General features: G+C 41.0%; 9 protein-coding genes and 1 long non-coding RNA gene across 20 annotated transcripts in view; 2 read left to right on the top strand and 8 right to left on the bottom strand.

Moving 5' to 3' along the window:
• tmem38b (transmembrane protein 38B) overlaps positions 1–10,888 on the bottom strand; it is a 12,247-nt gene extending 1,359 nt beyond the window's left edge. The window contains exons 1-5 of one of the 2 annotated variants that reach the window (XM_054756413.1): positions 7,695–10,888; positions 2,803–2,959; positions 2,203–2,387; positions 2,008–2,095; positions 537–654 (exon numbers count right to left, since the gene is read on the bottom strand). In XM_054756413.1, coding sequence (XP_054612388.1) covers positions 537–654; positions 2,008–2,095; positions 2,203–2,387; positions 2,803–2,909 — 498 coding nt within the window. In that variant the 5' untranslated portion in view covers positions 2,910–2,959; positions 7,695–10,888. The remainder of the gene's footprint in view (positions 1–536; positions 655–2,007; positions 2,096–2,202; positions 2,388–2,802; positions 2,960–7,694) is intronic. The other variant, XM_054756412.1, reaches the window with a different exon arrangement.
• An 18,709-nt stretch (positions 10,889–29,597) lies between these two features.
• LOC129169730 (uncharacterized) lies at positions 29,598–63,796 on the bottom strand. The gene is made up of 3 exons (XR_008566466.1): positions 63,764–63,796; positions 37,048–37,142; positions 29,598–32,797 (listed from the first exon to the last, which is right to left on the bottom strand). It is a non-coding gene; the product is annotated as an uncharacterized LOC129169730 (long non-coding RNA).
• On the top strand, positions 43,986–65,656 carry LOC129169728 (inactive tyrosine-protein kinase PRAG1-like). Its single transcript, XM_054756411.1, has 6 exons — positions 43,986–44,234; positions 49,801–50,151; positions 50,222–51,846; positions 59,003–59,133; positions 61,543–62,309; positions 63,019–65,656. The coding sequence occupies exons 2-6, from the start codon at positions 49,879–49,881 to the stop codon at positions 64,147–64,149; spliced, it is 3,927 nt and encodes a 1,308-aa protein (XP_054612386.1). The 5' UTR covers positions 43,986–44,234; positions 49,801–49,878; the 3' UTR covers positions 64,150–65,656.
• A 1,452-nt stretch (positions 65,657–67,108) lies between these two features.
• Positions 67,109–75,680, bottom strand: edf1 (endothelial differentiation-related factor 1). 6 transcript variants are annotated; one of them, XM_054757204.1, is made up of 9 exons: positions 75,533–75,680; positions 74,745–74,898; positions 74,560–74,664; positions 72,649–73,597; positions 72,455–72,541; positions 71,109–71,160; positions 69,045–69,205; positions 68,401–68,494; positions 67,109–67,637 (listed from the first exon to the last, which is right to left on the bottom strand). In XM_054757204.1, the coding sequence occupies exons 5-9, from the start codon at positions 72,530–72,532 to the stop codon at positions 67,576–67,578; spliced, it is 447 nt and encodes a 148-aa protein (XP_054613179.1). In that variant the 5' UTR covers positions 72,533–72,541; positions 72,649–73,597; positions 74,560–74,664; positions 74,745–74,898; positions 75,533–75,680; the 3' UTR covers positions 67,109–67,575. The 6 variants fall into 6 exon arrangements, with proteins under 6 accessions (XP_054613179.1, XP_054613180.1, XP_054613183.1 ...); XM_054757205.1 differs by having other exon boundaries at positions 72,455–73,597; XM_054757208.1 differs by lacking the exons at positions 67,109–67,637; positions 68,401–68,494; positions 69,045–69,205; positions 71,109–71,160; positions 75,533–75,680 and adding an exon at positions 75,388–75,462 and having other exon boundaries at positions 72,539–73,597.
• A 471-nt stretch (positions 75,681–76,151) lies between these two features.
• Positions 76,152–95,456, bottom strand: prrc2b (proline-rich coiled-coil 2B). 2 transcript variants are annotated; one of them, XM_054757201.1, is made up of 31 exons: positions 95,252–95,456; positions 89,169–89,347; positions 88,721–88,895; positions 88,543–88,645; positions 88,218–88,281; positions 87,985–88,128; positions 87,486–87,799; positions 87,273–87,397; positions 87,029–87,192; positions 86,416–86,503; positions 86,040–86,196; positions 85,551–85,881; positions 85,293–85,477; positions 85,019–85,223; positions 84,746–84,944; positions 82,662–84,662; positions 82,387–82,550; positions 82,194–82,309; positions 81,987–82,125; positions 81,812–81,888; positions 81,440–81,727; positions 81,235–81,321; positions 80,678–80,870; positions 80,180–80,277; positions 79,979–80,106; positions 79,666–79,906; positions 79,414–79,581; positions 79,251–79,327; positions 79,099–79,180; positions 78,777–78,989; positions 76,152–77,779 (listed from the first exon to the last, which is right to left on the bottom strand). In XM_054757201.1, exons 2-31 carry the CDS (start codon positions 89,281–89,283, stop codon positions 77,606–77,608), a joined length of 6,615 nt encoding a protein of 2,204 aa, XP_054613176.1. In that variant the 5' UTR covers positions 89,284–89,347; positions 95,252–95,456; the 3' UTR covers positions 76,152–77,605. The 2 variants fall into 2 exon arrangements, with proteins under 2 accessions (XP_054613176.1, XP_054613177.1); XM_054757202.1 differs by having other exon boundaries at positions 85,551–85,878.
• Positions 95,457–96,675: 1,219 nt separating this feature from the next.
• LOC129170043 (inactive phospholipid phosphatase 7) lies at positions 96,676–104,475 on the bottom strand. 2 transcript variants are annotated; one of them, XM_054757186.1, is made up of 3 exons: positions 104,329–104,470; positions 103,675–104,192; positions 96,676–98,604 (listed from the first exon to the last, which is right to left on the bottom strand). In XM_054757186.1, the coding sequence occupies exons 2-3, from the start codon at positions 104,171–104,173 to the stop codon at positions 98,216–98,218; spliced, it is 888 nt and encodes a 295-aa protein (XP_054613161.1). In that variant the 5' UTR covers positions 104,174–104,192; positions 104,329–104,470; the 3' UTR covers positions 96,676–98,215. The 2 variants fall into 2 exon arrangements, with proteins under 2 accessions (XP_054613161.1, XP_054613160.1); XM_054757185.1 differs by having other exon boundaries at positions 103,675–104,475.
• Positions 104,476–106,210: 1,735 nt separating this feature from the next.
• On the top strand, positions 106,211–116,544 carry fam78ab (family with sequence similarity 78 member Ab). Of its 2 annotated transcripts, XM_054757532.1 has the most exons (3): positions 106,211–106,788; positions 107,059–107,366; positions 112,486–116,544. In XM_054757532.1, exons 2-3 carry the CDS (start codon positions 107,104–107,106, stop codon positions 113,009–113,011), a joined length of 789 nt encoding a protein of 262 aa, XP_054613507.1. In that variant the 5' UTR covers positions 106,211–106,788; positions 107,059–107,103; the 3' UTR covers positions 113,012–116,544. The 2 variants fall into 2 exon arrangements, with proteins under 2 accessions (XP_054613507.1, XP_054613506.1); XM_054757531.1 differs by having other exon boundaries at positions 106,211–107,366.
• Positions 116,545–124,566: 8,022 nt separating this feature from the next.
• On the bottom strand, positions 124,567–146,702 carry nup214 (nucleoporin 214). Its single transcript, XM_054757530.1, has 36 exons — positions 146,510–146,702; positions 145,453–145,648; positions 145,239–145,393; positions 144,944–145,142; positions 144,027–144,097; positions 143,878–143,941; positions 143,660–143,763; positions 143,285–143,391; positions 143,125–143,191; positions 142,886–143,009; positions 140,847–141,005; positions 139,638–140,010; positions 139,351–139,508; positions 139,184–139,272; positions 138,772–138,855; positions 138,541–138,690; positions 138,312–138,470; positions 138,129–138,232; positions 137,884–138,063; positions 137,719–137,807; positions 136,119–136,202; positions 135,732–136,040; positions 135,484–135,651; positions 135,053–135,164; positions 134,244–134,313; positions 133,451–133,520; positions 133,262–133,346; positions 133,107–133,159; positions 131,591–133,042; positions 131,454–131,518; positions 131,202–131,373; positions 130,562–130,714; positions 128,812–128,983; positions 126,595–126,740; positions 126,474–126,507; positions 124,567–125,238 (listed from the first exon to the last, which is right to left on the bottom strand). The coding sequence occupies exons 1-36, from the start codon at positions 146,549–146,551 to the stop codon at positions 125,202–125,204; spliced, it is 5,856 nt and encodes a 1,951-aa protein (XP_054613505.1). The 5' UTR covers positions 146,552–146,702; the 3' UTR covers positions 124,567–125,201.
• A 1,269-nt stretch (positions 146,703–147,971) lies between these two features.
• LOC129169802 (nucleus accumbens-associated protein 2) lies at positions 147,972–192,671 on the bottom strand. Of its 2 annotated transcripts, none has more exons than XM_054756588.1 (7): positions 192,085–192,671; positions 161,269–161,433; positions 159,951–160,715; positions 158,814–158,990; positions 157,787–157,892; positions 157,479–157,576; positions 147,972–156,226 (listed from the first exon to the last, which is right to left on the bottom strand). In XM_054756588.1, exons 2-7 carry the CDS (start codon positions 161,378–161,380, stop codon positions 155,697–155,699), a joined length of 1,788 nt encoding a protein of 595 aa, XP_054612563.1. In that variant the 5' UTR covers positions 161,381–161,433; positions 192,085–192,671; the 3' UTR covers positions 147,972–155,696. The 2 variants fall into 2 exon arrangements, with proteins under 2 accessions (XP_054612563.1, XP_054612564.1); XM_054756589.1 differs by lacking the exon at positions 192,085–192,671 and adding an exon at positions 164,033–165,484.
• A 3,437-nt stretch (positions 192,672–196,108) lies between these two features.
• LOC129170082 (transmembrane protein 250) lies at positions 196,109–198,070 on the bottom strand. The gene is made up of 2 exons (XM_054757267.1): positions 197,895–198,070; positions 196,109–197,460 (listed from the first exon to the last, which is right to left on the bottom strand). Exons 1-2 carry the CDS (start codon positions 197,942–197,944, stop codon positions 196,917–196,919), a joined length of 594 nt encoding a protein of 197 aa, XP_054613242.1. The 5' UTR covers positions 197,945–198,070; the 3' UTR covers positions 196,109–196,916.
• Between the last annotated feature and the right edge of the window lie 37,214 nt (positions 198,071–235,284).

Raw genomic sequence — 235,284 nt, 5'->3', positions numbered from 1 at the left:
GGCTGTACACATTATAGCACACCATTCATTTGCATAATCTGCGAAAAGTTGACAGTTTTGTTGCTACGTACAGTACATATACCAATACATATGGAAGTATGCGTCCATGCAGTGTTAGGGGATGATAGTAGTTGTGAGGCGTGCGTCATTATGGACTTAAAACAATAACAAACAATCACGTCCGAGACAAGTCCTCCATCTGCTGAAACGTCTCATTAATTTTGACGAATCTGAGTTGAAAGACGGCGCAGTGGATGGATCAGCGCCACAGACAAGTTTCCCAGAGAAGGCGAGGATGATGCAAGTGGAGGAAAATGATGCAAAAGCCGCCGCCCTGAGGGTAACACCGCGCTGACAACGCCAACGACGGTGAAACTTTAAGCAGGAAGATAGAAAAGGTCATTCGGAAGGCGACGCTTTCCTTGTGTCACCGGTGACGACCTGAAAGCCGTCTTTTCACTTCCTCTGATGGCCAAGCGTCCCAATAATTTGGTCCCAATTGGTGTCCAACAAGCGGCGTTTATCCTGAAACTGACCTTGTTGACGACAATGAAGGTCGTGTAGATGAGCATCAGGTGGTGCTTATGCAGAGGCAGGTAGTGGGTCTGCTGCAGAGCAAACAGTACCGCCCCTATCAGGGTGACCTTGGTGGGGCTACACACACACACACACACACACACACACACAAAGTTAGCAGTTAGGACGTGGTTAATGCTAAATAACAAGAACTACCAGAGAGGATGACTAATTTTTGGAGACAGCAAAGGAGAAAATGACAAGATCCACGCTTGAGGACGTAAACTAGTCAAAATAGGCATGAGTAATCAATTACAGTGGATCCTATTCACAATTCAGCATTTGCGACCCCACAAATTGGCAGATGTAGAAAGAAAGAAAACATCTCATACATCGTCAAGCTAGCAGTTACTCGTGTTTATTTGCCATGGTGGACCGTAAGCCCCGTGAACAACGGCAATCTACTGTATTGACAATTGATCAGGGAGAAGAAAAAAAGGCCATGAAAAGGCAGAATAATCACATAATGAACCTTAAGGACTTAAGTGGACACTTTAAAAAAAAAAAAAAAAGTACCGTAATTTCCGGTGTATACGCCGCTATGTTTTCCGTCTCGCGCTTTGAAGTCTGCGGCTTGTACAGTGATGCGGCTAATGTATGGCTCAAAACTGCATTTCCCATGATGCTTAGAGTGCAGCTTCACAAATCAGTGACGTGGATAAGCGAAGCGGAAGTGTTATGCAGCAATCCCTGATACATCTTAAGTAAGTTTGATCAAGCGTAGAATTACTACAGCTTCTGTTCGGACTGCTCGGCGCGCCAACCATCTGCTATCACCATCAGGTTTCGAAAGGCTGGACTGAATGAAGAGGATAGCTCAATCGAAATGGCTAATTCGCCTCAAGACAACAAAAGAGAGAGAGAGCTGACAAAATGTCTGCCTAAAGAACTATGAGGCCGTTCAATTGTCATGCTTGTCCAGACGACTTAAGTAGGAGGACGGCGATAACTGACTTTTCCAAGTATAATTAAAATGTAAATATTTAAAACGTAAATAAAAAGTACAAATGTTAATAAAGAAACAATAAATTGGCTAATTGATCATTAATCCTCCCGAAAGTCCATCCAAGAAATTGAGTGCAATGTCCACCCTACAATCACCCGCCACACAAACACTGATGAGTTTTTAAGGAGGCGAAATGCAAACTTGCCCCCCGATACCTTAAGGAACCCCTCACCCCCCCAGACTTCCTTACGCACCCTCCGGTCTACAACCAAACACACCCATCAAGTCCCCAGAACCAAGCTCCGCACCATGGGCGACCGGGCCTTCTCGTCTGCGGCTCCAAGACAGTGGAGTCCCCTCCCTGACCACCTAAGGGCCCCCACAGACTGTACAGATCATTTTGATTTGATAACTATACCTCATTGTTTCAAAATGTATCATTATTATTACTTCCTGAAATTCCACATGACAGTACCGAGACTCACTAGGACATTTTAAGGAGCTCATTGGTTTCTGGCCTCCACACTCCTCGAACAAGCTGCTCAAAGTTACTGATAAGACCGCCCCCAGCTCCTGGTGGACACGAAAGTGAGACACAGTTAGAAGTAGCACTATATCATATATGGATCAGTCATAATACACACCGTTTTCTACTTAGAAGGGATGTAAGGTGCACTGACCTCTGGCCCACCCGATGGCAATCATGACCAGCAGGCCGTCCTTGTACTTGCTGTGGGCCTGAGTGACACCCCCCAGCACTTTCCATGTGCGCGTCACTTCCTTCATTCCCGACAGAACCAAGCGGAGAGGTAGCAGGGCCGCACAGCCATACACAAGGTCCAAGGGGCAGTAGAACACCAAGTACCTGTCAGGCCACCACAGGAAATGTCTGTTAAGTCAATGATGCAATACCTCTCTTGACCAGCAGAGGGCAGCATGAATGTAATTGTAATGATCTCTTAAAAGTGGGGGTTTCCTTTTTTTTCTTTAAAATGTTTTTTTCTTCAAATAAATATTTTCAAAATATATATATATATATATATAAATATATTGTAACGTGATTCAATGTGGCTTTGTTGAATAATAATTATTGTGGGTGCAATGTCATAAGACACCAGCAGAGGGAGACACACTTTAAAGCGCGTCACAACTGCATCAGCTTGACTGCATTTCATGGTTCCTTCACAGGCAATTTTAAATACACTTTAAATTAGACAACACTGTCACTGTTCCGCAGAGAGAAAGACGCTGTTGTGTAACTACTACTTTTCTCTGATTACCAGATGAGTGAAGCGAGGAGGACCGTGGTGCCGTTGGATAAGGGTGCCACGGGCGGTTCCGCCAGCATAATCCCGGAGAGCACGGCGCCGCCGAAGCAGTAGAGCATGGAGCTGAACCAGCAGGCTAGCGGGCTGACCCGGGACACCTGAAGAGCCCCTGTAAGATCAAGTCAAATGTTAAACTTGACTGAAGCTAATCAACACATGGGAAGTGTGGATGAGTGGTTTAGGGTCAAAGTGCAGGTGGGATTACTTCCAGTGGAACACTACTCAATGTTGCCTCTTGTTTCTGCAGTTGACAAAGAACACTGGCATCCCTGTCTTCAATTAAACTGCTGCATAACATGTGATTTTATGCCTGGAGGCTTGATACTCATTGGACACTTCATTAGGGACAACATCCAGCTGTATGAAAGTCTGCCTTAGCAATGAAAACTACGGCGCTTGGCTGTAAATGACCACAATGTATCCCACTGGTCACTGTCAGCAAGGTATTACTGTACTGACCCAAATGCAGTAAAAGGCCACCTCTTTTTCAAAGCCCGTTTTTTAACAACTCAGACAAAACGAATCTTTGAAAGCAATACATTGTTAATATCAGTGAAATAACAGGTAGAGTGCTTTTTTTTTTTTTTTAAAGCCCATTATTTTTCTTAGATGCTGGACAGTTGTTTGACGACTCTGCTTCATTGATTGTTATTATATTCGCTGGTGTGTGAGTGACAGGAAGAAAAGCTCGGACAGGCTTGGGGAGAAGTCATTTGACATGTATAAATCTCTACATTTTAGCCTTTTTCTTAGATTCGGGTCAAGACGGTAGTTCAAGAGCCATGTTTTTTTTTAAATTTGCTTTCAATTGGAATACTTCAAAGTCGGACCGCTTATGCTTTAACTTCCCAGTTTTCCCGAACGCAGCGATAGCTCACCTAGCCTGGATAGTACATAGTCTAGTCTAGTCTAGACGAGAGAATCATGTGTTTTATAACACACACACACAAAATCTTGTCTGACTGTTCTTTTAAACTTGACAAACAGGTGCAGTCGCATCTTTCAGTTGTGACAATAAACAAAAGTATAACCATTATTGTATTTTCCATTGTATTAGTTGACCGGGGTCCATCCCGTCACCAGACTTTTAAATACATTATGTAATAAAATATGTAACTACAAGTGCAAAAGACAATGTAAACACCTTAATGTGCTCTGCTCTGTGTTCTACTGTAGGCAGAGGAAGACTACTACTGTTTGTTGTATCATCTTATAATTGAAGTTCCTTATGCATTTACTCTGAACGCTGATTCACCTGGCTGGTCCCTGGGGTTAGACCTCAGGTTAATCGGAGGATTAACAAAAGATTAAAGACTCCAGGAGAGCTGGTGGTAAACTTTGACTAAGGAGCTAAAGCTCCACCAACTAAAGCTCCATATTGCTGTACCATGTACTGTACACTACATTCCAGAAAACTGGAACATTTACAACCAATGTCAAGGAAAAACGCATAGGAACGCCTATGGATGGATGAAAGTCAACAAGGTTGTAATACACTGCCCGCGTCCACATGTGTTCTTAATGGAATACGTGGAAACAGGAATCGGAAGTCAGCTCTGCTGCGGCTGACTGTGGTTCTATGCTAAGTAACACAATTACGCTACAACATTAACACAACACATATTTTTATAGTCTTACAAGCGTAAAACAATTCTAAAGCCATATGAATTATAAATGAAAGGGATAAATGAACATTTACGGTTACTTAAATGACATACTCAGCATATCCCTCTCTTTTTTTACATAGAGATATGCACCTTGAAGAAATAAGATGACTTTTAAAAGTTTTAAGGTTACTGTGTACTTTGTGGCTTTCTGGAACAGATTAATTGGATTTACATTATTTCTTATGGGAAAAAATGTTTTGGTTAGAGTCGGACTCATGATGCTAAGCAAGGTTCCACTGTGTGATGTATTGATGAACTGTGATACTATTTCAGAAAGTTAAGGTAAGTCAATTAATGGTATGATAATAAATCATATTTTATTAGAGGACTACAGAATACACTTCACAATGCTTGACAACGTACTTACGAGGTAGTCAAGAGGGATGCTCCGATCGATTGCCCACAGATCAATATCAGCCGATTTCCGAGGAAAAAAAAAACACGTGATCGGCGTATGCTGATAGACGCCGTTCAAAGTCGATCACAAAAACCGGCAAATCTTACATGTCTGCTGTGTCACCTAGAGTTGTCAACAAAATGACGAGTCTCGTGTTGAGCTTAGCCACAGGCGATGCCAATCGATGCCAGTGTGTTTGATCACTCCCTTCCCAAACCCATCTCTGTTCGACTATTCATGCATCTTTGTTTACACGCTTTGCCTACTGTCACTGGCTGTACTTTGCATTGGCAGAAGCTAGCCAAGTAGGTAGCGTTATCCGCCTAGCTTCTGGTCAACAGACTCCAAATGTGACTTTTTACCAGAGACATTTTGTTTTCAAAACAAACAAGCAATGCGGTTAGTTCGGAGCACGTTTTTGTCCCACAGGGAAGTGGATATCACGTTCATGGGGTACATACTGAGTCACTGAACAACTTGACTCTCTTGTTATTATACGAATTACTGTATGTCTTGTCCTCACAATACTATTTCTGTGTGGTTGTTTTATTGAACATAAACACAGTGTGTCCGGTTCCGGTATGTGTGTATCGGTAACGGTATCTGCTGATCTCACTCATGGATGATCGGTATCGGAATCGGCAACATAAAACCCTGATCGGAGCATCCCTAGTAGTCAACCATATTTTTTTCTGTTTACTTTCGATTAAGCCATTTTGCGTTCCAGAATATCGATGTACTGAACACCAACTTCACACATAAACGGTGTGCAATAATATATCGTATTTATTGCCTGCAATGGATGTCACCATTTAGTACTGGAAACTGTTGTGTAAATATATCGCTACATCATCTGCATGTTGGCCCGAATACAAGCAACACAAGGTGACAGTTAAGTTTTATCACCTTTTCAAGTCCAAAGACAATGTCCATCGGGCAGTTCTTTAACCTTTGCCCTCAAGTAACCCCATTCTGTCCTTTACAAACTGCTGATATCTCAACTTTGCAACTTTTTACCACTCCCTTCTGTCCCAATTGACAACATTGACTGCACCGGATAGGAGGCTTATCTCTGGTTATTTCTGACTTGTTGACTTTTCCCCCAGGGCCAGCCTGTTTCCTCTCCAGTACAGTCCTTTTTGCTATGTTTTAGCTTGTTTTCATTCTTAAATGATAACTTTTTCTACATAATTTAAGTAGTTTTGTTGTTTGGTCGATCTGGAGCAAATTCGGCAGCACAGGATTTTGAGTAAGCATGCTGACAGTCAGCAAGGGAGGGTGTAGCAGGGTGAACATTCCTTTCCTTTTGGGGGTGAAAAAACTCCCAGAAGATCTGGTTTGACTTTAAGGTTTTATTGCACGTTTCTTGACAGACGTTTGGGTTGTTAGTTGCACTGTGCAAATAACTGTCTTTGCTTTGACAACACACATTGCATATACAGCCCTGCGTACTGGAAGGGTGTCAAGAACAAAGGGTGAAAAGGTTACAGGCGCTCGAATGCTTTGTGTGGCAAGTTCCAAAATAGACCGCCATTAGCGGGGGACTACAATGGACTGTACGTGTATGTCTGTGTGTGTTTGTGTGCAATCAAAGTCCACCTGTTCTTTGCGGCGTTATCGCGGTGGTACAACGTCACACGGGTTGGCGCATGCTTGCATTTTGACACACTTCTTTCTGATACTTTAAGGGCGCGTTAAGGGCCCTGTCCCCCGCTGGCCCTCACACACTCTGCTCTACAGCATTAAGTGTGCCATCGTTTCATAATACACCAGAACAGTACTGCAACTTTCCTGACTTTGTGGTTTTGATGTTTATTCAAGCTTGCCAAATTCTTCCGAGGTCCCATAATGGTGTACTGGAAGTGTTGTCCAAAATCTAGCCTTGATGTTGTTTAAAGGCGCTTTTAGTAAGCCCTACTGGTTTATGTGTCTGGAGCTTTAATGGTAATGAGCTGTGTTTGTCCACTGCTGTCTCCTACAAGTGTACTGTGCACGTTTTACTTCATTTAATCACTACTTTTTTAAATCAAACATAATAGATGCCATATACCACATACAACAACGTAATATTAATTTTAATAGCAACACCGTGCTTGGTTAGCCTATTTGCTGAAGAAACACAAAATGATCAAACTCACAGCTCCTAAGCCTGTAGGCTTTATTTTAAAATGTGTAGCGAAGCCTACTTTTTTTGTTTACAAAGCCGTCATTTGCGAAGTGTACACAAGTTACAGCCTCATCTAGCTAGAGGGCAGAGGTGGTATGTCCATGACGTAGGGGAGGTTTTGTTTATGGTGTCATGAAACCACGGAAAAGCGAGCGTTTGAGCGGCTGCTCCCTCCAAAGTGCAGCAAACAAGTGAGAGAGATGGCAGATTTTTCTCACATTCGGTGGTCATAAACAGGCTTGAGGGACACATATTGCTGCTAGAACATCATTAAAAAGTCCATTTTAAATAACAGGGGACCTCTTATGTCATACAGTGCAACTTTTGAATAGTATTTGTAAGTATTATTGTAAAAATATCATTCTGAGGGTGTCGAAATGTGTGATTTACCAGCTGTAAGACGCTCAAAAGGTGGTTGAGTGTGACCTTAGTGTTATTTACAGTTTTATAACTGAATTAGTACCCCCATGAATACCGAGAAGTGAAAGCACTTTGACAGCAGCATTTAAAATAACTATCTTTAAGCTATCTCTGTTACGATTGACACTTTAACGTCAACTTTCAAGAAGAGTTGATGTCTGTAAGACTACTGTACTGGCTTTTTATTGCACACCTGAGCTTACCTGGTTGCTCCCTCAGAGCCATGACGGACACAATGTAGTGCGCCATGTCAAAGTAGGGAAACATGGACAAGTTCGCCAGTCCATGAGACACATCGTCCAAAAAATCCATCACATACAAAGAAAGTGTTTATCCCTGTGTGAAAAAAAACAAAACAAAGCACCAACTCGAGGCATCCATACGAGCACTTTACGCTTCTTCTGGCCCAACACTGATGATCTTCCAGGAAGCAGGGGGAAATGGTCAAAGTTGCTCTAAGGCCGCTTTTAAGTTAAACATAAAGGCGACACTCGTCACCCGGCAACAAGTCTGATCCAACCCGGTGCGTTCATCCCTGTTGGCGGCAGTTTAACGACGCTGTCATCGTCACACAGGCGGAATTCCTGATCCGTGTTCCGCCATGGTAGTGATGAGGCGTGCGGACACATAGCAGCAATGTGATTGGCTGGAGGTGAGCAAAGTGAGCCAATCACAAAGTAGGATGTGGCAAAGGCCCGCCTCGGCCACGCAGTGCAGTGCCGCTAATATGATTGTATACACAGTACTGCACAAAATGATAGGGGTATAGTTAAAAAATTAAATAAGACACTACGGTGCTGTGATAGTGACACAGCTGCAAATCTATGCAGGTATAGGACCCCCATTAACAAATACAACAACCACTGTACTCATGCACATGCAAACACTGCTTGCATATAGTTTACAAATCAAAGCCTAATCACACAATTTATTATTTTTACATTTAAATGTTTACTTCAGTTGATGCTGTCAGCCTAGTGTCAGTGCCGGCCCGGAGGGCACTAACTTTGAAACGTACCTTCTGAAACAGCTATGAAAAGGGGATATGTGACCGGCATTTAGAGGGGGCGGGGTAAGGAAGGCGGAAGTGAGAAGGGCTAGACATTTTTTTCTCGCAAATTTACGACTTTATTCTCAAAATCTCAGATTTTTTTTCCCAATGTGGCCCTAATATTCCGCCGTGCCGTGTGTTATTCTCATACTGCAGGTTTTGCACACAGCAATTCATTCGTTTGTTTATGACTGTGGAATATGCAAATGAAATGAAACGATCCTCGGTAGGATGTTGACACATCCCGGTGTTAATCACTGCGACTCTCCAGCTGTCTGTCTGGCTCTCACAGAAATGTAATCCACACCCTCGTTGTTTGTTCTTAAACCTGAATGGACGTTAAAAGATGAGGCAGATTCTGTGGGGACATTTTTTGTCTTGCTGCAAATGCCATAACAGTCAGGTTAGTTTTTTACTGAACACACTTACTCAAAATCTCAAGTATTAGATTGGTTGAGTTGCAAATCTTTCATGATATTGCCAAGTCGAGTCCGAGGTAATCAAAAAATGTGACTCGAGTCCACACAGAATACTGTACCTCACAAACTGTTACAAGTTGTAATGTGACAAAATGGCCACTAGCTAGCAGCAGAAAACCATCCACTTATTTCAGTAAAGCTTGCTGCCCTCTGCTCTGACTGCAATTACAAATCATTACACTGAGCACGCTACGTGAACTGTTTGCTTATTTAAAAGGGATAAAACAGCATGTGAGAGATGTAACCATGCAGTCATTGTGTCCCATATTCTTATATTACATTAGATGTCATCCACAGTACCATAAATCATGTACAATTAAACCATCAAAGTGGCTGAGTTTCTAACATGGCCAGGTGACGGCCAGGTAATTCAAAACAAACTCTGCCTTGGCCACTCCCAAGTTATGACCATAGAGAGTCTTATCAGCTTGGTAAAACCTTTTCCCTGGACAGTATGTTACTGGGAGATGGCTTCAAAATATAAACAGCAGCATAAAAACATAGATCAGTTTGTTTCAAGGTATTTTTCAGCTCTTAAGCAAGTAGACCCATAGTTTCTACTTATATTAATGCCTAACGGTGCAGTCTTCACTTTGAGGTGAGTCCCTAATTGTCAAAACCCAATATCCAATCCATTAAAATCATTACTGACATTAATGCACATAATAAAGGTGTGTTTATGCAAAAGTTTCACGTAAACTTGTCATATCTCCTTTAATGGAGTTGTAAAAATGACTTAATTCGCTGTAATAGACATACCAGGCCACTTGATGGCAGTAGTGTAAAGAGTCGCTACTCACAGGCACAAGAACTGCTGCTCCTGATGGGTGTCAGCCACACGCCTATTTTGAATACCCTTTGGCTGCATATATGTGGGTTTATGGGATTACTGTTTATCCCTGTCATGATGGAGACTCGATACCTTGACAAGCTGGTCCCTAGCAACGCCGGCAAAAACAGAAACCACAAAAACGCCCTGAAAAAAGAAGAACATTCTAAATTTGTCAGAGATCAGCTGTATGAAACCCCTTATACCGTACATACACTATATTATTACAGCTGTTTAGGTGCACAGTGAACCTGACCCTGATTTGTTTGTTTCCATTGACTGGGATCAACAGAAATAATCTGTTCCAGGGTCCAACTGTTGGCATCAAACATTTGTTTTAAGACACATTTTAACACCTTTAAACTGTCATAAAAGTGTCAAAATAAATTAACAGCTATTGATATTGAAGAAGTAATAAAATAAAGAAGTCTCATCACGTTTCAACATTGTGTAAAAAGAAGTGTAAAAAGAAGTCAACCCCTGTAAAAATGTAAAACAACAAAACACTCTGCTTAACTCACCATTGCCTCCTCAGGAACAAAGCGACACTACAGGTCATACTGCTCCAAACCTAGCTTACATATTGTCCCACTCGATTCTCACCCTGTCTTTTCTACGAGTTGTATTTTAGTTCACATGGTGGAAACATTGCAGTGCACACCACACTGAATGTACATGGAAGGGCAGTGGACTGAGTCAGCTTGTTGTTTTGGGCCAAGAAACACAACATGTATGTGGGACATTGGCTGCCTCTGGGTCTGGCCGGAAAAACCTCACAGCCCCCAGGACTGCCAACTCTACATACACACACATACTGTATACTGTATGTAGACTTTGTAGACACACAGCGACCATCCTCAACCATGTGCATGTGCGTTATTGTCACGTTATTAACTGATTATTTAAGTTGTTGATTACGTCTTTACCAAATAATGACCTAACTTCAGACAACAAGGGTGTCCAAACCTTTTCCAGCGAGGGCCATATAGTGAAAAATGCACGGGACATGTTGATATTTTGTAAAGCAACACATGTAAATATGCTAAGAAGTTAAATATAATACAAGAAAAACTGCATCTGTGAGAGGCAGGGTACACCCTGGACTGGTTGCCAGCCAATCACAGGGCACATATACAGTAGATAAACAAACATTCACATTCATACCTACGGACAATTTAGAGTCACCAATTAACCTAACATGCATGTTTTCAGAATGCGGGAGGAAACCGGAGTACCCGGAGAAAACCCACACACGGGGAGAACATGCATACTCCACACAGAGACACCCAAGCGGAGATTCGAACCCAAATCTTCCCGATCTCCTGACTGTGTGGCCAACATGCTAACAACTCAGCCCCCGTTCAGCTCGAGTACTATATATACATGAATGTATATATGGAGTACTATATATACGTACACATACATACATATAAAGAATGACTGTTTAATGGCTTTGTCATGTTCGTCAAGAGTTTTCCATATCATTCGTCATCTGTTTCCGGATGCCGTCACTGACCAGGAAATAAGAAGGGGTGTCGAGAGAGCTTAAGTTTTCCTACTGGACTCCCTCCAGTAATTAAGAGCTCAGCATGCATCAGTGTGAGCATTGTACATGTCCTCTATGCCTCCTTGCAGCCCAAATGCTATCATTGCACATCCTTGCAAAGAAGGTCAGATGTGTGTCGGTTCGAGGCACAAGCTTAATGGGATCTGTGGTTGTTTATATGTGAGTCAGTAGCGGGCTTGGACAAAAAAAGATTGTTGCCTCCCTGAGAATCACCAGAATAGGACATGATTTATACCCTCCAGTGTTGTGTTGCTCTTTTGAAAATAGAAGGCCATTCTGCAGTGTAAACACATTAAAGCCTGGTTAAAAGTTATGGGGGTCAAATATGAGAAGAAGACTCGTAATGGTGGACAGGCAACATTAATCACACTCATTGTGGAGGTCAAAGCAGCACTGGCCTTGCATGTTGACCTTTGACTTGTTGACTATTGGTGGCGGTGGATGAGCCACAACATTGCACCCAAGGTGTGGAGGCCATGTTGTTCCCATGAGAGGGCCCAGACAGTTGTTCAAAAGTCCGTTTTTATCGGCTTGTCAGGGGAAAATGCTATATGATCAATAAATTCATGCCCTATCATTAATTTATCAGAATATGCTGGAACCTGGTCGCATTTTAGGAAATAATGGAAATAAAAATAATCCATTCCTGGTCGCCATCAAACCCTTTATTATCTGTATAGAACAATGTTTTCAGCAACCTTCTAACATTCCTTAACTGTTATACAAGTGTAACAATAAGTTAACCTCACAGATGCACTTCATGCATTTCACTGTTCAATATTCTTGCCACACAAATGTAAAAACAAGTAAAGCACTGTTGATATCAAAAGTTAAAAATACCACTACACTCAGTTTCAGCTTAAAGAATGGCGAATGCACCAGAGAGTCACAGTGTAGATGCGCCACAGGCATCTCATTTTTTCAGTCTTAAAACTGTCATCCGAGCAAAAAAAGAAGTTAAACACTGTTGATATTAAAACGCAAAAACATCCAAACACACTTTTGTAACTTTAATACCAAATATCTACGGTCTACGTACGAGTTCCGTACCAACGATGACGATGTAAGTCAGAACGTAGACATAAATTATACCTAATCTGTGGTTTTCAACTGGTGGGTCAGGAAATAAAGGCGGGTCGCGGATGGATTCTGGGTGGGTGGCAGACAGCAGATCAAAAATTACATTAAAAAATGTAATATACAACTGATGCTTGACTTATTTTGTCATCTTCCTCCTCTTTGTTCATTGCACGGTTATAAGTGAAATATCTGATTTTGTGGTCTTTTTGATATTTCATTTTAATTTATGCATTATTTGGATGCATGCAGTTATCACATTCTCCCTCATTTCCTTCATAAAATACCTTCAATTCCTCTAAAATGCACTTTCGACATGTAATTATATGTGTTAATGTTTCAAAAGATGACAGGCGATTTAAAAAAAAAAAAAGAATACATTCGCTTGGCTTGACTTCGATAAAAACCTAAAAATATAAATTAAATACATTTGTAAAAATTAAGTTATTAATCTAAAAATAAAAATGACTTCAATAAAAGTGTAAAATAAAATGAATTAAATAAAAGTGGAAAAAATTGTAAAAAATAAATAAAACAACTTCAATAAATGTGTCAAAAATATTAAATACATAAAAATTTAAATGACTTAAAAGTGTTAAATAAATGAATAAAAATGTCTTGAATAAAAATAAATAAATAATAATAAAAAATATAACAATAAATAATAAAAAATAAATAAATTACTTAATTAAAATGACTTACATAAAAGTGTAGAAAATAATAACAATAGATTAAAATAAATGTGGGTCCCGACTTAATGACCATTGGAAAATGTCCCAGGCTGTGACCATTTGACCGAAACAAACACCTAACTCACTCAAACTGTACACAGAACACATGGAGAACATATTCAATGTCATGTTCCCAGTTAATCTCTCTTATTTTGTCATTCTGTTTTGTGTTTCCTCCCCAGACGCCTGACTTCCAGTTAGAGGCAAGACAATTGGGTGCACCCGCAGATGATTAGCATGTGGCTCCTAGTAAAGCTTATGGATTACAGCTGGGATACGCTGGTTTGGTCCTTCTGTGTTCCTCATGTGGTTGTGCAAAAAAGGGAGGGAGATACAGGCTTATTGGGAGTAGGGAGTCTCAAAGAGACCGCTACACTGCTTGGTTAACATTGTCCATTTCATAGAAGCACATGTTCAGCCATCTTTATCCTTGATGAGGGTTTGAACGGCTTGGACTGGGAATGTTGCGTGGTGTTTCTCCACTTTCTGACCATTTTACGATGTATAATTTCACTTCACTTTCCATTTTCCTTTTCTTTGATGCACTAATTCAGAAGAGTTTGCCTCACATTTGGAAGACATAATGAAGGGGAAACAAGTTAACACAAAAGAAGTAAAGTGAGCTTCCTCTGCGTAGGAACGCACAACTAATATTCTTCCGCCAATGTATTCTTCTGCCATGAACATTTAACTACTTCTCTTTTTATTTTTGTACACTATTAACAATTTATAGAAGTACATATACGTAACCACAAAACACGGGAACACAACACGTCGACCACGAGGGCCGCCTGCAGCTATTTTTTTTTTACATTCTTACTGGTCACAACAGTGTAAAAAGAAGTGAACCACCATTGATAGTAAAACAACAAAAGACATCACGAACATGCCATAACCAGAAGCTGTGTGTTTAAAAAAACATTCACAAAAATCTTTCTAAATGTTCATATAAAAAAAAAAATGCCGTAGCATCTACATGCAAGTAACAATTCACGCACCATCGTCCCATTTGAACTTATTCTTCACGTCCTTAACAGCCAGCAGGCATTCATTTTATCCAACATATATTTCCATGTCCAAATGCCACAGTTTAGAAACCTCAGTGATTGTGATGACTCATGCAGAGGTTGGTGTGTGTGATGTAATTATAGAGCCACAAGGTTCCCGATGAGAGGTCAAAGTCACATTTGTGTTGAATCTAAACATAGAGCCTCTCAGGACACCAGATCATGATGATAGGACACACTGATTATAGGCGGTTTGACCCAAAAAGAAACAACTTCATACACACATGAGGTGTTTTTCTTGGCGTACTTTAACAATACTGTCCTTTATAAAGACACACCATTTTGACTGACACTGTCAGAGATGTATTCATTTAACGGTATTTTTCTTTTTTTTTGTGGTTGCACTGCATCATACCAGGAACTGTTTGTAATATGTGTTTGGATACATGAGAGGGCCAAAATATTAGAAAAACCTGGAGGCATGATGTAACATATCTTTGTAAACTAAAATACCTGAGAAAAAAGAATGTACGTACAAGAAACATGGCCACAATATTAGGTACACCATCTAACGCAGGGGCGTCAAACTGGTTTTCACCATCGCAGTCATGGTTGCCCTCAGAGTGCCACCTAGAACTCTAAACCATATGAATGTATCATCACCTCATGATATGACACATTTGATTATTAGCATTGTCTTTTTGTTTGTATTGTTTAACCAACAGCTTACATTGAAATCAGAAGGTGCCGAGCAGAAATAAAAAAAACAGGCCAAATACAATCAGCAAGAAAGATACATTTTTAAATTTTGTTTTATTATTTTTTCCTTTATATAATATATATAATATATTATGTTTTATAATACATGATATATTTAAAAATAAATAAATAAATAAAATTAATTATAATATTAAAGTTATAAATAAAAAATATAACAAGTTAATATAATAATAATAAAATTAAATACAAATTAAATAAAAAAAATCTTAATTTTATGATTTTAATTATTACATTTAACAATTTATAGTAAATAACTGGAATGAACACATCTTACTGTCACCAAAATTTTAATGTAATGATTATTTACGTTATTGAATATATAATTTTTTTTTAAGTAAAATTAAGTGAAATTATTACATAAATAGTTTAATCATTTACATTGTTGAATTTAAAAATTGTTTAATTCATTCAACTCATTCAATCCCAGCCATTTTTCAAAAGACAACCCTTTTAGTATCGGACATTTTAGATGATTTTGACTGATCTTACATCAAAATAAAAACTTATTTACAAATATAACACCAGGAACTATTTACAATTTTAACATTTGGAACTGAACTATGTGTGTGTGCACGTGTGTGCATGTGTTAAAATTTCCTTACAATGCGTAACCTTCTGCACGCTAGACTCCTCCATGCTCTCTCACTTCCTCTTCTTGTCATGTGTGTTTCTTCCGTCCTCATGATCTCTGTCAAGCTCTTATCAAATGCACTTCTGCCACCTAGTGGCTGTTTTTATGGCATTATAATTGCTCTGAAGCCTGGTGGGGAGTTGCATCATCACCTCTTTTAGCCTCTCGCACAAAAAAACGTAAAAGACGTATAAATACATTGTTGGGATCGGGCGTTTGGGTTTATAAAAACGTTCAACTACGTCTTTGGTATTGAATGAATTAATGTGTTAAAACATAAGCGAAATAATCGCATCTCACTAACATAAATCATTTAATTATTTAAATGATTTAATATAATAATTGTTTGAGTATAATAAGAATTAAGTGAAATGAGCACATCTCACTGCTATGGATATGTCATTATTTTAATTACTGCTGTTTGACCCAGCATTGCAATTAAGCCCAAAAGAATCTACTAAAAAATGCCAACATCTTTGCTTTGAGGCTTTCCAAACGCATCTATTTGCACTGAATTTTCCCGCCCTGCTTGAGACGCACGTTCCCATTAATCAAGGCTGACTTGAGCGCTTGTCGTGCTGAGTAGGAATGCTGCTCTTGACTCTCTTCCGTCTTTGAGCATAATTGCTCCTGATTGGCGCCCCTCGCTGTGTGTACTGTGTACTTACTGCTCACTGATGAGGAAACACACTCGCACACACAGAGGCAGATGCTGGCAAACACACACACTCTGTTGTCTCCCATTGGAAGACAAATGCACTGAAGCACTCATTATCTGCTCCACTACCTGTAGAGGAGGAGGAGGCTTGTTTAGTATTTGGGCTGCCGTGGCTCTTCAAGACATTCCACTGTGGTTTTTTTCCCACACTGATGATGGTCTTGCTCAGCGTTGGCGACGGATAAGCTCGGGGCAGTGACCTTCGGGATTCAGCGCAGATAGTCTGTATGTGAATGGCCGAAAAAAATTCCTGACACGATACATAACAGGCATTCCTCTGAGACAAGCCGGGACATGTTTCAGGAGATTAAGCCAGGACACACACACACACACACACACACACACACACACACACACTTTCCATTTAATTTGGTAACGTGGGTGTGCATTTTTTTTTTTTTTTTTTAATCATGCTAGCTTTCAGTTGATCCACTTTGGAGCAGCCTTGTGATAGTTCTAACTGGAAATGGATAAAAATGTTGTTGTTGACAACTGTCTGAAAATGACACGGTTATTGTTCATGTGCAACCGGGGTGTCCAAAGTGCACCTGTTTTTTTATTGGCCTGGAGCAAATTCTAAAAAAAAATGTGTGTTCTTTGTTCTCTTCTGTTTGGAGCTGTTCGGAGTTGTTCTGTTCAGAGTTGTTGTGTTGTGTTCTGTTGTGTTCTGAGCTGTTCTGTTCAAAGCTGTTCAGAGCTTGTTCTGTTCTGTTCAGAGCTGTTCTGTTCTGTTCGGAGCTTTTTTGAGTTGTTCTGTTCTGTTTGCAGCTGCTCAGAGCTGTTCTGTTCTGTTGTGTTCTGTTCTGAGCTGTCCTGAGCTATTCTGTTCTGGTTCTGTTCAGAGCTGTTGGGAGCTTGTTCTGTTCTGTTTCGGAGCTGTTCTGTTCTGTTCAGAGTTGTTGTGTTTTGTTCTGAGCTGTTCTGTTCGGAGCTGTTCTGCTCTGTGTTCTGTTGTGTTCGGAGCTGTTCTGTTCTGTTTGCAGCTGTTCTGTGCGGAGCTATTCGGTTCTTTTCAGAGCTGTTCAGAGTTGTTCTGTTACATTTTATATTTTCAGAGGCGCTGAAGTGTTAAACATTCCATTCTAAGCTTTTGTATAAGTAATTTATTTGTGTATATTGTCCTGGGGCAGACAAGCAGTTGGTCCACACTGTGTGTTTGTACAGAGTGACATCACCAACTAGTGGCCTGGCATGCATTTTACAGCATTTTCGGTCAATTTTTCACGTGAACGGGGATCGTTGTGATGCCATTTTTACCAGACTAACTAGACCATCATCATGTTAACAAACCCTTCAGATCAACTTGTTGCCACACAGATAGCAGGTTATAAAAGAGGGCAGTAACAGTGGCGCTCTGCAAACAGATAGTGGCTTGATCCGGCTATCAATAGAGGTGTAGCTCAAGCAAGTTAGGGAGGGGGAGCGTGTGGTTTAACTGCTAAAATAGATTTTATCAAGCAGGCTCCTGTTCTCAGACAAGAGGGGTGATAAAAGACAACAGTCTTCTGTCTATTCAGACTTGCTTCAGCATCAAAAAGTGGACAAAAGTTGTGCTAGATCAAGCACACATTGGGCTTTGACTTTGCGGATTATTTTGAGTCTATCTGTTTATTTCTACTACGAAAGGTGGTTGTTATCATTAGGAGCAATCACATTGATTATTAGACAGGTTGGGCGGTCGTGCATGAGCTATCACCTTCCATAGATGCTATAGCCAGGGAAGGGTACTGCACCTGAGCCAAAACCCAACCCAAACATATTTGACTAAATATTCTTTGCCCTCTAAATGCTCCCATTTGATAGCAGTGAAAGGAGAGGGAATACTCACAGCCAAGACAGATGGCAAAGAAATGTAGCGATAAGAGACTTTGGGAGCGTGTTCACAGGAAGTGGAGGGGAGGGGCAGGGGGACACACAAACTGCTGAATCAGCTCCCATCACACTGCCTATTCCAGAGTGTCCCAGAGGGAATGGTTTTGCTCTCAAGGCTCCGTCACACTCTTTATAACGTTGATGGCGCAGGGGGCTCGAAGCGACAGCAGGGGCTCATATTACCAGGGTGGGGCTGCTGGTGTGGATCCTCATGAAGAAAAACAGGAGCTTGTTAAAGATCAGACAAATAGTAATACTAGGCATTTTCTATGTAGTCAAATATGCTTCACAATAAAAAAAAAATGTGAGATTAATACAATACAGAAAGATTGATGTTGACCACCGTGTGGAATAAATGAAATATTACACAAAATAAATAAAATAGGTCTTCTCAAGCCTCAATTACACAAAAATGCCCCCTCGGCTAATAACTTGTTGCCAGGCAGAGTTCACATGGCTCAATTACAACTGCTCCATAGGCTAATAAAAAATGTTTATGCCTCAAATATACTTTATGAGACAAGTTTATGGACACATTCATTTTTTTTCATCGTAAAGAAGGCAAATCTTGACCACTGCAATTTAATGCAGTCGCCACATTTATTTCCAAATGTGTGAAACAAACACCTCTTGTCCTTGGCTCCGTGTCTCTCACGTCGCCACCCTATGTTAAAACAATAGGGGGCACCGTGTGCGGAAGGTGGAGGCTTTCAGGCGTATGACAGAGTGATATTAGAATGACTCAGATAAACCCTTTCTTATTCACTTTTCAGGAAGGAAGTTGATGAATGCCAGGAAGTGGGGAAAAGCAAAACATGGCTGAAGGGGCTTTGAATTATATGGAGAGTCTGCTGCATGTTGCTAGGCAACACTGATGATGTTTAATAACCACATGACCTTTTTCTCCTAGCGGCACCCCGGCTCATATTATACGACTATTAATATACTGTACACTCACTGGTAATTAGATCCAACACAAAAACATATGAATGTAATACGTGCTGATACTAAAGATTATGGCTAGCATGCTGCTCCTCTCAATAAGTTAAATAAAGTGATCAAAATATGAAAAGCACATAGCTGCAGCTACAATAAGAAGTGTTCTTTCCGCAGATAAAAAAAACTATAGCCTGCAGCAATTCATAATACTAACAGTCTTTCACATACGAGCTCAGAAGATAAGCCCGCAAAATTAGTATTCCGTCTCCCATCCTGCAGCTTCATCATGCACGCGTTCTCTTGTCATCTATTCGTCTCCACAATCAGCACTCCCTCCCCCCCTTTTTTTATTTCAGTCTGAGTCTTATCTCTTTTTCAATCTGCTTCGTCCTTCATTGCTTCTCTTTGTGTGCCACACACTTTCTCTCCTTCTCACCTCTTCTTAGTGGGAAAGACGGAAAAAACATTGATTCCAAGCACTGACGCTTTATATTAGTTGTGGTACCTTGACTTTATCTGTGTTTATATGAAAGCACAGCTACAAACCCTTACAAATAACAACTGTCTAATCTGTATCGTCACAGAAGCTCGGATCCTGTATTAAATGTAAAAAAAATATGTCATAAATTTCTGAAAATGAGAGAATCAGATCTGGATAATTGAATGAATCTATATAAGAGTCAAACTGTTGCCCTTCTGTAACCTTTAAGAACCTGGCGACATTTCGTGTGTTTTTTTTCAAGCCATTTTTGTTGTGTTGAATGAAGGTCTAATTTGGCAGAGGATATTAATTAAATTTTTTTTAGAATTGTGATCTCAGTTCCGGCCGCATGGTGGTCTAGTGGTTAGCATGTTGGCCACACTGTCGCAGTCTGGAGACCTGGGTCGATTCTCCCTTGGCTTTTCTGTGTGGGGTTTGCATGTTCTTCCCGTGTGTGCGTGGGTTTTCTCCGGATACTCCGGTTTCCTCCCAAATTCCAAAAGATGCATGTTAGGTTAATTGGCAGGTCTAAATTGTCCATAGGTATGAATGTGAGTGTGAATGGTTGTTTGTCTATATGTGCCCTGCGATTGGCTGGTGACCAGTCCAGGGTGTACCCCGCCTGTCAGTTGGGATAGGCTCCAGCACGCCCCCCGCGACCCTAATGAAGAGAAGTGGCATAGAAAATGGATGGATGGATCTCAGAACCTAAAAATGTACCAAAAAATACATTGAAAATTCCTGGGACGACTGTATATCTTCTTTTCCATCCGTTTTTTGGAATATGATATTATATGATATAATATTTAAAGAACTTGTGTCATAAAAGTGTAAACATGTGTAAAACAACGTGTATGGTGTGTACACCCAGGATATAAGAAAACCCCAGGCATTTTAAAAAAAACTGGTGATGCAGGCAGACAGGTGTGCGTCTGAGACAGCTGTCATAGATTGATGTGCACCTCCCCAGGTGTTACCTCACTCAGGGAGGCGCAGCGGGTGCTGCATTTTTCTTGTGTTTGAAGAAACTACACTTTCATGCGTTTCGATACAAGTCAGGTTTCGGTTCCAGTTTGCATGTTGGGTCTTGCCCTTAAGGTAGACTCATGTCGGGCCTCATAGTGCTTGGCATGGAGGGATGCTCTCACGTGTGTACTCCTTGCATCGCAAAAGCTTGGCAGTGCCAAGACTCAACTAAGGAAACGTTGGCTTGATTTTGACTGTAAAGACAGATACGAGATAGATCTACGTTTAATACATACGTCATCACGCTGTGACATTCACCCAAGGTTTAGTAGTTAATGCCATGCACCTAGCACACTAAAACACTATTACTGTATATGGAAACATGGTAAAATGACTCTGCGAGAAAATTAGCCAAAGCTAAAGATAACCAACTCTGCCACAGTAGCTACAAGAGTATTTTTTCTCACATGTACTGTAGAGAGAAACAACTTTTACACAAGTCACTACTACAGTGAATACATAATACTTCACCACTTTGTGACATTGCCCCAAGTTTGAGTAGTTGATTTCATCCAACTTAGTGTACTAGCATTAACATGCTAAAATGCTAATATACAGAAACGATCTGTGTCAGAGGAAAATGACCTCAAGCTAATTCAGACCTGCCAACCTTGAAGAAATTTTACGAGTGGCTTTCATGGCTTGGATCCACTTAGACCAGGGGTGGGCAAACTTTATGAATCGCGGGCCACACTGGGTTAAAAATTTCGCAGAGGGGCCGTCTATATATAGGTGGTTATCAAACAGAACAACATACTTACTCACGGTGGTACGAACAATAACAATACAACACATCCACAGAAAGTTAATGCCTCACATAAATCAACTAGTATTACTACTACTACTACTACATGGGTGATGGACAACAACTCACTGCTAAACATAACACTTAACTTAGACTGTTATTTACAAGTGCCCGCAAGGCATGCTGGGTAGTCGATGAACGATAGAACATTGGATATCAAGAATATGTTAACGTCCCTCCTTGTTCACTTGCCTGACAACCTCCTCAACATATTTTGAAATGAAGCAAAAATGTGGCAAACACAGCGACATGTTGGGAGAGAGAGTACCACCAGCTACCCAGCGTGGGTGTAATTTTGGCACGGGTGTTGTGTGTAGACGTTGATTTGTATGCCCACATGGTGCAGTGGGTTGGTTACATTGTGCATCACTTGTGTGTTGACGTGTTGTGTTGTTTGGTTCGCTTTTTTGTACAGACTACAGGGCATCCGCACCTCATCTGAGTATTTCCTGTGTGACTCAAGCCTGCCACAATAGCACTGCAAGTCATGCCAGCTACAGCTTTCAGGTTAAAGGTTTAAAAACAAGTAATTTGGAAACGCCCGGTGGGCCGGATTAAGACACTTGACGGACCTAATGTGGCCCGCGGGCCGCAGTTTGCCCAACATTGCCTTAGACCACAGGTGTCAAACACAAGGCCCGGGGGCCAGATGTGGCCTGCCACAACATTTTATGCGGCCCGCGAAACCCTTGGATTAATGCATGTCAATAATGCACTTCACCTTTGCCCTTCGAAATGTATTTGATGTGTCAATTTGACCGAAAAATTGTACTGCATGCAGTTCTTCTAAATGTCAGTATTATCTAATCATGCAGCAAGATATTCCAAGCATTTTTCAAAAACAAATACTTGAATGTCTGCTTGTCACCATGACATTCTCACTTCACTTCTCATTTCGAAGCAAGTTATCCATCAATTTGTTAGTAAAAATATAATAATCTAACGCTTGAGCAACTGTGCAATAATATTATGAGGTTATAATCATATTTAGATCCATAAAAACTGACAGTTACAAGTGTCCCTCTGAGGGCAGCCGTAACTGCGATGTGGGCCTCAATGAAAATGAGTTTGCCCACCCCTGCCTTAGACTCATTGAAAAAAAATTATTCAAAATATTTTTTTTAATATATAAAATTATGTAAAAAAAAAAAAAAAGGTAATAATTTACTAAATGCAATATTTATTTTATGTTTCAAATAAATACAAATAAAAAATATTTAATCAAATTTAACATTTACTTTAGAATTATTTTCAAAATAATTTCATGAAATTATCATTTAACATGACTGGATTTATTAGTATTTAACGCTTGTACGGCCCTTGCTGGTGACTTGATACATTTACATACAATGAAGGAACAAGCGGGTATATTGTAGGTTCCTGTGGGCACGTTTTAAAGCAGACCTCTGAGCACAGTAACCCACACCTGCTGGTATCTGCTAGACAGGAAGCAGCACACACGCAGATCTGGTTTCACTTCCCCTGCCAGCTCAAAAGCAGGAAGAGTGCACTGATAAGCCTCGAGAGGCCACCGACAATGACGGCCTTAAAATACACCAGGAAAGAAGAGAGCATACGCTTTGGTCTGATGAAGAAAAATGAGCCTTGAACGTTTGCTCATGTGACAAAATGAACTTATCAAAAATAACTTATCGTGGCGGCTTATTGAGACAGATTCCCTCTTTGTGATTTGCAGTTAGTCACCACTTCCCCCAACATGGGCACCAAAGATCATGTGACTTGGGTCGCATGGTAAGGATGTCCTGCTGACAGCGACACTTCCGGAAGGAAAGCACATGAAAGGTTAGATGGTATTTTTGACTTCAGAGATGGGAAAGAATGTTAACTGTGGGGAATAACAAGGCTACTTATCAATGGAATTAACTCAATCTAAACATTTTGTTCCTTCAGGGCCCGTTAGCTAATATTTAGTTATTAAATTAAGTTTTCAAGACAAAATACTTGACTTTTTTCCCTACAGGAAACTCAAGATTAAGGATAAAAAATGGAGGAGGAGGATGGTATCATCTTAAGCATCCAATCAGGTTGCTTAAGATTGCAATTGATTGGCAACCAGTCCAAGGTGTACCCCGCCTCTCACCCGAAGACAGCTAGGGTAGGCTCTAGCATACCCACGACCCTAGTGAGGACAAGTGGCATAGAAAAGGCATGGATGAATGGATATCAAGCAATTGTTGTGACGCCTCGTGGCATCTTAACTAACATTTATAGTCCACAGTTTATTCCTTTATTTGGTTAAAAAAACAACAAAAAAAACATGTTTTCAAGTAATGGCAGAATTGTTTTTTTTCGACAAACTCTTACAATCATTTTGACGGAATACTTGCTTATAATAAGTACGTTTTTTTCTGTTTTTGTTGGGGGGTTTTTACTACAGTACTCCCGCTTACTGACTCATTTGTCCTGAAATGTTATAATTACACATGCAACAAAAATAATTCTTGCTAATTATTTGAAATTATTCTCATTAAAAAACAATGTATTTTCTAATTCATTCTATTATTTATATTATTTTATTGAGTTTATATTTTTTTTTATTTTGACTTGTTTTTATGTACCATTGTATTAAATGTGACATCTGAAATAATTTCTGCTAATTATCTGAAATTGTTCTTTATTATGAAACTTTTTCAAACTGCATATTTTATTATTATTCCTGTCAACACTATTTATATTTATAAATTATTGTCAAATTAAATTATTATATTATAATTACATTATAAATGATTAGTTATTTTATTCATTTTTTAATTATTTATTTGTAATAATTATTTTCAACATTTTGAAACTCAAATTTGCCATAGCAATACAGATAGATTGCAGTCCTGTAGGGAACACTGTTCTGTATTAAATATAAATCCAATAATAAATAAATAAAAACAGCGTCATGTGTTGGGACCTGCACCACCCCCAATCTCTACTTTCACAGCAAATAAAAAAAAAAAGAAGGTTTTAACGGCGCTGAGCATCGATGACAAGTCTAATGACTAATCGGTCAGTCATCCCTCAAACTCTGCTCGACTCTTTTCTCTTTTAAACAAATGTGCCCCCCACTCCCTCCCCCTTCACTTTACCACAAACGGAGCATGGCCAATTAAGTGAGATGAGCAGAAAAGCTTGGGCTTACTGGAAGTGCACAAAAGGCTTTTGTGGAGCTGCACCAAACTGACACACACTGCCTCAACGTATGGGAAAAGATTAACCATGCATACATTATACCACTAGTACTGTTACACTGCTATTACTTCATAACAACATGCAACTAGCGTGCCTCGCTCTACTCTTTGTCTATACTGGCAATGCATCATGGAGGATGTACTTCAAGTGCACGTTTGACTCGTTTGAGTTTGCTGGAAGCCGAGTGAAGATACACTGAGGTTTACCTCCTAAACCGAAAATAGAGAAAACATAACAGTGAAAGGTGGAGAGGAAGCACAGATAAGAGTTGGGGGGGTGGTTGACACAAAGAATGCCCCACCCTGGTCCATCCCTTAATGGGACAAAGAAGAGGAAAAGAGCAAGAAAGGGTGACAAGTGGCCATGTCTGATCCAAACAGACAACAGCTGAATGGTCCACTATGTCACCTTTGTGCTACCAAAGCATAGAGTACTGTAAAAGTTTCACATTTATATTTGTTTGTTGTGTATTATTGTCCGTATCAATTATTACACATATTGGATATTTGTTATGTTTTATTATGTTATGTTAATTCCCAACAGAGGGGAATTATTACAGGTGAAGATATTCTTGATTGTGAGATTTTTCTCTATTCAGATTTCATGTAATTCACCTTTATATCATTTAATATTTTATTATTTATATATATTTATATATAGGGGAATTATATATGGAGTCAAATTTATATTTACACATTTTTATTACAATTTTCGATATTATTTTATATATTTATATGTGAACTGTATCTATTTATAGAGTAATGTCATATTTGTTCTAAAAAAAGATGAATTATTGCATTTCAATGTGCTATGGTGCTATGTGTGATTTGGTTGTATTTGTATATTTATATTGTTCATATTTTACATTGCATTATGCATGTGTATGTAGTATTCACTATCCCATTTTAATTTTCGTAATGAATTATTTCACATGATTCCAGATATGCATGTATTCGTCATAATTACATTTATATAACGTAATTGTCTATAAGGTATATTAATAATGTAAAATATTATCAGAACATTTTTATTATTTATATAATTTTATATTTATTCTCAACACAAGGAAATTGTGTATATTATATTTTTGTACATGTTTGATCATTCATATTTCTACATATTTATTCTCAACCCAGGGGAAATCTTGCTTTCATTCCCTTCAATGCGTCTCATTCAGTGACTTTATATTGTGGTTCTATCATGCAAACACAGAACTCCCCCCCCCCCCCCCCCCCCCCCCCCGCCGCCGCCGCCGCCGCAGCAAGAAAGTGCAGACGTGTGCTTGCAAGCATGCAAACACAAACAGATGTTGACATGCATACCAGCCGTTGTTTGATGCCCTCCGTATCATGCTCTGATCTGCACCGGGCGGTGTGAAACTGCATAATACAGCAGGAAAGAGTAGTATGTGTACATACTGTAGCACATAAGGTTGCACTGTGAAGCTAAATCAATTCTGGCATTTCACTGACAAATGACACCTTCTCCCAGCTGAAATGCAGACAGTAAATCACAAATCTAAAAGCAATTACCAGTCATAGAACATGTGAGATTATACAATACACACATGCCAGAGACAAGCTACATCGTTGCACATATTCTTGACACGCCGCCAATGAAACAAGTGTTAAAGGGTCATAAAAACACACGGTAAGACTCGTGTTCATTTCCCCACTTCCGTGATTTATGTGTCATTTACGGGGAAATGGGGCCCTTGCCGTTTTTTTCTCCGCTGGTCCGAGGAGGGAAAAGGGTTGTTACTTGGTGGACGGGATTTTTCTTCGCTCTTGCCTCTGCTGTGATCATGACATTGGTGATCTATACAGTCATGTTTTTCCACTACCTGGGACAGCCCACCCACAGATAGCGTGTGCATGCGTGTGCATGTGCGCAGACAACACTACCCAGTGAGGTTTCTATCATTGTGCAATGTTCATACCATAAGCCAAGGTCTTCAGTGTAATTTATTTACAAATACCTGTACTAGAACAACAACAATCTTCATATTCTGACATGAATTTAACATTTTGCATTATATAACACTTCAGAGTGAGTGGGGGTGGGGGGTGGGGTTCTTTAATTCCCACGTCCATGGACAATCATGAGTAAGACTATGAGATGACCAAGGCCCATGATCATGGCCTACAAGAAAACCCAACGAGACCATGATAAAGACCCATCACAAAGCCACTGAGAAAAGCACTTGGGCCCATAAGAAAGGCTCATGACAAAGACCCGTGATCCAGTCCCAAGAGCAGGGACTTAGGGTCAGGGTCAGGGTCCATGAGCAAAACTCAGGAGCTTGGCTCATGAGCCACGTCTGTGAGAAAGACCCATGACCAATGCCCATGTGCAAGCGCCATGAGCAAGACCCAAGAGATGAGCAAGGCTCAAAGCAATCAGCATGGTCCATAGCTAAGGCCCATAAGTCAGGTTATGAGTAAAGGCCATGAGATGAGCAATGCCCACTAGCAAGACCAGTGAGAAAGGGCCATGAGATGAGCAAGGTCCACAGGCAAGGACCAAGACAAAGGCCTATGAGATGAGCAAGGCTTATTGAGAAAGACCAATGAGAAAGGCCCAGGAAATGAGCAATGCCCAAAGACCAATGAACAAGGCTCTCCAGCAGGGACCATGAGAATAACCCATGAGCAAGGTGCAAGAGAAAGGCCCATGAGACAAGGCCTGTGACCAATAGCCACCACCAAAGCCCATGAGCAAAGTCCATGCCTCAACCACTAGTCAGTCTGTCTTCTTTCCTTGATTCATTGGTCTTCTCACTCTCTTCTATATCAGATGACTCCTTCAGACAGCTCAGCAATTTATGCAATAGTTCACAAATAGTTCACAAATAGTACCATCATTGGTGGCCTATTTTTTTCCAGTGGAATTTGTCCTGTATTTCCAGTAATTAAGGATGCATACATACAGTCTTGGCTCAATGGGTACTTCTTGAAGGGACCCCCACCCGAACCACCCCCTCCCCTCTTGTGAGGACAAAGATTCCTCTGTAGGCCAACATTTGGTTGTGAATGAACCGCGACTGAAACCCCAAACTGACCACTTTCTGTTAGAGTAATAGAGCAAGAAAAACCTGCACCTGTGGCTTTTCTGTCAACAAATGACAAGCGATTAGTGATCTCTGTTGTGTGGGGGCGTGCACGCACACACACACACAAAAACTAGACTGGAATTTCTGGTTGACCCCCCCCCCCTTACCCAAACAGGTGCTTATTAAGAACACAAACCTCTTTTTTTCCTTCTTGAAAACTAGAAAGACAAGGAACACAGACGGAGATCTCTTCCAGACCACCAACTGACAACATTTTTTATATCCCTCTTGTTGAAACCCCCCCCCCCCAACAAATTCAACCTCTTTTGTGTTGTTTTGTAAACTGTTTGTACTGGAAACAGAGTTCAGCTCTGTTAAAATTTTAAAATAAGCACTGAATAACTTTGTTGATGCTAAAATAAAGGTCAATCCCAGGGGTATCCAAAGTGCGGGCCAGGGGCCAATATTCTTATTGGCCCGCGGTACATTTGAAAAATATAACAAGAAAACTAAACAAAAAAACAAAACACACAACCACAGCAAAAAATGAAAAATCTGTAGTAATTTTACAAGAGTAAAGTCAAAATGTTAAGAAAAAAAGTTGTAATTTTAAGAGAATAATGTCATAATATTACAAATAAAAATAATGTCATTTTAGTACCACAAAATTTAAATACTAAAGAAAAAAATTTGTTTTTTGTTTTTTTTAAAGTCAGAATACTATGAGAAACAAACAAAACAACAAAGAAAGTTGTAATTTTTGGAAAATTTGCTTGTGGAGGAAGTTTAAAAAATAAAGTCTAAATATTATGGGAATAAATAATAATAAATAATTACAAGAAGGAAAATTACAAGGCGAAAGTTGAAATAGTTATAAAATTAAAAAAAAAACACAGCAGAAATTGAAAAAAAAGCGCTGTAACTTTTACGAGAATAAAGTCAAAATATTAAGAGACAAAAGTTGTGTTCTAACAAGAAAAAGTTGCAATTTTACAAAAATAAACTTGTAATATTACGAGGAAAAATAACGTCATTTTGTAGCAAAGAGTTGAAATATTAAAGAAAAGTCATAATATTATGAAAATAAAAAAAAAATAAAGTTGTAATTTTTGGAAAATTTGATTGTGGAAGAAGTAAATATATATTATGTTTTTTTATATTATAAATATTACCTGAATGAAGTCAAAATATTATGGCAATGAAGTCCCAATATTTAAAAAAAATTTACAAAGATTATTTTGGAAGGTTTAAATTTCTTAGCATATCTACAGTACATGTGTTGCTTTACAAAATATCAAAAGTGGCCTTTGCATCCTTTAATTTTTATGTGGTCCTCACTGAAAAAAGTATGGACACCTTGGGTCTTACCCAGTGGCGGAGCGGAGTGGCTAAGGTGAGACCATTACTCACATGGGTTGGCAATAAATTGATACCTGAATTGTCTAGATGGCCAGTGGAGTGGCCGGAGAACCACCCCGTAGCTCCGCCACTGCTTTTGGATCGTCTATTAGAGCAATTAAAAGCTGAGCAGTGTGCCGAGGACATGTTTTCAATGCATAGTTTCTGGATTCTGCTCCCCAACATGGCAGCCAAACCCGTGCAGGGCATAATACGGAAGTGGATGCCGATCGGCACTCCTGTTTTAACTCTGAACTCCTTGGTTTACGTGCCCACTCATGCTGCTACAGAGCGCTTCTGTTATTAAAAGATTTATGTGCTGAATCACGCTTCAGAATTTAAGTCAAAGTCAACATTGTGAGAAAAATTTACCAGAACCAACCAAAGTAATCATGGAAAACTGACCTACAGCTTGCAGTTCATGAATAATGCGGTTTTATTGACAGCTCCTCCACACGGAAAGTTGTGCGCTGCAGTGAAACGCGTCCAAGCGGAAACAGCAGTTAGGCTGAACTAATGCAACACAGAGCTGCGTTTGTCAAAATTGTCCTCCAGCCGCTGGGGTGGCCGCAGAGTGACCAAGGGTGAGCGTGGCCACGCCTGGCCACCCCAGAGCGCTGCCACTGATGCTATCAGTCTTAAGTTTTCTATTCATTCATATTTACATTTGGGTCATTTAGACAGTGTTTTAATGTGCTAGCATGTAGGCTGAAACAAACAACAGCTAGCTTTAGCATGTAGCAATCACACAACGAGAAACATAATTTGCATTGTAGTACTTATTTTAGAGGTGCTTTGTTTGTTTTCGCCATCCTGCAGTCTCTAACAGAGAAAAGTAATTTAGTTTAGTTTCGATGTTGTTATCTAACAATATGGTTTTCATATGAAATTCACTTGCAAAGGCTAAGTCGTGAACCATATCAGGTTTAGTGAAGGGGTAGAGTGACTTTTTAAAAACAAACTGATAGTGTATCTGTGCCAAATAATTCTGTTAAAGCTAAGCTGGTCTGCTGCTAGCAAAGTGTAGAGGCCTTCACAGCAAACTCAACTAGCACAGTTCATTTAATCACAAACAAATAGAGGTGATTCATTGCCATCATCTGTGGTTACATCCCTGATAGATGACCATGATCATATGAAAAAGTCATTATCACTGAACTGGTAATCACTGTGTTTTCATTTAGCATCCTAACATTTGACCTCCATTCTGCGTCTCATAACAGCTATAAGAGTTGCTTGTGGACTGGTAATGTGATCTCCTGGGCAGACGGCTTCGCAAGTGAGCGGACATTTTTCTCACAATCCCACAGGGCACACGCGTCTGAATTATTAAAGCAGACACAAAGCTAAATCATTTATCCTGAGCTGATACTTTAAGATGACCTTTTATTTTGGTTAGTGGGAATAATTGTCCCACTTTTGTAATGCTGCCTCCTTGACTTTGCATGATGCAGCAAAAAAAAAAGCCAGTGAATTTCTTCCAGCTGGTACGACACACAGGAAGTCCGTTGGAGCGAAAATAAACGCTAGTGTGTGTGTGTGTGTGCGTGTGTGTGTGGTCGACCATCAGTGTCATAATGGCTGTAAGTGCCAGATGTGTCCCTGTTACATTATAGATGATAGTTTGGCATCACAGTGTTAATGTTTCAGTGTGTTCATTCAAGAGGGAAACGCAATCAAAAGACTTATCTCTATTAATACTGTTCGTGTTAACCAGTATAAGCGATTGCCGTTGGCTTGCTAGGACTCTCAGCCAGCAGGGCGCAGTATTTTGTGTACAAAGGACTTTGATTTGGATCTAAAAGTGGTGTTGTTGCATTGAATCCTTTTTGTTTGTGCTCTTTGAGAAGAAGAATTGAAGATGTAGACTGCAATGTTCGCTTCTTGCGCTAGCTTTACCTGTCGTATTTGTTTTAACGTTTTCACATTTTGTATTTGTACTTTATTTGTACTTTATTCATCCCACAGCGGGGAAATTCACTTGTTACAGCAGCAAGCAAGATACGCAAGAAAAAATTTGTGGGTTAGATTTGCGTGACAGTTAATGTTAACAAGTAAGATGCGTAACGTTTATTACATAGACCTCGTCATTAATGCTAATAGTGTTTAAAGTGCATTTTATTGTTTTTAACTGATTGATTTTAGACTAGAAGTTCCAAGTTAAAATTTCAACTAAAATTTCCTGTGCAGTCGCGGTTAATTGGTTCCAGACTCGACCGCCATAAGTGAACTTCCACAAAGCACAATTCAATATTAATATTATTATAATAATATTATTATACATTAATATTATTAAACAGAATATTTTCATAGTTAGAGCATGGAAGCATAAAAAAGCATAGCATAGAGCAGGGGTGGGCAAACTTTTTGACTCACGGGCCACATTGGGTTAAAAAATTTGGCGGGGGGGCCGTCTATATGTAGGTGGCATCAGGCAGAACGACATACTTGCTCACGGTGCAGCGAAACGAAAACACAACACATCCGCAGCGAGTTAACGCGTCACATAAATGAACAACCCAGCACTAAACATAACACATAACTTAAAACTGTTATTTCCAAATGCCCGCAAGGCATGCTGGGTAGTCCAGCTGCAACAACAATATGAACTATGAACAATTCGGAAATGCCAGGTGACGCTTGGTGGCCCTGACGTGGACCGTGAGCCGCAGTTTTCCCACCCCTTGCAAAGAACATAAAAAAACAGTTTCAATCGGCCAGGCCTACATTGAATAGTTAAAATTGCGTGTGTTAACGTTCAATTAAAGGGGTGGGGTGGGGGGGGTAAATGCTTCAGTCTTGTCTTCTCTCTGACCACAGCTATGTCTCATGTCTTTAAAAAGTAATTCTGATCATAAAACACGCACATACTGTAGTCCAGCCACTTCATTAAAGTCGAAGCCTTGCTTCGAGTCAAAGGTTATCGATTCCCTGAACACAATGCATTATTATGTGAACAACACCCACCAAATGTTAAATATACAGTACGTATGATTCAGGGTGGGTTCTCAAGCAGGGCGCGCACGATGTTGGTAATCATAATAGTTATCTCCATAACGACGGTCATTAAAGCAATGGAGAGGTATTAATGTGGCATTTGCTGATGAGCATGAGGCTGATTAGAATGCAGATGAGGCTGCCAGAGCAGGGCCTTGTTAGTTAGGCGAAGCTGGCACATGTAAAACCGGTTCAGACACAGCGCTGGGATTACAAGCTGGAAAAGACAAAAAAAGACTCATTAAGAGTCTACTCAGGCTTACATGTTTGTTTGGACTTGTGTTTGCTCTCAGACTGCAGCTTCTCTTTTGCGGGAAGCTTCTGTGGTTTTGTATTTTATCCCCCACTTATCCTCTTACATATTTCATGATTTTGGACATGCTGGAAGGGTGTTTTTCTGCATGCAGGCTCTACCTGGCCTCTTGGCTGGAACACTGCTGTCGTTGTTCTCAAGAAGAGACGTGTAAACAAAGACTGTGGCACACCTGAGACTTGGACGCTTTTGTCCGCAAGCGACGCCTCGGCGGGCGGACGCGTCGCCTGTAAATGGACTTTGACTAACCTGTGTGGAATTTCAAGCTTTAGTGGTCGGGTTGCATGTGAGAGGGAGACGACATGTACAATGTTTGACAGGACTGCCGACTGTAAAGCAGAGACCCTGAAAGAGAAAAGACACACTTTAAACAGCCACAAACTAATGGCATGCTGTTAAATGCTCTGTTTTGCTGGTAAATAGTCCCACAAAGTCTCACTTCTTAGCATCCTTTCATTGAGGTACCGCTTTCAATCGTACAGTGCAGTTCCCTTGTGCAGGATGGAGCGCAAAGACTATGAAATGACGTTTCACACAGAAAAATTTCAAGAAAATGTACAAAAAAGCTGGAAAGACACTAAATGCTGTCTATACGCAGAAAAATATGGAAGCCAGTCCACTAGTTGGGGATTCACTTTGAAAGAAAACACCACACGCATGTGCACCAACTGTTTTTTTTTAAATACGCTTTGTCGCTGTATGTGTGTTGAAAATTTCCCATTTTTATCAGTTTTCAATTCAAACCAATATTGCTTAAACCGACCCATAAGTGCTGTGTTGTACATGAGCAATGTGGGTGTAATAAAAATCCTGAAAGGAAAACTGCACTTTTTCATCCACAATACTTATGTGAGACATGAACACACGTCTTTCTTTTTTCTGTCCGAGATATAAAAACATTTAAAAAGAGGCAGCTATTAATGGACGTAACGGACACAACTATTCCTCCTTTAAAGCCTTCTGAAAAAACCAACAACCGCCAACAATGCTCCATTTACATATAACGTGACCTGCATGTTAACCAAGCTACAGCGACATCGACTAGCTTCACCACACACTCGCTCACAACGCCTCAGGCCACGACCGAAAGGTAAAGCTACATATTGGAGCTGGTGCCACTGCTGCTGTTTTTGTTTGGGTTTGGAAAAGTTAGGTGTAGCGTTTGTTTCTCTGTTGCTATGTGAAATCAATGCGCCCAGGAAAGAAATTCCGGTAATGCTTAAAATGACCAAAGTGTGGCAACATATTGTAAGTATTACATGTTATTATGAATGTGCGTGTTACTACATGGTCACAGCATATATCTAAAATCATAAATCATCCTTGTTGGAGGTTTTTTTAATAGCGGGCTGTGTAGGCAGAATAGGTGTGTCCCATTACATGCAATAATTAGCTGCCTCTTTTCTTTTTTTTTTTTTTAGCTGTTTTTATATATTTAAAATGCAAAGAAAAGAGAAAGACGTGTGTTCATGTCTCACATAATGATTGTGGATGATGGGCAAAATTTAAAAAAACGTCCAGTTTTCCTTTAAGAAGAATACTTTAATGGGAGTTTAATATAGTATGGTAGTTTACGGTTAGAAAAAGGCAACATCAAGTGTTTACAAAGTTCCTTTTGGCCTTATTTGAACCTCATGGGGTCGTAGGAGGGAAGAGACGAGGCAAACAAGGAAGAGGTGGTGAAGAAGAAGAAGAATGTCTGGGAAACAAGTGTGATTCACATGCTACTCATCCTCATGACGCTCTTCTGTACAGCCTAGCCTCAGGCGCTGCATGTGCGCCGGCTTTGTTTGGCATCCAATGGGGGACAACCCTTCCTCTTCCCCCGCTGTTGTAATTGAACAACTGTACATTCGGGCTTCTCATGACCAATCAAAGCTTTATAGTTCATTTGTGCTCCACATGTGGAACAAAAGCTAGGAATCCATTATTTGGTTTCTTGTTGTCACAAGCACACTTGACACAGGTGGATGCACACACACACACACACACATTGGACGACAGTTTAACTTGTCCCCCATGACCACACACACACACACACACACACACACACACACACACACACACACACACACACACACACACACACACGCACTACCGAAAATGTGACAAGCTGGAATGTGTCGTTATTGTCTGCACAAGGGCCTGTTACAGCCTTTTAGCCTGTTGTCCGAGTAAGTGAAAGCAACACAACAAGGAAGGCCACCAACTCTGTTGTTACGTAATAGTAACGATTCATAGTTAATTGGGAGTAAAATGGCCAAAACATATTGTTGTCAGATTTGGACTCTAAGCGAGTATACACACAGGAAGCAAATGTATTTTTGTGTATGGTCGATGTCATGACTGAAAAAATTAATTTTGTTGTTTTTCAAATAAAACAAAATAAAACCATACAATTACGACATACCATACATGCTTTTCGGGCAGCGATGGGATAATGATCAACTCACTACCACCTCTGGAGGATGAACATGGTGTTACAATGAATGCACTGAAGTACAGTATTTCTTTTTCAGAGGTATATTCATCAAATAAATAGAATAATAATGGGGTAAATTAATGCATAAATAAATATTTGCCTTTTTCTTTTTTTTACACATTACTTACTTAATTTCTCCATGAATAATGCATAAATAATAGTGACAGGCCCTGCGATTCGCTGAAGACCAGTCCAGGGTGTACCCAGCCTGTCGCCCGAAGTCAGCTGGGATAGGCTCCAGCATGCCCCTGACACCCTAATGAGGAGAGAGGTATAGAAAATGGATGGATGGATAATGACAGGTGGTGGGGCCATTGGTAGTGTAGCAGTTCACATAGCTGATATTGTAAAACTCCTACATCAAGTGTTGGGTATGGAAAAACCATAACATTCTGGAGTGGATCCAGGGTGTCTTTGTACTTTTGTTACAATGGGCAATTAGTAGAATAGTGGTTCACACAGCTGACTCTAGAATCCAATGTAAAGTGGGAGGACATGGAAAACGCTTATATAGCCCAAAAGTATGACAATAGGCTGCAAACTTGTGATCTGTGCAAACAATAAGTAATGCTAGCTTCATCAGCAATTATTAATTACAAGTGTCAATGATTTAGTGTTGATTTACTAGCTTGACTTGTTAAATATATTTAATGCACCACTCAGCCAACTGCCTCACACACCCCTTGAGTCCTGCTCTGATAACTGAGACCTGTTCTGACCTGGACATCTGTAGACTGCAAATGCATTTGGCAGATGGCCTCCTCTCGTGTGTGTGCTTGTGCGTGTGTGTCTGTGTAAGGCATGTGAATCTGTGAAAGCTCATGTTTGCGTTTATGTGTGTCAGAGCAGCAAGTCACTGCTATAGGACCAACAGGTCATTGAGGTGATCAGAGAGGTGCCAAAACACCATCAGCCAATCACAAAGTGACCAGCCGGTGTCTTTAATCCCGCACGCTGTTATGACACTTGCCTGCACAGCAGCAACACAGTAACTCATTTAAATGTTTCTTTCCATATTTCGAGGCACCGTGCACCGTGCTCAGAGTGCACATGCAAATCTGTCGTTCATCCATCCATTTTTTATGCCGCTTAATCGTCATTAGGCTCACGAGGCTATGCTGGAGCCTATCCCATCTGAAATTGGGTGGGAGGCGGGGTACACATGGACCGCCAAAACGGTAGTGTCATTCCCAATTCAACAGGTGGTCTTGTAATGAATATAACCTTTTTCCTGGATCGAGTCTGCGTAGCACCACTGGGTCTAATCCAGTCATATCTATCCTAAACCCTGGAGGTACGCTGGAGGACCAACCAAAGGCTAATTGTATGAAACATGTCCAGGATTAGTTATTTATTAGAATTTTTTAAACTTCACAATCCCTTGGGCCCGATTTAGTCCTATAAAAAAGCGTCTACCTTCACAATACAGGGAAAACAAGTGATTTTAGGTGTTTAGCCGATTTTAGCCGACGACACAAGCCCGACCCGGACCAAGAGCCACAAAAGTAGGGGTAATGTGGTGCCCAAAGTGCGGCTCGGGAGCCATCGGTGGCCCGTGGCTCATTTGTCATTCCATCACTGCAGAAACAAAATAAAATGTAAAAAAACAACAAAAATGATAAAAATACAACAAAAAGGCTCAATGAGAAAACGCTGAAATGTTGACACTAACAACCAATGACACAAAGCATATATTGTATATCTATAATTTTCTCGGCAGATATATATATACTGTATATATATATACATGTACACAGTATCTGTATATATACTGTATATGTATATATATGTGTGTGTGCGTGCGTGTGTGTGTATATATACAGTATGTGTACGTCTTGTGCAGGTTCACGGCCGAGACCAGGGATCTTGGTCTAAAAAAGGTTGGTGACCACTGTAATAGGCCATAGTCAACCAAAACCAAAACAGTGATAATTTATTAATTATTTTATTTTTGAAAAACCGCGATACAGTGAGGGTACGATCTTCGGACCACAATGTGTCCAGGGACAACTGTATCTCCATTTTTTAGGGACCTCAATGGTTAATGAAGCTGAATCCCTCCTTTTTCACTGCAACATGACTTGAAATAACACACGTGCTAATAAGAGCTTACCTGTCGTATTGCACAGTCTCCACTTTGCTGCAGTGATCTGTTTTCTTGCTGTCCTAAGTTTCCTCCTGGACAAAATGGGTCTCCTTTGACCGGTACTGTGAAGTGGAAAAGTGACATTAATAAATGTTTCCATGATTTTCTCTATTTTATTACCATTAAAATGTAAGCGACCAGAAGTTTTGATGCAATTATATATGAGCAACGTTGATGGCGTAAACAATACTGTAGAAGTGCGCCGAAATGCGTGCTTTTGTGTGTCTTTCATAATCAGAGCCTGTCCAGGCAGCAACAGGAATGCGACAATGGCTGCAGAGAGAAATATCGTCATCCGAAACTGGGTAGGTGATTAAAAGGGAAAAAAAAAAACACATTGGGTGGGTTTTTGCGTGCGTATTGTTTGCGCATGTGCAGTGCAACCATGGCAACCAAAGAGAGTAAGAGGGAGAGACTGTGAAGGTGGGTTTAAGGTGGGTCTAGTCGGTGTCTGGCTCTCAGAGGGCTACGGTTACACAAAAGGGGGATGGGGCTATAGTTTGGAGGGGTGGATGTGAGGAAAGGGGCGGGGGGGGGTCACCTTCATGTGTTTGTAAGAGGTGGCAACCTGCGGAGAAGAAAGGGAGACCCGAGGGAAATGGGATGTGTGCTCTTTGTAACTGTAAACTGACTGCAAATATGACCTTTTGGAAAATTTGACCTTCTTTTTAGAGGCAATTTAAGGCTTGACACAAAACGGACTCAAGCGTCATTTTGAAGCTTGAATACACTTGACACTTTTGATAACAACCCTGCCAAGTGTGACCTAGCCGTATGGTACGTTGTTTGGTACCCTTTTTTCCAGGTAGACACTACTTTTATTGCTATGATGTCATTCCGGGTTGTTTTCCGGTATAAACGCCACTGACTTGAATATGAAATGGGGTGACAAAGTTGTCCCAGCAATGTTCCGCCTTCTGAGATAGTACCATAGAAACTGAGGCAGCGTGTGTACAGAAAGTGTGACTCACACCTTCTTCCGGACAAATACATCAGATCTTTTTCGGCCATTTTGCGGCATCTCTGTATGAAAGAGGCAGCGATATCATGCTTCACTGAGAACTGTGTGAAACGCACAGACGAAGAAATCCCAGCTTTACTCTTTCTGATTAGCCAATTTTGCAGGATCTCTATGTGAAAGAAGACAGTTGCACCAATATTCTGCTTCACTGATTCTGCCTGACCTTCTGTTTAGTTACCTGACGCAGGTATCGCCACTACACAGCCTGCAATGGAAACGCAAGCCTCATCTGGAGCTGTACCGTGGTTAACTTAAGTGCACCGCTTGGTTAAAACTTCAAAAGCGGAGCGGGTGGTGAGTGGTCACATGCGGGCCAAGCAAACAAACACCTTTTGGTGTCGGGTCAGGATGTTTTTATGGGCCCTTCTGTGGTGATGGGAAGTGACAGAGTGAAGCAGACTGAAAAAAGAGCACAATACCTGCTTTGTCAATTAGCCCCGACCAAACAATGTGACCTCCTCGCTTGGCCATCGGGTGAGAGGTCATGTCATGTGACCAGGCTTGACTAAGCTACTCTTTTTCAAGACATTTTGGACTGAAACACATTGTACAGCTAAGATTGTTCCTGATAGGAAACTGTCATATGATTTTCTTGTTCACAACCAAATCAGTGGCTTAGCGAGATTGCGCAAACACTACTTAATTCTTTCGTGCCGTCGTATTTAGTTATGACCTTGACAAATGTGAGAATTTATTATGACAAAACGAGAAAAGATTTGTTCATTTCTTATAGGCATGGCTGCCAGCAACAAGTATGGGGCAGAACAGTGTCAAGCTCCACTTGTGCGTTAAGGACTTTTTGTAAGCATGTCTGCTAGCATGTTTGGACTGGAGCGGAATAGTATGAAACTCGTTTTTTACATTATGGACTTAGTATGCATGTCTGCTAGCATGTTTGGACTGGAGTGGAATAGTATGAACATCCTTTTGTACATTATGGACTTAGTATGCATGTCTGCTAGCATGTTTGGACTGGAGTGGAATAGTATGAACATCCTTTTGTACATTATGGACTTAGTATGCATGTCTGCTAGCATGTTTGGACTGGAGTGGAATAGTATGAACCTCCTTTTGTACATTATGGACTTAGTATGCATGTCTGCTAGCATGTTTGGACTGGAGTGGAATAGTATGAACCTCCTTTTGTACATTAAGGACTGAGCATACAGTACATGTCTGCTACCATGTTTACGAGGTTCAATGTTGCAATGGATCAGACACAAGGATTAATGGTAATTTGTAGGGATGCTCCAATCGATCGGCCACCGATCAAAAACGTGATGATCCCAATAAACGCCTTTCAAAGCCAATCACAAATCGGCTTGTGGTGGCAAATCCTACATGTCTGCCGTGTCACATAAGGTTGCCAACAAAATGACGTGTCTTGCATTGAGTTTGACAGAGGCTACGCCAATCAAATCCAGCGTGTTTGAGCACTCTTTTGCCAAATCTATCTATTCTTGCATCTTTGTTACACGCGTTGCCTTGCTGTCAATGGCTGTACTTTGCATTGGCGGCAGCCAGCAGCTAGCTTATCTTGAGCTGCAAAATAATTATCAAACAGTTTATCGAACAGTGCATCAAATTAAATTCAGGTTTGTGTCAAATAGTACAAAAATTGTTTCACACAAATAAAGGCAAATAAAAAAAAATAAAATTCGCCCAAATGTTTATTTTTGTAGTAATTAACTGTTTGACAGAGCCTCTTGGAATTGTCTAACGGCGCCCCTGACCAATACCTAAGTAAAAATGTGCAGTTATTCCATGTGATCAGTATCCGTATCGGTATCGATCTCATTCATGGATGATCGGTATCAGAATCGGCAGCATAAGACCCTGATGGGAGTCTCCCTCGTCATTTGCATACAAAAATTCATGACACAGCCTTTTTCCACACTGCATTTCTGAGATAGTTGTGCTAGTATGCCCTGAAGGAGTTAATCTGTCTGTTGCGAGCTTTTAAAAAAAGATAATCTCACTTGCATAATTTGCTCTCTGAGCACTCTCACTTATCCTCTGAAGGGGAGATAGCCAAGGTTGCGTGTGACCTGCGATCATTAGAAGTCAATTTGTTGCCACTTTGCATTATAATCCTCTTCTCTCCTGCTGAATTGAATTTGAGATGAATCCCCCTTTTAATAATTCAGTCAGTGAAAAGGCCAAGTGCAGCAGGCTGTCAATGCAAACCACTGGACTCTGCCTTATCATTTAGATCCACGCAACACGTAACGTTCCACGCTGACAAACGCGTGTGTTTGATTGTGCTGCAGAGGTTGGGAAGACGGGTGTACCCGTCACACGTCCTGGAGAGGTGTCAGGAATATTTCATGAAGCTGGCTCTCCTCCAGCTGCCACTTCATCTTCTCCTCACAGACAACCACGTTAAGTTCATTCAAGTAAGTGTTGTCTAAGATGAGTGCCTTCATGTGATTTATGGTATATGCCGCATGCACTGTTACGACAGAGGGAAGTACAGTACGTTCTGAAGTGCAGTGACCTGGTTTTGATCATCGGTTTACACAGCAATAGCGTTCTGGAGTCTTAAAATGCAAAGTCAGCGTTTTGGAAATTGTGTTGTGTTGTGTGTGAAACTGTTTCCATGAAAACACTGAAACAAACGTGTATCATGAAGCATGCATCTCTAGAAAAACTAGTTGTATTTCACGTGAAAACTAAAATCAGTTCTCAAATTTTCAAAATACAGCCTTGACGTTGGACATGTATCAACTCCCTACTGCTGCATGAGGATGAAAGTGGTACTACACATTACAGTGATCTCTCAGCACTTGGCGCTTTGAATTTCGAGGCTTCACTCGATCACGGTTGATCAAAAATATGTTCATTAATAAATCAATCAATCAATTCTGTGTTTATTAGTTGAAAACAATGCATTTTTAAGCAAAATTGTACATTTTTTCCTAAATTAAGCATTTTCAAGCATAAATGTGGCTAAATGAATCAAAATACAAATACAAGGCATTCAGAAGATGCATTCAAGGATGTGATGATATGTATTACTCTACACTGGTCACCAGTTGACCGGTGGAAGTAAAAAAAGAACAACAACAAGGAATTCTCCCAACGCTAACGTGTGAGTCTACAGTATATTATGTCTTCTTTATGTCTTATTTTCTCTTATTATGTCTACTATATTGGGTAATACCAGTCTAAAGGTGACTATAGGGGTGTTATTTCATGCCTAGAGGGCTCTAATCATGTTAAACCGTATTTAGAAAGTCGCACACAGATTTTCCATGCTCTAACTACAAAAATATTCCATTTATAAATGAGGAATCCTACTTCACGGTCGGGTCTGGAACCAGTTTACCACGATAAACGAGGGATTACTGTATACATTGACACTAACTGTTGTTTTATGAATTATCTATTTATTAGGCAAGAAACCACATTAGTTAGTGTGTCCGAATAAGTATCGTGACAATACAACTATTCTATATCAGGGTTTTAAAGTGGTGTATCCTCATAATAAATGTGAAAATGATGAAAACGGTCACCTGGCAACCACAGATACAGATACAAGTTAAAGGTTTGTGCATGTATGTCACTGTCAAAACAGTAATGGGAGAACATTGCACTGTCGTAGAATGGCCAACTACTGGCATGGCATGTGTATTATACTGTACGTCTTGTATTTACTGCGAGGTGACCTTCCTTCCATATGTCCATACACTATTTCTAAACATACACACAAAACTACTTTTATAAATTTGACAGGTGGTCTTGTCGATATAGATACACCCCCTACTTTACTGGCTCCACTCACTGCTGCACCGCTGTGTCTCATTCATTCACTTGGAACCTGTCACAGGACACAAACACACCATCTGGATACTAACGTTCTTAAATGCTGCATTTCAATGTGTTTTTAAAAAGGGTGGGGTGTTACCATCTATGGTGCAACACTACTGTCAAGGTTAAAAGGTACAAAAGTGTTTTTTTTTTTTTTATTTCTAAGAGTATTCAGTGGTCCAACTTGACTCAGGGCATTCAAAGTAGTCCACAGGGGGTGAAAAAAGGGGGGTGGAAAGGGGCTGCAAAACCCCTTCTGTATACCTCCAGGCAGCCGCCACATCAAAAGGCTTCATGGTGATTACTTTTAGACTTAAAACTGCACAAATAGCGCCTAAATGTTTCATGTGTAATTCATTCATTAGACACGTCCACATACTGTACTTGCTATTAGGACAAAATCTTTGACAGGAAACCTACTTGTAGCAAGCTAATTTGGATCAGCATAATAAATCTGGAATCAAAAGGTTGGTCACTTCATTTAAATATTTGAATCTACACACACCACAAATTGCCGCCACCCAAGTGAGGATAAGCGGCATCGAAAATTGATGGATGGATGGCCACATATACTTTGATCTGTTTACACTGGTCTGGATCTGTATCTTCATTAAAATGTAATCAATTCATCATTTACACTCCAAACACAAATGAATTCCAAGCTACACATACCACATTTCATCAAAATCTGCACAAGCTTTGGTATGATCTGTGTTACAAAACTGATTCCTGATTCTGGATCTGGATTAAAAAAAAAAAAAAATTACAGTCGTCCCTCGCCACTTTGCTGTTCAAATTTCGCGGTTTCACTCGATCAAGGTTTCAATATATGAATTAATAACTTGAGTTGTTTTGTGGATGAATACGGCCTATTATTAGCCAAAAATATGCATATTGAAGCGAATTTTAGCTTTTTTTTTGCCTAAATTAAACATTTTCATGCATAAAGCATTAGGCATTCAGAAGACGCATTCAAAGACGCTGTGAATGATATGTAGTATTCTAGACTGGTCACTAGGTGTCAGTACTGTTACTGCATTGTTCAGTCAGACACACACACCATACTTGATCACCAGAACAACAGGCTTTTATTGCAGGTTTGAGTTATCTCACAACAGGCACAATAATCCCATAATAAAAATCCCTAATAAAAACACAGGCGACTGTTGTGGCCGTAACCCCCGACTGAACCTCGACTCTGCTCCCGTAGGGAACACATTTATAGCAGCACACACAAGCACGAGTCTTATTTACTGTATGTCTTAAATGGCTTATTTACTCTTTTTATGTCTACTATATTGCGTAATAAGAGTGTGCTATTTCATGTCTAGAGGGATCTAATAATGTTTTTAAAAAAACGGATTTAGAAGGTCGTAACAAGTTTTCTATGCTCTAACTATGAAAATATTCCATTTAAAAATAAGGACTCCTACTTTGTGGAAATTTTGAACCAATTAACAGCTCCATACACCAAATTTGATCAAAATCTGTTCACACCTTTGAGTTGTTTTCTGTGTTTCAAAACCAGTCCAGATGTTGCTCATGATCAAAAGGTTCCCCATTTACACGCAAGCAACCATATTTAATCCACATCCATTCACACCAATTCAAAGATTCTCATCAAAATCTGTTCAACCCTGTGTGTTACAAAACTGATCTTGATTGAGATTATGGATTAAAAATGATCCGCATCCATTTTACATAATGACCTAAAGTGTATCAATTAATTAATTTCATACTGTAGTTACAGGATACACCAGATATCATATCTATTAGATATCAGATCTGGGTTCGATCTAGCTCATGTCCATACTGAAGCTAAGAATTTCACCTATAGCCCCTTACAAACTTAAAATAAAACATCCTGATCCGGTTCCACACTAAATTTAAGGTGACTGCATCATAGGGGGTTTAAGTGATGCTGGTAACCAACACTCACACACACAAATAAAACATAACCTCCTCCTTGGTGGAGGTAATAAAAAACCACCAGTGGTCAGACCGCGTGGCTGCTGGGAGCTCCTCCCACCCCTTCCCTCCTCCCACGGTCTGCTGCAAAGGAGTCCTGCCTGCTGCACCTCTGCACAGCTCACACTCTCAGTGCAAACAGCAGCAGCAACGCGCACGCCTGCAAGGAGACGGGGGAGCAGCGCTGAAGCTCCCCGCCTTGTGAACCTGTCTGTGGAATAAGACAAGACGGATGTATCGGTGTCCTGGAGGGATTCCAATGCATGACTTTTAAACTGTGGTCTTTGGTGTGGTGTTTTTTTTTTTTCTGGAGGGGTGGATTCTGTGTTGCCAGGCAAAAAAGAAGTCAGAGCAGGTAAGCTGTGCTAACCTTCCTAATGTACTTTTTTTTTTCTTTTTTCTTTTTTCTTCTTCTTCTTCTTCTTCTTTTTTTTTATAGAATTCTGTTTTAGCACACAATGAACATGTTGCTCCTTTATACTTATTTAGGATTAAATAGGAAAAAAAATGTTGAATCCAATTTTAATATTATAAACACACGTTAAATGATCTCATTTTAAATGATGGTTCAATGTGCACCAAGAAGTGAGGACTTCATGTTATCATTGTGACGTCACAACAGGTATTTTGCTCACTTTTTAATAACTTATCTCATTCATTCATGTGGCTCCCACACATGTGCAGTAACTTCAGAACAATCAGTGTTCAGATGACCTAGCACTACACAACAATTCAAAGTGCAGCTTGAGCAGCTGCTGTGTGTTGATAAGCCCTCCAGCTTCTTTTCCTAACCTTTTTATTACTGCTCCCCCTCGGTCACCATGTTTGTAGTCTAATTAATTGCTGGCTCACAAGCACAATACGGTCTTGTCTTTCATGACGTATGCCTGTCTTTCCCCCCAAAAAACAGCTATTTACTCAGGCAATTACTCTGTCAAAAATTGTGTCCGGGTGACTATCGTAGGTAATGAAGCACACACACCAAGTCGTAAAACGGAAATGTATTTCTTTGCATTTGTGAAAAGCTTTAAAAACTGATGACAATGTCAAACAATCCTTCTAATAGCGCTAAAAAATATTATTAAAAAAAAAGCTGTAATATGCATTACAGGCCAGTAGTTGGCGATGTCACATGGTAATGAAACACTCAAGGACAAAACCGCCTTTTGAACAACCAATGTTGACGTGTATGATACAAAAATAAAGACGCTTGTAAGTAATGCGTCATGTAAATGTAGGCTTTGCGAAAATGTAACGACTGCATTCTGATGTCATTGCAAACTTTCACTTTGTGACACATTTTTAGACTCCCAAAACAGACCTGTCAAGTAAAAACACCAGCCAAAATGACATATTTTTAGTTTAAAAAAATCTCGATTTGTGTGAATTATTACACCTTTAATAGCACCACCTTGGATTCAATCAAGAAACTACAGTATAGTCCCAAGATATTGTGAATTTGTTATTTATATATAAATGTCCAATAAACTGTACTGTCATTTCTCTATTCTGTTTACAGCCACTAGGGGGTATAGTTGCTTTGCTAAAGGGTGGCAGACAGGATGTGATGTCAGGGGTTCATAGTTGAGTTTCAGCTTGCCGTGCGTTACGACCGCAACATAAGCCCATGTTTTTATTAGGGATTATTTTGGCTGTAGTGAGATCATTCAAACCTGCAATAAAAGCCTGCCATTCTGCCAACCAAGTCTGGTGATTGTGTGCCTCACGGAACATTACAGTAACATTACTGACACCTAGCGAAGAGTTTAGAATACTACGTCAACATCTTTGAATGCGGATTTTGAATGCATGTATTTGTATTTTACTTCATTTAGCCAATTTTATGCTTGAAAAATGCTTAATTTAGGCAATAAAATATGTGACATCATCTTAAATATGCAGATGTCTTGACTAATAATGGGCCGTATTCAATCATTAACCATCTGTGAAGCCGCCAAAATCGAACCATGTAGTGGCAAGGGACTACTGTATTTCTTTTGTTGATATTCTTACAAAGTAGTATGAAAAGCCAACAATTGCCACCTTCACGTCTTTTTCTCATCTCAGGGTGACGTTTAACATAGTCATGAAATACATTTCTGCTGTTTTGGAAGTTGTCATGTGACTGAACTTGCTGTATGAGGAAGTGAGGAATTTTGGACCTTGAGCTTGAGGAGGTGTGGAGAATGTAGACAGTGTGGTCACGCTCTTGTCAAACAAACATCCCAGAACATGTCGGTGGACGCAGTAATGACCTAAACGGAGATGTAAGGTGAAGTTTGTTTGGAGGATAAATCGACAGACAGCAGAAAAATGTTGGGCATTCACAGATGATTCTCCAACATGTCCTCCTCCCTTTCTGTTGCTGTCATTGATCCCCTGCTGGGAAAGTGAAACGACAGATCGACTTACTGAACACACCATGACAGAACACAACTAAAGTCGGCCGAACAATCTAAATATGGATCAGCATCAAATTGTACACTTTCACAGATGACCACTTCCTATGTATGTCTGTTTTTTTTTAAATCAGAGAAATTCCGTAATATGTTGAAAAATGTTCCATTTATTTAAAATTATACAGTTTTGCATCAAAATGCTTTATTTGATGGAATATCCCCCACACCTGCACAAAGTTTAGTAAAATTCCGAAGTAGATTTTGCGTAACTGCGCTAGCTACCTGGCAAACAAACAAAAAAAGTTGACAATGACAATGAGAGCAAGCAATTGGCACTACCTGCATTGCAGGAATTTTGTGTCTTCGGGCAAATAACAGTAAAGTGTCAATGGGCACAGTTTAAAAACACTGACTTCAAGAAAGTAAAAATATCTTCTATATGAATTATTCCAAAATAGAGAAAATCAAAATTGTTGTGATGTACATGGGCTGTGATTGAACATTAAAAGCTTACCACTGACATATCAGACAAATCGTATCCACCAAAATCGTAATTGTTTTTTTTTTTTAATAATGTTTTTTTGTGAACTGAAAACAGATAAAAAGTGTATCGTGACAACAACATTGTTGGTGCATGGAAACAAGGTAGACGTTTTTGTAAACAACAGTGTTACTGTTTCTGTGTAAACACTAAATACAGTACGCAGGACACGCGGATATGTGCTGGTATGTCATTGTCAAATAGTAACCGTGCTGTGGCTGTGTTTGCGCTAATAACACTCCTGGATAAAAGAAGTGCACTGTATATTCACTCCACTGCTAATGTGAATATTAAAACAAGAGCTTTGTCTGCGTTTAGTGTTTGTTTGACATCGCCAACTACTGGCCTGGCATGCACATTACAGCGTTTGCAGGTTTGTTTAAATCAACTCAACGTAACTGGAAGTAGTTGGTGGAGTGGTTGGCCCACATAGAAAGTGGAAGACATTCCAACCACTTCTCGGTCACAATCAATGCAAACACAAAACAAACATGAATACTTTCTGATCAGTCAATGTTTGGTTTAGATCAGGGCTTCTCAAATGGCCTCGAATTGGGACACACATTTTCCAATGGTCATTAAGTCATGACCTGTTTTTATTCAAGTCATTTTTCATTTGTATTATTTTTGACCATTTAATTCAAGTCAATTTTCTTTTTTTTTTTACACTTCTATTTAAGTAATTTAATTTTTTTTAATTGATTGAGTTTTATTTAGATAATTTTTATTTTGTATTTATTTTTATACAATTTCATTGAAATAATTTAATTCATTTTTATTATTTGTAAGTTTTTATTTGTCATTTTTATTTTCATTTATTTCATTTTCTCCACTTTTATTTAATTCAGTCATTCTGAGTTTTCTTTATTTTTCATTATCTTTGGCACTTTTTATTTATTTAGTCCTTCATTTATTTATTTTATTAAGTAATACATTTATTAATGATTAAATAATAAATTTGTATTCATTATTTTATTTTTTTTTTATACTTTTATATAACTCAAACCAAGCAAATGTATTTGTTTTTCCAAAATCACCTGTCATCTTTTGAAACACGGATACACAAAATTACATTCCCAAAGTGCATTTTATGGAATTTATTACGGCACTGAAGGAAATGAGGAAGAACACGATAACTGCATGGACACAAACAATGCATACATTTAAATTAAATATCAAAAAGACCACAAAATCAGAAATTATAATTGTGCAATAAGCATATACCAAGGAGGACTATGACTAAATATTGCTCAGTTTACTTCAAAATTAGTCAGGGATCAGTTGTATATTAAATATTTTACTGTAATTTTTGACTTGCTGTCTGCAACCCGCCCAGAATGCATCCGTGACCCGCTTTTGGGTCCTCACCCACCAGTTGAGAACCACTGGTTTAGACTGACACGGATGCCACGTAGTTGATAGGCGAGGTTCGCCAACTCCCTGCTGTTGTCGTCACAGGCACGACTAAACAAACACCGAGCAAGTGGGCACTTTCCTGCCCAAAGTGAGTCAGCGTGAACAAAATCAAATGCAAACATGTCTTCATTATATTTTTTTATCAACCACCAGGAAGACACCACCTTCCTTAGTCAACATATACAGCATTTTTCTCCCTTATTGTATAAGCTCGTAACTACCACGTGGGACATGTTTGTGGGTCTTTTTGAAGAGCGGCCTAATGGGGTTGTGTGTCATTGCAGCACCTTGTTGAGAGGCAATTAAAGCGGTGTAAGGAAAATGAAGAGGGGGTGCAGCCAGATGCCAGGGAACAAATGATCCCTCTGAAGTGGCGTTGATCCTCTCACTGTCGCTCCTGTTCAACAGGAGGAAGGAGGTGCGCTTTGTTTGTGCCAGGAGGACACACACCACAAGAAGGAGGTGGAGGTTTTTTTTTCTGGGTGTGAGATTCACCCTGGTGAGACTTGCGCCTTTTAGACATTCCTGACATTCCGACCTCTGGGACGCTTGAGGCTCCTCCATCTTCTTCTAGCATGTCGGGGGCTGCCGAGGACCTCGGGGGGGCTTTTATGTTGCAAGGCTCAACAACAAGCAGCCTGTCTGTGCTTCAGCAGACACCAAATAGCCGCTAATTTAGGAGGCCATGGGAACGTAAAGTAGTGCCGCTGTTCTCCTTAAGTTACATCTACACATGATGATATTTATAACCTTATAGAGATCTCCTATCAGGCTTTCTTGTGGCTGTTTTTACATTGGAAGTTAGACCTTTGATCCTTTCAATTCACACCAAAAATAAAATCTCCAGGTACAGTTAAGAAGCCAAGGCCACGCAGTAGACACAAATTCTGGACCAGCTTCAAACTGAACACCTTCATTGATAAGTACCGCTTGCATATACCTGAATGTTGTCATTCATTCATGCTTGATCCACTGGAACATGCCCAGTCTTGCAATGTTAACAAAAGTAGGGGGAAAAATTACTGCACTAAAATTTTATGAGATTTTCCTTTGCACATTGTCCAAACATCCACATTTTATAAAGAAAAGCCTAAATTCGCACAGAGATGCACCTTTGTAAATGTCTCTGTGTGTGTGGACCTGGCCTACATAAGATCATTTTGTGATTGCGTTTTTTTTGTTTGTTTGTTTGTTTTACATTAAAGTGTTAACATAAAATAAAACCTAATACAAACCATTTTTTAAAATTTTGTTAAGCTGTTTTAATTCAACTGTTTACATTTTGTCCATTATTTTTATTTGGTGTTTTAATTTTTATTTTAAAAATATTATACTCAATGTATCATTCTTATTAATGCTTCATTTTTTTAAACATTAAACAGATTAATACAATTTAAAAATTAAAATTAAGTTTTTTTGTTTTGTCAAACTATGTATTTAATTTATTTTTACATTCATATTAATATTACATATTAATATAATATATATGTGTACATATGTTGGCCCGTGGGTCCATGTTGTGCTGCTGGCTGCTTATTTCAACCTCATCCTTTTTTCCTTTCTAGCCATGACAGTGCGACCTGCGTGTGCCGAAACACTCCGTCGTCGCTTCTGACCTTCCAGACGATCGAGTGAAGCCGAAGATGTCAGTGTGCAGTGACTTTGCAGAACACGTGTGGAAACCCGGCTCTTGTAAGAACTGCTTCCACCAGCTGAGCGCACACAGGCATACGGTCGGCGGCGGCCTGGATGGCGCTGCATCCGCCGCGTGTCTAAAGAGCAGTCTTGGAGGCGATGAAGAAGCTGCAGTGACAGCGCCTTCACCCTACAGCAAGCCCACCATCGCCGTTAAGCCCACCATGATGAGCCTGGACACCAGCGACTCCATGGCTGACATTAACATGAACATAGAGAAGGTGATTCGTCTTAAACTGTTAATGTCTGATAAATGCTTATGTTCTCTAACCTTTATTTTTTGTGTTACAGAAAAACGCAAAAGGTTTAAAGAAGCTTCTGGACCTCTCCTCGCTTTACATTGGTGGCAACAGCTGCAATAAAACCCACAGAGATTCATCTCTTCAAAGCCCGGAATCCAAGAAGGACTATTGCTTTTCTCAACCTTCCTTGTCCCCCAAAGACTCCATGATCCTCAGCAATAGAGGTCCTCAAAGTGTCAAGAACAATGTCAATGTGGACACTTCTAGGCAGCAGAATAGTATCGTCACCCCCAGAACCAATAGCACTTATAACTCGAGTGGTGGAGCTAAAAGTTTAAATTATCATTGTCAAAATTCTGTTGAGAAACTGTTCCCTGTGGATAATGGTCCAACCAGTCCTGCCAAACTCCGTAGCAATGGGATAAGTACCACTGTTCTTCCAACCAAGACATCCAGCACTTCACTCAACTCTTTAACCTCCGCTTTATCTGTGGACACTCTTACTAACAGTCAGTCCTCCATCCACTCGCCTCCTGTCCTATCCAAACAAAACAGCCCCTTAGACTCCTCATTTGGTAGCAGTACAGATTCACTACCAGTGACCGAAGGTTCCATTGGGAGCCCCCAAACGATGAGTAACTCCACACCCAATTCTCCCAGCGGACCAGACTCTGAACCCATTTATGCGGAGAGCACCAAGAAAAAGCGCAGGCCGCAGGAAAATGTGTTGCAAAACCATTCATACACTGCAAAACAGACTAAGAACTCCACAGGAGAAAGTCAGCGGGCAACCATTACCGTAATGGCTGCCCATATAGAGGAGAGCAACAGGCCAATTTACCTTAGCAGCCCTGATTCTGCCATCAGCACCCAGTGCCACTTTAGCCCCACAGCACATAATGACCCCGTTAGCACAGCCTTCCGCTGGCCCAGCCCGAGCCGCAGTGCACCCTCCTTGGTTACAGAATCCAGCCTTTCTCCTTTTCTCTGCCCCAAGCCTCAGTCTAGCCCGCCCATTCCACCAAAAAGAACCACCCGGTCACCCAAACTGGGCACCTCTAGCCTATCTCCGTCCATCTCCTCACCGGTTCCACTTCCAGACCTCCCCAGGCTAAGCACCTCTAGCCTCTCACCATCCATATCTTCTCCAGTTCCTCTGCCAGAACTCTCCATGCTTTTCATGGTGTCCGCCAAAGAGGGACACTTCAAGGTCCAACCAGAAAACCACAGCCCAGCAGCATCTGATCGATGGCATAAGCACCACAACCACCACAGCTCTGCCTGGAATGGTTGCATCGAGGAGGAAGAGGAGGAGGAGGAAAGGGAGCGGAAAGAAGGTGAAAAGAAGATGCTGACAACTAATCCCGGGTCTCGTGTGACAAGCCCAGTCAATGGTGCTGCTGTCTGGAAGGAGTCCAGAGACTGTAAGGCCCTAAGCAGCCCCCCTCGAATGACAGAGCCAGGCACGGCCCCCCCTTCCCTACCTAACAATGGCGCCTGTCAGGGGGAAAGTGAGGGCGCCGCTGCAGAGGAGGAGGGCAAGCAGTGCGGGAGCATGCTGGTCAAGCAACATGACAGCGCAACAGCAGAGCCTCTGGCAGTGAAGAAGATGGGATCAAGCAGTCATGAGACCAATCCAATACCACCACCACCTCCACCCAAGAAACAGCACAGGTGAGTGTGAACCACTTAACCAGTGTTCTGTGGTATCTGTTTGCAAGACTTCGCTGACATACAAGTATAGTAGAATTCCATACCCTCTCTCTTATTTAAGGTACACTCTAAACTAATAGGGTGAATTACTGGAGTCCAAGGTGAGGTGGTGTCCAGGGGTCCTGGGTACCTCTTGTCCTGTTCTGTTTTTGTTGTGGTCCTTGTTGGAATTTTGAACCATATTTTCCTTGAACTGTCAGGCCAAACACCGACCATTATATAGCAGAACCACATCTATTCTGAGGGTATAGTTTAGATTGTGTATTGCCCCTTTAGGAATCGGTCATGATCCCAAGATGAATGCAATCCAAGGGGAACCGCAAGTTGTCCTTCACTGTTCGTACCTGTGACTCACATTCGCTTTAATGGGACAGTAATTCATCCATGACACGCTGCTTTGCACATACTACATAATTTAGGGGCACTTACAGTACTCTTGACAGGATAAATGCCTTTTTCTCCTCTCTGATGGGACAATCTATAGTGTTGGTTGCACCTGACTGCAGTCGACTGTGCGACGCTCACTGTGAAAGCTTTATTCCAAGCACTTTGGGATCATTCAAACAGTTACAGCATCTTCCTCAATGCCTGTGTTGTCCTATTCATGGTAGTAATGTGACTTTTTTTATTGTAATGAACACATAAAATGGGTCAGTTAAATGGCACCCTTTGTTTGACTGCAGCCCAATAGCCCTAATAACATTGGGGCACTGTGGTAATGCTAAAGAAATCATTATTTTCCACTGGAATCCAGTGGAACCTCTAAAGTCTTACAATTTGGACTGTAACCAAAATTGTTTTTGGATAAATGTGCTACTAATGTTGCAGAGATGTTAAATAAGAACAAATTGGTAGTCGACTACTGCTGCAAGGTTGTGCTTGATTTTGCACATTCCAGTGTCAGTAGCAATGTCTAGGGCTGGACCGCGATACAGTTTAGCACTACACCATGATAACATTTCAGTTATGTTTGTTTTTATGGTATTTACCATGCTTAGCGTCTGAGAGTCTGGTGTGCAATCCACACTTGTGAGCCAACTTACACAACAATCAGAAGAGATTGTAGTGAGATGCTCGTTTGCTAACATCCTACATCATTTATTTTGTTATAATAAAAACATGGCAAAAGGCAGAAGGCAAAGCATCGAGGTATATTTGCGCCTTTAAAAGAGTAGAGTACAGTCGAAGTGACAGCATATTCTGAAACATTAAAACATGGTGCCATTCTGGCCATTTGTGAGCATTTTATTAGTGCCTCAAAATGCATAGACTTTAATTAAACATTTCTGAAAACGGAAGTTTTTTTTTTTAACGTCACCGTTATTGTCTTGTTTGTATAAATCAGGGGTGTCCAAACTTCTTTCAGTAAGGGCTGGATAAGGAAAAGTCAAGGGACGCAAGTCCCATTTTGATCTATTTGGTAAAAAGCCTTAGAAAAGATGGTTTATAAGCCAAAATTTTGTGTCGGTTTTGTGTAACAAGTGACAAAGTGTATCCTGTCATCCCTCGCCACTTAGCACTTCAAATTTCTTGGCTTCACTCTATCATGGTTTTTCAAAAATAAATTAATAAATCATGTTGCTTCGTGGTTGAATACAGCCTATTACTAGTTAAAAAACAGGCATATTTCAGCATTTTTTTTGGCCTAAAAGAATCATTTTCAAGCATAAAAATGGCTAAATTAACTAAAATGCAAATATAAGGCATTCAGAAGATGCATTCAAAGATGTTGTGATGATATGTAGTATTCTACACTGGTCACTAGGTGTCAGTAATGTTATTGTAATGTTTGGTAAGACGCACAAGCACCAGACTTGATCAATGGAACAACAGGCTTTTATTGCGTTTGAATTATCAGGCACAATAATCCCTAATACGGGCTACTGTTACGTAGCCACTCTTACAGCAAGTGTGAAGGTGACTATGGGGGTTAGTTCATGTCTAGCAGGCTCTAATAACGTTAAAAGCTGGATTTACAATGTTGTAAACAGGTTTTCTATGCTCTAACTAAGAAAATATTTGATTTTGAGTTTGGTTTCATTTAAAATTGTACAAAAAAAACGAGCTGTGTGCTGCAAATGGCCCCAGCTCACACTTTGGACACCCCTGGTGTAAATGATAAAAATGCTAATCTGTGAAAATGTGTTAAATGTTGAGTGTCGGCTTGTGTTAGTACATCGTAATCAAAGCAAAGAGGTCGCCCTGCAGCATTGTTGTGTTTATAGCGCTTCAACAAAGTGTTCCGTTACTAGATGAAGCTGGTGTAAAATATCAGTAGCACAGTGTAATGCAGTGGCGTATCATCATGCCAACAACTTAAGACGTCCTGGTTATGTGAAACTTGATATATTTCTCGTCCTGTTTCCATGTGTTGGAATTGGCACTCACTCACTCGCCTTTTTTAGTTGAGATTTTACAGCTTTTCCCATTTGAGTTTTTTTTGTGGATTTAACCAACAAGTTGGTAGTGCACTTGCCTGCGCCTCGTGAAGCATTATGTTGTCATGAATCATTTAAAAGCCACAGATGGTTGAGGAAATGCGACATCAATGCACGATAAAACGCGCTGATTCTTGCGGATTTTTTAAGCAGCGAGTTTAGCCCTCACATCGCGCTACAGGCCGCCTGCAGGTTAGTGCGCACGTTGTTGTGTTTTGGTGTGGAAGTAAAAGGACTCTTCAATAGGGGGAAGGCATGTCAGCTGGTCAGAGCTGGAGATAGCCAAAGGGGAGGGGCTCTGCTGAGCAGATTGTTGCCCCGGGTAACACCCAAAATGTCCCACTCTGGCAGTGGCCGCCAATAGGAGCCGAATTAATAGATCAGGCATGTTGAGTCTGACCACTTGCAACGTGAGCGAATCTATCTGCTGAGACTTTAAATACACACATGACCCTAATGGTGCTGCAACTCATGTGGCTGATCCACAAGCTTTATTTTTTGGGGGACTTCTGACCACAGCCTCTGGATCATGAGGTAGGCAGCTTTGTCTTTTGATACTGGGAAGATGCTGACATTGGGTTGGAGGGCTCAAAATGACATCCATTTTACCATCTTGAGGTGTTATTACAGTGGTTAACTTCTTTTATACTTCTATGACAGTTAAATGTTAAAACATTGTGTTGACAGTTAATAAAAACATTATGACAGTTTGACCTTGGACCATATTAATTTCCTTTTCCTTAATTCCTTTTGGAAATTTGAATGTGTTCAACCTTGGAGGCGTCACAATATTTATTTAGCTACATAAGTGGGTGAAAATATAAAAACAGCTCTCAGTGCTAAGAAGAGGATCCAGAACGGAGACGGTTTTTTTGACACAACACAGAAACCTGCTGTTTATGTGTAGGTTGCATGATTGTATCAAGGTGTTGCATCACATTTGGTGTTCAGGTGTCCCTCCACAAGCCGCCTCCCTCTCCCAGATTGTGAGTCAGCCCAAATTCTTTCCAAGCTCCACCTAGCTGAAGTACCATCCTATAAAATGCCTAATTACTAATGCAATACACTCAGGCACCTTAAATGCTGGATATTCGTTTTTGACGTCAGGATCACATGCAACTACAACATGTCTGTTTGTGTCACCAACTTTTGGTCCACACTGGGACTACAAGGATCTCGGTTAGATGATGATGCAGTGCAGTCAAAGGAATGTAAATCACAACCTTCGTGGTATACTCCAAACATATGATATAGGCTGAAGCTTTGGTGTTTATTGTAGGAAATGTGCAATTAGGATGTTGATTAAGTGTTGTTTGGACTAAAGCCGGGCATCCCTAAAATAAACCAAAAACATCCTTTTGAGTGCTGCATTTTTATATCATGACATGTTTTTACAAGTTGTATATAGTGTGTGTACAGACATTCTTTGCTGTTAACCTAAAGCTGCTTTTTCTAAACTATATAACAACAATACTGCTATTATATATAATTATATTATATCACTATTACAGGGCAGGCTCCAGCATATCCACAACCCTAGTGAGGACAAGCAGTACAGACAATGGATGGATGGAATTTATTCTATTTTTTGTTGTACTTTTTTCTAGTATATACTGTACATATCTGTCAAAAAATATACAGTGGAAATGAAACAGACGCTAACCGAATCCATTTTTCCCATAAGAAATAAGGTAAATCAAATTAATCCGTTCCAGAAAGCGAAAAATGTTGACAAAGAACATGTTTTTATGGTTTTACAATTATAGCAAACACCCAGAAAACAATTTGAAATGCATATAAATACATTATAAAGGATGAATAAAAGGAATTAAAAAAATTAACATTTAAGGTTTCTTTTACCTTCATTGAAGGACTGTGTCTGTTCCCAAAATCACGATGTGGCAGCGAGATCAACACCTTCCTCTTCAACACTATCTTCCTGTTTTGCAATGAGTCGTTTTTTGAATTCAATAGTGTTTCTCACCTCAGTGACCCAAAATGGAGCCAGAGAACGTTGTAAGTGCCAGCATTTTGATAAAGAAGGTGAGAAACACTATAAATAACTCATGACAAAACAGGAAGGTGCTGTCCGTGTTGATCTCGCTGCCGCATCATGTGTTTGGGATCGATCACGTCTTCAGTGATAGTAAAAATAACCTAGAATGTTCATTTATTTCATTTGTCATTTAAACTCATTTAGAATTGTTTTTTAAATTTAAAACTATCATTTTAAAACTGCAAAAATGTGTTTTGTGTTAATATTTTCGAGTCAACCGCTGATGACATCATAGATGAGTGACGTGACTTACGGTTTCTGTTCCTATGTAGTGGCAAGCTAATAGGATGCTAACAAGGATGTTTTGTGATTTTAAAAATACATTAAGAACACAGTTGGACTCGCGCAGTATATTAACAACACGACAAGATGAACACCATATTTTACGCTAACCCGAGAATGCATGCAAACCAAGGCAAATTTGTGGCGTACATATTCGACCGAAAAACACTACCACAGTATATTATTGACTATTATTATATTATATTATATATTATATTATAATATATTATATTATATTATATTATAAAGTCTATTTTATTGTAGAAAAATGTTTGTACAAATCAAGATGTGGATTCCACACGGGTAGAAAGTATAACTTTCCTCATGTTGTGGTCCAAAATAAGAGTGAAGTCACTGGAGACTTATTGGTTCGTGCACCTCCTCCCACGGGTCACAGACGGCGTTTGACATTCTTTCACCAGAGAAAATCTCATGTTTTGGAAACAAATTCTGTCGTCTAGCGGGAGGTGTGCTTAGGCCTGCGTGTGTCTTCATGCGGAGACAGTTTTATCATTTAAACTGTACGCCTTTTGTAATGACATTTGCCTCTTCATCCTCCTCGTCCATTTGTTCTGCTGATTTATGGAGGAAGTGAAGCCAAAGGCCAGTAGATAAATGGAGGGAGGAGTCGTTTTGTGATGGAAGATGGAGGGATGGGACGCTGTTTGCCTGAGACATTAGAAGCTCTAATTAGACTACTGAGTGGCTGTCACTCACACTAATTGGTCGCCTTGATTAGGAAGTTCGTACGTGCACAGTTTTAATCAGCAGTGGTAAAAGTAGAAGGGTCTACCGCCTGAGGACCAGATGCGAGTTGTAGGTCAGCATAGCTGAGCATCCATGTGTGGGAGACACTGCCTGAGGGAAAGGTAGGTGAAGTCCATGAACACAACAACAGTGACTGGGACGGAGGAAGCGAGATTCAAACAGACAACCCTCCCATTACTGAACAACCCGCTCTAACACCTGCGCCACTGCCACCCAAAACCGCCCAAAACAGATGAAAAACAGGCTACACATTGTGAAGAACAGTAACAGTATTGGTTTTGGTGTTTTAACTCGATACATGCATGCATAAGTGTTCCGATCTGACACTTTTGGTTGTTACATAGAAAGGATAATATCAAACAAACTGTAACAAAACCTGTGGGACTTTTTCACAGACAGTAAGCGACTGTTCTCATCAAAAAGTGTCCTTTTACCTTGGCCAGCCTAAGGCACAGCTGTATGATAATTACATTTGTGAATAACTTTAGAGAGAAATGGGCTTTTCGTGTACATAGACAAAGTTATAGACCGTCAAGTTCAGCTCATGAAAAATGGGAGCAAAAACCTGACTTACTTGTTTTGCCATCTGACTTTGGCAACAAATATCAAATTAAACAGGCTTCTGTTTGGACACCTGCATTACTTTTTTTTTCTTTTGCCAACACGTTTACACATGTCACTTTTGAATAGAATCAAATGTTTTTGTCGATAAGACTTCACAGAAGCTTTTTTATTCATATTTGAAAGAGATCTACAAACCTTTTCACTCAGCCGTAAAGGTCAGTTGGCGTCCTGTAGATCAGGGATCCTGGTGGGTCGGGACCCAAAAGCGGGCTGCGGATCTATTGTGGGTGGGTCATGGACAGCAAGTCAAAAAGTACATAATATGTAATGTACACCCGATGTCTGACCTACCTTGAAGTGAAATCGAGTAACATTTTAGTCATGTTCCTCTTTGGTATTTATTCATTACACTGTTATATGATTTTGTGGTATTATTTACAGTAGTGCAATTTTGATATTAAATTTAATTTTTAAATTATGCATTATTTGTATGCATGCAGTTCTCATGTTCATCCTCATTTCCTTGATACAATGAATTTGATTAAATTCCTCTAAAATGTACTTTGGACATCAATGTTTCAAAAGATGCCATAGGCAATTAAAAAAAAAATCAATTTGCTTGGTCTGACTCAAAAGTGTTAAAAAAATAATAATAAAATAAATAAATAAAATTAAAAATGATAAATAAAAGTGAGTCACAGCGTAATGACCATTGTGGGTCCCAGGTCGAATAATTTCAAAACGACTATTTGATTGTAGTGAAATCATATTCAAGTTAAACTGATTTTTAAAAATTAAGTTATACATGGCATGAACTGATGACATTATTTACAAAGGAAAATGCACGTCATGTGATTGACCCAGAAACTAAAAACTAGAACGTTGCATGTCTTAAAAACAGGAAAGAGGATGTTTGTATTGTAGCAATTCAAGAAGTGCACTACGAATGCAAAAATGACAGAAAGTACAATGTGTTTTTCAGTCCTCTTCTTGTCTGTCTTTAACACAGGGTGTCCGGACACATGAGCAGCAGCAACATGGAGTTGAACTGCTCGTTGGAGAGCCCGACCTTATCCCCTCGGGGCCTGGGCAGCGGCGGTCTACCCACTGCCTCCACCGATAATCTAACAGCTGACACTGGTGAGTAGCTTGGATCAAATGCCTCCCCTTTTTTCACAACATGGTACCTACTCAGCTCTACTCGCTATTGCCGCTTTTCCATTAGCAAAAACAGGTACTACTTCTACTACCTGGTCACCTGGTGTGCAAAGCATAACTTTCACGACTATTAGGGCTACTTTGACAAAAAGAAAGGAGAGGTGAGCTTTGAGTGAAATGTTTTCTTGCTGCCCTCAGTGTCCTCTAGAATTAATATTGTCTCATAAGTAAACAAAGGAGACCCTCGTTATCTATTGTTGTTTGTTAACATGTCCTGACTAGAGGGTTGTGGTTTAGACTGAAAACGTACAGAAAACAAACAGAAAAGAAGTGCAGGTAGTGTAATCAAAGAGTTATTGGTTTGGAATTGGAAACCAGCGTGAAAAGTCACTTTAGTAGGCATGTTAACAGAAACAGATGAGGCTCATGCACAGAACCTTGAGGGATGCTACTTATTTGGAAGTTAGTGTTTATTGTCAGTCACATTAACTATGTATTATGACTTCTTGATTAGACAGAGGTTTCAAGTTTCCCAGTTTAGCAGATTCTTCATTATCGCATCATTATAACATTTGGATATTGCAGCACAGTAATCCCTCCTTTATTGCGATTAATTGGTTCCAGATCTGACTGTGATAAGTAAATTTCCGCAAAGTAGGATTCCTGATTTGTAAATATAATATTTTCACAGTGAGCGCACTGAAAACCTGTTTGGGAGTTTTAACATTATTAGAACCCTTTAGACATGAAATAACACCCTTACAGTCACCTTTACACTTGCATTACCCAATAGAGTAGACACAATAATAGAAAATAAGACATTGGAGCCATATTTAAGACATAACATAGACTCACACGTTAATAACATTGGGAGGGTTCTTTGTTTTTTTCTGGACAGCGTACTTCCTGCAGTGGCTTACTGACACCTAGTGGGCAGTGCTACAATACTACATATCATGTCTTTGAATGTGTCCTTGAATGCCGTATACAGTTGTCCCTCGTTACACTGCTGTTCTAATATATTGACTCTATGCGCATAAGTGTTGCGCCATGAGACGTAAACAAAGCTAGCAGTACTGTCGGAGTGTACGGCTACGTATGCCAGATTCATGTCATTTTAGCATTTTAGCTTTTAGTTTTCATGAGTACAAACCTATATAAACACTTAGTGCTATCATGTCAGGTGTTCGCATGTTTAGCGCTGGCATGCTAATATTAGCATAGTATAATTTTTTGACATTTTCGTAAGTATTAACACCCGCAGACACATAGCCCTACCATGCTGGGTGTTGCATGTTAACATTAGCATATTAGCATCGTAGCATTTTACCTGTTTTCATAAGTAGAGACTTATCTAAACACTTTTTTAATTTTAAATGTCGCCTCATCTGCTTCGACACTCGTGCCCCTTCTGCTCATTTCTATTTTTTCCCTCTTTGTGTATTCATTCAGCTGCCGCATTCACACGCAATGTCTTCTGACATTACAATACCTCTACAAAACAAGATGTGTTAGTAGTGAAATACAAAGTGATAATGAAGTTTGGGATGGGAAGTCAGTGCGAAAAGTCGCATGAAAACAGGCACGTTTCACACACAGAACTTTGACGCCACTTTTGATAGAAGCTGTCAGTCATGTGAACTGTAAATTATGACTAAAACAGTCATCAGTGAATTAATAACTCATGGGTTGGATTTTGCTGTGTATGCATCCCCCTTTGTGTGAAGTAGTTCGTCAGTTGTTTGTGTGGAAATGCTGCTGTTTCACCCTGATGCACTTTGTCCACAGTGAACACTAGAGGAACTCCCAAGGTTTTTATTGCAGCAGTCCGTCATCTTATCTCTTCCTCTTTCACACATACACACACTGTGTTGTGACTGCAACCAGAAACCTGGTTTTTACTACTATGAACTCTCACTCAAAAGTTAAAATGCGACATGGTACAAGCCGGCATGTGTCTCCCTCTTGTTTTTTAAGGGGAATTACCCTCATCCTTCTTCTGAAAATGCACTTGTAATTGCTGAGACTTCCTGGCTTCCAGCGTTGTTTGAAGAGATAATTATGGAGCCCGATAACGAGGGAAAAAGGGATTGGCTACATCCTAGTTTTCTTTTACAGTCGTCCTCCTCCCTCCTCCTTACCACACAATTATCTCAGTATCTGTCTTCTCTGGCATAGCCATAAAGTCTTGATTCACAAATGTCTCATGTATGGATGGAACGATGGAAGTTTTCAGCGCGATTAAAGACAAGAGGTAAGGAAATTTTAACTTAGAAGAGGTAGGGAGGCTAGTTTTCAACAAATGTTCTGGAAGTTGGTCTATTATGGATTCACAGTAGATCATGTCCTGTAGCATCTTTCCTAATACTGTAATATCCTTTCTCTTATCAGGATCTCGGGATGGAACACGGCTGTCCTGCTCCTCTCCATTCCTGAGAAGTCCGGGGACCTCAGCACCTCGTTCTCCACACCCTCCCTCGTTTAGCATCTCAGCTAACCAGCCACCTCCACTGCCGGAGAAGAAGATAGTAAACCGCACCGTGTCGGCTCCCGATAACGGCAATTCAAAGGGCATTGTCCTGTCCTACCCGCGCCTCCCCTTCACCGGTTCGGAAAACAATGTGTGTCGACCCAACGATTCAAGCAGGCGAGACAGTTTACCCTCCAGTCCTGTTGACCCAAGACCTGTCTTCTCCTCCAATGAGTCTCTAGAGCACTGTCACGCCCCGCTCGGCCGACCTTTGAGGTCCCGGACTTTAGATGATCCGTTTAAGAATCATGGACGTTTGGGTGTCCACTGCCGAAGCAGCATCACCTGCTCCTCTTCCCCTCAGCTAAGTGCACCCTTTATGCCAACCGAAGCAGGCCCAGCTGCCAACTTGGGCTCCAGTCTGCAATTGCAAACCCTCCTGAGCAACATTGACAGTAGGGAAGGTGTTTACTCAAAACTAGGGGGCCTGTACGCAGAGTCTTTGCGCCGCTTGGCTCTAAAATGCGAGGAACACTTCACGGGTTCCCAGAAGAACCGACTAAGGTTTGAGGAAAGCAACTGGTCGTTGTTCAGGCTCACGTCCAACAAGCCGAGCTGCAACGCGGGAGATGCTGTGTACTATTCTGCTGCCTGCGCTTCCGACCCCAGCAACTCCTACGCCGTGAAGGTAATTCCAAAATGCTACTCTACCCATTTAGTGATCCTTTGCATACAAGGTGTCGCACGTTGGTCCAGAGATTAAAATCAGATGCTGAGCTTGTTTGTTCTGGTACCACTAGATGTTCCTATGTAAAAACATAACAGGAGTAGGAAGGTTGTGTAATCAGTCGCCCCATGACCTTTGTCCTCAAGTCTTTAGGGACTCTTTGTACAGTATTTGAAACCGCTGCCCGGATGCCCAAAGGCTTGCTCATTCATCTTTACAATCCTGCTGGAATTTAGTTTGATAAAACCTCAAAACCTTAATCTAACTTCAGAATGTTATGTACTTAAATCATGAATACATTCAAACTCATAGCTATCATGAGAATTCAAAGGTGTAACACAAAGAATACCTTCTTTTTCGAAGTGATCCCAAGGCACTAAGAACAGCTTTAAAAGTTATTGTTTTGACTTCTGCGTCTCAGGATAAAAACATAAAATCCCTCCCTTTCTTCTGGGGACTAAAAAAACCTTCAGCTAGGGATTATGTTTAGATTTGCATCAGTGGCATTGATTTCACATGAATGGGAACAGGAACTGAATTGGCACTGACCTTGAAACCTTGCTAACAAGAATTCCTTTCTTGTGTTCCTTGGCTCCCCTCCCTGGAATTCCTCCCCTCCCCTATCCATTCCTTTCTTCTTCTTCATTCCTCCTCCCTCCTACCTCGCCAGATCTGCAAGAGTCCGTCCTTGGAGGCCAAGCAGGGCCACCTCTATGGTTTGTCGGTGCAGCAGAGCATGCCCGCCCATTACAACCTGCAGCAGGACTGTGGACACTTTCTGGCCTGCGTCCCCCAGAGCATGTTGCCGTCCGATCAGGTTGCCATGCCAACCTCACCCATGGGGACTTCAACCGGTCAGCAAGCAGAGCGAGAGCGAGTGGTCGTCATCACACCTGAGATCCCTCGTCAGACAACAGCTGATTTTGCTCGCGAGTTTGACTCCTTCCACAAAAGCCAGCCGGAAGTGTACGAGCGCCGCGTCTGCTTCCTTCTACTGCAGCTCTGCAATGGTCTGGAGCACTTGAAGGAGCACGGGGTCACGCACCGCGACCTCTGCCTGGAGAATCTCCTCTTGGTTCCTCACCAGTGCAAACAAGGCACTCCTTCCACCCAGCAGACTGAGACAATTAACGGTTTTAACACTGTAGACAGTCAGCGTCACCTCCCCCGCCTCCTGATCAGCAACTTTGCCAAAGCCAAGCGCCGTTCCACCGAGGATGCTGCGTCAACCAGTGTGGACCCTCGTGTGAAGCGGGACCACGCTCGCTTGGCGCCTGAGATCGTGTCGGCTGCCCAATACCGGAAATTTGACGAATTCCAGACAGGCATCCTGATCTACGAGTTACTCCATCAGCCCAACCCTTTTGAGGTCATCCCTGCCCTGAGGGAACAGGACTACCGCTGCGAGGACTTACCTGCCATCCCATCTGTGTCGCTGTACTCTGCCGGACTCCAACGACTGGCGCAGCTCTTGCTCCAACCAGACCCCATCAAGCGCATCCACATCCAGGATGCGAAGCGCATCTTGCAGAGCCTGCTGTGGGGACCCAGGAGGGACCTGATGGATCAGCAGTGGGAGAGGCATGGGCAAAGCGGGGGCTTGGCGGAGGGGGCCCGACACGAGGGCCTCCTCAACTGGCTGGATGTCAAACGGGCGTTGCTGATGATGAAGTTCGCCGAGCGCTCGCTGGAGCCCGAAAGGAACGCGGAGCTGGAGGACTGGTTGTGCTGTCAGTACTTCTCCTCGGCTCACCCTCTGGCTCTGTGTCACACTGCTGAGCTGCTTTACTCGCTCAAGTAATGCTGGAAAAAATGGGAGCATGGAAAGTGGTTATGAGAAGACTGATAATGTCACAAACTAATACGTATATATGGACACAGATTAGGACATGCCCTCAAAATTGAAGAAAATATGTCAATTATTTTGTAGTCTTCCAAGTCTGGCTTGTGATCTCTAGTTGCAGCTCATCCCAAAGGTGCTTGATGGAAACTAAATTCATCTAACCCCAACTTTACAAACCTGCTTTGTCATGCCAGAACAGAAAAGGGCCCAACTGATTTTCCCAAACTGTTCCCACAAAGTTGGAAGCTTACAATTGTCTAAATATAACTTGCCAAGATGAAGAATTAGGATTCAAGAGGTCTAGCTCATTTATCTCAATGTGTATCATCAGTAATACAAGGCTTCCTTAAATGGGGTTTCTTGTTGGCTTGTATCTGAAGTGGAGTCCCTCTAGGTTCACACTTGTTTTCATTTAACATTGGCTTCCATCCCAAAACTTTGACTCTTCTGTTTTTACCTTCAAGGAATCTGACCGTGTTCCTTATTTCATTAAAGATTTGGGTTAGCGGAGTCCCTCAAGGTTCCCTCCAGAGTCCTCACCTGGAGGACACTGAATCAAACTACCACACTTAAGAAATATAAGACCTCTGATCTCTCATAATTGTTATTCCATCAAATACTGAGGGAATGGAGTCCCTCAGAATTCACGACTCGACCCCCACCTTTTTTACTTTCACATCTAAGAAGGAATTAAGGAGTCTCATACAGTCCTAATACTTTTGCTCATATGGTATATAGCTAGACGGGTGCAGACAGCGCGGCACTTTTACTTCTTACAAAAAGGAAACACTGTGAAGCCACCTACTTCCTGTGAGCACTACCGCTACATGCGTCAACCAACCGTCCATTTACATTCTCATATGGCTCATTTTCGTAATGTTACACTTTTAACACTTTCTGTTGTCCCATTCTGTATTTAAAGCATAACTGGCACCTCTACTGTTGTCTTGAGCAAAGTACTAATGTGGTGTATAGACAATGGTACCGTTTTTTGAACAATATCCTTTGGAATGTCTTTGATTTAATTATCTGCTGGCTAAAAAACATGCAACTCATCCTACTGCTTTTTCTTCCCTTCTTTTTGAAAGATTTTGACACCGTGCCTTCTGTTGTTTGTGTGACTCCACAAAATGTAAATAAATGTTCGGGAGGGTTGTTGCTGTGAAACTGGCTTTTCATAACAACGCTCCATTTTTCTACAATAAATGCCGCAAGCAGGTCTTAAAAAACAAAACTTGCCAATATGAGCGGCGGTTAAACATAATATTTATGTTATTCGTTATCCTGTAGTCATCACTGGAGGTTGTTGTTTTATTTGAAAGTAGCAGCGTTTTATATCTAATAAAAGTGGTGAGAGGTTCACAGACTGCATGTATTTTTTTATTTGTAAAGGGTGCTCTGTCATTACTAATCAACAGACTGTGTGTGTGTGTGTGTGTGTATGTCAATCAATAAACTGCATTTATTTTGTCACTTTAAAATGTGGTAGTTTTCGTCTTCACTATTAGCAATGCCAGCTAGTTTTATGATTAATTATTACTAACTAAATTAACACAACGAGCAAAAAAGTAACCATATGCTGATTAAAACACATTTTACACTTTAAACTACATTTATGTGGCTTAGCAGGCTTACCTAGCACAAATAGAGTATTTTCTTCGAGCAGCGCGTACGTTTTTCACCTTGTTTTAGCTCGTATTTAGGATTAGGAGTGCAGGGAGATGTGGGTTTGCCGTAAATTGAGTCGTAATGTCGCAAAAAGGCGCAAAACATCAGATCAGTTGTAAATCGCCTACAATGCAAGAGATCTGTGAGGAGGTACTTTATATTCCTATAGATCTTTTGATTTAACATTAAGGACATTTATATATATATATATATACCATAGTTTCTGATTTAGCTGTTTAATGCATCACATATGCAAACATTGTTGCATACATTGCTGGTGGTGGTGGGGATAAATAATTGTAAAACACATTCCCCAAAATGATGTGACCTGCATAGTGCACATCTGTAAGGCACCCCATAAAATATATAAACATTCCTTCTACAGGACAAAGTAGAGTTAAATAATGGCATTCAGTACTACAGGTTGTTTTTATTGTGGAATGTTCGGTTTGGAGCCCTGGGCTAAAACAAAGCCCCTCAAGTTTGCACATCCAAATCCTGTGTTTATTGACCCCTCCTTGACTGAACCCCTCCACCCCCAAACACACATACACCCTTTCTGCTTCACATCCCAGCGTCCAAACCACTGGCTGCTGCTTGTCATAGGTGGGGCTGTGCATGTTGCTATGGAGCTTTGGCCAATGGAAAGGCATTTTCAGGAGAGCAAGAACTAGAGTCCAAATATCCGCTGCTAACTGCTCCCCCGTCCTTGTTTGCTCCATGCACCCGAAGTTTGACACTATCTTCTGAATGGAAGTGAATATTGACAAAAAGGACAAGTCACATAATCTTTGTTTTGTTTCAGCCTTGTTATGATGAGGTGAAAAGTATATGATGGTACTTGGTGCAATACAATACGGACAGTACTGTCAACCATGCCTTAACGTTAAAACGTTGAAGAGCTGTACTGACATCTTGCGGTGATATGTGGGTACTACATCTACTTTACCTGCTAATACAGAAAAATCGTCACGCTCCAATTAGTGTAAATGCAGAAATAAAATAAAACTGTCGTATGAAAAAAATTTAATCAGGTACCTACAGATGTTTTTTTTTGCATTTTTGAATGCAATTTTTAATGCTAAAACCAAACTTATTTTCCTATTTTACAAAAAAAATAATTATAAATCCTTCTGAAAACCAGCTTGTGTCTTCTGTAGTAGACATTCCTTTTTGGTCTCTTTTGTCAGAGATTAAAAACTTAGGAAAACATAAATAGCCCTTTTTCCTCAATAAAAATAACTTCAAGTGTGAATTGCCAAACTTTATTTTCCTAACAAAACAAAGCAGAGCATTAAAAACATTTCACCACTGTTAATGACATCCACGCAAACTGTCGCTAAGTGTGTGGAAAAAAAAGCAATGCAATCAAGCACTTTTGGCCACTAAAACATGCTCAGGCCTTCTTCAACTGACCACACCGACATTGTTGTGAAGATTATCCACTTTGTATTAAACCATTTTCTGTCACGATGGGAGAGGGTCATGCCAGAGTCGAAGCAAATTTGGTCAAAACGAACCAAAAGAAAAGAACCGCTCTGTTGTGTTGGTGTTGTGATGACTTGTCCGTGTGCAGCCTGTGATGCAAGTGAAGAACCAGGTCCTCAGGCAGGAACGCTGGTCACATCAGCCCAGGGAGAGGGGAGAAGAGAGGGATTAAGGGCAGCATGGCGTGGGGTGGGTGGGTTGGGGGGGGCTGATTTCGAGGCTTTGTGTTCATTTCTTCTTGGGTTTTGCCTCCAGGGGTTGGCCAATGTCTTTCCCACGCAGTTTCATACCTGCAAACACCATAGTTAACTTGTTAGATATGCGTGAAGATCGTCCGTCACAACTGACTGACAAGTTGTGCAGCATCTTGGCAGCAACCAGCAGAGGGTACCATTACTTTACTGAGGGCACAATTTTTTAGTGTTGTGCTGTCAAAAATAAATTTGTTGTTGTGCACTTGCTGGAATACAATATTGACCAACTTCCTTTTCTTCTTAATCACACAGTGCTTCACTTATTTTATACTTGTGTGGCAGTTAAGCATGTTAAAATCTAACTTAGCAGGTTTTAGTGATGGAGACTGTGTTGACCTTGGAACAGCTTATTTCTATTTTCATTTTTTCCCTATTGTTTAAAACTAGCACCTTAATGTTGTGGAGAAAAAAAAAGGAATAATAATAATGGATTTAACTGTATATCAAGCTTTTCAAGGCACCCAAAGCACTCATCCATTCACTCCTCAGTCACACACTGGTGGTGGTAATCTACACAGCTGCCCTGGGTCAGTCAGACGGAAACGTGGCTGCCAATTTGCTCCTAGGCCCTCTCTGACCACCAGCAAACCTTCATTCACATTCATACATCATTGTAGGCAGCACTGGAGGCAAGGTGGGTGAAGTGTCTTGCCCAGGGACACAGTGACTGAGTGGAGGAAGCGAGGATCAAACCGCCAACCTTCTGGTTTCTGGACCACCCGCCTGCTCTTCTTCCTGAGCCACTGCCTTAATAAAAACGCTTCCAAAAATGAAGTAATGAAGGTGAAGTCATCCTTACCGATTGCTCTCTCGATCTTGCCCATAACCTGGTTGCTGGGGATGGCTTTCCCGCACTCGTAGTCGGCAATGACTTGTGGCTTCTCGTTAATTTTCTTTTAAAAAAGACATTGACAAAAATAGAACTATTTAGTGACAAAAAAACACTTTAAAAAGTGTTAATTTTTATTTCAAGTGATGTTGATTTTAAAAAGAGAACATATAAGCAGCTAGCTGATAATGTTACACTTTAAGACTACTGCATCATTCGAGTGGACTTTGGGGGTATACGGCGAAAGTGGCTCAGCCAAATCCCAAGTCCGGTTTTCGACTTTCTGCTAAGTGCGCGTTCACGTGAAAGGAGGCGTTTCACGTCACGCTGAAAAGTGAAGCGATCCCGGCCAGTGTATTTTCCAAAAAAGTAATACGTAATTATTATGGAACGTTATGAAGAGTTCCCAAAAGATTATGACTGGCAAAAGCAACACTGTTTAGCTAACCCGCTAAACTCGCTTCGCAGAATACGCCCTTTATGCTCACACTTTTGCATAGCTTCCTAAAAACACACACATTGAAGCTATGAAATTTGGAGGGCTATTAAAGTTTGTTAACTCTGATGTCCAAAAAGTGCACTGACTCCAAAATGCAGACTTGTAGCATACTCACAGTGGCAAGGTCTTTCTGGGTGAGGCCTTTCTCCTGTCTCCCCTTCTGGATGACTTTGCCAACCTCCAAGGAAACCCTGTCGTGGTGGAGCTCCTCCGTCTCGCGGTCCAGTTTGGCCGTGTTCTTTGTCACAAGGTGTTGTTTGTTCTGCCCCGCAGCCCCTGCCAAGAAGAGCAGTTGGCACACCTCATTTGTTTCCTCCCCATATACTTCATATTATAAAAGATATATATATATTTTTTTTTAAACCAAAACAGATTGTTATTTTAGTACAAAACAAACCAAAAGCTGAACTCCAATTTTTTTTCTAAAAGTGAAAGTAAATTTTAATTTAAAAAAAATCTCCAGGTATTAAAAAAAAAACAAAAATTAAATATAATTTTTGGGGAATTTTTAAAAAATATTTTACTATATTTTAAATTTTTTCCATTACACAAAGCAGTACCTTCAAATTCTGTGAAAAAATAAATCAAGAACATACACAGTACAGTATATGTAAATTGTGAGTTTTTTCTAAATGCAAAACACCATCTAAATCCAGTGCCTTCAACACCATCCAGCCGGCACTACTCAGAGTGAAGATGGAGAGTGTGGGAGTAGACCAACACCTGACTGCATGGGTTATAGACTACCTCACCAACAGACCACAGTATGTGAGGCTCCGTCACTGTGTGTCTGACATGGTACTCTGCAGCACAGGTGCCCCTCAGGGTACGGTGCTCTCCCCTTTCCTCTTCACCCTCTACACCTCGGACTTCACACACAACTGCACACAGTGTCACATCCAGAAGTTCTCCGACGACACAGCCATCGTTGGTTGTGTTTCAGAGGGGAATGATCTGGAATACAGGACGGTCATCAGGGACTTTGTCAGCTGGAGTGAGCTTAACCAGCTGCAGCTCAACACCAGCAAGACAAAGGAGATGATCATTAACTTCCAGAGGAAAACATCTCACTTTACACCGGTGAACATCCAGGGAGCAGACATAGAGTTGGTAGACAGCTACAAATTCCTGGGTGTTCACCTTAACAACAAGCTGGACTGGTCCGTCAACACCCACGCCCTCTACAAGAAGGGCCAGAGTCGCCTCCACCTGCTGAGGAGACTGAGGTCCTTTGGTGTGTGCAGGACTCTTTTACGGACCTTTTATGACTCTGTGGTGGCCTCAGCCATCTTCTATGCTGTGGGCTGCTGGAGAGGGGGCAGCACGGACAGGGACAGGAGCAGGATCAATAGGCTGATCAGGAGAACGAGCTCTGTCCTGGACGGTCCTCTGGACTCCGTGGAGGAAGTGGGGGAGAGAAGGATGTTGGCTAAGCTGACATCCATCATGGACAACACCTCTCACCCGCTACATGACACTGTTGTTTCCCTGAGCAGCTCCTTCAGCAGCAGACTGTTACACCCACGGTGTAAGGAGGAGAGGTTTCGCAGGTCCTTCATACCGACCGCTGTCAGGCTCTACAACACCTGCACCACCTGAACCATGTTGTAGACACTATGCTTTCTTTACACTGTTCTCTTTACTTGTCTTGCTTGCTTGCTGCTGTAACAAGTAAATTTCCCCGCTGTGGGATAAATAAAGTACATACATACATACATACATACAACACCACATTTTTCACACAAAAACAAACCCATTAGTATATCCACATTTTGTGAAAATTAAACTTGACAAAACATAACTATGAAAAGTGCATACAGCCAAATGTAATGTTTTTGTAAGGGAAAAACAAAGAAATTAACTTGTTTTCTGTGCAAAAAAAAAAAAAAAAAAACAGGTATCAAAAAGTGTGCTTTTTAAAATTCAAATGTAAAATAAATGCTCTTCACAAAACAAAAAACATGTTTCCCGCCCTCCCCCAATCTGTGAAACACAATTTAGACCCAACTATTCTACTGCCTAACCCGGCCTGTGTGTACGCTACTCTTTGCCAAGTATTGTTAAAAAGTACACACAATTTGGTGCGAGTCCATTTTGAAATACAGCTGCAACCTTGAAAGTCAACGAATGTGTGCAAATACATCATTCACGTTAATATGGCTTTCATGAGAATATTTACATTTCTTGGTTGTCTCCACTTCTTCCCCACGTCTCTGAGCTGAGGTGATGGCCTGCAGGGGGAAAACATGGGACAGTTGAAAACATCAGGTTCAGTTGAGTTATAATCAGCAGCAGCGTTGCCAGACCTATATAATTATCATATTTGTATAATTACTCCAAAAATCCCATAATGTACAATCAATTTGACCCCTTCAATAAAAGGCTATGAGCAAACATGGAGAGGATACATCCAGCACTGCACTTGATGCTGCGTAATGTCTCACATGACTCTTTCCAGCCAATCAGCACGGAAACACGAAACGTAAACAATAGACAAGGCCCGTATCGGTTCAGGACACAAACAGGAGCAACAGGCTCGAAGTATGTATGATACAGGACCTTGATAGATGATAGTTAAAAAGACGGTTAAATACAAGTATGACTGATATTCTGAGCTGTTGAGTGCAGTACGACACACAGATGGGGGCGCTGTTCTGCCAGTGGCACCGTTCCTCCCACCCCCAAACAGTTCTGTTAAGTGTATTTAAATGTAAAAATGGCATCATAAGCTATACTATACTGTCTGTGGCAATGTTTTACTGAGACAGATGGTCCTGAGCAACGTCAAATATTTAAGATTCCGGTACAGCAATGTGTCATTTCCCAGCTGGCTGCACTAATCATCATTCTCGTGCACCTTTGGACTCAATTCACATGTTGCTTGTTTATATGCCATGCAACTAGTTATCCAAGTAGGACGAATAAAAACAAACCATGTAATTATGGCGCTTTAACAGTGCCAAAATAACACATACTGAAATTCTGACATTTTCGGGTACATTAGCACGTATTTGGAAGGGGTAGCGGTAGCGAAGGCTAACTATTTGGTTTAAGCCTGATACTTAGGCAATGAACGCTAGTAAGTAAACAGTGGGCTTGTTTCCGACCTTATAACATATTTAAAATGTATAAAATCATAATAGATTCAATACACATACTAAAAGGCGTGAAATGTTTATAGCACTATGCTAGCTATTCTCTCACTCAGGCTTGGTGTGTTTTCAAATGTGGCCAAACCTACAAGCAGTATTGTAAAATCAACTGTCTCACTTTTATTGGTCGTTACTGCGCTAACGTTCCATTTGAGTTAACATTCCTTTTTCCACACATAAAAATGCCATTTTTGCTGTGATTACGAGTCACGAAGACCTAACATTGTTATCTTGGCGATTCAAAACAGCACGATAAATATCTGTAGATGACGCAGGTTTATTTTTCTTCACTTAGTGCAGTCTTGACGAGACTCTAGGTGACCCGGTGCCCAAAAATAGCATCAATGAAGTGTTAAAAAGTCCTGTTTCTGACCTGCTTAGACTTGGCCTGAGCACCAGTCGGCCCCTTCTTCCTCAAAACAGTCACGGTGTCCCAGTCGCTCTCTGCCATTTTCTCTCGCTGTTTTCAAGCGATACAAGTCAAGTTAATGCTCAAATACAGAAAAAAATAATTCCCAAGATGTTGTATGAAGACAGCTAAAGTTTTTAGTGGTATTTATATCCAACCTCCTGCCTTTCCTTTTCACAAGTACCAGACAGCCAACACCACGCGTTATTCCCAAAGCTTTATTGACAATACACGACTGAACAGTGACGCAATGACAAGGCGCGCCCCCTGTCGGTGGTGCACGATAGCTGACACCCACATATGGACGTGTACTGATTTCACACTTGACGTCACACATTACGCCATGCACCCCTTGCCACAACATTAGGTACACCTGCACAATGACATACAGTACAATAAAATATTGTTAATCATGTTTTGGCACAGTTTAAATCTTCTATTCACATGAAATGGTATGTAAATTAGTAACCAAATAACGCAATCAAATAGCTTGTCAGTATTGGTTTTAACACAGAGGTAGTTCTTAAGCACACAAAGTTGGTCCGGATCAGTTAGTTCCTAAGCCAATTAGTTAGTTGGCCGGTTTGTTTGCCAGTCAATTTGTATCTTCGTCAGTTAGCCAAATAGTAACTTAGTTGGTCAGTTTGTTTGTCAATAGCCAATTAGTCAGTTGGTTACTTGGTCAGTTTAGGGAATGAGTTACTTGGTATTAGTCAACTGGTTAGTTTGTTCATCAGTTAGCCAGTGGGTTAGTTGGGCATCAGTTAGTTGGTTGGTTGGTTGGTCTTACAAGTTTCTAAAGAGAATGAAAATAACAGAATAGCTCAAACATGTTAAGTAATAATAGTGGGCTAATTATGTAATTTGCATATTGACACATGAGATGTAATAATGAGTTGTGTCCACTTGGTGGTGCAGTTCCAAAGTCCTTCACTATGGGATTCACCAGTTACAAGACATTTCAGAGGCAGCGTCACTGTTTCTTCGTGTGCGTATGGGCGACCATCCAAACTCAGAGTGGACATCATCAGCCACATGGACACGCCCCCAGCGGTAGCCATGCTTGGAACCCTGCTTCCCTGACCAGGCCCGAGGCTTTGGATTCATCTGGAAGGAACACAAGGACGTGGCCATGAGGTCATACCATACAGTAGACACCATCTACCAGGACGTTCATGTCCTTTGTCTCATGGTGGCTACACACACCAAGCACGAACAGGCCAGAGGCTAATTTGATTAACCACTTAGTTGCTTCAGGAGGTCAACCGGTTAATTAGTCAGTGAGTGGTTTAGCTAGCTAGTTAGTGTCAGTCAGTCAGTCAGTCAGTTCATCATCAGTAAGTTAGCCACCTTGTGGGGCAGTTGCTCAATCAGTTAGTTAGGTAGTTAATCTAGTGAGTAGATCAATTAATCAATTTATTTGTTTATTTGTTGTTGGTTGGTAGGTTGCTTAATCAGTGAATCAGTTAGTCGGGTAGCCAATGAGTGAGTTACTTGGTCAGTTAGCCTATCAGATAGTTTGCCAGTGAGTTTGTTGGTTTTCAGTTGATTTGTCATTTGGCTAGCCAGTTAGTCAATCATGTGGTTTGTTGTTCAATCTGTTAGGTAGATAGCAAATCAGTTAGTCAATTCATGTATCACTTACTTGGTCGGTCAATTGATCAGTTAGTTGATCAGTTGGTCGAACAGTAAGTTAGCAAGCCTGCTCAATCAGTTAGGTAGTTAGTTGTCCAGTTGCTTAATTAATTGGTCAATTTAACAATCTGTTAGTGGGTCAATACATCAGTTGTTTTCTAATTTAGCCAATGAGCCACTTAGTTATTTACTATATCATTAAGTTTTTTAGTTCCTCGGTTAGCCAATTAGTTAGTTGGTCAGCTAATCAGTCAGTTAATCTATTTGGTTAAGGTTTTCTCTATCCAGTCTTATCTGCCAAGCACAATTTGTGTAACGTGAGAGGTTGTGTTTTTTTTGCACTTAGTCAACAAGTCAAGACAGTTATTGACTTAGAAGGCTTACATTAAAAGTACATAACCAATTCTAACAAAACTTAGTACAGGGGTACCCACCTGTACAAAAACAGCAGTGTTCATCTGAAGATTCTCCACACGTTCTGACAAATGATTCAGCCACTCCAAATGATCACTAAGCGACTGAGAGAGATCATTGTCCCCCTACAGTTGAAACGGATACATGGCATTCACTCGGTGAGTGTTAAACATACTACTACAGTGCATTAGTGTGCTTCACTCACCATAGACAGGTTGTCCTTTAATTCAATGGCGGCCAGGCGGACATGTTCCAGTCTGTCAATCTGCTCCTTGAGGCGGTCGTCAAGCTCTAGCATCATCATCAGGCCTTCATCGGGCCTGATGGCCACAGTCTTAGCCATGCTACAGCAACACACCCTATTGTTTGAAAACACACAGTACACTGTATTGTACCGAGCGCTGTTCCTCTCTGTGTAAGTAACATATAAAAATATTAGAAACACCTCAGTTACACACCACTGCAGACCACAAGCACAATCCTGTCAAATCAATAGCGTTCAGACTGCAATATTACATTTGTAAAGGCATAAAGAAACCCATGCATTGCTTTTGCGGTCCCTCGGGAATCAGAGCTGTCCAGATCGACACGCTTATACATATTGTACCAATTTTTGTTTTTGTTTAAGCGAATGCTTGCGTTTACAAAACTTACATTTGAGGTGTCATAGTGATGTCAGGTGACAAAAATGTCGTGTATGGTTACAACTTGATATATAGACGTAGAATCTTTAATGTTTTCTGAACAGCGATTTTCGACATTTCATTTTTTTCGTTTTTCGCTCAGCTTTTAGCACATAGCACATAGCACATACAGTTCGTAAAACAAACCACCAAAAATGAGTTTACCTAAGTTATTGTGATTTAGCTTAGAAGTAGAAATATTATAAAATCCTACGGTTAGCCTTAACTCGACGCTAGTTTCGACAACACAATGTTATTAGCGCCTATAGCTAAAACAAAGTGACGTAACTTAAAAAAAATGAAAACTTACCTTTTTATTCAAATTCCAGTATGTACAATACTCCACGCCGTGTCTTTACATTCACAAAGGAAATGTTGGTCTTTGTCCAGACAAGTTTCTTTGCAGCAAAAAAATCCTCGGAATTTGACACTTGTGACGTCAGATAAAAAAAATGGAGGTGCGCTTTTTTAATAGGTTTTACAGTAAATCAAAGTCCATATAAAACTAAAACTAGTTTATTGGGTAAATATTTTGAAAATTATTAACTTGAAGAGAAATGCATAAATAAAAAATACAATACTTTTCATTAATTAAATATAAAAAAACCTTGTTTACGTTTTAATTTAGACCACCGATTAACAAACTGTGTATGGGAACCACTTGTGGTACACACGCTTCATCTAACGGGGGGTTCAAAGTGTAACCCGGGGGGGGGTAATTTTTGAATAGTTCTCAGCAGAAATAAAATTAATAGCGGAGTTCGCAGAACAGGTGGTAATTGCAAAGCTAAAAAAAAATGACATTGTGCTTGGTGTAAAAAGCTTAAGAACAATTGAACGAACTGATAACTACTCAATGATACATTTGTATATTAACATTTCTTTATCTCATGAAGCAAAGTGAGAAAAATAGAACCAACAACGGTACATTTAAGAAATCACAACTGCTTTATTTTCTTTCAATAAGCTCTTTTTTGTTCTTAAACAAGGGAAGCAATGACCAAAAGGTTTATCATCAGCTTAGGATAAATAGAATGCTGTGATCAGCCGTAGAAAGCACTGGTCCTTTTTGGGGTTGTTTTTTTTTTTTGACAAATTAAATATTATGCATCTTAAAAGTACAAAAAAGAATTAGGGCAACATTTTGGTGTAGATGACAAAGCATCAAGATGGTGTTTTTTTGCAGGAAAGGGTGAAGGGGGCACTCCCAAAAAGTCTTAACGGGTGAAAGCAAGTCCATTCAGAGAACATAGTGACTTTAAATCCTTAATAGTGCCACAATATGTAAAAATGAAAGCCCTCCCCTTTCACCGGCAAGGCTCCACTGTACATTGAAGTATGCATATACATATGTGTTTATTTATACCAGTGAAACACTGTCCCAAGATCATGTTTTTTGTAGTAGTATCATGGAGCGTTACAGTAAAGCAGACTTGTATTAACCAGCTTTGTTGCGAGTGTCCTGTTACAATACAAACAAAATAAACAGATGATTCCAACAGTTTTCACATTTTCAAAACACTATAAAAGTCCTTCATCGGTTCACGGGAACTGTGTGCTCACACGAGAAAAAAAATGTTGAATTAAGCAAGGCAAACTGCTCCCTCGTCTTATTAAGATAGTTGGACCCTGGTTGTTGCATTTATTGCTAGTGCCACCTCAGAGACCAGAAAGAAGTAACAAAGATGATCATTGGAATTGTGGGAGCCTTAAACCAAAAAGTGTTCATGGACATAAGCAAACATCCCTCAAGAGCTGATGATGAGGTACAAGAAATTTGGGGGGGGAAACACAAAACAAATCCCACCATTTTGTACAGGGAGAGAAAAGCAAGCAACAAGAGTATAAAAGCCCCCCTCAGGCCACTTTGACATGCAGTTAAGTCGATGTTCTTTGTTCCTGCTATAATAAAATTTGAATAAACTGGTGGCAAGAACATTTACCAACAAAAAAGTGCCCAGCTGTATTTGAATTGTTAAGAAAAAAAAATCTAAACAAGCCTGCTTGTCAAGGCTCAAGTCCATAATTATTATTATTCAGGAGTTTATACAGTTTGGCAAAATGGTGTGAAAAAGAAATAAATAAAGAGGACATCTGAGAAGATCTGCTTAAAAGGGTGTCTGTCTGTCTGTCTCTGCGTGTGTGTGTGTGTGTGTGTGTGTGTGTGTGTGTGTGTGTGTGTGTGTGTATTCTGTGTGAAATAAAGATGTATCCAGGTCTAAATTCATAACGGTGCCTTGCCTTCTGCTTTAGGTGGTCTCTTAAGAAGGCTCAGACATTGTGCAAGGAGCTTTTGTTGTGTGTTTGTAGGCTGGGTGGTGATTTTTTTTTTTTTTAAACATATATATTTAGATATTTGTTGTTGTCTAGGTCCTCTGTTTTACTACGCCTTGCTCTCCTCCACCTTGACCACCTGGGGTTTGATGGCTCCAGTGCGTGCTGGCTTGGCGTGCCCTGTGGAAGAGGGGAGGGGCTCCTGGAGTTTGCTGGTCATGCCCCCCCCGGGCAGTGCCTTGCCCTCGCCCACCACTTTGCGGACGTCTCGCAGGGTTTTATTCTGGGTAAATAAAAGAAGGCGGAGTTACCAAGAGTCACACATCACTGAAATAAATACAGCAGATCTAACAATTCTGTCGTGCTGGGGGTTTTCATGGTGTAAGGCACATGTGTCAAACTCGTGCAATGGAGGGCCAAGACGCTGCAGGTTTTCTCTCCAACCAGTTTCTTCAGCAGGTAATTTAATTGATGAGCTCCTTCCCTCAAACTGAAGGTGTTGATCATTAAAATCACCTGCTTTAGTGACTGGCTGGAAAGAAAACCTGCAGTGTCTCGGCCCTCCATGGCACGAGTCTGATACCCCTGGTGTAAGGTGTAGCGGCTTGACAAAAATATAGAAAACCTTGTTATTTTCTCAAACCTGTTAACTCAAAAATTATGTTTAAAAGGCAAAGTGAGAGTAAACCCTGAGGTGAGCCAAAAAAGTCTGAGGAGTATGAGTGATAGGAATGTTTCAATAAAAAGCATACATTTTGACAGTTTAGCTTTGTAAATTTTAACTTCTTTTTACAATTAAAATGCTGCCTGTACAGGGAACAAAGGTTTTTTTTTGTTTGTTTTTTTTAATGGTGGCAGTTTGACCCTGAAACTGGCCATTTCCCATTATTTCCAATGAGGGAACTGTTTCCAAACCCAAACACAAACGCCCACTGTCCCAGAATGGCTTGTTTGACCTTAAATATTGATTAGAATTTCTTCACCTATGATAAAATAATACTTCAAACATTGCATGAACATTACTGTTAGCTTTATGATGCCCTGAAGTGCATTCATTCTACATCCATTATTTCCAAAAATATTCAAAAATGTCCACCGTCAGTGTTCCTACACTGCAAACAGTGCTCATATCAATCATGCTAATCAATACATTACTACTACTATAAAGACAGTTAAAGCAGCTTTCAGACTATAAACACAACACATTTACATACACAATCAAAGCATATTAAGAAAAAGAAATGAAATCAAATTACCTATGTTTACAGTGGGTGGCTCACCTTCATGCCATCCTCGGGCCCTTTGACAAGGGCCTCGGGGGCCGAGGGAGGGGTGGGGTGGTGAGGGAGGTCGCGACCGGGATTGGAGTAAGGGGGGGAGTGGATGATGACAGGTTTGTTGACCTGCATGACTGGTCTCTGGATGGGGCTGGGGAAGGGGCCGGTGGTTGGGGGTCGCATGTGCATCACCATGCTGCCCTGAGCGGATGGGACCTGATGGCCATGGGAGGGGTGGGTTGGGGGAATGGGGTGGAATAAAAAAAGTCAATGTTAAAAAAGAATTCTACTAGAGTGAATTTTCTAACTAAACAAATAGAGGTACCTGTTGTGTATAATGAGTGGGCAAAGGTCCAACTGGGCCGCCAGTACCAGAGGGCTTCCCACTTGGGCTGGCGGAGCCAGGCCTGATGAAGAGAGGGAGTAAGGTCCTGCACCATGCACATTTAATTATGGAGATATGTGACACACACTCACCTGTAGGAGCCTCCAGACATTGGTGAATGATTGGGCTTTTCCGAGAATTGGAAAGCCTTCATTTCCAACTGTGAGCTCTAATGTCCAAAAGGAAAACATGTCAAACAAAGCTAATAGAGATTGAATCCATCTGTGACAATGGAGCAGACTCAGAGGGACTTACCTCTCGGCTACCAGGCATGACGGGTGTCTGTGAGCCAGGTGGCATCATTCGGCGTGGAGCACCGACTGACAGATTCTGGCCTTGCGGCAGCTGGATGGACTGAGGGAGGATGAGATGTTGCTGAGCGGAGCCGTAGCGCAGCTGAGAGCCAGGCAAAGGCATGGTCACCTGATGAGAGGAATCACATTGGCATTTAAATAATCATCCTGAAGTCAATTGTTACACGGAAAAGCTCTCAGTAAACTCACTGACCTGGATGAGCTGAGAATCCATCAACTGGGAGGAACCCATGCTGGGCCCCTGATTTAGCTGGCTGTCATAGACAAGCTGCTGGCTGCCATTCATCGGCTGATAGTGTGAGCCTGTCGTGGGCTTGACTATGTCTGAGTGCTGCATGCCGGGAAACGCGGAGTAGGGCCCCTTAAGAGGAGCTCCGCCAGACAACACCATGGGGCTGGCCTGCGAAAGGTTGGGGTGCATGTACACCTGCGACCTAGATGGGGAGCATCATGAGTCAGATGACAAAGCCACCAACAACAAACTACATGGAGGTAACACTCTATACCTGAACGGGGGGATAGAGTTGAACATCTCTTGGGACTGAGACACAGGTAGACCTCCTCTGAGACCCAACTGAGCCTGAGCCTGAAGAGATGTGTGTAAGGAGATGGGAATCTGCTGGGCTGCTGCCGCCTGAAAGGTGTTAGAAATAAAAAAAAACAATTCTGAATAAATACACACATGCACTGGCTGTGTGTGTACATACTTGCTGGTAGGTCTGCTGTTGAGTCATAGTGGGTGGAACTAGGCGTGGCTGGCTGGGAAAGACATGACCGTCCAGATACAGTGGGGGGATATGACTTCCTGCAGAAAAATGCAGATGTTAGCCCTGTTCAAAAGACTTGGTCAGTATTGAAGAACCCTAGTATGCAAAATGCACTTTAAAAATGTAGACAGTATTATGTCCCTGCTAAGGGTGTCACAAGATCTCCCTAGATGTAACAAGATTTCTCGTTATGTCTCGTGATAATAACTAAATTAATCACACCATAAATTAAAATGAATTTGATAATTTTGGCATCCATACACTGTCATGTGGACTCATGTCTGTTTTCCTCGTCACTCACCTGCTAACAAAAATGTCTAAACTCCAGCATCAATGCTAGATTTTGGGCAACACACTTCCATTGCACTGCTGAGACTTATTTGAAATTGTTGAAAAATACTATAATATTGGACCTTTATACAACACAGCTAGTTGTACCTTGCATGGACATAGAAGGTGCTACGGACGCCACAGGCATAGGAGGCATGGAAACCCCTCCAAAAGAACTGTAGCTGACACCGCTGGATGAGCCAACGCTGCATGGAGGTGGAGCTCCTGAGGCACCTGCACCTGGAGAGCCCTGCTCGGGAAGGGACTGGGAGTTCTCCCACGCCTTACGTGCCGATTCCATCTGAAAAAGAAACAGAGGAGTTGAGATGTGTGTGTTAAAAAGCACCAATTGCTAATATATGCTATTTCCTCCAGTCTTAATAGATCGTGTCTCAAATGAACGCCGGGTGCGTCGTCCATTTGAACAAATAAACACCACACACTTCCCCTCTTGAGGGGAAAAAAAATATATATACTGTATATTTTTACTATGAATGATAGCACTATACAGTATGTCACAGTTACCACGACATAGGCCACCTGCACAGCAGACATGGCATATGTAAAGCCAAAGATTACAGTGGAGCCAGTATGCTAAGATTTGCAGGTTTTTCCCCCAATATTTGAATACACAATGAGTTTGCATTGAGCACTAAATGTGATACCTTAAGAGTGAGGTCAGCGCTTGGAAAGGAGATGGGGTTGAGGTTGATGCCAGGCTGCAGATGATTGGACCGGAGCATGGGGATAGTCTACAAGAGGACAATTAAAAAGTCCTTGTCAATCAGCTGAAAATGATCATACTAATAAAAATCTTAAAAGCCCATGACTGATTCCAAACGTATGCTCATCATTTTGGGCATCACTCACATTGGTGGTGAGGGGATCTTGCAGCTTGTTAACAGGATTGGACACAGGCACTGGGGTGGAACCTGGTGGTAGACTAAAATCGGAGTCTTTGGCGCTGACGCCAAACTCTATTGGTGGCACAGGGAGCACCGTGTCCACGTGGAGGTCCACGCCATTCACAGGGGTGATGGGGCCACTTTCCATGCGATCAACGACCTCGGAGCCCTTGCGGTGCTTCAGGGAGCGCTCGTTTCCGATGGGCCCTGGTTTGTGCTGCTCTTTACTCTGTTCAGGGCCAGCATCAGAGTCCTGGGATGACAAGAAAGAGGCTTAACTCTGGTTTTCTCTGTGTAATTATAAGTAATATTCTGATTTGCAGTTGTCTTGTGGTACCTCAGAGTTGGGTTCGCTGCCAGTATAAGACACCTGTTTAGTCCACGAGTCTCCCCCTGAGGACTGCACTGAAAGAGCTGGGAAATAATCAACTAATTGAAACTTTATTAAACATGAGTATTACAAAAGGTGTTCTTCAAGATGCTTCTACAAATGAACTCTGCCTCTCAATTACCTGAGCTGTTAGTCTCCCAGATTTCTGTTCCCAAATTCGACGATAGAGTTTCCTCTGGTTGATCGATGCCAATGCCTCCCTGCTTCTTGGCAAAACGTGGCGGTATCTTGGATGCAACTGGCCTGTTCTTCACAGGCACCTGTAACACATTTATCAAACAATAAATACCTTGGTAATGTGTTTGGGGGAAAGATGGTTCAAACTGACAGCAACTCCTTGATCCTTCCTCCTCCTGTCATCTTCCTGTGGACGTCTTTGCTTTTTGGACAACGCATCCTGATAACTGTCCGGATTAGAAACGGGTCCTCCGGTCTCCTCCTCAACTAAAATACAGATACAACCCTAAGTCAAATCTCAACTTACATAAAAGAGGGAGAAATCAAAATGATTCAGTACTTACTTGGGTAGGCGCTGAGCTCAAATTGGGACAGAGGCTCCACAATGTCTGGTTTGATGGGTTGCGGCTTTAGCTCTTTGTCAAATTTCTTTCCTGAGGACTCACTCAGCTCCCTCTCCTCCAACTGCTCAATACTGTAGACGGGGCCTGACTCATCTGGGCTCCTGCTGGGGAAGGGACGCAAGGAAAATGTTTTTGAATTAATACAACCTTCTGGATTCAGTGCGGACTATTTCAGAGTTCTGCATTTTCTGCTGCATTTCTGGCCAAGCATTCACCTCTTACAAGACAACCCTCCATTCTGCCAGGTGTCACTCCTGTTTGAAGGAGCAGATGGGGGATTATCAGTTGCACGTATCATCTTACTCGTCTCCAGCAGTGAAGGCTCTCCTTTCCTGTTCTGCCGTTCTATCAGCGGTCGCTGGCTGGAGAAGCTTCGCTTGGAAAGCTCCCTTTTCTCGACAGAGCCCGCTTCGCTGTGGCACGAGTCCGAGGGAATGTCGCCGTGTCCCTGCGTGGGTGTGCCTCCGCGTCCACCCTGCTTCTCCCTCCAGTCACCAAAATCGCTGTTGTCTGATCCTGTCTCCCATTCCTCCGTCTGCCCATGTTGGCCGGTGCGTCCTCCAGAGTAGGGGCCGGTGGGCCAGTTGTCTTCTGCGCTGCCTTTTGGACGGGCAGGCCAGGGGTTAGCAAAGTCTCCATTTATGTACTCGTCGCTTGTCCACTGATTTGACCCGGGTTCGCGTTCTTGTTGCAGACGACGAAAGCGAGGGGGCTTGTCTTGCCGCGGTGGACGTCGCCGCCTCAACACCTGCCTGTCGGGGTTGTCGCTGTCAAAGTAGTATTCGCCTTCACGTTCCTCTGAGCCGTTTTCCATGAAGGAGCCAGCAAATTTGGGGGTGTACTTGAGTGAGTCGCGCTCAATGGGGGGTTTACGGGAATAAGCACTCTCAGCTCCAGGACCATAACCATTTTCTTGCATAGAGCCACTGCTGCCTCCAAACTGAGGACCACGACCCCTCCATGTGGAAATCTCTCTGGAGCCTCCGTAGCCTCTGCTGTAATTCCCAGCATTCAGTCTGGGAGGCAGCATGCGACCTCCGAAGCTCCTGCTCGTCTTGGCCTTTTCTCTGGAATCAGCAGCGGCCTGGTCGTCTGTGTACACCTTGTTGGATCTCCAAGAGTCCCGATCAGCTTTGCGAGCTTCTCCAGACTCAGGGTAACCATCTCCGTTTTCAGAGCCCTTCTGTCGTCGTCTCTTGGGCAGCTCCTCGTACTCAGAGGCTTCGCTTAAGGTTTCGCTAACGTTGCGCCTTCGAGGCTTGCCTCTCTGAAACTCCTCCACCTTCAGCTCCCTCGGCTGAGCTCTGCCTCTGCCTGCCCGCTGAGCAACAGCTCCGTTGTTATAAGCTCCTCTGACATTATCACAGACTCGGACACCGCGGCCTCCTCCTCGAGAATTAAACTCCCTAAAACCACGACCTCGGCCTCTTCCTGATCCCCTGACAGCACTGAAGGCCTGCTCTTCATCTATGAAGATCCAGTTGTTGCGCCGTGGCGCCTGTGGCTCTGGGTTTTCCTGAACATCTCTAGGTGGCTGGATTTTTTCAGTATCCCAGACGCTCTCCTTGGGGCAATCCTCACTCTGCTGGGTGCTAAGAGGCCGGTCCACTTTAGTGGGAGCTGGAGAGTGATGCTGCCTCTCTTCAGACTGTTTCTCCACAACAGGTGAGGCGGCACGCCTGTTGCTTACAGGTTGGTTATCTTTTTTTAAATCATACACGTTGGTAAGAACCTCCTTCTCCAGACGGTAGGGGACAGGCTTCTCTTCAGGCTCAGGTTTTGGTTTTTCATTCTCCTTGTCTTCCACTTTGAGAGCCTTGAGAACCGGTTTCTTAATTGGTCCTGTTCTGCGTGTCAAAGTGCGCCCGGTGGTCTCTGATGGTTGGATGACTCCAGCGCTAGTACAGGAACTAGACTCAGACCACTGGCTTTGAGCACTGATACTTCCCTCTCTTTTCCAGTTGTCCTTAGAGCCATCAGAGTTCTCATCAGGACTATCTTTCAGATGTCGTTCTCTTGATTCTTGTTTTGGGTATTCGCTATCTGCATGATGCTGAGTGCGGCTCTGAGCACTAAGCAGCCCCGGGTCAGGGTGTTCTCTGTCTGAGGATCGACTCTGGAAGGCATGTTGGTGGTGGAGATCATCTTGAAGGTGAGACGCTCCCTCACTAGCCTTCTCTTCATAGGAGTCCTGTTGCAAGGAAGCCATATCGCTTCTGTGGAGAGAACACAGAAAAAGATCATTACAAGAAGCCTTAATAAGATGAGAATATGAGTTATTATAATAAGAAGAACCGACCTGTCGTCAAGCTGACGGTCCTGGTTTTCATGCTGCCTCTGGTAAGGTGGAGTGAAGCTGCGCATGGGATAACCATCTTGGCTCCAGACAGGATATGGCTCAGTGGAAGGGGTTCTTCTCTCCTGATGTAGATTGGGATGGCCCTCATCAGAACCAGGACTGTTCAGGTGGTCTTGGTGCATAGTGTGTTTCATCATTCCTGTTGGAAAAATTCCAGAGGAGCTTTTGTTTGAAAGTTATTTTCCGATATGTCAGCATTGCTGTTGCACTCACCTGAAGAGGGGACAGAATTGGGATAGTAGTCGACGGGAGATCTTCCTTGGCTCACACGGGGGTCCATGAAAGGTGGCATCATCATCCAGCGGGGGTCAAACCCAAGTACGTGCGGTGGATAATAGCCTCGCTGTGTGTGGCTTGAGCCAGAGGGTGCTGGGTGGGCTGACTGCTGCCAGTGCTGCTGCAGTTTGTAGACCTGGTCCTGCGCAGTGGACAGTGGTTCTTGGTACTTGTGATTAAATTCAGTGCACCCTTGCGTTAATCAACACACCTGTTGCTGGTGCTGTGGTTGTTTCTGAAAGCGGGGTGGCACGGGTTTTAATGGACGTCCGCCGTAATCTCCAGATGGAGAGGGGGTTTCCTGGCCGTCATCCTCACTGCTGCGATAGGCAGGGAAGCTTGGCTCCTCACGGTAACTAGGACTGGGGGAGTTGTCCGAGGAGCACTCATGCACATCTGGAAGATGTTAATCCCATTATCAAAGCCATTATTATTCATATTTAAACCTTGTATAGTATTTCTTTACTACCTTTTGCACTATACTGGCAGTTGTTGTGTACTTTAACATGTTCCCTATTAGGGGACAAGGGTGCTTCTTTGCCTTCTGTATCTTTGAAGCCCTCCTCGGTCCGTGAGATCTGCCTTTCGGACTTCCCAAATTTCTCGTCCAGCTTTTTCAGTTTCTCTGCACAGGCTGCAAGCCTTTCTTCGCGGGCGCGCCGCTCTTCCTCCTCGCGACGCCTGCGGGCCCTCTCGACGGCCTCAGACAACTCAGGCGACGCGTACTTTGCCCTCGCCGGAGGCTGAGAGTGGCGCTGGTGATCCTCCTGGTCAGCCGGCAGCTCACTGTGGCTTTTCTGCTGGGATTGAAGAGGTAGAACAGAGGTATTCAAGAGTTCCATTTACATAAACCATTCATATTCTCTTCACAAAATGAACATCTCAAGAGACGTATGACTGATGGTTAGCATGACTACAAAAGGGAAAACATAATAAAAGGCGTATGGTGTGCAGTTACCTGAGTGTCTGCAGAAAGATATCTGCTGTTGGTCTTCCTAGGAGCCTCCTGGTGGTGGTAAGAATAGCTCTCTTCCGGGCTATCGTGGGTGTAAGATACCTCACCCAAACTGAGGGATGACTGGCAGTCCCGACGATTCTCCCTGTCCCACTCCGTCCTGGAAATTTAAAGACAGAACCTTGTCGATGAGAACAACATTACACACAACTGTGTGAATTATCTTTTTGCACCAATTGAATAACATGCTTGCTCGCTGTAAGGTAGCTGTTGTTTTGAAACCACACAACTAAGCCTGACTGGTGGGGATTATTTGTTGGGAGATTTGGCCATTGGTATGAAAGGGATACAGAAGAGTGGACAAAATTTGAAATCTCACCACATCTTGCTTTTGTCATTGACTGAGTGCTCTTCCTCATCATCGCTAAACTTGAGCTTCTCGCTATAGTCAACTTCTTCATGAAGTCCTGGAAAAAAAGCAACTTGTTAAGAAGTGGAGCGATGGATTTTTGGAAAAGCAGAATGAAACTATTGAGAAAACAAGGCACCGTTGTAGATGACCACAACGTATCCAACCAGACATCCTCCAATCTTTTACCGTTTTCATTTCATATGCATGAAGCAAAATAAAAATATTTATGTAATTTGGGATAAATTACACAAAAATCCATAACATGTAAAATGACAGACACACAATACTGAATAACAATGTAATTATACTCAATACATTAAACTATTATTGTAAATATGAATACACAATACATAATTGTCATATAAAAAATTAAACTCATCTTCTGCAGTGATAGATGAACGACAAAGTACCAGGAAAAAAAACAACAACTTGCTTTTCTGCAGCCAAAGTAGGGGATTAGAAATGCTTATTCACACTGCCAGATCTTTCATGTGCACAACCGGCACACTTGTTGACAAGAAAGACAGACTGTATTAAAAGAAGTCAGGCGGCAATCTAGAGAGTTTAAAGTGCTACTAACCAGCCCATCCATCCTCACAATCATTGTCGAGGTCATCCAGATCTTTCAAGTCCTCGGGGTTAATGATAGCGGGTCGCTGTGGTCGGTCACTGGGCCGACGAATGGGCTGGGAAGACAGTCGGGGCGGAGCGCGAACAAAGCGGTTCTCCCTTCTCACATCTCCACTGTAATTGAGGATGGGAAAAAAACAATTTTTTGAAAAGTGCCACAATGGCTAAATGCTGAAACACAACAATGTCCTTACTTGACAAGTTCAGGTTTAGCATAACTCTGTCTAAAAGTTGGTTTGCTGTCAAATCTGGCTGGTGCTGCTACAGTAGTTGGGACGTGGTCTGTAACTGGGGTCTCACGCGTATCTTTGGAGCACATCTGTCAACGTCAGGATGATTTGCGTTCACAGCAAAATCCATTACTCTTTTTAATAAGACTATACCTTCAAATGATAAATTGTACTTACAAACGCTGGCAACATGTCATGGTAGACAGCATTGGAGGTGTGGTGGAGCTGGTGCTGCAGGGCTGAGGGGACGGCTGCTTTGCGGACAGGCTGGGCAGGACGCAGGGAGGGCTCCTTGGAGTCGAGGCCTGGCGACTGAGTGGCCACGACACTAGATGAGGTGACGCTGGTGGCAGTGTTTGGGTGAGATGCGGCCGGAGAGGTGCCAGTTTCCCCCAAGGCAGTGAGTTTGCCCTCGGGGTCCGCTGGTGGGCCGAGGGTCAGGGATGAGGGCTGGAGATTCCTGCCGCCACCCTCCCTCCAGCTCGTCACATCTTGATATCAGAAGAGGCGCATTTTACAAACAGTATTGCATGGTTATAGATGACCCCAAAGCATCCTATAACACAACTGCAGCCCAATTTCAAAGCGGTTGCTCTACCATGTGAGGAGTATTATACAGCTTCATCAACCCTCAAAAATCTGTCAAATCTAAAAACCATGTAAAGTCATAACATACTTTGAGGGCGGAGGCTTGGTCCGGGCCCATACGACGGATCGTAGCCGCTTCTTTCCTTGCCAACCCTGTCCTGTTCTCCAGCGGCTTTCAGCGTGGGAAATTCCTCGTGAGAGAAGGGCTGAAGTCGGTTTAAGACCCTTAAACCTGGGGGTTGGTACGCAGAAAAGAAAGCATTAGTATACAAACAGTATATCCTCATCAGACTCTAGTAGTTAAAATCTGAACTGACTCACCATCTGGCTCTACTGCCTTTCCATTTAGCTGGGCCCATTGCTTTGGTCCACCTGTGTTTGTGTTCTGTGGAAATAGGTGGGGGAGGGAAAAATTAACCCCCATCTCAGACACACAAGGTTTACATATAATACTGCATTGCAGGGTTAGCTTACACTATCATGTTTTTTGTTTTTAGGTCCTAGAGCATCAAGTTAAATGGCTGGCTGAGACATGCTTTTGTCAATGGAAAAGTGTCAATAGCTTACAGAGCAGAGTAGGTACCGTGCGGTGAAAAAGAGGCTAAATCTAAGATGCAGATGATCAAATGTGAACACCACAACACACCTCCTGGTTGGCTACTGGTGGAGGCTTCTGAAGATTGGAGACAGACTTCTGTGAAGCCAGCTGCAGCTGCGACTCCGGCAGCTGTGGTATCGATGCAACAGAACTACAAAGCACAAGAAACGAATGAGCCTTGTTGGATTTCAGTCGTCCATGGTGAGATAAGAGAGGCACATCCCACCTCTTTTGATCGGGTTGTTCCGGCTTGTTTGCCCATCCTGAACCGTCTTTTGGGACAATAATCACGTTGGGATCGTTTCCTTTGTTTTCAGATTTCAAGCTCGGTAAGTGAGCGGGTGGGGGCATACGCCGGGCTGCGGCCACTTTGCCAAGACTCTGCAAGCCATGTCGTGGAACTGATGACAGTAGGAATACAGTTAGTACAGCATACTCTGGTGTGGTAACTCTGATAATGCGGTTCATTTGCTCAAGAGTGAACACAATCATCAAAGAGTGGGACGAGGCCACTTACAGAGGTGGGGCTTTATGCATATCTTTGGCTTTACAGTCAACCAGGACCAAATATGTAGGCCAAAAAAGCCCCAGTGCAGCACCAGTCAACCAACAGTCTAAAATTACACTCTGAAAAAGCTACCAATAATAGAATAATCAGAAATAATAAACCGTACCTGAGTTTTTCTGAGTTTCTATTGATTTTCCCTTGTACTTGTCAAACAGGCTGAGTGAGGAGTACTTGCTTTTCCCATCCTTGGACTTGGTTATTTGCCCCAAACGATCGGACATTGCGATGTAATGTCATCGAGTATGGAAATTTTTCTTTGCGCCTCTTCCCAGTGCTTTTCTTGTTCTACAGTGGAAACATGAAAGAAAAATATTAGGAACGTTTGGCAACGGCATTTATTTCCATGCTCCAAAACCATCCATCATGATGAAACAAGTATGGATTGGATGGACTTTTAATGTAAATGGGTCAATGACAAATACGCTTCAAAAATGTTTTGGGTTTTTTTTTAATGGATGTAATGCATATTTTAAATTTTGGGACAACGTATTTAAAACAAGTCTCAATAGTTATATAGCATTTCAATGATTTTAAATTCATTTTAAAACACATTTTTAAATTTTACCACATCAAAAAATGTCAGGTTGCACAACCAAATAATTATTAAGAAAGACATAATATTTTCCATAGACCGTAGGAGCGTAACGGTAAGCCATAATCACGGTTCATTTAATTTTCGGTACACTTCATTCTTCTCTCAAGACATGCTTCTCTTGTAGCTGAATAATTTTTAATGTGCTCACAATGTCGTTCTGATTTTTCCTTAACTTCCTTGACGGTGTGGCATCTAAAAATATTTCCATATTTGAATCGTGAGGATTTTAAATGGTATGGCATATTTAACATAAAACTTTTGCAACTGATTTCAAATTAAACAGGCTTCCGTTTGGACAACTTTATGAGCTTTTGCTCACAAATCTGCACATCATTTTTAAATAGAGGAAGGCGTTTTCTAATGAAACAACATTAGCACCGGTTGTACCACATGCCATGAAAAGTGTACTTCAAAAGATGCTCCTCAATACTTGAAAGAGCTCTACAAACTCAGCCATAAAAAGGTCAGTTGGGGTCCTGTAGATCAGGGGTCCTAAAACACCGGTCCACGGACCAGTACCGGTTTTAGTACCAGAACCATTTTTTTTTACACACTATAAAGACGTGATCTGTACCGTATTCATTTATTTACTGTATTTATTCTGATTCTCTTACTGCTCATGCTTGACTTGCTTGTTTAATGTTGTGATTAAGCGATTCATTTAAATATGACACTTTTGCACTGCTGCTGGAAATGTGAATTTCTCTTGGAGATTAATTAAATATCTGTCTCTCTCTCTCTCTCTCTATGAACGGAGTGAGCCCTTTTTCATACACACTATGTTTACATGCAGTCAATATTCGGGTTAAGGTCAATATTTTGGTTTCTGAAACATTTGGAATAACCAGTCTACGTGCGTGAAGTGAAAAAAAAAAAACGAACGGAAAGCATCATGACGAAATGCACGTCATTTCCGCTTCTTCTTCCTGTGTCCACCACGGCGGATAATGAATGCCTTGACGGCTTTTTTGCACTGGTACTGACCCATCACCAGTACTTGACCCTATTCTGTCTCACTTTCTTCATTAATGTAAGGCGAGAATGTGAAGAAATAGGAAATGGAGCCGGAGCTGTGCCATCCATATCCATGCTACATCCACCAGAGCCCCCCGGACACTTTGTATGAAGGTGCGTGCGTACAAACCCTGCTTCGCGTAACTTCTCACTTACCCTCTGATAGATTTTGCTATCGCGGTACTTTCTACCGTCTATAAAAGACATAATGTTCCCGTCTTTCACCACACTAACGAGGTAGCTTGTTTCCTCCTCGCTCCAGTGTGGGGTTTTGCGTGTCGACATTTTTTATAAGTAGTTCCTTTCGAAAACAACATGCGCAGAACAAATTAATGTTCCATTCAATCAGGACATCCCAATAGGCGCATATGTGACCCAATGCTAATATTCCGGTTATGATAGGGTTATTTGACTGCATGTGAATGTAAATGTAAACAGTCTCTGTGTCTTGGTGGGTGGAGGCGGGGCCGGCGGCATACACACACAGTGCAGATGAGTGTGACATAGTATCATAATAGTAGATTGCAATGTATTGACATGTATTTTTTATATCTTCCATTGTACTTTTCTTAAACGTAATGTTAAAATTTAATCTCGTCTCGCAGGCCCAATGTCGTGTATTGTCTCTTCTAGTGAGCTGAGTATCTTGTGACCCCACCCCCCCCACCCTTCACTTCAATTTCTGGGTCATGTGATTAATGTTAGCAACTGCTGTCTCGAGCATCGAAGGGAACCAGGACAAACGTTCCAATTCTCCCGGGATCATTCAAATGTTTTTATTTCGATTCCTTGTTTTGATGCCCACTTGGCCGACCGGGAAAAAAGCCGCGAACACCAACGAAGAAGAAGCCAGCGAGCGCCGGCGAAGAAGACACAGATAAAAAATTTGACGTAACTTCATAAATAAGAGAGGTCGGCTCAGTGCAACATTTGCAACGCAATGATATCATGCAAAGGAGAGTGCACAATCTACATGGTTAATGTTCACACGTTCATGGTGTGGAAATAACAAGAGTACCTTGTCTTTGAGGCACTATATCGGACTTCCTCTAAGCAATCAGAATCAGGGAAGTCAAACAATAAATGACATCTGTCGCATGCCACTGTAACCGAGGGGATGCCAGCGCATGTAGAAGTTCAGTGTAAATAAAAGACGAGTCAATACGGCCGTTCTGAATCACGTCTCCACGTGTCGACCGACAATGATGACAACAGTGTAGCCGTACCGGTGGGATGAAGACACGTGTGCCTTCATTGAGTTCTGCCACCTGGCGCTACTGCACATGCAACCAGCAACCAGCTTTGAGGCGCATTACCGCACCTACCATTGGCCCGATCCCGTGGCGAAAGCCGATCTTCAAAATACAGCGGATCGGCAGCAGATCCTGATCCTGAAGATCGGATCGGGACATCCCTAGTACAAAGTGAGCAGGGGATGACATGGACCAAAAAGCAGTGAAGTGCAAACGCTGGAGAAAAATGTGTCCAAAGGTAACACATCCAACCTTTTTCAACACTTGACAACGTGGCACTTCGACTCAAAATTCTACAAATATTTATAAATAGTTGAGTGGGATAATCGTAACAATTATTTTTTTATTGTTTTTTTTTATGAAAAAAAAAAGAAAAAAGGAAAAACCCATTTAAAATTTCCGCTTCTTAGCAGCAGCCCCTGTAAGAATGCATGAATCGACTTTTTCCCTCCCCAAAATCATAGCAAAGAGGGCGAGGAAGAGTTGAATTATCATCTGACAAACATCAACACTCTATCGCAAATCAGCGAGTCACTGTCACAGACTGCTACATGTGCATCACCAATAAATAAATAAATAAAATAAAAAAAATAAACTTTAGGCTTTGCAGGCTTTGCGTTTGGCATCGGCTCGTCTGCTCTGGGGGAGGGATGGTGCCTTGTTCGGTGGTCAAGTTGTGATTACATAGCAAGATGATATGGCCTGCGCTGGACAGGCCCAGCCGTAGCCATTTGTAGTTTCACTGTTCCACCACTAGGTTCTGTGTGCCCGCATGCTCAGAGTCGTGCATAAATGTATGCATTTTCCTACACACAAGTACAAGTGGATACATCCTATATCCTAAATCCTATCTCTGCAGTGGTTTGCTTGGCAAGATATCAGGAAAAGGCAGAAATGTTGACTGCTCTTTTCCAAAGTCAAAGCTGATGTGTGCGACTATCTTGTTTCGCCTGAAACACAAAAATGCTTTCACATATGACTAAGGAACGTAAAAAAGTCACATTTGAGAGGCTGAAATAAGGATATTTACAGAAATGTAACGATTGATTACCAAAATAGTTGTCTATTAATTGGATAATCGATGATTCATCGTTGCAGCGCTAATCGTGATGTTCATTTTTGCCAAAATCGTCCAGCACTGTGTCGAAAACGTACTAAAACAGTGTTGTTTACACTTACACACTAGTTTGACAGCTGCAAGGCCAGATGAAATACACACACAACCCACACACCAAGGGGTTCCAGAACTCTGGGAGGGGCCAAGTCTCGTCACACCTTAGCCCCGCTTGATGCAAACGAGGCGACTAACGTCGGTGCCTGGCTATGCTGCGACGGTTGGCAACACAGCACACGCTCGTGGTTTCAGCATATATCGAAGCCCAGTTCCGAATGCGAGGAATACACACAGGACATGACAAAATATTTCCACACAGTGGACCTCCACTTTCGTATCGCAGAGGCGGCATGAGGGAAAAAATTAATGGTTTCTAAACAGTGACTGTTTCATTCCGTTGTTTACCTAGAAACTCGTCACCGGCCCATGCTTTAGTCAAATGTGTTAACGTCATTTATTTTTCTACGAGAGGCAGACTACGCAGGTATACTCTGTGCAAATACAGTACATAACCAAGACCATTTTAATGGCACTCATTGTACAAAACATTCATGCAGTTTTGAGCAGTCATTTCCCCAAAATTTTGGTTGAGCTATGATTTACACGACCGAGGATCGTGCTCTACCATCTTCCTCAGTCCAGTAAATTCAACAATTCTAGTGGCAAAAAAGCAAAAACTAATTATTAGCCACTTGTCCCTCAGTGTTTAGACTGCACCATAGCATTGCCTCCCACACTGACCTTCATTACTGAGACGTCTCATGGTATCACTGAAGCAAGCCTCTACAGTGCAAAAGAATGATAAGCACGCAACAAAGCACCTTCCGTTATTTTGAGCCATTCTTCCCCATGCGAATAATGCAAGCGGTGCCGTACTATTTGGAATGCAACCAGAATTTTGGCGGAAAAATCACGATTGGTGGGGAGGTACAAATCAACTCCACAAGAGCGCTTCGAATTTTCTTTGCTGGGACAAAACAGAATGACGGCAGTGGCTGTGAGGAGGAGAAAAACGACGACAACCATAGAACACTTATTGTAACATAATGGTTGGGTAGTGGCTGAAGCAGTTGACGTTGACTGCTTGGTACAATATGGTTTAGTAGACAGTATGTTGTGTAAAATACTAATAACAGGAGGGCTTGACTTATTTTTTGTGACAATTTGACACTGGAACAGATTTTAATTTCTATTATTTCCGATGGGAGAATGCTTCAGAATACAAGTGTCATCAATGCTTTGTTGTCATAAGGGCACAGAAAACATTTAACTTGGAAAGCTGGACAAAAGTGTATGTGTAGTCATGTCAATTTGTAGTTACATGATTAATAGAAAAAAACACTTCTTTCCAACATCATTTTAACAACATGTAATGGCATTATGACATCACACATAGAAGCTAATGTGATGACAGCTAGTTAGTTACCTAGCTGCTGTCACACGCTGACATTTACCTTCACTTTTAACCAGATCTCCATTAGAAAACGCTAAACTCAAATAGGTAGCAAGTGGAAAATGATGCACTTCTATCAAACTACCAAAATAGCAGGTTGAAGGTCTCCTAGTGACGCCGTGGCTAAATGCTAGCGCGAATGACCTGAAGCATTATGACTATACAAACAAACCGCAATAAACACACCCAAATCGGAAATGTATTGTAATCCAAAAAGGTGGAAAAACATCCAAATGTTCACCATTTTTCTTTACTGGACCAAATTAGGCAATGAGACGTGCGCCGTTAGTCGAGGCTATGCTAGCTTGGCGGCTAATGGAAAATAGCTATGTAAACATTCAAGCACTGCTGCTGTTGTACTGTAAACACAATTTAGCTAGTTATCACACATATTTAAATAACACCTTAAAACACATCAAACAAACAAAATAAACCAGTAAGCTTCATAGTTATGCAATTTGTTAAGAAAGTCGCAGGGGAAAGGAATGCCCTATGAACGTACAAGCTTGACGGGCCGAGGATATTCCGAACACCCCTTGTTTGTGTTTGCTACTAATATATTCAATAGTCACAAGAAATTGTATGTTTGGAACCCCCAAGAGTGAGTCAACAACATTCCCAGTTGGGCTTTCGGAATGGGGGCGAAGGCAGCCATAACCAACAAGGCGATTAAAAATGGCTGCTGCCAAAAGAACAAAGCAACAATAAAACCGAGCAAGCAGGGGGAAGACGGGCACCGCCGACGACATCCATAACTCACCGTTTCAATGTGTGCGTGTGCCTTCTGATCAACGGCAAGGGTTAATGTCCGTGAAATGTCGTCGACTGGAAGGATGGATGGGGATTGTGAAGCCCAATCTTCATCGGTTCGACCGATCAGAGAGCTGTTGCTGGGATATTACCCGGCCTGAGAATGAAGGGAGCCAGTGAGAAGGCTGCCTCTGCTGCGATCTCTGCGTCTGACGTCATCAGGCGACGTCAAAGGGGTGGTATGATTAGCGTCACCTGCTGGTTGACTTAAGTAATACAAGGGAATACACCAGAGGGAAAAGAGCAGCCTGCTAAAACATTGTAATCAAGTAAAAGTAGTTACTTTTCAGAAATGTTGCAAGTACACATCTAACAAATTAAAAAGTAACCCATTTAAAGAGTAAAATCTGTGTCTAGTGTACTGCAATAAATAAAAGTAAGATTAACTTAATTAATTAGTAGTGCCAGTGCAAATATGGTGATTTTTGCACTGAATCTACTATTCACTACTCCTCTCCTCTCATCATTAAAAAAAGTCTTAATTTTTTTTTTCTACTCAATACTCGCAGCTGTATTTACAGTAGCTGCATGAGGCAAAACCATTGTGAGGACATGTAACGTCCACTAGAGGGAGACATTGCTACATCTTATCTCTATTGTTGGTAGAGCTAAGAGGTAAATGCATAGTTTGCAATTTCAGTAAGCGTACAGGTACATTTCAATAGGGGTGCACAAAATCTCGCGAGATTAAAACGTGACAAAAAGATGTCTCCTGGGCACTCGGCCTGGGACAATAATAAATAAATGAGTTCAAACAATAAATGAAAATAAATTTGATCATTTTTCCGGCCTCTGTATATTGCCACGTGCATGCGCATCTGTTTTCCTCATCTCCCGCCTCCAAACAGGCAGACCTTTCGTCTGTCATACAGTCTCTTTGTCTCGGTGGGTGGAGGCGGGGCCGCAAGCATACACACAGAGTGCAGAAGTGTGACGTAGTAGAAATTAAATGAGTAGATTGCAGTATGTTGTCATATATTTGTCCTATTTCTTTATTGTACTTTTTTTCAAAGTCATGTTGTTACATGTAATGTTTTGGACAGATTTTCTGCAGAGCGAGACGTCACACGTCTGACTTCCTTACGCCCCAGTGCAGTTTCTGTTCTCAAAGTGTGGATTCAGTGTTTCCTGTCAAGAGTGTCTGCATGTGGCAACCGACAGGAAACCTCAGTTGTTGCATCAGCGCATGAATGTTTCCAGCATAAAATACAACAGCAGCCCTCAAGGTTTGTGTAAAGCGCACTGGCGCAGAAATGTGGCTGTGATATTGCGGTGCGTCTTTCCAGTTTAAAACCCGCTCCTGTTAAATGTTGTTTAGTGGGTGCACACGTAAAATAACACCACTTTTTTACCTCCGTTTATTGGTGAAATGGGGGAGGAAATAGGTTAAAAACGTGACATAAATGTACAGATAAATGTCTCTAATGTACACAAAACTATTTGAGACTTGTTTGGCACATAAAACCATTAAAACAGCAGTTCTACTGGAGACACGGGGAGAAAACCCATCTATATTGTTAAGCAGAAAAAGACTGATGTATGCAAGTATGCAGTCTTTTTGCACCAATTCTGGTACTGGTTTTAATCAAACAATTCAGCCCTTTCGACCATCAACATACAGAAATGCATTACCTCAAAAAGTGAGCTATGTCTAATGCCAACACATGTCAGGAAATGTTTGGTAAAAGTGGAAAAAAAATTAACAAAAATAATCAGGGACACACTGTGTAGGAGCAGTGTCCAGTCAGGTCAAGCAGGGTTTTTTTTTTTAATAATATAGTATGAAGGAGTACTAGGGCCACACTGAAAGGAAAAAATACCCAAAACACTACAAGTCATAGAATTTCAAAAATGACGTATGTACTGTACGAGAATAAAGTTTAAGAGGAAAAATAATCGAGATTTTACAAGAATTTGGAAAAAAATGTCAATTTTTTTGGTAATATTACAAGAATAAAGCCACACTTTAATGTCTTCAGCAAAAAAGTCTTACTAGTACAAGAATAAAATTGGTATATTGAAGAAAAAAAAATCAAATTTACGACAATAAATTGTAATTTTACGGCAAAAAAAAAGCCTATGATGAGAAAACAATGGCAATAAAGTAGAAATACCGTGAGAATAAAATCATAATTTCAAGAGAAAAAAGTGGCACTGCAAGAATGTCAGACTTTTATGAGAAGTGGGCAAAACAAAATTATATTTTATAGAAAAATAATTCATTTGAAGAGAAAAAAGTTGTGATTTTAAGGAAAAAAAACTCTTATTCCACAAATAATGCCAAAGAAGGAAGTACTTATGCATGAATAAAATCGTAATATTACAAGAATTAAACAAGAAGGTATTCATTCTACATAAATGAAATTGTATCACAAAAAGGAGGTAATATTACGAAGACAGTTGTAATTTTCATCAGAATTTTTGAGGTAAGTCTTAATTTGTTTTATATTTCATGAAAGATCACATTTGAAAGTCCTATTTTTTTAGAAAAATAAATCTTATTACATAAAAAAATATTTTTTAACAGTACAAATTAAAGTAGTCGTAATTTTTGAGAATTTTTTTCGGAACATTTTAATATTTAAAAGAAAATATCAGATTAAAAAGTAAACTAAAATGATTTTAAGAGGCTCAACAGAAGACACAAACCTACTGTATACCTTTTTCTTCCTTTCACTTTGGCCCCAATACTTTGTAGAAAGGTAATGATGCTAATGATAAAGCTATAACAACGTATCAATGATGAGTAAAATGCATAATTATTATTTTTTTAAATCATTTGTGTCAACTAAAAACAACTCATGTGTCTCCGAGGCCGTCCATGCAGTAAAAACAAGTGACTCTTACACAAAAACAACACAGTCCTGAAAAGACGAAGATCCTAAAAGTATGAAAGCATCCTCACATGAGAGGCTCATGAGAAGGGGCTCCAGCTGAGGGTGCTGATGGAGATGAGAGTCTGGCAGGTGTTGGACGACAGCCACACCGTCTCCATCAAGCTAAAGTGAAAGAGGCCCAGCGCGAAGCCGCACAGCATGTCCGTCAAATGGTGCTTCCCCAGCAGCACCCGGGACATGCCCACCAGGAAGGCCCACAGCACCAGCAGGATGCGGAGCGGCACCGCCAGCACCAGATGGGACAGCAGGAACTTGGACACCATGGCGGCGCGGCTGGCATGCGCCGCAGGGAACGAGTACACGTCCATGGCCACGCAGTCCAGGAAGCCTGGCGTCATCTCCCAGGGTCCTTTGCGCTTCACCAGCCTCTGGACTCCCGCCACCGTCATTACATCGAGGATGAGGGCTGGACAAAAAAAAAAGACAAATGGAGTCCACCTTTTTAAAACATTTTCTTTCTTATAATAGAGCAAAATCGCCAAATCTCATGATATTGATCGTTTGCCTCGTAAGCGTGGCTGTTTTATTTATTTACTTATTTGTTTTAATTGGTTATGGGGCATTTATGCTTCAGCCCTACACATTCTGCCTAGCACAGGTGTGTCCAAAGTGTGCCCGAGGGCCTTTTGCGGCCCGCAGCATATTGTAAAAATAGAACTCAACAAGTAAACTAAAAAACAAAACAAAACCCAACAATGACAAATATAGAAAAATCAGAAGTTATTTTACAAGAACAAAGTCAAAATATTAAAAGAAAAAAGTTGTAATCTAACAAGAAAAAGTCGTAATTCTACGAGAATAAACTTGGATGAGGAAAAATAATGTCATTTTCGTAGCGCAGACTTGAAATGTCAAAGAAAAAATAAGTAATTTTGTAAAAGTCGAAACAAAACAAAGTTGTCATTTTTGAATAATTAGTATAATGTTATAATAAAAAAATAACAAAAATAACATTTTCACAGCATAAATTTAAATAAAAGTTATTTTTTTAAGTCAGAATATTATGACACAAGAAAACAATGAATAATTTGCCATTTTTGGAAAATTAGGTTGCAGAAAAAGTTCTAATGTTCCAAGAATAAAGTCAAAATATCATGGGAATAAAGTTATCAGTACGAGAAGAAAACTTACAAGCAGAAAGTTGAAAGTAAAAAGAAAAAACAAAAAACACAGTAGAAGTGGAAAAGACGGCTGTGATTTTACGAGAATAAAGTCAAAATATTAATAGAAAAAAAGTGTGTGGCCCTCACTGGAAACAGTCTGGACACCCCTGGCCTGGCAACATGTCACATGACCAGATATAAAAAATGAAATGATTATAATTATAATTATTTTGTAATTATTATTACATAAATAATAGTCAAAATGTCAAAACAAAAGAGATACAAATCCACCATTAAGTGTATCTAGATACTTCAAATAATCTTATTTAATACATTATTAAATAATTATTCAATATAGAGTCATCCTTTCACAAGCTAGAAATTGAAATTTCAAATACTGAAAAAAAAAAATTCCGATGATGAGAAAAAGCAGTAAATACAAAACAAAAAAAAGTTGTAATTTGACGCGAAAAAACGTTCACAATTTTACACTAATTAAACCTTGCAATTATGAGGAAAATTTGTCATTTTACAACAATTAAGTCAAAATTCGTATGACAATAAAATCAGAATTATGAAGAAAAACAAGGGAAAAAAAGTCGCAGTTTTACTGGAATAAATTCTGGCCTTCATGAGGGGGAAAAAAATAAACATTTACAAGACTAAAGTTCAAATTTCCACCAAAATAACATCATAATTACGAGAACAAAGAGGTCATTTTACAAGAATTTTGAGGGCAAATGTTACATTATTACAAGACTGGAATTTTATTTGTATGAAAATAAAATCTGACTATTATAGGAAATAGGCACTTTTAAAAGAATAAAGTTAACATTTTAACAAAAATAAAAACCTTAATACGAGAATAATTAATTAATAAATAATAATTGTCCAATGGCCAGAACTGTTCTCACAGGCTGCCTATTGAGGACCAGGCTTCGCACATATCGGCCTACATTGGATTGCTTTTTGCATTACACCTCCATCTGACTGATGAGTGGTTCTTATTTTTAAACTCGTATGACCGTTAAGAATGTTACAATATCCCCTCTAAAGTTAATCAAGGTTTTACGTTGGCAGCAGCTTGACCCTGGAACAGATTATTTATGTTTCCATTAATTCTTATGGGAAAAAGGGTTGGTTCCACACAGTCAGATGTTTAATCTGGTCCTCCAGCAGCTTGGTGCCAGGCTGGTTTTGTTCTGTGGATTTGAGCATTTTAAATAAGCGTCCTACTGTGGGGGAGTCTAGCCTGTGCAGGTAATTAGTCTACAATCACTATCAAAAGATGACAGAGACAGACGCTAAAGAGCAGCGAGCCTTTTGAGACACAAACACGGAGCTATCAGTTTCACGCAGCGTCATAAAAAATGTATTAAGGGCAGCAGCTGTGACAGCGAGGGCGATACGGGACTGTTTGTTTGGCTCGCTACCCACTCAGCCTCAAATCCAGGATAGCGCAGGGCTGACTAACTTTCTTATGGAGCCGTGAACACAACTCCATGTTTTCTTTTACTCTTCACTTCCTTCCGAGGGGAACAAAAGCGGAAAAGAGGAGAGACAGCACTACCACCATCATGTGATCATAACCCATCTTCATGCACCAGCAAATAATAATGAACAAGCACAAAACAAAACAACAGGACTCACACTCCAAAGCCAAAGATTTACTGAGAACCAATCAGAGCTCAACGGTGTTCCCCTGCAGATTTGTCAAGCAACTAATCTGTGTTTGGGTCCATACTGTACACAACTACTTAGACTTATTTGGGCCACCCTACAAAGGAACACAATATTAATACAACAAGAATAAAGTCGTACGTTTAGGAAAAAATGGTTATTTTACAAGAATAATGTCATAATTAAATTTTTTTTTTTTATATTTCCAAGAATTAACACCATTTCCCAGGAATTAACTCCTAATTCCAATAATAAAGTTGCAATTACATGAAACAAGTCGGAATGGAGTTTTCAATAAGAAAAGTCAACGTTATAAATGTACTAAAGATGTGAATACAGACACAGATGACATTATGAGAAAAAACAAATTCAAAGGAAAAATGTAAATACTGTGGGAATGATAAAAGACACAACAAGTCTTGGTATTCTGACAATAAATTGCCATAATAGGTGTTGAAAATAGTCATTTTACGAGGATAAAGTAGTAGTTGTGTGTTGTCATTTTCTAATATTACGAGAATTTAAGTGAGACGTTTTCGAGAACATTGGAAGACGTGTGGAAGCAGTGCCTTGGGACCCCAAGGTGGTCTCTCCAATCTCTGGGGCTGAGGTTGCCGAGGTGGTCAAGAAGCTCCTGATGCGATCCATTACTTTTATGGACAGAATTTCGAGGCGCAGCAAGGGGGGTTCAGGGGATCCGGTTTGGGTCTGTGCTTTTGGCACATGATCTTCAACTCTCACTGCATCGGAATCAGAACATCCAAGTCAGAGTCCGTGGTTCTCGCCCGGAAAACAGTGGAGTGCCATCTTCGGGTCGGGGATGAGACCCTGGCCAAAGTGGAGGAGTTTAAGTACCTCGGTGTCTTGTTCACGAGTGAGAGAAGGATGGAACATGAGCTCAACAGAGAGATGAGTGCGGCATCTGCATCAGTCTGTTTGGTGAGCCAAAAACCACAGGTCTCAATTTTTTTCCTACCCTTACCTATGGTCAGTGAGGGTACAGATCGAAGGTACAAGCGGCCAAAATGAGTTTTCTCCGTAGGGTAACTGGGCTCTCCCTTAGAGATAAGGTGAGAAGTGCTGTCATCCACAACAAACTCGCAGTAGAACCATTGCTCTTCTGCAATGAGAGGAGCCAGATGAGGTGGCTTGGGCATTTGGTCAGGATGCCTCCCTGGGGAAATGTTCAGGGCACGTCCAATCGGGACTAGGCATCGGGGAAGACCCAGGACACAATGAAAAGACTATGTTTCTCACCTGGCCTGGGAACGCCTCGAGATCCGCTGAGAGGAGAGGGAAGTCTGAGCTTCCCTGCTTGGGCTGCTACCCCCGCAACCCGACCTCAGATCAGCGGTAGAAGATGGATGGACGGATGGTTTCAGAATAAAATAAGTAATATTACAATACTAAAGTTGCAATTTGCATGAAAAAGATGCTTACATTTTGCGAGAAAAACACATAATTTTACGATAAGAAAGATGCAATTTATGAGATTAAAAAGGTAATCCTACAAGAAAAAAGCCATCACTTTATGAGGAAACGTTGCAAAATGATGAGAATAAAGTTGGAAGATTGACAATATGAGAGTTAATATTACAAGGCAAGAGTTTTAATTTTGCAACAATAAAGTTATTTTTGCCAGAAATTGTAATGTTATAGTATTTTATGAGCGCAAAACCAGGATACTATGGGTTTTTTTTTTGTTTTTTTTTACAAGAACAAAGTTGAAATAGCACAAAAATAAAGTTGTAATTTTACCAAGACAAAAAAAATGTTTTTGCGAACAGGGTTGCAACTTCACAAAGTCCTAATAATGAGAAAAAAGTGGTAACATGAGGAGAAAAAAAGTAATCATTTAACAAGGAAACATTGCAAAAGTGCAGCCAATATTGGTGGGTGTTTCTCCTCTCTCTGTAGGTTTTTATGATGCTCGTTTTCACTTCCATGGTGATGGCTTTTCTTTTCCTTGGAGTACTTCCACCAGAAGAGCCTGTTTTACGCTTGGGCGACGTAATGAGGTTCAAAAAGTCTATTAATAAGCGCAGGTGTAGACTGGAGTCACACTTTTTATGACTTTGGACTCGACTTGACGAAATCTTGGAAGACTTGCAACTCGACTTGGACTTTGACATCAATGACTTCCCTCAGACTTTAGTCTGATGACTTGAAAATACTTGAGATTTTCAGTGAATGTGTCGAGTACAATGCATCCCCGATCCAAGTATTCAACTACGCTAGCGTGCTATGTCATTTCCAGTGAGACACCGAATTTCCCACAGAATCTGCCTCATTGAATGCGAACACGCAACAAGGGTGTGGCTTACATTTCTGTGAGCGAACATGTCACCGAGGAGAATTTCATTTGCATTTGCAAATGATGAGGTCGTTTAACAGTGCTTATGACTTAAGGATTCACAAATTTCAAGCATATGACTTCGGAACTGACTCGACCTGTCTTGACCTGAGACCTGACTTGGACTTGCACGTCTTTACTTGAGACTTTAAATGAAAGACTTGAAACTTGCAAAACACTGACTTTCTCCCACCTGTGTTAATAAGTTTCCTATTTAGGTCCATGAGAGGACTAAACTGTGATGGTGTCAATCAAAACCTTCTAGTGAATCTTCATGGATTGTACATGTGTACCTAAAGAAGTGCCCGAGGAGTGTGATGATGATGATGGCCTGACTTACCCAGCAGTAGGTTGACTAGAACCTCCTGTCCCGCCAGGGTGCTGCTCCTGGTGAGGCAGACGATGGTTCCGATAATCCACGTCAGTCCGTGTCCAGTGAGGGCCAGCAGGGCCACCATGGAGCGACACCCTCCCCACGACGATGACGTGTACGCGCACACGCTCATGCGCTTGGACAGGCATATGTCAATGGCGAGGAGTGAGTTGATGGCGATCCCCTTGAAGGACGGGTTCAGCTGCATGCAGTCCTCCTCGGGCATCTTACCGGGGTCCCTCTTGTCCGCTTTAGGCACACCGTCTCCGGCGTCCTCGCTTTGTTGGCTCGCCTGGTGCCGGATCGAACTGGAGCGCCTTGGGCCTCCACCTCCACCAACACCACCTCCTCGGTTCTCTGAGGGCCCGCTGCCGCCTCGAAGGGGCTGATTGAGGGACATGAACTCTGGTCTGCTCAGGACGCTGTTCCGCTCCCGAGCCCTGGATCTCGCCGTGGAGGGCATCATGAACCTCCCTTCTTCTTCTCTGCAGTTGAGGATGATTGGAGCGGTGCTAGTTTACCACCATGCAACAGTCAAATGTCCAAAAATAACCCCCGTCCCCCTCCTCCTGTGCCCTTAATAGATATATTTAGACCCGGTGGAATGTGCAGTGGCCGTACTTGCCGGTACCAGACTTCTGGGTCCACTTGATGGGGGTGTGGGTAATCCGAGCTGCAGGGTGCAGATAAAATAACACACAAGTCACTTGTTGGGTCGTAGAGTTCTACACAAACAAGTGTGTATCACACACAAAACAGTCCGTTTACTTCCGGTATGCGCACGAAGACGTCACGTGGCAACCAACCACATCAGTAAAAATTATAATAAAACATCCCTTGTTTAAAACCAGATTCAGTCCAGCAAGTGGCGCCTTCCACAGAAACAAACGGCTGATTAAAACGATCAATTTGAGGCATGTATAATCAATAAACCTGGAAGAAGTGCACGGTTTCCCTTTACGCAAAAGACGCAGTTTAGTAGAAAGCTGATTCCAGATCAGTTGTACGCACAGAGAGGAGAGGCGTTCTCCAAGGTGCTTAACAGACGGGAGGAATTTCTTTTGCTTCTTCATATAATGAGAATTTCGAAGTAAAACAGCATTTCTTTTTTGAAGAAATGCTGTTTTACATACAATCATATCTTTAGGAAACACAAGAATTGAAAATAAATGAATCAAGTGGCATATTGCTACTAGGTATTACCACAAATAACAGTCGGGATGATATTTACTATAATAAAATATGTATAAAACACATTGTATTGACAGAAGTATTGGGTGATTTATTTGTGTGTTTGCATATTTTGATTGACGCTATCAGGTGTTTTTCTTATATTTTGCAACCGTAGTAATACAATGTTAATAAGGAACCAAACTACACAAAAAAAGTCAATGCGTGCCTTTATTAAGCATTATAAAAAGAGAAGAAAATTCTATCAATTCAAAATATGTCAAATAATGGTTGATTAAATGAAAAATATACTGTATAGCGGAACATTTTGGAAGGTTTTACTCTTTTCGTAAAGTATTTTTTTTACATGAAAAATGATAAAAAACAAAATTAATAATGAAATAATAAAACAGTACTATCAATATAATTATTATTCATGAATAGAAAATGTACATTATTTTCAAAAATACCTAAATATAGCATATGTTGAAATGGTCATTTTTAATGTGTTATGTTTTAATAAATGCCCTTTTCAAAAAGACAAAGTACTATACTTTTGTTGTCCAGGGTTTAAATTATTAGTATGGATGACCAATGAAATGTAATTTATTGTTAAATGTTTAACACAAATGGCAAATGTGTTCCTAGAATGTTAGTTTGGTTTGGTTTGGTTTGGTTTGGTTTAGTTTATTTGAACATGAAGGTTCCAATGGAATACATCTCGTGAATCATTCTTTGACAGTTCCACATGTCCAAAAGGAGTAGGAAGAAGCAAAGCTTATTTAATCCTACCCCCCATCCATTCTACATCTAGTACAGTACATGTAGTTCACTTCCTGGATTCCATGTCATGTTTTCAGTGATAGTCAGGATAACACATAATAGATAACGGTGAGATAGCCCTCCCCCCCAAAGTGAGATAGCCCTCCCCCCCAAGACAGGCGCAAAAAATATTATCTTGACAAAGTGAGGACAGTGTATTTACTTCTGGTATGAGCAACACGTCACGTGATAAAAAAAACAACCAACAACGAAAACACCCCCCATTAAATAAAACCTCTTCAAACCCAAAGTAAAGTTCTCCACAGAGACAAAATATGGGTATAAACGCCAAAAAAACAACAAAATTATTTGATTATTTGTTATTATATTACATTTGGTTTGCTATTTCATTACATAGTCCACTAATGAAGTGTCCATGCAGTGTAGCGCTTAAGCTAGCGACGTTACGCCTAGTTCCTACATTCCCCAGCATGCCGTGCACTCTAACCGGAAGTGTCGCGCCAAAGCTCCTTATAAAGCCGCTTGCCAAAGCCTGGCTGGCTGAGTGGAGACCAGACACAGAGTGGGTGAACCTGCCGAGTGGCTGCGCAGCAATGACAGCCTGCGAGGTCGCAACTTGGACTGAAACGCTACCTTCCTACCAGCTTGGTGACAGCTGACGCTTTTCACACTTTGTTTTTAAAGTTGTTTTTCACATTTGACGCTAAAAGGGATCCATCCCACCGTGAAATGAAATGGGTGCTGAAGTGGACCCGGCAGTGTCCTTTGGATGTTGCGCTGGTGCTCCGACCCATACTGGACTTGGGTGTTTGCTGTGGCCACACTGCTTGTTTCTGCGTGGGAAATGAGTCACCGTGGAATGGAAGAAACAAAAAGATAACGTTGTTTTTTTTTTTTTTTTACCTGATCACTGTGAAATGTTCCATCCAGTGTTATTTTCTTGGTAGACTACATTTTTGCTTGTGTTTTTATCTACTATGCGTGGGTCTTTACAAATCTGCACATGATTTGTTGATATGACAGACTTTTTTTTATTGATTTTTTCATTAACTGAGCCCAGTGAGGATTAAAAACATCAGATGGAGTAGTCCACTGTGATGAATAACACAACAGACTGGAAATACACGGGTGGGGAATTTTATTTGATTTTTTTTTTTATGATAAAGACATCAAATTGTTATGATTTTTCTAGCTTGCACGCTGCAGATTGCAAGTTGATGCATGATGCTAGACATGCACGATAGGAACGCATGACCAGAAATAATATCTTTTCAAATTTCACCCTATCTTTTTTTATGATAAATAAATGTAAAAGAAAAAAAAGGTTTTTTTGTTTTTATCTTTTTGGTTTTTTGCACCAACTTTGCTCCTGTTCCCATGCGTCTTTCCCCAACACAGGATCTCCTGTGGACCGTGTTGTGGACTGTGTTGCTTCCCGATGCGATGGGCTGCATCCAGAGCATCAGGTGCAAGCCCAAGACTTTCCGTGACAGCATCGCGGTCCTCGAAGTGAACACATCTATCGACTCCAACCCCACCAGCATTGACGAGTCATCTGGCGTGGTCCTGCGCTACCGGACGCCGCACTTCCGTGCCCAAGCCCGGGTCCTGGTGCCGCCAATGGCCGGTAAAGAGACGTGGACCGTCGGCTGGATTCAAGCTTGTAACCACATGGAGTTCTATAACACCTATGGCAGCAAAGGGATGTGAGTATCATCTATTTATCTGTATATGTATGTCAAATAATGCCTCCTGACTTACTTAACTGCAGAGATTACTAGGCATCCACTGCTTTAAGCTGCATATTATCAGTTTGCACTGACTGCAAGGCTGTAAGACCATGCTAATATGCAACTGTTGTTTTTTCTTGGATTTATAAAATATAATATACAGCACGTATAATATAATATAATATAATATAATATAATATAATATAATATAATATATATGAAAAATGTCATGTAAAAATGTACTCTAGTACGTAGCATTGGACTTTCCTAACTGCACACAAGAAGCCTGTAAGCTGACTCGGGCATTTGCACATCCTCATTTTGTGAAATTGCACAATCGAATTGTGCACTCAAGAAGAGTCTGCAAGCTTTTAGTGGTTGAAGCCGAGGAATATGAAACTAACTTTCATGAAAGTCAAATTCATAACCGTCATGACCCCTTTTTTTGGATTTCTGTTGCTGTCAAACCTGCACAGTGCAGTGGTAGGCGTCAACAATTCCGCCTTTGCCTGCAAGATAACGACACTCATTTACTCAGGTGTTTATTTAACAATATGTTCATTATTGTGGTAGCTGTTAGCAGCAGTGTGGACATACAGTATAACAGGGTCACCAACATGTTTTAACGGTGCTCATCGGGCTAGTTTCTCTTTCGGAGTGTAAGGAACAAGCAAGACAGACGTTCATCTCACATCCTGTACTGGGGCGACCGCAAGTGTGCTGAGAATGTGCTTTATCTCGACACTTTGCGACAGAGGATGCTTGAGCCCTGCATGTGTAAGATTAGAGACACGTGACCCTCCCACTTAAAAAAAAAAGAAAAATACACCTTAGATGCGTTGTTGTATTTTCACGCAAACCATTGACTTAATAGTGGACGGTCGTGCCTCGCTATTTTGGGGTTCAATTCACTTTATGACTGTTATTGAAAAATATATTAATAAATCGTGCTGTTTCATGGTTGAATATGGCCTATTATTAGGAAAAAAATATGCATATTGAAGCAAATTTTACCAATTTTTTTTGCCTGAATTAACTAATTCAATCCCAGCCACTGCGATTGATCAGTCCAGGGTGTACCCCGCCTCTCGCCCAAAGTCAGCTGGGATAGGCTCCAGCATACCCGTGACCCTAGTGAGGATAAGCGGCATAGAAGATGAATGAATGAATGAATGAATGAATCCCAGCCATTTTTCAAAAGACAATCCCTTCAGTGCCGTCCATTTTAGACGATTCTGACACACAGAAGGCACGCAGAATATTGTGCTCTACGTGCTGTATAAACATGGAACCTACCAAAAGAAAGATCAGACTGTCGTCTTTCATCAGGAAAAAAAGTTAGTTTCCACCTTTTTCCGTTCTTTAGTGATCAGCAGTATGACATAGTTAAGTTTCGGGAAACTATATAAGAAAATAAGAATAAGAAAATGGAGGAAAAACAGCTTTTTGTGAAAAGATACTTTTCTAGCATAACTTTCACTTTGACACAACTGCTTTCCTTTTGTGACATCTCAAATATGTAAAGGACTGTACCACAACATAAACACAAACAAGGGGTGTGTTACATCAAAATCATTTTTTTACAAATACAACACCATGAACTATTTACAGTTTTCACGTTTGGAACTAAACTGTGTCTGTGCATGTGTGCACGTGCGTGCGGGCGTGACCTAAAATTTCCCTACAATGCGTAACCTTCTGCACACGACACTCCTCCATGCTCTTCCACTTCCTCCTTGCTAGTGTGTTCATTCATGCAAATGATCCATGCCGATGCGCTTCTGCCACCTTGTGGCCGTTCTTATGGCTTACAACTGCTTTAACAAAGGACATCTATTATCTATTCATGTGCAGTTCCGTCATCACGAAGCTAAAATACAAATATACGGCATTCAGAAGACGCATCCGAAGACGCTGTGAATAATATGTCGCATTGTACACTGGTGACAAGATGCCAGTAATGTTGTTGTAGTGCTGGGTGAGACGCACAAACAACAGGCTTTTATTGCAGGTTTGAATTATCTCACAATAATCCTGAATAAAAACACGGGGTACTGTTTACTCAACTCTGAACCCCTGATGTGTCCGCCCACCGCTCAGCTCCCTTAGGGAACACATTTACAGCAACACATAAGCGCAAAAGTGTTATTATGTGGCTTATTTTCTCTTAATATGTCTACTATATTGTGTAACGTGAGTGTACAGGTGACTACTGTACAGTAAATCACTCGTTTATCGCGGTTAATTGGTTCCAGACCCGACCGTGATAAGTGAATTTCCGCCAAGTAGGATTCCTTCTTTATAAATGGAATATTTTCTCTTGGTCCCTTCTCTGCCCCAAACCCTTTCCCAATATCCTCTACTCAGACTCCGATCACAATCAATGATGTGACCCAACGCTGTCTTTTCTCTCTTCTCTCTCTTTCTTCTTTGTCTGTCGTCCCTCTAATGGTGCTGTGAGCAGCACCACGCTACGGGTAGGACGCCATAAGTTCCTTTACATATTCTACAATCGTGATCACACTTTTGCTCTTTGCCGCCACCGGTACCCCTCCGTGATGACTTCACAAAAAGCCGAATAAAAAGCAAAGCATCCTAATGTCTCATGTTTCCCCGAAGAATTTGGTTATGTTTCAATTCGGTGGTTCCGCTTGATTTCTACAACGCACTGTGTGTCACCGGAACAAAAAAAAAAAATAGCTCACTCAGAATTTTGGGCCAGCAAGGCAGCAGATAAAGTAAGTGAACGGCGCAGCTCTTCTGTCCAGTTATTGTTCTTATAACGTGTTTAGCGGCTGAACGTCAAGATGGTCCCACTTTCATATATTTCATGCAAAGCGGGAGAAAAGAAATGTTTGCCATTTGTTTTGGAGGCATCCGTTTGAGAGGATTAAATGAGTTTTCATATGTGCGCACACACGCGAGCGCTTGTCATGCCTGATGTGATAATCTCGCCCCCCGGGCCAAAACGTCGACGTGAGGCCGAGCAAGCAGTAAGTCATGTGGCTGGTGATCACACTCTTATCTCCTCTGTGCTGCTGCTGTCTCTCTGCATCATGAAGGAGAAGCTCATGTGTTTTTGTTGTTCCAAGAAGAAGTCACATTTCCGCAAAGCCGTACAGTTCGCTTCACTTCACCACGGTACCCTAAAGTAGGTGGGATGGCCACAGCTACCGTAAATGCTCCAGTTCATACCGTTCATTCGACAGTATTTCCTCCTGTAGAAGAATCATGAGTGGTCACCAGCGTTATCGACCTCTGCATGCGCTTTAAAATGTTGATTGCGCTCTTCAGCAGTAGCGATAGTCGCCGAGCAGTTTGCGCCTTACAGTTATTACAACATCGGTCCTGTTGCTGCTGTGTTGTGCAATATGCTTCTGAATAAATGGCCATTTGGTCAAAGAGAGCTACATTTTCCTTTCCACTTTTGCATTAACTTAAAATTATGATAAGCTTGTTCGCTCACTAGCTTGCTAGGTAGCGACCGTCTGGAATTTCTGCGGCATAAGAGTTGCGCAATGTGATGTAAACAAAGAACAATAGGCGTGTAAAGGTGACTATAGGGGTGTTATTTCATGTCTACAGGGCTCTAATAATGTTAAAAACAGTATTTAGAAAGTCAAACAGGTTTTCTATGCTCTAACTACGAAAATATTAGATTTTTTAACACTGAATCCAATATCGGGGAAATTCATTTATCGCAGTCAGATCTGGAACCAATGAACCGCTATAAACAAGGGATGAGTGTATAATGAGTTTTGTTTTTAAGCCTCTAGTCAAAGATAATCTATGTAACCGCAACACTCTGCTGTTTTTAGCTACCTAGTGACAAAATGTTAATCCAAGATCCAGGTCCAGGTCCAAGCGGCGACCCAAATTGCGGAAATTTTTCAACTTAAATCTCTCAAATATTACATACAGTACAAAGCGCAGTGCAGTTTGAATTTGAACAAAATAGCAGTGTGCCAGCAAGCCAGGTTTAGTGAACATTTCACAAACAACAAGTTTCTCATCCACAAAAAGAAAGCGTCTGCAACAAACACCTTACAAAAATCAAGTGACTTCCGTCTGTCACATTCAACTCTTCAGATAAACAAAAAGTCCAATTCAAAAGGATTTAAATACAGTTGTCCCCCGGCACTTTGCGGATCAAATTTCGCTGCCTCATTCAATCATGTTTTTTCAGAAATGTATTAATAAATTATGCTGTTTTGTGGGCTCGCCTATTATTAGACAAAACATATGGATATTGAGGCAAATTTGACATATTGTTGCCTAAATTAAGCATTTTCAAGCATAAAAATGCTAAATGAAGTAAAATACAAATATGATGCTTTCAAAGACGTTGTGAATATGTAGTATTCTACACTGGCCACTAGGTGTCAGTCATGTTATTGTAATGTTAGTTGATCGCTGGAACAACAGACTTTTATTGCATGTTTAAATTATTTTATCACCCAGCACAATAATCCCCAATAAAAATCCCTAATAAAATCACGGGCTACTTTTGCTGCCGTGACTCACACAAGCTGAAACTCGACTCTGAACCTTGTGTTGCACATGTCTCATTTGTGTTTTAAATGGATTATTTATTCTTATTATGTCTACTATAATGGGTAATACATGTGTGGTGACTACAGGGGTGTTAGTTCATGTCTAGAAGGCTCTAATAATGTTAAAAACAGTATTTAGAAGGTTGTAAAAAGGTTTTCTACGCTCTACGAAAATATTCAATTTCTACTTTGCGGAAATTCACTTATCACGAGCAGGTCTGGAACCAATTAACCGCGCTAAAAGAGGGATTACTATAGACAAATTAACTTTTCTTGATGTAGATTTTACAGTTGGTGCTCAAACTTCCTGGAATTTTTCCCTGCTTCCTTATGGACCATATTCCATATTCCTTTATGGACCAGATTTGGCCCACAGGCTGCCAGTTGAATACACCTGTATGTACTATGGCATCAATGCAATGGTCTCGGGTAGTCCATTCGGAATATTTTACACAGACAAACCAGCATGGCGCTTGAATCAGCATCAAGTAAGGGATTGGAGTTACCTTTTTGGCGTAAATCCACACCTTTCTCTTTTCCAGGTCCAGTTGGGAGCTCCCCGACCTCCGCGATGGAAAGATCCAGGCGATCAGCGACTCAGATGGCGTCAATTACCCCTGGTACGGAAACACCACCGAGACCTGCACGATCGTAGGTCCCACCAAGAAGGACAGCAAGTTCACCGTTAGCATGAATGACAATTTCTACCCTAGCGTCACCTGGGGCGTGCCAGTCAGCGACAGCAACGTACCTCAGCTCAGCAGCATCCAACGAGACCAGAGCTTCACTACCTGGCTGGTGGCCATCAATCAGGCCACCTCGGAGGCCATCGTCCTGCAGACCATCCACTGGAGGATGCGGCTTCACATACAGGTGGATCCAGAGAAGCCTCTGGGTCAAAGGGCGGTTCTAACCGAGCCCGTGTCCCAAGAACAGCCGCAGATCTTAGGCAAGAACGAACCCATCCCATCCAACGCCATGGTCAAGCCCAACGCCAATGATGCACAGTTGCTTATGTGGCGACCCAAGGTGGGTGACCCCGTGGTGGTCATCCCACCCAAACACTGACCGCACGGACCTTGGATACCGGAACAACTTGCTTTGTTGTCATTGTTCATGTTAAAAATAGACACCAGCTCTGATGACTTTAGGGACCGGGGTTAAAAAAACTGGACTGAACAAAAAAAAAAACAAAACACAACCATTCTACCTTGAAACTGGGTCGGTCTCACTGTGCGAAATGAAGTCTCAGACTTCAATTTGGGTTTGTGTGGAATTTTAGTATTTAAGCCATCATGACTGAGCATTGATTTTGTGTCTGAATATATTGTGTGCATGTTTTTTTTTTTTATTTATAAGCTGCGAGTGTGTCAATTTTTATATGTGTTGCGTGTCAGCGTGCTCATTTTTTTAAGTTAATGCAAGACGTTCAATCCATGCTGCCTTATGTTTACATTGCTCTCCACTCCGAACCCTTTAGCCTTAAACAAAGTGCAATGCAGTATTTTCCTTTGTCCCGTGTCTTCCTTACGTTTTTGGTGCCGCTTGTGTGGGTTTTGGGACAGAAACGGGAAGGCCCAGATCTGGAACCCCTGAACTAAGTTCTCAACTTTAAAAGGGAAGAAGGTTGATGCTTGTAACAACCCTCAATGTTCCACATACCCTGCAGTTCATGGGGTAAATTGCATTTGTGGCGCCAACACCGGTTGTGGTCAAAATGATATGATCATGATATAAATGGTCAATGAGTTATGGTCAATTAGTTGCGAAAATGTTTTGCTTGATGGCGACCGTGTTTTTCCAACCAATCTTGCCCAAATTTTACAGACGTGCTTGTCAGTCACTTAAAGGTGTTGAGCAGTGGTGAAAAAATTCAAGTCAATCCGACTTATGGGGTCAAAATCTGGGGTTTAATAACAGCACCACCCATGTGGTGTGTTTGTCAGGAAAATAACAGCACAGGCAACACAGTAGGGGTGCGTGTTTTGACAAAAGGCTGTGTAGGGTCGTCTACGTCATGGTAATCGGCAAAGATCGAGGCAACTGGACTCTTCCTGTTTGTTGAAGACGTTTCAGCTTTCGTCCAAAAAGCTTCTTCATTCTTCAGGTGTTTTAGAACTGAAAAAGCCTGGGAAGATTCTCATTCATCCAGGTGGATGATCCCAAATGGACTGAACAGTTTGTCTTTGAAGACGTTTTGCCTCTCATCCGAGCAGGCTTCATCCGTTCACACTCAATGACTTGGTGGGACAGCTCTAGTCTGACTAGATCCCAGGACTAGGGCTGTCCTAGGTCCTAGGACTTGCTCTGTCTAGTCAGATTAGAGCTGTCCCACCTAGTCATTGGGTATGAATCGATGAAGCCCGCTCTGACAAGAGGCGAAACATCTTCTAAGACAACGCGTCCAGTTCAGTTGCGATCGATTCGATGCACTGAGAATACCACTAAAGAAGCGTTTGGGACAAAAGGTGAAATGTCTTCGACAAACAGTTGCCTCAATTCAACCTTTGCGGTTTTTGCCAAATGTTCACCCTTTTGCGTGCAGTGGTTCAGGAGTACAATAGAAGATTTTGCTCTTACACAAGCAATATTCTCAAAGCCGGAAGCACAGAATTGCCCGAAATGACTTGCTAAGATGAAGAATTAAGACTGAGAGGGATCTTAAGGTTCTTGTCCAACACATGATTTGGGAATCAAGATAAGGACACAAGGGCTTGCCTCCAAATGGAAGACGCACATGGGACACCAGAGTTCTGGTTGTATGAATAATAGCACAAAATACCCCTTTGGAAATAGTCTCAGACTTGAACAGAGGACTTGTGAACAGTGGGTCTTTTTGTGACACGAAAGAACGTTCTAATTTCACTCCTATCTTGTTTTCGCTCCAAAAACCCAAAGTAACAAAAAAGCCATTCTGATGGAATTTTTATATTCCTGCTGAGCATTTCTTTTTAAAGGACGACCATGCAAATTGCGCTGCCAGGGATGCAAAGCGTATGAGGGGACAGAGCTTAAAATCCACCGAAATAGACAAGATGGTCGTCGTAATAAATAAGTAATAAATGGGTAAATTTCAGGTTTATTCCACCCATTGCAAGTACAAAATAACCACGGCCGCTCATGCCGTGAGGTGAACGCCGTTATTAGCATGATTGCATAAAAAGCTCACGCATGGCCTCACGAGACGCTCCTGTGAAAGAAATTCGGGCTGAGTCATAGGCCATCTGGATAAGGGGGTTAAGAAAAGAAGGGCTAGCGGGGGGACTCCTGACGTAATTAGATCACTTGGATGCCCCGCAAGGTCTCAACTGTGCCAAGCCATGCTTATGTGTGAAAGGGCTTAGCCGAGGGGTTGCAAGGGTTAGTTAGGGTTGCAAAGGTTAGCAGCGGTTGCGAGGGATCCTGAGGACGGCATTTTTCTTCCTTTTTTCTGTATAAACTGACACAGAATGAAGGGGCAAACGTTGCGCCTCTGGAGTTAGTATTGGAGCACTAACACAGGTGGGTGAGCAACACTGGGGGCCAACTAGGATCTCAGGGTCAGCCTGTGTCCGCCAGTGTCATGTTTTAAGTGATGCTAAATAAAGATGAGTGTGATGGGAGCTTGATATGTATGCTTGAAAACAAGAATGAAGCGAGCACAATGCAGCTAATTAGCAATGGAGTCTACGACCTTTCACCCGACGACACTCCTGTGAGTGTTTATGGGTCATCATGGCGATGCGTAGTACTCAACCAGACTACATGTAATGTAATTAAACCTCAACATGTGTGCGTGTGAGTTAATACCCCGTTGAAGGGATTTAGGGATGAGGGGCTTGACTGATGTGCTTCTGCTCTTGTTGAGTCATCATGCTTTCTCGGCCACACACACACACACACACACACACACACACACGGAAAGGTTATGTCCTTGTCATAAAACAGGGACACACACATCGACGCCCTAAGGGGCTGGTGTGGTATCTGATGGTGTTGTCACCCTGCCAAGCACCGGCCCCATTTATCAAGTCAGGACCGCACGTGAGCTAACTGGACGGCCAAATGCGACCCTAAAAACACGGCCACACACCAGCGGCGGGGGTTTAAATGTCGTGTTACCCGGCGCTCACACCACAGAAGAAGATCACAGATGCTACTTGTGCTTCAGCAAATGAGCCGTGGAAAAACAATCTGTTTGTTGCCAAATTGATCACAGCCAAAATGTGAAGTGTTTTGTGATTTTGGAACATACGCACACCTAATAAAAATGTCTATTTTTACATGATTAAAAGTTGAAACTGAACCGATCCCTGGTTCAAGCTTTAAGGCTCCATCAAGAAGAATAGTTTCCTACGTTTTTCCCACATGAAGTGATCCTCATCTCCTCAAGTACAAAGACAAATTTAGTGTTAGTGTGACAAGTGTGGCAGTAGTGAGCCTCACCACCTCCTCAAAAAAACAGATTTTCTGGAGCATATTTTGTGTCATCTTCTGCACACATCAGACTTTTTCCATCCTTGGGCCAAAAAAAAATCTACTTTGCCTTTGACTCACGTTAGCATAGCAGGGTTGAAAAAGATGCTTTTCTTTATTTTCCTCAAGCTGCCACGCCTCAGACTTTTAAAAAATCCCTGTTGAAGTCCTGCTTAAAAGTTCCTCAACTTTTAAAAGGGTATTTCGTATTGTGCTTGCTTTGTTTTGGAATCATTCATTAAAAACAAAACAAAAAAACATACAGGTATGTGAGCAGCTTTACTTTTTAAACCCATACTTGAAAAGTATTTGGTTATTATTATGCAAAACTGTGAAAATGCACAATTGTCCTCCAGAGGGCGACTTAATGTACACATATTTTCATGAATCAATAAAAGGACACAAACGCATGCATGTGTTTGCTCATGAATGACTTCAGCCTAAATCAAGGCATCCTGATTTTAGTCTTTAGAGCGCAACTGAAAACCAGCAGAAGCTCGCACGCATATGGGCACGCGCCCGAGGCCGCACTACAGCGCACATGGTGCAGGAGCCGACTTCTTTTGTGTTGGGATGATAAGATGTCTCTGCTCTATTTATATCTCCCTTTTGTGCACAGGAAAAGGGATGAAAGAAAGGAGAGCTTAACAGGGAGGACAAATGGAGCGAAAGAATGAACGGGCGAACTGAACACCATTCTAAACTACAAACTTAATAGTGGACATATCGTTAGCATATTTACGTCAATCAAAACCGATAATTATCGGCATGTTTTTGATACAGGTCTTGTAGTGGACCTTATTTGACTTATGTGTAATGTTTAAAGACGTTTTGAAGTTGTTAGCAAGAGGTTTGCATAGTTTTTGTATAGCCGACTTACAAACAAAAAGCATACGCGTTCAAGTGCTAAGACAATATACTAGATATGCCTTGAGGATGCTAGAACATTGGAGCATTTATGACTGACTGGCTAGCAATGCAGCCTGGACTCTTGATGCTATCCTGGTCGCATTCCTGAGCGGAGCATTCTAACTTATATTAGTAGGGCTCAGACTCGGCCCTCGCTGCGCACCTGTCACTGATATCGATGCAAAATAATCACTGGTCCACTATCTTTGGCACCAGACGCTACTATTAATACCACAACGGTGCCAATGTCACCGCAGCTCTCATGATACCATTTGTCACCGAAGCACGAGCCCCGCATTTTCTTCTTTACATTTTTATTACTACGATTATAACGTTCTGTCATATTAGTCATATTGCACACCAGTTCTTTTTTAAGTCTTGCTATAATCTTGTTTTTCACTGCAGTCAATCTGACTTACAGTAGTACAATAAAACAGTACAGTAAAGAGGAGGACCAGGCTGGTCCATTGAGATTTCAAGAAAAGTTGAATCCTGCTTTTGGGTCACATCCAAGGTGCAATCACATAGAATCTGTAGTCTATGCCTGTATTCCAGTGGTTCTCAGTGATTTCCTGTCATGCCCCCCTCGGGGACAGGCATTTGAAATACTATGGAGCAGAGGGCATGGGCGCGAGTCACAATTTTGACAACTATAGATTTGACAATATCATCCAAGACTTGCAACTCGACTTGATTTTGACATCAATGACTTTTAGTGTGGTGCCTTGAAAATACTGTGCGCCAAAGTAAAATGTGACAGTAAAATGTGTCCCCACAGAATCTTTGCAAACTACAATGTTATGGCATTTTATTTGGGATACACTTAGCAGTACTTCTGACTCGTAAGGACACAAAAAATACAAGTCTATGACTTTGGATTTCATTCGACTTGTCTTGTTTAGACGTAATATTTACTGGACACTTGCAAAACACCGTCTCACCTGCACATGCATTCAGAACCTGGAGTAATTAGCTACCTGTACAAACTAGAGGTACGATACACGGGATTGGGCCTCCAGGAACGATTTTAAGTTTACTTTTAAGAAAAAAGAAAAGTGAAAAAAAATATAAAAATATATGAAAATATATTGCAATCTAGTAATATAATTTCTATCAAAGGGTTCACTCCGTTCATGCCGTTGTTCTATGGAAAAATCATGACAGACATGCTCGCACATGGCAATACATTGAGGCCGGCAAAATTATCGAGTTCATTTTCATTTATTGAGTGATTAATTTACTTATTATCGTGGAGAGACATTTTGTTTTTTTTTCTTGTGACACCCCAGGTCCAAACCACTGTGAGAGCTGCTGACACCAGCATCATTCAAGCATTGATAAAGACACTAACCTGAAAAGACACACCTGCCAACCTTCAAGCGGCTGCCTAAGATTTGTGCGCAGTACTTTATACTTTGTGTGTAAATTTCATGGCATCCACAGAAAACAGTCTGCCATTTCGAGGTGCGTTCCGAGTTTGGTTTCTTAAAGCAGCGTTCAACACAAGTAATCCGGATCAATTCGGAGCCCAATTCCCGCCTTCCAACCAAACAGTGGCTTATTTGGTCTCAACATTATCGATGTGCGCCAGTTTGTGGGACAATAAACATTTCAAAATGGACCTGCATTGTTTTGTGAGTCAAATAACAAAAGTCTGTCCAGTCATATTTTTTTATTGTTTTCCTAAAATGTATGTTAAAATCTTGTCTCGCCTCATTCTCGCGGACCCAAACCGATCTCGTGCATCGTCTCGTCTCATGAGTTGGGTGTCTCGTGACACCCCTAGTTATCCCTGATCTGCTTGGAAAACGGTCAATTGTAGATCAACAACCTTTAGGATCGAAAATCCAGAGACAGTGTCATAAGGAGCGCAAGGCTAGCCAATCAGGAAGCGAGGGGACTGAAGACAAAAAATGTCAATCGTCAAGAACGCAAAGCTCGAAAGAAAGATGGCCTTCCCACAATAGAAATGACAAGAAGAGTTACCAGAGAGTTAAGCTAGCATAGCGTCCTCTTTGGTTATTTTTATTTTGCCAAAATGATGGGTATCCTGCAGCACATTGCTGCCTCTCACAGGTCATTCCAGATAACAAGTCAGAACATATGTTTGATAGCGCAAAAGACGCACAATTGTCAGTGCAGACAGTTTGCAGCGTGCGAGTTGTTTATTTAGCAGGAGTTCTTATGTTGACTAAAGGAGTAGGCTTAAAGACAAAGATTGCACACAGGAGTGATAAATTTAGTGGTGACGCTGAGGAAAAAAACAGGTGTTCTAAAGCAGAAACCTGCAAGAAAAAGCAACTTTCGTGTCCAAAAGATGCGCAATGGTCATCTGCATGAGACTCATTGACACTTAAGTGTTTTTTATGTTGCTACACATGCTATAGTGGCAGAAATATGGAGTTTGTCTTCTTCTGGGAACACTTTTTAGACGATTTTGCAGTGGATTGACCCAATTTTGTCCATTCATCCAGAAGACGTTTCCATGGAAGACATGAAATCAGGGCAAACTAAAGGGGTCAAGCCCCACCTAATTGATTAAAGGTCATGTATTAATTACTTTCCATATGGTGTGCGTTAGGAATCCTTATCGACCTTTCATTAAAAAAAACAAACATCTGCAAACAGACCATAAGCTTTATTCCCAGTCTCTCACTGATATGCAAAGTAAGTGTTTGAAACGTTGCTCTGCTGTTGCCAGTTTATGTCAAGTCACAGGCAAAGCGTGCCAAATAGTTTTACGGGCACGGCATTCGTGCTTTGTAACAGCGCGAGTAGCGTGTGCAGATTAAAAGTGGGTCGCATTAAAATGAAAATTGAAAGCTCATTTTGAAGTATCAGGATAAGGCGGAACTGCGATAATCCCTGCAAGTGCGTTAAAGAGAGCAGAAGAACATCTGAGAGGAGGTGGCGAGGTAATTAGCGGCGAGGTTTGGATGGCCTTGGTTGAAACTTCCAGTTCAACTTCTTAAAACCTTTTTTTTTTTTTTTTAAGCCACGCTAGCGTTACCTGCATACCTGATTGACACTTCGTTCTCATTGGGAGTAAAACATGTTATCGGACATTCATCACTACTGCTAAGACTAAACAAAATAAAGATGAAGAACAAGGAACAATTGATACCGCAATGCCATTACGTTAGCACTGTTAGTGTCAATCCGTTCCAGACAGCCAAAAACGTAAACAAGACACGTTTTACATGCGAAAATCTATTCCAAATGCATATAAATGATAAAGTCACGTCACTTTTACCCTGATTGTTGACGAAGACGGCCATGAGGCAGCGGCCAGGGGCAGAGATCCACACCGAAGTCCACCTTCGTGTTTTGCCGTGAGTTATTTCTTGAATTCAATAGTGTTCATCGCCTTCTTTGTCGAAATACTGGCACTGGCGATTTTCTTTGGCTAAATTGTGGGTTATTTTGCATCCGCGTTGACTACGAAAAGCCGAGACTTGTAGCGTAACTATGTTAGTTAAAAAAAGAACTACGGAGTCAACCGCTGATGATGTCATAGACGGGCGACTGAGCTGGGGGACTTCAAGTTACGGTTTTGGTATTCATGCTAACACGCTGCTAACAAGGATCTGTTGTGATAAAAAATACGTTATGAATACGCATATTGTATGCTAACCGGGAAACAGAGGTTCCACTGTACAGAATTAGGACACAACCTATTCTTGGAGCCCGAAAATCCGATTTGCCTCTCATGTGAATTTAGCCTATTCAACCTCCCAGGTATGTTGTTTATACTATTGTGTAGCTGAATATGAGTATTACTGTTTTACGTTAACACACCGGACATCTACTCAGCCTGTTCTGTGTGCTATTGTGTAGTTGAATAACTTGCCCTTCCAGATAAAATGTCTGTTTTTTCTTGAATTTTGCAAAATAAATGTGACTTACAGTCCAGTGCGATATATATATATATATATATATATATGCTTTTTCCTCTTTACGATGCATTTTTTGACTGATGACACTTATACTCTGAAGTGGCTTATGGTCCACAAAATAGGGTACCCTTGTCTATGGCGGTTATTTGGTTCCAGACACAACTGCGGTAAGTGAATTTCCGCGATGTAGGATTCCTTATTTATAAATTGAATATTTTCATAATTAGAGAATATAAATCCTGTTTAAGACCTTCGAAAAAGGGTTTTAAGCAATGTTAGAGGCCTCTAACACTCATATAGGCACTTTAATACTTGTATTACCCAACATAGTTAATAACATAATTTTAAAAAAGGGCGTCTCAGACATGAATAAGACATATAGACTCACACTTTAGCATTGACAGCATGCTTGGTGTCCACTCTCTCAACTAACGTTCCTGATACCTAGTGTCCAGTGTAGTAGAAAGCTACTGCAATGGCGCAGAGAACATTCACACAGGAGCTGCTGTCAGCCACAACTCATGTCTCTGGCACCCTCCACACTGCTAACACTCAGCAACTCTACAGTAGTTAGCCGACGTCACACACGTCACTTACCAGGCGCTGCGTCTTCAAGGCGCATACGTCACAGATAACATACATAAGATACATATAACATCTTCTAAATGCCTTATATTAGTATTTTGTTCATATAGAATTTATTTTTCATATATAATTTAGTTTTTTATATAATTTGCTTCTATACAGTATGCATATGTTTCGACTAATAAGAGGCTGTATTCAACCATGAAACAGTGATCATTTATTAATACATTTTTGATAAACCGCGATAGAGGTCGTGATGTTCGAACCACGATGTAGCGAGGGACGACTGTATGTGGGTCAGTGTAAGTTTTTACTGTGAGGAAAGGCCCTGATGTCTACATGTTTATCCATATTTATACATACTCTATTGGTTTGAATGCTCTCGATTACATCTAGTTTATTGAACTGTGAAGCTGTGAAAGGTGCCATACAAACAAACCACCTACTTGTTCTGTCTCCCATTATAACTAGACGCCTTTAATGTTCTTTCTGGCTGCAAAACAAATCCATCAATGGGTACTAATAAAGTAAACCTAACTGAAACTAATTTGCAACCAACTGTTTGAAGTGTAACACATTTGTTTCAGGTGTGTTAGCAGCTTATAGACACTTCGCTATATGCTAAAGTACATGAAGCTACTGACTTGGAATGAACGTTAATGTTTGCAGAAAAACACCACCGTCAACTTTGGCGTGCGTGGAAGAGTTTATCTCCCGATTTGGGAGCACGTAAAGAAAGAATGAAGAGGCGCTAATCATCGCTAGCCAGCGGAACTTGTGTGGGCTACAAGGCGAGCGGGGAGCTTTTTGGCTTGTGTGGACAGAGCTATTTTTATCTGGATTCCATAATGACAGCTGTCATCCTCACAAGTGTCTGTGAGACTTTCCTGCATTTTCCATCACGACAAACTTGAGGATTAAGAAGATTACTTTTCTTCCGTTTGAGGTATTATGCAAATACATAAAAAAAAAAAAAGTCATACATGCAGAGTGGGCGCGGCAAATCTCCTAAAGTCATCCACTTTAGGGAAAGCTATTACAGACTGCAAAACATGTATCTGATGCTAATGATGGACTCTGCAAAATAAAGCGTCTACATCAGTGATTGATGGTCATTCGTTTTATTTTATATTCGCTTGGCTCCAGTCTATTTGTGTCGGGTTTAAACAGTCGGGGAATTTCAATATTTTGGGCAGGTGGTAAATTCAGGTCACATAATGACCCCGAGATTCCAGAGCTGAGACCTCGGCTATGCAATTTGGGTGGGGTAGTGAAGGTGGGTGTGGACACAAGATGGGCAGACAGTAACAGACAAGTGGCGTGATTCATTTTGCAGATCGTAGCAAGCGTAAAAAAAACAATCAGGACTCTCCGACAGCCAATTAAAGCTCAGCCAGTAATTAAAGGATAATGTTAAATTCTTTTTTTTTTAGCATAACAAGCAGAATTTTACATAAATTACAATTAAACATTTTTAAACATATCCTGCTACACTTGTCGGTGGTTTTAATTTGGCAAGTTCTTACCATTGCCATTGGCTTGACAGTATGGGGCATCTTTTTGTGTAGAAAAAAACTTTAATTTGGTTATTGTGTTACTGATGTTGTGCGTTTGAGTCTCGTCTGTGCTGTAGGCAAGGAGTGAAGGCTGCGATGTTAGCTTCTCATGCTAGGTTTGTCACTTGTGTGTGTTGTGCTTTGATGTTTTATGTTACATTAATGGTTGATTTCATGTTATTCTTGTGTGACAGTTGCTGTTAGATGAATTTTCATGTTACATTTACTATCCCTCCGCATTTGTAAGTGTGTTTAAAGTGTTTTATTGGTTTAGACTAGTTAGCTTCTCCATACTCTTGTATGGCATTTAGTGATGTTCAAATTATTAGTAGTATTTTATTAGTATATTATTATTAGTTATTTAAAACATGGAAACACTACTGTGAACATTTCAGAATTTTAGGTGCAATTACAATATTTTTTATTCAAAGTACTAGGTCAAATTTTGTACCGTAAAAATCCCCTCACGCTTTCAACCCTGCGGCTCATACAGTGATGCGGCTAATTTATGGCTAAAAACGTAAAGCTTCCCATGATGCTTAGCGTGCAGCTTCAGGCAGTGGCGACGTGGACGAGTGAAGTGGAAGCACGTTTTGAAGTCGCAGCGATCGTCTTTTGAGCTGACACATCTTATCATCAAGTGTAGAATTACTACAGCTTCTGTTTGGACTGCTCGGACCGCTAACTGTCCGCTATCACCAACGGGTTGGTGGACGACTGTGTGATTAAGAGGAATGCTCAAGCTAAATGGCTAATTTGCCTCGAGACAAAAGTGACTAAGAGAGCCACATCGAGAGAGAGAGAGAGACTGACAAAGTGTGTGATGAAGGAATTATGAGACTGTTGAATTGTGACGCTGAAGAAGACGACTTTAGTGGTTTTACTTCCCAGGAGGAGGAAGGTGATGAATGACGTTTCTGGTAGGCTACTGTTTAACTAGTCATATTACATGCACTGTTCAGCAAAAAATCTTCTGTGTACTAAATATCCCATGTTACGACAAGCACTCCTGCTGCTTATAAACAGGTGCGGCCTATATATGTACAAATATTTGATTCCTCTTTAAATTTTGTAGGTGCAGCTCATACACCGGTGCGCTCTATTGTCCAGAAGTTACAGTAATATATTTTTTTAATTAGGAGTGTGCATATGAGAGTGGAGTAAAATTTTAGCAAAGAACATAAAACAAAATATATAATTCATTAAACTTATTAGATGAAAAGATAGTGTGAACATTTATTTCCATGTAAAAATATAGAACATAGTTGTTACAAGAAAGTCAAAATATAGTATATAATTGTTTTTTCTCCCAAAATGTTACATAACATTCCTCATACACTCTTGACAGCTCTGTTCCAAATTAAACCTTGCCAATAATCTGAAGTATGTATTTTTTCAGAACATATATTTTTAATTGCCCAAATTAAAAAAAAAAAAAAATCTTTTATAGTCATTAAAATTGCCAGTTAAGAGGACATATTTGGACTTTTCTTCACCTACCAGACATATTCATTGAGCTCTTGTTAAGAGGATGGTTCTTACCTTCAAGGACACTCTAACAAGGTCAGAGTTGGTGAGCACAAACTGTCCCTCAAATCCGACAGATGTCACTAATGTCCAAAATATTTAAATATATAAACTCAGCGTACCAATACAAAAAAAAAAAAGTTAATTCATTGATACACAGGTTTTCTAAACTCATGTTTAAAATGACTTTTTAAATCAATGACATGCATGTATTTTTTTTTGGGTATGTCCCTTTTTTTATTGTTTCTTCTACTTTCTCTTCCAAGCAGTCACAAAAGAGCTTGAGAAAAGAAAGTCAAGTAGCATGTTGCTTGTGATGAATCAATAAAACTAGCTTCTCCAACCGGCAAATGTTTGGGAACTTGATCTGGAAGAAATGAAACAGCAGATAAAACAAAAAGAAAAAAAATTATTGTAAAGTCGAGTAGTCAAATAAGTTAAAATGAACGGGAAGAGTAAACAGAACTGTTTGAATGAGGTGTAATGTCATGTAATGGGTGCTTTTGTCTATATTGACGAAAAACTGACATTGCATTGATATTTCTAGACAAACAGCAAGATAGGAGTCATTGTTAAAATTATTTTTGCATATAACATGTACTTTAAAATGCACACAGAGGCAAAAAAGAAAAAAAAAGTCAACAACGATTAATTAGCAGAAGCACTTCAATTTTAACTGGTAAAGTCTGAAATGTCTTTGTTTAATTGTTTTGTTTTACGATATGGTGATGGTGGCTTGTAAACAAACACAAAACTAAAAATAGCCAGAGAGAGAGAGAGAGACAGTGAGAGAATTATTATTATTTGTGTCAGTTGTGCACACTTCAGAGTGCATTCCAGTGGAACAAACCCCGAGGAAAATGGCGACCATGTGACAGAAAACATAAGAGGCGGAAGAGATAAAGTGGAGATGACAGGTGTAAAATCTTGTGGCCGACAGGGCTTTTAAATATAAATTAATAATCATTTCATTAAAAGTCCCTTATTATAGTATTTTTCAAAAATGTAAAGTAAGTCTCAGGGGTCCCCCAATAGTGTATTGGAAGTGATTTTTGCAACATCAAGCCTTGATGCTGGAATTTAGACAGTGTCGCTCCAACAAGCGCTACTGTACACTTTAACTTTATTCACATACACTGCAACTCCAAAACTGCAACACTAGCATAGCTGTGTGAGCTACAGCACAAACATTACACCCACATTTTAACAGCAACTTCATACTAGGTGAGCCCATTTGCTGAAGAAAAACATTTTTTTCCAGATGTGTAGTGAAGCGATGTGTCCTCTGCAGTGAGTGCGTGTCCAGGGGGCGGGCTCGTCTAGCTAGGGGCAGGTTAGATGCAGTATCATCTCCATGAGGAAGCAGGTTTTTCCCTTCATGATGTCTTGAAAATGCGCATGAAAATGAGTTTGGCACTCATAAACAGGCTCTAAAGATATATATGTTACTGTTAGAAAATCACTAAAAAAGGTCAATTTTGCATAATAGGGGACCTTTAAATGGAAAGATTACAGAACAGGATAGATAGAGGTTTATGAGCAATGATGTTAAGCAGGACAGGTCTGAAGGCAGTGAAGTGTACTTAAGAAACCAAAACTTACTGGTTTGTGGAGCCAAAGGTGTTTCCAGAGAACCCTAGAAACACAAAGACATTGTGATATTAGACTTGATTAAATGCTGGTTAGCGAGATGATGGCAAGAAGATGCAAAGAGTGCAAGTACCTCCTGGTTGCGGCTGCTGTCCAAAGCCAGAGAAGCCGCTAGGCTGACCTCCAAAGCCAGGGCCTTGCTGGGCCAAGCTCCCAAATGATGGAGCGCTCTGGTTGGCTAGAGCCGCAAAAGATGGAGCCGAAGGAGGCGAGGCAAAACTAAGGCGTTGAGAAGGGGAAGAAAAACGGTCAAACTGAGTGAATCTGAATACAATATCTCACAGAAAATGTCATAATCCCTAACTAAACGTCTTTGCCCTTGAGGTATCACTGCTATTGGTCCCCAATACAAAAGGGTCCCAAAAATTTGGGTTATGTTGATAACATTTACAACTGAAAAAAATATACTGCTTGGTGAAAAGGGGGCTTTAAGAGGGGCTGATGAGACTTAATAAGTCTTCTAAGCCTGGATTAAACCCATCATTTACTCGGGATAACGATACAACATATATTTAGCTCCTTTTCACAAACAATTCTAGCGAGGCGGAAGGTGTCAGATGGTGCAAGTGAGTGGTATGGTGGAGGGGGATTGGGAAAATGAGGGTTTAAAAGGTAATCCCTTCCGCAGGATCCGTTCCCGGCGACTCAGCAGCCGACGCATTTGCCAATATGCGAAACCCAGTGAGTGGGACAGGAAGTGAGACGATTTAATCTGCAGCCAGTGATCCTGCAGTGAGATTATCTGTGGGGAATAATCTAGTCCAGCACAAATTTGGCTGCTGGGATTGAATTGCATTGTATTTTTATTCTGTTGGTTTCCTATTTGCCAACGTTCCATTGGATAACTCTTGCGCAAAAGAGACAAGGAAAACTTGAAATGCATGGATGTAGACAACCACAATGAATCCCGCTGGACAGTCGTAGTTTTTCAAATAGCAGCCAACTGCGTTTAGTTACTAAATTGGACTGTAGCGAGCATTTTAGCCAATGTATTTTTCATATTAATTAACATTAATTCAAGAATTAATACATCAGAGCAGTGGTTTCCAAACTTTTCACAGTCGTGTAGCCCGTCAGACATCTGACTGGAAGTCATGTAGACCCCGCTCATGCACAATTAAAAAAACTAACCACACAATGAAACACCTTTGATATATTATTAAAAATATTAAATATTAAGGATATATTTAAAAAAAATCATGTGTCTTACTTTTCAACTGCACACATAGGCTAATAATTTAAAACAGAGATTTAAAACAGAGAGACTTTTAGATGGGTGAGATATCTCCTGGCAGTTTTGTCCTCTGTTTGGTAAATTTATTTGTATGTGTAATGAGTATTTTAAGTGGTGACAAGCTGTGGTAAAATGTGGTAAACTGTGATCGTTACGCTCGTTTGCTGTGCTTTGGTCTGCAACAACATGGAAATAATTACGACAATGCAGCTAATGTTACACGTAAAAGTAATAATTGCGAATAATTGTGAAAATAAAGGCACATAATGTACAGAAATCAATTATCAATTCAATACGAGGCTTATTACTGTTGAGATCATTTAAACCTGCAATAAAAGCTGGTTGTTCAATTCTGGTGCTTTGGTGGTGGTCTCACTAAAGAATTACTGACAATTAGTGACCAATGTAGAATACGACATTCACAAGTTGGTGGGCTTAATGGCCTACACCAGGGGTCACCAACGTGGTGCCCGCAGGCACCCGGTAGCCCACCACGACCACATGAGGTGCCCGCAAGCCTGCTTTTCATTCAGGTTTTCAGTTAGTAATGAAAGAACAGTAGAAAGAAGTGCATTCTGGAATACAAAATCTGAGTTGTGGACACCAGCATTTTGTTAATGTTCTGGTAAAACAAGCATATTCGCTTTGTTTGAGTTTAAAATAAGCTCTGAAAATAAATGTTACAAAAATGAGTAGCTCTTGGCCATTTTCATTTAGTGAAAGTAGCTCTCGCAAGGAAAAACGCTGGTGACCCCTGGCCTACACTGTATTTGTATTTTAGTTGATTTAGCCACGAAAAAGCTTAATTTGGGCAAAAAATACACATAATTTGCTTAAATGTGCAGTTTTTGTACTAATAATATTGTTTGAAAAAAATGCATACAGTACGGGAGCGATGCTCAAACCGCGATGTAGTGAGAGACGCCGGCATCTAAACTATTAGAAGTGAAGAAGCTTTTGGACAAAGTCAAACTTCAGATTCCAGCTGCATCAATTCAACCTTTGAGGAGTAAAATTTAAGGGCTGTTGTGTCAATGTCTTCCTGATTGCTCTTACCCAAATCCACCCATGTTGGAAGCCGCTGTTCCCTCTCCAAACACTTTCCCGGCTGAGGAGCCCATGGCGTTGCTAAAGGAGGGACTGGCGCCAAATGATGTGTTGGCACCAAATGATGGGGATGCACCGAAAGCCGGTGGGCTCCCAAACACTGGTGCACTGCCAAAACCACCTGAATTAGGACACAAATACAGTATGATGTTGGTTATATGATGCAGACCACAAAAGATGATCGGATGGACGTAATTGTTGAGACTGTTGAGCTGAGGCATTTTAATGTTGAACTGACACACCACATTACAGCATTCGACTTGTGTTTAATATGGTAACAACAAACCGTGGCAGACTCGCACCAGGATGCAAACTGCATAAAGCGACTCACGCTGTGAAATGTGGGAGTCACGGGGCTAACAGGGTGTGCTGAAATTACAGTCCGCCTACCAGCATGCCCCAATAAATAATTGATTGCTCTAATGTAACAAGATTACATTGCCTGCACGTACCAGAGCAATAGGGCATTAGTGCGCGGTTGGGGGGTGTTATGATCTAATATCCCGCTAAATATAGAGAACCTTAGAGGGCTGATACTAACAATGCTGCTTGAGAGATTAAAAAAAGAAAATTAAAAAAGATATTCAAATATTATCATATTATACTTTAAATGACAATAGTAGGGTGCCGTTGGATAAAGCTTCCCAGGCTAAGCATGCTTGCTTGAAGCTGTAAGGCAGATAATCATGAGAACTGCTCAAGTGGAGGACTGCTTGCAAAGAAAGCAGTAAATGTTGGATTCACACCAACGCTAATATGCGTATAAATTGCATGAATGCTGAAATATAGCAATAATTGCTATCGCTACTGAGCATAAACAAGGAATACTTATTCTTTCGCATTAGACTATTTGCTCAATTGAATTAAATGCAAGACTCTGAACATTTACTCAAAACAATCAGAATAGTTAATGAAATAGCTGATGGGCTGTGATGTAGTAACCAGCATGTGTAGCTCGTAGACAATCACAAAGTGAACTCGGTGAGTTTAGTTAATCTCCATTGCATTTTACATCAGCAACATTTCCGGTTATTAAATAGCTTCTGAGTTGACCTTCCTTATAACCTGGTTGAGTCTGTGGATGAACAAGCCTCACGAGATAGGAGGTTAGTTTCTCTGATTGTACTTGCGCTAATTTAAATTCTTAATTTGGTAATAAGTTACATCGCGTGAATGCAATGTGTTAAGCTCAGGTGGGGTGAAAAGATCTCAATGGTTCATGATGCGGATGTTTTCTCCGTGAAATAATGAATGGTCATTACTAAGATGTACGCAGATCTTTTTGCCTCCCCCGCAAAGCTGAATGTGTTTGGCACCAAGTATAATGCATATGCATATGATTTAATAATGTGTTATCTAACACCAGCCTGACAAGAGCGTCAGAATCACCCTCTTTATGCAGGGCTGGGGTGAGGAGATAAGGGCTCTTGCTGATAAAAGGAGAGGAAATGTCAAGAGCTGGTGGTGAGTGAGATGACGGATGTATGCATTTTAAAAGAGTTTGTGCACAGAAATGGCATGAGCACGGAAATTTGGGCACTTGGCTACAGAAAATCTGACCCAAAAGTGAATTTATTGAATTGAATTCATGTACGAATGCATATAAAAAAATATTTTAACCCTTGTGGCCAAAAAATATATATGATGTCTACTTTAATGTCAGGATAAAGTGCAGAAAGACCGAGCCAAGACTCCTTACCTTGTTTTGTTGGAGAGGAGAATGAGCCAAAGCCCTGGGATGCAACACTCCCCCCGCCTGAGCTGAAGGTCCCGCTTGGTTTCTGCTCTCCAAAGGAGGACTGCGCAATTCCAATGGGTTTGGATGCAGTACTACCAAAGAGACTGTTGGCACCTGCAGGCAGACAAGTAATTAATTGTACAGTGGAACACGCAGAAAGTTGGTAGGTTAAAGACTTGAGCTCAGGCAGTATAAGGGACTGAAATGTTTTGTTTTGTCTTTGGCTTTTTGTGATGCCAAACCCTTAAGGTACTAGTAATGGCAAAGAGGAAAAGTATGATGACAACCATAGAACGGGAAGTGGAACTTCCCTAAAGAATCTGGTTGTTCGGTAAAATATGAATACTTATTACTTCATTTTTGTTGTACTTTTAACAGAGTGGTTGACTTCTCTTTATTCTTGCTTGACAGGAATGTTATAATGGTCCTTAAAAGTTTGCCTTTTTACTTTATGATACTGACTGGAACAAATTGACACATTATTTGAAATAGAAATCAGAACATTTACAACACAAATCAATGCAGCAATAGCCATATGGAGAACAAAGTTAGCTTCTAAATTGAGTTTTTGATGCTGCCGTCTCCTAAAGATTCAGCTTACCTGTCTGTGCAGGCTGCCCGAACCCTCCAGAGGAAGCAGTGGGACCGAATGGATTCTTGTTGGCAGATTCTTCACTCGGTTTGCCTCCCAGGCCGCTGAAAAGACCGCCACCTGGTGATGCTGCATTTGTGGAACTCGAACCAAACAGACCTCCGCCCGTCGACTGCTGAGGCTGAGAGAAGTGCTCATCGTGCAGTATATCCAAAAAATGTATAATATTGTCGTGTAAATTAAGCAAGAAAAATATGATACCCGTCCAAATACACTCCCCGTGTTGGACTGTTGGCCAAATCCAGATGAAGGGGAGGATCCAAAAGCTGTTTGAAATTGAGGGAATCCTTAAGAATAAATTCAAGTAATTGGACAATTAAATTGAAATTAGCACCCACCTGATTGCTGACCAAAGGTGAATCCTGTAGACGAGGATGTGGTGGTGTTACTCCCAAACAGCGCCCCTTGTCCAAATCCGTAGCTTTGTCCAAATGCAGAGGTTGTGCTTTGTCCAAACAGCCCTGTTCCGGTGCTGCTGGATGTCTGGGCGTTTGCATTTGTGCCAAAGGAAAAGGAACTGGCATTGCTACCGGATGCTCCGAAAAGACCTCCCCCCGTGGTGGCGCTGCTCGAGCTCGCTCCAAACGCAGACTGTCCAAAAGAGAAGCCACCTGATGTTCCAGTGTTACTGGCAGGCTGGCCGAAGCCACCTGACTGGCCGAAAACAGACTTGCCGAAACCGCTTTCAGTTGATGCACCGAAAGCAGATGAGCCAAAACCTGTGGTAGGTTGCGCTGAGGGGGCTGTTGAGGTTGGGGGGGCTGCAGCAGGTTGTCCAAACACAGTGCTCGCAGCAGGAGCAGCTGCAGCGGCAGCGGGAGCAGGAGTCACTGTGGTTGTGACTGTTGTGATGTTAGCAACCGGAAAAGCAGGCGTGCCGGTCACAGGGACAGCTGTGACAGCAGGAGAGCTGCTTTCTGTCGCCACAGGCTGAGTGAAGATGGACCCGGGCCTCTCAGATGTGGACACCTGGAAGGCTGGTGGTGCTACTTGCAGGATGGGAGCTACAGGAGCAGTTGTGGCAGCAGCGGTGGCCACTGGCGCAGTAGATGTGGCATCCGCGGTGGCTTCTGCAGTGCTGACTGGAGCTGGTGGCTCAGTTGCTGTGAGTGCAACAGGAACACTTGCGGCCAAAACAGGTGCTTTAACCATGGATGCACTTTCTGCGCTGGTTTCCTCCAATGGAGGCTTTGCGAGCTCTAAAGGTGCGACACCCTCGACAGCAGGTTCAGGAGCAGGATCTTTCACAGGCTCTGAGACGGGTTCTAAAGCTTGTCCAGGTGGGTTAGGGTCATTTGTTGGTTCCGTGGGGGCTGCAAGGAGACTGCCGAAAGACGTGTGCAATCCTGAAGCAGATGTGTTTGATGTTGTCACACAGAAGGTCAGCTTGGGGGTTGTTTCGGGAGGTTTGAACAAACTACCTTGCCCCTTGGTCAAGTCAGTTCCAAGGGAATCACCCGCAGACTTTTGATCTGCGCCAAAGCTAAACTGCGCCGCTCCTTTGCCAATTCCAGTACCACCAAAGGTAAAAGCAGTGTTACCAGAGGTGGGTTTAGTGGCAGTATCTACAGCTTCTTCTCCTTGGCCGACACGAAGCCCAGAGAAACTACCCAAAGTTTCTCCTCCGGTTGTTTTAGGAGGTTGGGGGTCTATCCTGGCAGTGGTAACGACAGGTATGTGTGCTTCTGCTGTCGTGTTTGGAGGCTGTGTGGCCGAAATGGTAGCAAGGACAGGGGGAGTGAATAACATCTTGCCATTTCCACCAAAGGAGAACTCACTCACATCCTTCACTGAACAGACATGAAAGGAAATCAGCATAACATGTCAACAACAATATGATGTGAAGCTCTTTACCTTGTGGTATCCCAGCTCCTGGTGTGACTGAAGTGAAACTAAAGTTCGAGGGGCTGCAAAATAATAACATGATGACATTTTGTTTTGTTTTTTCACATAACACTAAAGAAAAATCCTAAAAAATGTTTTCATGGTGTGAATAAACATGAACTTACGTAGACGTGAAAGAGAAAGTTTTGCTCATACTTGATTCAGCTGAGCTAGCAGGAGCGCCAGAGGTGTCAGCTTTGGCAGACTGACCTAAAAGGCATATGAAAAATCAATCTATTATAACATCAGGTCAAGAGTTGTCGGTAACCAAAACCAGCCCAAAAATCTGTACACGATCTACACTTAAGGCTCACCAAAGGTGAAGCCTGCTGGTGGAGTACTTGAGCTTTCAGCAGATGTTTTCTGCACACCTTGGGATGGATTCTGCAGACAGAGGTTTAACAGTGACATTAATATGATCAAGAGATGTAGTAAATACATTGGTCATATGACTGCAGATAACATTTGTGGCGCCCCCCTAAGAGTTTTGCTCAAAAAGTTTTGGAAGACATGCTAGCATACATGTAATACACATATCCTAAAAATTTTATAATCATTAGACAAGGTCAAGCGTCTGACTGACAGTTTGCTTGATGGTGGCCATGTTTTTCAACCAAGATTTTACAGACATTTGCTTGCCAGTCCCATAAAAGGTGCGTACTAAATTCTGTGGTGATTCGGCTAAAAACTCTACAGTTACAGTGGCTGTTTTGCTGTGTGAGAATTTACAATTCAATCCAGTTCACGGGGCCACAATTTTGGGTTTAATTAATAACAGCACAACCATGTAGTGCATTTGTCAGAAAAATAGGCAACACAGTAGGTGACCCTCATGCTGTTTTCTCCCCAACAAATTGATAAGTGATGTGGATTTGTGAGGGAAGCCCTGGTGTCACCCAAGTGCTATTTGGAACATTGATCTGTGAGGGGTGCAACACTGTCAAGTAGCCTGTTTTTTTTTTTTTTTTTTTTTTTTTTTATTTATTTACTTCATTGTCTTTAAAAACCAACAGGGGAAATAAAAGTAGCACGTAAATGGATGATTAATTTGGACAACTGATGATAACGCACTGACAATTTACAACTGTTAGAATAGATCATTCTCACCCGTTTGGGCTGGGTGGCAAGAGAAGTGGGAACCTGCAGAGTCACAGATGCTGGGTCTGGTGTTGATGAGCTGTGAAAGAGGAAAAAAAACAGACAGATGGGAGTCTTATGGTGTTTTTCTGTCTGTGCAATTCCAATTTTGGACCGACTACTGCATTTTGTGACAAAAATTGGAATAACATGGCTGATGACAAAAAAAAACCAAACAAAAAAACAGTATAATGGCTGGAAAGGGGGTCTGAGTTCATGCTACACCTGATAATAGAATGCATTTTTGCTTATTTGCTACTATGGCAACCTCAATTTGGTGCAACCTCAAACGGGGTGGAATGACTCGACAGAATATCCAGCAGAAAAAGGTGAGCACAGACCTGAGGTGGAATGAATAAAGGTTTGAGCCAAAAAGGTAGGCTTTGTATTGTAAAAAGTGCATTATACATCACTAAGAAGACAAGTGCATGGTCAGGCATCCTACAATGTACATTATACACAAATTATGGGATACTATCAGTTACAAGCCGGTGCCAACGTCAAGGCAGACTGTCTACTCACTATCAGGCATGCATCCAAATAGATACAAGGCATGATGCGGCACGATGAATATTACATAACAGGCTTCAAGTCCTGAGGAGCACTCTGCCAACTGTATGTTTATGTATTGAGGAAAGCCAATGAGGGTTTGAGTCTGTGGTGCTTAGATCACACATTACAAATAATGGGGTCATTATTCTAGTACTGCAGAAGCCCACGTATATTAAACGCAAACCACTTCAATGCAGATTTTTTTTCTCTCTTAAAAAGGAAAATACCTGATAACAACGGGAGCCGACACAGGAGGCCCTTTGTCCTTCAGCTCCTGAACGTTGACCACCTGGGGGACCGTTTTCAAGGTTGACTCAGTCAAGGAAGTGCCGACGACAGCTGCAGCACAAACATAACATATGCAAGAGGAGGAGTCAATATGTAGTATGTAAAAAAAAATACACCAATATTTGAAAGCATTTTGGCAATAAAGATACTGAGGCTAACAGCTAGTCATGAAGGGAAATGAGACTATTTTAGTCTGGAGGACTGTCTCCACCTGGTGACTATGGCAAGTATTGCACCATCTCCAACAGCTTCTAGCACAGTGTACACACAAATTATTCAATATTGTTCATTTTCAGATTCACCTGGAAGGACCACATCATATTTTTCACCGTGTTGTTCAAGTATTCAAGTGGAGCATGTTTTGTCTTACCCGTCTTCTGATTGGCCATCAGTCTGCGCAGGGCGGCGGTGGCGGCAGCTTGCTGGGCCGGGATGGTGACTGGTACAGTCCTCTCGATCGGCGGGGCGCCATGTTTGACTGTCTTTGTGGCAAGAGCGGTGCTGTCAGCTCCACTGAGGTTGATCTTATTGGTGGGAACTGAAATGATTTGGTCAAAATGTTGCTTTTCTGCTTTCTAAAAAAAACGTGTCCACATAAAACAAATTCAATCCACTTACCGGGGCTAGGAATAGGGCTCAGTCCAAAGCCCATGCCTGGCATTGCCTGCATTTTGCTTAAAGGTGTGGACTGGATGGCTCCGAAACCTGGCTGGATGGATGGGGTTCTCACCACAGTGGGGTGGCGAGGGAATGCTGGGGGGACGGCAGTCATCGGGAGGCGCTCTGGCTGCAGTTCTTCCTCTTCCTCCACCTCCAAGTGAGGCAGGTGAGGAGGCTCCATGGACTGCGAGAGGGATGAGGTGGAGCTCACGTCATCCAGGTCCTCGTAGTATTTAGGCGACAGGAAGGCAGAGCGAGACAGGTTGGCTTGAAGAGAGTAAAGAACATTTTAGTTGACCTCGTCTGATTTATCAGTAAGGTTGTTTAGAGTATTTTTAGCAGTACCTGGTGCAGTTGATCGAACAGGTGCCATGTGCCCCTTGGAGAGGAAGTTGCGCAGCTGTGACTGTTTCACTGGCGATATCTTGACTGGAAGATAAAATGCATGTTTTGTTGTTTTAAGCACTACACTTGTCAATTATACAACATACACAATGAATGCTTAACCACAAAATCTCCTATAGTCGTTGGATGCCTGGGGTCTATAAAAGCAAATAACAGCCAGATGAAAAAAAAAAACAACTAACAGCTGTGGCTGCAGGAAACCTCCTGATGTAGTTTTTAAATCAACTCAGCAAGATGGCAGTATCTGCAATTGCATGAGTGGTCAGCATCCAGCAGGTTTATCTACCTCTGCATGCACTTTAACATGTTTGTTGCACTACTAGGCTGTTGGTGTGAAGCTCATGTGCGTTACACTTGGCATACTGTTGTTTACTATGAACTGTATTAACATTGGCTGAGCAGTTTGCGCCTTACTGGTATTACAACAATGGTTCTTTTGCTAATGTGTTGTGCAATATACTTGTTGATAAGACCATGTGTTCAAAGAGAGATACATTTTCCTTTTCACCTTCTCATGCATGCCAAATCATTAAGAGTTTAAGAAATTGCATTGTCATATACAGTCGCTCCCTCACTCTCACGGGTTTTCAAAAAAAATTATGAATAAATGATCGCCGTTTCGTCGTTGACTACATCCTATTATTAGTCCAAAAATGTTTTAGATGAACTAAAACACAGTTTAAGGCTATACAAGACGATGATTAACTGTCATCTACACAAGCCTCTACGTGTCTCTAGTAACACGCATCAAACAGAGTAACAGACCACTGACACGCTTTTCTTGTTTTATAATTCTCACAACATGCACAATAATAACATAATAATAATTCATCATCATAACAATACATGGCATCACTTCCTGTCCACGTCCAGAAGACATTTATTCAAACACACAAGAGCACAAGGCTTATTTATATCTTAAATGGCTTATTTTCTCTGATTACATCTACTATATTGGGTGATATGCATGTAAAGGTGACTATAGAGGTGTTATTTCATGTCTGGAGCATTCTAACAATGGTAAAAATTGTACGTAGAACATCATGAACAGGTTTTCTATGCTCTAACTATGAAAATATTCCATTTATTAATATTGAATCCTGACCATAGATGAGGAGAGGAACATAGATTGACCAGTAAATTGAGAGCTTTGCCTTTCGGCTCAGCTCCGTCTTCACCACAATGGACCGACGCAGAATCCGCATCACTGCAGACGCCTTCCATCCTTCCCTCACTCGTGAACAAGAAGTAGCATGGGAGAGGGAAGTCTGGGCTTCCCAGCTTAGGTTGCTGCCCCCGCAACCCAACCTCGGATAAACTGGATGGAATATTGAATCCTACTTTGCGGAAATTCATTTATCGCGGTGGGGTCTGGAACCAATTAACCGCGATAAATGAGGGATTACTATATCTTGAATTTTCAAATTTGGACAATAACAGCTTCTCTCCAATTATCACATGCTTCCAATTAACACCACTGGTTGGGTAAAATGACAACCCATCTGTAATTACAGCGTTTACGGTATGTACATCTTGATACCTGGAGATGGGCTTTTAGCCTTAGAAGGGGTCGCGTCCAGTCTGGCCTTCAGCAGTGCCTCCCTTAGGCTGTCAAGCTCACTTTCCATACTGCCAAAAGATAAACAACTTGAAGGCGCCAACTCTTCAGTTTTTTTGTCGCACATTTTCCTTTACCAACACCCACCCTGCTGACGTTGCTGCAGTAGAGTTACGACTTGCAGTGAGTGTGTCCATCTTGTTGTAGAGGTGCAACGAGGTCAGCTCATTGACCAGCTGATCTAGTCTGTTTTTCTGCTGGTTGATGATGAAGAGGTTGTTGGCCAGTGTAGTGAACAAGCCTTCACGCCCGGGCACCACCATGTGCCTATAAACACAGATTAATTCAAATGAATCAAAACGGACAAAGCTCTCAAGTAGGTTTTTCCGTACTTCTTTTTCTTCTTTTTCTCCAAGTGTTTCTCCCATTCCACATCCAGAACACCGTTGACATCCTCCACGGCAAACGTAACATACTGGTAAAGCCTGCGAATCTCCTGTAGGGGTACAGAAAGCGAAACGGTCAGCATTGCACGGCGGTCTTTCATTTACCCAGTACGTCTCATGTGTGCTTACCTTGAGCTGCTCCTCACTACGCGGGTCCAAAGGTCTTTTGTACAGCAGTTGCCTGTAATTGCGCTCTGTGCTGAGGTCATTCCGGGCCTTGGCTTCCTCAACTCCAGAAAAGCCCTCCAGCACAGTCGTCTTCAGGGTTCCAATGTCGCCATGCAAAGACTGGAGAGGATGCATAAGCCATCAAAAAACTGTCAACAGCCAGATCAGCATGGTAACAGGAAGGTGTTACCTCTGTTGTTTCCTTAATCTCTAGGTTGAAAATGTTAAGACCTTCTGACTCCTTCCTCAGATCTTTCATCTCATCGTTAGTTCCAACTTTAAAGTCAGCTGTTGAACTCCGCACTTTGAGATTGTCCAGTTCCTTCTGAAAGTGTGAAATCTGAAAGCAGGAAAAAAAAAGGCATGCTTACACCAAAGTCCTTGTTGAGAAGTTCCCTGATCAGAGTCAAGTGGAGCCCACCTCTTCCAGTATACCCATCATAATAGGATCAGATTCTTTCTTTGGCTGAGGCTGCTTCTCCACAGCCTTCATTCCAGCAGCTGCCTGTGACAAGAAGTCATAAAGTATCCCAATTTAATGCCAAATTACAATTCAATATTGTGCCGCAGTTGGAAGGTGCAACAAAGCTGCATCAAGTAAATAAAAGCCACCACAAAGAACACTATTTCACAGGAGAAGGGTTTAAAAGGCACAGGACAGTATTGTAGGATAAAAGATACTCATAAATACCATAAAATGTTATTAAAAGAGCAATGGTAGAATTATTAAATTAACATTTTTTTGCCATATGTACAGATAAAAGCACAAATTTATAGTTAATTGTAATCGCCGTAAAGAAGATACTACAGTTATTGCTAATACATAATTGGACCTGGGGGGTTTGGAAGCGGCCTTGCGGAGCTGGTGCTGGTTTTTGGACTGCTGCAGTTGGTGCACTGTTTTGAACTGGACGTACAGGAGCTGGAATTAAGTGTGAAGCAAATCACAATCCAGGCAATGAGATAAGAAGCACACTAATTAAATAGGAATTGTTCTTACTTGACACTGCCGCTGTCTTGGCAGTGATAGCAGCGGTAGCAGTGGCCAGAGCAGGAGCAATATGGCTGCTGCCACCACTGGCGACAGCACTTTTGGGCGGGGACGTCGTGAAGGAGAATGACGGTGTAGATGCTGCTGCAGATTCTACAACTGAAAATCTTGGGAGCGATAGACAGCAACTGATTACTATCAAAATCTACATCTCTTGTTCTAGAGCAGTGGTTTTCAATTATTTTCTGTCATGCCCCGCTCTAGTATGCACCCAGGCATTTAAGAAAGAATCTTACCTGTCATTCAAATTCAGTTTGACTGTAGGTAAGGAGGGAGTTGCAACGCTCTGTGGTGTCGGGGTCACTACTTTATTTGAAGGAGTGCTGAAAGAAAATGCAGAAGGGACAGAGGGGATGTCGGAGGGAGGCTTGGCGGCAAAAGAGAAGCCTGAGGCCCCGAAAGGTGCGGTTGAGCCAAGTGAGAAAGCAGGAGGGGTAGAGTTGCTATTGGTGGGTGGCACAGAGAAAGAGAAGCCTGAGGATGATGAGGCAGCGGCTGTGGAAATAATACTGAAGGAGGGAGCAGACGAAGTCGCAGCGAGATTTGAGAAGGCTGCCGGGGCAGACGGGAGGGGTGGAGTGGTTTTGGGGGGCTGCGCTGCCAAAGCTCCTAAAAAACAAAATAAAAAAATCATGTTTAATGTGTTTGATTTTGCCAGGGTTAAGTTCAAGACAATGCATCATACTGTACGCTGCACGTTGCTAGGCCTCGCTGAACTCAGGAAGAAGAAAATGGAAGACATTGAGCTTTAATCATTCAATACAGTGCATGATATGCTGCCTGCTGAGCCACATCACATCATCAGTGAAGTGACGTGTCATGTGATCAACAGCACTAAAGATAAAAAGGTATTATTGTGCCGCTTTTTTAGTTTGTACTGACATTACTGGTCGCAAATAAAAGAACATGAGGGATTGACATGACCCTTGTATCTCTTGTGCCTACTTTACATGCCATTCTAAACAGGTATAGTTGGACCTCGGTTAGTGTCCGCCCTGGTTAGCGGGTTAATGTTGGAAAATTTAGACAAAAATTTTGCCTTGGTTTGTGTACATTTTCCGCTTAGCGTACAATATTGCGCACTTCTTGTCCTGTTATTAATACGCTGTGTGAGTCCAACTGTGTTCAATATATTTTTACCACAAAACACCTGTTAGCATCCTTAGCTTCCTAAGAAAAGGGCAACCGGAAGTCAGCCACTTCGCCAGTCTAGGACGTCATCAGCGGATGAATTAAAAATTTTAAACACAAAACACATTTTTATAGTTTTACATGCTAAAAACAATTCTAAATGCATATAAATAACGAATGAAAAAGAGTTGGACCTTCAGGAACAAATTAACGACGCTAACCAAGGCTCCACTGTATTCAGTTATCATGAACCACACTCGATTTAACAACTTTAAGTGTATCGTCCATCTAACTAGTTTAACTGGCTTTCTCACCTGGCTTGGGGAGTCTCTCTCCCTCCGCTGTGAGGGCGATGCAGGGGGAAATCAACTGCTTGACCCCGACATTGTGGTTAAGCAGTGCAAAAGGACAGAGCAGTCCCTCGGTGGACAGCATGAGCATCGCGGGAGCCGGCGGCAATGTCTTGTCATCACCTTGATAAAAAGGTGAAAGATAATTAAAACAAACACGAAGCAATGTGAATGAGATGAAAATTAAAAGCTTAATGCAGATGAGCAAAGAGACAAGTCTACTGCAATGCAACAAAAGGTTTTAATGTGTTTATTTTGTGGTGAATCAAGGCATCATGGAGAGATGCCTTTATTATAAATCTAAATAAGGAGTTAAGACGGTAGTGGAGCTTATTAGGTTGTGCAGGTGTACTTAATGTTGTGGCCTGTGAGCGTACAAGTATATGTAGTGCATTCTCCGAAAGTTCAGTATTAGTTCATGAAAAATAGAGCACACTACAAGCTTATATGCTGCATCTGATCTGATTTATAGTTTCATCTCAAGTATGTAGTTTGAAAGCCAAATTGAGAGTTACAGGGCAAACATGGAGGAGCTCATCAGCATTCTGCAGCAGGAACGTCTGGGCTTTCTTGTTTGTTGTCGTTCTCGCGCTTGTCTGAGCACTTTCCCCTTCTTTCCTCCTTCCCTCCCTCCCTCTCTCCGTTGTCTCGTCGCCAATTGGATTTTGATCGAAACGGCAATCATGTCAAGGGTGCCGCACAAATTGCGGGTTCTTTTCATGATGGGACGAGACGGCGTACGTGAATGTCTGGCGCACGCACACACACACACACACACACACACACACACACATACAAAAAAGTGTGCTCAGAGAGCAGCTTGTTATTATTCTCTGGGCGAGCTCTGTAGAGCACTGCAGTTAATGCTCCGTGCACAAAAAGAAACCTGATAGACTTCTGCTGTCACTCGTTATTGTGAGTGTGTTGCACATGATGTGCTTTTGAGACACAAACACACACACACACACACACACACACACACACACACACACTCACTCAGCGGTCCCAAAAGTAAGCCCTGCTAGCGCCTGTTCTCATGAGATCAAATAAATGTATCAAACTTTTGATCTTTACAAAGTTAAGAATGATTTTCTTTGATTGACAGGTATCCACCTAACAATATAGAAGAACCTCCAAAGTCAAACTGCATCACGTCACACCTCAGTTCAATGAGCACTGAAGGATGCACAGGACACTTTTTACACTTGCACTTTTATGATTTAATGTTATGTTTTGTTTTTACTTTTTACGAATAGCAGTGGTTAACTTATTTTCACACCTGCACGCCAGCTAATATAGTTAAAATGTTACCTTAAAACTTGCTTGTGTATGTGCAGAAAAGGTTTTATAATGGCAAAGGTTTGACCCTGGAATATATGACCGTACTGACTGGAATTTAAGACAACTGCTCTTTTTCAAGACCCATTTTTAAGAAAAAAAAAAAGGTTTAAAAATAAAATCATAATCAAATATTTAATTCTTCACATTTGAGTAATTGTATTTTCCAATGACTGCTTCCTTGATCACCACTATCTTAAAAAGCATCAAAAATTGCAAAAATGGATCGTACTGTCCTCCTCTGTTGTTTGCCAACTTGCTAACAACCTTTGACATGCTTTTTTCCAGCGGGTCTGTGTTTTGCGGCCACCAGTGTGTGTGGGTGACTGGGAAAAAAGCTCCGATGGTATGCATGTAAAAGTCTCTGGGCTACAAATATAAGACACCCTGCGCTGAATGGACTTTGGTTTGAAATGGAATGGAGGGAATTGGAATGGAAAATGGCTAAAAATCCTAAGGTTAGCATGATAACCCTTTGCATGATAGCACTACATACCAGGAATGCTAAATGTCATGATTGAGTTATGCATTTAAATTGGGTGAGAAATGTGGCAGCAGTAAGATGTGAAAAATATGTAGCCTGAATGTCCTGAACGGATTGAACAGTTTGATGTTGGAATGGCTTGAATGGGTTGAGAAATGTTAGTAAAGCCACATTGACTTACTGATGCGGATCTGCTGATGGCTGGTGTAGTCAATGGCTAAGCCGAGGGGAAGCGTGTCCTCGCTGGTCTCAGAAACGGGCAACTCCGCCCTGCTAGCATCCTCCAGCATCCAGAGCTCCCAAATCTAAAAGGGCAAAAATTGCATTGAAAATGTTTTTTTATTATTATTATTTTTTTAAGTATAATGCACATCCTTACACGTGTCACCAAGAATTACAAATGCAAACTTTATGAAGCACCTTCTCATCTTGTCTGGCGATGACACTGACTTCAATGGAAGCAGCCGACGCGGCCAAAACAAGGTTCCTGCATGATGAAAACAATGTGGAATTAAAAAAAATGGTGTGCTTCTACACTACATGCTCTCCATTTTGTTTGGTGTGTCGTGATGATTGTTACCATTCCTCGATGTGGCTGAGGAAGTAGTGGTGCTGTCGCTCCGTGCAGCAGCCGTACACTGTATCACTAAAGTTCAGGTACTTTGTTTCCACCTTTTCGTCCTTCTTCTGGAAAACAAAAAAATGTGTTTTGTCCCTATTAGGGAGGGGCATTATTCATTTTTATTTTGCTGATGTTCACAACTGGGGTGTGTCTTTAACCTTCCACCAACTCACACTCAAAAATGATCACTTTAAAAGTACCACACTAGTGTCTTTAATGTGGGGAAAAAGGTCAATAAAACAAGTAGTAGCTAGTTATCTAGTAGTGGCCCAAGCCTTTTTTTTTTTAACTAGTATTGTATATATTCAAATATAATGATGAGTGGTTACATACGGGGATGGTGATCAATACGAGCTCAGGCGGAGTCTCTGGGGAGCCATCGGCGGCGGCATAGACCACAGCAAAGGAAAACGTCCTCAGCCAAAGCAGGTCAAGAACTGCAACAGCAATGAGGAGACTGACTGAACACTTTAAAAATAAGATATATAATACGGACATACATAATAAGTAGATAAAAGGATGCGGAGCGCCTTATAAAAGGCAGTACTTACCTTTGACAGGGTCATCAGAGGTGTAAAAGTGCGGACATGGAATCACTTTTTTCTCCTCGAGTGCCTTTTTCAATAAACCATAAAATCAGTTATAGTAATAGTCATGATAGAGGCTCTATTTATGACCAAACTGCATTATTTTCACTTACTGGGGTATACTGGCTGACAGTGCCATTCATTTTCCCTACGGCAACTTGTTTTCCTTTGGGGCTCCAGCAAACTGCAGAAGGGTATAATTGCAGCACATGGGGAATAAGCATCAGTTTCTTGAGAATCCTTGCAACCGGCAGAGGGCACTGTTTTTTTTAAATTGACTGATTTTATGGCGTAAAGAAGGGTTTGCAATAAAGCAGGAGAGAGCATATCCATGCAACTAGTGAGGGATGACTGACACTCTAAGCATCATGGGAACTGTGGTTCCTTTAGCCAGAAATTTGCCATATCGTTGTTTTAAGCCACAGGGGTAAAGTGTGGGAAAAAAAGGAGTCCGGAAATTACAGTAATCATTTATGTTGATGGGTAGTTATAAAAAGACACATGTAAAATAGATTGCAGTAAATTAGCGTTACGTGTGTGCTAAAAAAGAACAACAGTTCCCATAAAGCTTAGAGCGCTATCTCAGGAAGTAGTGAATTTTTTCCACATGTTTTGCTGGAAATCATATGCAGCGATTGCGTTTTAATCTGACAAATCTGAAGTAAGTTTGATCAAATGTAGAATTACTACAGCTTCTGCTTGGACATTTAACACCCCTGCAGCTGTTGAACTCTGATGGGAGAAAAAGAAAAGAAAAAAAAAGCGCCTGCCAGTGACGAGTGACACCGGTAACGGAGGCAGGTAGAACTGCAAGGTTTATAGTGTGCATAAAGCACTTAATGTGTGGTTCCAATCCTGTCTTGTGCGCTGCCACTTCCATGTTACAGTACATGTATTATCATTCACAGTAGCGATACCATAGTACTCATTTTGACTGGCTTCTGGATGACCTGTTCCCTTGAGATAAAGGAAAAGTACTTTTTTTTGTGTATTTTGCGATTCCAAACGAATATGAAAATTCATGACTCACTGCATGTGACGCAGCTGGAAGCGGGAAGTTCGGCCTGCATGCTGACACTGTTGGTGACGTTCAGGATGGACATACTGCCGTCAGAGAGACAAGCGGCCAACATGGACGCCTGAGCGGGATTCCACTTCAGGTCCTGCACTAAAGTCGCCGGGGGCACGGACGGCTGCCACAGTGCAAATGCTAACTTCTGTGGTCGTGCCTGGAAACACCGCCAAACAACAACTGTTCATATTCTTACGAAACTTCTACAGTCCAGATCCTGTAGACACAGTGAATGCTTAAAGCAAGTAGTTACCTTGTTAACAAAGGTGCGGACATCATAGAAGGTGATGGACAAAGTGGCGTCCGTAGAGATGCCACACACTGACAATGTAAGCTCATCACAACTCAGTGCCAGGTGGTGCAAAGCCATCGCCACAGTCACCTCTGCCAGTGCTGCAATTCCATCAACTAGGATGACACAAGACAATCATGAGACGAAGACGTAAATAACGAAATACATTCCATACCTATTGTGTTGGAGTTGCCCTCATGTTTATCAACGGCGAGGATATCTTGTGTGCGGTAAACTTTAAAGGTTCTGCCCATCCCCACGAACGTTAAGCCAAATTTGTTGGAGATGGTGAGCAAACTCGACCTCTCTCTTGGCATTTCTCCAGAAGATTCGAAAACTTTTGCTTTCTTCATTTGACGAAACTGAAAATCCTGGAAAAAAAAGAAGCAAATACTGTCCATTTACCACATAGACCTGAATATCAGACGTGTGAAAAAGACAGGCCATCATATATTTGGGTTATAGAGGTTTCCACGTGCAAATTATGCCGTGCACCGCATGCTGTATGTAGCATTCACAGCTGAGTGGTTCGTGGATGTGTGCAATAGCGTGCTGCGTGCAGCAACAGTGCTCCCTAAAAGTATATTTTAGAAGCTTTTTGTGAAATATGAGCTGGCAAAAAAAACAGCACAATATTAAAGCAACCAAGCACAACAACTGACAAGCACTACTTAATATGATTTGATATTGATACAATGAACTGATACTGAAAGGACGATTGCAAAACAAAAAGTGGGTCTTGAAAGGGTTGTCTTATATTCAGGGTTCTCTAATATTCGTCATTACGGTATTAATATTATACCGTAACACATACAGTGTATAACTTGATATGGTGTTGGAAAATAAAAGCATCTGTTATGATTCGATTAAATAGAAGCTGCTAAATTGGCATCCATTGTGTGAAAACTAATTTATTATCATTAAATACAACCACACGCTATGAGAGTCACATGACAACACGAAAGAGGTACTTTCAAACGGTACAAGTCACTATGCTAGCACTACTAGCTAACTAGCTGGGTTCAACTTGAAACAACTGCAATAAAACTCTACCTTACTGAGTTGAGTTTCCATCAATATGACTCGGTTACGTTTAATTGACTAACACTCAACCTAGTGGTTTAAGACCTTAATTTTCAAGAGAGTCCTTCTAAACGACTACAAGCGTGAACAAACAGTAGCTAACAAATGCTAGCCAGTCCAAGCTGTATACGCAAGACAACAGCGCTTACCTTCATCTCCCTCTCGGGAGGGGAGTCGGTGTCGTCGCTCATTTTGAAGCAAGTGAGTACTTTTTAAATATATGTGTATATATATTTATAAAATAACTTTTTCCTGGGCAGAAGTTCCACCTCAGTGTCCGCCTGAAGTAAATATCACGGCGCCATGCAGCTTTGGTGAGTGCTTCGTTAGCCTCAGCCTGGGTTGATGGGACGTTCGCGAACGAAACGGCTCTTTCAAAGCCCTCATTGAAGCCGCACGTGATTAGTCAAAATGTGTGTTGCCATGTGTCAACACAAGCTAGCCGGAAAGGTGAGCAAGGTGAAAATGAGCACTTAAGATACCCTCGCCATTTAGTTTTGCACTTTTAATTTGTATTTGGTTGTGTTATGTCTTGTTGATGTTGTCTTGTTTCACTGTAAATTGTGAAAACAAATATTATTGTCTCATTGAAATGGGTCTTGTTTTTTGTAATTTATACATTTTTTGAGCGTATAAATGAAGCCATTTAAACAATAAACATTTGATATATTATATTTTTTGCATTAGATATTAATTTTTAAACGCACTATGGTAAAAAAAAATCAATTTAAGCAACAACAAAAAAAATTCTGGGGCGCTGTTTGGAAGATGAAAGATACGGCTCTTTTTTGGGAACCGAGCCGAAATAACTGGTTCCCCTAAAAGAGCCTAAATTCCCAGTTTGACACATGAAAACAAATGCGCGATTTCAGAGGAATGACGTCATGGCTTGCGCAGGATGACCAATCGATGGCAGAGACGCTTTGGGGTCAATTTCGTCGAAACGGCAAAAAGTTAACACTATTCTGAGGCGTTGAGTTCTGACAAAAATTACGGAAAAATATTTTTTTAATCAACTTGATCCACTGCACCTTTCTGGTCTGGGAGGTGCGGGTAGGTCTTGTAAGATTCAGCTAAATTTGTAGCGGTTGTAAAATAGTTATGTATTGCAGTGTTTCCCAACCTTCATTTGCATTGAGTATGTCCACTCAACTTCTTTGGCGGGCCGTGGTGACGCCTACTCTGAATGGAAGCTGTCCTGCTGCAGCTCAGATGCAGGATGTTGAGACTTAAAAGCCGCCCCCCCCCAAAAAAATGGGAAAAAAAATCTGCAGTAATTTTACGAGAATAAAGTCAAAATGTTAAGAGAAAGTTGTAGTCCAACGAGAAAAGGTCCTAATTTTATGAGAATACAATTTTTTTTTTTTTTTTTACAAAAAGTTGTAATATTATGAAAAACAAAACAAAGTCGTAATTTTGGGAAAATGTGGTTGCAGAAAAATTATGAATAATAAATACAATAAAGTCAAAATATGGGAGTAATATTTACAAGAATAAAGCTGCAATAGATGGGGGAAAAATACAGCAGAAAAAAAAAAAACAGCTGTTTTCTTGGAAGTAATCTGGCTTTTTAATGAAGTTGACACAGGAATTATCCACAAGACACAGATGTGGTGAAGTAAGGGCTTTTATTAGAAAGCAGAGTTTTCCGTATTGCATTGAAATAAATCAGGTATCTTGGATTACACAACTGAAAGTGGTGATGGTGAACACACCTTAATGGGAATGAATGCTTTTTTCTTTAAATTCAACATCAAAAATGGCAACTTGCATTTTTATCGCATATATATATAAATATATACATCTACGCACATATATGTGTATAGATATATATTATTGTTGCTGAAGTCAGAAGGCGCATAAACATTTTAATAGTTTTCATTTTAAAACAAAGCAACACTGAGAATCGTCCCATCCAAGGTGAGGTCCAACCTCGCGAATGAAGATCAAAAATGTAGCTTGCACGATTTTCAAGTCTAGTTCTTTATGGACCGTTCTCTGTTTAGAGGTCATCGAGGACTGGGCCTGGTCCACGCTTAGCTTTAAAGCAGAGCTTTTTTTTTTTTCTTAAGAGTTCTGGTCCGAGTCAGGAGGACAGCTCTGCTCACAAAGCACCAAGGAAATCAGTCAACAAAAGATCAAGTCTTTTGCGTCATCCGTTCCACTTTTTACGACCAAGAAGGGGCGTCTTTGCGTCCCTGCAGGTTTTTTCCGTCGAGCAAAAAGCAAAGTGGAGGATGACTTAGCAAAGAAGCGAGAGCACAGCAGTTCACGTCACATCTCCTCTCTCCAAAGTGCATCCTGATTGTCAGCGCTCTGAACACATGGCTTTAAATAAAGGTGCCTCGTTGTTTTTTTTTGTTGTTGTTTTTTGCCATTACATTATACTTTTTTGTGTGTTGTTTTCCTCTCTAAATCATTCTAAAGTGCTGGTTCAAGGACAAATACATACACATTCAAACTTTTTAGTGCATTTCTTTCGACAACCATTCGACGTTCAAATGCACAACAAGGGAGTTAGTCTTATGTATTTCTGCTCTTCTTGCTGTCACACAAAAACATTCAATAAAAGGCCAGAGTGTTTAAAAAACAATTACAAGCCAGCCTGCTGCGTGACTTCACAGTCTGCGTTAGCTTACATTAATACATGGTGCATAAAGGTCAAGAGGTTTCATCGGGTTAGGTCTGAATGGCATGCATTTGTATGGTACAAGCGCCTCTTTGCATATAGAAAAAACACTTTTACACTAAATGGAGGATGCATGAATGGCTGAATGAAGCAAGCAAGTATTTTTTTTCTTTTTTTTTTTCTTTTTTTAAGGAAAGGGTCTCTTTGACCGCTAAAAGACAACTAATGGATGATTTGAAATCAGTGAAACACAGCACAACTTTTGACGGCTTGCAGTCGGTAAAGGTTTGTCATGACATTCTCAAAAGAGTTTCTCAGGTTATACTGACAAAGAGAAAGGAAAAAGGAAATAGTTCTAAAAACGGATGTGATAAAAGGGGGAAAAAAAATACATTTCTGGGCTTTTAGGGTGTTTTGCACTTGGTACCACACTAGAATACACTTATTCAGAGTTTGTACATGAGTTAATCAGGAGAGAAGCACAGCAATAGCGATGTCCTGCTTGCCAAATAGTGCATGGTCATTACTGTACACATTAAGAGCGGAAAAAGCATATGCCAAATAGTGAGCCAGTGGGGTTGCATAGGAGTGGCCATTTTTCTTATAAATTTTCATATTTTATACAGTACATGCTGCACAGCTGTAAGACCATGCCGATGTGGATTATGTTGTCGTTTTACAAGGAATTTTTAACCCCTTATTTGGGGGAGAGGCGTTCATTTCACGTTTGCACTTGCGGCACAGCGGTTAAGACCATGCTGATGTGCGTTTTGTCATGTTTTATGAACTTTAGAACCCTTGATTTGAGGAACTGCATTAAATCCTTTTGATGTTTATTCACGTTTGCACTTGCGGCACAGCTGTAAGACCATGCTGATGTGTGTTTTGTTATGGTTTTGTAACTTTAGAACCCTTGATTTGGGGAGCTGCATCAAATCCTTTTGACGTTTATTCACGTTTGCATGTGCGGCACGGCTGTAAGACCATGCTGATGCATGTTTTGTCATTTTTTTGCAACTTTACAACCCTTGATTCGGGGAGCTGCATTAAATCCTTTGACATTTGTTACCAGATTTATTTTACAAATTGACTTCAATGATAAACCTGAATGGTTGGTTAATTTCCAGAATATTCCTAATAATCCCACATTTCTGGCCATTTGCAACACTACTTGTGAGTCATTTACACTGATTTACAAATAATGTCATTACCAACCTACTTTACCTTCATAAGTGTACCCTTGTGGCATAATGGTACCTTTTAAGTATTAATGACCAGCATCGTCAAGTGATTTAGGCTAGCAATATCGGACTTTTAACATGGCAAGCGTTACCTAATATAAAACATTGTTTTGGAGGTTACGTTTGGTACAATTACAGCTTTAGTAAAAATAAAGAAAAACAGACTGTATTGAATTCAATCACACAATACAGTCCTGGTGCGCATCATCTACAGTAAATACGCCTGCACAGTCACAGTCTAAGGCACAGCTTTACACCCTTTTAGCACAGTGTAGCAAATCCATATCTTTTCTTCTGGTTTTAAAGCCCACTAAAATGCATTGCTGTGCATTATTTGTGTACAACAATGCACTAAAACACTAGCGGTGTGTTTGATGCACAGTGCTCCAATTTTCAACGCAAGGACATCAAATGGAAAAGCATTGGGTTGAAAGCAAAACCAGTGCATCGCTCACATTTGGAGACAGAACGTATTCACTCAAATAGTGGCCAATGAATCAACTGCAGAGAGCGCCAGGCCTTTATTTGAAGGTCTTCATTTGTACATCTGGGAAGGGAATGTTGAGGTGTCTTGCGTTGCCTTGCTGTTTCCTCACTGTTACTTGTTACTGACGCATCGGCCCGTGTGTAATCAGGTTTGCGCTTGCTGTCTGGGCATAAGACCATGCCTAGCCACATTTTTTAAACCTTTATTTGGCAATATGCATTATTTGTCTGAAGTTTATAGATCTTGAGTTAGATTAATGCGTGAGACTGCGTTCATTTGTCATTTTTAAGTTGACTTAAGTTTGCACTTGCTGCACGGCCAAGACCATTCCGATGTGCGTTTTGTTTTATCAACGTCATGATTTCTTTTTAAACCCTTTAGGGAGCGGCCCTAATTTGTCCTTATTAAATTTTGCACTAGCTGTATGGGCATAAGACCATGCAAGACATTTGTTGTTGTCTTACAACCCTTTATTTAGGAATATGCATTATTTGTCTGAAGCTTACAGATGTTTGCACTTGCTGCACAGCTGTAAGACCATGCCAATGCATTAGTGCCTTCATTTGTCTTTGATCTTCCCGCACGTAAAACCATGCCTCTGTATTATGCTTGTGCGTTTTTCTTGTCAAATGTTCATGTAGTTAGACCGTGAATTTAGTAAGTTTGCACTTGCTGTGCAGCCATAAGACCATACCAATGTGTTTTATCAACACTGTGATTTCTCTTTAAACCTTTTAGGGAGAGGCCCTAATTTGTCTGAATTTTATTCCATTTTGCACTTGCTGTACGGGCATAAGACCATGCCTATGGACATCTTTTTGTTGTCTTATGTTTTATAAACTTGGTTTTATAAAAGTTATTTCTCTTCAACCCTCTATTTGGAGATATGCATGAGTTGTCTCAAGTTCATCGATGTCTGCGCTCGCTGCACAGCTGTAAGACCATGCTAATGCCTGGGAGTGTGTTCATTTTACAATTACAACTTCCTGCTTGTTGTACATTTTTCTTCCCAACCCTTCATTTAGTCAGCGGCCTTTCAATTGTTAAGTCAGAATTTTATTCAATTTTGCATTTGCTGTATGGGCATAAGACCGTGCCTATGCACATTTTTTGTTGTCTGTTTTATAAGCTTAGTGATTATCTTTTAACCCTTTATTTGGGGATATGCATTATTTGTCTAAAGTTTATAGATCTTTGCATTTGCTGCACAGCTGTAAGACCATGCCAATGCGTGCGTGTATTCTGTTGTACATTTTTCTTTTCGACCCTTCATTTAGGGAGAGGCCTTCAATTGTTAGTCTTAAATTTACTTAAGCTTGCACATCCATAAAACCATGCCGATGTGTGTTTTGTTTGTCTGTTTTATCAACGTTCTGATTTCGTTTTAAACCCTGTATTTAGGGAGATGCCCCAATTTGCCTGATTCGTATTCAATTTTGCACCTGCGGCATGGTTGACCACGGCAATGTGCATTATGTTGTTGTTTATTCAGGGAAAGGCGTTCATTTGTTAATGCGTCTAATTACGGCTACCACAGAGGAGGCCACTATTTGGTAAAATACATTACAGCTTATTTCGACATCATCTCAATGTCAGAATGGTTTAAAAAGGAGTGCCAATGCTGGCAAATTCAGCTCATTCAGATTTATATTCATTGCGGGGGGGAAAGGCTGATGTTAACCCCTATTGGAAGACCTCTTAGGAACATTTTGCAATGAAATAAAACAAACTTAGTGAAATCAATGCCACCCAAAAGATTTGACCCCTTTGCCAAAGCAGCACCAAGGTTTACATTCATCCAAGAATGCAGCCATTCTGTTCTAGCCCCGTTCTAAGGGACGCATTACACTTCCCGCCCAAGCAACTAAACAAAAACTAAACAAAAAACTGTAAACATGACCTAGTGCAAGTACAACCCTGTACACCTTGTGCAGGACCTTCTTAAAGCTTCGCATTAAAAGAACCAAAATGAAGTTGAACCTTGGAAATGGCACATTTTTCGAATCAACTATGTCGGGCATCATTTTGTCTTTTGTCGTGTTCACTGTAGAAAACCATCATTTAACACGGATGAGGAACACATTTAAGAAAAAGAGGAAAATCTGTGAGTAGAAAGAATGAAAATAGAGTGAGCACACAACCACGACAAATCAAAAGGTTTTAAATCCATATTCAACATCGCCCTCCTTCCTCAACCGACAGGACCGCTTATAAACCCAAATTTACACATAATCACGACAACAAATAGGACACTTTCAGTCTCAAATTCAGTCACATCTTTCTAAAATGATTCATTTGTCTTTTAGAGTGCAAATGCAATAAGCCAGCTGTGCTGTGTAATATGCTTCTATTCAATAATTTACCCACCCTCCCCTCTGGAACAATAACAAATAACAGGATGGAAGAAGGACCATGTTGATGTAAACCACATCAAAAACCGAAGGGATTCTCGAAAAATGCGACGTCGAGCGCCTCATCCCGCTGCTTTACTGCAGCTCGTCTAGGCGGGGGAGTGACAGTACGCGCTGTTTGTTGTGTCAAACACAAAGTCGATTCTGGGTCACACCCAGAACAGTTCGAACATGGCGCACACTGAGGTAAGATCCCAGTAAGAAAACTCAATAAAAATAACCCTAAACAAGTCACTTTATGTATTAATCGCAGTACTCTATAGATGCATTGGTCTCCATCCTTTGTAGTCATGCATGCAAGGTAACATTTAGTGCATGTTGTTTTTCAGGATTTTTACCTCAAGACACAATTATTGTACTTTAAAAGCATTGTTGCATTGCATGGATATTCTTTTTTTTATGCATTGGCTAGCATCTACACTGTATGTATGCATGTGTGTGTGTTTGTGTGTATAGTTGAAAAGGGCGATCCCAAGCAGACACAGCCATCACTTTGGCACAAAGACCAGAAAGGGAAAATATGCATTAAAAAATACGTAGAAACGCATGACTTTCCACGACTGTAGCGTATCCCGCTGGGCATCCTCCTCCTGTTATGATACTGTATATGTATATTACAAAGGAGTATGAGAGCAACACCAACATTTTTTAAACAGGTGCTAAAAGTGTTCAAGTTACTAGAATAAAGCCGTAATATTCAGGTTTCTTTTGTTTTTTCCCAAAGTAAATGGCAAAATCACCACTCACGCCTAAACGCAACATCCATTAATATAACGTATGGAAGAAAAAATTCTCATTGTTTGTCAAAGTTTAACTACTACTTTCAATGGTGAATTTATTATCGTAATTGTACAACTTTTTTTTAACTGCTTTATTCATGTAACATGGTACGACGGATATTAGGGCCACATAAAAAAAAATAAATAAAGTTGTAAATTTACGAGGATAGTCACGAGAAAAAAAGTCGTACATTCACCAGAATAAAATCGCAAACTTACAAGCAAAAAAGTTGTAAACTTACGAGAAAAAATGTTGTAAATGTACAAGAATAAAGTAGTACGTTTACGACTTTTTTTTCTCGTAAATGTACAACTTTATTCTCGTAAATTTACAACTTATTTCCTCGCAAGTCTAAACTAAACAAGTCTAAAATTTACGACTATTGTCGTAAATTTACAACTTTTCTCGTATTTACAAGTTTTCTCGTAATTTCTCGGAAATTTACAACTTCTTTTCCCCTAAGTTTAAATAAAAATTTACGAGAATAAAGTCATGAATGTACGAGAAAATAGTCGTAAATTTACATTATCCTAAGATTACAACTTTATTCTCGTAAGATGGCAACCTTTTTCTCAAAAGAAAAAGAACGGAAAAAGTTTTTTGTCGAAGAAGTATTTCTTGTGATATTTCTATTTTATTTTCATCACGGTACGACTTTATTTTTGATTTACAATTATTTTTTGGTATTTAGGGTGTGGCCCTACACCTTCTTCGTTGTATATGCACTTTGCTTGTCTTCTGAATGACCCTATGGGGGTAAAAATGTCATATCTTCATCATAATTAAAGAAATACAAATTTTGGGCCATTCAGACTTTAATGTATAATGTATTGACATAAATCTTTACTATTTAAGTGTTTGTAAAAGTTTAACCACTACTTTCAATGGCGAATTTATTATCTTAAGAGTGGAACTATTTCTTCGCATAAAATTGCAAGATTTCTTTTAAAAAACGAAAAACATCTTAAGTGGTCTATGATTACAACTCTGATTTTTATTCCTTCGAAAAAATTAGATTTTAGGATTACAACTTTATTTTTGTAAAATTGTGACCTTTTTCTTGAGAAAAAAAAAAAACACTATTCCCATACGATTGTGACCAAGGAGTACTTCTCGTGATATTACTATTTCATTCTTGTCATGTTACGACTTTATTTTTGTAGTACAATTAATTTTTTTGTATTTACAGTATGGCTCTGCAACGCCTTTGTAGTATATGCACTTTTTGGTTTGTTGAGTGAATTCTATGGGGGTAAAAAATGTCATTTGGCCCACTATGACGCCAATATATCCCCCCGTCGGATGCATTAAGCAGTTAGATGCGTTCTTCATTAGCAAACATTGGTTCGCTGCTAGATTCCAATGTGTACTATTGTAGAGCTCAGCGTAATACTGTATAGTAGACATTGATTCCGCATATTCCAAAAAAATAGGGGACATATTTTGACATGACAACCACACAGGAGAAAGTTGCTTTTGTGCCCAAGGAGGAGTATTTTAAATCGACGCAGATTGAGGTGAGATTCTGAGAAATCCATCAATAGTGAGACCGTAGAGCGAATGTCTCGATGCCATGCCTGTGTCTGCTTGGAGCGCTTTCTACGTCAACAATCACCAAGTGTACAAACACCTCTGTGTGTGTGTGTGTGTACACGTGTGACAAATTCCTGTGGCATCAGATCACAAGCTTTTTGCACTGGATATTTTTCTCTTGAGGAAGCACAGAGGAGGAGGAATTGCGACAAGCAAAAAGGTTAAAAGCGAACTTCACGATGTGAGCGGCGACATTCACTGTCCGTTCACCCTCAGGCCTTGTTCAAAACCTTCCTGCTCGGACGACGCGTCGCCACAAACGCCCGCCTCGGCACCGGGGATCAAAGCGGGCGTGCCCAGTGATCCGTCGCCGGCCTCTAAGCCGGCTTCATCCTCGTCTTCCTCCTGCTCTTCCTGGACTCCTCCCCCCGCGGCTTCCACCTCCGCTCCGGTCGCCGCCGAGCCCGGGCTGCCGGTGGCTAGCGGTGGATGAGTCCTCAGAGGGTCCTTGCGGTCGGGATACAGCCTCTGCTCAAAGGTCTTGAAGTCGGCCTCAAAGGGGAGGGGAACCCCTTGTTGAGGGTTGGTGCCGAGGCCCAGCCCCAGCCCTACGGGGGCGCCGCCCATGGCCATGCCGGCGCGGTACACCTCCATGCCGTCGGGCAGCATGGACTTGATCTTGGGCAGCCACCTCTTGCGGACACGCCGTGCGTTTGTGCACATGTCAGCAGCAATCACATTCATTTCACTCTCCTTGAAGTTAGGGTTGAAATTCTGACAGTAGACTGCAAAAGAGAAAACATAAAAAAAATTAATATTTATGCTCATTGTACACTTTTACGGTACAATAACACAAAAATGGCCAAAACCAGTGTGATCTAAACATTGAGCTCATGACAGTCCACTAAAAAACAAATTTTTTAACTTTTCTTTACATTTTCATGTCAAGGTGTGGAAAAAATTATAATTTTTTATTTTTTCTTTTAAATTATACAATATTATTGTCGTAAGTGTGTAACAATAAATAGCTTGAACTTGCCAAAAAAATGAAAGCAAACGTACAGTCGCCCTTCGCTACATTGCGGGTCTTCAAAAATTAAGAAATGACCAAAAAAAAAAAAAAAAGTCCAAAAATACTGAAAGACACGTTATATGTAGTATTCTGGTCACTAGGCGCCAGTAATGTTACTCTGATGAGACGTGACATTAGATTACCTTCACACTGCATAGAGTCAGCCATGGTATGTCCGAGTGAGAAGAGTGAAAAAGAAGTTCTCCTCCCATTATGTGTGGAAGTGGTAAATTTTTGGCTTCCCTACTCTGTTTGAAACCCTTTAAGTTTAGAATAAATTGGAGACTACCTAGTTAGCTTGGTGGTATAGATAGATTGGATATATTAGACATGATCGATAGATAGATTGGATATATTAGACATGATAGATAGATAGATAGATACTTTATTGATCTCCAAGAAAAATTCACATTTCCAGCTGCTCTGCAAAAAATGTCATAATGCTATGTTTAAAGCGGCGGCCGTCTCGTGTCCCGTTGCCTGCACATTATTGTGGAAAGGTGACTACAGGGGTGTTATTCCATGTCTGCAGGACTCTAATAATGTTAATAATCATATTTACAAACTCATAAACAGGTTTTCTACGCTAAAATATTCAATTTATTAAAATTATCGTGGTTGGGTCTGGAGCCCATTAACCGCAGTAAACAAGGGACGACTGTAGTGCTAAAAATAATAAAACATTACTTTGTTTATGACATGATTATGATGAATAATTATGTCATAAACAAAATAATCATTAATTAGTTAAACATTTTATACATGTTTTTATAGAGTGCTGTTTACCCTACCGGTCAAAAGTTTGTACACACCTCATTCATAACTGAGTACAAACAGTTTGAAATGTAACCACAATGTTTAATATTGAACATGGTGGAACATTATTTGGGTGATGTTGGCGGGCTGGATGGCTGCCTGCCTATTGAGAACCCCGGTGTATAGTACACTTCAGAGAATTCACTTACGTTTGACAGCGTTGAGGACCCTGCTGTCCAGGGGTTTCCTACTGGGGTCACTGGTCGAGGAGCGGATACCAGTCCCACAGCTGTTGGCTAAAGTGTTTCTGCAATGTGGGAGGATCAACACCAGGGGGCAGAGTCAGCATCAGGCCAAATCACAAAGCAAACACAAACATGTGAAGACACACTGCAAACCGCATTGCACAATGTGGCCACAGATGGAGTGTGAAAGTGGCTTTTGTGACAACAGCACAAGTGTTGGGAGTCGCAAAGGGCTCTTAAAAGATTCATACAAAGCATTGTGCTCGTCTTACCTATCAAAGAATGTCGCTAAGAGACGACGCAACAAGACTTTGTGTTTGATTCCAGCGCAGAGATGACAGTTCATGAGTTGGCCTCGAGTCATGAACACCTGTGTACCTGTGTGGAAGGAGGGGGGGAAATAAAGCATGTTATTTGCCTTTAAGCAATCTCTATTCTCTCTCTCTCTGTCTATCCTAAGCAGACAAAAGGAACTCCTTAAATTCACGCATTTTTCATTATACAGAATAAAAAATCCATTGCAACTCGCTCAGAAATGAGTCCTGGGAGACGCTATCACTAGCGCAAATGACAAAGAAAAAGAAATGAAAAGAGGAGTACAAATGCTGATTGATATATCACAGCCTATCATATCAGGAACAGTGGACCCTCAAAGATCGGATGAAGTGCAAAAAGAAGTTGGAGATACATGCTTTTGAATGGTAATTTGGATCTTCTCTCTCAAAAAGTCCGATATTTAGGAACATACTGGGAATACAGGTATTCTGCAGCCGCAACCAAAAGTAATTAGTTTCGTTTTCCAATGCTTCTTTAAAAATGGAATGTTCATTTGTGACTGTCAACATTTGCACACAAAAAAAAAGCGTTGGTGTGACTTACCACACAATAAAGACAATGAAATTCATTACTTTTCTTCAAATTAGGCACAATACAATCAACTGTTTTTGAAATGCTGCATTGTAGAGAACAATGTCAAACAGAAAAGGCTTGCTTTTTGTCGCATGATGATTAAAAAAAACAAAGGTGCACAACAAAGGTGCAGCTACTCATCACTGACTCCTTTGAACATTTTATTTCTAGGGTCTTAAGTTGTAATCAGCTGATGAACAGACGATGTCAGTTTAACGTTTTTTTCCAATTGCTTCTAAAAAAAAATGTCTCGCTCCCATTTCTTCTTTTTGCATTTTGAAGCTCTACTTACTTATGATCTAACAGGGCAAAACTTAAATTCTTGCCATTTTTCAACTGGTCTTAAAAGTTTGAGAAGAAGTGTATCTCGACAATGTGTGCAGTGCCTACCAGCAACTAGTTCCAGCTTCTCTCCGGGGTCGCCCTCCGTGTAGAGCTTAGGGTGGCAGCGATAGCCTATCTGGCTGATCAGGCTCGCGGGCAGCGCCACCAGGTCCCGACGAATCAGCACGCAGTTGCGGTTCTCCAAGGCCAGGGGCACTCCTGCCATGTCGGGCTTTTCCGGGACTGGGGAGAGTGATGGGAGTAAGTTGAGGACACATTTCGATTTGATTTGCAAATTTTCCAGCTATGAAAAGGATAGGAATAGGACTGTGGAAATCGGTCAAATCCTCCCTGGGTGGCATGTACAGTCTCTGTGCCTCCATATTAACATGTGGTAGAAAAAAACCAAGAAAAAAAAGTGTAGCAGTGATAGCGAGTTTGCTGTTGGTCACAATGTACCCAACCCCTCCACATGCACACTGCTGCTTTTTCAAGACATGTCACATCCATGATTTATGAAGGGTTAAATAATGTAAATGTAATGAAATGGATGTGCATCTTGATTTTTTTCCCCTTCTCCCCGCACAGTGCATAACATGTCTGAACAAGGAACAAATATGCAGACGACGTTCCAAAAAAGCTGACATTTACGGTTACGTACACCCGCAAGTATTTCTGCAAGTCATGCTGCGTTTTAGTTTGAAATTTGGCCAGACATCAAATGAATTTCCTCCGGCGGCGTGAGCCAAAGTCAAGCAGAGAAAATATTGCACTTAGCAAAAGCCCACACACAGCGTATATAAGAGACCAATGTGTCTTAATAGCATCTGCTGAAATGACTTGTTTATTCTAACCTACAGATGACTTTACACTACATAACGTGACAAATCTAATCATATTAAAACAGCACTGAAACTGTTGTTAACACAGGCTTTCAGATAGCTAACAGGGTCTTAAACGTGGCTAATTGTTGCTATTAGGCAGCTAACAGGCTAAAGTACAGATAACAGTGGTTAACAGATCGTTAAAAGAGGTATAACAATGCTATGTTCAGCCTCAAGCCTCAACACAGTTAACAAGCCTTGACTGGCGGGGCACCACTGAAGCTGGAACCGCCATTGCACACCAATGGCTAAAAACCAACCAAAACCCAAGTTTTCCTATGGGAAACTAGACCAGTAAGGTAGCGGTGCGAATACTCACTCCCAAAGGGGTTCGCTGAACGCCCATAGATGTGACTGTAGCCGTCCTCTGCGATCCCGTCATAGGGCTCCTCCTCAAACTCTTCATCTTCGTTCTGGTACGACGTTGGACTGTCAGTCGTGGGCAGACTGGATTCACCAGGACTTGATCTTTCACCTCCCGCCCCTCCTACTGCTCCGACGCCCCCAGCTCCCAGTAGGTGGTAAGGGGGTACGCCAGGGATGGTGGTACCTCCCGCCGTCGTGTAGAACAACGAACTGGCCCTCGCCAACCGACTCCCCAGCTCTGAGGACGAGATTTTGCTCTGCGTTGATGGTAGTGTGAGCGGCGTGGGCTCACCCCCCTCTAGTTTAATCTTCCGCGGTGGCAGGACTAGAGACGGAGACCAGCCGGTGTTGGCCAAAAGGGCGGCCACCGCCAAGCCGCTGCCATTATTGCAAGGACTCTGTGGCTCAGACCCAGTCTCTTCCAATGAACCCGCTGTCTGCGAGTCACAGTGGGGTGAGTTGGCCTTGAACATCAGGTCCATGCCTCTTTCCACTATGTGCTGGATTTGAAGGTAGCCCGCAGTGTACATGACCACCAGCTGTTCGCTTGCCGCCATGGTTAGCTTCCCCGTGTAGCAGAAAGACAGGATCTGCTCGAAGCAGGCCGGTGTGACCGAGGAGGGCAGCTCGAACTGGGTCTTGGTGGAGGTGCTGAAGAGGTCGCGGAAGTAGAGGCTGCTGGCGGCCAGGACGGCCCGGTGGGCTTTAAAAGCCTGGCCTGTTTAGAAACACAGAATACAGAAGAGGCCCAGCAAGGGTGTTCAGGAGCCAGTGATAATTTATTGTTAAGAATTAAGTTGACTGTGTGGCATCGTTTATCACTTAAAGCTGCAAGATTGCAGTTTGTTGATTAATCGCCTCTTGATTCGGTCTGGACTAGAAGAAGGACAAATTATTTAATGGCAACATAAAGTGGAAAGAAGTCAAAGTCATACAAGAGGGCATGAATATGGTTATAAATGTGATTGATTGTGCGGAATTGTTTGTTTAATCGTGTGTTGAAGCAACTGAGGCAAAATGCACAACTTGGCTGCAACCAGCAGATGTGCTACTGATTCAGCTCAACTAGTTTGCTGTCTAAAAAACAACATCAGCTGTGGGAATGTAATATTATTTAATAGCACGATACAGTGTCGCACAAAATCTGGAGATCAAACTTTCATCATAGGAGACAAGGGATGGCTGTAATAATATTCATTCATTTTGACTTTCAAATTAATTGTGATTGAAAGTTGACAAAAAAACTGTCCGTGTTTTTCTGCGGAACACACCTTTGACCAGAATGGAGACATCACAGTAGTGTCCCAACAAGCGCTGCTCGTTAAGGGAGCCCAGGACCGTGGCTCCAAAGTTTGGGATCTCCACATGGAGCAACTGCGACATATTGGACCAGGAGACTTCTGCTATTGACTGCAGAAAGCGCCAGGGAAAGGAGTCTGTAAAAAAAAAAAACACAACACAAGAAATTAAAAGCAAGAAAAGGGCCGGAAAATGCATGAAAGACGAAAAGATGCCGCACGGGAAGTGATTAAGCAAATCTTAAAAGAAAGCAGAGATAACCACGTGTTACGGATGTGTGAAAGAAAGATGGATGTGCAGATGAAAGACAAAAGGAGGGGGGAAGTCAGTCCACTAAATATAGAGCTTCGCTGAGTGTATATGAGGCCAACGTCAAAGTTACTGCATCAACTCCGAGGAAGCGTGGCCTCATTCCGAGTATTGCCCCTTAATGGATCGACCGCACCGCATAAATCAGCATCAACAACAACAACTTTTTTTTGGAGGGGAATTGCAGTGGAACCTCTGAGGTTGAACGCAATTCGTTGTAGGATGCCAGTTTGTTTGGCTTTCCAATAGGAAGCATTTGGAATAAACTAGGCAAACTATAACCTGCAGGCTGGACATTTCAATATTTTTTTTTTTAAACCTGTAAACGGGTCATTACGGTAGTCATAACGACTACGTCACAGCAGCTCCAGGAAGAGGCTGACACAAAGCAGAGTGGGTCTGTGTACAAAGGACATCGAGCCCGTGTAGCGGAGAGGTTCGCAGGAGCAAGCTTTCTAAGACAAAGTTGGACAGAGAAGTGATATTTTATATTTTAATGCATGTTTTTGATTGTCGAGGAGGTTGCCTGGAAAGTAAACAAGGAGGGACATTCACAAACTCTTGATATTCAATGTTTTATACAGTAGTTCAATGCTCATATTGTAAATCCTCCATCCTTTACTCATGTAGTACATGTTGGAGTGGCCTTTTACTGTGACCAGCCTAAAGCACACCTGTGCAATAATAATGCTGTCTAATCAGTACCTTCATATGCCACACTAACGGATTTGTGAACAATGAGAGAAACAGACCTTTTTCCTCTATAGAAAAAGTTTTAGATCTTTAGTTAAAGCTCATGAAAATGGGAGCTAAAACAAAAGTGTATAAAGTCTCATGAGATATGGTAAAACCATGCATGACCAGGATTTGAACTCAAAAGTTGTGCCTCTTTTCGCGGTGTGATTTTTTTTCCCAAAAATTAGGCCAAACGCTACAACCTCAATGGGCATTCAACTGTTGACATACAGAGGCATCAAAGTGGGGCCCGAGGGGCAATTTTTGCACCATGCTTGTTTTTTATTGACCCTCGGCATATTGTAACAATGAAATTAATTTAATGTCATTTACTTAGTTTTAACATGTTGGCCACACAGTCTGGAGAGCTGGAAGATCTGGGCTTGAATCTCCGTTGCATGTCCTCCTCATACATGCGTGAGTCTTCTCCGGGTACTAAATTGTCCATAGATGAGAATGTGAGTGTGAATGGTTGGTTGTCTATATCTGCCCGACTGACTGGTGACCAGAGTGTACCCCACCTCTCGCCCAAAGTCAGCTGGAATAGGCTCCAGCATATACCCCCGCGGCCTTAGTGAGGAGTAAGCAGCATAGAAAATGGATGGATGAATAGCTGATAGGGGCAAGTACTTACATTGTACATTGTCATATGCTATAGCTCTTCTAGCCATGGCTAAGTTGCAATACTCGTCCCTTGAAGGGGCTTTAAAAAAAACCAATTACAATTACACACATGAATAATTATTAATAAGATATATTATTAAATATTACACCAACTGCTACACAAAGGTAAGGTGTTTTGTTCAGCTGGCACATACTGTAGTGATCCTTTCATTTTTCTGTATGCATTGCTGGAAAAAGTTTGGACACCCCTGCTCTACTGTATATAATATTTTATTAATTATTATATATATGATTCTCTTTCATGATGACTTCTTCATTATGCCTTGGAAGATATTTCACAGTCTCACACAACATTATCCATGACCACAATTTGAACTCTCAAGTTTTCTTAGACTTTTCAAAGAATTAGGTCAAAATTGTGGGGTTCGACTCTTTTATATTCCTATTTTTATGATCATGTATTTATGTTTTAGGTCTTGAGATATACTCCAAAGTCCCGCGACACAACACGCAAGACCATGATTTAAAATGATTGAATTTGTTTCTAATTTTAGAAACCATAATTAAACCATAAATGTCAAAAACATAAAAGTTTTGTGCGACAAATAGAGGTTTTCCGAAGATTCATGTCAACCTCAGAGGGCATTCGTCTTTAGAGGTTCCACTGTGTATTTCATTTCGAGCGGTTTCTCCAAGCAAATTTGTACCAGTCTCCCTCACATGAACTTTGTAGCATTGTTTCCTCTCCTCAACAACCTTCTCTCACACACACACACACACACACACACACACACACACACACACACACACATAGTATATATACCAGTTTCATTATTGAGCAATGCTGCAGCGCAGTTTCCAGGAATACAAACTGGAAAAAAAATATGTCACCGCCTCTCTCACATACTCCCTCTCTTTCCTACTTCATGCACACACACATTCACTCTGGCTTACTTACATAAAACTATGCATGCCTAAACACACACACACACACACACACACACACGCACGCACACGAGTCTGCATAGGGAAATGACTGTGTATTTTGGCACGTAAGCACTTACTCACCTGGGGAAAGCAGCACATAACAGTCTCTCCCTCCCTCCCTCTTTTTTTCGTGCTCTCTCGTGCACTAATGCAGAAAAACGTGCTCAGACAGTCTTCGTAGTCAATCTACAGGCTGCAGACAAACCGGTGGCGAGGACCCTGAAGTGGAGTTTGATGCGCGGCGACGTTCCTTATATTCTCAATAAAAAAAGACAGCATTCTCTCTGCTGTGTGACTGACTTTTCCGTGTCTTCCGTATCCTCGGAAGCTCCATTCTGTCCGCTCGCTGTCAGTTGTAGCGCTGCCTCAAAGACTCCCTCTGCCTGCCTGTCATTATCTCTCTGTTCCTCTCCCATCTCCCCCGTCCTCCTCCTGTGAGGGTCGGATTCAACAAGTGCCAGTGCAGAGAGAGAGAGAGAGTATGTGTGATAGAGAGACCAGTGTGAATCAATGATGAAAGGAGTGGGAGGTTTACTTGTGTGTGTGTGTGTGTGTGTGTGTGCGTGCGTGTGACTGTGTGTCCGATCAATGCAGTATCTATACGTCGCAGAGAGTGGGAGGGAGAGAAAAACACAGGCTACAGTTACAGACTGAGACAGAAAGTGGGCAGAGCTGGAGAGAATCAAGAGGGGAGGAGGAGGTGGTGTGGGGACGTGGGGCTGGGGGGTGGGGAGGGGGTCGTTGAGACAGACTGAGAAAGTCGTTTAAGGACAGTACGAGGAGAGAAAGACAATTAGGTTGAGGCAACTTGGGCCACTCGGTCTCCTGGATGAGACGTGCATTCGCATGGGATCTTCACATGACCGCTCCCGTTATCTCAATACAAGCGACTGTCTATATTATTGTTGATTTAAACAGAAACTTAGAAGTATCATTCATGGTATATAAGCAAGCGGCAATACTATCTAATCAACAAGAGGTTTTAGCACAACTGAGGTCTCCGAATCGAGGAGACGGAAAATGCAGCTGAGATGCATTTTTTCCTATATGGTCATACTTCCTATATGCCATATTTTTTAAAAGATGCACTTGGTAGAATGTAGATAAGTAGATTTCTCAAAATGTTATGCTGGTAAAACACAAAAAATAAGTCCAAGGCCAAAGCACTTACAAAAGTGAAGTATTTGTGCACATTTCTCAAAACTATTTATTATTATTCTGACAAGTACACCACACAGTGACACTGTTATTAAACCCAAAAGTTTGACCCCATCAGTGGGATTGACTTGGAAATTCTCACACAGATCAATGGGCTCTACAGAACACCTGCTGTAACTTTAGGCAACTGGAAAATGGCCGCCATCAAGTAAAACATCTTTGCAGGCACACAGGAAGGATTTAGCAACCAACTGTCCACAAGTCACTGATCATTTGTCTATTGATTACAAAAGTGTGCAAGCAGGACTTCCATATAATTTTGAGAACAACCCTGAAGTTGTATTCAACGTATTCAAAAGGTCCCTCCATCCATCTTCTATGCCGCTTATCCTCACTAGGGTCGCGGGTCTGCTGGAGCCTATCCCAGCTGACTTTGGGCGAGAGGCGGGGTACACCGTGGACTGGTCGCCAGTCAATCGAAGGGCACAAATAGACAACATTCCTATGGACAATTTAGAGTCGCCAATTAACCTAACCCGCATCTCCATACAGAGATGCCCAATGGAGATTCAAACCCAAATCTTGCCGATATCCTGACTGTGTGGCCAACATGCAAACCGTGCGGCCCTATGCAAGAGGTCATAAACAGGTTTTCTACATACTCACTTATCAAGGCTGGGTCTTGAACCAATTAACCACGATAAACAAGGGATTACTGTATAGCACATCTAAAACAACCCCAGTTGACCAAACTGCTGCACAGAAATAAAAATAAAATTACACAACACCCAATGAAGTGTTGCTGAAACAGTTGACAGTGAAACTGTTAATAAAATTGAAAATCCTCTCGCTCTCATGTAGTATTGTACTTAGGAAAAACAGACGATCAATTTTATCTGCTGTTTCAGCAAATTCAGACAGTCGTAAATTGTACTAATCTCCAGTCCTGTAGTTGTGGGTAAAATCACATTATTAATAAGTTAATAAGATATGCTTTCGACAGTTGTAATTTGCAGTCACCTCCAGTCCTGTAGGTGGCATCAAATCATAATCACCATGTTGCAAACTAACAAACATAGCAGCGAGGCAGAGGAACCAACAATAAAAGTATGTACATCTTCAATGTTCCTAACAGAATAGTGGTATACCACTGCCAGCCCACCGTGCGATACATACAGTAGTCTGCAAGGGCCAACACAAAGAGAAGGTTGAGTAAAAAGAAAGTATGAAAAAAAGGCCTGAGACTCTATTAATCATCAAGACATCAAATCGTGCAACTTCTGAAATCCCTGTTTGACACAAACATGTCAGGAGAGAACACGTCACTTCTTCTTGATGAAGCAAAGTTGCATTTTTTTTTTTTTTTGCATATGACTCCCTCCAATGACCGATTACAAGAGGGGTGTCCAAAGCGCGGCCCTAGCAGCTTGTTTTGCCCACAGTATATTGTAAAAATACAGTACATGTCTTGATTATTGACATATTATAAAAGATATCATTTGCTTGTTACCTAGGCTACGTTCACACTGCAGGGTATGATGCCCAATTCAGGCTAGTATCGGCGATTCCGATCCGATACTATGTGCAAATTCACCTCATGTGTCTGGTAAATTTTCAAAAGTGTGTACAGTATTTCAAATCATATCAAAGAATACAAGACATCATAGTTTATTTTAAACCTTGAAGTATACTGAGGTAGTGGGGTGATAAGAAAAAACAAAAGACAAAAAATCATATCTGAAGTATCACTATTTTGATTTCAGAATCGACTTTAGAGCGTATAGAGCTGGTATCGGAAGGACGGATATTTCCGCACATTGCCAGGGTGCTCCCCTTAAAACGCGGCAATGTGGCTATTTCCAGGATTTTGTACAACCGCAGTCAATATTTTCTCAACCAAATGATTCCATGTAGGAGATAAAGACGAAAGAGGGCAAGAATTTTGGCTGTGGCAGTTTGTTGACAACTTGCTGCCACGTCTGTTCAAGGAGTGTGTGGGTGTATGTCGGAAGCAGGAGTGGTGAGACATGACGAGAACTGCTTCATACCTTTTAAAAATAATTTTCGAACGAGAATTACAACTTTTGTCTACATCGGTGAGTACCTTTATCCGAGTCTTGCTCGATAAACCACGACTTTCGATGAATGCCTACATCCGTGAGTACCTTTGACGTCTCGGTAATCACGGCAATACGCGCCTTTCGATGATGTGTAAGTCGGATATATGCGAGCTGACCGTTCATACCGCAGTCGCATCGCATACGTATCGGATTTATATTCACATATGAGTCACATTTGAAAAAAATCACAAGTGTGCTGTTCACACTGACATTAAAAAAATCAGATACAGGTCACATATGAGCAAAAACTTCGGAATTGACCTGCAGTGTGAACATAGCCCTAGACAGAAAGGTTGCAGAACAGATAGATTTTTGACAGGCTCTAACAACGTCCAGGACAGAACAATATGAAATACAGACATAACCAACAATGTTACCAAATGAAAAAAAAAAAAAGTTAATATGTGGGTGTTTTCTTCAGATAGCTTAGCATATATTGGCCTACATTGGATTGGTTTCAGCATCCTTAATGCACAAAATGTAACAAAGTGGCCCCCGCATCATTCAGTTTTAATGTATGCGACCCTCGATGGAAAAACTTTGGACAGCCCTGGATTAGAGGCAATACTGTTACATGATTTTGTAGTGCATGTGCCATTTAGTCAGTCATCTGGAAGTAGTACCAATCTTAGCGGACAATAGTTTATTTATTTTTTTTTTTTTAAGTTGGCTTACTCTTGAGTAAGTGTTGCGTGTTTACTCTGAATCATGCAGAAGACCTTTTTACCAAACACCTACACGCGTACGGACAGAAAACACTGTAAACAAGCATGACTTAAGCTTGTATTTCTGCACAAATTCATCAACTGAGAAGATTAAAAGTCACGCCTCAGTTGCTTGTGTTTTCCGTTGTTAGTCGACACGCATCTGAGGAGAGGGGACAGGAGACAAGATGTTGCGTGTTCAGAGTCGGAGACGGAAAGACAATCCCAGACAAGTAATTCATTAGGTATACCAGTATGATACACAGATTTGAACATTCTGAGGTTTTGGATGAGGCTGCTTACATGCTAAGATTTACAACTTTTCAGCCTTCCAGGGAAACTGATGCAGAGCAAGTGCTGAAAAAATGTATAGTGGAAACTTTTAAGCCCTTGAGGTTGCAGAATTCTACTCCCAAGCTACCTCAACTATCTCGGTTGAGCAAGCATCAAAAGCCTGCTTTGCTTTGTCTTTTTGTTTGACATTTATTCTAAAAGAAGCGGCTTTAAGAATATACATACACAGGTTATACTGTATTTACAAAATAGACAAGGTCACTTTTATTCAGGTTAAGGTAGGGTAATTGGTTCCCGACTTGACGGCGGGAAGTAGGAGTCAATAATAATAAATGCAATATTTTCCATAATTAGAGCATAGAAGACCCGTTTATGACTTTCAAACTCGATTTTTACCATTATTAGAGCCCCGTAGACATAAAATAACACGCCCACAGTCCCCTTTACACTACTATTATTCTTTGTTTACGACACATTGCTCAACTGTAATAATGGGCAGGCTACGGGATCACTTCAGGGGCACAAGAGACGTTCGTTGCTTTGAACATAGCATGCTACCGAGCTAACCAGTTAGCCTCCAATTTATTTATTCTAAACTTAAGGATGGGTTTCAAATGCAGTGTGGGTAGAAGGACAACGTAAGAAGCCCAAAACTTACCACTTCCACACGCAACGGAAGGAAAACATTTTTCACTCTGTCATGTCGGATATGCCATTGAGTGTGGAATACGCTGTTTACGTTTCATGAGGTGTACCGTTTTGTCAGAGTTTGGTCAAAGTACATGTTTTGAATGCAGCAAAGTGCGTTTGGTGAACAGTGAGGTGTTATATTTGGGGAATCACGGCAGCTGGAACACATTTCCACCGTTTCGCATTATTTAATTGTCTTTGTCACAAACATTTTCATGTCACAAAATGACAATGTGCAAACGGGCTGAAATTGACATCAGGTCGTGTTTTATACACAACAGGCACGAAAAAAGTATTTGATTGTGTAGCACACGACACACGCTGCTAGCGAGTGCACACCAACAGGACAAAGAAACTGAATGACTGACAGGAGGGTTCACTCATACTGTTCATTCCACTATAGAACCAACACACATGCCCAGGTGTTGAGACAGATGCACAGAGTGAGCTCTCTTGTTATCCAGCCTGTTTGGTAAAGCCAGAGGAGGAAAACAAAACACGAACGCACATGTCAATTTATCGAGACCGGCAAAATTATGGAGTTTGTTTTTATTAATCTTGCGGTTAAATGATTTATTGATTATTGTGACATGACTATGTGAAGGTAATATAATCTAATCTCATGCCTTATCAGTGTATCATTACTGACGCGTAGTGGCCAGAATTCTACATATAACTTGTCTTTCAATATTTTTTGACTAGCAATCGGCCAACCATTGTCAACCACAAAACAATGATCATTTATTAATTTTTGATAAACCGAGGGAGCAGTGATCAAACCGTGATGTAGAGCAGGATGACTAAGTTATTTTTATACTTACGTGACAATGAAGGACTGATTTGATGTCTTATGTCAGTGGTTAACCGACATTTACACTTACGTGGCAGTTAAAAATGCGACAGAAAACTGTCATGATGGAGATGATGGTGAAAGTTGGACTTTTTTTTTCGTAAAATGTTTTATAGACAATGCTGATCAATTCCTTTCAATTCCAATCACAACAAAAACACATCTCCCCTGGCTCGTACTAATGAAGCCTGCAGCCTGCAGAGACACCTGTGTGCAGTGTCGTGTCTTGCTCTAATGCCTTAGGTGGTGTCCCCCTCCTCCTTTTCTTCACACTGCACAGGCGTGTGGAACTGTTATGCATTTGTGAGAGCGATGTAAAGTTTGCATCCTGCAATACATGCCACGAAAACTATCTTGCGGGGGCAGCACGTTAAATTGCTTCAATACGGCATTTGAAGAACAAACACTTGATGAGTATGATGACCTTCCGAGGCTCACAGTGCAGAAAAAGTCAAACGGCAAGTCTCCTGTATGTGCGTGACAGTCAGAAGGCTAAGCACATAAACCGTAAAATAATTCAATTCACCGGACTAGATGACGATTCTCAGCGGTGAAAGACACCGTGCCCCGCAGGGTGCTCTCTCACTTGGAGCACCGCTACCTGGAAGGTAATATTTCACAGACATAGGCCTGCAAAAGCTCCATCAGACTATATGTACTCTCACATCAAAAGTCTCCCATCATCCTGAAGTTTCCCAAGTGATATACTGTATGTTCTCTTGAAAAAGTAAGGAAAACAGGAATTGTCCTAAATTTCCCACCCTCTACGGTGCTTCTGGCCAATAGCAGTCATCATAAATGAACTGAAAACTTAAAGTTAATCCATGTGATTGGTATCTGTATCGACCGACCACCGCAGCTTCAAAACGGGGTTTTTTCCTAGGGGAAACCCTGGCGCACCCCTAGTTTTCATGTTTTCTTATGAGGAAAAGTGCTTGCAAACAAGATCAAATCAGATTGTAGGTGTGGGAAACTTGCTCGTGGGCCATATATGTCTCGTGAGAGGACTTGATCCGGCCGGCCCCCCATTAAATACTACCAACTCCCAAATTGGAATCAACTAATGCCCATTATAACCTTGCATCATATTTTGTCCTAAATTTACTATAACCCTCGGAGGAAAACCAAAATGACCTCTCATTGGAAAAAGGTTCTCCACCCTTGCCTTGGAGGTTCCACTGTAATCTGGACATTAGGGCACATACAGTATTTACCTCAGAGGAGGTGAAAGTTGTGCACAACTTTCTCTTCCTGCAGAAAAAAGCAGTGAATGCAGCTTTTTGAAAGAGCTTTGGCCTGGCACTTTGATATCTGCACAGCACACATAGGCTCACATGAGCGAGCAGGCACAAAAGGCACAGTCAAACGCAGGAGGCACAAATCCGCTAATACAATCAGACATATACAACACACACACACACACACACACACACACACACACACACACACACACACGCCACCCTCCCTCCTCCCTCGTCATGTTCTTTTATAGACACACAGTCACGTCATCTCCCTGTGCACACTCAGGAATGCACACTCTTGTTTGTTGGCGTGTCTCCGTGAACCTGCTCGTCCATCCATCAGTAACCGTGACTATTGTCCTCACGTTACCCCTTTGCCCACCCTTCTTGCTCCCTCTCTCTTTCTTTCTCTCTCTCTCCCTCTCTCCTTGCCTGCATACCACGTCGCCACTGTCTCTCTGCCAATTAATGCACAGAGGGCTGCATTGCAGTGAAGTTGGCGCACAGTACAGACTCTACAGACATGCATGTTCGTGCCAGCCAAGCCGAGTGAGAGGAGAAGGGAGGGTGGGTGGCGATGGGGGAGGAGGGGAGAAGGGCGGGTAGAATATGTTGAGTCAGGCAGACAGGACAGGCCGAGCACTTGCACATATACATACAGCCGCATATTCACTGTAATATATGCAGGGAATGAATCGACAGTGGCGCGTATGCATGCGCCAACATAAACATGCAAATTGCCAGCTCCCTCCTGTCTGCATTAAATATAAATCCCACATATGCCTGATGAAACATAAAAGGGCATGAACCCCCCTCCTCCCCATACACACACACGCACTTCAAAACCTACGCCGCATCAGCCCGTGTCCTCATTTTGCCGCCCTGTGTTTGCACCTCCAACTTTTTCTTACCCCGGAGTTTTGTGTCTCGCCACCTCGAGACGGTTGCGATGCTGCTGCTGCTGCCAAGTCGTCTTCCATTGTCGGTTACATCAGTTTTAATCAAGGACTCCATACCTACGCACGGCTGTTAATCACTGTAGCAGCAGTTCCAGGCATATTTGAATAAAATGAAGACGGGGAGACAATTCGCCAGATGGCACACGCACACACGTACGTACAATACATGCTGATTTGAATAACTAACACAAGGACAGAATCAGTACATAAGACCCTGAGATTCCAAAGCAATAATTGTTCACAGGTAGAATTTTGACGTTGACACAGCGACGATATCAGAGCTGGTGTCCTGGTGTGATGTCTAAAATTCTTGTCGGACAGCGACAAATGTTTGCGACCCAACAAAGGGAATCTCAGGTGTTAAAGGTGTAGTGCGTTCTAGCCTTGATGCTGAAATTTTGACGGTTTTAAAGGTGCTTTTAGTAAGCCGTGCTGGGAACACCCTATTTTGTGTGCATAGTACAACAGCAACATTATGCTTGGTTAGCCTATTTGCCAAAAAAAAAAAAAAAACTTCTGTCTGTAGCTGACTGATGGATGGATAGTTGGCAGAGCTCCAGGCTGTATTTTAAGATATGCTGCAAATCTTACTTTTTTCCAGGCTCATCTTGTCAGGGTCAGGTCAGAGATGGCATCGTGTCCATGAGGAAGGAGGTTTTTTGTCATGAAACCCAGAAATTCAAAAGCAAGCATTTGAGTGGTCTTCTATCAAAAATGGAGCAAACAAGTGAGGGAGATGAGATTTTTTTTCCCCCCCACATTGGGTGCTCATAAACAGGTCCCACGGACATGTATTACTGTTAGAACAACATTAAAAAGTCACTTTTGCACAAAAGGGGACCTTTACATTTTGGTCTGGTTATTTAAATACAGCAAAGAAAATAGCTTTAGTGTAGTTATAAAAGATGGCAACAAGAATATGTATGGGCTGGTTACCAGTTTCAACGTACACCACAGCATGAAAAAGTCAGTTTCAAAACCACAAAAATTGTGCGTCATACCGTTCGAATGAGAGAAAGTGGAGGTCCATCGTGGCCATTACGTGGAAATACTTTGTCACGTCCTGTGTTTTTCCTCGCAGTTGCAACTGAGCTTTGATGTGTTGAAACCACACGTTGTGTGCTCTGTTGCCAAAAGTCAGGCATAGATAGCACCAGCGTTAGCTGCCTCGTTAGCATTGAGCGGTGCCGGTACGGCCGCGCTCTTGTCGCCATTGTCGGTCGACATATTACTCACGTTGAGGATTACCAAATGTGTAGACGTGATTCAGAACGAGACAAAGAGTCGAGGATAAGTGGTATAACCCCGTTTACTCTCCACTGAACATGACCTGGTAACAGAAGTTTCTGGAAAGCTGACCTGCCACTATGAAATAATAACGTTAACAATGTTTTTTTTATTATTTATGTTGTGACTAGGGATGTCCGATGCCACTCCTTTGTGGCATCAATAAAGTTCTTATCTTAGCCATATGAGTAGATCAAATACACTGTTTCCTAAGTATATTAGTGCGTGTGCGAATGTATAAATGAGAGGCATTTGCTTAAATTTCTTTGTACAAAGGCGCTTTATGATAGTAAGTACATTTATTTGTATTCACTTCCAGCGCAGCCTTGCCACATCCAATATGGTGGTGACGTTGACGTAAGGCTCAGCGCTCGATGCGGCGTCTACGTATATGTTTTTTGTTTTTTTTTAGCTCTTTCTTTAAAGACACTGTGAGTAAGAATGCTAACCACGATTTCTATGGCGCTAGTAAATTCATTGTGAGCTCTGTTGTTACTCTTGATTGCCAAATAAAGAGTTACTTCTTTCTCACATGCTTGTAAGCAGCACCTATGCTGGCCGATATCACATTTTTATGCCAATATTGGGCCGATAATTATTGGTGGCCGATATTATCGGACAGCCCTAGTTGTGACCTTTTTGAGTCACTTGATTGCATTTATTTTTACATTTTGCTTTTGTTTTTTTATTCCCAAGAAAGTATTTGTGCTGTGTCTTGACTTGCAGTAGATGGAACTGAGAACTGCATTTTATTTATTAAGAGTTCAGTTATGTTTTGTTATTTATTTTAAATCCCTATGTTCCACTTTCATCGTGTTATAGTGTATTGTTTAAAAATGACTTTTGACTTCATTTTCAATGTAAATATTTCAAAATAAGACAATTTAGAGCTGTAATTATAATACTGTAAAACTGTGATATTTTTGCCCAAGGATATCATACCACCAGAATCTCATACCGGCCCATGCCTACTGTATTTGAGAACCAAGATATGACAAAAATGGACCCATTTACTTTAGGAATCTGAGGGTATCGTTCAATCTACACTGTAGCGGTGGCTAGGAACAATATGGCGAGAGTTGAGGTGCTCAATTAAGCGTTTAAAGCCGACTTGGGCTGATCATCTGTTCTGTTATAGCCAATGACTTCTTGTAGTCCCGTGACACTTTCTTACTCTTTGCAAATGTGTCAAACAGCGGTAGATGTTTCAGGAAGCCGTGGTGTTTGCGAAAATCCTTCAAATGTGCAATGGGTTTGGTCGTATTCTATTTCCCCGGTGCTGTGCCACCACGGGAAACTTGTGCATAGCAAGTGTTGCACTAAGCTGCAACGTCTTTTTCGGACTTTTACAAAAAATACACACGGCCGACATCACTCCTACTCCATGCTTAACACGTTAGCACACGTGGTTGCTGTGATCACTTGGGCTCTATCTGGCCACTGGTGGATGACCGTGCTGGGGCGCTTGTACCGGAGTGCCAATATAGGAGATTTTAGATGCAGGCTGATATCATCTGATACTCGTTTTTTTGCTGATATCGGCTCGATATCTTATATCAATATCGGATCGGTACACCCCTACTCTCCATTTTTCTCAACTGCTTCTGGCACGATTAATCAATAAACAATGGCACACAATCAATTATTATGCAAATCTCTACACCTGGGTTTGAGAGAGTATCATTTTAACGTTAAGTCCAGTATTGTGGGTTTAGTTTGTAACTTAACTATCTTTGCAAATGCCGCTCTCTTCAATTGAATCTCATTGGAATGTGCAGGTGTACCTAATATTGTGCCCTGTGAGTGTGCATTTCAAAACAGAAAGATGGACAAAAGTGCTGACACAGATGAAGTTTGTTCCAAAGTCCAGTGGGCTGCTTGTTTATTTCCCTCTATACAATCTCAATGTGAACAATGGCCGCATTATAAATATTCAGATCCTGCAGTTGTTCTCATGTCTAAAGTGTACCAGACAACAGATTCTATCCACGTTGAGACAGCAACGCTCCCTGGCAACAGTTCTACCAATAGGGACTGAGCGGGTGTCTGCCTGTCTGAGTATCATTATGGGATGTTGAGAAAAAGAGAGAGAGGGTGAGAGAGGCTGCTTATCACTGCTCAGAACGAAACATCACTCTCGCCGCGTATAGAAACTCGCAGGCTGAAGTTGTCTGCACACGGCGAGGATCAAAATCATCCTTTTCTTAAAAGAAAAAAAAAATCTCTCCATGATTCACAGTTATGTAACAAACAGACAGCTATGAAATGATCTGTACTGGGCAGATTTTTGTCTGGTATCTTTCCACTGAAAACGTACTTCTCCTGTAACTTAAGGAGGAAAGCTGAATTCTATGTGGGGAAAAAATGGACAAAGTGAAAATAAAGTTATATAGCAGTCGGGCTGGATGATGCATAACCTTAAAGTTTTATCATCCGTTAAATGTAATCGTAAATATTAAAGTGGCAGTAAACAAAACGGTTTGGGTTTTGTGGCCCGATCGTCAATGCTTTGCTCCCCTTTCAGGACTAACGGAGCATTGGGATTGGTTGTGCAGGACAGACGGCAATAGAGGCTGCGACAATGTGGCCACACAACCAACGAGGGAAAAGTTTAGCACCAACTGGGGACAAGATGCTGCCTTTCGTCATTTCTAAACTTGTACAAGTGCGGGGAGATTGAGGGTATGTTTATATGAAAATGACATCATAAAATGAGGATTTCAGTTATACAAACATTGCGTACAGCTACTGAAAACACTAACATGCATGCCAGACCAGTAGATGCAGATGAATACCCAACCTTGGCATGCAACTATGGAGGGTTTTTTGTGCCAAAACTAAATTACAAAGAAAATAAATTGAGTCATCAAGTCTCTAGCATTGTGACTAACATTACGATTCTCCTGGGATTGTTCAAATTTAAACATTTTGATTCCTAATTTCGATGTCCACTCCGCCGATTGGAAGAAAATAGCCTCGAACACCAACTGAGAAGAATCTAGCGAGCACCAACAAAGAAGAAGAGGCTACAATGTTTGCTTTAACTTCATAAAAAAAAAAAAAAGGACGGTCGGCTCAGTGCGACATTTGCAACACAATGATATCATGCAAAGGAGGATGCACAACCAAAAGTATTTAAACACCTCCAGATTCATGGTGTAGAAATAATAGTGTGCCCCGTCTATGACGCCCTACGTCGGACTTCCTCTACTGACGTCTGTCTCATTCCAATATTACCGAGGGTTTCAGGATGCCCGCGGATGTCGTGGAAGTTCGGCATTAATAAAGGACGGGAGCCACCACTGCAGCATGCAAGTTTATTTATGTAGTTGTGTGTACATACTGTATTCATGTATGTCAGTGCGTCTCAACAAAATTCAAGACACCTTCTCAACCCAAACACGCACACACTTCCGGCATTCAAAATAAGAGCAATGCGCATTACATCCAGTTTACTTGCAATAAGAAAATAAAAAATAGCTTAAACCAACATTGAGGCCGCCAGGTATACTAGTGCTAACATAGTAACTCTCGACTCATAGATCATAGCCAAACCTTTTGCAAGTTGCTTTGATATTCTGCACCCAATTGAGAATTTTAAATATTCAACTTTTAAATTAGTTTAATTTAATTATCAATTTATTTGGCTTTACATTTCATTTGGGCACACGTTACACCAAATACAAGTGTTTTGGAATTTAACTAGCGAGTAACGCAAAGTTGAACTGATATGAAAACAAGACATATACCTTCCTACCAACAAAAGACAACAGATGGCACTTAAGCTACAGCAAATCCAACCGACAGGTGGGTCAATCCTGTTAACACACCTAACAATTTGAAAGCTGTAATTTTAACACCATAGAGAGCGTTACACTACAAAGCGTCACAAAAAAAAACACAAAAAACATGTCCAACTGTTATCATACTATATGTGTAAGGAGTTTTTGCGACCACACTTTGCTTTGCACCTGCCCTAAATCCTAACTCCATTTTTAAAAAGGGATTGCGTACGCTTTAAACTTTGTGGGACCGGTTTGGTGAAGGCCCTGTTTTGTGCCCCTGTGCACAAAAGTCCACAGTGTCCATAAAGACAACTTCTGACCTCACAGGCACACTCCAAAGAGGGGACCAATTCCATATTTTTGTCCATTTTCGACCCATGTGGCCAAATACTTTTGTCTCTACACAGCGTGGCAGAGATAATGAAACCTGAGACAAACAGATAAAAGAATGGGCATGGATGTTTGTCTTTGCGCGTGCATCTTTCTCTGTGTGTGTGTGTTTGTGTGAGATCCCTTGGGGCAACGGCAAATGGACTCCAAGTGGCTGCGGGAGGTAAACAAACAAACACGGAGCGGCGGCGGCTAATGCCTCACGCCAAGCAGGTGAGAGAGGAGTACACAAACACCTGCGCTCTTGAAGGTACATCTACTGCATATGTATGCAGGACTTGCAGTAGGCACAGAGTTCTCGGCTGAAGAGTTGAAGGAATGATTAACTGAACAGCAGTGAGAGAAAATACATGAACAAAAGGAGCGAGGACAGAGTGTGTGTGCGTATGTGTGTGTGTGTGTGTGTGAAAGACGCGAAGAGAGAACAAGTATGAAGTTGCAAAATCACATTCACAGGGAGAAGACAATTAGAAGAAAAGGAGGGAAGGAGGATGTGGGGGTGTGACAAAGAAAGGTAAAGATGGCAGTGAGGAGCCTGCAAAGAAAATACATTGGCAACACACTCCATTCAATGCCCTTAAAGTGTTATTCCCATGATATGAGCCCATTATAATATAATTACATGATCAAAAGCATCACTATAGTTCTGTTTTTACGGCGTTCAAGAACATTTCACTAATGGCGGTTTTCTTCAGGAGCTGGCTCGGTGACTGATGAAGACACATCAAATCTGCTGACAGTCGACTGCATCAGCAATGAATCAGCAAAAAAATAAAAAATAAAAAATAAAAAATAAACTTGAGAATTATTTGTTATCTCGCAGCAACATTTATCTTGCAGCGCTTGAACAAAAAAGTTCCTCGGTACCCATGACGATATGGATTACCGTCACCAAAATGTAATGCAGTTTTCGTTCTTGGGCTAAATCCAGCTCTTCGAACAACAACAAAAAAGGCGTCTAACAGATGGGCCAAGAAATCAACACTGGCCACAACTTTGGGCAGAAACCAATACATGTCTCTGAAAAGTAAATTCAGCACATTCGAAAGTTCTTTGCAATAACAAATACAGTTGGCTGGATCAGAATGTTGATTAAAACCATAACAAATATAATGCTGCAAGCATTGCTCCAATTAATGCCTCTATCCAATTAACTGCTCCGTCTCCTATAGTCGCTGGGTGCGGGGTCTACACAAGCAAATAACTGCAAAGGTCTCTAATTAGCTGCGGCTACAGGTAACCTCACGATGTCTGGTATTAATACCGCAAGATGGCAGCGTTTGAAGAATCATGAGTGGTCAGAATCGAGGAGCTTTATCTACCTCTGCATGTGCTTGGTTGCGCTACTGAGCTGTTGGTGTGAACTCATGTTACACTTGCCATACTGTTTACTGTACTAATTGTTTACAATGAACTCATCAGTGGTATAAATGCTGGCTGAGCACTTTGCTATTACAACGCTGGTTCTCTTACTGCTGTGTTTTGTAATATACTGGGTGATAGGGGGCTCCAGATTGAAATGACTAAATATTTCAATGTGGAATACATAATGTACACCATGTGATAGCGCCAGCAGATTATTACATCCGTCACACTGTCATCTGCATATAGCCCCCATGTGACATAGCGTGTGTCTAAAACATAACACAGGACTGTACATTTTTTCCACAGGCCTAAGGGCATTAATTTCACGCTGACGTGCACTGATCTCGAGCCAGCAGATCATTGATTTGATGGGGTTAAAAGCATGATTTTCCGACATTTTCCGTCGTTTGCTAAGAAACGGTCTTTTGAGAACAAGAGTTGAAATAATTGTGTTTGTGTACTTGCAAACAAAACGATCTAATTTCATTGATCGCATTGCTAACATACTACAAGACGACACATTTGCAGACATTGATCATTAAACACTGACAGCGAGCATTAAGCTGTGGAGATAGCAGTTTGTGGTATTTGAAATGCTTAAAGGAAAACTGCACTTTTGTGTGTGTGTGTGTGGGGGGGGATTTTGCCCATCATCCACAATCCTTATATGAGACATGAACACACGTCTTTCTCTTTTCTGTGCATTCTAAAGATAAAAAAAAAAAAACAGATCAGAAGACAGGGCTAAAAATGCACATAAAAATGCCTTCTGAAAAAAAAACAACCAAAAAAACAACCAAAAAAACAAAAAAACGCGGCATTTACATATAATGTGACATGTATAGTAATCATGCTACAACATTGTTCTTAACACTGTTATGCCGCTCAAACTACATTAGTGAAGGCGTTTGTTTCTATGTGAAATCAATGCGCTCAGAAAGGAAACTCCGGTAATCCTTAAAAGAACCAAAATACTGTAAGTATTACATTTTAGCATTGATGTACCTGTTACTACATGGTAACACCATGTACGTAAAACCTTGTTGGAGGTTTTTGGAAGTGTTTTAATAGCTGTCTTTGTAGGCAACATAAGTGTGTCCCATTATGTGCAGTCTTTTTTTTTTATATGTTTTTATGTCTTTAGAACGCACAGTAAAGAGAAAGACGTGGGTTTATGTCTCATAAGGATTGTGCAGTTTTCCTTTAAATAGGCTACACAATACAAAATCTGGATAGTCTCAAAAGTAAATATCAGAGTTGAACGTTGTACAAAAGAATACAGTCTTACTGCCAGAAAAGTTAACGCCACTTAATGCTAGTAGAATTTTCTACGGCATGACAATTGGGGGTGTTGTTTTGCTGCCTTGCGACTCTAGGCAGTCGACAAGGGCATCAGTTTGCTCTCTGGGGAATAAGCTCAAATGTACTGTGATTGTGCCATGGCAGAGAGCGTACCGTTATTTAAAAAAAGGAGCTAATTGGCTGCAGTCGTTTGCCTGTAGAGTAACTCAATAATTTATTCTTGCAGGTTGCAAAAACAAAAAGTACAAACACAACGCGCAACCACTCCTGGACCCTGTCAAGCGGTCCTCTGCGGCGTGACCTTAATTTGGGGACAACAGTGGCCGTGAGACGTCCTGGAGAGTGTCACTGGCTGTCATACGGTTGCTACAATTCAATTAAGATTTCACAGGATGTCTCCATCTTTGACATGCTCTATGTATTTGACTCAAACGGGATTCGATTGTCACGGTGCAAGAAAGAGTTAAAACATGAAGAAATTGGTCTGAATCAGCATGAAATGGATCGCTACCAATTTGAATTTGGCACAGATGTATGATATATAGAAGCGGAAAAAAGCAAGGATTGAAGTGTGGAGATAATATTGTTACGTTATATCTGATATATGGCATCTACAGAACATCCCAGCTTTTTGGGCGGCTTAGTTTACGGCACCAAATGGCAAAAAAAACATGAGTAATTGATATGCGCATAAAAATGTCTATTTTGGACACACTACGCGTTCAGGCTTGCTAACTGTGGTACATGTATGCTGTACGTTTTACCTGTATTATGACGTATATGTAAATTATCATCAGCTTATGGTGAACGAGATGTCAATCCGCAAATATGCGGGGCTATCAATGCTATTAATCGCATATGTGCAGGTATACACTGTATTACATTGGACAAGTGCACAGTTACAGTGTCAGGTCATCCCTCGTTTATCGCGGTTAAGTGTTCCAGACCGGACTGTGATAAGTGAATTCCCATCAAGTACGATTCAATATTAATAAACTTGAGTATTTTCATAATTAGAGTATAGAAAACATGTTTATGACTTTCTAAATAAAATATTTACTATTATTAGAGTCCTGTAGACATGAAATAACACCCCTATAGTCATCTTTACTCTCCTTTTCTTTGTTTACGCCACATTGCGCAACAGTAATGTGCACGCTATGGGATTACTGCAGGGACGCTGCTCATAGCAAATTGCAAATTACTGAGCAAACTAGTTAGCCTCCAATTTATTTGTTTTAAACTTAAAAGTGTTTCAAACGGAGTGGGGAAGAAAGAAGCCAAAAATGTACCACTTCCACACAGAATGGGAGGAGAACTCTCCATGGATGACTCCATGCAAAGGAGTAATACATTCACATCAAAATGGCTACTCGCCCACCGTATCCCTGTGCACTGTTGCCTCTCCATTCTTGTGGTCTGCGACAGAGTGCCGCGGTCACCTTGTTTACGTGTGTGTTTCTCAGTGGAAAGACGCGAGCGTCTTCGTCACATACACAAGAATGGAGAGGCAACGGTGCGCAGGGATACGGCGGAAGACAAATATAACGCCGGGTGATTTGTTTTTGTTGTTTTTTTTCGAGTAGGCATTTTTGTGATGCATTACTGTTGTGTATTATTCTTTTGAATGCATATTGTTTTAAAGTGGGGATGTTTTCATGTCAAAAAATCTGAACTATTCCTTTACTGTTATGTAATCAAAGGTAATGTCTCATATCAATGTCAGATTATTGACGCCTACTGACCAGAGTACTACATTTTACATTTGACTAATAGGCCATAGACAACCATGGAACAGTGATCATTTACTAATTAATTTTTGAAAAAACGCACTAGAGCAAGGGAGCGATGTCCGAACCATGATGCAGTGAGGGATGCCTGTATATGTCAATCGTGGATCAAGTGCACAACAGCGCTTCTTTGAGCCACACACACTGTGGTAGAGAGGCATGAACAAACGCAGCTCATTAGCATTAAAGCTACAGTAGGGCACGATGATTTCTGAAAGGTGGACGGAATTGGTCAATTAAAACGGAATCTACTGTTAAACACAAAATCTCACGGAAATTGACATAATGTGAATGAAATGCTGTCATTGCGCGGAAATTTGATATATTTTATAAAAGTGTCTAAATTCCAGCATCAAGGCTAGGCAACACGTTTCAAACTTCCCATTTCGGACATAATGTTAGTGGTAGTCCATTTTGCCCCAGGTCCACATAATAGATTAAACAATTATTTCATCCAGCTCTAATTTTCACTGCCAGACAGGTTACGCTTTTTTTTCTTTTTTCTTTTTTTTTTTTTTTTACTGCAGGCAAAAAGTGGATGTAATATACCAGATCTGCATCGACCTTTCACACAAGAAGCAAACACATGTTAAGATTGTGCTTCACTGACACATGCATGACATCAGAGCGGATCAACATGGCCACCAGTGGAGCTCACCAAATGAGGACACCTCTTTCAGCATCAGTGCCCTACTGTCCACATGCAGCCCAACCAACACAAACACTCACACAGACATACAGAGAATACAGTGCTCAGCTTTGATGGGGCGGGGGGAAACCACGGTCACGGTGTGCCATGGTTGGTGGTAGGTTACATTCAGATGAATGTCTCATGATGCTGTGGCGAAGCATCCTCATGGCAGAGTAACACAATGGGGTCTAGTGTTAAAATATATCATAAAAGCCTGTCTTGTTTGAGAGCACAACTATACATACACTTACTTTCAGAGCAACCTCCTTTCCAGCCTCCGCCCACTCACTCACACACACACACACTACTGTGAGCTAAGAGTCAGCGCCAGACTAGTGCACATGTGCTCAAATGACATGTCACCTTGCATAACCTCCGTGCACCGGTCAAGCCCTGTAAAAGGGCCCCAAACGACCTGTGTAAACAGAGCTTGTTTGTCTCGGTCAGACTTATTCAAGCCGTCAAATGGGCCACTTTGGGCTTGCATGGCTAATACCACTTCTTATGCATTTAGGTTTTCCTTTAATCAGCATACATTCAGTTGGGAGAATGCTGTAGTTTTATAGCCGAATAATCATTCACGGTGCTACATTTATTTTACCAGTTTGTTAGCCTACTAAAACCCAGTGAGATCACGCTGACTTATTTGTTTGTGTAAGCCAGGGGTGTCCAAAGTGCGGTCCAGGGGCTATTTTCGGCCCACACTTCGTTTTTCATTGGCCCTCGGCAGAAGTTGCAGGTTATAATACTCTTCCGGAACGGACACTCAAACAAAACGCCTTTGATAACCAACACACATTCTATGTTCCAATGTGACTTGCAATGTTGCCTGAGGATTCTGTTAACACAAATAACCGCTGTGAATTGTCAATGTACCCCTTGGAACTGGAGTCTAAATATCACGAGTTGCAGCGTTTCGAAACGGCACTCTTAGATGCAATAAATTCAAGTCAATGCTGGATGGGCTAAAAACAGAGTAATATGTAGTCCAAAGTAGACCGAAATTTAATGTAAAGGTGATATTTGGTCATAAACTTTCCTGGTGACAAACGATATATCATGCATTGACATTGCATCAGCATGTAAACTCATAATAATGACAACAGAAGACAGTTTGACTAGTTTGAAAATAGATTACAGCATTTCAATTACCCGATAAAAGTTGTCCCATTTTGGGTCCTGAGCAGAAGTTTGGGAAACACTGATTTACAGCATTAGGATTACCCAGTATGAAAACAAGAGTCAAAGTAAATCACAAAAAGAGGTCATCAATCATGGAGATTATATGGTCATTTAACCTTCAGTCCTGGCTGTAGAAATGATGAAAAACAGCCTATAGATTTCCTGGTATTTACCACAGGCCTCTCCAAGCATCCTCAACAGCACATACTGTACATAGGACGGCTCTTTGTCAATTTGCGTCTCGGGCTTATTACTTTACACACTAATTTGCAGGCTCTGTTTACCAGCACAAGCCTTAAGAGAGACTTGAAGTTTGCAGCAATTGAATTATGCACGCCGCACAGCACAAGAGCCCAGAAAATTGAGGTGGGCTGCAAGGACAAATGCCATTCACGCGGCTCTTCGTTGCCTGCCTACTTCTGCGCGCGCCTAAGTGTCTTGGTGAGTCGGCCATGGCTTTTATTTTCAGTCTTTGCACACTGTCTGCAGGCATCCTCCTCCAAATGATAGGTTTTACTTTCACTGCCTGTCTAATGTCCCCTTCACTGTAACTGAAAAGATATGCGGAATTGTGCTGAGTCAGACTACTGTCTACTGCTGCTAAGACTGAGCCAACTGGGGGGGAAAAAAAGAAGTTAACGTTAGTGTGCTATTGAGATGATAGACATACAGTACAGACATCCAGTAGTATTATCTACCTCTGCATTCGCTTTAAAATGTTACGTGTGAAACTCATGCGTGTTACCTTACTGTTTTGCAAGGAATCCATCAGTGGTATTAACGCTGACTGAGCAGTTTGCCCCTTACTGCTATTACAGCATTGGTTCTGTTGCTGCTGTTTTGTGCAATATACATTTAAATTCTATTTGGAAATATCTAATTACATTTCATGCAAACCTTTCCTTCTCTATTTTCTTGCTCTGTATCAATTATCGCACGTTCACTGCATCATGAATTGATATCGTGGGCAAAATTACGTGGCGATCGCCACAAAATATTGACAACAAGTTGTATCATGATCTGTTATGATATATTATAATGTTGACACACTAGCAACAGTAAATATATATCTGGCCATCTGTTGTGAAGCAATATCAATAAACACATGTTTAACACAAATTGTTTTGTCAAAACTCACGCATTAGATTTCTGATTATTTCGTGAATACTTTGAAATGCCTCTTGCAATGCATTAAATGTCACTCCATCGTGCTACCATCGATATCGCGGGCAAAAAATATTGTGACAAGATACTTGTAGATGTATCAGTTAACAGCTATTTGATATGACTAATAGCGTAGGCAAAATGATAAACCAGTATGAATATACAGTAGCTAATATAAACAGCGCTTTTGATCACTTAATATTGCGATGCAATTGTATTTTTTAAAACTCATTATATTTCTGATTATTTTGTGAATTTATTTTGAAATGCCTCCGCCAATGTCACTCCATCATGCATGCTACCGCCGATATCGCTTCCACAAAATATTGTGACGGTAGACAGTTGTATCAGTTATCGCATTTATCTGTATCCCAATACAATTAATAGCATAGGCTCGAATTGTTTATTATTGCAGATATTTTCAAATAAAATTGTGATTGTGTCATAATATGACATACAGAAGGTATAAGATACACATTTTCGTGCTTCACAAATACAGTCCATGGTTTGTTTCATATTCTTTTTAGTTTTATTGCAATGTATAAACTACTGTCACACCACCATTGTACATACAGTTGTTATCAAGGGCAAATTATGATATTGTATCACGTATCGCACAGAGTTGATCTGTCATTCACACCACAAATAGATATAGAGATAGGCAAGACTGTGTCATTAAGTGTCAAAAACCAATTTTCCATCCTGTTTGAGGACACAATCTCATGACTGTTTTTGCCAAATGCATGCTACATGCTGGCTATTCATGCTGAAATTACTTGTAACAATCAACCCCCCCTGCGCATACACACACACATCTCCTGCTTTTTTTTTTTCATTCTTTCACTCCCCCAGCCAGGCACAAATGCACGGACATGCACGATCACACGAATGCACACAAACGCAGGCACGACATTTCATGCCATGTGATCTCGCTAGGCATCATGCCAATGGCCAAACATGTCATTTTGCAGAGAGGTGACACACACACACACACACACACACACACACACACACACACACACACACACACACACACACACACACACACACACACACACACACAGAGTGAGACACACGAAGTGTGTGCAGAACATTTGTCATGAGTTTCATGTTTGCCACATGCGCGTACAACTTGAAATTAACTCTGTTGTATGCGGGAAGATTTTTATTTTTTTTATTTATTTAAAAAGGCACGAGATCTTTGTGTGAGATCGAATGTGCAATTGTTCTGCCATGTTTACTGTTTCATTGTCTCCGATCTTGGAAGGCTTCCTGACGAGAGCCCAGTGAGAAACAGGCTAAGCCAGCAACATTTCAAGAGTCCTAATTTGCTGATCCTGTTTTTTTTCCCACTTGTTTTGTTTTTTTTTTGTCCTCCACACTCTTTCCAAACTAAACGAAAATTGCTGCAAAATTTGTACCCCTGCTTTCAGGAACTCCAATCTGTACCAATGTTATTATCTTGGCGTGTGCTGAGAATTGCTAGAAGAGTTTACAAAATGGCATCTTCCTCAATATAGCTTAAAAAAAGGGGGGGTGGCGACCCTTCAGTGCATTCCGAGAAAGTTCAGAGAATACAAAATTGTGCCACCTTGAGTGGAGATTCAAAGAAGAGAGGAACTGCCTGTGGTCTCCTTCGTTTTGGCTTTTGTCAGGGACAACTCCTTTACGCTATGAACACATGGCTGTGTGAGAGAAAGCGGCTGCATGTCAATACAATCATGGGGAATGCGTCTCGTGGTGCAATAATCAGCCCGACGTAGCTTTTTGTAAAGACCACCATAAAAACTTTGATTCTACGATTCTTTACTTGTTCCATTACATGGTCGTTCACTGCCTGAGTGCAGGTTACACAACATTGTTTTGCATTTTCTCTACATGACGACGCCTGAAAACGCACATGTTCCAAACCCCTGCAATACTGTTTCCATTTAAATGCTAAAAACCTGGAAAAATACCTGTGAAAACAGAAGGCACGCTTGTCTGTCAATTGTGTTCTGCACTGTAGAATTAACATGACCTATAACACTTTTCCAGCAAAAACATTTACTACAAATAGCAGTTGCAACTAGCCAACATTAAAATGCAAAGACAAAAAAAAGATATGTACAGTATACATACCAGCAGTAAATCTGGGACGTTTGGGTTGTTTTCTAAGAATTCTGCTACACTTTCTTATAGGAAACTATTAAAAACGCGAGGACACCGGGAAATTAGGGCAAAATATAGTTGTGAGCTGACAGGTATGGCTCAGTCCAAAATAATGTGCTAAATTTATGCAAAAGTGTTGGTGTATGTTTGTTTGGTGTGTTTTTTTCCTCTCATTTGTCTGTTGGCAGGACTACACAAAAACTAAAACAACAGATTTCTATGAAACTTGTGCAGGCAAAGAACACATTCAATTTTGGTAACGACTAAGGGTGCAACCATTGCTCGTACCTCGATTACAAAAAATAATCAAGAATTTGTTTCTGCCTGGACAAATCGCTTGCGTGACCCACGCACAGGACAAAGAAGGAAGCAGAGGTTTGAAGGCATGGGAGAATGCGACAAGGCCACGAAAGAGAAGGAAAACATGTATGTAAAAAAACAGACAGAAAATGTGGTTAAACAGCAAGTTTTATCCCCGTGACTTGTTAGCTTGACACAGAAGTTGCCTGTACGTATGTTTTTGCAATGTAGCCGGCGACACTGTTTTGGTTATATTTGGCGACCAAACGCCTCAGTAAGTGTTGACTGTCGGGACGAAGGCGCCGCTGCCCGAGGCAACTACATCGCTGTTTTTTTTTTCCCCGTTGAGAAAACTGTCCATGCCACTCGTCTGTGTTCATGCGCTCACCGTGTTCCTTCTGTTTAAAACCAAAATGTTCCCATCCCACATCGGATGTAGCATTAGCCTCAAAAACCATCGTTTCTGTGCCTTCTTAATGTTAGCGTATGCTGCCTCACGAAGCTCACTGCTCACTCTCTGTATCTACTCACTAGTAGCCCCGCCTTCACCAAGAGGCTAATTGACATGAGGGCCCACTCTGTTCATATTTTTTTTTTAATCGTTTGATTAATCGATTATCGTGACAGACCTAGAGACTGGGTAATTAGTGCAAATCGGTGACGTTAAGGTTAATCTACCTTACTAACATAACTTTAACATAACCACCCTGTCAAAACTTAAAATACTTAAATAATCTAGGTCCGTATTGGATAGTGTCTGGGTCCAAAGTCGGGCCGCAGTCCGCCAGTTAGTGATCACTGCCATAGTTGATGTCATGTTGTTCTTTAGACAACAAAGTTGCAATAATCAACAGTGCCTCTGCTGGTTGCAGCCAAGTAGTGCACTCCACTTTGCCTCAACTGCTTCAAGACAATAAATTCCACACGATAATTACTTCTTAATGACCAATGTAGATTTTCTTCCAAGCCCTATTTCTTCAGGGACAGGATTCGGGATAGAACCGGTTCCACGTAGACCTGGAAAATAACTATGCAATGGAAACATTTCAAATGACACCTACACAGTGGGCTGAATGCTATACTGTATGCCATCATGCTGACTGATAATGAAAACCCCACAGAAAGTAGGAAGATGATAACTTCACAGATGACTTGCAGCCATCAACAAGCCCTGGCAACACACACACACCTCTAACAGGCACTGACACACAACCGGCGGAGGAAATATAAGACCATTGTATGAGAACGTGGTGCCATGTATCGCATGCCATCAACGGTGAGTCACCGCTGAGTCTCAGGGAACGGAAGGGAGGGAAACAGTGCACATATAAACATGCTGTACGCATAAACATATACATAAACAAAGCATGAGGGCACATGTGAAGCCTTGGCGTGTTTATGCACTATGGAAAATTTTTGAGTATGAGTGAAGAGACAGGGGGGGACTTTTCTTCTGTATGATCTGCAAACGAGCCAGCGCCTTATTTCTTACTAACAGACACAAATCAAAAGGATTCTACTTTGGGTTGTCGGGTAGACCAACAGAACAGGATTATTTTGTACAGTAATTTTTCTTTCTTTGGAGAAACTGTCACCGTCATTTTGTGTTCCAGGCCTCAGATGGGATTGAAAAGTGCTGCCGTTCCCTCTCCTTGACACGCTCTTAGCACACAAGCCACCTCCCCCACCCCCACTCCCACACCAAGGCCCCCTTGTGGAATGCTGTATAGTGTGAGGCCTATGGAGGAAGGGCATCCCAGGACACAGCGCACACACACGCACACACATACAGCTGCTGAGAGCCATCACGACCCTCTGGAAGAGCTCCAAGGTGATGATGGACCCCGCTTGGAAGGTTTTAACAAGGGAAACAACAAAGCAGAATCACATGAATTTATCATACGTGTGTACATACATAGTGGTGGCTCGGGCACATCTGTGAAATTCAAGTTGCCAACATTTTTGAAAAACTTTTTAAAGGAAACGTCACTTTTTTGGGGAGGGGGGATTTTGCCCATCATCCACAATCCTTATGTGAGACATGAACACACGTGTCGTTCTCTTAAGTGCGTTCTGAAGATATAAAAACAGATAAAAAGAGATGGCTCATTACTGCACAAAATGGGATACACTTATGCCGCCTACAAAGACTGCGATTAAAACACCTCCAAAAACCTCAAACAAGGTTTTATGGTTTTACATAAAATGCTGTAACCATGTGCAGGTATATTCATGATAACATGTGTTTTTAAGCATTGGTCTATCAGCCTGTGGCATCACTACTGTGAATGACAATACACATAATAGGGAAGTAGCAGTGCGTGACGTAGGATTAGAACCACACAGTAAGTGCTTTACGCACGCTATAAACCTGGCAGTCTTACCTGCGCTCAATGTTCCTAGCGTCGCTCGATCGCTCGCTCGCTCGTCGGAGTTCAACAGTTGTGGCAATGTTGCTGTCCGAGCAGAAACTGTAGTCTACATTTGATCAAAGTTACATAAAATTTGTCAGATGAAAACGCGGATTTTGGAAATTCACTACTTCCTCGTACAGCACCCTTCTTTTACTTCTTTTAGCGTAAACAAAGCTAATCTACTGCAATGTGCTATCTATTTTACATAATTACACGTCAACATAAATGACTGTTACTAGCAGCTAAAACTGCCATCATTATTTTCACTTTTAGAATTTTTTGTTGTTTTTAAAAAAATATTGTGACATTGTAGATTTCTTATAAGTAATGTTAGAATATTCTCTTGTCTCATGAGCCAAGTGTATCGTGGCACAACTAGTAATTAATTAATCCTAATTACTGTTAACATGTCCTGGTCCTAGTTAAGAATGTAAAGATGCTACTCAAAAACTGTACGGTTAATAATGGTTTTATGATCGCTACACTTTGGACTCGGGAGTGGATTAACTCCTTAGCGCTCCAGCGGACAAACTATTTACATGAGGAAACCCTTTTACAATTCAGCTCATTTCCGTACAAAGGCATGTTATACATATTTCACTGAGATTCGACTGATGTACAGCATTAACCGTAACTGCAGGCACACATGACACCAATGTTAACCCAGTTGCAAACATGAAACGACATGCAACTCACCTTTGAAGCCTCAGTGTTCCACCTGCAAACAAATCTAAAGCAGTCCTATTACGGTGACAATGAAATTGACAAAACACTGATGTTAGTTCATTGGCGGGCTTCTGGTATAAAGGCAGAGAACTCCTGTGTCACAAGCACATCAAAGTTGTACCTTGCAAGTTTTTTTTGTCTGTCTTTATTTTCAAAAACAATAAAGACAAAACAGTCTTCAAAGACCAGATAAATCATCGAAAGCCGCTGAGCTTTGTCTGCATGGAGTTCGTAAAGACTTTGATCAAGTGTCTCCAAAGTTGCACACATTTGGAACGCCTGATCCTAATGTTAGAAAAACCTGTTTAAAATACTAAAATTTTGTTGCATCACTGTCAAATTTGAAATAAGGACTAAGATATAGCCTCGTACTGTTTTCCAGCTCATACCATAAAACGATTATTTTGAAGGCACATTTTCAAACCTAAAAAAACAAACATTTTTCAGTGTATTCAAACTCATCTTCCTCAATGTCAGTACCACTTACACACTTTCTACCTCGGAAGGGATAAAATGCAGCTCGTTAGCTTTCAAAGGAGCCCAAAACCGTGCCTCTACTCCAAATAGTTCAAGGACCGCTTCGTATTTAATATGGGTATGACTTCTTAAATGCGATTTTGCCAAATAAATTCCATAATGTTAAGGGGTTAATTCTACATCCTATAGGAAAAACTGCTTTGAAATCTAAACAAATCCAATGCATTGTATTCAACATCAGAGGTTGCACTGTACTTTCGAGAGTTTTGCTAACATTTTACTTAATTTCTCAGCCAATAAAGCAATAATCTTAATGAGACAGTAGAAGAAATCCATTGTGTTTCAAATGCATCATTGCAGATTTTCATAAGTAGCTTGGTGGTTCCACGGTTGAACCAATTGTCAAAGCAATTTGAAAATAGCACAGCCTCTATTACTACGCTCTTTGATTGACAAATGTAGGGTGACATTTGAGCCAAACTGAGAGACACCTGAAAGCTAACACAACACTAGTTGATAAAAAATGAGGTTATTTAGAAGAAACAAGGAAAGGAAGTACCAGGAAATGGAGAGCACGAGCCACACACAAACACACACACTGTGTACATGTGTCACCTGCTTTTATGACCTCAAGAGTTCAGGGAAGGTGAACTTTGCCACAGTTGAGCTACATTTTTATACTTTCACCCAATTGCAATTACCATACCATACGTGTTAAAGTCATAATACTTTACAGTTACGGTTGATGCAGCTGCTTCCACTGCAAGGGAAGAGGAAAAATGCTGTCCAGTCCATTGCAGGACTCCCACGCTTGTGCAACACTCCACAATAGCTTCATTGTGGGTGGAGATTTTTTGTTTTGACTTCACCGTGACGCAACTTTTTTCTTTTTTTAAAATATGCCACTTTCTCCGGTACAGTAAAAAGTATGACAGCCATTTAGGGCTACATAGCTGTAATTGGGATATATGACCCCCCTATTTGAAGCACTGCAGTGTCATGTCAGCAGATTTGCTTGGGGGAGGTAATGCATGGCTATGCGTCACAGCTACCAAGCATACTATATATATAATTTAATTAAATATATATTTACCCGTATAGGTGGTTATTCCATGCACGGTGGCGATCAGTCCTCTTCAGATGACCAATAAAGTTTGCCGATTAAGAAAAAATCGAACCCCTGGTTCTCCTTCTTCTTCTTAGCGACTCTTGTGGCTCTACCGTGGCCGCCCGTCGCCCCTCTCCCTCGGCCACGCTTGTCCTCTGAGTGCCCGCTGCCTGTGTGGAGGAAGTGGAAGCCGCTCACATGGACAGTTTAACGGAGCAGCCTGACTTCACGTCCCGTTTGGCTAACAACACTTTTAAAGAGGCAGACATCTTTTTTGTTGTTGTTAGTGGTGGGGTAGCTCCTTTACGGAAGCTAGGCTAATGTAGTCATGTCGTGCCGCCTTTTACGGACACATGAACTCGGTGCACTCAGAGCTATTATAAAGAAGCCAATGAAGCTCCCCTCCCCTCCTCTCTCACATTTGCCACCAGCACCGAAATGGCTCGTTGGTCAAATATGTTGTTGTGCTTTCATGAAAAGGCAAATAAATGACACGTTTAAGGCAGCACACGGGTTCCTTGTGTGCGACAGGAAAGTGAACATGTGTGGTTACCTCACATGTCCTCAGATGACAGCGGCAAACGCGACTAGCTTCTGCGCATGCGTCGTCTTCCTGTTTGGTAGGATGTGTTAGCGCCAACTGCTGGCGTCTGGCCTTTACTGCAGCCGTACAATGGAATGAATGGAGTACAGTATAGTACAGTATACTACTGTACTCAATTTTTTTCACCTGTAAAAGAAAAAAATCACAATTCCATTTTAAAATATGCGAAAATATTGTATTAAATTTATTTATTATATATAAATGTTTTTTTAATAAAATGATAAATGTACAACGTAGTTAAATTTTCTTTTATAAGTATGGAAACAAGTTTAAGCATATCTGTTATTTTAAACTAAGCATGTATTTTATTATACTATATACTTAGAAACACATCCCTATTTTAATATAAACACAGCTTGCTTTAAGCCACTAGGATTAGTAAAGTAAAAATACTGTATGTATAAATAAATACATTTTATTTTTATTTCATTTTAGAAAATTTAATTTAGTCATTCAGTGAGTTTTAGCACATGCCCATGTTAAAATATAAATAAGGTTTGCGTTTGGGACATTGGGATTTGTCAATAAAAATATGAATAAATAATTCGATCGTTTGTTATTTTATTCAATTAGAGTTTGTACAGTAATTTCATTTTATTTTATTTTATTATGTTATTACATTTAATTGAAACACACCTATTATTGCATAAATCAGCAAGTGTCTAATAAAAACATTTAAGCATTACTTACATTTGTTGTAACCACCTTTTCTGTTTGCATACTTAAAGGTGTCACTTACATTCTATTTTATTTTATAACATTTTATTCAGTCACTGCTTTAATTTCATTTTATTATTAATTTTATATTAATTATATTCAATTAATTAATAAAAGCAATGAAGAAATGCATTACTTCTAACTTACTTCACAGTGTGCTTACTTTTGCACAAAAAATGGTTCAGTGTTCCCTCGTTTTATCGCGTTTCACCTTTCGCGGATTCACTGCTTTGCGGAATTTTTGTAGTGCTTGCTTTTACAGCATTTTACAGCAATTACAGCATGAACATGTCACAGGCCGATCCTGGCCTTTTAAGAAGAATTGCATTATGGGAAGTTGAGTGTCTCTCTTCACTCGCGCGTCTGTCTGCACCACCCATTGTTTTCTGTGTCCTGATTGGCTGTAGACCATTGTCAATCAATCTCCTTCATGCCGCCAATCGCTAGCTTGCTTGCTAGCTTGGAAATGAATCTTTGGTTCGAAGGACTGCAGCAATATGTTTTAACAAGGATACAAAAATGCTACAGCACAGTGGAACTGCCAGGGTGAAAAGGCACGGTCACAGGAGAAAAAATACACGCGAGTGACTTAATAATTTCTTGTAGGTTCTTGTAACCTGTAGGTTGAACATTAATATTCAAATAAAGATTTGAACTTCTTATGTGAGTGTTAAACAAGAGAGAAATGTGCTAAAATGTTAATGCCTTTCTTAGAAAAGTGTATAAAGTGTATGGTGAGAGGTTTTACATACTTAAAATATATATAATCATTGTAAAACAAAAATAAGTTGGCTACTTTGCATATTTCACTTATTGGGGGCTATTCTAGGGAACATATCCTTTGCTTTAAAAAAAAATCCAATAGAATTTGTTAACCACATCTACCACTACAGTTCTGAAAAAGTTGACAAGTTTTGGGCTCGACTACAATTTACAGACAAAAAACCACATTGTACGGATGCAGGATTCCAGTATGAGTGGGGAAAAAAGTGAAATAGCTATGACACAACAAAAACAAACACAAAAGTCATCCTGAGAGATCAACTTCTGTTTTAAACGGGGACAAAAGGAGAAATGAAAATGGCCTAACCATGAACGCTGTTGTTGAGGTCACGTACAGTGTACTGTACAGCAAGTACACAGTGCATAGAACATGTTGATCCACTTTGCAATACCAAAAGCTCATTACTGCAAACAACAGAATAATCCAGGGATCGACTGAGGCCACCAGCCTGCGTGTCAAGATGCAGACCCCTTTTGCTGGCACCAAAAGCACCCGCCATTATTGTGTCGAAGGGTTTATTTAATAGTAAGAGGGGTTTAATTCTTGCAGACTAGTATATAAGGTGATTGGGACACAGCCATCGCCTTTGTTATGCTTGGCAGAAACCATAAGGTCATGTTGTGGTTAGTGTGTGAGAGAGTGTTACAAAGTACGTCATGTGAAGAGCCACCAACGTGACACTTGACCCCCGAGCCCGTCTCTCATGATAAGCCGCAGTCATGGCCACATTAGCACAGCCTGGCAGCATTTTTTTTTTTTTACAATAAGGAAGCAGATGTTTGTCAGGTGACATGTATAGACCTGATCAAAATCTTAAGACCAGTTGAAAAATTGCTAGAATTTGCATTTTGCATATTTGGATCTTCATGAGGTTTTAAGTAGAGCTACAATATGCAAAAGCAAGAAGGGGAGTGAGACAAAAAACACTTTGAAAAAGTCATTTATTGAAAACAACAATTAAACTGAAATAGGCTGTTTATCAGCTGATAAAAAGTTTAAGACCATCGCTCAAAAAATAACAAAAAGCTCTCCAAACCAGAAGAAAAACTGTTCTCAGTAGGACTCAGTAATGAGTAGCTCCACCTTTCTTGTTAATCACTTCAGAAATTGCTTTGGGCATGCTTGATGCGAGTGTTTCCAGGAGGCTAGTGGGAACATTGCTCCAAGTGGTGAAGATGGCTTCACGAAGGGCATCAACTGTCTGGAACTGATGGCCATTATAATAAACTTCCCTTGCCATCCATCCCCAAATGTTCTCTATGGGATTTAAATGAGGGGAACATGCAGGATGGTCCAAAAGAGTGATGTTATTCTCCCTGAAGAAGTCCTTGGTCAAGCGAGCATTGTGAACTGCAGCGTTGTCCTGTTGAAAAACCCAGCTGTTACCACACAGACGAGGGCCCTCAGTCATGAGGGATGCCCGCTGCAACATCTGCACGTAAGCATCCACCGTTTGACGACCCCGCACCACCTGAAGCTCCGGTGTTCCACTGAATGAAAAAGCACCCCAGATCATGATGAACCCCCTCCACTGTGCCGGGTAGAAAACATCTCAGATAGGATCTCCTTGTCATGCCAGTAACGTTGGAAGCCATCTGGACCGTCAAGGTTACATTTTTTCAAATTCCAAATGTTTTTTGTCTCACTCCCTTTTCTTGCTTTTGCATATTGTAGCTCTACTTAAAACCTCATTAAGATCCAAATGTACAAAATGCACATTTCTAAAGCATTAAGTCTACAATTGTGATGAATACCATAGAACAGAAAACTGAACTTAATGCTACATAGAAAAAGGTCTGGCTGCTCAGTACTTACACAACGTAGCTTTACCAAGCAGATGCTAGCATCTGAAAGCATAACTACTGTACTAACTACCATTTCGGGAGGGAGAGGTGACAAGAAAATACAGACAAGGACACATTTTATTCCAATAAAGAATCGGGTTTTAGTGTACATAAAATCAATTATCCCTTTCATTCACTGATGCACAACACCTAAACCAGGGTTTCCTAAACATTTTCATCCAAAAAATATGGTGACTCTCCAATACCCAGATGCATTCAAATACATCAGGTATTGGTGTCAACATAAAGTATAGTGCACATCAGGACTAGTGAATTAAATTATTCTGGCTACATCAAGGAAAGGCAAAGATCTTCTACATGAGACCTGCTTTTAAGGACCCGCTGCAAAATCACTAGTCAAAGATCCTCCGCGTAACAGGAGTGCTCTGCTGTTTTAAGGATCGACTGTAAAAACAGCAGTCAAAGCACCTCTATAGGACAAGAGCGCGCTGCTGTCTTTAAGCACCTACCGCACTCGTCAAAGATCCAAAATGACAGTCGTGCTCCGCTGGAATCTGCTGCAAAAATTTTGCTGGCAAGTTTTGAACTGAACTGGAGTCCCTGTTTGATGTCTGGCCTGCAGGCCACCAGTTGAAAAGCCTGATGTACATTTTAGGTCTAGATTCAGAAAACCCTGGCTTAATAAACAGTCACACAACAGCGCTTTTCAATACAGAATGACAAACCAAAGAATTCCGAGCTGCACCTGAAGTTACCATACATATGGCATGAAATGAACATTTTAGTCCTCTGAGATCACATTGATTTCCGCATGCAAAACAAACTAACAAAAACAAAACAAAACAGTGCATACATGTTTTTAATGTTACTTAAGGTAATGTCCAAAAAGCATCAGCTCGAGACACAGCTACATGTCGACAAACACCATGAAACACCAGCCGAGCCCCCCCACCATGAACATTGTGATCTGCATGCAGTAGATGATCAGGTCGTTCACCACCCCAAAGTCCAAGCGCCTGTGTCCAAGCAAGATGAGAATGACAGACAGCTTGTACTGCAAGCGCAGGAGCACGCGCACGCTCACGTACTGCACGAAGAACAGCCCAGATAGCGCCACCCACAGGAGGGAGGTCAGCAGACTGCAGCCGAAGTAGAGTAGGAAGCGCAGGAAGCTGTAAATGCAGCGCGAGCGCAGGTAGAGGTCGAAGTTGTTGTACTTGGTGCGCACCAGCTTGGTGGCGTGCGTGGAGCCGCAGGCCGAATGCATGCAGGTGGTGTGGGGGCCATGGAAGCTGCGCACCCGCCGAGGGATGGGGATCACAGGCATGGGTGGGCTACTGGAGCCCCCGGTTAGACGAGGAGTTGCCTTGGGGCTCTGCTGTTGGTTGCATTGTGTGGTGGCTGGCTGTTTCTTGCAATGGTGAGTTGTTAGCAGAAGGCTAACAAATCCACTGTGGAAACACATAAGACTGTCATTGATATAGTCCAAAATGCAGATCATGCATTGCTGAACAGTGTTCTTATTCAGTCCTTTGTCATTCAGTACTTTGCCATTGCATAGTCTTTCTCTTTCTTTCTTTCCATAGTCAGTAATTACTGAGGCATAGAAGGCAGTAGGGATAAGACTAATTAAGATCTGCGTCGTCCTGCTTTCTTTCAAGCATGTAGAATGACGCAAGTGTACTTCAATGCAAGTTTAAAACTACAAACTAAACCATTACGATGACCAACAAGTGCGCTAGATTATTCAAACCCAACTGTGGAAAAACGTAACATTGCCACTGATATAGCCCAAGTTGCAGGCTAATGCATTGTATTAATCTACAATAACAAAAATAGCTAGCATACATCAAACAAAGCATTATCAACAAGTGATCGCCCTTACCTGCGACTTACACGCCGTTTCTCTCTGTTAAAAATATTGTTCTCCGACATTCACAGAAGAATAACACTCTGTTACATTTTTAACAATCAACGTCGATATAAATAGACGATATTTGTTGTCTTTTCAGCCCAGAGGTGCATCTTTTTCCCCACTCACAGCGGTGAAGCTGCCGGAAGTCTATAGCATGTGTCGTAAAATGTTAGGTTGACGGCACTGCTGATTTAAAGGGCCAGTACACACACTTCTCCGGTACAGTACTGATATGCCGCAACAAATTCATTATAATATTCATTGTTGTCTCATTTTATTTTTTTTTGTAGTTATTTTTGAAATGACAGAAGTAAAACGGAGTCATTAGAAGAAAGTTATCATTGCACAAAAGAAAAGTTGTAATATTACGAGAGGTAAAAAGCCAAATTATTACAAGAATAAAGTTGTATTAGTATGAAGAAAAAAAGTGTCATATTTCAGGGGGCTGATATTAAATATAATTTCATATAGTGACATCATATAGCAATATTTAAAGAATAAAGTAAGTTGAAGCATTTATATGAAACAAGTGGTCATTTATGAGAAAAAAGTTACATTTTACCAGGAAAAAGGGGTAATATGATGAGGTATATAGTTCTAATTTTACAAAAAAAAGTCATAATTATAGGAAACAACATTTTAATTTTACAATAAATAGGTTATTATTTAGATATTATAAGAATAATGGAGGCGATCGGGAGGCGTGTGTTCGAATCTCCTTTGGACATCTCTGTGTGGAGTTTGCATGTTCTCGTGGTGCGTGGGTTTTCTCCGGGTGCTCCGGTTTCCTCCCACATTCCAAAAACAATTAGATTAATTGGCGACTCTAAATTGTCCATACGTATGAATGTGAGCGTGAATGATTGTTTGTCTATATGTGCCCTGCGATTGGCTGGCGATCAGTCCAGGGTGTGCCCCGCCTCTCGCCCGAATTCAGCTGGGATAGGCTCCAGTATACCCCCGTGACCCTAATTAGGATAAACGGCATAGAAAATAGATGGATGGAAGAATAATGTCCTAATTTTACAACAGTAAAGCTGTAATATTATGAAATAAGAACAATGTTATAATGTTTCAAGAAAAAGGGTGTATTACGATGGGAAAAACATATGAAAAAATATATTTTTAACAATATCAAATGTAAGTTAATGTCATATATTAATATAATATTTCCAGAATGAAGCTGTATAATTTAAGTCGTAATTTTATGAAAACATAAGTTACAATTCCGCTTGAAAAAAAGTCATCATTTTAGGACAAAAAAACTTACATGACTAATAATGTGATGAGAATAAAATAGTATTATTACATGAAGGAAGTGACTTTTTTTTTTTTTAGAAAAAAATATTTCATGTTTAAAAGAAGTAATGTAGTTAAGTTGGAGCCAGTCGCCTCAACGTAAACCACAGAAAAATATTCTCCATATATGGCGTACTATTTTTTTTTAAATTCAAATTTCATCATTTACATGGCCGCTGATTACGTCATTAGGTATACATGCACAAAGATCTCAAATCTCAAAAATTGAGCTCGACAAACAAAAGCAGGTTAAAACACACTTTATCATGACTTAAAGCACACAATAGTGTACATGAATATATGAATACTTAGTAGTACATGAAAGCTTCTTACTGCATATCAAATAACGTTCAAGGCAGATTTATGAGTCGGACGTACTTGTCAGATATCTGTCAGCCAGCCAGGTGGCAAGGTGTGCATAACTCCCATAAATAAGTGCTTATTAAACATATAAAGACGATCATTTTGCAGAGGATTTAAGGCGTAAGGGGTGTTATGCAAAATTAGAAAAACAAACTTTACTGTGATATTTAATCAAACACACATAAAGCTGTCCCTTAGACTGAATATATTAGGTGTACTTCAGAATAATGATTGGACTCGGTAATGGGATTCAGTGGAGAATCATTTGAACAGCAGCCAAATCGAGAAGGCTGCTGTGGCATATTGAATAATTAATAATGAAAGTAGAGTGGGGGAGATTCTGTCTGTCCACAAGAGGGCACCATTCCCCACCAAGATATACAAATGAATGCACGGGTGGTGCTGTTCGGGTTACTTCCTAAATATATATGAAATAATTAATCTTTTCACTTGTACTTCATGTTTATATTATTTAAACATTATAAAATATTACGTATACATTTTGATTTTTTACATTTTATATTGCAGTGTATATACATATATAATAATATTTTGGCCTCTTATATATATTTACATATATAAAACATGTGTTCATGTGTGTGTGTGTGTGTGTGTGTGTTTATAGATTTATCTTATCTAGTTTCAACTGGGTCCACGATTACTATAAATGTACAGTATAGAATAGCTCGACAGACAGGTTTTAATTATATCTTTACCACTAGAGGGAGATGTTTGGTCATCTAACATTATTTCCCATGGCTGGTGAAGGAGACACTGTACTTTAATTCTTATGTTTTAAATTTACTTTTAATTCTAATGACGTATATATATCTATTTATATATTTATTAAAAAATAGATCAAATCAAACATGAATTAACATGACTTTCTTTGCAATGGTAAAGGTCTCGTATTGTAACGCATTAGCTTGTGCAGGTGTACCTCATGAATCCCTGGTATGATAATTAATACGATCGTAATGGCTGCAGCAACATTGTTCTGGAAATGCACATTTATAGACTACTCAGTTAAACAATTGTAGCCCATAAATTCATGTTTCTACATAAATGACAAGGCTTTAGTATGTTTTTTTTCATAAATTATATTTATATTTCCTTTCATTACAGAGTGCATGGGTTGGATTCCTGGCCACAGATGCGTCAGGAAGGGGCATCCGGTGTAAAAACTAAGCGGAAAAAAAAGAAGAAACCACAGTCTATTTTCTTTAAATAACTGTCCCATATGTCCATCCATTTTCTATACCACTTCTTCCTCATTAGGGTCGCGGGGGCATGCTGGAGCCTATCCCAGCTGAGTTCGGGCGACAGGCGGGGTACACCCTGGACGGGTCGCCAGCCAATGGCAGGGCACATACTGTATAGACAAACAACCATTCACACTCACATTCATACCTATGGACAATTTAGAGTCATCAATTAACCTAACATGCATGTTTTTGGAATGTGGGAGGAAGCCGGAGTACCCGGAGAAAACCCACACACGCACGAGGAGAACATGCAAACTCCACACAGGGGAGAATCGAACCCAGGTCTTCCCAATCTCCAAGCTGTTACTGTGTTGGCCAACGTGCTAACCACTAGACCACCGTGCGGTGCGTGCGGTCCCATATCTACAAAGCAAAATGATACAGTTCAGAAAAGACATAAAAAAGTTGTTGTCATTGGGAGTTAAGTAACCACAGTTAAGTAACCAAATATGTGTTCCCTGTGGTCCGTATACTTACAAAGATAAATGATGCTAAGAAAAAGTCATGGTCACAGGTAAGGTATAGTGAAAAGGCAAACATGCTCTTTAATCCTCCTCTACTACTCGGTAGACTTGACCCAAATCAATTAATTCATTAACTAAGTAGAGGTCACAACAGCCAGCAGTTGGCCTAAGACAAATTAAATCAATTATTCAGGCTAATAAGATGAGGGAGACTTTTAATGAGTGAAGGTTTAATCAAAAAAACTCTGTTTGTTGCATTATGAAGCAGCTCAGAGAGAGATGAGTTTGGAGTGATAGTTGGTGTCTTATTAACACAATGTGTGCTTTTATGCTAATTCAGTCGGGTTTTTTAAAAAGTTTTTCACAGTCTTTGCGGAATGTACGATGGAGTATTAGGGCTAAATTGAAAAAAAAAAAAAAAACAATCAAAAAAACGGAGATTTGCGACTTTGTTGTCGTAAATTTCCAAGAAAAAAGTCGTAAATTTAGAAGAAAAAAAAGTTGCAATATTACGAGAATAAAGTCATAATATTACGTGTCATCGTGTCATACGTGTCGGAGGGAAAATAGAGCATCGCTCTTCAGGAAAGAAGGAAACGTTCCTCTTGCCTCAGGCAAGCTTGTTTAGAACGTGGCAGCAACACAGAGCAGTTGAGCACACACAGATTAGCATGTCTAGCCCTTCTCACTTCCGCCTTCCTTGCCCCGCCCCCTCCAATGGCAAAGTAATACATTTCCTTGGGCAAAGGTAATATTCCGACTTTTTTTCTCCTAAATGTACGACTTTGTTCTGAAAAAAAGTCGTACATTTACGAGAAAAAGTCAGTTTTAAAATTGTCTCTCCCCCCCCCATTAATTTACCATTATTAGAGCCATCTAGACATGAAATAACACCCCTATAGTCACCTTTACCCTCATATTACCCAATATAGTAGACATAATCAGAGAAAACGTAAGACATAAATACATTTTTAGGCTTAAAAATACTTAATTTAGTCCAACAATCTGTAATATTTGCTAAAATATGCCTTTTTTTGAGTAGTAATAGGCTGCAGTCAAACACGAAACAGCGTGTTAATTAATGAATTTTTGAAAAACCGCGATAGAGTGAGGGAGCGATGTTCGAACCGCGATGAAGCGAGGGACAATTGCGTACAAAAGTGGATTACAGTGTACTTGTGCTACCTTGTGGTCAATGTGGTTTTTCAACCCGTCTAATTTTGAACACTTTGACCTAAATACAGTCGTCTCTCGCTACATTGCCGTCCGAATATCACTCCCTCACTCTATCGCGGCTTTTCCAAAATAAATTTATAAATGATCGCTGTTTTGTGGTTGACTATGGCCCATTATCAGTCATAACATATTGAAATATAAGTCAGATGTAATATTCTGGCCACTAGGCATCAGTCATGACACACAACATTGATGATATATTTCATTCACGCAGCATGTAGTCAGTCAGCCATGGCATGATAGAGTGAAAAGAAGTTCTCCTCCTATCTCGTGTGGAAGCGGTAAGTTTTTGGCCTCTTACTTTGTCTTTCTTCCGCACTCTGTTTGAAACCCTTTCTTAAGTTTAGAACATATAAATTGGAAGCAGCCGTGGCCACCCTGTGTTCCTGCAGTGATCCCGTAGCATGCGCATTAGAATTGTGGTGTAAAATAAGAATAATAGGCAGGTAAGTGTGACTATAGGGGTGTTATTTCATATCTACAGGGCTCTAATGATGGTTAAAAAACATATTTAGAAAGACATTAAACAGGTTTTCTATGCTCTAACTACAAAAATATTGCATTTATTAATATTGAATCCTACTTCACGGAACTCACTTACTGCGGTAGGGTCTGGAAGCAATCAACCGTGATAAACGAGGAGCGACTGTGATGTCATAAATGAGTGACAAGAAGCTAACCAGTGCGAAGATGCTCGTCTATCTGTGGTTCAACTACGTTTTGCAGGGGTTCTGTGTCTTTCTTTTTCTCATTCAGCCTCTCTGTTGCGAGTGTTCATTTTAACAAGCGTGCGACGGGAGAGAGGTCAGCGCTAACGAGAGCCACGGCAGTGCCAATACAGGTCGTTAAAAGTGAGGTTAGAAACCTCGGGTGTGCACGTGGCCGTTGCGAATGAAAGCTCGCGCCGCTGGCCGCCATTAACCAGATTGGCCTGAGGAGGTCAGTAGGGGTCAATTGATAGGTCAATCACCTTGTCGATTCCATGACCCCTCAGCCGCGTTGCCCTTTTGGGGCCGGATGCCTGGACGCTCATCTTGCCTTCCCTCCTTCTGTCTGAGTTATTGTGCAGTCCGGTGCTACGTTAACATCAACAGAAAATAAAATCTACTCGATCACTTATGCTGATTTACGCTCGGCCCCTGCAACCCTCTCGACCAGGCTGACGGAACATTTTTAATGTGGCGAGATTTATGCAGCAAATTACCTCACAGTAGTAAAAATAAGAGGGCTTGAGTGTGTTTGTGTCGTATAGCTTTTCACATGGAAATGCGCATCAATTATAGCAAAGGCACGACAGTAAATGCTACCTGAACAAAAAGACAGCAATCATGCGCTAAAAAGAGCGATGTCCAAAGAAAAGAAAAAATACCTCCACACGCCGCTCCGGCAGGCATGATGTCAGGGGTCAAGACGCTAACGAGGGGTCGGGTAAGCAGGCCGACCTCATGACATCATTGCTAAGAACGCGGTGATGAAAGGATTAAAGGCAGGTTCAAGGACCACCTGGATAATGTAGAATGCGTAATGTCACTTAGCTCATCATGGTCGCCATAGATAGCTCGATCATCTTCGTGCTGTAAATAGTGTGACATCACGGCAGAACGAAGAAGGCCACACAGTAAACAATGGAAGACATCCTGGATTTGTTTTCCTTTGTTCTTGACAAGAAAAACACGACATTTGTTTGAGAAATTTGAATTCCTGACTCTCTGTCGACCAGTCAGTGTGTCTAGCTCCGACCCTTTAGGTACCGTACCACTCCTTTGAGCGTCTCCACGAAAGGCCGTTGAAAAACGGATTATTTTAGTACCGTTGGGAGTTTGTATTCTTATTCACTGTGTCAAATTAGCTACGAAATAAAAATGTATAAGAAAAATATAACGAATGACAAATTTAAAATCAAAAAATGAAATACAAAATAACACAAATGTTGAGCAAAATATAATTCCAGAAAATAAAAAAGATAAATAAAACAATAAGAAAACAACAACATTACGTCATTCTGCTGTCATGAATATCTAGTCGGATTCGCCTGTGATTAGTTGAAACGTACATATTTTGTAAAAGTTTGTTTTCATCAATTTTTATTTGATACATGTTCATAAATGATCCATATCATTTCAATGACACTTGCTTAACTGATTTTTCATAGATGTTGCATTCAGTTTGTGCAGTTACTTGAAAAAGCTGGTTTTATTAACTAGTTTATTTTGTATTAATTATTCATTATTTATTTTGAAGGTGTTATTAATCATCAATTATTAATGTATTCTGATTAATTATTATGTATTAATATATTTAAGCTTATTATGAACTTATAGTCGGACTCTATTCAAAAGCTTTCTGTAATTAGTTGAAACGTACAATCAATTTTTATTTGATACGTGTTCATAAATGATCCATATCATTTAAATGTGTTGAAAACACTTGAGTACGTGAATTTTCATCGATGTTGCATTCATTTTGTGCAGTTACTTGAAAAAGCTGGTTTTATTAACTAATTTATTTTGTATTAATAATTTTTTTAATTGTTATTAATAATCAATTATTAATGTATTCTGATTAATTAATATATATATAGTAATATATATATAGTAGACAAATATATAGTAATATATATAAACTTCCATATTCTTCAAATGTTTTTCTTTTTTTTGGGGGGGTTATTTGAAAAAGCATTTTTACATAAATTTCAATTTTATAAATATTCGTAAATGCGTTATTCTTAAAAAACAAATATACTGCAGCTAGACAGAGTAGACGAACTATAAAAATAGTGCTTTGCTTGGTGAAGCACTTGGTGAGATTTGCCATTAGCCAAGCTGAGTAACTATCAGACAGGCGTGCAGAGGATGGTTCACTAGATCTAGATGGCTATTGGCTACCTCCACTAAATGATGTTTACCGTGTGGGAGAGGAAGATCACATGTACAGATTGTCACACCGTCACCCTCCGACTTAACATGTCAGCTGTCACCTCCTGTAATATTAAACACAGATGTCTGTTATGTGAGTCGGGTCTCTCTTTACCAAACTGGGTTTCACCTGTCCGGCTGTGCGTTCACTTTGTCCATATGTTCGTGTGAACTAAACACAATGCACGGGCTCATGGTGAAATATTTAAGAGAGATGTGCATAAACAAACACAACAGACAGCATTTGCTCTGTCTCTATTTTTTAATTGAATTGCCGTTATAAGAGGTATACAAAAAATTCTTATGACTTCACCTAAAAGTTCCATAAGCTCTTGTTTGTGCACATGGAACCACAGTTGGGTGCTTTTCTCACAGTCAGCTCTCTACAAAGAGCGTTTAGCCGCTCATGAATAATCCAATGAGAGCATCCAGCAGATGGGGGACCTGCTGAGGGGGTCCGAAACCGGAGACAGACACCTGACGCGTAAAAGAAGACAGGACCTGAATGACTTTTAGCGTTCAAGTTTTGGTGCGACTTTTAAGGTATATGACTTCCCCAAAGTTAGTTGATGGGCATGTCTCAGAACAAAACACACTGAAAAAGCAAAATCTGTGTAATCATTCATTTTATGATATATTTCTTTTTGACAAATTTCATTCACTCCAAATTGTGTAACCTTTCTGGCGTTCTTGTAGGCGGTACCTCGATTTTTGGTCCTAAGTGGTCCAAAACCAAAAACGTACGAAAAACTGAAGCAATTTTTCCCATAGGATTGAGGAATCCAATGAATCAGTTGCAGAAACCCCAAAATATTAAACAATACATTTTAATAAAGAATAATTCGAGTTTTACATCCAGAAAACAATGCAAGAATAATTATAAAGGACAAGTGAATATCTAGGGCCGCACGGTGGCCTAGTGGTTAGCATGTTGGCCAACACAGTCCTAAGATCTGACAGATCTAGGTTCAAATCTCCATTGGGCATCTCTGTGTGGAGTTTGCATGTTCTCCCTGTGGATGCGTAGGTTTTCTCCGGGTATTCCGGTTTCCTCCCACATTCCAAAAACATGCATGTTAGATTAATTGGCGACTCTAAATTGTCCATAGGTATGAATGTGAGTGTGAATGGTTGTTGTCAGCTGGGATAGGCCCCAGCATACCTGCGACCCTAGTGACGATGAGCGGCATAGAAGATGGGTGAAGTGAATATTTAACATTACCTTTATTGCAGAGTCTTTGCAGAGAGGGAGGAGGGGAAGATACGCCATCTTCGTACTTTTCTTTCTTGTATTCAATCGTTCAGTAGTGTTTCTCACCTTCTTTATTAAATTACTGAGATTAGCAACTTTCTTTGGCCCCGTGCTGGGTTATTTAGCAGTTATTCACACGGACAGTCAGTCAGCAATGTATAGGGTGCTGTGTTTGGGTACTTGATGTTTGTTTGTTTGTTTGTTTGACAGGTTTGTTAGGTGCAATATTGTTTGATAACCAATATAGATGAAGAAAACCGGGGCAGAAGTTTGTGTTTTCGAAAACCAGATCATACGAAAACTGAAGCCTCGCGCTGTGATAAACAAGCGCACATGTGTCGGATGAATGCAATCTTGCCCTTTTTTTTGTATAAATTTGTAACCCAAAACACGACACACTCATGTCTTCATGTCCCGCCTGTCAAGCAATCACAATTACTGTGTACCTCGAACGCATCGCCGGCTAACTTATCACCCCCGGTGGTGCCTAATCTTTCTGGGCAGAGAGGAGGCATCCATCATCTTAAAACACCATCTATTCCAGGTCCAGCTTCTGTTGGAAGCGGCTGAATCTGCTCGGGTGTGTGTTTGTGTGTGCGTCACCACAACTTATGGGCTGTCAACACAAAGTGCGCAGCCTTGCCGGAAGCTGACAAGCACAGAATGACTGACAGTGACATTGCACCATTATACCCTGTGCTTGTGTGTGTGTGTGTGTGTGTGTGTGTGTGCTAGGATGTCTGATTAAAGCTGCACTCAGTTATATTTCTCTCTTCCCCTCATAGGATGTACACAGCATGGCCACTTGTCACCTTGATGGCGCCATTGCTGTCAAAGCCACATGTGACTCCTCCAAATTAGACCATCTTAATGCCCCTCATCACTTCTTCATCTTAGTTTTACATTTTAATTTACCCAAGTAATTCTTTTCTTCAAGGCACCCCATTCTGCCTCCTACTTTGCGTCCTCCTCCTTCATTTCTCCCTTTTTTACTCACCTTTCAGTTTTTTGCGACTCCCTTTCTGTGCCCTCCCTCCCTCCTCTCCCTTCCCCATCAGCAACCCGGGGGCTGATGAATGCGTGGCCTCCTATTGATCGCGATGGGTGATGGATGATGGCTGGGAGATGAGTGATGGGGTGCAGGCAAAGGTGCCAATAAGAGGGCAGGCGGAGGGCGGGGTCTCCCCTGGTGGCGCTAATGGGAGAAGACTTGGGGGGGGTGGATGGAGGTGGGCGGCCACCCTGGCAACCCACACTGTCGGTGGCGTTTCGGGCCTGCTATTCGCATTTACTTCCCACGCGTAGCACCTATGTGTCCCCCACTCCCATTGCATGCACTTCGGGGGCAGGGGTGGCGTACGGTGCCCAAGTGGTACTTAGCAGGAAAAGATGATGGATGACGAGCCAGGAGGGGAAGACTGCCGCCGCAGTCCCAAATTGATATCCCCGGCAAATGTTTTTGTCTGCTGTGAAAAATGGTGCCGCAACTCTCATCTCGACTACAACACCCCCCTCCCCGACCCACCATCCCCAGGGCACCCCACCTCCACACATCATCTCTCTTCCTCTGCCGTTCTTTTTTCTGCTGTAAATCCATTTCCAACCAAGCAAAATGTTGATCAATTCCCGGCCTTCCTTCTCACATCGTAACCCCGCCTCTTGTGCCCTTGTTGCCGTAGAAACCCACCCTGCCCATTCTCTGTCACCCCCCCCACACCCCACTTCATTCTTTATCCAAGTGTTTACCTTGCTGTTTTTTGTGCCACACCATTTAGAGAAAACTACCTATCACAGCAGGACTATTGATTGTTGGCTATTACTGTAGCAGGTTGGAGAGGGGGGGGGGGGGGGGGGGGGGCTGCTTTTCTAATGGAGTGCTGAAGTTTGGAGTCACACAATTTTGCTGCACAAATAATTGAAAGCAATTGTTTTGTTCAGCTACACTGCAGCAATCTGACCTATGACCGAAGCCACCGCTTCATTTTGAAAATCGATGGGGGCTCATGCTGTGCTACTGCGCAATAATCCATCAGAGTAAGTAAGAAGATTAGGTTGACAAAAACATGCTTCGAACACTCATCTGACTTTCAACCTGAGTTCCGTCTAACTTCTATACATAATGTGTCATCACAGAATGATGCAATGAGAAGAGTCCACGCTTACTCGTGCAACGTTGCATGGATCATTCTGTTATTGCAAAAATGTCGAAGGTAATTGTTCAAAAACTGACGGTTTTGCATTCAAACTGGACTATTTTACAATATGTCCAAACACCTGCAGCAAAATACTCTGCAAATGTACATACAGTGGTGTGAACAAGTGTTTGCTCCATTCCTGATTGTCACACTTACAGGAAATGTGTCCGATCATCAAACAAATTTAAATATTAGTCAGTGGCAACACAATTGAACACAAAATGCAGTTTTTAAATTAAACCTTTTATTATTAAGGGAGAAAAAAAATCCAAACCTACATGGCCCGGCGTGAACCACTGCTGAACAAAAAAAAACATTAAGGCTCTGGCGTAAAAGTAACGCTGCATTTCAGAAAAAGAACATCATACCAATAGTAAAATATGGTGGTGGTAGTGTGATGGTGTGGGCCTTTTTTGCTGTTTGAGGTCTGGAAGACTTGCTGTGATAAATGGAACCATGAATTCTGCTGTCTACCAAAAAATACTGGAGGAGAATGTCCGACCATCTGTTCGTGACCTCAAACTGAAACCAACTTGGGTTCTGCAGCAGGACAATGATCCAAAACACACCAGCAAGTCCACCTCTGAATGGCTGAAGAAAAACAAAATGATGGAGTGGTCTTGACCTGAATCCTATTGAGATGTTGTGGCATGCCTTAAAAAGGCGGGTCATGCTGGAAAACTCTCCAATGTGGCTGAATTACAACAATTCTGCAAAGATGAGTGGGCCAAAATTCCACTACAGCGCTGTAAGAGACTCATTGCAAGTTATCGCAAACACTTGATTGCAGTTGTTGCTGCTAAGGGTGGCCCAACCACTTATTAAGTAAGAGGGCAATAATTTTTTCACACAGGGCCATGTAGGTTTGGATTTTTTTTGTCTCCCTTAATCATAAAAAGTTAAATTTAAAAACTGCATTTTATGTTCAGTTGTGTTGTCATTGACGAATACTTAAATTCCTTTTATGATCTGAAACATTTAAGTTTGACAAACATGCAAAAAAATAAAAAATCAGGAAGGGGGCAAACACTTTTCCACACCACTGTATATGTATTTATATGCATTTGAAATTGTTTTCTGCATGTCAAACTATAATTGTAAAATTATAAAAATGTGTGTGTGTTAACATTTTTGAGTTTCTGGAATGGATTCATTGGATTTACATGATTTCTAATGGGAAAAAAATAGCATCTGTATCGGTTAGAGTCAGTTGTGGAACGAATTTGTGATGCTAACTGAAGTTCCACTGTATGTATTTAATCACAAAATCTCTATAATGAACCGGAAAATGTTGCAAAATGCAAAAAAAATTACCATAAACTATTTAATGTTTTTCTATGTATATGTTTTACTATGCACTGTTTTTTGTTTTAGGTTTTATGTTACTTTGCATTGCCATAGATACTTTGGTTTCAAGGTCATTAAAGCACAAAGATCTAGGCCAAAGCAATGTTCAACAAGTCAAACAAAAAAGAAATGCAGAAATGTTTATGTGATTGTCTTCAAAATTGGTGGATATACATTTAGTTTTCTACTCATTACCGTTAATTTTCCTACCAAATCCTAATAAATTCTTGCAAGTCACCAGTCATTTATCTCTTATAAATTAAGATGTGGGCTTGTGCTCAGTGACATTATTTTCATCATTTTTATCTTTGAATTGATTATTTTTCCAAATAACAACAAAAATGTTTGTTTTCTACTAAATACAGGTATTTTTGTTTGCCAAAGCTAGCTTTTAAATAGAGTTACATTTGCTTGGGTGGTTTTAATTATAAGGGATGCAACACTGTAAGGCTGACACAGTCAAAAGCTCCAGTTCTGGGAAATGGGGGGGGGGGGGGGGGGATGTTCCGGATGAGAAATGAGGGAGTAATGTCGGGAGAAAGGGGGTTTGTTGCGGGGACTTGACAGATAACGTCGGGATAACGGGAAAGCGATGAGATGGGGATGAGCTCACTTCTTTGGCTGTGCTTAAAGGAAGCCAGCCAGCTGCAGGAGGGATTGTGCCTCAGATTAGGAGCGAAACCAAAGCTGCAGCGGAGAGGATTAGGGTGGTGAAAACAGAAGCAACACTAATAGAGGACAATCCAGCTGCATACCGCCCACCCTGCGGACTCAAGTCAGTAAAACTCATAGCCATTAAAAGTGGTTAGTATGCTTGGGGATCTTCAGGCACAGGGCAACGAGCCAAAAGCAATATTTGGAGGACGATAAATACAAGTGATAAATATTTATCTGTGCAGACTTCATCAATCAGGCTCATTATTTCTTCCCCTTGACGTCTCCATACCTGCAACACCTTGTTAATTTGTCTTTTATGTCCACGACACCGCCGCGATCCGTCAACATCAGCGTCTGATGAGAGAGTCATTGGATTTAAGTGTTTGTCGATAGCTTTTTATAGCAAACGAGTTCTCTTCTAAAACCTGTGGGGGGGCTCCTGGATATGCCGTAACTCTTAATCCGAGTTCACTAGCTGGGCTGCCCAGTGAAGGGGCCAAGAATCCTACTACCCATAAGACCAATCTCCCTGACATCTGGGCCTTTGCCTTTCTCTGGGCTGCAGACAGATGTTGGATGAGTGCTAAGCTCCCAGGGTTCTTAGCAAAAAAGAAAACAGTGTGTGTCACTCGGGCATCTAAGACGCTTCAAGGCTATTCAATGGGAGAACAAAAGGAATATGCTGTGTAATCACATTGCAGACATGTTTGTGTTATGGCATTGCTTTGTTGTTTGGCAGGATTATGCAAAAACTACACAACTGATTGTGATGAAACTTTATGAAGGGTGGTACATATGTCTTTTTTGCTGTTAGAGACAGAAATGCAAATGGTATACAGTCAGCCCTCTTTTATAGTGGCTAACTGGTTCCAGACCTGACCGTGACAAGTGAATTTCAATGAAGTAGGATTCCTTATTTAGAAATGATTAGAGCCCTCTTGACATAAAATAACACCCTTATAGTTACCTTTACATTCGTATTTACCAATATTTAAGTCATAAATGTGTGTGTGTTGCTATAAATGTGTAAATGTGTTCCCTAGCAGAGCTGAGTTGTACGCGGACAGGAAGTGATGTCGGCGTTCAGAGTTGAGTGTGACTTTGGCATGTGTTACGGCCGCAACAGTAGCCCGTGTTTTTATCGGGGATTTTTAATAAGGATTATTGTACCTGTTGTGAGATAATTCAAACCTGCAATAAAAGCCTGTTGATCTGGTGATCAAGTCCGGGGATTGTGTGTCCCACCAAACACTACTGACACCTTGTGACCAGTGTGAATACTACATATCATCACATCGTCTTTGAATGCGTCTTCTGAATGCCTTATATTTGTATTTTAGTTCATCCATCCATCCATTGTCTATGTCGGTTCTCCTCATTACGGCTGCGGGGGTATGGTGGAGCCTTTGGGCGACAGGCGGGGTACACCCTGGACTGGTCGCCAGCCAATCGTAGGGCACATATAGACAAACAACCATTCACACTCACATTCATACCTATGGAGAATTTAGAGTCGCCAATTAACCTAACCTAACCTAACCTAACCTTATTTTAGTTCATTAAGGCATTTTTATGCATGAAAATGCTTAATTTAGGCAAAAAAATTAGCTTCAACATGCATATTTTGTACTAATAATAGGCCGTATTCAACCATGAAACAGCTTGATTTATTAATATATTTTCTTAAAAAACACGATAGAGTGAAACCGCGAAATTTTAACCACAAAGGGGCGAAGGAGGACTGTATTGCTAACATCTTACACGAGAACCAGGAAGTAATACAGAATACAGGGCTATATGATTTTTTTGGACTCTCTTTGCAACTTGAGTCAGAATGGAATGGCATCCATCCATCCATTTTCTATGCTGCTTATCCTCATTAGGGTCGCGGGGGTATGCTGGAGCCTATCCCAGGTGACTGCGGGTGAGAGGCGGGGTCGCCAGCCAATCGCAGTGGCTCCCAAGCACACACAAGAAAAAAAAAATTGCTCATGAACCGCCTCGCTAACATTTGCACAGACAAAAACAACTTGTGTTCAAGGAATTTATAATATATTTTGGCCATTTCAGCAAAGAATAAAAAATGGTTCGATCCCGAAGAAATATCTTCTACATCAACCAGGGAGTGAATTGCAAAACTAACAACTTGGCACATACAGCATACACTCCATCATTTTGTCATTTTTGTCAGAGGAATTTGTAATTGTTTTTGCCAATGCAAATGTTCCCCCTTGCCCAGACGAAAAATGGTACAGTCCTTTATTGTTACATGATTATCTGTGAACCAGGAAGTCCTGCACTGCACTGAGTGCCATTCTGGGTATTTTTGTAAAAGCATCATTTAAAAAACAGAATTGTGGATGTTGTGGCTTGTGATTGAATGCCACAGTGTGGGGTCACAGGGGTCAATGCTGCATATTGTTAAAAGATGCTATGTAACATCATCCTGATCACCACATAATGTCCAGTTGTCTCTCTATAATGGCTGTGATATAGTTTGATTGCTGGATTAAACACTTTTCCCTCCCCTTAGTCTGCCTTATTGATTTCCCTGGCCCTCACCCCCCCATCTTTCTCCACTTTTGAAACACCCCCCCCCTTCTCAAAGGTGAGCTGGACGCCCCGCTTGATAAATGGCAGACGATTGATTTGTATTTAATTAACAATTTGCTGCAGACTCTCTCTCTCGCTCCTTCTCGACTACCCCTCTTGTCTCTATAGGGTCTCTGAGGGCTTGCAAGCGGGTGAGGAGAGGTGATGCATTGGTAATTTATAGGCTGATCAATAAGTCCTGGCCTAACATGCACGCCACCTGGATGTCAGGGCTGGGACCGCTGTCGGGGTCCACAAACAACGGTGGATGGTGAGCAAGGGGAAATTAGAAGGGTGACAAGTGGGGAAAAAGGCTGCTATTGGCAAACATGTACAGTCACGTTGATGCAGAATGTAACAGTTTCTAGCAGTAACAATCTTTTGCAGCACCGTGAAAAATAAATACAAAGAACGCATGAATAAAACATGATTTCGTTTGGATTACGTCTAACTTGTAAAAGCTCAGGTTACTTATCGGTCCATGCACATTAGGGGGCAGTTGTGAGTTTGCATGGCAGAGAACACATGGGACTTACAATGTCTTATGTGTCATATACCTGTATATTGATCTGTCTGAAGCCCTCATGATGGTTAAAGCCTGATAAAGAACGCAAATAGACATACATGTTAGAGGGACTGCATTCACCTGTAGAATTATCCCTGATCAACCAGTGGCAGTATTAATCACTAGTGATGGAAATTTTTAGATTCTTTTTAGAGAACCGGTTCTTTTGGAAACTGGCTATTTAAATTGATTTATTTAAACCTCAATGAGCAGCTACAGAAATACATTATAATGTTATATTATAAATAAACAAAGACCCATATCAATAGACAAATTAAGTCAAAATAGGTAAAATCTCTTTGAGAAAATTTCTCACGCAAGAATCGGCTCTAAGAGCAGCACAGCGTTTGTTTAACCCCGCCCCTCTCCCTGCTCAGTGTGGACACAGAGACGACGCTACGCATCTTGACCAATGACATTCGCCTTTAACAGGAAAAAAAGACGTGGAAAAACTAATCGGCTCCCAGCCGTTCGTTAATTTCAAAGAGTCGGCTCTCAGAGCCGATTCGTTCACCACGGACACATCGCTATTATCACAGCGCCAACATGGCTCACCAATGTAGTAGAAGAACAGTATATCCTACTCTGGCGTAGATGGAACACAGCAGCATTCCGTATGTCTTCTTTCGGGTTTTCTTTTGGCCAACAGGTTTGCAAGGTAAGCAGAGTTTAAAACATAATATACATAAGAATGTGTAGCATGGAGGTCGCTAAGCTACAGGCGGCTGTTGATGTCAGCGCTGATAGCAAAGATGGCGGACGCTAGTTTAGCCGCGCTAGCTACAAAACAGTCTTCTTAAAGTCTTTTATTTTTCTGGTATAGCGTGAAACATGTTTTACCATTAAACGATGTGTGTATATGGAGCTTCTTAGGTGGCCACTAAATGGTGCTGTATTGTATTTCTGTTGTAAAATTGACAGTATTACATGCTAATGCGATTAGCGCTAATTGTTGTTCTCTACTTCCGGGTTTACGATCGCTTGGTTGCAACGCGCTTTCACAATAAAAGTGTGACTGATGTTTTCTGGTAATTTAGCCATCTGAGATCAAATGAAATTATGTTTGAATAATGTCACGTTTAATAAAAAAAAATTAGGTCGATATGAAGTTGAAATCTCCACATTTTATTGTTGATTCACTATGTAGTTTATTTTGAAACAACATTATCTTTACAGTCCAGTGTAGTCGACATAATACAGCCCTATTCCTTGTGTGCATTTGTATTTTTGTTCATATAAGCAAAAATAAATGCATGGCAACATTCCTTTAGCCATAACAATTGCGTTTACATGATATTTACTCAGAGGTAACCTCGATCAAGGTGACAACAAAGACAATTGATTTGGACTGGAACCCCCAAACAGCAATCAAACCCACCCCCTTCTGACCCATTCACCTATGGTTGTCTCATTCTGGACACTGGACACCCTCCTACATATTCACTCACATGGAAAATGAGCCTCTGAGTGCGTGCACACGCGTGTGGGGTGACACGGCAACATTTACAGCCCTCCCTATAAAAGTGTTTTATCACACATCTTGTAATGCAACACATTAAGGGTTGCTGTTGTTATTTCCGGCAAGGTCATTTGCGCCCCTCTTGCTGCTCGCTGCAATGCTGTATCCCCCTTTCTCACTCATGATGGTGTTTTTATGCCCCCACTTTTAGGGAATAGCAGAAGCTCGCATCGCAGTGTATTCATAATTAATTTAACCATTATAGCAGTTTGCAGTGGTGTAGAGCTGCACTGGAGGATCCTGAGAGGTGCTTTTATTACTGATGTTACTGTATTTCCTTATATAGTGGGTGTGGTCTTTTTATTTACTCAACTGCAGAGAGTACCAAGGTTGTAAATATTCCCTAATTATTTTCAGGTCAGTGTTGAAAGTGGTAGGTCAGGACGCAAATGATAGCAGCACTAGCGTAGCTAGGTGAGCTACAGTGCTGATTTGAACATTGTCACATTTTAACAGCAACACCATGCTAGGTTAGTCAGTTCGTGGAAGAAAAAGCAAAATGATAAAAAATTACAGCTCCCACGTCTAGCTGACAGAACTCCAGGCTTAATTTTAAGATGTGTAGCAAAGCCTGATTTGTATTTAATTTGTTTTTTAAACAAAATTGTCCTCGGTGAAGTGGCGGGTGTATACACAGGTCGGGCTCATCTCGCTAGGAGGCGGCAGAGGTGATGTCATGTCCACAAAGAGGGAGGTTTTTCCTTCATGACGCCATGAAACCCCCCAACTTTACAAGCCACCGTTGATGCTAGATGATAAGAGATTTTTTTTAAGCATTTGGTGTTCATGAACAGGCTCTAGGGTCACATATTACTGTTAGAACATCAATAAAAGGTACATTTTGCATAATAGGGGACCTTTAAACTTCAGCTTTACAGATGCCATGTCTGAGGCTACTATTTAAGGAAATATGGTGAGGTCTCTTGTACAGTGGCAGTCAAAAGTGAATATAATCTATATATTTTTGCACATCTCTTGAATTGGATCTTATTCAGTGACCTAATATTGTGTATTGTGGCTATGCTTTCTGTATTTCCTTTGACTCAACCTGCATGCACATTTCTTTGTCGGTCAACGAGTGTAAACAAGTGTGTTTTGGCATACCCGTTTTGTCTGACATTGTTGAACTGCTTTCCAGCTCATCTCAGGATTACCACTGTGTGGAAGACCTATTACCTTTTAATATTTGTATTTTTATATCCTTGCTGTCTCATCATCTTAATGAAGAGATGTATATTTTTTTTCCCTGAAAAATATTATTATTCCTCTGTTCCGTTTTTAAGTCCTGTTTTTTTGTGTGTGTGTTTAATCCTATCAGTTGGGCCTCACCCCTTAACCCCTGTGGCTGTCCTCTGGCTCCAGCAGTAATAAAAGAAAAGCGTAATCCAGTGTTTAAAAATATGAGATTTTCCAGTTGGAGTCTGGATTAAGGGAGGAGGAGGCAGTGTTTCTTTTCTGGCTGTAGTGGACAACAATAGAAACTGTAAATAGAAAGTTTTTGAGGCCAATACTAACAAAATTAGAATAACTAGAGCTGCAATAATTGGTCGATGATTAATCCATGATCCAATTAATTGACAACTGTTTTGATATTTGATTAATATTTTTTTAAATAAAAAAAATGTAAATATCCTATGATTTCAGCCTCTCAAATGTGAGTATTTATTCATATCTATGAAAGCAGACTTATTACCTTTTGTGTTTTAGGCAAAACAAGATATTCACACACATCAGTTTAGACTTTGGTAAAGTGATCAACCTTTTTGCCTTTTTTCTGAACTGTCGCGGACCAAACCACTCATTGTGTTTGGTTCATATTGATTTGGTCTGTGTAGGGCCTAACCGATCACTCAATTAATCAAAACAACAAGCTTCAGGGTAATCGACTAAGAAAATAATCGTTAGTTGCAGCCCTGATAACAATCAGTGCATTGCCTTAATAAACAAATGTATTTCTGCTTTATGCTAAAATTACCTTGCATACCATCTTTTTTCAGTGCGTTTGTCTGTCCAAAAAATAGCTTTGGAAATAAGGCTGTCTACATGTGCGTTTTATTTATGGCTGCCAGGATTTGAGCTGATAGAACAGGACTTTTTTTTTTTCCCTCCATCTCTCCACGACCCTATCCTATTTTACCGCACCTCGCTCATTTCTTTAATACCCTCTAAAATGTAAATCCGTATGCACACATGCATCCTCAGACAATGCCCCCGATGTGAATTTTATGTAAAACGCCCATAACTCAAGTTGACGACGTAACATATGACTCTGTGTAATTTCATTATGTAAAAGGGTTTGTGTTTGTTGGAGAGCTGGAGCGGCGTATGTGTGTGTATATGTGTGCATTTGTGTGTGTGTGCGTGTGTGTGTGTGTGTGGTTGTGGGTTAAGAAGATAGAAGATGTGATTATCAGTAAAGCCCTAAGTGATGTAAAACACAGTCTGATCCCGACCCTTACGATAACCCTCCAAAATGAAGAATAGAAAGCTGCTCGATTATTGTAAGTGTTTTATCGCTGGGTTTGATTTGATTGTAATGTGGCATCTTTTTGCAAGAGAATTAAGCTCCACTCTGTGACACTTGAAGCACCGTCTAATGAGATGTATTAAAAAGTCTACCTTTGACACTGATAATAATGCTCAGTTTGACTGACGCTGTCGGAGAGGTATTTATTTAACAATCTCTTTGTTGTTGTGGTTGTAGTTTGCAGCGGTGTTGAGCTGCACTGCTTATATAGAAGTATTCCGAGTTTCTGCTACATGTAATTGATCGTGGCGCACAGCCACGATAAAATAAAAGCCGCCACACCTTGGAAATTAGTTGTTTGTTTTTTTTTTAACTTGAAAACAATGTTAAGTAATATATTGTATGAACGGATGTATATGCTATATATAGTGTAGACCAGGGGTGGGCAAACTATGGCCCGGGGGCCACATGCGGCCCGTGAAGCATTTGAATCCGGCCCGCCAGTTTCTTCCAAAGTAATTAAACCTTTAACATACAAGCTGGCAACATGACTTGCTAGTAGTCAGAGTTAATCTGAGACAACCTTTTGATGGTTTAAGTAGCTTTTCACATGCAGCGATCCAGACAACTACCTCACCCACGGAGCCAAGCAAACACAAGTAAAAAAATTGTGTCACGCAACTTTACCTACCCACTGCACTGTCTGGGAAGTAAAAACGGAGGGACATTCACATACTCTTTAATAGTCAATGTTTTAGCATTCATAGTTCATATTGTATATCACATCCTTTATTCATGAACATTCCGGGTGTCTTATTCAGAAAAAAAAAAACCCTGTAAAATGTAATTTTGTTATTTGATATGGTTTGATATTTAAAGTGCTCCTTAAAAAAGGGACTCAAGCACATACATATAGCAGATTGTATGACACTATAAGTCCAGCTGGACTGTTGGAATTATAGGCAGAAAATAATGTGCATGTGTCTGGCCCCCTGGCCAATTTTGTTAACTCAGTGCGGCTCGTGAGTAAAAAAGTTTGCCCCCCCCTTGTGTAGACACATATGTAGATTATTTTTTACGCACACATTGACCACAATTAGTTTGGAAAAAATAAAATAAAATATCATAAATGTTTCACTACGCTTTATTTTGAGAATCATGCCCCAGAATCACCGATGTGCCATGTTGGCACTTGAGCATGTGCGACCTTATTACCCTGAGAATGAAAAATAGCCCGTAAAATGTTTCAGTCAATTGACAACAGCTTGTCACAGGCTAAGCTTATCGATGCCAACGTGTGTGATTGCTCACGTTTCAATCTCAAGATTCAAGAGAGTTTTATTGTCATGTGCATGGTAAAACAGCAGTTATACTATGCAATGAAAATCTTATTCTGTTCATTCTCCCAAGAAAAGAAAGAAAACACAAGAAAGAATAAGAACATAAGAAACATAAATATATATACCAATAAATTAAGCAACAACAACAGAAGAGACATTAATATAAATAAATCAATCAATCAATCAATCTTTGTTTACACATTTTGCCTGGCTCTCACTGCCTCTCTGGCGGCAGCTAGCTAGCTCGTTTTTGTTCAATGGGAAAGCTGTCATGTTCATAGGATACTTGCTAACTTACTTTTTTAAAGTGTCACTCAACAATCTTGCTTTCTTATGATTAGAATACTTATGGCTTGTCTTCAAAACACGAGATGCGTGTCTAAGTTGTTCAACATCAACACATAGTATGTCCAGCTTTAAGATAATGACGCTATCGCAGGGTTCTCCAACAGATAGCTTGTAAGCTTATTGCTTTTGATACGGTGCACTTGCATTATTATGCCATATATTAGCATTACATTAATGAAAAAAATTGTCTCAAAATAATGTTGACAATTAATATTGTTTATCTGCAATAATTTGTTGGGCAATTATTGTCCATCAAAATTTGTTACCGTGACAGGCCGAATTGGAAAAAGTAATCAAATAATAATAATGCATTAATAAATGTTTTCTTTCCTCTTGTGTTTATGTACTGTAAACGCTATTTATTTATAGCATATTGTAATAAATCCTATGTTTAAACAACGTAGTCCAAGCATAGAGTCATGTCACATTACGTTGTTATATGTCGTCGACTCTCTGGATGACCTTATTTGGGTCATCAGAATCTGCCTTTTAATACCCAATCCCCTGTTATACATATCTTATTTCTAGTATTGTCTTTGCTGCTGCCTATGTAAATTAATTAACAACAAGTCAATTAGTTGAATTCTTTTTCAATTAAATGATTATTAAGAGACACGTGATTCTAATGTTGCCGTACCTTTTTAGAAAGGTGGCTAAAACGTCAGCACTGTAATAAAATCCCGGGTGCTCGCCGTGCGAATGCCAGACCCTCTCGTAAATATCAGGAATGTTTGTATAAAGGAATCTTTCCTACATGTTTATCACATCTCCTGGCTGCATGCTATTATCGTTCCCCCGCTATACACTCTCATGTCCTTTGGTGCAATTAGTGTAATTAGAGGTGTCTTGACCTGACTTTGTAATGTTTGACTGCAATGTGATGTGGTTCGTGCTTTATCCCAACCTGGCGCTATGCATTGCGCATTTGTATTCATGCCCAGCCATCAGCGTGTACACAATTAAAGTTTTTTCCACACTACGTTGGAAAAATGTTGTGTTCAACCTCTTGAGGAAGAGCAAATCATCGTAGAACAATTTTGTCATTAGATTCAATCTTTATGACCTGAAGTTATCTCTACCACGCATCCTACCGACCTTAGCTTGACCGCATCTTAGATCTGCATGACTGGTTGCTATCAAACTATCTCGAACAGGGATCCCCAACCATCCGGGCTGCGACCAACTACAAAAACATTCAGAAGCAATACAAAAATCAGTAGACCTTTTCGTCGTACCTCAACTACAAGTACTAATTAATAAATTATTGCTGTTTCATGGTTGACTGTGGCCTATTAACAATTAGTCAGATAACTATAGCCTAAACAATGTAACATAACTAGTTGCAGCCAGAAGATGTTTACATTGTACATTTTCAGTGGTGCAGGAGTGATAGGAGTAGCAGATACTGGCACACAAGCCTCAGAGCGCCCTCTCGTGGCTATCAGTGTGGAAAAAAACATATAGAAGTCGCTCTGGAGTATAAGTTGCAGGACCGGTCAAACCATGAAAAAAAGTGAGATTTATAGTTTGGAAAATACGGTAATACGGTACTAGTTGGAGCCTTATTGTCAACTTCCTCATTATAGGTAAGCATGGTAGAACGCAGACGGCGACATAACTACTGTTAGTGACACAGCACTAAAATGTGCAATTTTCCTTTATATGTCTGGTGAAAGTCACAGTGTTGACGATTATGTTGACAACGGCTTATCTTGACACCCGCTTATGTCGACATCACTCAGCCAATCCGAGAGGCGTGGACATAAACATTTCTAATTTGTTGTCAAAAGAACTTGCCAACAGCAGCATAAACTTGAAGCACCCAAGCATCTCGCGGGGTAAAAAAAAAAAAAAAGATCTGCACTTCTTTTACCTGACACACATACAAATACATCAACGCTCTTTCTTTTATTAAGGCCGTGCCAATCTATAATGTGGAAATCATACGCTGCCGTTATTGATTGCAGGAGGCCGGGGCGGCGCTCTCTTGTGTGTGTATGTGTGTGTGTGTGCATGAGCACATATATTTGAATGTCCGTGAGTGTTTTTTATGTGCGCATGCTGTAGCAGACACTCCAGTCTATTGGATTGAGATTCATTCGCTATTTAAGGGTCAGGGTTCGGCCCTGCATGCCTCGCTGATCAATACCTCCGCCGCACACCCTGCCTGACCCCGGCATTTTGTCACCGTAAATCCCTTGAGCTCCCTTTTTCTCTGCCATGTGTTCCGGCCTGCAGCCCCCTCCTTCCTCATCGTCCTTGTTTTTGCTTCTTGAGTCATTTAAACAAGTGGAGTCAAGAGGGGCGCACTTTGTAAGATATTAGCCAAGGACTTTTAATATGGCCATTTGATGACTAATCCTGACAGATTTGAGTGTCATGATGGCTCATTTTTTGTTGGGAGAGGTGGGGGTGGCGGGGTGGGGGGGAAGGAATTAGATGTCTGAACTAGAGTTACAAACCCACTGTATTCTGGGTAAATCTTATGAAAACACTAATATGCAATCTCATTGCAGCTAATTCACGCACCATAACAATAGGTGCACCAGCACAATCATTACATCCAATATGAAAATTCTGCCTTTATAAAGATGGTAATGCTCCGTTTTGATTGTCACTGTCGAAAATGTACCGCTAGTCATTTAACAATATGTTGATTATTATTGTTGTGGTTTTTGATCTGGGTTCGAACCTCCGCTTGGGCATCTCTGTGTGGAGTTTGCATGTCCTCCCCGTGCTTGCGGGGGTTTTCTCCGGGTACTCCAAAACATTCCAAAAACATGCATGTTAAGTTAATTGGCGACTCCAAATTGTCCATAGGTGTGAATGTGAGTGTGACTGTTTGTCTATATGTGCCCTGCGATTGGCGGGCGACCAGTCCAGTGTGTACGCCGTCTCTCACCCGAAGTCAGCTGGGATAGGCTCCAGCATACCCCCGCGACCCTAGTGAGGACAAGCGGCATTGAAAATGCATGGAGGGATTGCAGTGGTGTAGAACTTAGAACTGCATTATCCTGGGTAGGGCTGGAAGCCCGTGGATTTGTCATTGTCCAACTGGTGCCACTGTAAGAGACAGTTTTATTTTAAAAACGTTGAAAGACAACTACGAGCTAAGTCGCACCATTCACCAACGCAGAAACAGCTCCTGCTGTGGTGCACCTTACTTTCATTTGATACTTTTTTTCTTTACATGAAATATTGCTGTGATACTTCTTACTTTTGTTAAATGCACTTTTGCTGTTATGTTATAAACCGCTTTTATTTAAAATGTGAATGTTTACGGAATGCTATGTTTGAAATTAATGTCAAATAAAAGCATTCAAAACGTGGTTACTCATGTCGAGAGAGCATAACGTGGCAGTGCATGGCAGTGCATGGCTGGCCCTTGGGCCCTTATTTGCTTGAAACTGTGGACCTCTGTTCTAGTGGGTATAATGTAGTGTCATGTGGACTTAGCATACTATTGTTTGATGAAATTTATTGTATGATTCTGACAAAAAGGGTGTGTTTACATCAAACTATGAGCGTTAAATGATTCTTAAACTAAAAACACAATACTATACTGACTTATATTATACAATACCAATGCACACTTTCATAAATAAACATCATAGTAACATAACACATTTGCATACGTCCTTCAGACGCCCTTCGGCACGACTGCTCATTCCAAACAAGATGCAAAGTGTGCACGGCGACGCTAACCCCCTTCACCTCCCATCACTTCTTGTGCTCTCCTCCCTCCCTCTCCAGTTCGCTGGTGGCACCCGTCACGCCGTGCAGACAGCGTCGTCTTCCTATCCCTAGGCTGCCGTGATATAGTGGCGCGGGGTTCACCTGATCACCAAGGTCAGGGACGAACAATCTCTCCAATCCACTCATTCTTATTAGGGATATAAACACATTTGGTTGGCAGACTGCACCTTGAACTTTGAACCTTTACTCTTTGTGCAAATTCATCTTTTTTTGTCATTTTTTTTCTCCCCCCTTCCCTGGGGACAAAATGTGTGTAGCGCCAGTTGTTGGTGTCTGAGCATCAAACAGATCCATTTAGTGAATGAGATGCACCCTGCCACTCTACATATGCAATATTCACAGATGCGGTAGAAATCATTTAAATTATACGGGTGTATGTGTGCACTAATATTGATTTCAATAGGTCACATAAATCACGAGTCGGCAATGCATAATGAGATCCAATGCAAGAGCTGTATCAAAAAGTCTGACTATATATAAAAAAAAATACACATGATAAAAATGTTTTCAGTCAAGACCTGATTATCTGATGTTAAAATGAGTATCCTGGCCAATTATCTTGTGGGGTGAGGGGATTTTTTTCCCCCCCGATTGATTTGAAAAATGGTTGCGACCGACAATCGTAATTGTGAAACAATATTTTCAATCAAAAATCCTGACGTATGCATGCATGCGTGTGTGTGGTCAACATGGTTGATGGCTATGCCTTGATTGTCACGTGGAACAAAGCCAATTGGGAAGTGCGTTGACTGAAGACGACGGAAGCAATACAAACGAATAACAAGGACAAGCTAGCAGGTTAGCGCAAATATACACTTCAGAAATGAGGACCAATGAATTGTGGCAAATAGAGTACACAAGTGTTTATTGAAGGTTACAAGCCTAAACGCAGTAGTTTGCAAAAATTCCACTGTTATGTAGTTGTCAGATGAGATAACAGTTAACCTACTTCTTGTTCTGGTGGTCTTGCTATTCTGTGGCTCATTGCTGCCTCTCACAAGTCAGTAGGATATTAGGTCTGTGTGCAGTCTGTCACATGTAGAAAATCTGTTAAGAGTAATGGTGCTCCGATGGATCGGCCACGGATCAGCATCTCCCGATTTCTGTGGAAAATTACGACATATGGTTATCAATACCGTTCAGTGCCAATCACAAAAAACAATCACCTGTGGCTCATACCGTTTAGCAGCCTGTAGAGATCTCTGTGTGCGTTGTAGTGTCCTGCTCTAATGTCTTGGGTAGTATCCTCCTTTCCTTTTCCTCCACATTGCGCAAGCGTACGGCAGCAAACCAAACATGTCTGCCGTGTGAAAATGTTATGCCTGTTGTGAGAGTGATGTAAAGTTTGCATCCTGTAGCACATGCCATGAAAAATACAGTATCTCGTGGGTGGAGCATGTTAAACAGCTTTAATTTAATACGGCATTGAAGAATAAACACTTGGCTCACGGAGTGTCGCAGCCAACGCTGGGCAAAACTTGCCTGTATGTGCAAGACAGTCAGTAGACTAAGCACATAACCCGAAAAATAATTGAACAGGCAAGCAGCATTTCTCAGCAGTGAAAGACACCGTGTTCCACTGACCGCTCTCTCATTTGGAGTCTCGCTACTGCTACCTGGAAGGAAGTAATTCACAGACCAGGCTTCAGACTGCAAAGCAGTTTCAGTAGCTTCATCAACAGCACTTGTGCTGGTTGCATCTGAATAGCGCAGTCCATTTTGCCTCAGTTGGTTAAAGACAACTGTCAATTCCTCATACTTATGCCCAACTCTATCACAGACCGCCATCAAGGTTGAATCGTTTTGTCACAGGCCAACTCTTCACCTGGAGTAGTGACATTATGTCATTCCGATTGTAGAAGGAATTTTGGATTTGTATCCAAAGTTTTACGTTTGGGGAAACCGTGCTCTATGACAATACAAAGTAGACTCGTAACAAACAGATCAGTTAAGCCGTTGCAGAGGTCCGTTTACTGATTACTATACTGATTGCCTCTGTAAAGCCTAGGTCACAACCGGACAAACTTTTTTTTTGGCCGTGAGATTTTTGACGTTCCCCAAATCAATGCGTTTTTGTTTTTGTATTTTTTTTGTTTGAGGGGATCGTAGTGGTGGTGACCGTGAAGGAGTAAGATCTCGACATGCATGGATACGAAATATCAGAACGTGCGTTGGCCGCACTACTTATGGATGTGGAGGGCGCGTGTGGCGCACGACACACAGGAGTCCACAAGTGAGACGTATGAAAAAATTTACATTTTGCCCAAACCTGACACCAGCAAAACGTACGAAAGACACACATTGGCCGCACGGATGACGCAAAAAGATGTACGTAGTGTGTAAGTTTGTCTTGCAACCTGAAAAAAAGGAAGTGCCCTTAGAGTTTGTTTGACATGACAAAGAACCTCGGCGGCCAATCTGCGGCCAGTCTCGCAAATCTGTGCGTTTCTTGCGTTTTTTTGCACATAGACCGAACGTGGGAGCCCGTACAATTGGTTGTGATGTAGGCTTATGGACAGAATATTAGACTGTGGAGCTTTACCCAATTAACTGTCTCTTGAATGTATAGTCATTTCATCTGGCTAAAAATATACCCAAAACTGTGATGAAACTTCACTTTAATCCACAATCTGCTGAATAAGATTGAAAAACATCACAAGTTTAAAATAGAACGTACACTATTCCCATTGGTGTTAGGAAATACGGACTTTAAAAGAATAACACAGGGAGATGCTACTTCCAAGCCAGTTGTGAATCTGCGGCTGTAAACAATAGTTCTGCCTTGTGTCTTTGTCCCTGAACCCTCCACCCCCCCCTCCATCCATCCCTTCTTCCCCTCCTCTCCCCATTCCCCAGAAACCAAATTATAAAATCATCGAGAGCATGATGAGATTGCTGCTTGGTTATTAATCTTCAATAAATACATCTTGACCCAGGGATTAAGTGTGTGCCCTCGCCGCCCCTTGTACGCCACCACCCCCCCCAACCTAACCTAACCCACACACCACCCTCACTCATCTTTCCAGAGAAGCTTTGACATGAATTATTAAAAAAAAATAGGGAGAGAAAACAGCAACTCGTAGGTTGAAAGGGTAGAGAGAGGGGAGGGAGGCTGGAACAAATGTTCCAAACGGGTTTGGGATGTGCTGACTGATGGCAGTGACCTTGCAAATAAGGGAAGGTTTGTAGGTTGAGGCTGGATTACTTCTTCCTGTCGCCGCTAAAGACGAATAGTAGGGAAAGTAATGGCAACTTGTAACTTATATGTTGGATAGACACTTACAATAAATATCAAGGCACATTTTCACCAAAATTTTGGTCAAACTCTGAGTTGTTAGACTTTTTGTCTATTCAAACTTGAAGGTACCACTGTATGGAAAATATTGGCATTGGCGGAGCAATGCCGGTTCATTCTAAGCACCCACAGGAAGCCTGATGCCCATTGCAAAACGACATTCCCGTAGTGCAGAGCTTTTCAAAGTGTAATAAAGGCATTGAGACTTCAGAGGAGGCAGATGTGCTTCAGAAAATAAAAAAAGCATCCTTTTAAAACCTGCTAAGCTAATTTCTGTTGTGTCAAAGGCAATACACTAGGTCCCCAACTTACGAACATCCGACTAGCGAACATTCACGGATACGAACACAAGCCGACTGGTCTATATTTTATTTTATTTTGCCTTGTAGTCGCTCAATCAGTATTTATACTGCTACTGTACATGCATGACCCGTAGCGGGCACTGTGACACTGCTAATGGGACCAACAGAGGAAGCCTTAGAGCTAATGGGACCAACAGAGGAAGAGTTAGACGCTGGGGAGGTAAAGCTAAATGGAAAGCTAAATTGTACAACCGGGACAGAGTGTGTGATTAAAGTTTATGAAGAGTTAATAGGCCTGCTTAATTCTACACCACCCACAGACCACTACCTCTTTTAGAAGAGTCTAACGACGATGATTTGTCCTTTTTTTCAATAACTCCTCCTCCAACTCCAGCACAACTACGTATGCTCGACCACTCTTCTTCAAAGGTAAATAACATTTATCATTACGTATTATTATATCATTTTTATTATTGTTTTTTTCATGAATTATCCTCGTTTAATATTACTACTGCATCCAAACTCATATTTACATACATACGCATATACTGTATATGTATACACGTACATGTAGTACCTATATCATTGGTAATATTACCTTTACCCCAACTTAAGAACAATTCGACATAAGAACGGTCGTCTGAAACCAATTGTGTTCGTAAGTTGGGGACCTAGTGTATTAATACATTAATATACAAAAACCCATTTTTTCATGAAGTAGTGGAGGCCTCAACTGTATTATGTACCACACTTTGAAAACCCCTACCCTAGTGGATCTTTTACTTACAGGGGTCTCCTTTAAGGATCCTACTACGGTAAATTTACTGGATATCACAGCGCTTTAAGCCTTGTACTGTTTTCCCAGAATAAATGCACAAACCTTGAACTTTGTATCATCCCCACTGACCTGTGTGATTGATCACTTCCTAGTTTGTCAAGCTTGAAGAGGGACGAGCTTCTGGTGTAATCAATTACCTGTTACAATTCTCCCCTCGGGGCTATTACCCCACCCCCACTCTCCTAAATACTATAACTACAGCCAGCAGGTGGAATAACACGGCTATACCCAAGTGTGAACAAAATTGCAGAAGCAGAAATGAATTTGTGTAATGGTAACTTTCCATAGGCGGTTCGGTTGGGTGTGGAATTAAAAAGGGTTTCCAGTTTTTGTTGTTGTTGTTGTTGTTGTAGAGGTACCACTCACATGGCCATGTCACAGTTTAGAGACCAGTGTTTTTTTTTAAAGATAATGTCTGCACGTACAGTAGCTCTCCTCAACATTGTGGGTACTTCATTTAAAAGTCTGCGAGTTACCCTCTGTCGCTATGATGTCACGCTATTTACGTAGATGGCGCTTGGAAAACACAAACCGGGGCAAGGTTTACAGATCCAAACCTTGGCAAAGTTAAGTGAACATTGAAATCAGTGCCTGTTTCGTCTATGGCAATATTTTGGATCAAAGACAACAATTTTCTAAAGTCATTTATGGCCTCCTGCAATCCAGATCAGCGCTGGAACTAGACTACCAGGAAGATGGTCCTGGATGGTCGCAGCAGGTGCTTCACACTCGCCGGCGTGATTGCTGGATGCAGGAATCCCTGGTCTTCCATCCATCCCTGTGGCCCTCCCGGCACTGACAGCTGAGCGATGACCTTCTCTCGGCTCGCGCTGGTAATTGAAAAGCACGACGGGGCCGGCTGCTTGCGTAGCAACCATCTGTGAAGTCTGAGTGCTTTTGGTGAGTGTCACTCCCTGTGGGTGTGGCGGGTGGGAGGTCGGTGGGGGTGATCCCAGAGCCAGACAGCCTCCCACGGGGAGCATTTAACACCTCATAGATGCCACGGAGGCCCCTGAGATCGTCTTTTGCACAGCCAAGAGCCCTAATGAGAAAAGGGGTGATCATCTGGTTGTGAGTATAAGCATGTTGCCTTATGAATCCTGACAACACGGAGGCAGAGCAAAGCAGGCTTGAACATTCCAAGGGTGTGAAATAGTGGAAGGAAGATTTATTACCCATTAAAACTACTAATTTATTCACAGAGGATTAATTACAACCTGATTCACTAATTATTATTTGTTGTAGTCATTCATCAAAGACTTGCTTGCCCTGAAAAGTGCAATTTGTGTGCTTTTTTCCTTCCTTCCATTTTTTCATCAAGCTACCTTTCTGTTAGTAATTTAGAATTATTTAATAGTCTTACATGCAAAGAAATTCTTCAATTTTCTTTATTTTTTGGCCATTTACGACATTATTCCTAGAGGTTGAAGAAACTAAAATGCTGGAAAAAATGCTAGACGTAAAAGTCAAGCTAACGTTTGGTAAATACTGACATTATCCACAAATATTACTGATGTATTTATAAGTGACTAGAAATTCACTTTCTCAGAACGTGCTGACCGATGCTATTGTCAAGCCCAAATGCCAAAAAAGGAAATTAATTAATGCTAGCTAATAGATGACGGCTTTGTAGAAATTCCCATTTATCCAGGCTCTTGCATTTGGTATCACAGAAAGAAAAATTCAAAGAATTGATGAATGTGGGCAATGAGCCTAACTGCTTTTAGGCGTGTCACAAGATCTCACGAGATTAAAACGTGACAAGATTTCTCATTCAGAAAAAAAATGTCTTGTGGACACTAGGCCTAATAAATGAATTACTTAATCACACATTAAATGAAAATGAACTCAATCATTTTGCCGGCCTCAATATATTGCCATGTGTATACGTGTCTGTTTTCCTCGTCTCTCGCCACCTAACAGGCACTCTGTGCACTGGTTTCTGCACCTTTACGGCTGCAACAGTAGCCTATAGTAGATATTACTGGGCTTGTTGGGAGATTTTGGAAAATTGCTTAACTCATTCAATACCAAAGGCGTAGTCATACCTTTTTCTAAACCTGTATGCCCGATCCCAACAACGTTTTTTTTGCACGCAACTCTCCACTAATGGATTTCACTTAAGAGCACTTTTAAGACTTAAAAATGGCCAGAAGGTGGCAGAAGTGCATTTGATAAGAGCTCGGCGGAGATCAACTGAACACACAGTTCAGTTCCAAATGTGAAAATTGTAAAAAATTGTAAATAGTTCATGATGTTATATTTGTAAATCAATTGCTACTTTGATTTAAAACAACCCTTTTTTGTGTTTATGTTGTTATAGTTGTTTAGATATTTGAGATGTCACAAAATTAAAAATATTTGTGTAAAAGTGAAAGTTATGCTTGAAATGTATCCTTTCACAAAAAGCTGGTTTTCTTTCTTTTCTAGTCGGGAACTGATATTTTCCTGAAACTTGCCTTTGTTCTTCTGCTGATTACTAAAGAAAGGAAAAAGATAGAAACAAAGGAGTCTAAGCTTTCTTTTGGTAGGTTCTGTGTTTATATAGCCATAGAACTCAATATTCTGTGTGCCTTGAAAGATCAGTCAAAATCGTCTAAAATGTCCGGTGCTGAAGGGGTTGTCTTTTGAAAAATGGCTGGGATGGAATGAGTTAATATGCATACTTTTTTTTTTTACTAATAATAGGCTGTATTCAACCATGAAACAGCAAGATTTATTAGTATATTTTTCAAAAGCTGTAATACAGTGAAGCCGCATAATTTGAAGCGAGAAGTGGCGGGGGACGACAGTACGCTTGCAATACGTGAGATTGCAAAGCTGTGCTACTCGCCATATTGTTACGTACTGTTGCTTTAACAAAGTCAGGATTTTTCCACTTGAAGCAAAGTGATGGTACTCATTTGATAAATATACTTTGTCAACATATAGACATGTCAGAACACTTGTTCATTGCGATACTGCATCATTTTTGCCAGAAAATAGTGAACACACTTCAAATCAGTATGTTGCTCACACTCCTTGCTTGACATCTGCATACAAAGTGTTGCGTAAAAAAGACGACCCAACACCTATGACTCCGCCGTCTCCAGAAGAAGATGCCAAGTGATGCATGAGCTGATCCATTTCTAATATGAATGTCCCAGAATGCATTTCAATCAAAGGCCTCACAGACACATTACCACATATTGCATTCCCGTCTCGGGGGCGGAATGAAGAGATAATTACACGGCCGGAGGTGTAATGGCGAGCGGGGAGCCATGATGGATTTGATTAAAGTTGTCAGTGACAACGTGCGCTAATGACCGTGTTGATTAGTTGGACTGCGTGAATGGCACCGACATTAATCTCAGGCATAAACAATAAACTAAAGGAGGAGCGACATGTTGATCAGCGCTGTGTTGGCAGCACTTGCTTTCCTTCTCAGCACCTTCGATCTTCTAATAGTTGGCACCCCCCGCCCTCCTTCCCAAATAAAATATAAAAACCACCAATCCCTAACTTCTTCTACCTCATGCCCTCTCATGTGCCCCCCCGTGTGTGCATCAATTGCAGCAAAAGGCCCAAAATGAGAAGAGCAAACTTTATGCATACATTTACACACACATGCACACATATGTGCTTCCCTTCCGTCCACTGCTCCATTAGGTCTGAATTGCGGCTGTGATGTGTAGGACCCGAGGGAGGTGTTATTGTCAGGACTGATTTACTCGGCACCATCTGACACGGGCCGTGGGGGACTTGTGTGTGTGTGTGTGTGTGTGTGTGTGTGTTCATGAGACAACAGGCTTAGAGTCCTTTACAGAAAGTACCGTTAAATTCTCAAACAGGAGGATTGGTCACCAGGAGATGCTCTTAATCAATAACCCTGATACAATTGAATTTGTAGTCGACAACACATACTTTTGATTCTTGTTAGAGTCATCACTCCTATTTTTGTGGTGGACTTAACTAATCTAGAAACTTAAACTATGTTTCAAATGCCGACAATACACACTTCTCACAGTAGAGGCAATGATATGCTTTAAAAAGTCCTTTTTTCTTACGTTTAATAGAAATTTGGACATGTAAGCTTAGATACCAAGAGAGTGAAAAAAGTGTTATCCTGAAGAGTAAAGTCAAAATATGATGGAAAAAAAATTTGTATGAATTTTGTAAGAATAAAGCCGCAATATTACAAGAATGAAGTAGTAACATTAAGATAAAGTGATTGTTTTGTAATTGTAAAGTCATAATGTAATAAATTAGCTTTACGAAAGAAAGAAAAAAAGAAAAAAGTTGTAATTTGACAAGAATGAACTAGTAAAATTAAGAGAACTAAGTTGTACTTGTAGGAATAAAGCTGCAATATAAGAGAAACGAGTTTCAGTTTAAAAAGGATTAGGTGGTAATCAAAGAAAAAAAATCTAGCTAAGCTAAGAGTTTTTTGAGAAGAAAGTTGAATTGTTCCAAGTAAAAAAAAAAAAAAAAATTAAAAAAAGCGCTTTTACGAGAATTAAATTGAAATTTTAAGAAAAAATGTTAAGAGTAACATTACAAGAGAAGGTTATTTTTACTATAATACATTTTTTTTTTATTGGTTTATTTGACGGGGACAGTGAACACTAATTAGCACTGCTTCAAATGCACCAAAATGGTCTCTAAAAACAACAGTTGAGTTGATTTGAGTTTATTTCGGACATTTAAAAAATAAAATACCACAGTAACTTGCAAAAAAAAAAGAAGACAAATGAAAACACATTGTACCTGTCTGAAAAGGACTATGAAGAACTAAAACACCTTGTCGTTGTTTAATTAATATACACAGTTGTTATCAAAACTATATCAATATATGTACTGTACATCCATATACATGGACACATATACACTTTCCAGTGACAAGTAATCACAGCCAGTGTCACCTTCTTGATGCCTACAATATGAGACCCCTTCCTCATCTCTGTACTTCTCTAAAAATGTTTTTTTTGTATTTCTTCTTAAACTGTTTAATGTTTTTACTCTTGGGTTCTGCATTCAACCCGTTCCACAGTTTCACTCCACAGACTGAAATACTGATACTCTTGAGAGTTGTACCCTCCCTCTCTGTCTTGGAACATTTGTTTGGACATTACCAGGTAGTAAAATTTCCTGCCTTGTACAGTACTCGTCCTAAATTTGACTAGATTAATTTCAGTGTGTCTTTAGAAACATTATATTGACCCCTTTAAAACGATTATATGGTGAACAACGCATGCACGGCATGAGCACAGTTGTGCTTAAGTTGTTGACAAACAGCGGCCATGACAATCTGTCACTGTAACTACTGCTCACATGCTCGCATTTGCCTCCATTCTGAACTTCCCGCATTAGCATCTTCCTGTTAAGTTACCTGCACAACACCCGCCCTGACTCCTGCCATTGTGTCAGATGTCATCTGACAAATTGCATACCCAACTTAATCTAATTCTTCACTCGGGAAAACAGCGGAAGGCCAGAGAGTGGATTGGGATAATCCCTGTTGTTTGCGTGAGAGTTCAACTCTTGGCCGTGAAAATCTCGCACCTGCTTAGGCGTTGGAGTGGGTGGGGGAAAAAGGGTGTACGAACTATAGCTTTGCCTCTATGTTGATCAACTTCCTGTTATGTTTGACATCTTGTGTCATTCCCAAACTTCTATGGGGTCAGGTGTCACACCTGTCTAGTTGCCCATGTCGGTGTCACCTGCTGCTCAGGTGGAGGGATTCCAACCAATATCCTGCCTTTAGTACCTTTTCTTGTCCTTGGAACCTGAGAGAAGCAGGCAAGCATTAATGCTGAAGGAAGCACAGCCGGCCGGCCACCCACAACTGAGAGCATAGTTTATAAAAAAAAAAAAAAAAACAACTATTTTGAATATACTTTTAAATCAAGTGACTTCTAAAAGCGGACCATTTTTCTATTCAAATGCTAATTCCATATAGGCAGCATTAAGTCAAAGCTAGAATGTATAGTATGCATTAGTTGTAGGGAAATGTGGGCTCTAATTTCACTCACTAATGCAAAAAATATCCAAAGTTCGTCATTTTCTTTGACAAAACATTGTCATTTTTATTTTTACTTTCAAATAAACTTATGTAAATGCACCAAAATATAATACGCATAACATGCATCGACAGCATCCCTACTGGCATAAATGCTCTGCGGGTTATCCGATCTCCATATTTGGAAGGGGCTCATTATCAATTAAAAAGGTCAGGTTGCTGCGGAAACGCTCCGCTAATTATTTATGGTAACGAGGGGGCAACAGCGACAAATACAGCATAAAAATAACGGCTGATACGACTTCAATATCGTTACATCGTCACTTAATGCGATGCTGCGTCGAGCGTGTATGCGGGTGACATGCGTACACATAGCTGCACACCAACCATTTTTAATCTGCTTAATTGAACCTGACTTTGCATGCCTAAACAAATGAGGGCAATTCACAGGGGAGGTATCTGATCCCTTCCCGGCTAATGGATTGCAGATTCCTTTCCCATAAGGGCATTTGGGCAAACAAGTAATCTCTGAATTGACGAGCGGACTCGCCGTCTGCATCAAATTTCTCCACTAAGAAGCTGTTGAATGAAGTGACGGCTCGTTAGACGGGCACTCAATTGGCACATCTTCCGTATGCATTCCATTGGGTGTTTGTAGATGACCATAGTGCATCATGGGGCATCGTTCCAATTGTTTATGATACTGTACACACAGCAGAACCTTGGTTAGTGTATTCATCTGTTTCAGAAGGATGCAAAACGAAACGCAATTAACCAAATAAATTTTTCTCTTCAGAAATAATGTAAATCCAGTTAATTCATTTCGGGCTACTCAAATATGAACACAAAACACTTTTCTCATGGTTTTACACTTGCATGCAAAAAAACAATTCAAAATGCATATAAATGAAAAGGAGTAAATAAACATTTAACCTCACTTTTAGATTGATTAAAGACTTGATTTTTGACAAAGATGGCTATGACGCAGCGAGATGGACACAGACAACACCTTTGTGTTATTTCTTGAATACAATAATAGGGATGTCACAAGATCCTGCGATATTAAAATTAACAAGATTTATCTTTCAGAAAAACATTGTCTCAGGGCACGAGGCCTGTGACAATAATGAATTATTTAATTAATCACACAATAGATGAAAATGAACTCCATCATTTTGCCGGCCTCAATATATTGCCATGTGCATGCATGTCTGTTTTCTTTGTCTTCCGCCTCCAAACAGTCCACTCTGTGCATTGGTTTCTGCACACTTTTTTAATAGAACGGCGGCATGAAAGGAGTGAGACCTGAGTGTCTAACTGAGTGTCTCGTGAGACCCCTATTCAATA

The sequence above is a fragment of the Dunckerocampus dactyliophorus genome, chromosome 17 (genome assembly GCF_027744805.1).
Source record: "Dunckerocampus dactyliophorus isolate RoL2022-P2 chromosome 17, RoL_Ddac_1.1, whole genome shotgun sequence".
Classification (NCBI taxonomy): domain Eukaryota; kingdom Metazoa; phylum Chordata; class Actinopteri; order Syngnathiformes; family Syngnathidae; genus Dunckerocampus; species Dunckerocampus dactyliophorus.
The sequence above is the reverse complement of the archived record's forward strand: the minus strand, read 5'-3'. Positions and strand labels throughout refer to the sequence as shown.

What these genes read in the sequence shown, in the direction of transcription:
- LOC129169728 (XM_054756411.1), top strand. Translation starts at nt 49,879, where the DNA reads ATGTCAGTGTGCAGTGACTTTGCAGAACACGTGTGGAAACCCGGCTCT. An exon ending in TTAACATGAACATAGAGAAG is followed by an intron (nt 50,152 to 50,221) that starts GTGATTCGTCTT and finishes TTTGTGTTACAG; the next exon opens with AAAAACGCAAAAGGTTTAAA. An exon ending in TAATCTAACAGCTGACACTG is followed by an intron (nt 59,134 to 61,542) that starts GTGAGTAGCTTG and finishes TTCTCTTATCAG; the next exon opens with GATCTCGGGATGGAACACGG.
- edf1 (XM_054757203.1), bottom strand. Translation starts at nt 75,081, where the DNA reads ATGGGTTTCTTTATGCCTTTACAAAT. An exon ending in TTCTTTATGCCTTTACAAAT is followed by an intron (nt 74,899 to 75,055) that starts GTAATATTGCAG and finishes TTCAAACAATAG; the next exon opens with GGTGTGTTGCTGTAGCATGG. An exon ending in TAAAGGACAACCTGTCTATG is followed by an intron (nt 74,665 to 74,744) that starts GTGAGTGAAGCA and finishes TTTCAACTGTAG; the next exon opens with GGGGACAATGATCTCTCTCA.
- prrc2b (XM_054757201.1), bottom strand. Translation starts at nt 89,283, where the DNA reads ATGTCCGATCGTTTGGGGCAAATAACCAAGTCCAAGGATGGGAAAAGC. An exon ending in AATGACAAAAGCAAGATGTG is followed by an intron (nt 86,197 to 86,415) that starts GTGAGATTTCAA and finishes TTAAATTTCCAG; the next exon opens with GACGGAGTGGGACAGGGAGA. An exon ending in GGAAGGATCAAGGAGTTGCT is followed by an intron (nt 82,126 to 82,193) that starts GTCAGTTTGAAC and finishes AATGTGTTACAG; the next exon opens with GTGCCTGTGAAGAACAGGCC.
- LOC129170043 (XM_054757185.1), bottom strand. Translation starts at nt 104,173, where the DNA reads ATGATGCCCTCCACGGCGAGATCCAGGGCTCGGGAGCGGAACAGCGTC. An exon ending in TCTAGTCAACCTACTGCTGG is followed by an intron (nt 98,605 to 103,674) that starts GTAAGTCAGGCC and finishes TTTTTTGTCCAG; the next exon opens with CCCTCATCCTCGATGTAATG.
- fam78ab (XM_054757531.1), top strand. Translation starts at nt 107,038, where the DNA reads ATGCGTCTTTCCCCAACACAGGATCTCCTGTGGACCGTGTTGTGGACT. An exon ending in ACCTATGGCAGCAAAGGGAT is followed by an intron (nt 107,367 to 112,485) that starts GTGAGTATCATC and finishes TCTCTTTTCCAG; the next exon opens with GTCCAGTTGGGAGCTCCCCG.
- nup214 (XM_054757530.1), bottom strand. Translation starts at nt 146,551, where the DNA reads ATGAGCGACGACACCGACTCCCCTCCCGAGAGGGAGATGAAG. An exon ending in CTCTGATGACCCTGTCAAAG is followed by an intron (nt 143,764 to 143,877) that starts GTAAGTACTGCC and finishes TTGCTGTTGCAG; the next exon opens with TTCTTGACCTGCTTTGGCTG. An exon ending in ACCTTTGGCTCCACAAACCA is followed by an intron (nt 125,239 to 126,473) that starts GTAAGTTTTGGT and finishes CATTTCTTCCAG; the next exon opens with ATCAAGTTCCCAAACATTTG.
- LOC129169802 (XM_054756588.1), bottom strand. Translation starts at nt 161,380, where the DNA reads ATGTCGCAGTTGCTCCATGTGGAGATCCCAAACTTTGGAGCCACGGTC. An exon ending in TGTCTCCATTCTGGTCAAAG is followed by an intron (nt 160,716 to 161,268) that starts GTGTGTTCCGCA and finishes GTTTCTAAACAG; the next exon opens with GCCAGGCTTTTAAAGCCCAC. An exon ending in GGTCCTCAACGCTGTCAAAC is followed by an intron (nt 156,227 to 157,478) that starts GTAAGTGAATTC and finishes TCTCTTTTGCAG; the next exon opens with TCTACTGTCAGAATTTCAAC.
- LOC129170082 (XM_054757267.1), bottom strand. Translation starts at nt 197,944, where the DNA reads ATGTCGGAGAACAATATTTTTAACAGAGAGAAACGGCGTGTAAGTCGC. An exon ending in AAACGGCGTGTAAGTCGCAG is followed by an intron (nt 197,461 to 197,894) that starts GTAAGGGCGATC and finishes GTGTTTCCACAG; the next exon opens with TGGATTTGTTAGCCTTCTGC.